Source organism: Ochotona princeps, chromosome 17 (genome assembly GCF_030435755.1).
Source record: "Ochotona princeps isolate mOchPri1 chromosome 17, mOchPri1.hap1, whole genome shotgun sequence".
Lineage (NCBI taxonomy): Eukaryota > Metazoa > Chordata > Mammalia > Lagomorpha > Ochotonidae > Ochotona > Ochotona princeps.
The window spans coordinates 24,377,469-24,665,826 of record NC_080848.1 but is presented as its reverse complement, the minus strand read 5'-3'; the positions used below and the strand labels follow the sequence as shown (position 1 = coordinate 24,665,826).

General features: G+C 40.1%; 3 protein-coding genes and 1 non-coding gene across 7 annotated transcripts; 2 read left to right on the top strand and 2 right to left on the bottom strand.

Moving 5' to 3' along the window:
• Nucleotides 1-80,195: 80,195 nt before the first annotated feature.
• STXBP4 (syntaxin binding protein 4) lies at nt 80,196-230,792 on the bottom strand. Of its 2 annotated transcripts, none has more exons than XM_058675272.1 (18): nt 230,672-230,792; nt 212,248-212,333; nt 210,932-211,056; nt 205,833-205,965; nt 195,838-195,944; nt 195,432-195,651; nt 192,839-192,917; nt 186,973-187,067; nt 185,881-185,977; nt 183,086-183,177; nt 176,962-177,051; nt 173,747-173,812; nt 155,420-155,596; nt 151,185-151,301; nt 149,799-149,848; nt 145,291-145,427; nt 99,619-99,676; nt 80,196-81,576 (listed from the first exon to the last, which is right to left on the bottom strand). In XM_058675272.1, the coding sequence occupies exons 3-18, from the start codon at nt 210,976-210,978 to the stop codon at nt 81,462-81,464; spliced, it is 1,680 nt and encodes a 559-aa protein (XP_058531255.1). In that variant the 5' UTR covers nt 210,979-211,056; nt 212,248-212,333; nt 230,672-230,792; the 3' UTR covers nt 80,196-81,461. The 2 variants fall into 2 exon arrangements, with proteins under 2 accessions (XP_058531255.1, XP_058531254.1); XM_058675271.1 differs by having other exon boundaries at nt 212,248-212,336; nt 230,672-230,772.
• LOC118759679 (U6 spliceosomal RNA) lies at nt 147,029-147,135 on the top strand. The gene has a single exon (XR_004996337.2). It is a non-coding gene; the product is annotated as a U6 spliceosomal RNA (small nuclear RNA).
• Nucleotides 230,790-235,391, top strand: LOC101518243 (cytochrome c oxidase assembly protein COX11, mitochondrial). 2 transcript variants are annotated; one of them, XM_058675274.1, is made up of 4 exons: nt 230,790-231,178; nt 233,564-233,719; nt 234,510-234,635; nt 235,020-235,391. In XM_058675274.1, exons 1-4 carry the CDS (start codon nt 230,825-230,827, stop codon nt 235,104-235,106), a joined length of 723 nt encoding a protein of 240 aa, XP_058531257.1. In that variant the 5' UTR covers nt 230,790-230,824; the 3' UTR covers nt 235,107-235,391. The 2 variants fall into 2 exon arrangements, with proteins under 2 accessions (XP_058531257.1, XP_004591064.2); XM_004591007.4 differs by having other exon boundaries at nt 235,004-235,388.
• A 575-nt stretch (nt 235,392-235,966) lies between these two features.
• Nucleotides 235,967-279,120, bottom strand: TOM1L1 (target of myb1 like 1 membrane trafficking protein). 2 transcript variants are annotated; one of them, XM_058675273.1, is made up of 16 exons: nt 278,783-279,120; nt 276,300-276,384; nt 273,812-273,890; nt 267,872-268,021; nt 266,863-266,988; nt 266,244-266,348; nt 264,873-264,989; nt 253,505-253,638; nt 249,171-249,231; nt 248,347-248,464; nt 246,968-247,064; nt 243,330-243,381; nt 241,382-241,487; nt 240,912-240,993; nt 237,916-237,980; nt 235,967-236,279 (listed from the first exon to the last, which is right to left on the bottom strand). In XM_058675273.1, the coding sequence occupies exons 1-15, from the start codon at nt 278,838-278,840 to the stop codon at nt 237,917-237,919; spliced, it is 1,434 nt and encodes a 477-aa protein (XP_058531256.1). In that variant the 5' UTR covers nt 278,841-279,120; the 3' UTR covers nt 235,967-236,279; nt 237,916. The 2 variants fall into 2 exon arrangements, with proteins under 2 accessions (XP_058531256.1, XP_004591065.2); XM_004591008.4 differs by lacking the exon at nt 235,967-236,279 and adding an exon at nt 236,712-237,033.
• Nucleotides 279,121-288,358: the final 9,238 nt, after the last annotated feature.

Below are 288,358 nucleotides of genomic sequence, written 5' to 3'. Positions count from 1 at the left end.
GTCTGTGGAAGGATTGGAATTCCCATCTCCTGACTCCCACTGTTTGTTTCACATTGTCAGAAAGTGGGGCAGGAAAGCACAAGCTTTCAACATGGGCACAAACCACACACACACACGGAGGATCTGACTTCATATCTCTTAAGCTTCAGTTTGGTCCCCAATAAAATAGGGATCCACCTAGCTCTTATGTGAGCCACCTAGCTCTTTCTTCCTGATGAGTAGAAACCTGGTGGATTGTCTATTCCTCTCCCCTCCTACCCCCAGCGAAGAACTGAACTGGGCAATGGGAGGCCTCTCCTCATTATTCTGCCAATGACCTAATCGCTGGCTTTGATTGTTGCCCTATTGAATTCATGCCCTGGCACAGGTTGGGATTCACAGGCTTTAACTGTCTAAGGAAGGCACTGTTGGCACAAGCTCTGCTAGCACCTCCAGCTGAGGCCATGCAATGTCTAATGGGGTCATTCCTGTAGGCACTCTGGGCAGAGCAAAAAAAATTAAGCCACAGGTTGGACAAAAAGGCTATTGATGACAGTTTGAGGCATAAAATCAATTATGCCCCACTTTTCCAAAGAACTGGGACGTTTTCCATGTCCACAGTATACTCAGATGTCTCCTGACATGCATATCTCGTCATGTTATCCTCTTCAGAACAATTCTTTCTAATTATAGGCACTCATTTCCCATCACAACTTGGTTATACAGATCGCGGGGTTCCAGTCATGAAAGGAATGTGCTCAGTGAAGTGGGGGAAGACACTGGAATATTTTTAGTATTTACTTTGTTCCAGACCCCGTGCACTCTCCCTGTGAGGCAGGCATCCCCTTTTCCATACCAAGGACTTGAGATTTCACAGAGGTATGAAAGAAAAAATATCAGACGGTAGGATCAAGATGCTGTTACAAAGAGACCTTGAGAGTAGAGGGGTTCCAAAAGATCAGAAGTTTACTTCTTTCTTTCATAAATGTCCACAGGAAGGCAGGCCAGTGTTACGTGGTAGCCAAGATGGCTCGCTCTCTACTGCCTTGGGCCTGCAGCCCTGACAGGAAAGGCAAGGGACTTTTTCTTTGAAGAGCATGATCCTGACGAGTCATAAGTCATGTCTGCTAACGTGTCTACACAGCAGGGACTTAAATAACTTCGGAGTTCATTCCTTCTGCATGTTGCAGTCTGAGGGCCTTCACAGTGTCAGGAAACAAATTTCTTCTCACCATTCCACTATATCCAAGAATCTGCCATGTCCTGCATGGCCCAATGTGTATCACCACTCTGTGGCGTCACATCTGGGGCAACACACCGGCCAGGGAGATGGGTGGGGAGAGAAAGAGGTGGGAACATTCTCCTTTAGGGCACAGCCTAGAGATTGGTCACATCACTTCTGCTCATAGCCCATTGGCCAGAGTTTAGTCACATAACCAAAACTAGCTGCAAGGGAAGCTGGGAAATGTACCTTTCTAAAATGAGTGATGGTATGATTCAAGTTGTAAGAACTAAATGGTTTGTGACAGATATAACCTTCTGCCACAGGAGACTCATTGTGGGGATTCGTACAAAGCAGTGGCACAACTTGGCTTATTTTTCTTTAGTTATTGTGGATGCTGGACGGAATGTGTAGTTGGCAGGGGTAGGTACAACTGTGGAAGTCGAGTTGAGAGAGGAAGTAGCTTGGTCAAAGGTGGTAGCACCTGAGTCAGTGAGAAGTGCTCTGGCTCAAGGCACATTTTGAAATCGACTTTTATAAGCTCTTGGCAGGGGATGGACATTTGGCACAGACTATTTTGGGAGGCCCACATCCTACACTGGGGTGCATGGGTTCCAGTCTTGGTTCTGCTTCTGGTCTAGCTTCCTGTTAGTGAGTACCCTGGACAGCAGCAAATGATGGCTCAATTTCTTGGGTCCATGCCACTGCAGGAGCTGCCTGGACTGAATTAGAAGTTGCTCACTGCAGCCTGGCTCAGACCTAGCTGTTGCTGACATTGGGAGAATGAACCAAAAAGTGGAATATCTCCTCTTTGATCCAGTTTCTGTCTGTCTTTCAAATAATCAAAAACAACAACAAAACAACTATCACTGGGACTTTTGGACAGACCAGAGTTGGAGTGTGACAAAGAAAGAGGAATTGAGGTTCTTGGGACAAAGAATTTCCTCAAGTCACTCAGGTGAAGCTCAGTGAGGTTGTCTCAACCCACTACTTCTTGGCAGCCAAGATACCATACCATCCTGGTTTTGTTTCTTTTTTCCCCTCATAGTATATCTCTATGCAAAACAATCCAGCTTTCTGGTGCAGTACTTTTTTCTGCCCCAGCCACACTGAGAAGTATGCTTCATGAAGTGGAAACTTCTATTCTGTTCATAACTCAAGTGCTGGCATGTAGAATAATATCTGGCACAGGCAAATAATGAGTGGCAGCCAACATTTACTTAACATTTGTTTAATGGATGAGTAAGTTAAGATAGACAATTGATATTCTTAATATAGCAAAAGATAAAGAAAAACAACATAACATAAAGACAGAAATCTACACACTGAAGAATGTACAGTGGTCCTTACAATTACTAAATGTAAACCCACACTGTCACCTATCTTTGTGATGTTGCTAAAGTTCAGAGTCTCCAAATGCACTCACAGAACGGTTAAGCTCCTTTAACAGGAGAATCAACCATGTTCATTTCATCTCTTCCTTCAGTCCATTAGATTAAAAAATTCCTTAGAGATTTAAGGGGGAAAGAGTGTGACTCATGAATTCTATTTGCTATTAAAAAAAGATTTTATTTTGTTTATTTGAAAGGCAGAGTTACACAGGGCAGGGAGTAAAAAAAAAGAGAGACCAACCTTCGATCAGCTGGTTCATTTCCCAAATGGCCATGGCTTGACAAAGTCAAAGTCAGGAGCATGGAACTCTGTCTAGATGTTTTATGTCAGTGTACAGGCCCAAAGCACTTGAACCATCTTCTGCTGCCTCCCCAAGTGTGTTAGCAGAGACCTGAACTGGAAGCACAGCAGCTGAGACTTGAACCAGTGTCTATATGGGATGCTGGCATCACAGTGGTGGGCTTAACCTGCTGGACCGTAACACTGGTCTCAAGTTAAGAATTCTGAAAACAATCAAATTGTCCTTTACCTATGTAAGAAAAAAACTTTTTGGAATGAAAAGAGTATATGGATGATGTTTTGGTGAATGTTATCCTAATACACTTCCATATTACCCATTCTAATCACCTCTGGGAGTGAAATATATTCACCTATTAATTTATAAAATAAAACTTGAAATGCTTGAAATGTTATATATATGAAACATAACACAAATACTATAATTTTTGAAATAAGAGCTCTACAAGGTAATTTGGCTGCTTTAACAGACATAAGATTGACAGTGGTTTAAACAAGATATGAGGTTATTTCCCCCTGGACACAGCCTGATGCCAAGCAGTCCACAGCCCACAGGCCACAGGCTTCCTCTCATTTCTTGCTTCCCATGACCCACGGTTAGCCCTCTCCTGACTCAGTTCAGTGCTGCTCACCACCATGCTCCCTGGGACTATGTTCCAGAAGCAAAATGAGCTCAAATGCAGAAGGGGAGTCTCTTCCACTCACATCCAGTTATCTGGCTATGCCTTCTCACCTAGCAGCAAGGGAATGGAGTCTTTGGATGGGTGGCACCTGTCTTCCTAACCCCTGTTCCTACAGAAGTACAGAACAGGGCAGAGGAGGAGAAAGCCATCAATCTTTTGCCCTATCACGTTAGATATGGCAAATTCTCCCCACTGTGAGAATGAAATAAAATCAGTCATAACACATGCTTAATACTTACCCCTGCAACATGCAAGTATTCAGTAATTATTTTGTATTCTTTTTAAACAAGATAATCATTTTCTTACAGAAATAGTATACATTAGTTATAAAATATTCAATAATACAAAGAAAACACAAAAATAAAGACAAGTCTGAATCTCACTTTTAGAGTCAATTACACTATACCCCTATCTGATAATTTATCAAGAGTTTCCTGGAGTCTTAATATGTGATAACTTTTATAAACATTTCATTATTTGAAAAAGAACATGAGAGGCCTAAACTGTGATAAAACAAAATTTAAGTCCCTACCTACAATGCCAGCATCCCATAGAGACACCAGTTTGAGTCCCCACTGCTCCACTTCTGATCTAGCTTCCTGTTAATACACCTGAAAAGAAGCAGAGGGTGGCTTTGTACTTGGGCTCCTACCACCCATGTGATAGACCCTGAAGAAGCTGCTGGCTCCTGGTTTCAACTTGGACCAGCCCTGGCCCATGTGGCCATCTCGAGAGTGAACCAGTGGATGGGAAGATCTCTCTCTCTCTTTCTGCTCCCTCTCTCTGTAAATCTGCTTTTAAAAAGAAAAAAATAGCATCAATATCACATTTAGAGGTTAAATAGTTTATGTATATATCCATTATTTCAGTCATGTTATTCGTGATTTGTATTAGGCTATATTACTTGCTGCCAAAAAATTGCATCGTAGTTAAATCTTCGTTGCAGACTGGACCATTCCTAATTATAAAGTGCTTCGAGTTTCCCTGATGTGTAAAGCCTGAATTGATAAAATAACCTGTCCTTCTTTTCTTCTTCCACCTGTCTGGCCATTTAGGTTGACAAGATGAATTTATCCCCAAGCAAACTCAGGACTGGAACAGGTTAATGTGCTTTCTAAAAGCTCACTTTTCTTCTCCCCTTCCCTTACAAAAACTAAGGTACAATTTCCAGCTACCTATTCTGAGCTTAGTAATCTTAGATTCCATAAGAACCTGAGATCTTTTTAAAACTACATATCCTCCTATTCGGATGTAATTCTCTCACCCTGAAAAGGATGGTGCCAAACTGTAGCAGCAACTTGAGTCCAGAGTTTGAATTTCCCTAAGATTTCAAATCAAGCTAGCAGTTCAGAGCTAATGTGTGGTTCAAAGACATTTCAAGGGCTTCTTTTGATGCCTTTGAAAAATGCCACTTGCACCTTAATGTTTTGTGCTTCATCTACAGGGAGGAAGCTGCTTCAGAACCGGAATCCATATTTACAGAGTCAGGTAAAGAGCTTGCTAAATTTAGTGTCATTCCTATTGTATTTATCTCATCAAGATGAAACTATGAAGCAAAAGTCAAATCTGGCTGATTTGCATGTGACATTTCTTTACCCAAGGAGATATTTTTTTAAAGTGCCTGCAAACATTTAAGGATGCCTGTTTTCTGCCAAGCATTTAACACGCACTGTCTTTATTCAGTTTATTATCGCAACCCCACTATGTGGATGCAATTATTATCATTGTGCAGACAGAGGTCCTGAGGCTCCAAAGGTGATATATAATAAGCAGAACTACATATAGAGATCAGGAATTGCAAGAGGAAGTTAGGGGGTCACACTCATGGTCTTTGACTCCAAAACCTCAGTTTCTATTGTTTGATTGCTCTGAGAGCTGAACTTCTAGAAGAGATGGGTGATTCTTAATTTTTCAGTGTTTTGAACAATGTTTTCTTCTTTCTTTTTTTTTCCCTTGGATGGTCTTTCCTGAAATCCAATGAGAACAAATTTCATATGGAACTATAGACATGCAAGTTTGAAAGAAAAGAAGGCTAGACAGTGTTTAATTCAGTTCAGCAAATAAACACAATTTCCTAAAACAAACATTCCATGAGGGCTGATGGAATCAAGCTTCTTGTTACGTTAATACTGTAATTCCAGAATATACCTCAGCAGAGGTTCAGCCAAGAACACTGATATCAAATATTGCTTTTCATCTATTGCAAATGCTGTGTAACATTCTGCTGTTGTTTAGAATATATCAACTTTGGAGTGAAATATTACAGCTTGCTTTAGAAATCCTGTATTTAGGATGGCAGAACAGGTAAAGCTTTCTGAATTCCTTAATTTTGTTTCTCACAATCTATCAAGACCTCTGAGATGTAACTTTGGTAAAAGGAGTTGTCCCTCTTGGTCACACTTACATTTCCGTTCATGTGAGCCGTGCTGTGAAACACAAGATATTTTAGTAAGCGTCACTAAAAGGACCCAGAAATTAGGACATAGTTTGGGCCAAGCCACAGCTCAGACCGGGTGGTCCATAGCATTGTCTCTGTGGACATTTTCATAAGTTGAGCTTCTTTCCTTGATGCACTTTGTTTAAAGTTATGAGATGTGGAATCACAAGCATGGGCATCCAGAAAATCTCACAGGTGATTTGGACATGGAGGCCTGGGCAAGAATCTGTGGGCTCGCCCTACCTGCCTTTGCTGGGATGCCTTGTTGGTACAGAGTAGCTACAACAACTTCTCATCCTTTGAGCGCTGGCTTCCACCACGAGTACCTCTTCTCCCCTGCCCCTTTGTTCACTCCAGAAGAAAATCAAAGGAGCACACAATGCAATAGACACAAGTCAGATATTCAAAGGTAAAGAATCCGCATCGTTTCATTCTCAAGGAAATGTACTTTCATTGTTTGCCATGGATGTCTGACACAGAGGGGTTTACCAACCACTTGGTTGAGAAGGGTTTGAGAAGCAACACCTGCGGCTCTGAGTAGTGAAGCTCAACAAAGAAACCAAAGCACTTTCTTTACCCCCAGTCACATGGTGAATACATGGACACATCAGCAGCCATGGAGTCTCAATTTTTCATTTGACATCAGCTGAAACGGACATCCAAGGGTCAAAAACGATTTCTGTATCACATGGCTTTTCTCTACAGGACAAATCATTCAATCCAATGACTGACCTCAGAACATAACCCTGTCTTACTGAAATTAGAAGCAATCCATACACAGCTGTCCAACCATGTGCAGAAATGAGAATCTAGTCTACAACAAAGCCAAGAACTGCTAAGGGAGAAATCAAAGATCAATCAAACAGAGCTTTAGCGAAGCTATCCATCCACATACACAGAACAAGAAAAATCACCAAAAATACCTGGATGTTTCCTTGTCTGTCAACAGTGTGAGTTCTTCTTTCAGGTCAGATATCTAAAAGTTGATTGAGCCAGAGACTATATGCTATTTAGCGCAATCCTCAGAGGAGAGGATCTTCCCTTCTTTCCCCAGCCGCTACACAAGAGCTAGAAGGGTAAAGTTGTGACCTAAAACATTTGTAAATATTATGAACATCCCATTCCGATTTGTTGATTGAACTGTGTCTTCTTTCAAATTCCACTCCAGCTTCTCAAGATGTCATTATTTTAAAATAAGGCCTCTCTAAAGGTACGACAGTTAAAATGAGGTCAAGGCTGATAGGATGGGCACTAATCCAGTCTGATTGGTGTTCTCCCAAGAAGAGGAAATTAGAACCCATTTGTTCACAGAGGGAGGACCACATGAAGACCCAGGAAGGCAAGGATCATCTACCAGCCAGGGAGAACAGAGGTGCAGACCATCTATGAGCCAGAGAGAGCAGAGGCATGGACCGTCTATGAGCCAGGGAGAGTGGCTCCAGGAGAAACCCGTCCTGCTGACACCTTGACCTCACACTTCCACATCCAGAGTTGTGAGACAATCCATGTCTATCATTTCAGTCACCCAATCTGTGGTCATTTGTTATGGCAACCCTAGTATACTGGTAATATTATGTCATTGTACTCATCTACCTCATAGGTAACAAGTTCAAAAAGTTAGTGGCCAGGATGGAATGTGAGTGTTGTCACTTCGGCACTGTGGTTACAATGAGGACACGGGTGTTGTATGAGGGTGTTGCTGTGAGTAAATAACAGAAAACTCAAACCCTGATTGGGTGTGTAATGAGTGGGATGGATATGGCTGAAACAAGGTAGCTGTCAAGGAGTGCTGCCGGCTGCAGGTGCAGTTTGACTACACTGTGGCCTCCAAACCTCCCTGGTTATAAACTGTGTGGTTGAGGTGGTGCTCCTCAAGGTTAAAGGCAGCAGCAGAAGTCACACACATTTCACCATGACAGTCACACACACACACTCAGGCCAATAAAACAGAGAGGCATCATGTATCCATTCACAAAAGTGCAACATTCCCTCTCTACAAGTCATTCTGTTACATAATAATAATAACAGCAGCAGATATTATTAATGCAACACTTAATCTGTGCCAGGTGTTTTTCTCAGTGCACCTGCTGAGCAAACTCTTTTACTCTTCATAAAGAAATCAACGGTGTTGGGGAGACAAATGAACAGTGATAAAATGTTCATCAAAAGATGTGTGCAGAAAGGACACAATGTGAAACTATATTCAACTTTTAAGAAGATGGAAAGTCTGTAGTCCAAGGCAACACTGAATGAAGCTTGAAGACTTGACACACGTTCCATTCACACAAAACATCTAAAAAAGCCCCAGTCATAGGGTCAAAGAGTGGATCCACGGCTTCCAGGGGTTGGCGAGAGGGGCACATCAGGTGATACCAATCAACAGACATAACAATTCCATCAGGCAGGATGAGGACATCCTAGAGATGCACATGATAGTGTCCCTATAAACAAATTCTAGGGAGTGATCTCCTGGCAAGGGCTGTTACTATACAATTTTTAAAACCAATAAAAGAAAAAAAAAAAGCAAACAACCCCACAGAAGAGAAACAGTGATGGGAGTGTCCTGATTTGCTGGTTCAATCAGCTTTCCCCTGCCCGTGGCAGTGACCTCTGGAGCTGGACCGGGCTCCCTCTGGTTCTGCAGCTGTTCATTCTGACACTTGCAGGAGGCTGTGTAAAGCTCCTGCTTGTTCTGGCTTGTATGCAGCTGCTGTCTCGGTTACTCCTGATTCACAGCAAAGCAAGTGCAATCAGAAACGGGCCTACGGGGAGAATCTGTCCCTCTCCCACCCTTGCCCTAGCCCTCAGCGTTTACACACTGATTCCCCAAAAGCATTAGACACACAGCTCTGTCAATCTTGCCATTTTCAAACTTTGCTTCAATTAGAATTTTATCACAAGCACCCCCCCCCCACATACACAAAAACACCAACCAACCAACCAACCAACCAACCAAAAAACCAACAGAACTTCACGCATTGTGAACTGTGATGGTTTGTAAATCAAATGTTCATCCCATTGGGCTTCACTAGTTTGAAATAAATAAGCAACCATTTACCACCTGAATGGTAGATATGGAGATGCCATGGAGGTATGAGGCAGAGAACAGTGGCAGCATTTACCAAGACCCTCACTCCAAGTCCATGTTACTGTAACGTGGTGGTGCTGGCAGGGCTTATACACAGCTATGCTTCCTCAGGTGTGGCTTAAGACAACATAAATGGGAACAGTCTGTATTCATGCCTGCATGGCTAAGACAATGCTAGTAAAACGCCCCAGGGAAACATCACCGCAACCCTCCCTTTGCTTGGAACACGTTCCAGCCCTGCACCTGACTTTGCCAGCTAAACTCCTCAGCCTTCAGCCCTCTGGTTAAAACCTCCTTCTGCCCCGCCCAACTCTCCCTTGCTCCACCTTGCACATTTGGGCACTCCTCCTTATCTGTGCTTATGTAACACCTGGGCACACTGCAGGCACACACAGCCCACCCCACTGTAACCCACCGATGTTGGGTGACCGTCAGTCTCTCCTGTTGGATGTGCAATAGGTTAAAATCAGAAAGGGAGGGGGCAAGAAAAAAAAAATTACTCCCGACACAGTGGATTTGGTGCTTCCTCAATCCCTGCTTTCTGCCCCCAACCCCCACTCTGTCCTATCCAGCATCAGCAGCAGTAGGATTAAGAGGTGAGAAATGTGTCTGAAAGGCGAGAACAGAACGCGAGCTCTCTTCACTAGTTTACTCCCCAAACGCCTACAACAGCCAGGGCTGTGTCAAGCCAGGAGCCAGGAACTCAGTTACCATCTCTTACGTGGGTGGCAAGAGCCCAGGTATTTGAGCCATTGCCTTCTGCCTTTTAGTTGCGCATCAACAGGAGGCTGGACTGGAAGCAGAGTTGCTGGGCACTGGAAGCAGAGTTGCTGGGCACTGAATGCAGGAGGCAAGCAGTGACCTAGGTGGTAGGCGAAACACCTGCCCTGAAATATGCGGATTTTACAGACGTGTCTTGGGGGCAAGCCGGGAGGAGAAATTTAGACATGAGGCTCAAGGAATCATTAGTATTCTTTTACCTTCATTTCCTGTTACAACTTTTGTTGACGGGCATGTCTGAGTGGCCCTCTCTCTGCAAACGACTGGTTGTGGAGTCTGGGCCTATGCGGAAAGGTAACCTCTCCGGCCCCACCCCCGGAGGCTGGGCGCCCTGCGCCCTTCTGCCCGCCCGACTTGGGAGCGCAGCGCGCCGGAGGGAGGAGAACCGGCGAATCCTCGCGGAGCCCGCGCCCAGCCCCGTCACGTTGGCTGCCGAGAGCATCCCGGCTGCGCCCCGGCGGGGAGGCGCCGAGGGTAGCTGAGGGGAGCGGGTCACGTGAGAGGAGGAGTCTGACCTACTTTCCCCGGCGGTCGGAGCATGCGTGCTGCGCGGGCGCGCGCCAGCCGGGAGGCTCACATGGAATCACACGTGCGCGGCCTTCGGGCGTGGGGGCAGCGCGAGCTGAGCCCGGGGAGCCGTCCCTGCAGCCTGCAGCCCACCCTGCAGCCTGCAGCCGACTCCACAACCTGCAGCCGAGATTGCATCCGACCCAGCAACCTGCAGCCGAGATTGCAACCTGCAGCCGACCCTGCAGCCTGCAGCCAAGCTTGCAGCTGAGCTTGTAGCAAGCTGCTACCAGGCTGCCCTCGGCTCATGGACCAGAAAGTCAGGGTGAACGTCTGTCCTTTGAATCGCCAGTGGCACGACTGAGATGTGATGCCACAGAGGGGCTCCCAGGGAAGGACCATCATTACATCATTGCTTGATATCGCAGAGGGCAGGAAACAATGTAAATGTGCAACCAGGAAAACGGTGAAATTCCTGGAAACACAAGTGATAACTGGGCCACCCTTGATAGTCTTTGCAGCTCTTAAAGAGGCAGTTGTATTGACACCGTGTATGCAAAGGCTCTCCAGGATACAGGGCTTTTAAGATAAAATGCAACATAGTGCAGGCAACGCTCACGTTTGTGTCAACATTGGGCGTGAGTGAATGGCATTGCTCAGCAAAGATGTTCGAAAACTTGGTAAAGGCAGATGTACTGGCTGTTGGGAGCGGAGGGTCAAGGGAAGGAGAGAGACTGACTCCTGCTTTATTTAGCCCCCCACCCCCGGCCCCGTGTACGATTAATCCATTTCAAAACAATTTAATAACAATGATTTAGCACTTTGTGCTGAGCACCAGGTTTTATGTAAATCATTTCCTTCTAAAAAGTGAGCGTGCGGTGTAGGATGTCTGTTGCGTTTCCTGTTGCGGTTAGCTCCTGCCCCAGCGTCAGATGAACTGCTGAATTAAAACGAGCTTTAAATGTCCACCGTGAGCAACCCAGCAGCCCTCTGCCTCTCTAGATCCTTGAGGTCCTCTCCGGCCAGAAGATAGAGGTCTCCATCAAGGCACTCTAGGTGACAAATATTTGCATGCTAGTGTTGCTGTGGCAATTTCCCACCCGTGGTGAGCGATTACTCTCCCAGGAATTCTGTGACCTGCAGTGCGGTTGCTTCCCTCAGGACTGTTGACTGTGTGCCAGTTACATGGTATTTGATTGCAAATAACAGAACCCCAGATTAAGGGGCTTCCCCCCCCCTCCCTATAACTGCTTTTCAAACAAATAAATAAATCTTTTTTTAAAAAAAAAAGACATTGGAAAACTCTTTAAGGCTGGCATTTGGCCTGCCCACATTCCGCATCACAATGCTTCGTCTGAGCATTGGCTCTGTCCTCAAGAAGCAGGTAACCACTCACGTGTAAGAGCCAGGTGGGGCTCATGGCCCCTGGACTTGAGCTGGCCCAACCCTGCTGCAGGCATTTCTGCAGTGAACCAACAGATGGAAGATTCTCTGTCTGCCTCCAAAGTAAATAAGAATTTCATGAAAGAAAAGTTCATATTTCTACTACTAAAAATACAACCCTGAATAATGAGGAGATATCAGTGATGTCATTTTGGCAGATGGAAGGAAGCATATAATGCTACATTTATGTGCTATTCATTTACTCAGCCAATAAATATACTATATGTGGAAACCTAAAGGTTCTTGGAAGGAAACAGAAGACATTCATGAACAAGTCCCTGAATTCAAAGGGAATATAGTCAGTTTAGGCAGATAAGATAGACCCTTGCAAAATACTGAAGTAATGATAATGACATGCAATGAAGAGCCTGAGTGGAGAATGATGTAACATGGCAGGTGTTCAGAGCAGAGGCAGAGACTGGCTGACAAAGAGAACAAGCAGCAGAGGGCCTGGCAGGGCTGTTCAGACTGGAAATAAGTGGAGAAGCAGGGAAGGCTAATGAGGATGGTTGGGCTCTCTATGAACCAAGGAGTACATGGAGAGACGAATCTGCTGTGTCAAGAGTAAAGACCAGACCGATGACTTGCACCAACAGAGTGAGAAGTGATGCTGGAAGCGCAGGAAGCAGCTTCCCCAAGTCCCCCACCCTGGGCTGCAGATGTTACTATCTACAGCACTAGCCCCTACCCTCACCTGCTCATCACTTCCAACTCTCATCCAGTTACGTCAGAGAAAACCCAAGGGCTTTCACATGCATTCAGAAACTAATTGGCCATTTTAGTCACCCCAATGCATTGACCATGCTCTTCCTCCCCTACTCTGGTTTTCTGCATATTACACTTTCTTGTGAACATCATCTCATCAGCAATTAATTAGTTGGATGGGAAGAGTCCAAAATAATTGCAAATATATCTAATGAGTTCGCTGCATGCAGCAACTCTGTGGGATGTATTATACACAGGGTATGCCTGCAACTGGCACATGACACCATAAGGGAAGGGGACTTAATCTAACACAATAAGTCATCAAATATCCAATCATTTGGCAACAAATAGTTCAAGATCGAGGCATATTCCCAAGGGCAGGATCAAAAACAGTGTGAGGCAGATGAAACTTAAAAAGATATTCACGATTGGAATTATACATGACTTTTGTTTTGTAGTCTGGAAGACCCAAATGTAAACACATAAATATGTCCACCTGAAACTTTAAGGCCCATAGTATATCACAGAAGCCTTAGTGGTAGATTGCTGAAGACACATATTCATACATTTATTTGTGCTTTTCTCTAAATATTTAAGAGTCCTTTTTATCCATCTCTTAGTTACCATAGTCTGTACTATATTTTAATTAGCCAGGTGTGTAAATGTATGTGGACATACATGCTGCATGCTCATCTGATAACTGAACAAGCACACAAAAAGTATATTCAAGAACAAATCTGGGACCCAGCACCGTGGCCTAGTGGCTAAAGTCCTCACCTTGAACACGCCGGGATCCCATATGGGTGCCTGTTCTAATCCCAGCAGCTCCACTTCCCATCCAGCTCCCTACTTGTGGCCTGGGAAAGCAGCCGAGGACGGCCCAAAGCCTTGGGACCCTGCACCCATGTGGGAGACCTGGAGGAAGTTCCTGGCTCCTGGCTTCGGGTAGGCACAGCACCGGCTGTTGTGTTTACTTGGGGAGTGAATCATCGGATGGAAGATCTTCCTCTCTGTCTCTCCTCCTCTCTGTATATCTGACTTTGCAATTAAAAAATAAATAAATCTTTTTTTAAAAAAAGAATAGACCAGAGGCTCATTAGTTGTTTGGACAAAGAAGAAAATTGAAGTAAAGAAAGAATGAAAGAAAGAAAGTCTAACAGTTAAAGGCCTACCTTCTAGGAGATCTCAGTCTATCAGAGGAGATAGTTATAATGAGAAGATAGGTTTATAAACAAATAAGGACATCAATGAAGTGTGCAAGTACGGCAGGGTGTATGGTGGGAGAAACAAATTAATGAGTGGTTATCTCCACTTCACCTGGGTGTAGGTGGAAGCTAGGACATGATGTCATAGCAATCTGTCTTCTTGAGACACCTGAGCTAGGTCATTAGCAACCAGACCTCCCTGAGAAGCCTGGCTGTAGGCTGAGCAATTAGGGTGGGAAAGGCATGCTGAAATCCCAGACATTATATATAAATTAAAAACCTCAGAGTCCAATTTGAGATAGATCTGAGAAGAAAATTACAAGGTTTGAATAAAAGGCAACCAGAAGATTCTCCCCACTGTTAGAAGCAGCCAGGAAAAAAAGGGCAGAGTTCCTGATGTGTAGGTACTAGAAGGCAGATTTTAGGTGTGACAAAGGCTGTTCCACAGCTCTTGGAATAGAAAACCTAAAGGTCACTGAGTAGGGTGGACCATTAATAGACGAGTTTTAAATGGGCCGGAAACTCCATTCCTGTTTCCATTTTGATGATCAACAGTATTTGCAAATCTCTGATGACTGAAGCCGAGACTAGTATAGGTAGAAAGAGACACTAAAATATCATAGTAATGGAGAGAGGGGGTATGATTGGCGACAAAAACCTCTACTACCAAACCGAATGAAGCATGTTTGGGAAGAGGGGACAATCTCATTTGTCCCCAAGGAACTGTCGTCAAGGCACGGCCCTTACCTTGGGAACTCCTAGGTGAAGATGTTCTTACTTTATTTTCCCTTCTCTCACATTCTCCCCCACATGAAAACAAAACCTCGGGAAATGCTGTGGTGCAAACTGGTGCACTGGTGAAGAGCCCTTTTGGACGCTGTGGCGTCCTGCTTGGCAGTGACTCCCAGTGCCTTGTCTTCACATCTCTAATCACTGCTGTGCCGGACAGCTATGGTGGGTCACAGTTGCTGACCAAGCCAAATGCCAATGACTTGAGAGGGTAAAGACTTATCTTGCGTTCATACTACATAACCACTGCAACATTGTGTGCCAGACACAGGCACAGCCATTTTCTGTGATGTTGTTTGTCTCTTTGGCATTGTGAGAATAAAGCAGGAGAGGGTCCGGTAGCAGTAATTAAATGCTCCTCTCTAGAGACGACACGCATCACTTCTACTCTTGACCCATTGGCTAGAGCTAGTCACGTGGTGTCACTCAATTACGGATGACTAAATAAGTGCTCTTTTACCAGATGTAAGGAAGGTGAAGCAGCCAGAGTAGTTGTGGGCAGCGTCAACAGCTGCGTACATGACATCGCTTGTTTCAGGTTGGATCACCAAATTTTAACTTTAACAAATGAACCGAAAAACTAGGAATGATACTAGTGGTAGGAATATTGACAGTAAACAGTATTTGTGGATCAATTGCTATTGCATTAAAATAGAGCTGGACACTAATATAAGCACTTTCCATGTAATAACTCGCTTAACTTTCCAATCACCTTGGAGGCTAAGTTGGTCACACACAAGACCACTCTTGGGCAGAAAGAGGTACAGGCTATCAGAGGGAAATGTAATTTTAGAATCAAATGGACTTATTAACATAAAGATCAACTTATTTTATAGGGCAGGACTGTGGAGATACATTGATTTCACATGTGTACACACTTTAACTGTACGAAGCATTGATCGAGTCCATGTATAGCAAAACCAGAGAAATAAGAATCCAAGGGCATGAGTAACTAAACAAGGACATTGGTTCTCTTTACTGTGCACATCAGTGATGGTTACCTTCATTAATCAATCCATGCACACATTTTACTACAGACTTCCACATCCCAGGTGATCCCAGGTTTCCTCCACAATGGTTCAGGGACCAGTCCTTAGACTGAAACAGCTTAGTATGATATACTGTTTGCAGAGCTCAGTCTAAAGATGTGTGTCTGCATGTATGTGTGTGTGTGTGTGTGTGTGTGTGTGTGTGAGAGAGAGAGAGAGAGAGAGAGAGAGAGAGAGAGAGAGAGAGAGATGTGGTGAGGGAGAACAAGAGCAAAGGCATGTTGATGTATCCCTAAATATATTTTTTTAGTGTCTGTATCCTTTGCCCCACTGCTTATGGAAATTCTCTTCTTTATAGCTACTCTAACAGCCTTCAGCGGCACCAAATATTTCTGAATAGTAGCTGTTAATTAGTGAATTATATGCAAAATAATAGCTAACATTAGAAAGCTTTTCATGTGCCAAATACCTTACTAACTACATATATTATGTTATTCAGTGTCAGCCATTCACCTATTAGGAGGTGAGTACACTGGCCAGGCAAGTTGACACGGGATGCAGTTGAGGCATAGAGAACACCACACTGCTCCTCAACCTGCCCAAGTTCTCATGGACTGTGGAGTCCGCCACTGGAACATCTGTACTGTGTTGCTATTTGGAGCCTTCCTATTCTCCAGTTGGGTCTGACACTCTTATGTATCTCCTTCCTAGTTCAACCTCCTGCTGTGGGGGTAGCTGCTGATTCCTGAGCACCTCAAAGCCTATTCATTCAGCATCTCCCCTATGGCTCATTCTGTCCTTTTTCTCACTGTCCCGTCCAGGCTTATACCAAGGAATTCATCTCTCCCAGACATCATCTTGTCTTCCTAACATTGTCTATTGATTGCATTAACTTCATGTTGCCTTATTTTTCACATAAGGAGAAGGATTATGTTGTATTATTAATTTTATCCTCTAAGCACGCAGCTTGGATCATGTGGTACACAGAGTACATGCTTGGTGAATGAACAAAAGGGATACTTCTACAAGGTTGAGAAAATGCTAAATAATTACCGTGTAAAGTGACAGCACTATCTCTTGTCCTCTAGAATTCAAAGAAAGACATATTGGGAAAAAAATAGAAACTAATGAAAATCAAGTTTGTTATAATAGACTCAAATAGGCATTGATCAAACCATGTCCTTCAGAACTTAACATGTTGTAATATAATTTGATATTGCTTGATCATCTATGTGTATGTTCAACAATGATTTATTAAGTGACTACTGCATCAGCAGGTGTTGTTCTAGATGCTAAGGTCAAAGAACAGATGATAAATACATAAGGAAACAGGGTATTCTGATGGTGATTAGTGGTCTGGGGTAGAGGAGAATGAAAGTTTAAGATGAGGATAGGAAGACTGGGGCAGAAATGAGCAGGAGCAGTGATTGTATCTACAGTGGTCGGAAAAGGTCTGTATTCGAGGTACTAGCCAAGAAGAGGCTGAAGGAAGGGAGCAAGCTCTGCAAGCACCTGGTTGTCCGCAAGGACAACCTGCTAGGAAAAGACAACAGCATGTACAGAGGTTCCGGTGCAGGGATTCTATTGTCATTCAAGGAACAGCCAGGACAAGAGGGTACAGTGTATAGAACAAGGGGCAGAGAGGTGGCAAAGGGGCCAGAGGAGGTCACAGGGAACGGGGCTGATGCTGATGAAGTGGGGTTTTTTAGCTATTGGGGGACTTCAACATTTAGTGAGAAAGAAGCTATGGAGGGTGGATTCATCTAAGTCCAGATGAGAAGAGTCCCTCTAGTGCTGGGATTAAAATAGTCCATATTGGGGCAAGGTAAGAAACAGGTAGCTGATACTGCAGCAATGTAAAGGAAAGGTGACAAGGGTTTAGTCAGGAGCAGTGGGTCTCAGCCAAGGGCGACTGGGCTACGAGCGGTGTAGAGACAGTTAGGTTTGTTTTATTTTGGGGAGCGTGTGTTATGCCACTAGCATCTGGGGGAGAGAAGCCAGGAGTGTTATTAATATCTTCCTGTGCACAAACCACCTCCTCCCACAATGCAGGTTAGCAGAACTGAGGTGGAGAAACTGGTTTCAAGTGGTAGCAAGTGGCAGTGGTGAAAAGCCATCAGCTTCTGGATGTATTTTGAAGGTACCGCCTGTGGGATTTGCTGATGGACTGCAGATGGGGTGTGAGAGAAAAAAAGGAGCCAAGGATGACTTCAAGCTTGTTGCTGGAGCAACGGAAAATAGAATTTCCATTGGCTGAGATGGGGAAGTTGCTGGGAGGAGTAGATCTTGGACTTACAGCCAGGAATTTGGCTTGGACTTGTTCCGTTTCATTAGGGTGTCGCTCCCTTTCCCAGTATTAAACTGGGGTCTCTTTCTGCATTGCTAGTTGACACTGCATAGATAACCCAAAGCAGACAGCCCCCAGTAATCTAGGTGTCACTTGGGGCTGCACTCTACTATATACTTCCTGCAAGTTAGTTGCCCTCCATACAATTTGCTTATGTCAATCTTTACCTTGGATGACAATTCCTCAATGTGATCTGCTTGGGGAAGCAGATGAGGATGGTGAATACCAGCTTGCTATCAGTCAGGGTAGCAGCAAAGATGATCTTGTTTTCCTTCAGATTGGGGTATGACCCCAGGGGTTAGTGATCTGTGTATCTCTTTATGATCATGACTGGAGTGATTGCTCGTGTTTTTCTGTGTGACCTCTGATGCAGATTCCACAGGTGCTCTAGTGGGATAGCCTGGTGTGGAATGTCTGTGGCATGCAGTGGGTTGTTGTTCACTGGGAACAGACAGGGCCACACGCCAACTTTACCAGACACTGTGTACTTAATGTGTGTGAGTTTCTCTGGACTTCAACTTAATTATGTGTAAAATGAAGGTAACAGTCACCCACCCATAGGTGGCACAAAAATTAAATGATGGAATGCATTTAAAATGCATTGTAAATGATCAGTAAACATTCACTTGCTATTATTGTGAAAAGTGCAATTTGGAGATAAGGAAGACCCTAGTTAGAGTTGAATTTCATCATCATGACCTTCACGAAGTTTAACTTCTCTGAACTTTGATTACTTGTTCTCAAAATGGCTACCCTGAAAAAATATCTATGTCCTAAAAATACAAGTGCTGTGTAAGCCAGTCTACCTACAGCAGGCAGCAGGTAGCATTGAGAAAATAGGTCTACCTCAGGCTTACATCGCTAATAAGTGAAAACAAAATCTTACAGGATCTTACAAGATCTTCATCTTAAAACATCACAGAGATCCCTTACATGCTTCTGAAGATTGCTGAGAAGCCAAAGCCCCGGGCAATGGGGTGCCACTACCTCAGATCCTTACTGCCTGGCAAGCAGCCCTAAGAATGCAAGGGACAGGCCCAGGAATGAGTATGTGGATCATGTTATGTTTATTTTAATGGAAGAGGAATGAAGAGTTAATGGTTGTTTGACAGACCTGAAGGAATAAGGATTCCATCTGCTTGAAGGGAAGGGCAGGGCAAGTTCTGTGGAGAGCAGACTCCAATGGGCTTGACACCCTTCCAGAAAAGTCCAGATGAGGTCTGGCACACAGCATGGGTTGTCAAGGAAGTAGTGCGAAAGGGTGCATGCTTTATGCTTTTCAGGCCAAGACAGCAGCAGCCTGAATCTATATCTTTGCACTCATTCAATTCATGCACATTTATGAAGCACTCACTCTAGAGCTGAGTTAGCTGCGAGGATGCAGAGGTGAGCACCATACCACCCAGGCCATAACTCTTGCACAGTACAGTGACATACAGTTAGCTTAGCTACAAAGCCAGGGAGAATTTAAAGCTTTCTCAGAGCACACAAGAAAAGCAGCTTCCACATGCTGAGAGTCATCAAATATGAAACAGCAATGACAGTGATAATGGATTAATGACACACTGTCCTTGCCCTTACACAGCCCTGTGACACTCAAGGCCTGGGACTTTCTGGTGTTGGTGAGTGTGTGATATGTAGACAGCACAGTAATGTCTGAATAGCTCTCCAGATCCTTTCCTTGGTAACTACCCTCGGCGTCCCTCAACCTCCCTCCATGTTGGGCTGTCACAAATGATCACATTTTCAGATCAGCCACTCAGATTTAAAGCCCTCCTGAGTGTTTGCTAATTCAACATTTTTTCAAGCATTGTCCTGGGGGTCCCTAGAGGCTTTCACTGGAGCAGATGGAAGTGAGAGGATAGTGAAAAGAGAGGGTAAGCCACATCCCTTTTAATTTCAATCAAACAAGTATTGTTATGATTATGTCATTAATCTTCATGTTCATATGCGATTTCATTTAAATTATGGGTTACAAAGCTGGGAAATGTTTAGGGAAGCACTGATTTTATTTTTATAGAGAAGAAATCCAGAAGAGGAATGGTTTCTCAAGACATCAGAGCTAGAGAAATCCAAAATGAGAGCCGGATTTATCTCTGCTGGCCGCTGCACTTGCCACTGTACACAACTGCCTATGTGCAATGAAGGATGGGCTGAAGGGGGTTCAAGCTCCTCCCAAAGTGGGTGGAGAGTGGCTATGGTGGGTTGCACTGGGGAAGGATGGAAAGAGTGTGGTGCAGCTGCTGTTTCTGGGCTCTGCTTAGCACCTCTCCCTGCCCAAAGGCCAGGGTGGTGGTAGATGAATGTGCACAACGTGGGTGTATGTTGGGAAAGAACCCAGAAACTGCTCCCTGATTCTGAGAAATAAAACTCAGCTTGGAGCTCCTGGGGGCCAGAGAGTTGGAAGGTGGCTGCAACGAAGTATGTTTTGAAGAGAGGAGTGGCTTAACAAAGTGTCCCAGAAGAACCTAAAATGTGCAGCTGTTCCCTGGCTTCGAGAACTCAGAAGGCTTCTGGATAAGAGTTTATTTGTGAAGGTTTAAAATGGGGACGCAGGTGAATCAAATATTGTGATCAGAGAAATCTACAGTCCAGTGGAGCAGGAAGGACATGTGTATGTGTAACACAAGGGTGGAGGAGAGAGGTGACACAAAATAACAACACAACTAGTGCAGAGTCATGGAGCTGGAACTTGAAGTAAGATTAGCCAGACAGAGATGGGCATAGGCAAGGGATAGTGAGGTTCTTGCCAGCCTTGACTAGGGAAGCAAGAGGTCTGGGCTCAGACTTGTACTCTCTGGAAGGTTATTTTGAAATCAATCACATTTTTTCTAGGACCTGAAATCCCAAGAAGTCCCTGTTCCCTGGAATAGCAAGTGAGCCATAGCTGACAGTGGTAGGTGTGTGGGATATGATTTTGTGACTAATAAGAAGTGGAGGATTGCAGCTCCCTGCCTATGGGCTGGGAAAACAGAAGAGGATAGCTCAAGTCCTTGTACCCCTGCACTCATTTGGGAGACCCAGAAGAGGTTCCTAGCTTCAGACAGACTCGGCTCTGGCTATTGCGGCCATTTGGGAAGTGAACCAGCCAATGAGTGATAGTCTCTCTTTCTTTCTCTCTCTCCCTTCCTCTCTCCCTTTCTTCCCCCCGCCCCCCCCCCCCCCGCCTGTCTCTCTCTGTCTCTCTCTGTGTGTCTCCTCTGTGACTTTTTAAAATAAAAGTAAACAAAAAAATCAAAAATTAAAAAAAGAAGCTGGGATCCAGTAGAGATGGCAAAAAGTTTCCAAATGATAGACATTGCACCTCTTCCATTCCATCCCAGAGGAAGAAGCTCAGAGCTGAGATCTGTGGGCTCTATTTCTAGGAATGAGTTGGGGAAAGTGACACATGGATGATATTTCATCCACACTACTTGAAAATTCTATCCTTCTCCCCTCACTCTGGATATCTGCTTGCAAATCAGCTTGAAATCACAAGGAATTACCAGCCTTCCTCAAATAAGTCACCCAGCATAACTCAAGGAAAGGAGAGGTGACAGCATGGTGAACTGAGGGCAGTTTATTCCCTTAGAAAGAAGGTGCAGAAGTGACAAAGTGTGTGTGTGTGTGTGTGTGTGTAAAGGGGGTGGTGGCCAGTGGGAATTAGTGGTGTCCTTGAATCACACGGCTGAGTTCTGATGCATTTCAGGTCTTGGGAAATTTATGGTGCTCAAAGAACACTTGGAAATAGTGAAAATGTTATTCCAGATATTGAGATGCCTTTGAGAAAACAAATACACAAACCAAAGTTGCATGCTGCACTATGCATCTGATCAGGAAGGCAGGGGGCACCACTAAAGGAGTCTCTAGCTGGAGACCAAACTCTCTTAGGCCACTGTTGATCACTCATGTTTTCCTATCAGGCATCCACATTAGCACAAAAGCATGTGTGTTATTTTAAAGTTTACTCAAAATTTAAGGACTCAAATCCCTTCTCTGTACTTCTTTAAAAGTTGTAATACACAGTTTTCAATGAGTCTGAAGTAGAATAGTATTTCTTTTTGTTTAGTGGCTACAATATGTTAATATATTACAAAGTATTAAAAGGGAACAATAAGAATGAATCAATTTTTATAAATATGTGCATAATTACAGAGAAAAATAATGTGCTTATCTGTCTTCTCCAAATTTTCCATCCAGAGCATACTTCTGTAATTAGCAATTAAATTTTTTCCCCGAGAATAAAGAGAGGGCATTCACTTACAGGATATGGCTTCAAGTCCTTAACATTTATTTCCCAAGCTTCAGTGCACAGATGGATGCCCTGTTTCAAGACGTGGTCTTTTTTATTAAGTGGAACAGAGAGGGGTAGCAGTGTCTCCAGCTGGCAATGTGGCTCAAGCCTTCACAATTTAACCCATCTCATGGTTGGACTATTTGCATCATGATTCTAGCAAACTAAAGATCTATATTTTGTTCTTGTGTGCTAACACTGATTGATGCTTCAAGTATTTTGTCTTTAAATTACCTGTGGTCAGAGAAGGTGCTGCTATGGGTTCCAGGGACAGGGCTCCAAGGTGATGGAATGCAGACCAAGGAGAATGAAATAGGGAGGATCACAGTGGCATAAGAGGGACCCAGATCAAAGTCACAGGGCAGGGACTGAGGTCTGAGAGGAGGTCAGAAAATTAGTTATCTGGAGATCTGGAGAACCATGGCTCTAGATTTGGCCTGTGTATGGTGTCCAGTTCAGAGTTTTCCAAGGTATCAGCTGTGTAGCTTGGGAATGGCTTGGTGGATTTAACAGAACTTAGTTGGATCAAATGTGTGTGATTCACTTTGTTGCCTTTGATTTTTATCTCTATGAAATTCAATCTTGCTAGATTCAGCCCATTGTTACATCTCAATAAGTTATTCATAGGGCATGATTTTATCTCCTGTGCGTTAGTTGTCCTTCCCAACTGGGCAATCCAGATTTGATTAGCATGTATTTCTGGTGTTCACACCAGTCCACTGATGTCCACAGCCAAAGACTCTTATTACACCCCGTAATGGTAGTTCGTAAGTCAAATGTCAATTCATCCACATTTTTCCTTCTTGCGTAGAAGGATAGCCTAAGACATCCCACAAAATCTTTTGAGGTAGACAGTATTCAAAACAATCAGCTTAATGATCCTAACCAAAAACAACACAAGGTGAATTTGACAAGAGCCAGTTTTACCTCATCTGAGCATTTTCTTCTCTTTTCTAAGTAATCCCAAAGGCTCTGTTTTTTTCCCCCACTGAGAACACAATGTCAAATTTTGCCTCTCTGACCCTAATATTTTCCTCTTTCCCATTTTTTGATGAGCAGCCATTTTCTGTTGCCACCATCTTCCTTTAGTTGGTTTATATCTACTAGGACAGAATCAAGTTGACCTTTGCTTTATCCAGGATAATCTTTTATACCATATTGCTGTATTGATTTTGCTGTCAAACTCGCAGAAATCTTGGGTACCTTTCATAGTTTTTCTCACATCAATTCTACCATTGGTCAATATGATCACTGCAGAGAATCAGGATAATTTCTAGACATCAATTTTGCATCTGCCTGCATTCTTTTCCTGTCCTTGCCAGTTGCCTTATTCATAGAGATCCCTGAATAATATGGTCCAGTCTGTCTTTGGTCAATTTTACTTGTCTCATGAGCAAATTTTCATCACAGGAGTAGGCAAGTCAGTGACAGCACAGAGAATTAAATTTTCTCAAAGGTTTATGCTTGTTCAAGTCCTGCCCTGTCCACATTGTAACATCTTCCTCAATTTCCTATAGGTTCTGCAAACACTCTCCCCTTCCCACAAAACTCCATCTTATAACAAGTGAAAGCAGTATTTTCAAGAGACAGGAGGAATGAGTGTGCCCTCATTCCAGGAGTGCATTAATGAATCATTAATGGTCTTATTTGGCAGTACGGCAGTTCATGGTACACAATGGTTGATAAGCAACTGAAACCTTGATTCTCTTCCCAACTTGAGACTAGATTCCAGCCAATTTATCTCAGAAAATGATGTGCAGAACACAGATGTCCTTTCTAGCATGGACAGAATATGAAACTACAGGCAGGGTAGATTTCCAGCCTTGACTATTTAACTATGTTTGGTCAAGAAAACCTCCTAAGAAAAAGGAGAGTGTATTACACAGGGTTTTAGGGAAGGATAAAGAAACAATCCTGGAGAAAAAAGGATAGTGAAATCAATTGGAGAGACACACTCATATTCCATCTTAACATCCCAGTTTTTGTTTTGTTTTAGCATTTTTCATTCTAATGGCCCTTAAATAGTAAGTAAATGGTGTATAGAATAGAATGAAAAATATAAACCTGCTCTTGTTACACTTCTAAAAATCTAAGTGGTTTCTTGCTGCTCAACAATAAAACATCAATGCATGAGGAGACCCCTGCTCCTCCAAGGACCTGCCGGGGAAAGGTGTCCCCAGTAGGATTTACCAGTGGCTCCGCCTCTCTCCTTTTATTCTTCCTCCTCCTTCTCTCCATGCTCTTGCTACACTAATGTGACTTGAGTGGAATGAGGGTAAGTTTATAAAACTTCCTGAAACTTAAACCTAATCCCACCCTGTGGAGGAAGGGATCTAAACAAATCTAATTTCTTTTCTGCATGTTAATCCTTCAAGCAGAGAAATATGGGCTAGAAAAGAACTTCATTGCCCTTTATCTTAGAAAAGCTCAGTGATTATTTCCTTCTACTTCTATTATACATTTTTTGGCTTTTGGAGGATTTTGTTCAAGTCCTACCCTAGTCCCGCCCCACCTTCTTGAAGCTCAGGGGAGAATTTAATTAGGACATCTCAAATTGATTGATGAATGGAGGTGGGACCTTGCACTCCCCAGTTCATGCTCTGACAGCTCCAAAGTCATTTCAGGATAGAAGTTTAATCAACTGTCTTTGTTACAGATTTAAATGTGTTCACTGTCCGATATGTAAGGCTCCCGGGGATGGGATTTCTCTATCACTCACCTTGCGCTGTCAAATTTATAAAATTGAAATAACATGTAAACAAATATTTTTCTGAATGCTTGAAGCTAGTTCCGATCTTATCTCATCTCTAGGGTGAGATTGCCTTTGTGCTTTTTGTTGGCAGGGAGACGTTTGATGTAGGAGAGTAAGATCTGCATGCTCTCTCCTGGCTGAGCTCCATCAGTTCAGTTCACTTTGAAGCACACTGTTTAGCAATTAATGAACTTGTGTCTGCTAGAGTCTCTTCCCCACCTCTGGGCTCAGAAAACCATACAAATTCTTGTGTCTTCCTTATTGGTTTTGAGTAGAAAGGAAGTGGGTGTACATGTGGTGACTTTTGTTAGATAACTGGAGACGTGAAATGTAAGTTTTGCAGATTAAAATTTAGAAATATCACAGAAAGTTTGATTCCTTCCTTCTTGTTATGTTCTGCCTCCAACTGACTTAACAACATTCATTGAAAGGAGACAAAGAACTTAAAATAAATAGAGCCAAATATTTTTTCTCTTCTCCCATTTATTTTCCTCCCTTTGAATTCTAAATGGACTCCTGAAATTCAGAGCAGAGATACAGTGTTGAAATAAAGCCTTTATTTTTGCAAGGGAGTTGAGAGATGAGGTTTTTGTTTTGTTTTGAATTTTCAAAGACTGAAACTCTGAAGGCAACCAGGTATTCAGCTGTCTCTCTCCATAGACTAGGAGAATGAGACAGGCTAGGTAAAGAGGGTTTTTAGAGAATGATGACGTTATTTGGCTGCCAATCAATCCCAGAGATGGTGTGGCCTCTTTCCCTTGCAGGGATAGTTGACAGCAGATCAGAGCCTTGACAGAGACACTGCATCCCAAAGCCAGAGAAGGTAGCCAAGCTACTGAGAATCCCCTACCAACTGCTCTGGAGAGTGACTCTACAGCATCCATGGGAAAAGGGAAGATGAAGGCAGAGACAGCTTTAGAGAGGATGCTTAGCATCCTCTCACCATCAGGCTCATCAAACACCTTAGACACAGGGGAAATACAAAAGTTCTATAGCCACCATAGAGGTGCAAGAGTGGTTTAGAGAAGATCTGCTTACCCAACAGGAACCTACCCATCAGAACTGGACAGACATTGCCCATAGAGCATGCCAACACAAGGCAAGGAAGGATGGGAAAAGATACACTTGTAGACACAGAAGGCATCTGTGGCAATGCCTGGAGTTTGTACAGGGTGAATTACTTCCCAGTAGATTCCAGATCTAGAAAGAATGCTGCAGACCAGATACCTCATCTCAACAGAAGTGCTTTGATATTAGAAGTTACTTTGCAAGTGAGTGAACAGTTAAATATTAACCTAAATTACCTGGAAAAACATGAGTTAGTTGAATCTGTCTGCATGGAACAGGTTATGTATTCTACATCAGATAGAATGAAGGCTCTGATTAGAGAATTGAGCTAGAGAAAAATTTTGGAAAATTATCTTCTTAGCAAGCAAGATTTATTTCAATTTCTATGTTTTTTAAAAATGTATTTTATTATTTTATGATACATTTCCACAGGTTCTGGGATTATCCCTCTGCCCTCTCTAGACCCCTCCCCCACAGCAATTTCCCCTATATTTTATTACAGTAGTATTGTCCTTCACAATCAGTCTTAAGTCCATCATTCTGCTATTTAAGTGCATCCTGACATTGTAGGTACGGACAATGCAGTTTCATTGGAAGCCCATCTTTGGTTTGGAAGTAGAGATGCATATTACATTGTATCTTTGTATCTGGATATGATAGTCTCTATGACACAGTTAATATACATTCCCTTAAATAAAAAGCCATAAAACAAAATCAACAAGAAGGAAAATAGAAAATTCACAACAGGAAGTTAAGCAACATGCTACTGAATGACCAATGTGTCACTGAAGAAATGAAAAAGAAAGTGAAAAACCTAGAAGCAAATGATGCTACTGTATGACCTATGTGTCACTGAAGAAATTTTAACAAAGTTTTTGAAGAAATGAAAATAAAAACAAAGATACTAAAACCCATGAGATGTAGCAAAAATAGTACTGAAAGGGACATTGATAGCATCAAGTGCTTACAAAAAATTGAAATATCTCAAATAAATGATCTAGTGCATCTCAAGGACTTATTAAAATATGTAAAGGAAGCAAGAAATGATAAAAATCACAGCAAAAATAAATGGAATTGAAACTAAAAAACTACAAATTGCAACAAGAAAGTGCCAGCTGTTAAGAAGATGATCAAAACAAACTTTTAGCCAGACCAGCAAAGAAAAAAGTAAGAGAGAAAAAGCAAATGAAGTTAGAGATGAAAAAGGAAACATGCCAAGAAACTAGTAAGGTGATGTCTTCTTGCTGAATGGATTGTTTGATCATTATATGGTGTCCTTCTTCAACTCTTTCAATATTTTTCATTTCAAAATCTGTATTATCTGATATAAGAAGGGCTATACCAGCTCATTTTTCTTTTCCTTTAGCCTAGAATATTTCTTCATGTCCTTTCACTTTTAGTTTCCACATATCTTTGTTGGTGAATTGTGTCTCCTGTAGGCAACAGACTCATGGGTTTTGTTTTTTGATCCAGTCTGCTAATTTATGACATTGATTGATGAGTTTAAGCCATTTACATTCAGGGTTTATATATGTTGAGTCAGAAATGAGCTTTCTCCTGGCTCACTGCTGTCTTCCAGCCTTCCCTCCCTCACAGCCTTTTTCTCAGTATGCAAAATGGTGCCTGATATGGCACTGGTTGGGGTCTGAGGCCCAAAATCTACCCTGTTTGTGCAACTGCCTTCTTGGGCTCTGCCACTCTGCTTCTGTTTGTGGCTGAATCAAGAAATTCTGTAAGGCAGTTATGGCTGGGTTCATCTCCTGAGCTTGGTGAATTCCCTTTCCCATCTGGCCACTGGTGGAGCTCTGATCACTAATCACCAACCACTGCTGGGGTATTTGGTCACTGCAATACCATTCTACTGTCTCTGCTGCTTCCCCATGTCCACGGGTCTCCAAGGGTCCCTCTGCTGTCTGCCTGTCCTCTCCTGTTTCTCAGGATTGCAGTCTCTCTGCTTCATCCTGGATAATGAGTCTGTCTGCTTAAACATTCCTTACCCTATTCCTCCATCTTGTTTCTCCACAGGCATGACCTTTATTATCTAATAGTGAATATCTACTAGCTTGGCTATAGCTTCTCAGAGGGAAAACACCTGTTTAGAAATCATTTTATTTATTTATTTAAGATTTATTTATTTATTTTTTTTATCAGAGAAGCAGTTCAGATTGATGGAGAGAAGGAGACAGAGAGAGAAACATCTGTCATCCACTAAAGGTTAACTCCCCAAATTGCCTCAGTGCCCAGAGGTGAGCCGATCTGAAGCCAGGGGTTAGAAGCCTCCTTTGGGTCTTCCTTGTGGGTCTCCCTTGTAGGTCATGTACTCTTGGGCTCAACATCAAGACTTCTTCTTTAGTGTCAATATCAGACCACCCATCTCCAGCATCTGCCTCAACTAGCGATTCTTACTGGACCCCCTGGAGAAATGGCCTTTTTGGATCTGCTGCTGGTGGGATGAAGTTTCTTTCCAATCTTTGCTCTGTGTGAGGCTGAAGCAGCCTCTCATTTGTTAGCTGCCTCAGGCATCATTCAGATTCCCACACCACAGTGTCCCTAAGTCCAGGGCATATACCCAACCACTTCTCTGAATTTTCCCTTGGAGTTACCTTCACTTTGCTTGAGCAGAGGAGAAAGCATCCTATACCCCTATCCATGATGCACATGCATTAGTGTGTAGGAAGCGTATGTGTGCCATGGGATGCAGAACACAACTACTCTCCTAAAATTGTTCTAATTTCCAATTACTTGTCACTTCTCCAATTCTAATCCTAGTGAAAATAACATGTTGACAAATTTTCTGGAAGGGAAAGCATTTCAAAATTAGAGTATTAAAAAGCTTTCAAGTCAGTACTCCTTGAATGTAAACACTCAATTTTTAGAAGTTTGAAAAGTCTGAACTTTATAATGAAATGATGGTTACTTCTCATTCTTTACTTAGAATGGTGATTTATAGGACACAGTCTTTGTAGACAATGATGAAGAAGTCTTAAATTAATCATGATTTATGGCTAACCTAGGATGGGATATTACATGGCTACTTAAAGTCTTCTGCTTTCAAACAACATTTATTGGCAAAAGCAAAGATGATGATGTATGATTAATGGGAAAAGTGTGGGATACAAACTTACTGCATCATATGTGATATCAATTTTACAGCATATATATATCTGTGTGTGTGTGACAATGGGTTTGCAGGTGTATAACTTCATTAAAATTATTAGAAGAAAAAATACAGTATGTATAATTTATAAGTAAATTTTAATTGGGGGTAAAAGCCTTGCCTATCAGGAAGCACTCTCCTTTATCTTTCTAATTTTGTGATTTTTATAAGCTGAAGAAAACATTGTCAATTGGCACATCTAGTGAAGCTATAATTTTATTTTGGGCATTTGTTATTTCTCTTTTGAACCCTATCAAGAAAAATAATACAGGCTTGTTCTGATGGCAACTTGCCAATATCGCAGATCAGGATTTTTAATGAATTCCCTCCTTCTGAGGCCTAATTTAAGCCCAATTTAAAGTAAACAAACAAACACATTACTCCTGAGAAGGGGAATGAGCACTCCTTTGTTGTGCAGGCTTTGAATCCGAAGCTCTTTAGAAAAAGAAAAATAGAGCAAAAATGAGCCTAATAAGCTAGCCTTCTCTTCGGCTTGAGCTGTTCTCATTAAGGTTTAACAGCATAAAACACCATTAACAATTTTAGATTTATATGAAATGTCTTTCATTCAGCTTTCTTTTCCCCAAATGCTGGGAACTAGGAAATATTCAATGTCCCTGAGAGATCATCTGTGGCTTACCAGTGGCCTTGCATTTCATTTTGTTCACTCACAACCAAGATAGCAGGGTGCTTCAGAAAGTTGGTGGAAAACAGAATTGAAAGTATGACTTTACTTTGATGTAAAGAATATTTTGAAATGCATAGCTTTCTTCATAATATGCATTTTCTATCTGTTATGAAAACACTGTGTCAAAAATGTTTTTTGCACCAAAATAAATTCATACTTTCACTCCTGTTTTTCCAGCACTTTTTTGAAGCTGTAAATGTATTTTACACATGTGTGAACAGATATAATCATGCCTGTACATACATACATGCACTCTAATACATGTACACATACTCCCTAGCTTGTTCTGTGAACCTACCTACCACCAGGAATACTCCCCTCCTGCTACGTACATTCAGTCTGCCTCTACATGAAGCTCTGAATCCCACAGACTAAAGAGCCTGTGACTGACCCCGACAGAAATGGTGGGATGGACAGCCGTGTTTCCAAGAAGACAGAGTTGTCTTTTAGCCCATGACTAGGCCAATGGGACAACAGTAAGGTGGCATCCTTAGTTGTCCAGGGCATCAGCAGCAGAGGTGAAATAGCTCTGACCAGCTGAGCATGGATCCAAGAATGCTCGGTCTTCACTCATCCCCACAGGTAGACAGTTGCTTAAACACACTTGACCGATGACCTGGGTAAGAAAAGTGTGTGTCTGCCATATGATCATATCCTTGGATTTAAACTCACCCTGTCAGGTGACAATTTTCATTCCAAATAGCTAAATGAGGAAGTTAGCATCACTTACCCATATATTTTGTCTCATCTGCTCTGAGCCTTCCTCCATACTCTACTCCTCTCTCTGCTGAGATAACAATGCTTGAGGAACCTCAGCTCTGGAAACCAACCAACTGGTGTCTGCAACTTCCAGCACAATACTTGACAGAGAAGACCTGGTCTCTTCCCAGTTCTCTTTCCCGCTCAACAAAAATTGCTAGGGAGAACTTTGTTCTGAGGGCTGTTGCTCTTCTATCCATTCATGGATCTTCTGATACAGTCATTGTGTGTCTGTGAAGAGATGGAAATAGGATTATTTTTCTTCAAAACTTCAGACTCTTTTTTCAGCCTTCTCTTCTTTTCTTCTTCATTTTCATCCCTCTTGTTTTGTAAAACTTGAAGATATCTAACATCAAATAAGTGGAACAAGGGGCCAGCATTGTGGCATAGCAGTTGGAGCTACTGCTTGTGTTCCTGGCATCTTATGTGGGTATCAATTTCTGTCCTGGCTACTTCCAGTCCAGCTACCTGCTAATGGCCTGCATAAAGCTGTGAGAGATGACCCAGTGGTTTGGGCCCTTGTTAGTCAGATGAAGATCCTGGTTCCTGGCTTCAACCTTGCCCTGTGCTGGCTATTACAGTCATGAGGGGAGTGAACTAGCAAAAACAAGATCTCTTTCTCTGCCCCCTGCCCCTTAACTCTTCCAAATAATAATAATAATAATAAAAAGATCTTATTACATTCTGTTAGAATAACTGGAACACATTTACATAGATAGATCATCTCTCTTAGGTCTGTTAAATTTTCAAGATTCTCACCCTTAGTTGTGTTGGAAAAACATTTCAATATTCAACAGTTTTTAGGATCACAAAGCAACGTGGGTATGTTCCTCCCCTTTAATCCCGTTATCTTCTCCCCTGCTTCCCTCCATTCCCCTCGCTCCTACTTGTTCCCTCTTTTTCTTTCTTTTTTTAATAGAGTGATCATACTGACTTTTCCTCCTAGAACAGTTCTAATTTTCATTTGCTATGTTTGTATAAGTACACACACCATCTCTAGCAACAATGTCTTGATCTGAATGATAAACTGCAGGAGTTGTCTATCCATCTAACAAGCATTTTCTGAGCATCTAATCACCATCTACACAGGACAGTGTGCTGGTGAGATAGACACAAAGGGGCGGTTCACAGCCTGCAGTTAAATCAGGACCTAGTGTTTTCCTGCCTAGCATCTTCAGCAGTGCTTCAAAGGTTCAGAGCACACTGAACGAGCTGCTGTGGACTTCAGGAAGAGGATTACACTGGTTTCTAAGCCCAACGCAGATTAGAACTTTGGCCAAATAATTTGTTTCTTCATCTCTTATAATCATCAAGTGGTAGAGAGGATGAAAAATGTTAATTAGGCATCTGACACAGAAACGGATTATGTCTGAGACTTAAAAATGGTAGCTATTTTCAATATCTTATTGTTACTATATTATTATTATATTATTTTTAATTACAAAAGAATTGTGTTCTTAATGTAAGCAAATTTTACAAAAGAAGGTTTCAAGGCAAACAGAGAACACTGGATGATGACAGCATGGGTCAAATAGGGTATCTGATTCTGTCTCTTTGAAATCTTCTTTTTCAAGTCTTGACCCTGTCAGACACCAGCAAAGGAAGACAGAACAGAAGGAAAGTAGAAAGGAAACCATTCCCTTTCTAGACTCTGCTGTTTCTCTCTAAACTGTGAATAGGCCTCTCCTGGGAAGGTGAAATAAGTTTTAAATTGAATGTGAAATTGGTATTTTTATTTAGACTAGCTAGCTTTATTTTTTAAAATTTGTTTTATTTCTATTTGAAAAGCAGATTTACAGAAAGAAAGAGACAGAGAGAAAGATCTTCTATCTGCCAGTTCACTCCTTAGATGGCCGAAATGGCTGGAACCAAGCTAACCTGAAGCCAGGAGCCAGGAGCTTCTTCTGGGTCTCCCACATGGGTCAGATGTTAAGACCTAGGCCATCCTCTACTGCTTTCCCAGGCCACAAGCAGGAAGCTTGATGGGAAGTAGAGCAGCTGGAACATGAACTGGCACTTACAGTCTGAGGATTAGTCTGTTCTGCCACTGTGTCAGGACTCAACTAGCTTTCATTTTAAAGTTCATTCATTCAGTCATTCAGTCATTCAATCACTCATTTAGAAGGAAAAGTGATAGGAAAAGAGAAATAGGACAAAAGTGATTCTCCACACATCAGTTCAATCCCTGAATCCCCAACAGCTAGAAATGGCCCAGACTGAAGCCAATATTTCTTAATATCTGCAAGTGAGCAAAAAAACGATTTTGGGGGGCCTGGCATGATAGCGTAACAGCTAAAATCCTTGCCTTGAACGTGCCGGGATCCCATACGGGCACTGGTTCTAATCCTGGCAGCCCTGCTTCCCATCCAGCTCCCTGCTTGTGGCCTGGGAAAGTAGTTGAGGACAGCTCAAAGCTTTGGGACCCTGCACTCACGTGGGAGACCTGGAAGAGGCTCCTGGCTTCAGATTGGCTCAGCTCCAGCCCTTGTGGCCGCTTGGGGAGTGAACCATCGGATGGAAGATCTCCCTCTCTGTCTCTCTCCCTCTCTCCCTATATCTGCCTTTCCAATAAAAATAAAGAAATCTTAAAAAAAAGCAATTTTGGGGTTTGCCTAGTGCAGTATCATATGGCTAAAGGAGGGCACGGAGACACACATCCAATAAACCAATCACGGATTTACACACAGATACACAAATATAAAGGCTTCAAAAAGTTCATGGAATGGCATTAAAATACACATCGCAGCAAGTATTTAGTTTTTTTTTAGAAACAAAATTTTAATTTATTTGAAAGGCAGAATTACACAGAGGTCGGGTATATATATATATATCGATAGATTGATAGATAGATAGAGAGCTTCTATCTATCCATTCACTCTCCAAATGGCTGTTAACAGCCAGGGGTGGGACAGACCAAAGCCAGGAGCCAGGAGCTACATCATGGTATCCCACAGGACTGCCTAAGCCCAAATACTTGGGCCATCTTGCACTGCTTTTCCCAGGTGCATTAGCAGGAAGCTGGAGAAGTGAGGTAGCCAGGTCTCAAACCAACGACCATAAGGGTTGCTAGTATCAGAAGTGCTGAATTAACCCACAGAGCCACAATGTCAGCCCCTCTCTTAGCCTTTAAGGCACTGCGTTGGACAGCTGCACCCCTCGTCAAAGTGCCCAAATTCAATCCTTGGCTCCAGTTCCTTCCTGACACGAGGGTCTGGCTTATACAGATTCAGGGAAATCACATTGACAGTTGAAGTAGATGTGTTCCTGACACTGATACAGGAGACTTGGAGTAAGTTTCTGGCTCCCAGCTTTAGTCCTGGCACTGCTGCTAGCATTTGGGGAATGAACAACGATGGCAGAGCCCCTCTGCACCAATAAGCAACATTTTTCTGAAGAAGTGAGTGTTCATTTTCCATAAATTGAATTTTCATACATGTGATACCTCACAGTACTAGAGGTTTGTTAAAGATATCATAAAATCTTCATAGCCTGCTTTACTGATAAATCAAATTTTAATCTACAATAAGTATAGATTTGTCTCATACATTTTTAAAAAAAGGATTTGTTTTATTTTTACTGGAAAGTCAGATACACAGAATGGAGGAGAGCCAGAGCTGAGCCAATCTGCAGCCAGGAGCCTCCTCCAGGTCTCCCATGTGGGTGCAGGGTCCCAAGGCTTCGGGCCATCCTCGACTGCTTTCCCAGGCCACAGTCAGGAGCTGGATGGGAAGCAGGGCTGCTAGGATTAGAACCAGTGCCCACATGGGATCCCAGTGCATGCAAGGCAAGGATTTTAGCTGTTACGCTACCATGCCTGGTCCTGTCTCATACTTTTAAACTGACGTATATTATGTTATGTATGCATGTACACATATCTATGTAGTCATTTATATACTTGGGACAATTAGATAACTTTTGATTTTACAATTTTAGAAATAGTGCTTCAGTATATTTGTTTTTACTCAGGCCTTACTTTTTTTGTGGGAGAAATTACTAGCAATGAAATTATATGCATATTTTAAAGCTTAATGGACACTACCAAACTGCCATCTATAAAATTTGCACCAGTTTACCTTTCCAGGAATGTACATAAATGTACATAAATGTAAGAATGTACATAAATACTTGGTATTTTAGGCGATTAAAAAGTCTCAGTATTTTGTTCTTCTGTTTTTTTAATGCAGAAAGATTGAGAAAATTTCAATGAATTTATTTTTCTCTACATAAATTATCTCTTTATCTTGTCTCAGTCTTCCAAAAATGGCTTCTCTTTTTATCTTTTTATTATGTTAATGTTCTTTGTATTTTTATCATATATTTATACCTTTAACATATTTATCACATTTATCTCTTTATTATATATTTATGATACATCTCTCTCACTTTATTATATATTTATGATATATTTTCCTCAGTTTTTTCTTACTTAGCTTTTGACAGTGCTTATGGTGTCTTTTAACCTGTAGTTTTGTTTAATGCAGACAAATGTGCCTATTTTATTTTGCTCAGTAATTAGAAAGTATTTCTCCACGTCCATGTTATTGTTTACTGACTCCATATCATTAATTTACCTGTTCTTCATTTTATTTAGTGCAAAATATATCATTTATAAGTAACATGTACTACAATGTCTTTTTTTTCTTTTAGACCAATCTATTTTTCCTTTATTATCTCACCATTATATTGTTACTACTGAAAGTTTATAGTATAAAGACAAATTCTCCCTAAGTGAGAACGTCCTTGGTTATTTCCTTGCACTTACTTGTCCAAATAAAATGTTTAGTCAATCCTCAGATTCCTTTAACTAATAAAACAAAGGAAGAAAAATCTTACAATCATAGGAAGAAAAAATAGTTACCTTCAAAGATACAAATGAAGACTGATAACTGACTCATCAATAGAAGCAATGGAAGACAGAAAATAATGGAATGCTGTCAATAAACTTCTGAAACATGTATTATAGCAGCTTTTTCTGGGCCCCTCAAGTCAATTTATAAGATAATTAGTTCCATTTGGGGATGTGTATAACTGATAAAAATTATTTTTGCATTTAACATCAAAATGTATCTGCACATCACTTTCTCTGGATCTAAACTAGCACATGAGAACTTCAGAAAATATGGAATTTCATAAACTTTGGAGCTAATTTTCCATTTGTTTGTATAGGTTAGTTCTCAATGGTTTCTGGAAACATTTTCTGTATTCATCTTAGATCCTCTGCTACCTATTCATTCTACAACACTGAGCATCTATGGTGTTCCTGCTACTTTCCTAAAAAATGTAACTGAAGTAATTGTGACATATTCACTTTCTATGAGGAGCTCATCATGTGCGGGAAAGGCAGTACATGATAATTACTGCCTTATATGTGATCATTTCAATTAGATGTATAAGTACAGGATAGATACCATGGGGATATAGCATAGGGGCATCTAAATCATTTTGAGTAAAGAGGACACAGCCCTTAAAGGCATGGACACCTGAGGTTAGACTTGGAATTTGCTACAATTTCACTGAAGAGGGAAATCAAGCAAATGTTCTAGACTCATATGCATAAGCACAAAGAAGTGAAAGGGCATGTCATCTGTGTTCTTTCTGCCTTAGTCTCAACCTCAGAAATGAATTCCTCTCTACAACCAGAAAATTCAATTTCTAGTAGCTCCAGAATTACACTGTTTCAATTTAGCAAATTCATGGGAAAGATGAAACTTTTTTTTTCTTGTAGCCTATTTATCATTTTCTAAAAATGAATGCATAATGGTTTTCCTTGGCTGCTGTCTCTAGCCCCTGGACTATTTAGACTGGGTGGACAGATGCAGTGCCAAGACAGAAAACACTGACATAGGTACCCCATTCTTGAGGTAGTGGGGGACAGAAACACAGAAATATCAATAACTGCATCTTAAATGGACTCATATAGAGTAATGGAGGGATAGCATCTCAAGGAATAAGATTTTTCATTTGAAATAAACCAAATCTATTAAACCCTTTCAGTGTTTCAGTAAAGACTCTCTGCTTTTCTACATTACTATAAAGTAATGACATTTGGAGTCTGTGTTCCTGGGCAGTTTCACTACTCTTAACTTAATGCCATTCTCAGCAACTCACCCTGTAATCCTCAACTTCCTCGCTTACAAAAACATGAGCAATGTCATATTGATGAGGTTCGTGCATATAAACACCTGCCCCAAGCCCTGCTACGCAATAACTATTCAGGTTTCCTTTGCTTTCCCTTAGACTTAGAAGCTTCTGAGTGATTAACCTTGGGAATAAGAAATATATAATCAGCTATTTTCACAGTAGCAGGACGACACAATTAGACTCTGGAAAGAGCCGAGATGCTGGCAAAAGAATAATAAATGTTTGAGCCATGGTGGAGAAGAGTCTTCAGCATAAGGTGCTTTAGCTTTTAAATTGATTCTGGCACCGTTTTTTGTGTTTCATAACTTATTGATACTAATACAGATGATACTGCTATGGATATTCCCCAAAAGGCCATGTGTTAAGGGTTTGGTCCTTAGAGTTTTATGTTAATGGATTAAGGCTAAAACTTAAACCAGTTAGGGTGTTTGAAGGCAAGACTTTGGAAAGAGATTAGGTTGTCAGGATGGAGCCCCTATGATTGAACTGTGGTGGCTATGAAAGCAGAGACGCCACAGAGGGTAGATGATGAGAGAGCTTCCTGTCTTGCCACGAGATGACTGCTTTTTGCACTCTGCACCTTTGCTAATCTCCACCTTCAACAAACATCAGCCAAATAGGGCCTCTCAATTTTGGACAGTGATCCTCCAAAACCATGAACCAAAATAAAACTCTCTCTTTCTTAAGTATTTTCTCTCATGCATATGTTATATAGACACAAAGCTGACTGACTAGCAGAAACCAACACAGAATGAAGCATCAGAGGAAAGGACAAGCATTTTGATCTCATGATGTAGATGCAATGCTACCTTCATGGGAATTGCCATTTTTGTGACTGGCCTTGCAGCACAGTAAGAATTCTGCATACAAGGCCATTTCTTCAGATGAAGTGTACTGCAAGTTGCATTGGGTGACAACGTTTAACTGTTCATGCACACTCAGACTTACTGGATAGCTGCTCTTGGAGCTTGGTCCTCTTCTAAAGAATTTAAACATGAAAGAAAAATTGTGAAGGAAGCTAATGTGGATGAAGCCAGTGTTCCAGTAAGACTTCTTGGATTCTCCGTGTCTTTGTTGTAGACGTCTCCTTCACTGCAATCTTACCAGTTATGTGTGGACTGGACTTCTTCTTTGGAATATGTTCAAATTTCCTCAGCATGCTGAGAAGAGAACTGGAAGCCAACGGTGATGAGAAATGCTGTCATTATTAAGTACTTGCATCTGAATATTGAAAAAGAAATTGCATCTTTATTTTCATTCATATCCCAAGATGCTGAAATTCCAGAGTGTAGCTCTTCCATTATTGCTCTGTTCCTCTCCTGTTCTGTCCCTCCACATTCCTCTTTTTCCTGTTGTTCTTTCCTTCCTCTCTCTTTCTTAATCTCCATCCTTATTTTTCACATAAAATATGGTGAATGAATTTAGTGGACAATTAATGTTTTAATAAAAAATTAGGTAGTTATGTAAAAACATATAGAGCTTAGCTGACTTTAAAAACTGTTCTTACGATTCTGATTTAAACACCAGCAGGGTGTGGAGGGAGAGGTTGCTTCTGCAGCCACAGCTTATATGCTGCCATGGAAACAGCTGGGCTGCAACATTCACATGGAAGCTTGTCAGAAAAATCAACTTTGGCATGAAGGAATGACAGTGAATGGAACATAATTTTGACCATGAGGGAACTTCCATTAAGCAAAGCATATGTAACCCTGTTTCCAGAGAGAGAGAGATCTGGATGAGTCCCCCTCTCTCATCCAACCTTAATGAGATGGATAGCCATGCATCCCCAAATGGTTAGAGGGAGAGTGGCCCATGTTTACCTTCCCTTTTTCATTATCTTATTCTCTCTCTTTTTCAGCACTTTGGTTTTGCTTTTAACATGTGCGTTGTGTTTGCTAATTGTTAAAAATGTACACTGAAAATGGAATTTTTCTCCAGCAGTTCATTGAGCTGTATATTCAAATTTGAAACCAAATTGTGCTGCTCCTTCAGGGTAGATTCTTCTGAAAATCATCTCCAGACTTTGGCAGGAGCTACTTGACTGCAAGTCAGGGAGAATAATGAAACAGGGAGAAGGGTGAGGGGAGGAAGGTGAAAGCAATTAGGTACCTGCAGACGTGGGTTTGAGTCCTACTTTTGCCCCTCATTCATTTGTTACCTTGGGCAACTAAGAAGAGACAGAGGCTTGGATTTAGCTTACTTCCTATTACATAGGGATGATAATAAGGATGTGCTTTAAGAGCTATACAAATGGGAGCTGTTGTTATGGAATTGAAGTCCCTTCTGAAGTTTTCCTTGCTTTTTACAGAGAAAGATGATCTTCTTGAACTAGAGGTAGTTTCATTAGCTGTGGCCAAAAAACGAATGCTATTTGCTCCACTGCAATCGTTGTGTACTAGTATAGCTTTCATACATCAATTCTTGTGGTGGGTGTTTATTGAGATGCTATTACGTACAAGGCACTGTGCTGGATAGTAAAGACAATTTTGAACAAGAGTAATTTCAGACTTTCTGCACCTTGACTGTGAAGACAAATGCTTAACATCCCCAAACAAATAAGAATATGAATTATAGACCAATTAAATAAAAGCAGGAACTGGGAAGGTTTTACAACAGGAGGCATGTAGGTAGGGCGCACAATAAACACAACAAAGGGAGCTCTATCAGAGGAAGCAAAGCTCTAGGGGACAGGGAAGTGTGAGAGCGAGCCCTGGGCAGTGCCTCTGATGCAGATGTTGGAGCCCCTGGGCTCCTGCACTATCTCAGTTGCCCTCCCTTCAAGTTTCCTTGCAAATCAACCTCTTACTAAAATTAACTCGCTAAATTGAGAGTGGTGCAGCCAGTCCCACAGGGTCCCTGACCACAACACTTATGAGACCATTTCTCTCTCCTTGAGGTAACATCCTGATGTTCATTCTCATCCTGAGGATCTTTCCAGAAACCCCAGACCCTGTGCAAGAAGTAAAGCACCACTGACTGACCGAGGCCACACTGCCATCACCAAAATTCCCTAAAGAACTCAGTATTGAAGTTCAGTCTTTAAGAATCTCTACCCCTAATTAATGTGGAAGCCAAGAGATTCAGTAGCAGCCGTCTAGCTCTTTATTTTGCACTTTTTAAAAATGTCTTTTTTCTATTATGCCAGTGACTGGGATGTCGTGTGCTGGGTAATAGACTCAGGTTTGGGGGTTCAACAGCAGCAGCTGGAGCCAAAGTCCTGTGGTGGAGAAGTTGGCTTACTGAGAGAGAGAACTGAATTAGGCCAGGGTGTCTGGGGCATACAAACTCAGGGGAGAAAGGCACAGTTGATGGGGCTGGAACACAGCTAGAAGCGAGGTCATGCTGGGCCTCAGCAATTTCATTTTGCAGGAAATAGAAAACCACTGGAAAGTTTTTAAACAGTGGAAGTAGAATAGCACAAGAAGTGCTACCGAGTCATTTCGAGTTAGAATTCTAGTTATTTTGCTGAGTATCTTAACATATTTGCACGTATGAATATAAAATAAATTCTAGTTATCACCACTAAGGCAAATGTAAAGATTAGGCTGAGCTCATTCTCTTGTCGCCTGAGAGGTATAAATGGAAAGCATAAGACACCCATATTAGCGAAAATTCAGTCCACCTTCTGTTAGTGGTAGATGGAGATCTTACAATGTTGATGATCTCTCAGAGTTAGGCACAGAAGAACAGACCCAGGCTTTTTCATCAGGAAAGCATGCATATAATGAACTGAGATTCTCTGAACTGCATGTAGGGAAAAAGAACACATTGTTGGAAGATTTTGGTAGCTTTTATATACCCCCCGACCCGCCCAAACCTTCAAGTACAGTTTTCAGTGAGACTATGAATACAATTCTGTCCTGATGTGCTTTCTGTTTTAAAAGTTTTGTTCTGGGCTGAATCCTGTCAAAAAATGCTAATTGGACATTTGATTCATCTGGACAGCTGTGAATGGAATTTTTGCTAACCAGCAGCAGATGCAGACCTAAAACAGCACGGCAAATGGCCATTGGCATAAATGTGATGTTAGCTGTATGTGCCATGTTCCAATCTACAACCATTTCCAAGGTCCTCCTCCCCTTTGGAAGATTTTCATTAAACATTTCTGTAAATTAATCAGTAATTGGAAAGGTCCAATTTATTGGCAGGGGAAGAGAGACTCTGCCACAGTCTTTACAGTACTCCCAAGAGTGAACTGGCAGAGTTAGATGGGAAGTGCTTGCTTTCCAGCTGAAAATGCAGAACAGATGCTGGCATTATTAACAGAACATTGCCTACTTGCACTTCATGTCCTGGATGGAGTCGTATGCCACAAGTAATACGCTTTCGTTTATTCAGGAATAAAAGCCTCTGGAAATGTAATACTGAGAGAGAAATGAAATGAAATAACCCAAAGCAAGAATTTTCTAAGTTTAGAAGATGGTTCTAATCTTATTGGCTCGTATATTTGATGAATTGGTTAATTGATTTTTATATCAAATATTGTTTCATTGAAAGTAGTAAGTGTTAACCATGCATGAATCTGAAAAAAATCACTCAGGGAGTTTACAACAGGCAAATGAAACAAACACGTGGGTTCTGTCTCTAGAGAAATTTTGATTCAAACTGTCTCCGTGAGGATTCTGAAATGCAACTCTGACTGAGAACCTCTTGTCAAAATAAAGCTTTAAAAAACTTAGGGTCATTCACTGAATGTGGTATATACGGTCAGTCCTAATCCACTCGAGCATCAGGTAGTTCCGATTCCGAAGGTGGAGTTGAGAGGTCAGTTGGGCTTGTGAAAATCCAGCTGGCCTGCATTTCTGTCTGCAAGGCTCCTCACTACCTCAGCCTGAATTTCTAAAAGGCATCAGGAGAGCTTTGCCATTGTAGCTTCTCTGGTTGGGAGCCATAAGCTTGGTTCCCATCGTGCGGAACAAACTGTTCCACTCTCCCTCCCATTCTATGTAAAGCAGAAGATTTTCCATCCATCACTTTGATTTTGAGGAGAAACATTTTCTTACGTCCAGTTGTTTCTGTCATTTTTGCTGCTGTGCAATGTTCCCAGGGAGGATCTCCAGATCAGGCATCCACCTTGTCTGCACGTGACAATCACCTGCTGAAATCTTTGTACCTTTCATCCTTCTGAGATCAAACTGCCCACAAGAAGTAGATCTAGTTACTTATTGTTTCATGCATTTCCATTGGGAGTTTGTTATAATCCATGGATATGTGTGAGTTTATTGACTTTTGGGATATACTGTTGGGAAAGCCATTCATTCATTTGAAAATACATGCTGCACCTTAAGCCTAGATTTTATCAGTAACACAGAGGATGTATTTGGTCCCTCTGGTTTCCTACTTTTTTTTTCTCTATCAATTAATTCAGAGCTAAGAAAGACTATTCGTTACCAGACTTAACTGCACTGAATTGTTTTGAATTTTGGTGGTGAGTAAATCAAATAATATATGAAAACATTCAAAAGCACCTCACCAAAACAAGCATTTCTGTATAGTAGAATTCTGATTTAAACAACAGAAACTCTATCCAGATTATAATGAATAGGAACCTACTGACAGGTCATGCAGTAACTCATAATCAAAGGGAAAGTTGAAAAACTGACAAAAAATCAGGAGAAAAAGAAATGCTACCAAGAAATGATGGAAAATTGTCTCATGACATTGCCATCTAAGGTATTAGCTACTTTTGGTTTTGGTTTCATTCTGCTCAAAATTCCAATTCCAGAGGGTGGAGTCTTTGATTCACTTGGCTTAGGTCACATGTTTACTCCTTAAAGTTAATAAATACATCTTAGCTGGGAGTCTCACCTGTAACGACCCACCCTACCCTCGGTCTCAAAATGGGAAATTTTGCAGGATGGCAAAATAGAATGAACATCCTAAAAAAGAAAACAATAATGTCATCTACAAATGTAACTATTATAATCAATTCTTCAACTAGAATCGAAGGGGATAACTACCACTTGTATTTCTTCCCATTCTTCACAATATCACAAATATTTTCTTTCTGTTCTTACTTCCAAGAGCACACACACTTTGATTTACTCTCCTACTGTAACAGAGGAAAGACTTATTTTCCCCGTTATCCATTCTAGGCTCATGGCTGAAGTCCCTATGACAAAAAGATTAACAAGAAGAATACAACAAAAATTTATTTAATAACTCTTATGCAATATAGATGTTAAGAAATGAGGATTCAAAGAAATCACTAAACCTGAATATTTTAATAATGGTTTTGACAAAGTAGATGGTTACTCAGAAATATAATGGCAGAAAGAGATTAGGGTTTAATGGTGATAGTAAATTAAGGGACACTTGGCCAGGCTCATTTGTTCAGATTCTTTTCTATGATCCTTTCCCTTCAGATATAAGGCTGCTCCTTCTTTTCTATGCATAGGAAAGGTTCCTCTCATTAAGGGTCATGATTTGCTTCAGCAGTTTAGGAAATATCTCCCAGATTTTATAATCTGATTCAGGGGGAAATAGGGTCAAAATGCGTCTGCCATTTTTCATAACCAAGGTAGCATATTTGGGGGTTATGGCTTGATCCCCATTTAATAACCTTTCATTTTATTCCTTGATGCCACTTTCTTCTTGTCTCATTGGTATCTCATTTTCAGACAGGTCATTGTGAAACACGATAGCTGCTGAGTGCATTAGGTACCGCCTGTTCCATTGAAAGGCAGCATGGTGAGTTGGCCTTTAAAACTCAGAAGGCAGAACACAATGGAGAAGGTGAACCGTGAACATTCACTCATGGGACATAATAAGATTCACATATTTGGTCTTTGTCCCTGATTCCTGGCACACAGCTCTTAAAATCCTTGTTATTTCCAGAGAGAGAAGAATGCCTTTTGAATGCTAACAAGATGGCTGGTGGCTGGGAATTCCTTCATTGCTTATTTACTGGGCAAAAGGGCTGAAGGCTGAATTAAATCACAGTGGTCAATGATTTTAATAAATTGTGCCTATGTAATGAAAGCTCCTTGAAAATGCCAGAGCACTGAGGTTAAGAGTTTCTTCTCTGTGAACATGCCAGGTGCTGGAAGGATAGCAAGGTCTGGGGATGACATGAAGCTCCTTTTATGCTTCACCATATACTTAGTACTACTCATTGCTCCATTTGAGCACTTCCTGAGTTCTTCACAAAATCCGATGACAAGGAAAACAATTACATATGTCCTGTGAGCTGTTCTAGCAAATTACTGAACCTGAGGAGGAAGTTGTGGGAATCAGTCATTTATAACCAGTCAGTCAGAAGTATGGGACGCCAGGACTGTGACTGGTATCTGAAGTTAAGGACAGTTTTGCAGGACTGAGCCTTTATCTGAGGAGTCTGACCTAACTTTGAGTGGTTAGTGTCACGATGAATTGTTGAAATTCCGATTGGTGTGAGGAGAGTTAGAGAATTGGTTGTTACTGTTGGAGAATATCTCAATTTGACCTTGGAAATTTAAAGATGTTTTGTTGGTCAATCTTGAGTGAGGAAGAAAGAGTGAGAACAAAAGTGAGAGCCCATGCATGTGTGCAACAGAGACAGTCACAGATGGAGATATCCAGAAGGAGACTGGAAGAGACCAAGACAAGGCAGATAGGTGAGTTCTAACAGAAGGCTTCCATGGCCCCAGAAAGAAGGAAAGATACTAAAAAAACAAAAAACAAAAAAACAAAAAAACCAAAACCAAAAAATAGTAAAAAAAAACATTGCTTACATGGTTCAATTAATTTGGATATTGCAACTTTTACCAAATCAGAAAGGGGGAGATGCCACAGGCAGTTTGTAACAAAAAAGCAAGCAAACAAAAAAACAGGTTGACTTGATAAAGAACAGGGCAGATTGTGTCTGGAATCTTTAGTTCACAGACTGCTGGTGCTGGAGACAAAGGTCAAACTCAGTAAGCAATAGTCTGCAAGTGGGCAAAAGTTTGAGGACAAGGTTGAGGCCTATGGGCTTGGGTCCACAGTTGGGCAATGGTCATAAACAACAGGACTGTGTGCTTTAGGATATCCTTGAGACAGTCACATACTGACATCTGTTCATGGGTCACACTGTTGCCTCCTTATCCTCAAGCATTGGCTGGTTAACATCAATAAGGGAGGTAGCTATCAATGTTTGTGGCATGTCAACTCCTGTAATTTGACTCCCCAAGCAGTTCAATAAAAGATTGAGGCAGCCAGCCTTCTAAGCTGATTTCCTTCCCCAGAGAAAGGGGGCTTCTCTCTGGTCACCCACCTTCATAGTCTTTATCTTATGCCTGTCTCTTTTTAAATTTTCTCAGTTCCATGTCGCTCCCTCTCTCCAATCCTGGTCATGCTGCACTGTTCACAGTAATCACCTGTTGCCTCACAGAGAATGCATGACCAGGAAGCTAGAATTGGAAGCAGAGCTGGAACTTAAATCAAGTCCCTCCCATATAGGATGTGGGCAATGCAAGCATCATCTTAACTGCTGTGCCAAACTCCTACCATGCCCAAACTGCTGCAGTTTGACTTCCAAGTGGCTCATACACATATTATAGTTTGAGAAGCGCTGGATTGTTACCCTGGTATGCTAGAGATCGTTAGAGTGAAAAATCAGATAACTGGGGTACCAATGGTCCTGTCACCACTTTCCGGCCTCATGACTCCAGAAACAGCCTGTTCTCTTTGAGTACCAGGTTCCTCATCTCTACAAAGGAAATACTAGTTTTGCACTCCTTGCTTTTAGGACTTGATGTGAAAAAATAGTATAAATTGAACATGAAGGTACTTGGTTCTGGAAAGGAAAGGTTTTCAGTACATGACATTGGGGAAGGGACTTTCATCTTCATCTGGCTATCACTTGTGAGTTTAATTTTACAGCTATGCCCTTTCTTTCTAGCTCTGAGTAAACCTTACTACGTGTGAAGGGGATGTGAGCAAGTTAGCAGATGATGCATTTATTTTTGAACACGTTAATTTCTGCATCAACTCTATTTTCTGAGGGCATCACTGTATTATATTAATGGCTCAAGTTGTTAACAATACCAGCTGGCATCACAGGCATCACTGAGAATCACAGTGTAAGAACTCAGGAGGTAGCATGCAAATTGTCACCCAAACCACACTGCTGGATCTCTTTCTTGGCATGGTTTTGACTTCCCCTTCAGAGCAGATCCACTATTCCTTCCTGTTTCCAGGAGGGAATATTACTTGACATCTATGTAGTTTATCCCAGTTCTTCTTTTGTGAGCTTTGAGGCCTTGTCAAAGCAAAGACTATTTTCATTCTTCCATTTCTTTTTTTTTTCTCTCTCTCCCACTTCAGGGTTGCATACATATTAGGCATGCAAGAAATATATGTGGAATTGGATGTGAAATGCAAAATCAGCTACTTTATTCCTTCTGAGTGCCAATGGAACTTTCTTACTTAGGGTCATCCTTGACAATTTAGCGTATGTGTACTCATATGCTTCCCAGCATATTTCAAAAAGCCTATCACACATGTGTATACATCTTTAGTGAATGTCTTTCCAGATGACTTACAGGCACTATGATGGCAGGGATTGTCTGTCCTGTTCTTTCCTACATGGGCTCAGAACATACCTGTCACATGGCTGGTTCCCAATAAATATGTGTAAAATTAAAACCAATGATTCCAGGGTTGGGGACCAAGATGGTGGCTGAGCAAGAGGCTCGAGTGGTCATCTCCCCTTAAAGACACTCTTTAAAAACAGTTAAACAAACACCAAATCACCATTATAAAGAGCTACAGATGCTAGGCAAGAGACCACAGTGCCTCATCTTGTTCTACTCATAAGTAAGACTGAACAGAGCAAGAAAGAATGAGTTGCCTGTGCTACCCCATCCCAAGCTCCAAGGAGCAGAGTGTGGACAGACGTCTTTGTGGCACTTGTGAGAAGGAGAACAAACTGAGTCCCAGTGCCAGGCCTACTGTGAAAAAACTCAGCTACGCAGAACCTCCCTGTCCTGGCCTGCAGGGCCATATACTGGACACAGCATCTGGAGCCTTCCAAGCCAGGCAGCCTCTGCCATCTCTTCACCCAACTGCTGGCACAAAGAGAACTCCAGTCAGTTTGGGGTGGGAGCCTAGGGCCACACCCTGGAATTCAGAACTGGGGCTACTGCACTGAGAATAGCCTCAAAGGCCAAAGGCTTCCGCCACCGAGCCAGGGCTCACAGCCTGAGTCTGTGGATTAGCCTGGAATCAGGCAGAGGTCTGCACTCCAAGAAGTTGAAGTACTTTTGGGGAGAGCTTCTGACTTGGGTTTGGTGGATAGTCACAAGTCTTTGTAGGGATCTGTGACAGTGAGACGCAGGGGTGAGTGGGTCTGGTCTGGGTGGCCAGAAAACTAGGTTTATCATTCTCTTCCAACCCTGGGAAGAAGAGGGACCCAGAACTATGTTTTGGGACTCAGTGTTGGTTTACAAAAGAACAATACTAAGTCACAGAAGATGGTTAATAAGAACAAAGTAGGAAGCATAAAAACAAGATAAACTACCTGTTTTAAAATCTATTAGAAAGCTACAGTAATTGAAACTGTATGATATTGGCAATAAAAATAGATCCATATATCAACTGAAGAGAATAGTGATCCTAGGAAAAAACCCACACATGTACAGTTACATGATCTTTAACAAAGAAAATTTATCAGTAAGAAGATAGTTTTTTCTTTTTCTTTTAAATAACTGCTGTTGGGAAAACCGGACATTCACAGGCAGAAGAATGCAATTAGATTTCTGTCTCTCATCATGTACAAAAATAAGCTAAAAAATGGTTAAAGACCAAATGCAAAATCTGAAACTTCACAGCCATTAGAGGAAAGCATAGGAAAAACACTTCAGGACTCTGGAAAGGGTAAATATTTTCTAGATCAGACCCTAAAAGCACAGGAAATAAAATAAAAGACAGACCATATAACTTCATTAAACTAATGAGCTTTTGCAAAGCAAAGAAAATAATCGATAAAATGAAGAGGCCACTCAAAGAATGAGAGAAAAATATTTGCAAGTTTTATATCTGACATAGAATTAATATACAGAAGATAAAAGAAATTTAAACAATAGCAACCCCCCCAAATAATCCAATTTATAAATGTGTAGATCTAATTCTCAAAGTCATAAAAATAGCTAAGAAGAATGTGAAAAAAAGTCCAGCATCATTAATCATCAAGGAAATATAAATCAAACCACAGTGAGATATTACCTCAGTGCAGTAAGACTAGCTGTTATTGAAAATACAAAAAGATGACAAATGGTGAAAAAAGTGAACCTTTGCACACTGCTGGTGTGAACGTAAATTGGGATCGCCACGGTGGAAACAGCATGAATGTTCCTGAGAAACCTAAAATCAGAGCTACTATATGACCCAGCATTCCCCCTCATTGTATCTCCAAGGGAAATGAAATCCCATCTCTCAAAGAAACATCTGCACCCTTACATGTTTTCAGCCTTACTCAGAATAACCCAGCAATGGAAACAATCTGTGTTCATCCATCAATCAATGGACAATGTGGTATATACGCATAATGGAGTATCACTCAGGTATAAAAAAGGTGAAACTGTGTCATTAGCAACCACATGGATGGAAGTGGAAACCATTATTAAGTGAAATAAGCCAAGCATAGAAAGACAGTATCATAGACTGTCACGTGTGGAGTCTGAAAAATAGATGCTCTTATAGAAGTGGCTGCCAGGGGTGGGGAAAAAGTGATTGTGGGAGGTTTGAGCTAATGTTAGGAAGACCAGTTTCTGGGGGCACTATTACAAAGTAGGATTGCTATGTATCCTAGTAGTGTACTATGTATTTCTCTCTTTTATAAGAACTAGAAGATGGGATTTAAGATGCCTTTACTGGGCCCAGCGGCGTGGCCTAGCGGCTAAAGTCCTCGCCTTGAAAGCCCCGGGATCCCATATGGGCGCCGGTTCTAATCCCGGCAGCTCCACTTCCCATCCAGCTCCCTGCTTGTGGCCTGGGAAAGCAGTCGAGGACGGCCCAATGCATTGGGACACTGCACCCGCGTGGGAGACCCGGAAGAGGTTCCAGGTTCCCGGCTTCGGATTGGCACGCATCGGCCTGTTGCGGCTCACTTGGGGAGTGAATCATCGGATGGAAGATCTTCCTCTCTATCTCTCCTCCTCTGTGTATATCTGGCTGTAATAAAATGAATAAATCTTTTTAAAAAACAATATATTAGTGTTAATCTTCTTCACTCTTCTAGAGGGGAAAATGATGCTCACTGGGCTAAGTGGTATGAACAGGGTCCAAAAGCCACTAGGCGCAGGTGTTTGGTGCAGCAATTTGAACATCACTCACTGGGGCCTCAGGTTTGAGTTTTAACTGTTCCACTTTTGATCTAGCTTCCCACTCCTATGAGGCTCTTGGGTCTCTATGTGGGAGACCTGGATTGAGTTTCAGGTTGCTGACCTTGGTCTACTCTGCGCTGGCTCTCCAGGGCATTTTGGGAATGAACTAGGGAAGGGACAATTTCTCATCTTCTTCCCATTTTTTCCTTGTATCTGCTTTGTGTCTCTGCTCTTCAAATAGAATGAAAATAAATGAAAATTAAAGGAAAAATTCCAGCCACTAAGAGGCAAGGCTAGAACTCTTACCCAGGTTTAATTTACAGTCTTGATTTCCACTGAATCACGTTTCCTATGTAGTACATGGAACAACTTAACATTCTAACTTTTTTTTTCAAGGAGCCACTTTGCCTGAACAGGGCCACAGAAGTAGAGAAAGCTAAAGGGGAGTGGTATACTGAATTTAATTTCTCATGAGATTTATTGTCCACAGGAGTCACATCATAATTCAGCCTTCAGCCTTCCAAGCTACGTTGTATCCCTCCAACTGATGCGTGTAACTTGAACATGGTCTTGTATCTCTCAGATCTAGGGCAGGGATGGTGAACATGTTAGCTGTGGAAATTGATGACGGGAGCACGGATCCTTTCATCCGTTTGTAGGAACTGGGTTAAGACTCAAAAAAGCACTGATAAAGATGTATTTGGACTTTCAGGAAATTCATCTTTCTCTCTCCCAGATAAATTATCGAGCCTGCCTCCCACCTGCACATATCTTGTTCAAATCTAAAGAGGCAAAGTGGTCAGCAGTATATTTGTTTGGCTGTGGACTCCCTGATATCCAATACTAAAGATATACATTATTACAAATTATACTTCATGTTCTACTTTAACTCAGCCTTTCAGCCTTTGTCTGTCCAACATAGATTTGAAGTCTATCTTACCTTAGACACACTAACATGGTACTGAGAATGTAAAAGAGAAAAGTCACAAGCTTTGGCTTCAAACTTAATTCATTCCTCCTGAGTGTGTCCATGTATGCTTGAGGGACTCAGGACAGGGACCTCAGGGGAGGGTTGAGCTTTGATGGGAATTGGATAGATGAGTAGAACAGGCCTAACAATCAGATACTGACAAAGGAAATGACAAAAAAGATCAGGGTATGGTAAGAAAGGACACAAAAACAACCAGTTCTACAGTCTAATAAGCTCAGTTCACATAGCCTTATTTAGTGCTTTTTAAAGAGAAAAAGGATTAAATGTTTTAAAAAATTTTGGGAGTTGGGAGGTGAAAGGAAGGAAAAGGATATCTGAAAACATTCAAGATTAGGTGTTTGCTGTAGGCACACTGTAACACCAAACTTTCTCCTGTCATTACATGGTCATTTGACGGAAAAGATGTCTGCATTTCAACGACCCAAAAACAGTCATCAGACTGAAGCAAAGGAGGGTCTTTTAAGCATGTGACCACCATTGCTTCTGAGACAAGCGGGATAATCTGTTCCTGGATAATGGAACCTCAGCTGTGATAATGAACCCTTCCACTAATGGCAGTGCCTCTTCCCTCATTCCGTAGGCTACTCTGGAGAAGACGTGCTGCATGTCTTTCAGCACCTGCACACCTTTGTTTTGGAGAGAGAGCAACAATTTCAGATAACTGCAGCTTGCGTCAGAATCTCAGTGAGGCATCTGATTTAAATCTGATACACGTCTTATTTGAATGCCGTCTGCTCTCAGGACTTATTCATCAACCAGGGAGCATCTAGCCTACACTTCTCTTTGCAGATGAGAATAATATGGTGCAGAAATATCAAGCAACATGCCCTCAGTTACACTGCTGGTTATTACCACGTCTCCAGTCATACAGTGCAGACCCTATTCTATCCTTTTCAACATCAGTTAATTAGTTATTTTAGCCACTGAAGCTTACAGTTTAGCAAATACCTCTTGCTAGGCAATGAACTGTCTTCTGTGGGGAGGCACACTGAACTTTAACACACTGCTCTTGGGTCTTGTGTAAACTGTGTAACTTCAAAGCCTCAGTTTTTTTTTTTCATCTGTAAAATGGAGATGATAATAGTACTGATCACAGTTACCAATCCTGAGTGGGTTAATGCATGCAGAATTCAGCACAGCACCTGGCATACTTGATCCTAGGGTTGCTCAGATTTAATCCTGGGCTCTTCCGCCAGAACAAAGATTATATTCTTTAATTCCTATATCAGCTTGCTCTAAAGATGGTTATAAAAGGTTTATTTCCTCTGAGTGCTTTCACTCTAAGCCCTCTTAAATTCCTGACTGACAACTCCAGAGGGCTGGAGCTCATCTCCCTTGCAGCACACCCCACCTCCCCTTTACTCTGGGTTCTTGGCAGCTTAATCTGGAGGGAATTCGGATGTGTCCTCATTAGAGCCTCACCTCCTTGGGAGGGTAAAGACCGACTGTGTGTTTCTTGAATCCATTCATAGAGGAACCAGGGCTAGCTCCACAATGATGCATTATTCATTGCTGAGACCAGCCAGGTTTGCATTGGCCCATGGGATCAGAGACGTGCCACGATCTCTGGCATTCCAAGAATGGGTTCCATAGAGCCCTGGAATTCTTTTTCTTTTCTTTTCTTAAATCGTAATAAGTGGTACAGCACATCAGCTGTTTTGGCAAGAACCAAGGGAGTATAGTTTAGCACATTCTTGGCTGTGTGTATCCCTAATAGCATAATAGAGATTTCTTGGTTTCTTCTGGATTTTGATCACCTTAAATGTGGTAAGTCATTATTTGGGCAGTTTTTCACATGCCTGGGTGCCCAGCTTCTCTGGACTCACTTTGCACCTAATTCTCTTCACTAGTGAGTATACTGCCTACTTTTGTGCACAACCAGTTGGAGGAAAAACATTGAATTCATTTTGCATTAATGATGGCTGTGCATTCCCTGAGGGAGGCAGAAACTCAGCAGTGGTCTGGAACACATTGGCAAGACACTATCTGCATACTGCAGCTTGGGACATCACTGGCTTATTCCTTAGCTTCTCAGCCTCCAAGGCTCACTTGGATGGATACCTTTTGTTGTTTCTTTGTCCCCTGTAGTTTAAGAAATCAGCTCTTTTTCAGTTTAGGTCTTTCAAGGTAATTTTGAATGAATCTGCCTTGCTCCTATTTCTTGTCATTTGTAAAAATGAAGATGTGTGTTGTGGAGAAAAAGAAATGACTGGAGAAAAAGAGGAAAGGAAGTGATATTTATTGGGGACTTACATAACAGCACATCTATTTGTCATTTAGGCTTCTTGACAAACGACCCTTGGAAGAGTAACCTACTTGGCTAAATGATCTTATGCACTTGCATATTCCTCTCCAGGTTTGTCTTTTTCCAAAGCTCATGTACCACAATAAAGGGATTCGAATCAGCCTCCTGATAACACTTCAGTGTTCCTTTGACCAAAATGTCTTACATCCATTAATACTTGAGATATCAAAGGCTATTTCCTTTAAATGTCTATTCTTTTGACTTGTTAAACAAATCCACTCAAGTTTCTTCTAACTCGATTGGTTACAGAAGTCTTACCATATAATGAAGCTATTAGTTCTTCGAACCTCTATTCCTGTATTTATGTTAGCTTGAATTACTGCCAGAGCTTTTCTTTCATCACAGAGATTTCACCCTGAAAATTCCTACTCGTGATGTTCACAGTGCTTACCTAATTTATAGTTTTGGTTATACACTCATCTGTGTTTCAGTTCCATGATATGTTGGAAGGGTATGTAGACAAGCACTTGCACAAAAATAGACAAAGCTCTGTTTAACAGAGAATTATGAGATGGAGTGGTCCTAGATGATCTTTAGTGTTCCCCTGGGATCCAGCCTCCCATGGTGTACCATCATCATCTGGATGAGATCCGGTGTGCTGCATTCGGTTGCTTCCATGCATGGGTCTGGGTCCTGGCCACGGGCAGCCGTGCTCTGGTCTTGGCCCGCTCACAGTTCTGTGTCTTCAAGCATGCCGTCCCCTCAGGTCAGCTAACCTTTACATTTTTTTTTTCAGAAATTACCTCCTCTAGGGTTCAGATCAAGTCTGACCTTGATCTTGCAGAGTGTCCCTGCCTTGAGCGGTTGGTTCATCAAGATCTGTTTTACGTGATCCTGGCACACAGTTTATGCTTTCTGTTCAGAGCACTTAGCCCTCAAATGTCACTGCTCAAATGTAATTGTCTGTCTCTTTTTACTCTTCGAAGTAGGGAAGAATTTTCAATCATATGGGAAATCTTTATTTTCCATTCCATATTTTATTTTGGAATAGTTTAAAACTAAATCTCCCAAGCACTGAGAGATTCCTCAGTTGCTAACATAATACAACACCAGTTTTATTCTTTCATTGCTATTCACAAGCACATATGCAAACATGCATACACACAAGCATGCACACACACAATTTTCTGAACCACTGTGGGAAAAATGCAGATACTATAGCATGAACTCTTCATGAAAGGCCAGTGTTAACTTGGTTCCTTTTACTTCTTCATAAGCAGAGCAAGAACTTTGTCCTCCTTTTGACTTATATAATGCTGTTGCTGTACATCAATAAGTTTAACAGCATAAACTTTATTAGACATAATCATTATTGCTTTTTATAGTTAATAGTCATTCAGCTTGAATCACATATTTATCTCCTTTTCTAATGTTTATTCTTGCCTTTGATTGTAAGTTTCTATCTTCTCAAAAAAACTTTCTTGAATATGGGTCTTTTGAATTCTTTTAACTCTTGTTTGAAAATATTTTATTTTTGCCATCATTTCTGAAGGCTATTATTGTAGCCTAGCAAGTCATTTTTGTAGGCAGTATTTTACAGATAGAATTCTACTTTTCTGTTTTATTATTTATGTTGAGTAATCAGCGTCTTTTCTGTGTTTTAATATTTTCTTTCTGTTTTTGTTTATTAGTGATCATTTCATGATATATCTTGGAGTGAATTTCTTTATATTTAATAACCTAATTGGAGTCTGTAGGAGTTTTTGAATTTATGGTTTAATATCTTTCATCAGTTTGGGAAATAATTTAACTGATATGTCTTAAAATATGTTATTCTCTGTTCTTTGCCTATTGTCACTCTGTTTAATTCCACATATTAGCACTTTTCATTTTATTTCATATGCTGTTTAGTTTCTTTTTTGTTCCTTTTTATATGATTCTAGATAGTTTCTTCTTTCTTGTGTCTTACTGCTGTTAAACACAAACATGAATTCTTAACTTTGATTAATGAGTTTTTAGTTTTAAAATTTCCCTCCAATTTTTTTAGGTTCTACTTATCTACCATGATTTTGAGTCTTGCCTTTTATCTTGTATTTCATAACTAAAAACTTTATTATCTAGAACACAAATATTTTTCCTAGTTTTGTGTTTTCTCTATTCTTTTATATTTTGCTTTGTTTTCATGTAGTCCTGATTCTTTTTGACTGTGTAACTGATATTATATAATAAAAATTAGGGAAAGATAAAAGGATGATGTTTGCATATGGAAGGTAACTAGAGGCCCTGGGGTCATACCTAAGAGTTGAAATGGCTTGAACCTTCATTTATATTTCTTGAAAGGTTCGTTATCTTTCCTGTAATTCTTACTCACAGGATACTAAATATTTAGAGTTCCAAAATTTTGTTGGTAATCCTTTGTCGGGCTCTGGATTTCCATTTTTGTCTCCCTAACTCTAATGGATCTGTTAACATATTTGTTTAGTAGTATAGGCTCTCAGCAACCTCTTCTGCCATTGACAAATATTGTAACAGTAAACAGGCTCTGTTGTTGAACTCACTTGTAACAGTTTCCACCTTCCTTAATTTCTTATAGCTTTCCATATTTTTTGACTTTAAGTATATCCTTATATTGTCTAAATTTTCTAGTTATTCTGAATAAAAATGTTGATTGAAATTACTTAGTCCTTCATTTCAGAATTTCAATTACATTTTGAAATAATATCTTAATTTTTATTGATTTACTTTATGATTTGAAATGCAGAAAAGAGAACAGAACAGAAGAGATGAGAAGAGAAGAGATCTTCTATTACCTGATGATTCATTATCCAAATTTCTACTTAACAGCCAGGACTAGGCAAGGATGAAGCTAAGAAGTGGGAACTCTATCCAAATTTCTCACCTAAGCGGTAGGAACCCAACTACCTTACCTGCCTCCTGCTGAGTCCCTGGGTACACCTTAGTTGGAAGCTAGAATAGGGAGTTGAGCAAAGACTTGATCTGACACTCCGATATGGGATGTGGGCATGGCAAATAGCATCTTAGCTGTTACACCAAATTCCCAGCACTAGCTAATTATCTTTGAAATGAAATGTGTATCCCACAGAGAGGGATTTAGTTCAAGCTTCAGTTACAGTTTTAAGATGAAAATAGGATTATCTAGCACCTGGACAAGATGGTAGACAAAAACATTGTGAGATTACTCTTACAGGAATGTGAACTTTAAGTAGAAAAATTCAAGAGCACTTCCCTAATTTCTGATTATACCACAAAAATGTTTTTATCCTATACTGGAATACAGTTAAATTTTATGTTTCATTAAATACTTTTTTTCTAAATTGCAGTGAATTTTCACTATTTTATTTTGCCTTGGCCCATCCATTGTGAATATCCACTGGACTATCAGAAGGACTGTCATCCTTCAGAGTTTCCAGTTCCACACTTCCTCCCTGTACGGCAGTGCGGTTGATGCATACATTTACGTCATGCAACTTTCTCATTAGTACCTTCCTATGGGACAACTACATACAACCTACTTGACTGGGCCTGTTTCATTCACACACCACATGGACTATGCACATATGCCACAATGCTTACCTCTCAGGTAGTGTAACCTCTAGGAACTCACACCTTGCTTTAAACTTCTGTTTGTATAACACCAGGACCTGTAAAGACACAAGCCAATGATACTTCATTTCTCCATTCTCTGACTTCCATGTCTGCATGACTTCCAGGCACACTGTAGTGTCTTCACAACCTGTAAGTAATAGCATATTTATTTATATGTTACATTTTTCCCAATAATTAATGGGGTATTCTCCATCTTAAAGATCCTAAATTGAGTCCTAAAACTACAACTACACTCTAAATGATTGGCTACTGATGGCAAAGAGAATTAAAAAATTTTTTTTCCTAAGCACCTTGATCATTTTAGTCACACAAGAGGAGAAGAAAAACAAATAACTGCAAAGTAGAATTTGGTGGTCTAAATCAAAGATTGAAGAGGAGAGGGAAAACAACGGGAAAATTAAGAAACGAATATGATAGGTGTGAGTATGGTTATATACAAAGTAATCTGACACTCATGGCTCAACCTCCACTCCCCCCACACTTTAGTAAATTTGAATAAAAGAAACTTGTATTCAGAAAAACAGTGACTTGTTTTATATCAGTTGGCATAAAGTAAGAAGATTTGGAACTGGACCATGGAAGAGAGATTTGATTTTCCATAGGCTAGGCAGACTAGGGGATATCCTCCATGACCACTGAGCTACAACTAAAACTGCATCTCCTTTGTGAAGTCTCATGAGAAAATCCCTTACGGTAATCCTGAACCATGCCTTTGGGATAAAGCCATACTACTATTTTTCCCATTTTGGTCATGGAGAGATATAACAAAAAGCATGGTGTCTTAGGCCTGCACACAAGGGTCTGCAGTTGGGCAATGGTCCAAGGTCATGGAATTGTGTGCTTTAAGAATAGCCTTGAGGGCCAGCACAATGGCTCAATAAGCTAATCCATGATTTTTGAGCGCTGGCATTCCATATAGGTGCCAGCTTATGCAGTAGAGGTCATCCCAAAGCCTTGGGATCTTGCACCCATGTGGGAGATCTGGAAGAAGCTCCGGGCTCCTGGATAAGCTCAGCTATGGTCATTGTGGCCATCTGGGGAGTGAATCAGTGGATTTTCCCCTCTGTCTCTCTAAAAATCTACCTTATCAGTAAAAATAAATACACTTACAAAAAAGAAATCCTTGAAAGAATTATGTACTGACATCTGTTCTTGGGTCATGATGTTGCTTCCTGATATCAAGAATTAGCTGGTAAACATGAATATGGGGTGTGGCTTTCAAAGTTTGTGCCACATCAATTTCTGTAAACTCCTTAAGCAGTTGTTGATGCAGTGAGCCTGCAGGATCTTCCTCCCTTTCTTAATTCAGAGAAAAGCAGCTTCCCTCTGGCTGCCCACTTTTATAATCTTATCTCGTGTCTCCGTCTCATTTATTATTTTCTTAATTGCACACTGCCTCTCTTTCAACCCCGTTATGCTGTGAGTGTCATGTTATACATTTATTTTGGTATGTGATAGTGTACTGCAATACCTGTAGCCTAAGAATTTGCTTTCTTTTGGCTCATAGTCTAAGTTTTTGCTGGTTACTAATGCTCACAAGCCTAGTCAAGAATTCTGGCAAGATTTTATTGTTTTGTTAGCACTCGGAGGATTAATAATTGTGAATTACTAACATGCATTCCCTTGATTTCCCAAGCGTTTGAGAGAGAAAAGCCCCAACGGTTATAGCTCTTGCCATGAACTCAATGTACATCGTGTTGCAAAATATCCTAACAGAAGAAAGAAGATATATTTGGCTTTGATTTCATTATCATTACATCGATATAGTGTTATATCTATAGTGCTAACAATGGCAATGATATACCACTGCAATATCATTTAGTGTGATGTGTCCACTTGCCTGGGCCACAGAATCCTAGATATTTCATTAACCACTGTTTCTGGGTGTGTCTGGGAGAGTGCTCTCTGAAGGACACAAACACTCAAACTGGTAGATGGAGCAAGTCAGATTGTCCTTCCCAAAGTGAGGGGAGGTGATGTAATGAATGCATTGGAGATCTAAACAGAACAAAATTTTGAGAAAGAATGTTGTCTTTCCCTTTGCCTGGATATTTTTATTTTATTTTTTTTATTAATTCATTAATTACATTGTATTATGTGACACAGTTTCATAGGTACTTGGATTCTCCCCACCCCTCCCCAAATCCTCCCACCATGGTGGATTCCTCCACCTTGTTGCATAACCATAGTTCAAGTTCAGTTGAGAATCCCCCATTGCAAGCATATACCAAACATAGAGTCCAGCATGCCTGGATATTTTTAAACTGGGGCATTAGTTTGGCATGTGGTTCTCCAATTCTCAGGTCTTCAGAATCACACTGGAATTATACCACATAAGCTCTCCTTATGTGTACAGTTTGAAGATGGCAGATTGGGACTTGCAGGTCTCTATAATCATTTGAGTCAATATTTTATGATAAACATTTTGTATATATTATTATAATGTCTACATAATTTATAAATACATATCATCTGTTGGTATGCATAATTTGTAAAAATTATATTCTTTCAAATTAAGGTGAACATTTCATTTAATGAAGTACAGTAGTTATAACAACATTTTTATATTTCCATACAAAATATGTAGCAATTTGTAATATACATATGGTAAGGAACATAAAATGTTACACTTCTAATGATAATGGTTTTATACTATCGCAACTGATATTTGTTATCTGTGCCTTGAAAGTGGATCACCATAAACATAATATTCTAATGTCTAAACAAAAACAGTGCTGATGCTAATTTAAACAATTGAAATAATTTGGAAAACATACTGGAATCTAATATCATTACAACAGTAATCAGTATCAATGGGAATGCCCTTACATGATCAAGAATTTAGATTATATATCTTTGAAACTATAGATTTATATAATAGATAAATGTAACAAAAAGATGAGTGTCACTCCTCTAATTATACCTCATGATTTCCAGATGTTTGATTTAAACCCCGTAGAAAACAACCTATTTTATTCTTTTTTTAAAAAGATTTATCTTATTTTTAATACAAAGGCAGATATACAGAGAGGAGTAGACAGAGAGGCAGATCTTCTGTCAGCTGATTCACTCTCCAAGTGTGTGCAACCACCGGTGCTGTGCCAATCCGAAGCCGGGAACCAGAAACCTCTTCCGGGACTCCCATGCGAGTGCAGAGTTCCGAGGCTTTGGGCCGTCCTCAACTGCTTTCCCAGGCCACAAGCAGGGAGCTGGATGGGAAGTGGAGCAGGGCTGCTGGGATTAGAACTGGCGCCCATATGGGATCCCAGGGCGTTCAAGGCAAGGACTTTAGCCACTAGGCCACGGCGCTGGGCCCAACCTATTTTATCCTAATCCAATTTATTTTAGTCTGTGCTTTCTTCCTTCAATCTATTATTTCATGCTGAACAATCTATTCATGGCTTCTGATATTTCTGAGTATGCTTCCTAGCCAGATAGCCTTGGGCTGTCTGCACAAAGTTTTAATACAGTGATTACTGTATAGTGGGCAGTGCACTAAAGTGCCATACATAATGTATCACATGTAATCTTCCATAATCTTACATATGAGGGGTACTTGTTAGGGGTACATTCTGAAGACAAGACTAAGAACAATTAAAGAACTTTACCAAGGTTACATAGCTTGAGTGCAGGGCATTCACATAGTTAAGAGCTATATGGTTTTGTGCAGGTCAGGGAATGTACCCGAGTTTGTGTTCAATGCAGGATGGTAAAGGACTCCTATGAAACAGTGCCAGGATTAAGCAGAATGATAAGAACACGGTGGGGTTTATGATAGGCACACAGAAACAGCTTTTCCTGCTTTATTTCATATTTGTGCTAACAAAATTCATAAGCTTTGCAGCTTATGGATCTAATTCTTCCAACATAATATATTGTTAAATTTGAATTTGGCAATTTGTTCATCTCCATTAAGCTCCAATGATATTTTATGGTATCCCTGGGAAAATTATAATTACTGTGACATTTAAGATCCTGTGCCACCCAGGGAGAGTGAGGAGGCTCCTGAACACACGAGAAAGTCCTGGGTAGATAATTTAGATGACTCCAGATTGCTACACTCGAGGGAGCTGAACAGCTGCAAAGGTCACATGAGGTGCTTTGTTTCCCAAAAGGTGTTTGGTATTTGCTTTCACTCAAGCATGTTTCTTCTGCTCTGATAACTTTTGTCATCTTCTATTACCATAAAAGTTGTCGAAGGGATTTTTACAGGCATATGGTGCTAATTTAGCTTTCCCCTCTGTGGTCATCACAGAGTTTGCAAAAATGAAAACAGAACAAAACAACCCCCCCTACTCATTTATCAATTCCCATTTATTGGATGGTGATCATGTGCCACGTGGCTGGAAGGATAGGATCTTCATTTCAACAGCAAGAGGATGAATATATCCCATCTAGGTGCTAGCTCTGATTATTTTTCATCTGCACTGCTTTCTCTCCAGTCTTTGGGACATGAATCAGAACACTAAGCAGATTTCCTTGAAAAATACATCACATTTTCTTCTTATCACAACATTGTGATTATGGTTGTATTTATTTATTTATTTATTTTTTTTTTTTTTTTTTTATATAATCCATTTTATTGTATTGTTGTTGACAATCTTTACATAGTTAACTATAGTTGAAGGAAAATCAAGAAAGAGAAGGAAAAAAAAAAAAAAAGGTTCAGGGGGATAGGGAGGTGGGCAATGCTATTATGTCCATATTGTTTCCATCATGTATCTGAGGTAAAAGGGGATATTGAGGGAGAAGCCCCACCCGGTTTCCCGCCCACCCCAAGTCCCATATGTGGGGCATGCTCTGAGATATGTGCTCAAGTGGAGTTAATAGTTCTCCAGTTGTGAGTCACTGCCAGTTTCGCTCGATGAGGTGGTCCACTGATTGATATGGTCCATCATGAAGTCTCCATTTGTCCCATATTTCGCTGCCAACATGTAGCTGAGATGAATGATTGTCCTATTCTGTCTTCTGTCTTTTCTTGGTTAGAATTCTGAGTCCAGCAGTTCAAGTGGGGAGATCTCCAAAGATACTTTGAGGTATTCCCAGACCAGATTCTTGTATGTTCTAGCAAGCACAGGGCCCGGCACAGTCCATCACCCTGATCAGCTGGTGGTTGCAATTGCTGTGTTGGTTCTGTTTTCAGTCCCGAGTTGCACTGGAACCAATGGGTGTTGCAGTCCAGTCTGGTTCGGCCCTTACATCAACCAGTGGGAGCTGCAGCCTAGTCGGGGCGACCCACAATAACCCCCACCAAGCCTGCCCCCTACCCTGGTTTGCCAATTTGTGTAGCAGAAGACCAGTCTGTCCCCCATCCCATTTGGCTCAGGTACTTGTCAATGGGTATTAAAGCTTAGTTCTATCTAATCGACTCAACCATCCAGCCCTCACAGATGTTGTTGAGTGCCTCTGTCTAGCCATCCCAGCCCCCGTCCTAGTTTTCATGCCCTCCCACGGGAATAGTGACCCAAGAAGGGGGAACCCACTTTTTCCCTCCCAGGTCTCTCTGTCCCGGTTTATGCACTCTTTAGGTGGTCCTGTGATTTGACTCGACAGAATTAGTCCCCAGTGCCAGCTTCTGCCAGCTGATGCTGTGGCCCTGATCTTGTCCACATGCAGCGCACAGGTGTTGTAGCCTTGCTTACTCGTGTCTGTCTCTATCCCAGCCAACACTCTCCAGTGGGAGTGGTTGTCCAGCGAGGGGACCAGCCCCTTAACCCCCCCGCCAGCTCTGCCCCTCCCTTCCTGGATCTCACGTGTGCTGGATGGGTGTTGCATTCATATCCAGTACAGGCAACCACGCCCTGGCGTTCCAGAATGTGTACTGGTTTTGTCGCAACCAAACCCGGCCCATTCCACACTCTGTTCTGGTGATCGGATTTGCCAGAGGATGACATGAACTGATTCAGCCTGGCCTGCTCCTGACCCATGCCGAATGATGCCAGTGGGAAACTTTCCATGGCCTATTCTGGGCTGTTTCCAATCATGCTTCTTGCGCTTACCTGCAGGGACTGTGTCCTGCCAGAGGAGTTGCCCAGGCTCCTCCATCAGAACCCCTCCCAATGCCAGATTTTGCGCTTGCCAGGGGGTTCTTGAGCCAACCCTACTCAGTTCACCTCCTGTCCTAGCAGGAACAGTGGCTTTTCCTGGCTGGCTTTCACCCCATTCTGACTCTTGTTGTTGGATGTTTCAGCCCAGCCATGGCTCGTCCATACCCACATACAGCTCACACATGGCTCAGAAGGGGATTGAGACCCAGCCTAGTCAGTCCCACATCTACCCTGTTTCTCCATAACACCAGATGGTGCTGGGATCTGAACCGGCCTGGTGCATCCAATCCCAGCCCACACTAGTGCCTCGGGTGACTGCAACTGTTTCCTAGATAGAACGCAGCCCCCATTCCAGCACATACACCCCTTGGTGGGAACCTCATCCCAGCTGTGGCTTCCCAGATTGGGACCGTTCCTAGCTGTAAATCACGCACCTGCACGTGGTTGCTCCGAGGACCATTAGGTGCCAGCCTGCTACACAAGCCGGAGCTTATCTTTTACTTGATAGGTGTTCAAAGCTCAGCATTATTAAGGGATTGGAAGTTCTTCAAAGGAAGAGTTACTGGCATTGGGAATCTTTAGGATTGACTCAGATCCCAGAAACAGTGGGGTCACTCTAGAGCTATCTCGGCAGCGATTCAGATGTCCAATACCCCAGAGCTCCCCGGCCGGGCGGCCAGTAGGCACAGCCTGGCGCCAAATGGCGCACTGGCCGCCCTGGCCCAGCCCGCCATGAGCCATGGGCACATGGCGGACTGGGTTCGGGATCCGAGCTAGACGTCCTCTCCCGCAGCCCTCGGCTCGCCTCTGGCAGCCGGAAGTTAAATCCTGCAGGCCCGAGGTTGCGCCCCTCCCCAATCCCGTTCACCCACCACCCAATGAGGGTGTTGGGTGGGTCCCGGACATGCCCAGTCACGGAGGCCTCCCCCCTCGGCGTACTCACCCCAGAAGGAAGCAGGCCGCACCCAGGCATGTCCGGGCCCAGCCCGCCATGAGCCATGGGCACATGGCGGACTGGGTTCGGGATCCGAGCTAGACGTCCTCTCCCGCAGCCCTCGGCTCGCCTCTGGCAGCCGGAAGTTAAATCCTGCAGGCCCGAGGTTGCGCCCCTCCCCAATCCCGTTCACCCACCACCCAATGAGGGTGTTGGGTGGGTCCCGGACATGCCCAGTCACGGAGGCCTCCCCCCTCGGCGTACTCACCCCAGAAGGAAGCAGGCCGCACCCAGGCATGTCCGGGCCCAGCCCGCCATGAGCCATGGGCACATGGCGGACTGGGTTCGGGATCCGAGCTAGACGTCCTCTCCCGCAGCCCTCGGCTCGCCTCTGGCAGCCGGAAGTTAAATCCTGCAGGCCCGAGGTTGCGCCCCTCCCCAATCCCGGGTTGTATTTATTTTACTTGAAAGTCAGAGTAACAGAGAGAGAGGAGAGAGTGGGGGCAGAGATCTTTCATCTACTGGTTCACTCTCCAGTTGGCTGCAACAACCAGAGCTGAGCTGGGCTGGAGCTGGGGGCCAGGTCTCCCATTGGGTGCAGGAGCCCAAGGTCTTGGACCACCCTCTGCTGCTTTTCCCAGGCCATTAGCAGAAAGCTGGATTGAAGTGGAGCAGCTGGGACTTGAGCATATGGGATGCTGCTGCAGGCAAATGAGCCTACTATATCATGGTGCCAGTCCCATTCTGATTGCATTTTATTATTGTGAGAGCCTATTTATGTCAACATACTGCTTGTTCCAATCCGGTGAGGTATTTAGTTATCTTGGACAGGCAGGGAACCTGAGGCACATGAAGACTGAGACATTTGGTTAGAGCATCACAGCCAGAAAAAAGGTCTGTGAAAACTGCTTTCACTCCTGTATCTTGTCCATCTCTGCATACCTATGAGAACTTTTTATACATTTTATTAAGCCATTATCCTTTGTCTAAGTCAGGGTTTTCCCAAGAAACAACTAATTTGATGTCCATGCCCATGTCTATCTGTAGACATAAATACAGATAGTTAAGAGGCAATTTATTAGGAGAAATGGCTCATGTGATTTTGGGAGCGACAAAGTAATAAATACTGTGGTATACAAGCTGGAGAACCAGGAAAGCTGGTGGTAAAGTTCAGTCCCCATCCAAAGTCCTAACAAGCAAGTGAATCACTGAGGAATCTCATTTCAGAAACAAAGGTCTAGGGACCAGGGTTGGGATGGAAGCAGTGAAGGCCTAAGACTTGGTCTGAGCCCAAAGACTTGAACAGCAGGAGCTCTGATGTCTAAGGGCAGATCAACGTCCCACTTCCAGATGAAAGACAGGCTTCTCCCTTTTCCCACCTCTTCTGTTCATTGGCATCCATCAGTTTGGTGATGCCTACCCACTCTCTACAAACTACTGAGTCAAATGCTAATTTCTTTCAGAAACATCTCTGCAGACATATCCAGAAACAGTTTCACCAGCTATCTGGGGATCTCTCAACATGGTTAAACAAGATTTTGCAGAAGGCTCTCAATAGAATTTGCAGTCTGTTTGATTTTCAGCATTTCTGCTATGAGCATCAGCAGGTGGCCTTGGATCTCAGAAATCACACTATTTCGAGATTTGGTGTATATATATTACATAATTGAGTGGTGTGGGAAAATTGTCCCATACTTAGATGGAGTTCTGCCGGTATTCTCAAATTGTTTCTGTCTCATCCTTTCTGTTACCTGTCTCCTCTAATGGTTCTCTTGTGAAGGTCACAGCTACACTTCCACAATGTTTGTTGGAATATGGGGACAATAGTGTGAAAGCAGTTGCAGCTGCCATGTGATTAGGTACATTGTTTCCCTTTAAGAGCCTGTGATGCTATAAATAAATTTGCAAGAAAAAGGTTTTATTCTCTAATGGAATACAGGAAAGGGATGAATTGTGACTTGCAGAGAGACCTTCAGATATGCAACATTCTAGTTTAGAAACTAATGTTGGTCTAGACTAGCATAAAAGGTGCAAGGAAATTATATGTGTACAATTGGTATCTAGGTGAAATGTAGAAGACTGGAGACACAAAAATAACTGAAAATCACATATTTGACAACACATATCCAGAACAAAGATTTCTTTTTCTAAAAAATATTTATTTTTATTGGAAAGCTGGATTTACAGAGAGAAAGATGGACAGAATGATCTTCTATCCACTGGTTTATTCCCCAAGTTGCTGCAATGGCCAGAGCTGAGCCTATCCAAAGTCAGTTGCTTCCTCTGGGTATCTTAAGCAGGTGCAGGGTCCCAAGGCTTTGAACCATCCTCCACTGCTTTCCCAGGCCAGAAAGCAGGGGCCTGGAAGGGAAGTGGGACAGTTAGGACATGAACTGGCACCCATATGGGATCCTGGCTCATGCCAAAGCAAGGTTTCAGCTGCTAGGCTATTGAACTGGGCCCCAGAACAAAAACTCTTAAAACTCAGCAGTAGGGGTAAGCATTAGGCCTAACAGTTAAAGACACTGATTGGGATGCCCACATTCCTAATCAGAGTACTTGGCTTTAAAGCCTATGTCAGCTCTACTAATGCAGACCTTGGGAGACAGTGATACAGGATTAAGTAGTTGGGTTCTTACTACCCATGCGGGAGATGTGGACTGATTTGTTGGTTTGTATCTTTGGCTTGACCATTGTGGGCATGTGGGAAGTCAGCCAGTGATGACAGTATTCTTGTACTCTTTTCCTCTCTTCCCTCTCCCAGAAATGTCTCAAAATTAAAACAAAAACCAACTAAACACAAGATCGGCAGCCAGAAAACAGTTTTTAAAAATTTCAAAAGATCTGAACATGTATGTTGTGAAAAGCAACATATTGAGCAGAAAATAAGCAAATAAAAAGGTGTTGAGTGTCTTTAGTTAAAAGGAAAATGTAAATCTCAAACCACAGTGAAGCACCACCACACAACCATTGGAACGGCTAACATTAAGGACGCTGAAAACACCAATATTCACAAGGACATGGAACAACCAGAACTTACACACTGCTGACGGGAGTATACAGTGGTGCAGGCATTCTTGAAAACAGCTTGGAAGGCTCTTGAAAAGATGGGCAGGCTCAAGAATAGCCCCATGGGGCCTAGTGGCATGGCCTAGTGGCTAAAGTCCTTGCCTTGAACGCCCTGGGATCCCATATGGGTGCCAGTTCTAATCCCGGCAGCTCCACTTCCCATCCAGCTCCCTGCTTGTGGCCTGGGAAAGCAGTTGAGGACGGCCCAAAGCCTCGGAACTCTGCACTCGCATGGGAGTCCCGGAAGAGGTTTCTGGTTCCCGGCTTCGGATTGGCACAGCACCGGTGGTTGCACACACTTGGGGAGTGAATCAGTTGACAGAAGATCTTCCTCTCTGTCTCTCCTCCTCTCTGTATATCTGACTTTCCAATAAAAATAAATAAATCTTATAAAAAAAGAATAGCCCCATGAAGATACACATATGCTAACTCCTGGCTTCTGTGAAAATGTTACCTTCAAGGAACACTGCAGTAGGGACTTTGAAATGATGCAATTACTCTGAATTATCAGGGTAGGTGCAATCTAAGCTCATGCATCATTTAAAGCAATCTTTCCATTGTGAATCAGGAGATGTGATAATGGAAGGAGGGTCAAACAGATAGGGAAAGGTTATAGAGAAATGTGATATGGAGGGTAATTCTGGTTTTGCGAGTGGAGGAAGGGAGCCATGAGCCAGGCTGCATAGCTAAAAGGAGCTCTGAATGATAATAATCAGATTGAATTCTCTCAGAAATCTTCCAGGAAGGAATATTTGATATCTTGGATTTAGCTAGGTAAGATCTGTGTTGTATTCCTGATGTACAGACTTCTGAAAGAGAATAAATTTGTAACATTTAAGTCCCTAAGTTTGTAGTAATTTGTAATGTCACCAGGAAAAAAAAATTAAATAGAGCATCATCAAGCAATCCTACTTCCAGGTATTTTGCCTGGAGAGATGAACACATACATTTACACAAAACAAATGCATAGATGTTTAGGGAAACTCTCTTTACACTCATCGAAAACTGGAAACTACCCAGATAATATCCATGGGTGAATGGCTAAATAAACTGTGGTACATCCATAGAATGAACTACAATTCAGTTCAATATAAACAAACGGTTGGTAAGGATCGCAATCTTGAAGAATCCCAAAGGCATTAAATGAAGTGAAGGAAGCCAGGATCAGGTCCTATGCAATATGATTATTTATGTGATATTCTTCAAAAGAAAGAAACATAGCTATGGAGAACAGAGCAATAATTATGAGGAGCTGGGGTGGGAGAGATTATGTCTATAAAAGTACAGCAGAATAGACATTCCAGAATGATAGTAATGTTCTCTATCTTGATCATGGTGGTGGTCAATTAAAAAAAAATTTGTAAAACTATACACCTTCAAGGGCTGAGGTTGTGGTGTAGTGGGTAAAGCTGCTGTCTATGATGCGGCTACGCCATTTGGGTCTGGTTCATATCTTGACTGCTGCACCTCTGATTCAGTGAAATACCACCATAGAACCATTGGAATGGCTAACATTAAAGACGCTGAAAACACCAATATTCACAAGGACATGGAGCAACCAGAACTCACACATTGCTGATGGGAGCATACAATGGTGCAGGCATTCTTGAAAACAGCTTGGAAGTCTCTTGAAAAGATGGGTAGGCTCAAGAATAGCCCCATGAAGATGCTCATATGCTAATTCCTGGATTCTGTGAAAATGTTACCTCTGCACCTCTGATTTAGCTCCCTCTTAATGACCTGGGAAAACCAGAAGGGGTTGGCCCAGACACTTTGGTCCTTGTCACATACATCATCCTGGATGAAACTCCTGGTTCCTGGCTTCAGGCTGGCTCTGCCCTCACCTTTGCAGCCATCTGGGGAAGAGGACCAGCTAGGAGATGTCTGTCTTTCCCTTTCTTTCTTTGTAACATTTTTAACAAAGATTCATTCATTTTTATTGGAAAGTCAGAAATACAGAGAGGAGGAGAGACAGAGAGGAAGATCTTCTGTCAGCTGATTCACGTCCCAAGTGGCCACAAGAGTCGGAGATGAGCCGATCCAAAGCCAGGAGCCAGAAGCCTCCTCTGGGTCTCCCATGAGGGTGCAGAGTGCCAAGGGATTGGGCTGTCCTCAACTGCTTTCCCAGGCCACAAGCAGGGAGCTGGATGGGACACAAACTGGTGCCCATATTGAATTCTGGTGCATGAAAGGCAAGGACTTTAGCTGCTAGGTTACTGCGCTGGGCCCTCTTTGTCTTTCAAATAAATCCATACATGTTAAAAAAAGAGAGAGAGAACTTTAAACTCTCCCCCACTTTTTTCTGTATAAAAATTTTATATAAAACTAACCAAAAACTAAAAGAATCCAACAACAAAGCAAAGAAACAGTCTATCTACTGATACAGCTTTCTGTGAATTTCTAGCCCTAAGGAATCTGCCATAAACATGGTTGAGGGAAGAAATGTAGCTGTTTGCTCTTTGTTTGCTTCCATCCCATCTGTGGAAGAGTAAAAGTAGTGTTACAGAGGAACTGAAGATTTTTCAGGTCTTTTCCTCTCTCTGCAGAAGCGGGGACTGTTGTGGATCACCTCTGCAGCCCTCCAGAGCATGGAACTGAGACAGCCCAGACTGTTGTCATGGGAATAGGGTTCTCACCTGCCCTAGCCTGCCTAGGCCTGACAGAGTCCTCAGGGTGTGGAACCACCAGTTTTAAAACCAGGAAAGTGGGTCATTCTACTGTGACTTGGCAAAACCACATAAATCATTTGATCCCTAGTTTTCTCACATACAAAAGTGGATGAATGTTTGCCCTATCTCATTGGGTTATCATGAAATTGTAACTTTAAAATTAAATACAAATGCAACTTGGTGGCAGTATAACTGAAATAAAAAAAAATGGACTTTGGTAAGTGAGAAATTTTGAATTATTTGAACAATTACAAGGGTTGCAGGATGGAAGGGAGAACAGATGGATGAGCTTACTAAATCAACAAGCTATAGACTATGAGAACAAAATAGTGTTTAACATTCTCGAACGCATGTTAAAATCTTAACTCCCAGCATGATCCTCTAGGTGCCACTACTTTCAGCTTCCAACTTCAAACAATCCATGAACAACGATGATTTCTCTTTGGAGATTGTCCTGTTATCCCAAAGTTTTTTCCACTTCAGGAAAATTCTACCACACTAATAATTAATGAGTTTCAAGGCAAACAAATTGCATCTTTCTGCCCCAAATTTTTGCTATTAAGAAATGCTCTTAGCTCTGGTTGGGAATGCTATTTTGAGTATTTTTCAAGTTGCTTTCTAGCATGGCTGTTAGTAGCTACGGGAATCTGTGCCAGGACCAGTTCTTTCTTTTGAGCTGGCATCTGTAAGACCTCAATGTACACTTTTATTTCAGAGAAGTTAAGGTCTCTAATTTTGGCTTAAAAGGGGGTCATCTTAAATTTCGGAAAAAGGAGAAATTTTCATCAAAGGAAATAATACAAATGATGTCTGAGTGTGTGTTTGTACCTAATTGCAGATACCGTTGAGGTTTCAGTTTCAGTTTGGAGACTATACATTCTATGCACTCAAGAGTGTAAACTTTTGGTTTTACAGACATGCTTCCCGGGAAGTGTTAGTTTACTTGGATTCCAGGACAGAGTAAGGCAGTGAGTCTCAGTGCGTGCCGACAACATGTAGGATCTTCAGAACAAAGGGGCTGGGTCTTATTCCCACAGATTCCAGATTTCTCCCGTCTGAGGTTTGGGAAGGCTTTGTGAGTTTTAAGATCTCTCTAGGTGATTTGCATGTGCAGTCAATACAGAAAGCCTAGTCATGACCCAAATGGGCCAGTACCTTAGAGACTGCGGCACACTGAGGTTTGCTCTCACCAGCACCGTATGTTAGTCAAATGGTGCCTAGATGGGAGTGACCTCATTCGACAAAAATTCTGATTTCAATAACAATGATAACTTACATCTACAAAGAATAAGCAATAATTATATCACTCAGGGTAATTAATACTCTATTTACTACTATTATTTTCACAATCTAAAGGAGAGACATCCTGGATTGGAGGTATACTAATTTGTTATGAATGCTGCAACAAAGCCCCACTACCTGAGTGGTTTAAGCAACAGAAATTCACTGTCTTGCAGTTCTGGAGTCCAGCAGTGTCAATTCAAAGTGCTCCTGGGGACTGGCCCCTCTGATGGACCAGGAAAGGTTCGAGGGCAAGACTCTGTCCCAACCTGAGGCAGTTCTTGTTTTGTGGCCATATAAACCCAATCATAGAACTCTGACATATGAATTTTGAGGGTTCACAATTCATCCCATGAGAGATATCATAATTTCTATTAGATGACAGCAAGTACTTAGATAAACACTGATGGGATTGGGTTAAAAGGGACGGCCATGTGGCTTGGTGTCTGCTGGGGAGGTATTCCCTGGTTGCCAAGGGAAGTCCACATGAGGTTTGTCTCACAGGTTATCTACATTAATATTCTTACTTGAATTTTATGAGAACAAAAAAATCACTCTTGAGCAAGATGATTTTTTAAAAGGTGTTAGGAAGCTGCCTCTCAGTAGAAGCATACACGTAAAACCTTGATTAGCTATTGGTTTTCATGTGAAGTTGCTGGACTAGAGGGATTTAGAAATTGTGTTATTAAATTTCCTTAGGCATTACAGAAATAAATTGCCAAGTTATATAACAAGGTGAGTGCATAAACATAACACAGTATCTAACATAATGAAAAATGTTTAATAATATTTTATAATACTGAGATTTTCAGAGTACCATATTATAGAGGTTGACATTGTAGTGCAGCAGATAAAGTTGCTGTCTGTGATCCCAGCATTTGGACACGAGGTTGAGCCCCAGTGGCTTCACTTCTGATCCAGTTCCCTGCTAATGGCCTGGAAAAAGCAGATGGCTCAAGTACTTAGGCCCCTGCCATTCACATGTGAGACCCAGAGAAAGCTCATGGCTTCTGGCTTTGGCCTGGCTCAGTCGTGGGCCATTGTAGCTATCTACAGTGGTGAAGCAGTGGATGGAAAGTACTCTGTGTGTGTGTGTGTGTGTGTGTGTGTGCACGCTTGTCCCTCTCTATGTGTTAACTATGACTTTCAAATAATAAACATAACCTTGAAAAAGAAAAACTGATTCATACACCCCATTTTTCACTCAAACTTCCTATCAATAGTTGACTACGTGGTTTACTTACTGGCTCCACTAAAACTGCTATCACTCTACCTCTCTATTTTCTGATATTATTCTTGTGTTGTAATTATTTAACAATGTTCATTATGAGATATCATATTTCATTTAGACATTCCCCTAGTTTCATCACATATATAATGTTTTAGCAAACTTAACTTTTTATTTGTTTATATTGTGCTTATTTGTGGGGCTGGCATTGTGATACCAGGATCCCACATTGAGTGCTGCTTCAAGTTTCATCCATTCTACTTTGGAGTAAGCTTACTCTACTGTGCCTGGGAAGGTAGGAAAACCCAGCTCAAGCACCTGGACCCCTGCCTTCCATGAGGGAGACTAGGATGGAATTCTTGGCACCTGGCTTTGGTTTGATCCACAGCTGGCGACTTAAGTCATCTTGGGAGTTACCAGCAGATGAAAGCTCTCTCTCTTACTCCTCCATACCACGCCCCACCACTGCCAGGTCACTCTGCCTTTCAAATAAATGTATAAAAAATTTGTGCTCATTTGTGAGACTGAATTTGTAGAATTCAAGGTTCTTGACACATATTCCTAGATTTTGTTCTAGAAAGTTTGTAGCTACTTATTAATTCTCTAACAACACCCTCTTTAACATAAAATATTACTGTGTTTAAAAGTTTTGTCTGGATCATGTCCTAGTATATCATAGGAGGCCTCATATCATAGGTGGAGCCAGGTTTTTTTAGTTTATTTTCCTGGCAATGACTTTGAACTTGGCAAGGAAGAAGGCACTGAAATTGATTTTGCCCTGCCTACAGCCTGAAAGATTTACTTCATAGAGTAAAAAATGGAATTTACTGTCCTGGAGGGTTTATATATTCAACTGTCTGGATGTGGGGAACAGAATCATTTGATCCATCCAAGTATTCTGTTATAATTTTTAGGAACCATTTTAAAGATTCTTAATTGAATCAATTCTCTTCCAACCCCCATCAAGACTTTTCATCTTTAACTCAATTTTAAGTATGCTTTGGTAAACCCAGAAAAAAGGAGACTTGATTCTCCACATCATATTTCAATACTAAAACACACATTTTTCATATTTAAACATGTTTGAGGGTGGGATGCAGGGCAGGCACTGCTGGAACAGCGTATTCTACAACTCCCCTGGACATTAGCTTCCTGCACTTGCACTCTCAACATCCTACAACTGTCATTTCTTTGCCAAAGGGTTGCTCGCAGGCTTCAGGCACAAACTTTACAGAGAAAGCTACAAGCACTTGGAGCCCTGTATGTCCCTCTCAGGACCCATTGCTTCACCTACACCAGATGGTGCAGGTGTCTAAGTGCTTTGGTTTCCTGGCTCTGACTTGGACAGCTGCTGTAGCATGTACACAGTCTCCAGGGCTTCCCTCCAGGACTCCACGGTGAGCTCTGCTTGATATCACACTTTTATGTGAGTCTCACACCACCCTTCCCGTGTGGTTGGTCCTATTTTTCTACTTCCCTATTTTTTGTCCTGTGAGCCACTTCATAATTTACACAAACTGTTATCTAGGGGGAACCCAACTTGTTACAGGATGTGTCTTATAACCCATGATGTCTTGCAGTTGCTGTTGGGCAGGAAAGCAGCCGGAATCATATAACTGTTTTTGCCTGTGCATATATGAATCTGGTTGTTCTGAGTTAGAACTGAACTACCATTGCTCATTTACTTTTCATTCAAATAACCATTTAGGCCTAATCTGAGAAAGAAACAGGAATTTTGACTACTACTTTTCTTTTGTAATTAAATCTTTTTTGAAACATTAACATCAGGTGCACAATGGATGTCCAGAGACACTGGAGCACTCCCCTAAGAACTGCTTCCTTCTGATCGCACAGTTCGTTACTGTGAAAATGCAGATGATGACAACTCTCCTTCAGCCAAGAAAACCAGATTTTTAAAATATATTTTATCATTATTGTTATAGAATCAGATTTTTGATTCTGAATGTTAGAAAGTTTCAGGAATATTACAATTTCTGCTTAATTTTCTCTACATAAGCATGACAAAATAAGTATGTTGGAAGAACTCTTTTAGATTTTTTCAAAGGGATATAAAGACATACTCTAAAAACTATCTTGTGTTTTCTAAGCCCCTTTTCATTTTTTAATACACAAAATACAGATGATTCTTAAAAATGCTGAAATACTAATTGAAAATAGGGTACTCAGAGAATAAATGATCTTAGCAATATTACAAAAAACTGAAGTTAAATTCATAAGGAGCTCTCACATTCTGTAATTCACAGTGGGGGGTTCCACTGAGGAATGGGGAACCACCAGAGTATGGGCATACTCTTAACATTCTGTAGACGTTAGTCCATGAGTGTTTCTTATTTCTCTGGTGTGTGCTAGTGCGTGTGTGTGTACATTCTACATAATGTAGTGTCTGCACTCGAAGGTAACTTTAATATCTATCCAATTTGTTTTGCCTTTCTGTTTTCCCTTTCCACATTTACTGATGGAAGATTAAGTTCTCTATTGTGAAAGGGAAGTCAAACGATTCCAGTGGGGTTAGTTTTAGGAGATAATTACTGCACTTTAGAATACTGAGGCAGTTTACAGCTCCCTTTTGTCAAATCAATTCAACATGATTAATTAACCTGTAACAACAGAATTTTAAAATGCTGTTGGCCTTGAAATGTACTAACCTCATATTTTGATTTTAGGTTTTCTCTATTCTACCATACCCAAATCATTCTGCTATAGTTCTTCAAAACTTTGGTCTAACAGGGTTCTCATTTATCCTTTACGAAGCTTCCATTGTAATCACACTGTGGCAAAGCTTATGGAACAGACATTTCTCTTCCAGCAAAACCTATTATACTGTTCCACCATTAGTGGAACTAGTTAAACATGCTTAGTTAACCTTCTATCTCATTTTCTTTCTCTTCCTACTGGTCTTTTCTTTCCCTACCAAAAGCAGCAAACAGCTGAAAGGCTCTTTGAAAACTAGAAACCATATTTCTTATTTATTATTCAAAGATTAAATGTTACTGTGTCGTGTTATATGTGAAAAGGATAGAGAGTCTAGCATGACTCAGTCACCCAGCCCACCAGATTAAGCATCCATAGTAAATATGGTACCAAAGAGTATCTGACAAACAGATCAAGAACCCTTCTGGAGCACAGGATAATGAACACAGGAACATCTGAGTGGGAAGAGAGGTGGACAAGAGTGTGCAAACACAGACATCTAAAGAGTCATTTAGGGGCATGGTGAAGGCAGCATGTGTCAAGGCCATCTTCAAAGAAGGGTGAGATCAGAAACGAGTCTTAATGGATGAGAAGAACAGATAAAGGAATGAGGCAGGAGAGGGTTTCTGGACAGAGAAAATGGAGCACTTGCATACCTGCATAGGATTAGAAATGAGGTTGCGAGGGGTTGGCACAGCAGACCTGTGGTGCCAGCATCCCATAAAAGCACCAGCTGCTTTCAAGTCCCAGCTGCTTCACTTCTGATCCACCTCCTAGCTATGGCCTGGGAAAGCAGTTGAGGATGGCACAAGTTCCTTGGGCTCCTGCATCCACATGGGAGACCTGGAAGAAACTGGATCCTCACGTTGGATGTGCTGAGCTGTGGGTTTTGCAGCCATTTGGGGAATGAAATCCTGGATGGACTATCTCTGTGTGTCTTATCTCTCTGTAGCTCTGCCTCAAAAAAAAGATTAACAAAAGAAAAAGAACAATAAAAGGAATGAGGGTAGAAGGTTGATGCTGTGGTTTAGCCAGTAAAGTTGCTGCCTGTGACACTGGCATCCTATATGGGAGGAGGTTGGAGTCCCAGCTGCTCCACTTCAAATCTATCATGCTGTTAAGGAACTTGGGTAAAAACAGCAGAATTGGTCTAAGTGTTGGAGCTCTGCCCTCAAATGGGAGATCTGGAGGAAGCTCTGGTCTCCTGGGTTTGGCCATAGTCTTGGCCATCATGGTCAGGTCCGCAGTGAATCAGTAAATGGAAGATCTTTCTGTTTCTATATATTTAATTCTATCTTTAAAATAAAATAAAAATAAATCTTTTTTTTTTTTTTAAAGAAATGATGCTACAGAGAAGTTAGTGGTAGGTGCTAGGGAAATAGTAAAGAGATAATACAATAAAACTTACATTATAAAAGATAATTCTGACAGGAATGTGGAGAAAGGATTGATGAGGACAGATACCACAGAGAGAAAAGAAGGCATTTTTCTAACTTTGCAATTGTCCAGTCAAGATATGAGAGAGGGCCGAGAAACAAACAAGCAATGTGTGCAAAGATCAGTGAAAAAAGGAGTAATTTAAAGGATGTTCTAGAAATAGTTCTTGCCTTGTGTTTTCTTCTAAACTCACAAATGAGGTAAATCTCTCCTTGGTGGACAGGCAGAGAGAGAGGATGCTAATGGAGCTCCCTCTATGAGATAAGAAACTGGGAACAGGCAATACATTACAATGACCAACATTCGTCTCAGGAAAATTGTGGCTTTCCTCTTTGGAGTTACTGGAAACTTCATGGTGCTTAGTCCTGCATCTGGTGATTTATAAACAACAGCAGCTTACGATTCACTGTGGGAAGTTCTTCAAGATCTAGCAGCCTGAAGACTCATTGTCTGGTGAGGGTCTTGGTGTCAAAGATGGATCTTTCTTGTGTAAAACACAAACACAGATTCACTCAAGCCTTTTTTTAGGGGCACTGATTCCATTCACGAGGGTGGAGTCTATGACTTACCCATTTCTCAAAGTCCTCACTTCTTAAAACCAACACCTCTGGGGACACAAACATTCATACCACAGCAGGGGTTGATCCCATGCCAGGGTACCTGGGTTTGGATGGTCTGATACCATTGTCCAAACTGATTTCTGCTGAGAAGCCATGGGGACTGAATGAAGAAATCACTGTCCAGGGCCTGCTGACGCTTCATGGTAACCACCTGACGCTACAGGAAGTGCACTGAAGTTTACCAAGGCCCCATTTGCCTAGACAGTCTTTTACAACCATTTCCATTCTAAGGGACGTGAGCAACTTCCTACCTCTGTTCTCAAAGCTAGCAAATGTAATTCTGCTTCTCCCAGGAACTTATCCCAAGGAGGTGGGGTCCACGCCCTTTCCTTTGAGTCCAGTCAACATTTTTTGTGCTTTCCTACCTCCTTGCAGAGGAATTATTTCTTAGGAAGTAGGAAAGCCTAGCTCCTCCTCATTATATGTACTTTCAAACCTTTTACCTAAACCATATTTTTTTTCTAGTTCCTCAAAAAGCATGCTTTCCACTGTTTTTTGATATTACATGTTTTCTTGCAATAATGGACATTAAATGAGTTAGTAGTTCAAATTGGGATAAAGGAAAAAGTAAGGAAATAAATGGAAAAAGCCTTGTTAATTTAGTTGCATATCCTTTGTACAGAATACAAATAATATGAGTGTCAGCATCACATTGGTCTTACGGTGTATTCTTAGTTTATCCTTAGTAAACTGGCACTTAGTAGTATTGGTAGGTGTTTAAATGAACAAATGAATACAAGAGAATCAGAGCTAAACTGGGAACTAAGTCTTACTTACAAATAGCACATCCCTCATTCCATTTGGCAAACATGTTTTGAACACTTACCATGGGATAGGCACTATGCCAAACTCTGAAGATACAAAATGGCGAACAAACAAAAATCTCTGCCCTTGTACAGCTACTATGGGAGGTACTATTCTAGATCCTGAGAATACAATGGAGAACATGACAGTCAACATGTCTGCACTGAGGGAGCTTATGTCCATTATTTCTTCCATTACTGAGGACAAAAAACAGATCACTCTAAATGCATACAGAACGTGAAAGAAATGAACAGGATAAAGGGAGAGAGAATCAGCTGGTGAGAGGGTAATGGGAGGGAGGACAGAATTGATTTTTCCTTTTCCTCAAATGAACCACAATCCCAAAAGTAAAAGCAATAACACACATACAGAAAAATGAACAAAGGTATATATATTTAAATATAAAATGTCCTATTACACACATTACAATTAACAGTTGCATGCTTATTACGTGACATGTGGAAAGCTGTAGTTCAAACACCTTGGGTATCTCATCTCTGCATTTAAGATTCACAGGCATATTCCGTTTAATTCATTTCATCTTCTTAAATAAATATGCAAGACAGCATGCAAGGTGTTTCAATGTCAGTTTGGTCCTTTCTATATACATGTTATAAAAATGTCAAGTGTGCAAACCCTCTACAAAGTTACATTTCACTTATCAGACAAAATAAAAAGTACCCCTTTCCTCCCTAGAAAAAGATAGTATTAAATAACTGTGCAAACGCTTTATGAAAGTATCATTTGATTCTCTATTTTGACAGCTGCTTTACATTTATTGTTGGAGCAGCTTCATATACAGTGTGTTCCCTTGTTTTCCTAGTTAAGGCATCTCAACATTACTTTGGAATTATTTAAATTTAAGAGAGTGACAGTTTTTCTTTAGGGGATTTGAACAAATAAACTCCTTTCTTCCTGCTCCTGTATGGAAAAATTAGATATTTTTTGTTTGTTTGTTTTTCTTTGAGAAAAAAGGGAAGGCAGGGGAATGTTTTAATTGATAATATTCTTGATGTGGGAGTCACAGCTAAGCAGAATATTCACAAAACTTTGTACTCTGGCATTTGGGAGGTTGCTCAGGTAATGTGTGTTGAGTTGAACTGGTTTGGTTGGAGGCAAAGGATTACGGTTCTTATGATACAGATGGGGAAGCTGAGGCCCCAAAAACTCACAGGCACATTTACATTGAGTGTTACCCTTCACTGGAGGCTCTCATCCCAGGTACCTTGCTTAGAAGTTCATCCTCCTAATTGTTCCATGTAAAGTAGGACAAATGACAGCAATGATGAGTTTGATTTATAGAGAATTAGTCACTGCTAGACTGCCCTGTTCACATTAGTCTCTTGCTCACGTGAACTCAAAACATAATGAATAAAGAATTCAGGTTCTTAGACAATATCTCTCATATTGGTCCTACCTCTATGTAGAAGAATGTATGAAAATCTATCAAAATTTACACATTTTTCTTGTTATAGGTTTTAAAGACACATACACAGAGAAAGCCCTGCTCATTCAGTCCCTCAATGTCCACAATGGCTGTGACTGGATTATGCCAATGCTGGAAGCTGTGAATTCAATCAGGTCTCTGGTGTAGTTGGCAAAAACCCAATCAATGGAGCCATCACCTGCTGACCTGCTGGCTCCCATGGTACACATTAGCAAGGAGCTGGGATTGGGACCAAGCCAGAACTTGCATCCAGCAACTATAATATAGGGTGTGGGCTTTCCAAGTGACATCGTAACTACTAAGCCAAATGCCTACCCTTTTACCAATACTAAAATAAGTATATCTTTCACCTGGTTTTGGCTATACTTTGATGCAGTTATTTACTTTTCTGAATGTATTCACACTAATCACATATTGGCACTAGAGAGTGGAGACAGATAAGGAAAATGGTTTAATGCATATACGGATGTTCATAACAAAAGACAATTTAAAACATCCAAATAGTTCACTAACCAAATTGATTACATGGATTATATATTATCTGGGTAGCAACAGTTTAAGACATTTTTGCTTGACACATGATGACCATAATAACTAAGTGAAAAGTAAGCTGGTTAATGATAGGACTATTTGAGTAAAAATATGCACCTATGCATTAGAGATGGCTACCTCTGGAAAATAAGATGCTAAAGCTGCTACTTTTTACTTTCATAGTACTTGATATTTTAACAAAGTAGGTACCTTTATAACTCAACAATTAATAAATTCCTTAATTTTAGCTATCTAAGAATACTTTTTTTTAAAGTAACATTAGGCAGAACCCAGAAAATGAACTACTCCACTACTTTATCACAGTACCTGCCATATTGTTGGAGTCTCGTGTAGTGTTCAAGCAATGAATAAGGATACCCACCCTGATGAAGTGTGGTGGAGGGACATAATAATATCCACACCTTCTAACCCTACCATCTCAGTCAGTGGTGAGGACATTAATGAGTGTAAACAAAAGAGTAGCTTTGTAAGTGTAATCAAACAATGATCTGGGGGCTCCATTTGTATCAGAAAAGTATTTTTAACAGAGCTTCTGACACCATTTCTTTGAATGTTTCTTAAGGCATTATTTGTTGGTGTAGAGGTGAGGGAAGCACTCAGAAGGAGTCAAACTGTTCCCATCTGGTCCAGTCAGTTCAGATCCTGAACCTCTGCAGCTAACCTCCCATAGCAACAAGTCCAGGTGAACTGGAACCTGAGGGAACACTGCTTTCATATTCTCCTGGGAATTAGGTTGTGGTCAGTTCAAACTACCATCAAGTTCCTAAAAGTGCGGAACTGCTTTTTGCCCACATTACAAAACTGACCCACAGACCATGAATCTTAGGAGCTTTCACCCTGGTTTTGCGAATGGGCTCTGGAGTTACGTACTGCCTTGAACCCAGCTACTACACCAAACTGAGGCCAGCACTCCTTACTCTCTTGAAACTTACATTTCTTCTTTCCAAAATAAGGATAATTACAGTTCCTATATCTTGAAGTGGTTTTTAAGAAAATACTGAAATAATATAAGCAAACTGCTTACAGTATGGCACAAAATGTTCCATAAATATTATTATAGTTTTCGTAAAACTTTTCAAGCAGGTATCTGGTGCAACAGGGAGAAATGGGGTAGTAAAGGACGAGGTGGCAGTGAAATGTGTGCCTGAAGATCCTGATCTTAAGTGAAACAATTCAGAAAACATTCCTAGCACAGGGAGGGAAATGTGATGCCATTAATTGGATAACAATATGAAGTCTGTATTTCCTCAATTATATATACTAATAAAAGGAACTCTGGGTATTTGAGATTCTACTCACCTCTCGGGGGAGCAAGCAAACAGCTTTCTCTGGGGCTTCTCTCAAAATGTATCTCCCCTAGGCCTCTTAATATTCAAATAGCTGTCAGGCCGGACAGAAGTCTTCTCCAGACATTCTGAAATTTCTCTCAGGGCAAATGACTGTCTGTCAGTCTGAATTCGACGCTATATTATTCCTCAAGACATAAATCCTAAATATAATCCAGGAATGTATGCATGAGCACTATATATATACATATATATGCATTATACAATATATAAAATTCAACAATGACTGACACAGGACATCAGGATATGGGTGGATTCTTGGTCATGCCATTAACTCAATGTATGAACTCTTGGTGCCTCAGTTCACTCATTTATGAAGCGGTTATGAACAGTCATCTTTCATGAAGCTCCAAGGGGTTCTGGGTTTGCATGGCAGCACCGGGGGCTACTTTACTTGGGCTCCAGGCCTCTGTCTTACTTCAGGCAGAGCAACAATATTTAAAGGATACCCTTACTCCTTCCTCACCAACTCCTCACAGATGTTTCTTTGGCAAGGGTAACCTAAGCAGGGCACAGGGCACTCATACACGCTAGTTTCTTTACTTCAGAAGAATACAAGCTATTGAAAGCAGACTGTTGAACTGACATCACAGGATGATGCCCCAACTTGGTGAATATTTGGGATGTGGGGGAAAGGTTCCTTAGGGAGAAGAATTGTGGGATTATGAAGGGGCCATGCTTGACTGAAAAGGTGCCTTCTGAGTCTCTCTGGATTGCACACCTGTGGAGCCTGCTGCATCAATGAACACACTGTGCATGTTAGACTGTGGCCTCCCGTGGAGGGACAGCAGGGTGTTGGCAAAAGGGCCTGGACATGGAATCAGAAGACTGAGGTGTGAGTCTCCACTCTGACATGGTACTGCATCTCTCTGAAAAGTTAGAATAAAAAATACCCACCCGATCAGCCTCACAGGCATGTTGCACGGTTTAAATAAAATGAGGTGTGAAAAGCAATTTGTAAATTAGGAATTCCCATAAAGACGTTTGCAGTTTCCAGTAGCCCACGAGACAGATGTGTAAATGAGATTCTCAAATCACCAAAGCTTGCTGAGATCTTTTCCTAAGATATGAATGTAAAAGCTTAGTGAATTATCAAATAAATGAAGTGTTTCATTACATTCACATAAATTTCCAAGTTAAAAAACTGTATCTTATAAGGAACTATATATAAAATTATAAAAATCTATTTATATATGAAAAATATGTGACTTCAAGATCCATGACTAGATATCTAAAGAACTCGTGTAGTAGTGATTGCTCTTTTACGTACATAGCAATATCATAAAGTTTAGCAAAAACACGCCCAAATCCAGGGTCTCCATTTCATACTTCAGCAAGTACTCTGTGTTTCGTTTCTGTCTTGGGTGCTGCATCTCAGGGCTGGGTGCTTCCCATCCTTCTTCCAGTCATCCTTGTAGACTGGGCGTTCAGAAGACCACGTGGGGCTCCATTTCCTGAAGAAAATCATCAACTTTTCTGGTCAGGAAGTTCTCTAGGGCAATCCTCTTCATTCTCCTCTGAGCAAGACAGGTTCAGGACACTCATCACAGGATGGATCCAGGATGTGGTCTGTGTAACATGACTTGAGAAGAACAAGAAATGCAGTTAAGATCTAGAAGATGGATCTGGATACGCTAGTTCTAACAAGTCTTAGATGTGTTCAAGATTTAATGAAAACAATTACCTCTTCTTTGACTAAAACAAAACAAAACAAAACAAAAAAAGAGTGCAGGCATGTACTTCATTTTTGATGCCTTTTTTCCCTTACCTGACTTTCAGTCACCAAGTCTAGCTAAAACATACCTGGAATTTGTCTCCTCTTTCCTTTTCCAGGGCAACTGGCCATGTCACTGAAATAGCTTGCTCCCTGAATTAGTTCTCTTCTAATTCATTCTCCACTCCAGCAAATGGATCTTCCTAACTGGCAAAGCATACTCTGGCATTTACTTGTTAAAAAAAATTGGTTCCAAAAATCGATTTGTGGATCAATGCATATCATGTAATACGGAGAATCTTTTTCCCTGCCTGAACAAATTTTCCTTACAATTTCTTCTAATTTCTGCCCATGCTCTCATGGATTTTTATACTACATTACAAATTCTCACTTTACTTTCATCCCTTTTTACAGCATATTAAGTTCCTTGAGGGCAGGAACTATTTTTTTTTAAACTAAATTTATGATGCCTGATGGATTGTGGATCTGAAAGTATATCCTGTGTTATTCAGCAACATTTCCCAAAGTATGTTCTAACATTTTAATTGATGGTACATGAAGAACAGAATTCAATGGTCAAGTAAGTTTGATAAGCACTGGGTTAAGCAAAGTCAAATAAGTTTCTTTACCAGAGGATATCCCAGATGTGCTTGCTCTATGAGTTTCGAAGAACCTGCAATATTACCTAAACTAATATGCCCCTATTAATACATACCAAGAACACAACTTGGGAACTACCACAAAAATGCACTCACTTCATCAGCTATTGAATGGCTAGCAACTGAAAATGTTGGCTTTAACACAAATGTGAGGTCCCACTGTCATTATCGATTTGGTTTGTTTTCTGTCTTGTACTCTCAACATGTTCAGATCCCTCTATGCATAGTGTTGAACACCTCTGTTTCAATATTAAAAATATATCTTTCCATGGTAAGATAGCTGATAGTTTCACAATGGAGCAAAGGAGGTCAAGTTTTTTAAGTATCAAGGTGAAAGTGACAAGGCCCAGACATCTTTATAGTTTTAAAAGCTCAGAGTGTGGTTAGGCTGTACAAGAGAATCACTATTCTCTTGCAAATGATTCACATTACAATTATCTCTTTAAATGATTTAATGGAATTTCTTATGAAAGCTAAACTTACTAAAGCATTTTATTCAGCCAGGTCTGCTTCATTTCAAAGCTTTATAAGGCTGGAAAGCTGCCTAAATTCAAAGTAGTTTAAAGACACACTAATGAGTATAATACAAGAGGGCTAGAATGCCACTGCAAGGTGAAATGAGGACACATCCTGTACAAAATACATGATTAAAATGAAAAGAAAAAAGTATAAGACTGTTTTGTTTGTTTTAAAATCTTGGTTCATAAATTCTAATGTTTATCAGCACATTCACAATATGTTACTCCACAGGAAAGGCTAATTGAAATTATTTTAAATTCTTTCTTCACTATTAGGTATTTTGTTTCTTTTAGATTTATTAATTTTTTATTTGAAAGGCAGATTTTGTAGAGAGAGATAATCAGAGACATCCACTGGTCCACTTCCCAAATGGCTGCAGACTGGAGTTGAGTCAATCCAAAGCCAAGAGTCAGTAGCTTTCTCTAGGTCTCCCACGTGGGTACAGGGGCCCAAGGACTTGGGCCGTCCTCCACTGCTTTCACAGGTCTCAAGCAGGGAGCTGAATGGGAAGTGGAGAAGCTGGGATAAGAACCAGTGCCCATAAGGATGCCAGTGCTGTGGGTACAGTGTTAGCTTGCTATGACACTGCACCTTCCCTTGCAAGTGGGCTTTTTGCAAATAATAATCTTACGCTTAAAACACTAAATACTACCTGTATGTGGACATTGTATTAAACTGGTAATTTAAAATAATCAACAGAGAAATATTTGAGATAAAAATGTAGCGAGATTCTTAACAATAAATATTAGAAAGTACCATGAGAAAGGCATTTGCCAGCAGATGACATTAAGCACTTATTAAAACCAATAAATAAGCAATTGTTCTTACTCCAAATACAATGCCTTATTGATCTTATATTTATACTTCTTTATATATGCTTAAAAACATATACAGCCCTAAGCATTAAACATGCAATTATGATGCTATTCACTAGAAAAAATAAACTAAAGCACTAGACTAATATAGACTGATACATGCTGTACTTCACATACATAGTTCACACTTTGAACTCATAAATACATTCAGAACCAGTGACACAGTCTTTCTGCAACTCAGCTAATGCATGTCAAGTGTATGGCAAGTATTAATTTTCAATATATGATTACAGGTAGTTTTGCTGGTATTTATGGCTTCCTGGTTACTGCAAGAAAAATCTGGAATTTTCCCTATCACACTCGAATGGGGCCAGTTTTGAGTTTCCCATTCAGTTTTATGTCCTGGTGAGCACTGTGGCTAAAGAGTTTTGACATAATTGGTATGATGAGATAATCCCACATTTACTGGCTTGGAGAACATTCTAGTATTAGAAATATTTTCTCTCTTATTTGCGTGCTTGGTAATTTAGCTGAGAGGAGACAAAATACATCAGCTTGGTTGACTCCACACGGTTAATAAAGATCTCATGGTTCATAAAGGGAAGTGTTTCTATTTGGTAAGAGAAACTTGGAGGGCTGGAAAATAAATGAAGCTGACAAAGATGAGAGGCTTCCATTTGAACATACAGTACTTCTGGCAAGTACTCCTGCAGAGATAGTGCGTCTGACCTGATTTGGATAGCAGTCAACAGCAATTCAGACAATTTCAAAGTCTCAAAAACAAAACAGTCCCTGAATTCCTGCTTTTGAATAGTTGCCAAATCTATTGTTGGCAAACAGTAACATTCACTCTGGGAAGATGACAGTATTGTGTTTTTAAAAAATAGTATTAGAATATTGAAAGACATCTCTCAGAGCTTATAAAAAAACAAGAAAATATGGTTTGTTTTATTTGCAAAGAAATGTAAGTGAATTACTCAAATCCCATTATAATTACCCTCCTTATGTTTCTTATCTCTTAGCTAGAGGAGCAAAATGCTTGCGTTCAAAATAAAAATGTAGGATAGTCTGTTAAGCAAAAAGCAATTTAAAGGCAAAAAGTTTACTAGTTTTGTAGAAATTCATTCTTGCAGCTATTGGTGATGAAGAAATACTTTTTGTTAATCTTTCATTATAGATGACATTATATACATGTGAATATATGCATATAAATGTCTACAAAAATATACAAATGTTATTGTAAATTTAACAAGACTTGCATGTATTATTTTGTCATATTTAACATGCAGGATAATGAGCCAAAGTTAATTAACTTTCAACATCTTTTTTTGAGTAATTTTATGTACATAGTATTTAAATGAACAAGAAAACAATGATACATTTATATATATATATATATATGAATGCAACTTATTTTAGGCAGTAGTAATTTTGAATGACTGGATAGTTGTACAACTGGTCATAGACCGCAAGTTGTAATCACAAGAAAGATTTATAATAATAAAAAAAAGTAATCCCAATTTTTAAAGAACAACACCACATGAACCTGTCAATGAAATTATGGAAACATCAGCAAACCATGCCAAGGCACATGTGCTCTTGCGACAGACAATGCTTATGAGATGAACCACAGACTGGTAGAAGGAAATACCCATTGCCAATATGTTTCAGAGAACATCACAGGCATTTTGTTCCCAATGGCCTAGATGAAGCCCCTCTCATATAATTTTGGAAACAGGATCCTAAAACAAAAAATGTATACTACTCATTAGTGAGTATTATAAATGCCACAGAACACTTTGAGGATTTTGCAATTAGGCAATTGGAAATCCAGTGAGGCTCTGATCAAAAGTTAGCATGAACTCATTCAAATCCTTAGAGTCTTCAAGACAAATTTATTTTCATTACCTATTTATATTCCTTTCTTTAAAAATGATATTTTTTGAAATCTTCAACTATCCAATTAACCAAAAAGAAAAAATGTCCAAGCCTAAAGTATAAAATGACATGCATCTAAAGCTATATAAGACTCACACAGAGTACTGAGAAAAAATTTCTGAATTAGGCACAAAAGACAAAAACCAAAAAGAAACGTTGAGAAAAAATATGAAAAATATAAATAATAGCTTTTCAAATCATATACTGTTCATTATCGTAAAGAGTGAAAATATCCTAAGCAAGTCTTCAAAGAAACAGCTCTACAATCACAGATGCCAACCTTGGGTAACTCTTCAAAATGAATCTTGTTTTTGACAATAATAGGAAATCAATAAACTGGACTATGAGCTCCTAATAAACATTTATATAGGGTTGGATAGTTGATATATGTGTACTTTCTCCTCATAGATTTTTTGGTAAGTGTTAACCAAAAAAGTTTATATTCTCCATTCCATATTATACAGTTCTTATCAGGAGGCAGCTGCCCAAGCAGTAAGGTAAATTTTTTATATGTTAAGGCATAATTATTTATATTAAAGAAATGCCATTTGTTGAACAAATCTTGTTTTCACCATTACAGCATAAAACCTACCAGACTAAAGTAAATGTGATGGTAAGTGATCCAGTTTTTAGCTCTTCTTGCTCCTTATTCCTAATACTTACTAGCTGGTTTAACTACACTGGGATTTCCAGTCTTGGAAATGACGATGATATAATCAAAATCACATTTGTAGGCATCTGACTGCCAATAGTGCAATGGATATTTTCACAGAGGCACCTGACTAATAATAATGCTTAGTCACAAAGTGTAGGTATTAAGGAAGAAGACCTCTGGCTCCATTTATGTTCAGATATTTCATTTGATACAGATGTTTAGGTATGTGGCAGCTGGGTAAGACTGTATAGCATGTAAGTATTTTCTACTTTAAAGTGTACCTGGACACTGATTTCCCCCATTCATTTCTCTCACACATCTCTTATTTTTCTCTATAATTTTTACACGAGAAATAATGGAAGTTCAAAGAGTTTAAACACCCTGTCCAAGGCCAAATAATAGCAGAGGAAGGACTCAGACCTTTCTTATTGACTATGCAGCCATGGTACCAATGAAACTCTGGGTTGTGCACATACCAAATGGACTACCTTTGGGTCTCTGAGAAAATTACACTGGGAATTCCAGTTCTTAATCTATAAGATCATGCAACACTTGCCTTGACAGTGAAGTAGTAGATTATGGCTAACATATTCTGGGTGTACCATAAATCTGCCATTTCTGCCTCTAATATTTCTGCATTAATTTTTAATTTCACTTACAAAGTAACACAAATTTTATGGTTTATTAAACAACACAAGTTTACTAACTTATAGTTCTGTAGTTTACAAGTTTGAAATGGGTTTACAGGGTTACAATCAAAGTATTGTCAAAGCTACATTCCCTTTTGGAAGTTGTAAAGGAGAATCCATCCTCACTCACATTCCCTGGCCTATGCAACAAAGCATCTTGACATAACATTGGATTCTATTTTGTAGTTAGATCTTTTTTTTCCTTAACTCTCTTCTGCTTGTGTATTCCACCATTAAAGACTTGTCTGTTTAGGTAGAACACCCCTGGATAATCCAGGCTTATTTCTCTAGTTTAAAGTCAGCTACTTAGCAATTACAGTTTCACCTACAGTATCCCTTTGCCATATAACAAAATATATTCACAAGTTTTACAGATAAAGATATGGATGTCATTGAAGGGGCTATTAATCTGCCTACCACACGGCTCTTCTCAACTGCTCCTCTCACAAAGACAAGGAATCAATATGAAAGATTTGCTTAAAACTCAATGAAGGTTTAGGAAGAAGGATTGTATATGACAATACAACGGAGAAAATCTAATGAAAGATGAAAAAGATGGTCTTAGTGAAAGTAATCTAAAGGAGAAGCAACTGTTGTGGATTGAACATTGTCCCTCCCAAATTCATGTTAAAGTCCTAATTCCTAATGTGGCTGTCTGTGGAGACTGGATTAGTTGAAGTGATGGGGGTGGGACACCGGTCTTATAGTTTTCATGTCATTACAAGAGGAAGAGACACCAGAGAGATCTCACCCTGTGCAAACACACAAAGAGGACATGTGAGAACACAGTGAGAAGTAAAGAAGAGTGGTTTCAACTTTGCTAGCACCTCTAAACTTGGACTTCCAGCCTTCAGAATCCTAAGAAAAAGATTTCTGTTGTTCAAGCAAGCTGTTCTGTGGTAGTTCCTTCTCTTTTAAAATTATTTTTTTTATTATTGCTTTATGATACAGGTCCATAGGCTCTGGGATTTTCTGTATTCCCCAAGTTCCCTTCCCTCGCCACTGATTAGTATTACAATGGGTGGTCCTTCACGGACAGTCATAAGTCCACCACGCTGTTACTGAAATGTTTCCTGACATTGTAGGCATGGACAATGTCGGAGAGTCCAGCATCCTACTCAGGATATTTTCAGCTGTTTCACTGGCAGTCCATCTTTGGTCTGGATGCATAGAGACATCCTGCACTTTGTCTCCATACCTGAACATATCAGGCTCCACTACGCTTCTATTGTACATCCCCTTAAATACAGACCAGTGAACACAGTTCACAACAGGGAGAAAAACAGAAAATTTTCAACACGAATCATATGCATCCAAATGGACCCAACTGGAGACTATTATGCTAAGCGAAATCAGCCAGTTCCAAAAGCACAGATATCCTATTTTTGCTCTAATATAAGACAACTTCCATCAAAAATATGTAACAAAAAAAGGAGAACACATACACACACACATGCAATCCCTCAAACAAAGGATGTAATTGAGACCAGACTAACAGGAATCAAGGAAAATAAACAGCAGGCATCTCTAATAGGAAAGAAGATAGACTCCCAATGAATCTTATATCTAGACAACAAAAAATAAAAGTCCCTACTACTGACCATTCCAACAATGTCATCACCCACACAGAGTAAAAAGTTTGTCTTATTTCTCTTTCATTTGTGATGATTTCTTACAGTAGCCTTTAGCAGATTAATACAGCAGCTAAATGTGGAGGAGGATGTGTTTTGTTGATGTTTATATAAAGGGTTCTAGAGGCAGAAACAATTCTTCATCTGATGAAATAAAAGTATAATCCCAGGAAGGTGATGGGATTCCAAAGTACTTTATGCAATCTCAGAGAATTTGCTTATAACATCCCAATGAAATGCTAAAGAAAAAAAAAGCTTCATGCTTAATGCACCTGTCACTGGTTAAGCGGGGGACGGGGGGGGGGAGGGAAGAGTTTGATGTTGGCTGTCTAGATCTAGATGTTTTATTCATTTCAGTGGCTTTGCCATTCTGAATAACCCAAGCCAGCTGGCTGGCCTTTCGTTTAAATGACAATTTCTCATACAGTGTCTCACATGCCTACACCTCTTTATAAGTATTTATAGAAAATCCAAAGCAAGCTGTCTCAGGCTCTTGATCAATGCAAACTCTCTGCTCCTATTCCAGGGCTTTTGACTGGCCAGAGAATGGCATGAGTGCAGTTCTTGGCTACTGGTTTTTATCTGCAGCTGTGCAAGTGCACCATTTAAAACTCTTTCATGGGCAATAGTAGTAGTATACAATAAGGGAAGGAAGCAGACAATCACTCTGTGCCAGGCATTTTGTTAGGGGCTTAAACAATTAATTTAATTCAATTTTCAAAGAGTCTAGGAGATAACAAATTATCCTTGTTTGTGAATGAGAATAGAGGGAACTGACAGCTGAAAAAACTTAACTAATGCCAAGGTCACATTCAGAAAGTGGCAGCACAAACATTAGAACCCAGGTCTGCCTGATACTAAGTTCTTTCTTTATTTTATTTATTCCTAATATTTGCTTCCTCCAACCTTTGCTTGCTCATTCATTTTGCAAATAGCCCATTGCTATGCATTTGATGCCCTATGTTGAGTAATGGATACTCTAAACTGTTTATCACATAGATGGTTACAGCTCTGATATCCAAATTGGTGATTTCAGAGCCTTAACATTTATTCTTAGCTAAGTTTGGGGAAAAATATTGAAAAGGTCCATATTTCCTTCATGAAGTCCACTGCCAATTTCTTCGTTATAGTTTGAGTAAGAATGGAATGCTCAGGATTCCTGTGTGTGTAGAAGATAATGAGGAGCCTACACATACTTTCCTTATCTAGCCTGAAGTCAGCTGCATAGAAATTGTCCTGATACCTCATCAGATGAACCTTAGAATTTATGAGTCTGTCAGAAGACATTTCCTAACTCATCGAAAACGAACCAAAGCAGCCACACTAATGAGGTCTTCAGAGGGAGGGCTTCTGACAGTGTCCACTTAGGTGAGACAGAAACAATCTGCCGACCATGTAGGGAAAGCTGAAAGTAGTAGCAGTGTTTCATTTCTAATCCAAAACCACTCTGTCCTCCCCACTCTCCCCTCTCTAACCTCCCTCATTGCTAAGACTATTGGAATTACCTAAAATACACTGTACTTGAAAAGTAAAGTTAGGGACTAAAATCATAGTGCCAAATTCTTCTCTTTAGTGTTTTCTGTTTTTTTCTTAATTTAATAAATGAGATGCTACGATGCAACTAAGGCTTTTGATTAACAAAGTAAATTGACAGTGAAAACTCTGTCAATATATCCATTTTAATCCACATTCTTGACAATTTGTGAACAACCTAACAAGTAATTGTATTCCAAGTTCAGATAATCATTTAGGATCATTACAAAATATTGGAATTAAATTATTGGACATTGAAATGAGAAAAGCCACACCTATTAAATGTTAGTTATACTTTATAGCCATGAAAGTACAGCCTTCAAGTACTGAATATCTCAGAACAAAGTACTTGGTTATGCCAACCTAACAGTTGTACCATTAGTACTGTTCATTTCGGGGGTGGGGGAGTGGTTCCTGGGTTAGCAACAGGCTCTGAAAGAGCATGGTTGCAAAAATGTGGTGGGCTCTATATACTATTTCTGCCCCTGCACACATGGCTAACACCTCTTACTGATCAAGGCATACATCACCGAGGCTGAGTATGGCTTCTAAATTCACGAAACACTTGCGGTGGTCTCTAAGCCACTATCAAATGACAAAAGTGGGTATGAGCTGAAATCGATTTGTTTTCTTTGCTTTCTTTGTTCTAGACAGAAACTTTTGTCGTGTTAAAAAAGTCCCATAGACTCCCTAGGTTCTCTTGACACGCAATTGTAATGTTCTGATACCTACTGTGTAAAGGGAAATGGAATTTCTATTTTTTTACTTCTTTTTACTGTTATCATTTTATGATACAGTTCCATAGGCCCAGGGATTTCCCTTCTACCCTCCCCAATTTCCTCCCCATTCTATCCACTGAGTCCCTCTATATCATTACTATAGTATAGTTCTTCATACATAGCTATATGTTCATCATTGTGGGTATGGACAATGGCAGAGAGTCCAGCATCATATTGTCAAGATATAGTTAAGTTTCACTGGGAGTCAATCTTTAGTCTGGAAGTAGAGATGCATACTGCATTGTATCCTCACATCTGGATATGATAGTCTCCATTACACAGTTACTATACATCCCCTTAAATGAAAAGCCACAATACAAAATCAACAACAGGGAAAAAAATAGAAAGTTACAATGCCATGAAGTTAAGTAACATGCTGCTACATATGATAGTCTTCATTACACGGTTACTATACATCCCTTTAAATGAAAAGCCACAAAACAAAATCAACAACAGTAAGAAAAAAAAAAGAAATTAACAACACCATGAAGTTAAATAACATACTACTGAATGAGTAATGTGTCACTGAAGAAATAAAAATCAAGAGCCTTCTTGAAGAAAATGATGCTACTGTATTATCTATGAATCACTGAAGAGTTTAATCAGAAGAAAGTGTTTTGAAGAGATGAAATTAACAAAAAAATCAAAATCCATGAGATAAGAGTTGCCGCTGATCTTTGTTGGTGAAATGTTTCTCCTATAGGCAACAAATAGATGGGTTTTGTTTTTTTTAAATCCAATCTACTAATGATGTTTGATTGATGAGTTTAAGCCATTTACATTCAGGGTTAATATGAATGGGTGATAATTTGGTCCTGTCGTTTTAGCAATGGGTTGGTCATTTAATCTTCTGTTGTTATTTTGCTGGGATGTTCTTTGCATTTGCCTTTGGTTTGGTGGGTGCTATTCCTTTTCTCTGTCAAGAGAACATCTTTAAGTATCACTTGTAAGGCAGGTTTGGAAGAGGCATATTGTTTTAACTTTTCTTTACTGTGGAAGAATTTTATTTCATTTTCAAAGACAAAGGAAAGTTTTGCTGGATATGTTATCCTGTGCTGAAATTTTTGCTTTTAGAATCTGGAATATGTCACTCCATTCTCTTCTTGACTGTAGAGTTTCCTGTGAGTTTAATTGGTATTCCTTAATATGTCAGTTGACTTTTTTCACGTGCACATTTTTTTTAAAGATTTATTTATTTTATTACAAAGCCAGATATACAGAGAGGAGGAGAGACAGAGAGGAAGATCTTCCGTCCGATGATTCACTCCCCAAGTGAGCCGCAACGGCCGGTGCTGTGCCAATCCGAAGCCGGGAACCAGGAACCTCTTCCAGGTCTCCCACGCGGGTGCAGGGTCCCAATGCATTGGGCCGTCCTCAACTGCTTTCCCAGGCCACAAGCAGGGAGCTGGAAGGGAAGTGGAGCAGTTGGGATTAGAACCGGCGCCCATATGGGATCCCAGGGCTTTCAAGGCGAGGACTTTAGCTGCTAGGCCACGCTGCTGGATCCCCTCACGTGCACATTTAAGAATCTTTTCCTTATGTTCGATTGAGGAGAGTTTGATGATCATGTGTCTTGGTGAAGATCGCTTCTGTTCAACCCTGTTGGGAGTTCTGTGCCCCTCCGGATGTTGTTACCCAATTGTTTCTCCAGATTAGGGAAATTTTCCCTTATTATTTCATTAAACACATTTTTAAACCCAGCTTCTCTTTCTGCATCTTCTGGGACTCCCATAACTCTTACATTTGGCCTTTTAATAGTGTCTTTCAATTCTAGGATAGTTTTTTTTTTTTTTAGCTTGACCCAGCTTTGCTTCCAGCTTTTTGTTTGATTCCCCCTGGTGACAAGAAATATCTTCTAATTTTGAGATTGTTTCTTCTGCCTCCTTCATTCTATTTTGGAGACTCCCCACTGTACTTTTAATTTGCTCCATTGTATTCTTTATTTCTGATATATCAGCTTTCATTTGATTCATTTCCTGTGTGACATATTATTTTAATTCCTTGAATGCCTGCTTTATGTGCTTCTAGTTGTTGATAAGAAATTTTATAACAAGTGTTTAAAAATCTATATCCCCTATTTTCTCGATGTCTTCCTCAGTTAATTCTGAGGTTGGCACAGGATTTCGCTCCTTTGCAGGGGAGTTTTCAGTAATATTCATATTGCCTTTGTCTCTTCTTTTGCTCTTGGTTATTATACTTCTGGTTATCAGATTCTTCTCCTTGGGGCAGGTTTCTAAGCTGTGTCACCCACAGGTCTGCAGTTTGATTTTACTTATTGCAGTTGATATATTTGCAGTCATTGTGCCACTCCCTCCAGTGAGTTCCAGGTCTGGGTTCTTATGTTAGATTACCACCATGGTCTCCATAGCCCCAGATCCTGGATCACCAGTCTCCACTTCCTATGATGCCATGCTGAGGTTGCACCATTGCATCCCACTTCCGGTGGGAGCAGGTCCCAGGATTAGGGAGATACCAAGTGTCCTATATAGCTAGGTTGTTGGTGGTGCTAATCTTGCTGGAACCTGTTAGCCGTTAGGTCTGAGGGCCACATGGACCTATTTTGACCTGTATGATGTGACAGTTGGTAATATTTTCCTGTGGGACCAGTGCAATGCACTGAGCTCAGTGAGTTCTTGCCAAGCTCAGTGCATGCGCAGCTCACTACTGTCTCTGCAGTCTTAAGTTCTTTGTCACCATATGAAATGGCACTTAATGTACCACTACTAGAGTTCTTGATCTGCTGGCCATTAAGTCTGAGGGCTACTCAGACTTATCTTGGGTGGAACCTGTAGGATGCCACGTAGTTGCAGTTCGCTGATGCAGAAGTGGGTTTCCTCCCAGTTCAGTGCATGCACAAGTACTGTCCATAGCCCTTGCCTTCTTAAACAAAATGGCAGACAATACGGCTCTAGGGGGCAGACTGGGCTATGATATCCAATCTGTTCCCCCACTGCGCATCTGGGATCTGTTGCTCTGTTTCTGCTCCTGGTCAAATCAAACAGACCAGAACAGGCAGTTCTTTGTCTGGGTTCACCTCCTGAGCTTCCGATGGAAGTTCTTCCCACCTGGTTGCTGGTGTAGTTCTGGGTGCTGGTGCAGTTCGGATTGCTGTTCATTGAATACCGCTGGGATATCAGTCATTACAACACTACACTGTTGTGTCTGCTGCTTTCCTGTGTCTGTCAGTCTCCAGGTGCCCCTCTGCTGTTGTTCTGCTCTCTTCTGTTTCCTGGAATGTACCCCCTTTGGTTTACACTGGCTAATATTTCTCTGCCTGTTTAAATGTGTCCTTACCCTATTCTGCTATTTTGATTCTTGCCGAAATGGAATTTCTAACATGAAGAACAAAATCTCAGATTTTAGGCTCTGAAATAAGGGCATATCAACTCAAACTAACACATGGAGAATTATAAACCACATTTAAGCAATTTCTAAAAACAAGTAATTATAGCTAGTTGAAAAACTGCCAAAAATACAAGTGAATATTCAAAGCAAGTATTTTGTACTGAGAATATCTTACTGTTTATAATAGACATGTAGTTTAACATATGTTACGCTGTGAAACCACATTCTGGTAGTCATCTGCTAAGATGGCTCCCAATGGTCTCTACCTTCTGGTCTTCACAGTCCTGTGAAGCTGCCTCCTACATTCCAGGCTTGGCTTGTGTGGCCAACAGCACATGGCAGGTGTGTCACTTACTCATGGTTATGAAAGATACTGCCTCAGCTTTTGTTTTTGACTCTATCATCCATTGCCATATCATGAGCACGAGTCCCATACATGGTGAGGATCTGAAGCCACCTGACAACAGCCTTGTGAGTGTGTCTGGTTCAGATATTCCAGTCATCTCACTGAGACACTCTTCAGTTCCTAGCTTGACAGAAACTTTATGAGAGACAAAGAGAGAGCATGCAAGAATAATCCAGCACCTACTAGGCTTGAGATATTCTGAAACTGAGTGAGAAGAATAAATACCATTTTAATCGGAAAATTCTGGTGAAATCTACTATTCAAAAGTACACAATTAATGCCAGTATGATAACTGATCAGAGTAAATCTTAATAGAAATATGAGTATAATAAAAACCACGAGCTACGAACAATTACATATAATCTATAATGTTTAAATTATCACTGAAATATTACTCTTATAACTTTGTTACACTATGTCATATATAGAAAAGTATGAACTTCTAAAATGAAATAATATCAAAAGATTACTGTAAACCTGTAATAGTAACATACAACATCAAAGGGAACATGTTAGGTAGAAAAGTGATTATAATCGAGTAAATCATTATAGCACCTTTGAGACAAAAAATATTTTTAAAAATTATTTTATTTCATCCACTGGAGTGGCATAAAGACAGAGAGAGAGAGAAAGCATCCATCAACTGGTTCATCAACTGCCACCGTCATCCAGGGCTGGGCCGAAGCAAAGATGGGAACCAAAACTCAGTCTCCCATATTGGTGGCAGGAACTCAACCACCTGAGCCAAAACCTGTTGTTTTCCAGGGTATGATTAGAAGGACATTGGAATAGGTGGCAGAGCCTAGATACTCTGACACAAAATGAGAGAGTGCAGATTGCTGCTTTAACTGTGGGTCAAATACCTGCTCTGAAAACAGACATTTTGTAAAGATTTATTTTATTTGTTTAAAAAGCAAAATGACAGAGAGAGAGAAAGAGAATTTTCCATTTGCTGGCTCATTCTCCAAATGCCTACAATGTTGGGGCTGGGCCACACAGCAGACAAAGCCAGGAGCCAGAAACTTCATCCAGGTCTCACATGTGGGAGGCAGGGGTGCAGGTCCTTGGGCCAGCATTCTCTGCTTTTCCAGGCAGGGAGTTGGCAGTCAGAACTCCAACTGGCACTCTGATACAGGATGCCAGTGTTACAAATGGGAGCCTTAACCTGCTGTACCCAGATAACAGGCATTTTGTCATTAAATTTAAGAATGTTGCAATTCCCTCTCTTTATGTGAAAAACAAAAGTTGGAAATATCTATATTTATAGATGCATAAATATATAGACAGAATAAGAACAATTTGGCTAACTACATGCATATATGCATTCACAATTGGCACACAATCACATACGTGTTTATTGTTTCCATGAAACATTGGCTTTAGTTATGCCAAGGTGATGATATTTGTTTATATCGGGCGAAGTACTTTCTTTGCTTGCAACAGAACTGTGGTACAGGACAAAGTATTAATAGATGTTCAGCGGACATGTGGATGTCGCCGAATATTCCAAGAAGACTGTTTCTATGGACAGTGCTTGGATACACTGACAGTTATTCCCTTGCCTGAGGCTTGGCTTCCATCAGATGTTACAATTCAATTTCCGGGACAGTCACCTCAGTTACTGCTTTCTAAGCAGAGGTTATAGAAGCAATGATCTAAGTTCATTATCTGTTTTTTCAGCCCCCAAACTATCATTCATCTGGTAAATGAACCACTGCTACGTCAAAAGCTATACACTAATCATGCTCAAATTTTAGTTGTGATGGACAGAAACCCTATGGATCGCATATACACTTATTATTATATAAATCTGAAAATTAAAGACCAGAGAGGTTAGAAAAGTGTGCCTAAAGTCATTCAGCACTGTGCAGACACATCAGCACCTGAACCCAAGTTTCTCTCTATCCAAACTCCATGCTTTTTCCTTAAAACAGGAGACCTTCCTATAATCAAATCTCCGTGAATCAGAACATATTTGCTTAACTAACCTAAGAACCCCTGCAGGACAATTACATGCAACTGATATTAGCCAGATTATTCATCATCTTGTTCTGCTCAACAACACCTGGGTGAGGGTAGCTTGTGTGGAAGAGACAATGGAGAGAGCAGATGAAGGGGGACACAGGTACAACCAAGGACAGCAAGAGATGACAGTTATGACTGTAGTATGGCTTTTTACAGCTTCTTATCTCTGGTAGAACTCACTGTATAATGTCTGAAGATGAATGTTCTTCATTATTTGGTTCAGTAGGCTTTGTAAAAGAAGGTAGAGAAGTAGATAACAGTTATTAAATAAGATTTTCATCTTAAACTAATCTAGGTCTTGGTGCCTGAATGGGACTAAGCTCAACAACAGGAAGTAGCTCATGACTAGCACCCAGTTCCTTCATGAGACTTGAAGGAAACACTGGCAACACTGTTAGATTTTAACATTCTTACTCTTTGACCTTTCTAATCTTTAGGCGATAATTACTAATTCTTAGAACCACACTGTTATTCTGCTATTTCAAAATGGATAAAGGATAGAGCTCTATCTAAATCAAGATCTGTCCTAAATGTCTTTCATGTCACATGTTGGCAAACTACCATAAAATAAGGAGAGGTGGTGCGGGGGGAGACGTGTATGCAGAGGGTTGGGGGATCTGTGTCTCAGCCCTGCAGTTATTGCTGAGTTTGTCTTCTTTAAGAAGCAGCATCTTCAGCTACAACATGAAATGATGATATTCACCGATGTCTTTAGAAGAACAAATTTATCTTGTCATCTCTTTCCTACTTTCCTTATGCATCCAGATTAACGTCAATGAAGAGAACTCACGGGCTTCAAAACATAGCCTTTGGGGTGTATTTTTTGAGTGAAGGAGATTAAGGTACAGTGTCTTTCTACTCCTTCCACAGGAACTGTAAGATCTCTGGGCAGCCAAGGCCTTACTGACTTTTTCTCATTCATCTCCTCTCCTCGGATGCTTTTCTGTTTTGCCACAGGAGTTAAACCTAAGGCTACTCTTCCATTCTGTAAGAGACAGTGGTTTTGGCTGAGAGGGTACCAGGCAACAAGACAAACCAACCCTAGCCATCTTTTGCTACCTCTTTCGTCTTTGTAATGGCCAATTGTGCCTGTTTCTCATATAGCCCTAGTTATTTCTCATGTTCATCCTAAGCTTTGATCAATAAGTTCCCTATAGGGCCCAGTCTCACTTATTGGTCAATAAGTTCCCTATAGGGCCCAGTCTCACTTATTGGTATTTCTCAAAGGTCTGTGAGTGCAGAACCCCAACCAATAGTGCATACTGATTTTCCTTCCTTTAAATATGCATTTGATTTTGGGAAAAAGGCATGGCTAGAGACAATACAGAGCTTACCACTACTCAAGCACCACTAATAAGTGCCAAACAACATCTGTTTTCTACACTGATACATGATTAAATTGTTCAGTGCACAGAAAATACAGCACATAAATATGCTTGGCTATTGGACACCATGTAGTACCTAGATTAAATTTAAATGTGGCTTTTTTTTTTCCTTTTTATTTTCCTGTTACAATTGCATGGCAGTGGTTTGAACTCTCTAGGAACTAAGGATGCTAACCTAACTGACAAATCAGAAGTGATTTGGGAAGTAATTAGTTTAGTGCTAACCATAACTTGCACATTGAATTCCTAGGTTCTCTTTACAAAAATTTCGTCCTCTTCATGTACTATAAAATACACCTTTATGTCATTTGGCACTTTTTGCTTAGACCACAAGAAAAAAATATACCATGAAGACACCTTGCTCAGTTTTGTACTGAGTTCATCCTTAAATCCTTCTCAATTCTTTTAACATTGAAGTGCTTTTCAGGATTTGTTTTTCCACTAACACTGCCATCTCAAAATTGTAAACTACTAAATATTTCTTAATGACCTACTGTGTTTAGAGTTCTATGAGAGGCTCTCAACAATTAACAACTCTACAAAGTAGGTAATATTCCCATTATAATATTATAATGATATGTATTCTTGATATTCTTATGATGAGACAGTGGAGGTTATGAGAAATACAGGAAACTAGGCAAAGTCAGAGGGTTTAAGAATCCAAAATGTAAATACTGCTTTGGAAAATATTACATGTGAAAGGACAGCAAGTCCTTTCCTTGTCTTCTAAATGCAAACAAAGTATACTCTGCTCCAAGGCTATTTCAAGAGTCTCCTGCAAAGTTGGGAGTCTGCTGGAATTTCCCATCATGCTCTCTCATATTGCCAATTTGAATGTGAAAGAAGTTACCCAGAACACAGTGCAAGTATGGCAGACTGCTTTGTCCAGGGTAAAATTAACCAGTCTAGCAGCTAGAAAAAAGATTCCTGCTTCACTGACAGCCTCGTACAGTAAAAACTTTAATTCTTCTCCTGGCATAGTGCTTTAACAGCTGTGGATTTCTCGGCAATTACTTACAGTTCTTACTTCCTTCATTTGTAAAATTGGGGAAATAACTGAATACATCAAATTGCTGTTCTGAGAATCCACGGGGACAAACTTTGTTCAAACATTATCTTCTTTAGTTCCCAAGATATTTATTGTCTCTCACCTTACTATTATGTACATTTCACCATGATGATTAGTATTATTGTTTTAAGAACACACAAATGGACTTTTCACTAGATAATAACTTCTTATAAATATTAATACTATTAGCCATGAAGTGGTTTCAGGCAGCAAATATTTAAATTCAAATGACGATTCTAATTTTTTGATGTTTCCCTTAAAACTAATTCCATTTTTTCTCCCAAAGGATATCTGATATTAGCATTTAAATCACATAGAATGAAAATGGTGCGGCTTCATTTCTTCTTACTAAGTTTTGTAACCTCCAAGGGGGTTTCTTGGTTTTGCTGATTATTCTGCAACTCCCAGGTTCTTTCCAGATGTGAAGAAAATTGCTTACTTGGTTGAGATGTTTGTACTTACTTGATGAAGTACTTGATTCCATCTGCTGTGTAAGCTTCCTCCCACCCATAAGGTAAGCCTAAAGTGAAAGGACACCAAAAATATATTTAATAAGATGATCATGATAACTACATTTCCTGGACACAAACCTCCTCTATCTTTACAATTGTCTGAGTGTACTTCTTATAAATTTTTTTTTCAAAAAAAGAGGGAATTAAGATAATTCAGACAAGCTTTCATATTCAGCATTTTTAGATCACAATCAAGTTTTGAACAGTTAACAATCTGCTATCATTGCAATAACCAGATTATGACTTGTCATCTACATGGCGTGAGCATTTTTTGTCAGCAGGATTCAAACAAAAATTTGTGTTGCAGTGGATGGTTTCTGCCTAGAGGCAGAAGGATGGACAAGATGGCCTCTGGTTGTCTATTCTGGCTTAGTGTTTCTTTAATTGGCTTCCTTTACAATCTTTCCCTCAGCTCCACAGGGAGTTGTACATGAGTGCCAGATCAGCAGGGGTGTGAATGCAGCTTTTAGACCAGGCAAAAATTCCTTATTAAGTTTGAAAGTTTAGCAAAGTGATTTACAATGGGTTATGGCGTTTTATTTTGCTAATTAAGAATTTGGTTCACTAAACATATACGGCTGAACAATTTGCTAAACTTAGCTTCTATTTTTGTGATGGGGGTTGGAATAGTTAACTGTAAAGAGATGTAGAGTGAAGTAGGCAAGCAACATTCGGATATTTCTGTAGATGAATTACGTTTCTGCTCTCATGGACAGCCCATGTTCAGGTGACTATGATCTTTCACATTCCAATTCTTACAGAATATAACGGTTTCTAGCCAGCCCCCTCCCCCGCATTCCTGAGTACTGATAGGATTTTAACTGACTTTCTGCATCAGTTCTTTCACAATGGCTTATCATCACTCCTTTGACATGCATACGATACACACACACAAACACACGCGAACAAAAGGAGAGCTTCCAGGGCTCAGGAAGCCAGTTTCATGGGAAAGTAACTGAGTTATAACAACAAATCAGTGATTTCCATTCACTTGGTTATCAGGAAGGTGCAAAATGAAAGTGCAGAAATGGTAACTGCTGAAATCAATCCCTTTACTCCATCACTGTTCACTTAGAGAAGATTCATTGAGTCCTAGGTACCTGGTCATTATTTTGTAATAACGAAAAATGCAGCAAAAGTTTTTCTTTATATTGATTTTCATTCTTTTTTTTTTTTTAAAGATTTATTTGTTTCTGATAAATAAAAGGCAGATTTACAGAGAGAAGAACATAGAGAAAGATCTTCCATCCACTGGATCATTTCCCAAGTGGCTGCCAACGGCCAGAGCTGAGCTGATCCGAAGCCAGGAGCCAGGAGCTTATTCTGGGTCTCCTAACAGATGCAGGGTCTCAAGGCTTTAGGCCCTCCTTGACTGCTTTCCCAGGCCACAAGCAGGGAGCTAGATGGGAAATGTAGCAGCTGGGATACGACCTGGTGCCCATTTGGGATTCCAGTGCATGGAATGTGAAGATTTAGCCACTGAGCCATTACGCCAGGCCTGGTTTCTATTAACAATTTACAAATTGCATAAAATAAGACTGTAAGGAAAAACTCTGCCATTATTTCCTTCCTATATTAACACAGGCCATCCTAGTTTTGGTTTTCTCAGTGACTAAAAGCTCCAAGGAGCCCATAAGCACTTGTGACAACTCAGTATGAGCAAGTGACAAACTTCTGAAAAGCCCAAAGAAGTGATACTGTCTACTCCAGGATCCAACATGCCAGCCAACTTGCACCAGTTCAAGTTGATTTTTCATCTTCTTGCTTTCTGCATCTTTTGTACAGATAACTTCATCATCAACGAGCCCTTCACATGCAGAAGAATCTGATAACTGTACATAAGGAATTTCCTTTATGACAAAAACCACCCTGGAATACCAGAATTATGATCAACAAAGTAACAACAGCTAAAAGCTAAGTAGAATGTTATTATAATGTGACTATTTTTGCTAAATTTCTTATTTATCTGGACAGCACAATTTAACTGTTTTTCTAATTTAATTCACAGATTATTTTTTAAGTGAAATTGAAAGGAAAATGCATACTTCCTTATTTTGTTATTTGAAAGGTAATTACAGAGGAAGAGAGGGAGAGAGAGGCAGAAATAGATGCTCCATTCCACATTCATTCCCCAAATGGCCAGAAAGGCCAGAGCTGGGCCTGAGCAGTCTTGAGCTGGCACCCACATGGGAAGATTGCGTTGCAAGTGGTGGCTTAATTCACTGCACAAAACTGGTCCCAAAAAGTTGCTTAGGAGTTAAAGATAGTTTCATTTAATCCATAAGATCATATTAAAATCAACATTGGAATACTATATCTCCTGTACTGTCAGAATAAAAACCTTGCCTAGGTTATATGTTAAAATTTTTAAGACACATGACTACATAATAAACTAGGAAACTAGTTTGTAAGCAGTTGAGTCAAAATGGTTACTCAATACATTTATGGCTACTTCTATATATTAAATAGAGAGCTTGCTTTGATATAAATTCCTTTTTGATATAATGCCTTTAAAAACTGAATAGTTTCTTGTTTTTCATTCACTTAATACAATTGATAAATAACATACTAAGAGACTAAAGTGATAGGTATTGGTCTTACATTGGTTTAATAATATGAAGCACAATTACTGTTAAATTAGGGCATGAAAAACAAACAGCCAATTCAAACAAAAATAATACTTTTGATTCCACAAGCTTAAATGATTATGATGGACTCAGTTTTCCATTAGTAAAGGATTCCATTTCTTCACAGTAAGTGATCTGATGTGATTATATTATCTAAATACTATTCAGTAATCATTATTGCTCGAATACTGAAATATTTCCATGTCCCCATATCTTTGTACTTGAAATTATCTATCATCACTCTGTTTCCCTTTCTCCTTTCATGCTTCAAAATTGTTACAACTATAACCATCTGAAATGGTTTCTGATTCTAAGTGCTTGCGGGCCCTCACATAACATTCTTTCCATCAGAGATCATCTGCTTTGAATTGTCAACTTCATGGTAATGATTCCAAAACCTGCATGCGTATCTTGCCAAAGTAAGTTTTGAGCACACTCAGTGTAGGATAATGGCTGTCTGCTAAAAGTCAAGATATTCAAAACCAAACTCATCATGGTTCCATAAAGTATCTTTCTCAGTTTTTCAGTTTCTTTAAGTACCATAGATTCTCTTTATCATGCTTGATTCATTACATTGATTTACCAAATCATTAACTGATCATTTATTATATATATGTCTTCATTTCTTGGTGCTCAATGAAAATACAATAATACATAGATGTGGATCCTGACTTTCTGGAACTTTAAAAGTAAGCATAAATGCAGCATTAAAATAGGAACTAGAACTACACAGGGAATATATGAATACTTTGAAATACTAAAAACTATGAAAGAGCAACTCATAGAAAAAAGTTTAGATTTCCTAACATAAAATGTACTCCTACAGATCAATAAAGGATTAATGACAAAGAACAAAATCGGCAAAACACCGAACATTCAAAACACAAGGAAATACATTTTAAAATGTGAAAATGTGCTTAAGTTTTTTCTTTATGATTTATAGTTTTAACAATGTCCTATTCATTTCAAATTAGACAATTTATGCACACACACAATTTTTTTCCCCTGGAAACAGAAATAGGAATATTACAGACTGAAGACAAACTTGAACATATCAAAAGCTATGTTGAGCTGACTGATCTCTGAGGATAGAGCAGGAACACTGAGAAAAAAATTCTTGCAGCACCTCAGATATCATAAAAACAAAACTAGTGGTGAGCCACTACTGTAGGCATGTGAGGTCTGAGATGAACTTGCAGTAACTACATACATGACAAAATGCCAATTTAGTTTACTACATGACACTAGATTAAACCTTTCCTCATCCTGAGAAGTCTGGCAGGAAAGAGATATGTTTGTTTCTTTTTTTTTTTTCTGATTATATTTATTTGAATGGTAGAGGGGATGAAAGAGGTAGAGATCTCCCATCTGTTGGTTGATTTCTCAAAAGACAGCAATGGTGAGAGCTGGGGACAAGCTGAAGCTAGGATCCAGGAGCCATGTCTTAGGAGCACCAGAACTTACACCATTTTCTGGTGCTTCTCCTAGGCCACCAGCACGGAGGTCGCCCAACCCCCTGAGTCACAATACCAGCCAGGAACAAGTTTCTCTTGATGTTAGGATTTGTGCTGTGATAGAAAATGATGGTAAAGTGAAGGGAAAAACCACTGGCAAGAGAAAAACTGAAATATGAAGTGGTGTACAAATGTGGAAGATGGCAGGAGCTGGGATGGGAAAAAAGTAAGAACAAGAACTAAGCATGAAACTGAGAAAGACATCAGTTTCAGACAGAGCTCATTAAAGCCAGATGCGTTTGAAAAATAATTGGTAATGTCTTTGTAACAAAAGCACAAATACATACAACTTTTAGTCTCTGATATCCTGAGAAAGAGAAAGGTAGGAAAGGATGAGTGAGAGAAGCGGCAAGGTGAGGAGAGAGATCACTTTACTGATGAAAGTGAACTTCATCACCAAAGTGGAATTTTCAGTAGATTTAAAGCCAGAAAATCTTAATCTGTATGTAATGTTGTCCAATTACCAGTTAAATAGCCATAGGAAAATAGCAATACTACAATTTTATTTTTCTTATTTACATGGAAGATAATAGCAGTCCTCTTTGCTACTGGAGAGATCAAGGAACTCACCAGTTAGTATATAACTATGCAATGATATACAAAAGGGTACCATTGTTATCAATAGTAATATAAATAACAGCATTTTATTCATACTTACGGTTTTACTTTTACAGAGTAATCTGATGGTTTAGCAGACCAAAAACACTTATACATTATCTACAAAGGAAACTTTCATTCAGGTATAGGCACATTTTTTTTTATTAATTATTAGGCACATTTTTTTTTACAACCCTTTCTTCAGGATAGGAACTGATATACTTTTTTCTATTTTTATTTCATTTTATTTTAGTTTTTTTAAATAATCTTACTTAGTTGAGTAGGGTACAAAGGGTCAAAGGATACACGAAAGTGGGTAATACCGTTGTTTCCACACTAATAACATCACTTTTCCCCCCTGTATCTGGGGTCAGAGGAGAAACAAAGCGAGAAGCCCCACCCAGCCTCCCACCCAGCCTCCCACCCATCCCAGGTCCCCAGTGTGAAGCACGCTCCGAGGGTACTGCTCAAGGAGTTTTGATAGTTCAACAGTTCTGAATTGCTGCCAATCTCGTTGAGGAACTGATATACTTTTAATTTTACTCATACAATATTCAGTAAAAGGACAATGAAAACGAGTAGGACATTCTAACCCTCTTGCAATGGTGTGATGGTGATTACTTAACAATCGGCTTCTGGGGAGAAGAAGTCAGCCCTGCCTTACAGAATTCAATTTCCTTAGTGAAAATACCCTATCATGACAGGCTCAAGCTACCAATATGACCTCGCTGAAAATAGAGGTTGGAGAAATGTCTAGTGATAGGCCATGTCACAATATTCCCAGATACAGTAGATGTAAGTAATCCCAAGATCAAACATAACAATGAAATGTAGGAAAATAACTAGGAATTTTAGTTGTTTAATTCTTTTTAAATGATTTATTTATTTTTCTATGAAAGGTAGATTTACAGAGAAGGAAAGAGAATCCTTGATCCACCGATTCACTCTCCAAATGGCTGCAAGGGCTGGAGCTGAGTAGACCTGAAGCCAGGTGCCAAGAACCTTCTTCCAGTCCTTAACATGAGACTTGAGCCAACTTCCTTGGTCCTCCCATGCCACAGGCAGAGAACTGGATCGGAAGAAAGCAGCCAGGACCACAGCCGGTGCCCTTATGGGATGCCCATACTGCAAGGGCGAGGATCAACTTGTTGAGGCATCACAAGAGCCCCTTGACTTCTTTCACTATACTTCATTTTATTTTTAGTGAAAAAGTTTTATTGACTATGCTTGATAATTGCTTCACAATGCTGTCACAGGCCAGAATTAGCCAGATTCAACCTACTACTGTAGCCTCTGACTTCTTAGTTAGCTCCCTAATATCTAATGGAAAGTTTTAAAAATTAAAGGATGATTACAGTTTCTAGAGGTGTAAGGATTTTTATCTTAATAAATTATGCATATATCAAATGTTTGTATGGTGCTTTCTCTGTTTGCTATTCTTCTAGATATTATATATATATATTATTAACTCATTTTATCCTCATAGTACCCATTTGAGATAGATATTGTCATTAACCTCATTTTTTTATTAATTATTTTGCATTATGTGACAGTTTCATAGGCTCTGGGAATCCCCCCCACCCCTCCCCACACCCCTCCCCCCTGGTGGATTCCTCCAACTCGATGCAGTATTACAGTTCAAATTCAATCAAGATTCTTTCCTTGCAAATGTATACCAAGCATAGAGTCCAGCTACTTATTGTCCAGATGGGTTGAACAGTTTCTTGGGGAGACCATTTCTGGTCCGAAGTTAGAGCTGGTAGAATATCATCCCAGTCAATTAAGAGTCCCAATATAACATCAATAGCAATTTGCAACATTATAGAATTGACATGGTTTTGAGTAACCAGTATGTTAAAAAAAAAAAAAAAAAAAGCAAGTTCTTAACCACAACCTATGATTAGCCATTTCAATTTTAGTTTATATACAGGACCGGCTGCTGTATACCTTAAAATGGCTATAAGGTACCATTCAGCTGTCTTGTGTCTATTTCATTTTCGTATTTAGCCATTTGTTGTGTTGAAGTATAATTTTGCTGATCTTGGCAGATTTTAGGACAATCTAGACTGGCTTGTAACTCTAACAAGACATTTGTCGACAATTAAGGTGCAGAACATTTTTGGGGGGGAGGTGTGCAGGAAAATCCTCAACACCATGGTGAGGAGTGACTAATCTTTGTGTCCCACCCAGCGAGGCATGAGCCAATCCACGCCAGCTCTTTCCTGTCAGATTCCAAGCTCTACTTTTTGTTGTTTGTCGATTTATTTTAGGTTTTTTTAGTTTGTATGATTGTTTGTTTGCTATGAGGGGTTTTCGGAGCGATCCCGATGGTCATTGCGAGGGAGGGTGGGGGTCCAGAGGTGGAGCGTCATTAACCTCATTTTATAGAAAGGAAATTAAGGGTGAAGAAATTTAACTTGCTCATGTTATACTGATAATAAAGAATATGGTCATGATTTGAATGCAAGCAAACTGGATACTAGAGTCTATGCTTTCAAAACAATAATTTACTCTTTGAAAGAGTCTTAGGGAAAGTGAGAGAAAGAGAGAGAGAGAGAGAGAGAGAGAGAGAAAGAAATATTTTTCATTTACTGGTTCATCTGGTTATTCCCTAGTTGGCTGCAACAGCTAGGATTGGGCCAGGCTAAAACCAGGAGCTTCTTCCACATCTCCCATGTGGGCAGCAGGGGTCTAAGCACTTGAGCCATCTGCTGCTGCTACTGGCAGGGAACTGGATCAGAAGCAGAACAGCCAGGATACAAACCAATGCTTCTATGGGATGCCAGCATTGGAGACAGTAGCTTTACTTGCTATATAGCAGCATGGAACCTGAATCTGTGCTTTTTAAAACAACTTAATATTTATTTATTTTCATGTATTTGAAAGTCTGAGCAAGAGTGAAAGCAAGAAAAAATTCTACCTATTGGTTAATTCCTCGAATATCTACAAAGGTGGGATGGCCTAGGCCAGAGCCAGCACTCGAAAACTTCGTGAGGGTGATTCATGTGGGTTACAGGGCACCAAGCTCCCCAGCCACCATCTGTTTCTAGGATGCTTTAGCAGGAAGCTGTATTGGAACTGGAGAAGCTGAAACAAAAACTGGCACTTTGATATATGATGTAGGCTTTACCCAATGTACCATAAAACCTGTTCCAAGAACCTATGCTTTTTTTTAAAATGTTACTTATGATACAATTCTGTAGGTTCTGGGATTTATCCTCCCACCCTTCCCAAATCCCCTCTCCCCACTGGTTTCCCCCATATTACTTCAATAGTATAGTCCTTCAAAAACAGTCATTAGTCCATCATGTTGCTATTTAAGTGTATCCTGACATTGTAGCTATGGACAATAACAGAAAGCTCAGTGTCCTATTGTCAAGATATGCTTCATAGTTTCATTGGGAGTCCATCTTTGATTTGGAAGTAGGGATGCATACTGCATTGAATATTGACATATCTGATATAACAGTCTCTACAGTCTCTATTACACAGAACCTCTAGGTGACTATATGTACATTCATGTTTACAAGATCTATTAATTTTGTATTTTGCTTGCAGGTTGCCTTATATCTGAGAGAGCAAACGATATTTGTCCTTTTGGGATTGGCTTATTTTACTGTGCATAATGGAATCTACGCTTTTAAACAACTGTGGGCTGCTTTCATTTTCCCAACTCCTATTTGTGTTGCCAGTGATCAATATTAAAATGATTAAATAATAGTTTTGCTTAATGGTTTGAAGAGCAAAATAAGATTTCCAACATCTCATTTTGTGCATTATTACCCAGAACAACAGTCTTTTAAAAGAACTGAAATAATTTCTAGGGTTGAATACAAAGCAGTCTATTTTAGAGACACTACGTTAGATTAATGATTGTGCAAGTTAATTTGTAGGTCTGAGGTACAGAGCCAATTTTAAAAGAACTACTAGCTAATTTTCCTGTGAAAATGAATATATTATACTGAGAGATGGCTATGACCTATAAATAATCAAATAATTCAGTATTTCAAATATGAAAACACTTTTAAAGAAACCACAGATTTTATGGTTTGTGCTTTAAATCAGACTTGCATAAATGTCATATTACAGACATGATTTTGGATTTGTGACTTGATTTTTAAAAACCTGGTTATATATGTCATGATTGAGGGAACAAAAAACAAATGCCATATGTACATATATAATGTAAAAGATTTTATATTTTTGTGCTTCAAATTCAAAGTTAAAATATTAACGTAATTAGAAATGAAATGTTCCCAGCTAGAAGCCACCCATCCAGCAAACTTGAAGCTGTAATATGTTAAAGGAACAACGTAACGCAACTATTCTTAGTGGTTACTTGGTGGTTCATGGTCCTCTTAATCACCACTTTTGGCCATGTATATACTACATTAGCACTTAATCACTAAGGTAAAAAAAACCTAGCATTCACTTCTGCATTTCTCCTCCTCATAAATAAAAAAGCTCAGTATTTTTACAGTTGAAGTTTTTTAAACTCCTAGCTAAAACAGAAAATGGAATCATTTTCTTGACCTCTTTGAGTGCTTCATTACACTGCTAACTCTCCTCCCATGACCCAAACTTGATGGCAGTTTTCAAAATGCTTGGCACTTTGACTCATTGGTTTAAAGGTAGTACCATATAACAGACTTTATACTGCCCACTGATAAAACTCAACATACAACTAACTGAAGCATTCCCCCCTAGAGTGAGCTTTATAACTGAGCATGGCTTTATTGATCATTAATTTCTCCTTGGAATGGCTTATTGTCTAAAGGTAAAAATTTGCTTTCTCTCAGTGTTCCTTTGTCTCTGACTACTCTGCTTTATTTTCTGGTTTCTTCTCATCTCCCCAACTCTAAACGTTTGACTGCTTAACTGTTTTGCCATTCAACCCTATCATCCTTGTTAATTTACTCTTAAAACTCAAGTGCCTGCTACTGATCATCCAGCTCAGCCCAAATCTCACTTTCCACAGTTTTCTGCAACAAGTAAATGGTAGCTCAATGCTTCTAATCATTCAGGGCTAAAAGGAAGTACCCTTGACTCCACGTCCAGCCCAACAGTAGATCTCAGGGAATCTGTCTTCATATTATACACGGATTTTGGTGATTTCTACTTTCATTAAAATAGCCCATGTCTTTTTTGGATTATAGAATTCTGCCTGGTATCCCTGCTACAGCCTATTCTCAAACTAGAATCCAGAATAGCTAAGCAAAAAGATCATATTTTTCAATACAATTTGCTTCTCTCATTCCTCAACTTGGGTGACTTAATTTTCTAAATTTCTTATTTTTGTGCTGCTGTGCTACGGCAATATTGGCCTCCTTACTCAAAGGACTCTTGCCTCACAGAGCCTGTGAAAATTACTTGTGTCTCTGTGAGTGAAGTGACCCCTTCAACATTCAAGGCTCTCTCCATCACTTCCTTTGGGGGTCTCCTCAGATTTCATCTGCCAGTGATGGTTTCCCTGGTTGCTCAATGTGAAATATCAAGGTTTGTGCTTCTCCAACTGCTGGTACTCATTATCCTGCTTTCTTTTTTCTCTTTTCCCTCAGTAGGATGTAAAATCTCTGAGAACAGGTACCTTCTTTTTGTTCATTGTTCCCTTGCCAGCACTCCTGTGGCATGTTGTGGGTTCTTAATTGCTACTTGCTGAATTAAAGAATCAATGTTCACAGCAATAAATATTACAGTAACACAAACACCTGCCATTTAGTAATACAAAAATTAAAAGGGTGATCTTTAGAAAAATAGGTTGGAAGGATATTTGATTAAGAAGAGAAAGTAGCATTGTAAAACGATACACAGAAATATCTGGATTATTTTCCTATAAGTTGATATTCTTTTCTTTTGGGTGCTGGCTCCCACTGCACCCTTGGAGGCAGCAGGAGGACTCAAACACCTGAGTCCCTATTATCTATGTGAGAGACCTGGACTGAGTTGTTATGGGCATTTGGGGAGTGAACCCGTGGACGGCAGAGCTGTCATGTGCATCCTTTGTTTCTTGCTCCAATTTTACTAAATGTGCTGCTGAAATGAACATTCTATTTCTCAAAGCAATCAATCAAGGAATCAAACCTCCAGACTCCACTTGTCAGTCTGAGTTGGAAGCTTATCCAAGCTAACCCTGGAGAGATGGTCAAACTGCCCCTTGCATTTGTCCTACATAGTCACCTCACGACTAATCTTGACAGCACCTCCGGCTCTGTATCCGTCCAGACTCTGCATCTCCCAGAAATTTCATTCGACGTTTTTCCTACTCAATAAGTGTGTTTACTATCCAAGGCCCGACAGAACAATAACCAGATTCAGAAGAGAGCTTCACACCCAGGAGGCACTTAAGAAATATGTGATAGCTCACTGCAGCAACTGGCCACCCAAGATGATGGATGGTTCAATGACTGTTGCACATATTTTACATTTTGTTACTGTTAGAATGATTTTATACTCAACAGGGGAACTTGCTCACAAATATTTGTACAAATGTTATTTGTGTATTTTGACAACAGGGCAGTAGAAGATGTTTATCCATACAGTTGTAGAATACTGTCACAGATTAGATTAAATAAAATCAAGGTCATTGATATTTTTTTCCTTCCCTGTGAATAAATAACTGTAAGCACCAGTTGTCTTTAATCATATGGCAATTTGTTACCAACAACTTCGTCTTAAATAGAAAGGTTTACCCTCTGATCTCTCAATGCTCTCACAGTATCCTTGGGTAAAATTTGAAAGAAAATCATAAAAACACTATTTCCTGCAGGCATTTGACTTTCAAAAGATTGATTATGAAAATTTTTAAACTGAATTTTAAAAAGATTTGGAGAAAAACCAATAAAAATGTCTTCAGAGAAGTTTCTGAAGCAATTACTTTCATTGAGTTGTACAGATGCAACATTCATCATATTAAAGTTATTTTTTAAATAAGTGTGAGCCAAAGTTGAGAAAAGAACATTAGTTCTGATAGTAAACTCTATTATCGTTAAAAAACTTAAAAATCCACAGTATTTAAGACCATTTAAAACTATATCCACAGAATTACCCCTGAATTTTCAGTTTTTAAAAATTTTTACTGATAAAAAGCTCAGAATGCAAATGCTGTGCATTCCAAAAATACAGTTCAAAGAAGATAACACTTCTCTCATTCACCTGCTTCCCCTCTTAAAAGTTTTATTCATAGCAGTTCCAAACAGAAAACAACATAAATGTCTATTAAATGATGATATAATTTTGTTCATTATTTGTTCCAGCTAGAAAAATTGCAGGCTGTTAGAAGTTCACCACTATGTGTGTTCACACTAAGGTGTGGAGCGGGGATTGGCAAGCAAAGGGTTCATGAAGCAAAATGCAAGGAGGCTGTCAGTCTCAGGCTCATGGGACTGCAAGGAAAGCACCTGAAATTCAGTGCCTCCCGAACAGAAGGGAGACTGGATGCCTTGGGTGTTCCAGTCCTAGGCCCTGCCATAAGTCCAAAAGTGGAAAAAAATGGGAAACTTACTGTGTGGAAGCCTTCTCCAAGTTTTTACTAATCTCTGGAATCTGTTCTTATTCACTCTCCAGAGGTTGCTTTTTGTATTTTGTCCGGGGTTTGTAATCAATAGGTTTCTGCAAGGTTAGTCTGTGAGGAATTCATTCAGTCACACTGGAAGTGACACTCTTAGAGGCAAAGACATTGCAGCGGAGAGAGATTTTAACAATTCTCTCTTCAATTGTTTCATGTCATAAATGACTTCAAAAGAGGTTAGAGAGCTTTGTTACAGAATTACAGGGAGAGAGAATAATCTAACTTGTGCTCATCATTCACAGTGCCACTCCACAGAAATCCCCTGTGTAAACTGTTGCACTAAGACTTCTCTTCAAATGTAAATAAATTGCACAATAACTTTCAATTATTAAATACTGCTTGCTTAACAGTTTGCGATTTTGGTAGAATGCTTATATCCTTCCTCAAATCCGAATGTTGAATCCCTACCTCAGATTATGGCTGCAGCTATAGATGGATATGTTCTCTGTGGAAGCTATTAACCCTAAATTCAGCCATTAAAAATAGGGTCTGGATCCTGCAGGATTAGAGATTATACAGAAGAGATATCAGAGATCTTTCTCTCCCTTACCTTTTTCCTCTCAGATCCTCAGATTTTTTAAAGTTCAATCTAAGGAAAGGTAATTTTTCCAAGTTCTGTCCTCTAAAAGACATCATGTCTCACTGACAGTCACAGTCCAGAAGAGAAGCATTCAAAGGCTAGAATGCCAGGGGTAAATGGAAAGGCATCATGAGCACTTTCATTGGTTGATCTTATTTATCACTGCAAGCCTGAAAACGCAGAGTGAAAAGGGTGCTGTCCTAGAGAGCAACATTTGATGATCCCTCCCATTACAATTTTTATAAATTAAACTGAGTATAATCTAAAGTTGCTAATTATTATTAATTACAAAAGTAGCTACATGGAATAAGGCAGCCATTTTGGAAAAGGTAAACATGTTTCATCTCTCAACACTTTTCTTTTTCCAACACAGGCCATCCTCCTTTATTAATCCCTGCATTGGCACAGATTACAGGAATTACTCTTTTCTTTCTTAACTGCCTTGTGAAGTTCTGCTCATCACCAAAGGACCAGCTTCAACGATACCTCTCTTAATTCTCTGTGCAGAATTAATCCTACTTCTTCAATGGTAGCTTTGTATTTTGTACCAGCTTCTATTACAATATTTAACACCTGTGCACAGAAAGCAGTTCTTTGTGGACAATAATCATGTCTTCTTTCTTCTTCTATTACTTTGTGGTACACGACTTGGTTTTCGTACATTATAAACATTTAATAATGGCTTGCAGAGTATCCATAACTTAAGAAGTATGACTTCAGATGTTTTCCTCAAAGCAATGCTTTCTAGAATGGTTTATAAAAATGTGGTCTATATTCTGGTATGATTTTAGATGAAAGTGATGGAAAGATCCTACTTGCCAGGCAAATAAAGAAATGTTTATATTTAAGGATCTGGAAATTGTTCCACAATAACATTCGAGTTTCAGGTTCTTCCAACTTTCTATTCTGGAATCCTCCTGGAAGCACTGCCTTATCCTTATACTTCTCTATTTGTGGTTGCAAGATTTCCCTGAAAGGTGCAGGCATTGTATGTATACCACACAAAGAACAAAACAGAAATGATCTCAGTTTCATTTGTCCTTCTCAAGTTTCTTGAGAACTTTCTAAGCAGATTTTCTTTCATACCTCAGGGGACACAGGTGTGGCTCTACAGACACTGAGAAAGCCAATGATCTGACTTAATTTCTAATGTAATAGATTTATCAATGTGCTGTTAAATTAGGACACTTTTCCTTTATCTCTCATTCATTCCAATCTCCCTTTGGTTTCATGTCTGCCATTCAGAATTTCCCAGAGTCAAATCTTAATGGTCTCATTTCCCATAAATGTTTTTACTCATTATTCTTATGAGTTATTAGCAATGTATACCATTCATAAACTACTTAACATCTTAAACTTTCCAATGTAATAATATATAATTGTTTTATTCTTCTTTTCCCATAGATGCTCAATTTCTTAAAGGTACTGAATGTTTCTCAGATGATCAGGCTCAAAATACTGTTTTCTGAATTGGATGTTGAATTAATTTTCTTTAATTTGCATAATTAAAATCAGTGTGGGAAGAAGAAAGTAGAGGGGAAGATGGAAAGCCACTGGTAGTCTAGAGTGATGGTATAAACAAAAGCAGCACCTTCAGTATGGGTTGAAAAAGGCACTCCTTGATGTGTAAAGGCAAGAAGACCCCGCTTCCTCTGAGCCCAGGTAACTAACTCCTAGGGCATCACGCTTGCAGGGTGATGTTCTTTCCAGGCAAATTTTTTTAAAAAGCTCTCCTTTAGGAAGCAAAGTCCTACAGACAACATCCAACTGAGTGAACATAGCAAAGGCTCCATTTCAGCTTTCAGTGTACTTCCTTGAGTTTTGTTTATTGCAAAATATGCTTCATGTTTTATAGCAGACATGTATGCACAGAAAGACCTTCAAGCTATTTGCATCCTTTAATATCTATAAATCTTTTCTGACCTTTATAGACTTCTAAAAAACAGTGATGAAAAACTAAGAACTTTCCATTTTCAGGTTGGTCTAATTTTCCAACAATCTTGCTCATAATTGAACCAAAATTGCCTTCATGTGTGATGTCCTGACACTTAAGTTCTGATGCTATCAATGATAATCATGTGTCAGTACTGTAAACAGTACTCTCTACTAGCAGGGAGTTGCCTCCTAAGCAAAACACCGGTAAGAAAATAGCATAGAAGTATTCACAGGCAAGGGTTGCAGACAACATATTTGGTTACCAGGTATTTGCATGTACATGCAAAATCTTGTGCTGCCTAACAAAGCAAGTCTACTTTGGAATTCTAGTAAATAAACCTTTGGAAGCTCAGACTTCATTTCTGTTTTTCTCTCACTGAATTACTGCCTTCTATTATTCTCTATTTTATTACTTTTCATTTTGTTGTTGTTGTTGATTGGAATCATTTGTCAACCAAAACTGCTCACGGCGTGATAGCATAATGGTTCAAGTCTTCACCTTGCATCCCCTGGGATCCCATATGGGCGCCGGTTCTGATCCTGGAAGCTCCACTTCCCGTCCAGCTCCCTGCTTGTGGCCTGGCAGGGCAGTTGAGGATGGCCCAAAGCTTTGGGACCCTGCACCTGCGTGGGAGACCTGGAAGAGCTCCTGGCTCCTGGCTCCTGGCTTCGGACTGGCTCAGCTCCAGTCATTGTGGTCACTTGGGGAGTGAACCATAGGATGGAAGATCTTCCTCTCTGTCTCTCCTCCTCTTTGTATATCCATCTTTCAATAAAAATAAATAAATCTTAAAAAAAACTGCTCACTATCTGACTGCTAAAAGCAACATGTTACAGATAAAAATCAGGTGCTTATGGCTAAATTTATAGAACAAGAATTATTAGTTATTAGTATTAAAAATCATACTCCTCCTAAGTGTCTTCATAAAAGTCTGAAGTTAATCATAAAGAGAATTTTAGAAATCAGAGGAAGAATCCCTTTAATTCATAATATTTTCTGCTTTAAATGATTTAATAATCTTAACTGCTATTATGTATTATGATAAAAATTAGACTCTAATGTTGATTTTATTTAATGGATGCCCAAATATCTAAAGGTTATTTGAATGAAGAAAGAAAGCAAAGAGGACCTGGTGCAATAGCCTAGTGACTAAACCTTGTCTTGCAACTGCCAGGACCCCATGTCGGTACTGGTTCATACGCCAGCTGTTCTACTTCCCATCCAGTTCCCTGCTTGTGGCCTGGGAAATCAATAGAGAATGGCCCAAAGCCGTGGGACCTTGCACCCATGTGGGAGACTTGGAGGAAGCTGTTGGCTCCTAGCTTCAGATTGGCTTAGCTCTGGCTGTTGCGGCTACTTGGGGAGTGAGCCAGTGGATGGAACATCTTTCAGTCTCTCCTTCTCTCTGTAAATTAACCTTTCCAATAAAAATAAAATAAACTTACAAATGCAATAAACTGATAGTGGAATAAATGGAAGAGTTCATTTATTTAGTGATAATTTTTAAAAATATTTGAATAACGATCATAGAGCAAATTAAAGTTTATCTTGGTTGGATAGATGAAAACTGTCAGTTAAAATATATGGGTTTATGTTTTATTTTCTAAATTTACCCATTTAATCTTTTTTTTTTTTAGATTTTTTTATTATTATTGGAAAGCCGGATATACAGAGAGGAGGAGAGACAGAGAGGAAGATCTTCCATCCGATGTTTCACTCCCCAAGTGAGCCGCAATGGGCCGGTGCGCGCCGATCCGAAACCGGGAACCTGGAACCTCTTCCAGGTCTCCCACGCGGGTGCAGTGTCCCAATGCATTGGGCCATCCTCAACTGCTTTTCCCAGGCCACAAGCAGGGAGCTGGATGGGAAGTGGAGCTGCCGGGACTAGAACCGGCGCCCATATGGGATCCCAGGGGCGTTCAAGGCGAGGACTTTAGCCGCTAGGCCACGCCGCCGGGCCCTACCCATTTAATTTTAAATAAAAAACACACACATATATTTGCCACCTTACTTTAGGTCAAAGTGTTTCTTTGCTGTTTAGACCTCTGCCTAGGTTTCTACTTCATTTTTCTGTGAATTCACACTCAAAATGTACCAGTAATTATTTCCAGTTTTGGTTTCTTCAGAGAAGAATGAGAGTTAATAACAGTAATAAAACCATCTAAGAGCAGAAACCTAGATGTTTATAATTTCCCCTAGTCTTTCATGGATCCTCTCACGCATCTAGTCATCAATCAGTATTAAGTGCCCATTAGTAGATAACTCTGAAGCATTAGCTTTTGAAAAACATTTCTTTGTTTTCCCAACCACATTTTATCAATTTACCAATTATATAATTAATTCATAATAACAACTAGAACTCATATTAACTGATTTTGGAATAAACATAGTGTATATTTTACCTTGTAGCATTTTAGGTTCACGGCAGTATTAGAGGACTACTGGAGACAGACATAGGCGGACAGAGCTCATGGGCATTAGTTGCCTTTATGGAGAGAACAGTGAGCTGGTAAATCTCACAAGTGGTTTAAAAAAGAGATGCTAAGATAGCCTCCAACTCAATGAGAATGCTGGACCCAGCATGGTGTCTTCATGGCCTTGTGGCTAAATCCTCATCTTGCAACCTATGGGATCCCTCATAAGTACTGGTGCGTATCTTGGTTGCTCCACTTCCCATCTAGCTCTCTGCATGTGGCCCAGGAAAGCAGTTGAGAATGGCCCAGGGCCTTGGCCCTGCACCCATGTGGGAGACCTGGAAGAAGTTTATGGCTCTTGGCTTTGGACTGGTTCAGCTCTGGCCATTGCAGTCAGTTGGGGAGTAAAGGAGCAGATGGAAGAGCTTTCTCTGTGTTTCCTTCTCTCTGTATATCTGCCTTTCCAACAAATAAATAAAAATTTAAAAAATTTTTTAAAAAGATGCTGCTTGAGATGCCTACATCTTTTTAAAAAAAAATAAACAAACAATAACAACAACAAACCCAAACCAGAATACTGATGACAATGGTGTTTTATTATCATACACTGAGAAAAAATTTTGAAAAAAATTATTCTAGGACAATCACCAAACTACCAAAATACACACACTTTAAAAATGATAAGCTTTGCTTGGTTTCCAAAATATTTTATTAGCCTACTTCTGACCATTTTTTTTTTTTCAGTCTAGTTTCTTCTTTCTTTACAGATCTCTACATATTTGTAGTATTTAGTGTTGGATCTTTTTCTTTTCTCAATTACAGATCTCTATATATTTGTCGTACTCAGTGTTGGATCTTTTTCTTTTCTCAACTTAAACTTTCATACTTGGTGATCTTATCACTTTCATACCTTTCAGAACCACATACATATGGAAGATTCTTAAGTTTATTTCTCTAGACTGGTCCTTTCTTCGGACTCTATACTGGCAAAAGGCACTTTTAATACCACTTTCACTTGCCTGTTTCATAGGCAACCTACACTTAATTTTCTTTTCAAAAATAAGTTTTGACTTACTTCTTAAAAGCTGCTCCTCCTGCATTCTTCTCCTCACTAGGTGAATTTATCCTTGCTTCATTTTATTACCAAGTACATGTTTTTAGGAAGAACATGTTTTATTATTCCATTAAATATATAGAGTCTGCCAAAAAGCTGCTCAATCTTTGTTGAAGAAAGGGAGAAGTAGAAGTGATGCAGAGTATAGATCCTAGAGAAAAAGCTTTTATAGTAACTCTGTGTCATACTGGCCATATAAACATCTCTACTCTCGCAGACAGCTCCAGATGTCAGTATTTTACTTGTAAAAGAGAGGCCTGATGTTATTTATAGAGAGGTGAAACTACAATTCTCTTTTCTTACTTAAAGTGCTGTCAGTTGAATACAAGTATGCTTCTTTAAGATATATAATTCCTATATTAGTGCTGTGCCATTTAGTTAAAGCCAAATTGTTGTGTATCCTTGACCCTGTGATATGTTTTCAGTGAAATAGCATGGAATAGATCCAGTTTATTTACAGAAAAATTATGGCATATTATAGTAGAGTAACAGTATAGCATAACAGATTGGTACCCAAGACCTTTGGCCATCATCAAAATTGGAATAGCTACAGACAGAAAATTTCACAGGAATGCTGAGCCAAGAGCAAAGACTAATTTGTCCTATCATTCACTTTTCAAAAATAGAACTGGGCAGCTGTTTGCTTTCCAGAATATGAGTACTCACTTAAGAAATTCAACTCTACAGCAGGTTGCGATAGTAGGAAAGACTTTTAAAGAGACACAGATAAGCATAATATCAGAGTCACAGTTTCTGCCTACCAGGGATAACAAGATGGTATCAGGTATAGAATTTAAAAAATTCTTCATATATGTATATGTATACATATATGAAGAAATTTAAAATATATATATACACGAAAGTGTGTATACACACACACACACACACACACACAACTGCATTATAATAAAACAAGAGTTAGTACTCTTTCAACATTTTGCCACTGTGAAATTTCTCTAGAAAGACTCATGGTTGTACTCAGTTTACTACTTCATCAACAGCATGTACACATGCTTTCCATGAACACAAGGTTTGCATAAAACCTTGATGCAGACAGTGTCTCTTTGCAGCACTCATCTTTCACTGGTAGCAGGAGTATACTGAGAGAACACAGTGGTTTTCTACAGGAAATACTATAGCAATTTGAAATTTAGGTCACAGGACTGAACAGTGCTGTAACAGAGGCGTGAAGCCTTCTGCCATTAGCCTGCCACTCCAGTTAGACAACAGTTTCTGAAAAAGAAAAGCCAAAAATCATCTACTTCATTATTATATTTGGATAACTAATTTAACAATTACCTACAATCGTAATCTTTTTTTAAATGTCTTTACAGACTTAACATGTTATAGGAGGAAATTAACTGTGTATGAGATAGAAAGCCAGATTAAGAAAAAAAATCATGTATCTGTGATATCCTTTAGCTGGAAATCTCAAATGCATTTGAAATACTGATTTAGTTTCTGTAGCATCTATAGATAGTAGCGGAAATAAGAAGGGGAAACTTGGGTAAATCCCAGTCTCTACAAAATTGTACCATAAAATTCAAATTTAAAACAAAAATTTAACAACAAAAAAAAAGAAAGAAAAAGAAGAAGGAGAAATTTGGTATGCCACATGGGCAATCAGCAACCAAACAGGAAAGGGCGCATACTAAGCAACACAGCTGCTGATGTCTTGCCATGTAACTACTGGCATTCGTGTTTCTTCTGAATGTAGTATTACAGATGACACTTCTATGTGTGTTATGGTTTAGGCACTAATGATCTTCAGAATTAAAAGAAACACCAACAAAATCAGTATATCTGCAATAGTAAATATACTAAGAAATGCTTTGAGTACATTTATGCGGAGGCTATTGGGATATGGCATAATGCCATAATTAGAATATGACTTGGCTTGTCAAATCATATGTGCATTTACACTTCAAAGCCTTATGTTGATGTTACTGAGAAGGTGACAAGTTAATCCAATCGTGATGGCTGAAGGTAGGGTCTTTGGGAATGACTGGATTGGACTGGGCTGCTAAGGTGGAACTCATGACCGAATCGTGATGGCTTGTTAAGGAGACTACATGGTAAGCAAAATCTCTAGCTCTCTGCTTCATGGCTTGCAACATGATCCTCCCTCCACATGTTCCACCACTCTTAGCAGATGCCAGACCACTGGGGCTGCTCAATCCTAGACAGACTCTGAACCTCCAAAACTGAAGTCAAAACAAATCTTCCTAAGTAGTTTCTCTCACACAGCTTACCAGTAGTAACGAAAAGTTAACTTACACATATCTTCTGAAAGCTTTTAAAAACATCTGTAAATTTGTATACTTAACTTTATAATCTCAATATGTCCATAAAATATAAGCAGCTTAGATATTTAAACTGAAATATAATTGATCAAATAAGGCAACATTTTCTGGAATTTTGTCTGTGTACTTACATTTACTTACCACAATTGATACAGAAGAAGAATTAAACTAAACCAAAACTTTCATGAACAATTCAGGAAAGAATTGAACAAAAAGTTCTATTCTGCCATTTCCCACTATGATTAAGCCTAGCATTTGAGCCATGTCTGGTTAAACACATATAGCTTAAATCTGATTCAAATTGTACATTTAAATAATAAACCTAGGTGCTGAGGATGACATATCTTTACTCTAACCAATCTTCCTATTTGTTAGAGCTGCCTTGAACTCTAAGTTTCAGCTTCACTAGTGGAAGAACTGTGCCATGGGATGATTATTTTAAACTGTGACCGAGCTGAAAATTCAGATACAGACTACATAGCTCACTTGTAATAATTGTATCATTGCATTTTATTCATTAGGAAATAAGTAATAGTTTTTCTTCCAAAGGCTTAAATGAAAAGGTACTAACAAAAACTCACAAAATCTATGAGTAAAATGTGTAATTCCACTTGGGAAGGTGGCACATGATTAGTGATACTAGCAAACTCTAAGATGATGGACTAAGGCAAGATGCCTTTCAAATAGAAGTTTTCTCTTAGCCAACTCTGAAGAAATGAAAACTTGCAAAGGATCATACAACTTATTACGTTAGTAATATATAAGCCTTTTGTGCTTCAATAGTAAGCCATGTTCTATAATGACACATTTTTTCCTTTTTTTTGGATCAACAAAAAGAGTTAAGGGCTTTAAAACTATGCTAAGTATTGCACTTTTGGCTTTAAAAAGATTCAATGTGTTTCCTAACGCAGTCTTTAGAGGTTGATTTATTGCAAGTTACTTAGAAAAACCTGTAGAAGTCTGTTTCCTTAAGTTAATGCCAATTCACCATCTACCCAAGCAAAATAGTATCAATGTCGTATTTACAAAAAACTCTTCAACACAAAGCATATCAGTATACTTCACAGAACCTTGTCAGTGCCTTATCAATAAACATACACCTACCTTCAGACGACTGTTGTTACAGTGTTCAGGGGAGCAAAGATACTTCCAATAAAGGCTAAGTTCAACAAAAATCCCTGATCACAAGAATGGAGGTTATAGGCATTGGAATAATTTTTTCTCTTAGCACTATGAATAACTGAGAAGGTGCCAAAATACTTCAAATCAACAGTAGCTCCGGCAAATATGGGAACTACGACTGTCTTACGCAAACGGCCAATTATGTTTTATGGGAAGAACTCAGATCTTGTTTTTATCATTGATTGCAAAGAAGTATTAAGTTTGTTGTGATCATTTCTGTGTTAATGTTTATTGACTATTTCAAACAAAAGACTAACAATGCTAGGTAGGAAGTTAGTGATCAGTCCATGTGCATGAGAGAGACTTCAGAAAAATAAAGCACCTTCAAAGCAGCTCAGTATTTTACACTACAAAGCCCTTCCCACCTCTCAATAACTTCAAAAGTGGTGCCAGCTTTTCCCCAAAGATGTTCCCTAGGGAAACCCCCTCTACCCACCTCCAGGTGGGCTACCCAGTCTGATAATACTGGGAAAATAAAACCTTGGGAGGAATACTACCTATTTCACATGCAGCAAACCCTTTGTCAGGGAGAAGGGAGAGTGAGGAAGGAGAAACAGAAGACCTGGACCCCAATACTTAGGGGTCCCTTAGAAGCCCTACAATGAATACAGATCATGCTCTAAGTCTCTTCTGTGACACCTGCCTGGTTTATGATGTCTGTTCAGTCCATGCCCATCTGCCCTGTCAAGTGTATTACCTGTAATAAACTTTGTAACTTTGCTTACATTCATCTGAATGTCTGGCCACTCCCTCTTAGACTGCATCTGGAGAGGCACTCATCTATTCTGATGGATATCCTACGCCAGTAAACCTTGCTACCTTGTTTACCTCTACTCCTTTGCTTCACTCCTGCATTTTTTTTAAAAGATTATTTATTTTTATTTGAAATGCAGATTTTACAGAGAAATGTGGACAGAGAGGTCCTCCATCTGCTGGTTCATACACCAAATAACCAAAAAGACTGAGTTGAGTAGAAGCCAGGAGCAAGGAACTTCTTTCTGGGTCTCTCACATGGGTACAAGGGCTCAAGGACTCAGGTCCTCCTCTGCTGCCTTTCCAGGCCACAAGCAAGGAGCTGGATTGAAAGTGGATTGAATGGGCACCCGTAAGAGATGCCAGTGCTGCAGGTAGAGGACTAGCCTGTGATGACACCACACGACCCTATCATGCCTGAACTCTTTCATCACCGAAGACAAGGACCGATTTCGCTCATCTCTGTTAATAAGACCATTTTTCTTAATCTCTGTTTATTTATAGACACTGTTCTAAAAATAAATGTCAGGGATAGGCATTTCAGTATAGTGAATTGAGCTGCGGCTTGAGATGTCCAGAACCCATATGGGAATGCGTGGCTACTCTGGGCTTGTGATATAGCTCCCTGAAATATGCCTAGGAGGCAGGAGGTAATGGCTGAGGTACTCTGTTGGTCATATTAGTAATGATTCGGATGGAATTCCCAGCTCCAGGCTTTGATATGGCCCTGCCTGGACTGCTGCAGTTAATTGGAGAGTAGTAGGAAAAATCTCTCTCTCTCTATGTCTCTCCCTTTCTGTCACTCTGCCTCCCAAAGAAATAAACAAATAGTTAATAAATGTTAAAAGAAATAAACAAAAGAAGAACTGTTTTCCTTTGAATCTTCACTGTTGAAATTGTTCACATTTAGCTTGGTCTTGGGGACATTTCCAGCAACAGAGTCTGCACACAGCACATGCAGTTGCAATGTTCTGCCCTAAGGGACATATTACTGCTAACGGCCCATCCAGTCATTTGATTATCATTGTATGGTTAATGGTTTTTAGGATAATAACTCTGATAGAGACAATCAAATGCTTTAATTAGTTTATCATTCCTTTTCCTTTTAGAACTGATCCAGGTCACATTTGGCTTTAATGTGAGAGTGCAGTGCAACATAGCTTTGAGTCTAACAAAGACAACAGGCAAGTATAGTTCCTAACTGGGTTGTTCAGTTCCTCAAGTCAGATCAGTTTCCAGGAGTAAAACTGGTTCCTAATCTAAATTATATTTCTTATAGGTATTTAAGCAGTTTAACAATTATTCAAAAAAAAAAATATCAAGAACAAAAAGAGAACCGGAAAGAAATGCCTGTGTGTATCAGCACTGCTGCAAATACAGTTTTTAAGACTTAATTTTATATCTTTATTACATCAATGACTAAGAATATTATGCTACTATAATATTAATGATTTGCATTTACTTTAAAATTTATGTATGTGAGTGAAATGGTCATTTTTTCCATTTAGCTATTGTTATAGCTATTGCCTATATGCCAACTAAATAGGGATCCTTTGGCTTTTTAGCATTAAGTCTTTTTACTGTAATATAAATTTAGAATGTGTTATCTCAAAAACTAAACAAAGAAGGAAAGGAAGCAAGAAGGGGAGAGAGGAGAAGGAGGAGAAAGGGATCATTACATTCTTAGAATTCTATCAATGAACTGTATTGAATCTCAAAAAGTAATTCAAAATTTTTTAAAAGTTTAAAATAAAAAAGAATTTCCTTTGAGCTACTCCTGCATCACTGACAGCAGTAGTGGTCTGCCATTGCAAAGTGATTTTATGAATGTAAAACACATCATTATCAGGGAAGACAAAAAAAAAGGCTCAATAAAAATGTTAAAACTACAAAACACCTTGGGAATGACAGATATAAATAAGAGATGAAGAAACCTCCAAATGAGAGCCAGACAGACAATAAACAGAAGGAATAAAATTGGAAAGGTACAAGATGGAATCAACTCTGTTTGGTATACTGGATATTAGTGCAAACAAATTTAGAAAAGATTCTTTCATTCTTCTTCTTACACATGAGAACACTGAGGTACAGGGCAGCTAGAAAACAGCCCCAAATCACATCGCTTGTTCTTGAGCCTGCGTGGTCCTTCGTATATTTCTCCCACTGCAGAACCAACAGCAACAACCATCACAACAAAACGCACCACGTTAGCAGGTTGAAAGAAGCAGGAAAAAAGCACTGAAAGCAAGTAGTACAAAACATAAACAATGGCTTCCTTTGGGTGCATTATGAGCAGTTTTTTCCTGCTTATTCATTCTTTTTCACACCTTTCAAAATAAAACTCAACAGTTTTTTTTTTCACCAGTAGAAGATAAAATAACAATATTGCTGGCTTAATCATTTCTCTCTCTTCAAAGTACTTCTCATTAAAAATTAGTCATTTTATTTAAAAGGCAGGGAAATAGAAACAAGTATCTTACACCTGTGGGATCACTCTCAAGTGCACATAAAGGCCAGTGTTAGGTCAGGAACAGAGCCATGAGCACACAGCCATCTGCGTCTCCAATGTAAGTGGCAAGGATTCAAGGAATTGAGCCTGTAATGCTGCCGCCTAGGTACAATCAGCAAGTTACTGGATCTGAAGGAGAAGAGCATAGACTTGAACAGGGAACTCCAAAAACAGAGAGTGGGTGTCCCAAGCTGTACCTTAACAAGCTATACCAAAACACTCCCTCTGTTAGTACTTCTGAATATGGGAAAATTACGCACACTGTTAAATGACAATTTAGTGACAGTTGTCAAAGTACATCTCAAAAGTCACAGGCATAGGCCAGAATTTGTTCAAACTTTAAACATATGCTGTAGAATCAGCATATACAGTTGAATTTTCTTTACTGTTTAAATGTTTTGCACCTATCTAGGAGGTACAATACGATGTGCTGATAAATGGATAAACAGTGAAATGACGTATGCATACAGGCAAATTAACATATTCTTCACCTTTCATGTTCACACAACCTTCTCTCTTTTTGGTGTGTGTGTGTGTTGGGTAACAGCACTTCAAATATATTATTAGCAAAGTTTCAACATGTAATATCCTGTACCTTTTTCTTACTCCTTTACCTTCTTAATTACACTTACATAACTTGTATGAAAGAACCAAGAGGTCCTAGAGGATGGATACTGAAATGCACTGTGAATTATACAAGAAAAATTACACTGATGGTAAAAAATAGTGTTAGAGAAAAATATATTCCTACCCTCACCAGTGCACGGAAAAGCATCTCTTACAGGTCATAAATGTTTACAGTCACAGCCAATTCCTTCTTCACATGCATTCATCCTCCAGTTATCAGCATTTCACACTGCCTATCATTCTCAAAATTCTATTCTCCCTCAGATGCGCCCACTTCTCCAATAATTTACTCTTTATTTACATTGTCTATCTGGCCCCTCTTCCTTTCCTGAGCTGACCTGAAGGACTTTTCTTTTTCAACCTGTTAAATCCTTTCTTTTCAACATTAAGGCATAATCATCAAATCTAAATTGACAAAATCCCAAAATCTCCAAATGAAGTTTCCTAAAGCACAGATTTGGTCACATATTTTTTTTTCAATTCCAAAGATCTTCAGAGCTTACTGCCTATTAACCCTCCCCTCTCCAACAAAATAATCCCAAAACAAAAACAAACAAAAAACCTCCAAAATATTTGCCAGGTGTTTAAGGCAGCCCATGATCAGACTTACTTTCTGATGCTTCCTGGTATGCGATTTAGGCTGTAGGCCAGGGCTTGGAAAACCATCGCCCATGGAGCAAATCCAGCTTCCCACAGGTTCTTACAAGTTTTTTCATTACAGCCACATCCACTGTTTATAAAATTGAGTGCTAATCATATTACATATTCTGACACATGTCCATCACCTTCAGTTTTTAGTTTTTTGTCACATTATTAGTGCTATTCCTTCCATTTGGAATGCAGTTCCTTGAATTCCTCCTGCTACCCCTGTTATGTGTTCATCCTATCTATGCTTCAAAACCCATCACCTCCATGATTTCTCTTAGCACTCTGTGATACAGGTAGAATAAAAACCTTGTCCACATTCTTATCTCAGCAACCCATGACTGGGTATGTTACATGATAAGAGAGAATTGAGGTGGCCAGTAGAATGAGGGTGGTGTCAGCTGACCTTAAAACAGAGAGATTATCAATGTTGGCCTCAGTATGATTACAAAGCTCCTTGAAAAGAGTCAGTGTTTGAGTGATAGGGTGTAAAAAAAAAAAAAAAGGATTGACTTGCTACTATTGCTTTACAAGAAGTAAAGGAAGGCGCTGGAAGAGTGTTTGGGCCCCTGCTGGCCATATGGGAGACCCAGAAGCTCCTGTCTCCTGGCTTTAACCCAGTTCTGGTCTCAGCCACTGTGGCCATCTCGGGAATGAATCAGCAGATTAAAGATTGTCTCTCTCTGTGCCTCTCATTCTATGTAACTTTCAAATAAATACATACATCTTTTTTTTTTTTTTAAGATGGAAAGGCAACAAGTCAAAGAATGTGGTTAGACTCAAGAATGTAGCAAAGGCAACAGAACAGATTCTTTCCCAAAGCTTCCAGAAGAGAACGCAGCTTTGATGATCCCTAGATTTAACTCAGGAAGATGTATTTTGAATTTCAGACTTCAAGAATTACTCACTTTCCTGTAGCCATTGACCCTTTGTGCCCTAATCAACTATGTAAAGATGATCAAAACAAAATAATAATAAAAAAGTACAAAAAAATTTTGCAAGGTAGATTTACACAGAGAAGGAAAGACACACACACAAACCTTCCATTTGCTGGTTCACTCCTCAAATGACTACAACAGTTGGAGCTGAGCTGATCAAAAGCCAGGAATCAGGAGATTCTTCCAGGTCTCCCACGTGGCTGCAAGAACCAAGGACTTGGGCCATGATTCCCTGCCTTCCCAGGCCATAAGCAGGGACTGGATAGGAAGTGGAGCAGCCGGGACACAAATCAGTGCCCATATGGGATGCTGGTACTTGTAGATTGAGGATTACCCTGTTGAGTGACCCCGCTGGCCTGACAACTCTATTATTGTAAGATACTAAATTTCTGGTAATCTTTATCTCAGCAATAGGAAACTGAGACACCATTTAGCCTTAAACTCCACAAATACTATATAAACCATCTTGGATCTTACCATGTTGAGTTTTTATCAAAGCCACAGGCAACTTCTTATTCTTTCTATGGCTCCTTCAGGGTAGAATATATATCTGCTTCATCTTTATGCCCTCATGTCAAAGTGGTTTATATATGTAAAATAAATCAATATTAATATTAATGAATGATTTTTGAAAATTTATAATGCATAAGTACATGAACCAAGGCACTTCAAGAAGTCTTCAGAAAAGAAGAACTAAAATGTAAGTTTAGGGACTGGCATTTGGCACACATCCCATTCTGGGTTTCTGTCACAGCTCTGCCTCTAACTCTAGCTTCCTACTAATGTACATTTTGGGAGGCAGCAGATGATGGCTTGGGTAGTTTGGTTCCGGCCACTGACACAGGAGATCTGGCTTAAGTTCCCAGGTCGTGGTTTCATACTATTGCAGCCCTGGGTATACTGGACTTTTGGAAAGGGAACCAGCAGACAGAAGATCTCTTTTTCTACCTGTCAAATAAATACAAATAAAAAAATTTAAAGGGTTGATATTTAGCTTAGCTGTCAAGCTGCTGCTTGGAACACCAGCCTTAATACTGGAGTGCCTGGATTCAAGCCCAGCCTCTCCCTACTGCAGGTAGACAGGCAGCAGGTGACAGCTCAGGTGGCTGGGTCCCTTGACTGAGTTGCCAGATCTTGGAACAGCCCAGACAGGCTCATCCCTGGTGTGGCTGGCATCTGGGCAATGAACTGGTGGAAGTACTTCTCTGTCTCTTTATTTCTCTCTCTCTGCCTCTGAAACACCCACTTTGAAATTTAATAAGTTTATCTTGGTGCAAAACTTTAAAATTCAAGCATAAATTTTTTTTGTTATTTTCATTTTCTATGGCCTTTTTGACATACTCACATACATAATAGTCAAATAACAGGAATACTCCACTCTAACTATCCTGAAAAAGCAAGAGCTAATTTTTTAAATAAATATATTTAAAAATACTTGTAAAATCTTCAATAATTAACATTGTTAGATTACATGGCCATTTGAGCATTTGTCAATCTATTTTTTAAAATGAATGCTTCAGGGCCCGGCGGCGTGACCTAGCGGCTAAAGTCCTCGCCTTGAAAGCCCTGGGATCCCATATGGGCACCGGTTCTAATCCCGGCAGCTCCACTTCCCATCCAGCTCCCTGCTTGTGGCCTGGGAAAGCAGTTGAGGATGGCCCAAAGCTTTGGGACCCTGCACCCGCGCGGGAGACCTGGAAGAGGTTCCTGGTTCCCGGCTTCGGATCGGTGCACACCGGCCCGTTGCGGCTCACTTGGGGAGTGAACCATAGGATGGAAGATCTTCCTCTCTGTCTCTCCTCCTCTCTGTATATCCGGCTTTCCAATAATAATAAAATCTTTAAAAAAAAATGAATGTTTCAAATCTACTTGTATTAATTTGATTCGTATATAATGACAATATGAGTTTAAAAATTTTCATTTTTAGTTTTGTTTAAACAATACCATGAATGTGAAATAGTAAAATATATGCATGAACGTATGTATCTTGAAATAAATATTTTTGAACTTTTATACTAATTGATTTTGAAAATAGAGCCAAACTTCAGCGACATTTTGTCATTAGTAATGTCCAATATGGAAATTAGGAATTAATTAATAGAAGTATTCTAAATATTTCACAAATTGCTAGTAATAGGGTACAATGTAGTAGGCATTTAATATATCAAACAAATAAATAACATTAAATTTCATTTCCACTGGGTCTACAAAGAAGGAGGCTGAAAAATAAAATGAATAAAAGACAAAGGTATTTAAATTATTGTCAGTTACAAAGGTTGCATTTTTATGTGAAATGTAATTACAGAATACAGGCATAAAAAATAAATCCGTTATGCCACTGTAATTTGAAACAAGACAATTAAGCTTTGGTATTTACTAATGCTGAATGTGTCTCAATACAAAACTGAACACAGCTCTGAGGACTGAGAATAAATTAGGGGGATTATGAAATAATTGGTAATCATATTAGGTTTTAAAAAACCCTATATTTATAAACAGCAATTCATTCAAACTATATTCTCACTGTTCATTCATTGGCTTCTTTGTATATAAATAAATATGCTTGCCTTTATGTTCCTTAAAGCACCACAGTAGGGAAAGGTAAATTTTCTTCTTACTGAATTCATGTTGAGATAATTTCATGAAGAATTCACTCATCAAACATTGTGCATCAGCTATTCGTCAAGCACCATAACAGGTAACGGGAATGTTGAACTGAATGAAGACAACCTCTCACAGCGAGGAAGGACAGCTGTTTGTCTCCAAAAGGTTCCTGACATTATTTCTAGTATAATAGTTGCTGGCTGTTTCTGGAAGTTAATATCTTAATTAAGCTTGTAAAGGAGGATGGACCCCTATAATTCTTCAATTAGAAAAGAATCAAGGTGTTCAGGAATGTGCAACTCATGAAGTACATCTCATGAAGACTCAAACTACAACTTATATCTTCTATTCCAATGGAAGAGAATTTTTACACCAAGGAAAATTGTAGTGTTGTTACAATTGTTATTTTCCATTATGAACACAAAAGGAAATGGCAGGGTCCAATCCAGGGCCTGTGCTCTGTGGCAAGCAGCTGCCATATGGGCTAGCTGGATCAGCCGTGGGCACACATTCTGTTGTGAGCAGCCACCATGTGGGCTGGCTGCCGAGGGGTGCAATGGGCCCAGCCTGTGCTCCACAGTGAGCAGCCACCATGTGGGCTGACTGCCCGTGTGGAGTATGCTGGCCCCATGCTCACGGGGGCCTGGGTATGTGGGCCTGTGGGAAGCCTGTGGCATGGCACTGGTGGGGGTTTGCGGAAATCCAGGTTTCCGCATCCAGGCAGGGTAATTAAGCCCAGTGATCTTCCCACATGCATGGTTCATGAATTGATCAAGGAGAGGGGTAAGGAGATGTGTGGGAGGGAAGACCATTGAAGCAATATCTTGCAGAAAAAGAATGACTTCTGAGGGACTGGCATCAACAAAGCCACCGTACTTGCAGATATGTGAGGGGGTGAGACCAAGTAGTTTGAAGGGTGGAAGCCTCAAGACTTCTATGGGTCAGACTGATGCACCAGCCCATAAGGAAAATCTCAGCTGGGCTAGTTAGCATGGATCAAAGGTGACCACCACTCACCAAGTGCACACCAAAGCTACAGCTGGGGGCCTGCCAGGTAGGGCTAGATCACAGTATCTGCCAGTGAGAGTCGGAACAGGGGACAGATAATGTTAGGCTGGGCCATGACACCAATACATGAGAGAACTAGGTCCGGGGCAGACTCTGTAGGAGATATGTGGGCCCACCCCTGCGGAACTGCAATATTCGCTGGCTCACCTAAGAGCTGGGGGTAGTGATAATTTGAGCCAGGCATGACTATGGAACTCTCCGACACTCATGGGTACTGGGGTTGGGAACAAGCTGGACAGGTCCAGGTTGCAGCAGCCATAGTGCTTCCAAGAATAGGGTGTGGGGTGGGGTGGCCCACAACATTCACCAGCTCACAAAGGTCGAGACAGACAGGGGAAGACTATGCCAGGTAAGGGCCTAGTACCTGCCACATGCCACATCTAGGTCTGAGAGTGGAACTGGTGGGGGAACTTGGGAAACTCCCCAGGTGGGGCCATAGCTCTCACCGATGAGTATGTGATTCAGGCCTGCATGTTGGCCAGGCCTGGGATCACACAAAGCTTCAATCAATTAATTGATATTTTAGTGGTCTTATCTAATGTTTGATTAGGGAAGGACTGAGATCTTTGGTTAGAGGTAGCCCTTAGCTTTCTAGTGGTGTTTCCAAAGAGCACTTAACTTCCTTGAAGCTAGCAAGGAGTAACAATTCAGCAAAATGGGTCCAGAAGTCTTATGCCATATCATTATATACATCCTGTCATCTCTGCTGCATTCTATAGATCATAAGCACATCACAGTTGCTGAATATTCCAGGGGAGGGTATTACACAAGGAAGCAGGGCTCGCTACCCTCCCTTTATCTTACTTTAAAATACCAAATCCTTTTTAGTTTTAAAAAAAATTTACAGGCAAAATTACAAAGAGAGGAAGAAAGTTAAAGGGAGACTTTCTGACTGCTAGTTCTCTCCCCAAATGACCACAATGACTGGGGAGCCCAGTGCTTCCTCCAGGTCTCCAAGATGGATACATTGGGCCAATCAGTTGGGCCATCTTCTGCATCCTCGCCAGATCCACTGGCAGGGAGCTGGATTGGAAGTGAAGCAGCCAAGACATGAACTGGTGCCCATATGGGATACCAGTGAAGTATTCAAAAGCTTAACTTGCTAACCCATAGTGGTGGTCCCAAAATACCTAATCTTTATTATCACTTCAAATATAGATAACTCTTCTCACCTCTAATTTTTTTTTAAAGTTTGTTGTTCTTTGACGTAATTCTTCTGACACTATTCATTTTTTTAAAGATTTACCCATTTTTAAATTACGTTCCTATTGCTTTTTTTAAGACAGAATTTTTATTTTTAATTGGAAAGGCAAATTTACAGAAAGAAGGAGAAACAGAAAGATCTTCCATCCACTGGTTCACTCTCCAAGTGGTGCAATAGCTGGAGATAAGCTGATCTGAAGCCAGGAGCCAGGAGTTTCTTCTGGTTCATGCCTATTTGGGTGCAGATACCCAAGCCTTGAGCTGTCCTCTACTGCTTTCCCAGGCCACAAGCAGGGAGCCAAAAGGGAAAACGGAGCAGGCAGGACAAGAACTTGTACCCATATGGGATCCTGGTGGCACATTCACTACAAGGATTTAGCAACTGAATTATCATGCTGGGCCCTGACACTATTAAGGGTGGTTAATTCTAAGATCTTTCCTCATCTGCTTTTTGAAGATTTGTTTAATCTGTAAGTACATCTGAGAGCTTGGTGAAGCTTTTCTTGATTTATTTGTACATTTCTACTGCTATTTCTTATTGAGTTTCTAAGTAATTGTATATAAAAGAGTTAATCTTTTAGTGCTATTTATCCCACAAACATTCCCAACCACAATCTTCACATATATGAACAAGTTCATTTCATCCAAGATAGTTTAAAATTAAATGAAACCAAACAGAACTGCTTCTATAGAGTGATGACATATATCCATCCAGATATGTACATAATTAAATAAGTCCCCTGGCTGCTAACAGATGTCAAGATAGCTGAAGTGTTCAGTACCAGCATGGCTTGGCATCCTTTAGTTAATGATCTATTTTGAGAAAGCATCTTCTATATTCTTTTTATGCTGGGGCTGGTTAACGGCCAGTACTGAGACTTTTTTCCTCTTCATTTTTCATCTGTAATGCTCATTATAGTGCATGCCTCTCACTCAGATGTATGATTTTGTACAGAAAATTTTGCTTATGGTCTTACCCCCCCCCCTTCTGTAGGTCTGTTGTTTTGAAAAACGAGTGGCCTTCCATGGAAGTATTTTAGTCAGAAAGACTTAGCAGATGGTGTGTAGTGTACATGTAGGGTCTAGATGTGTGACAGAGAAAAGTTAATTCTGTTCTTCCTCCAACTTTTACCAACATCATGACAGCCTCGGCTGCTTGCTCGATAATAAACAGACATCCTCAGCATTGGCAGAGCCAGTCTCTCCTTTGAATGTCTGAAGCAGAAGTACTTAACAAATATTTATGGAAAGAACTGACTATCTGACATCTGCATATATGCACAACACAACATTTCTTTCTGTTAAATTAATGCATATTATGTTCTGCAAAAATGACGAATTGAGTAAAACTCTGTGCACAGTATACTAAAGTGCAGTTTTCTTCAAGAATTTGCTTGACAGGATGACAATCAATGTTAATATTGACAGTCTGGTGAGTAAGAACAGTGCCTCAGTATTTTAAGTTAATTCTTGAGTATAGGATATGTGACAATGTAGATTAAGTATATGACTTAAATATTAATGCAGTCATTAAGTCAATATTGGTCACAATCACAAAATGTGGAGACATCATGAATTCTTACGAGGAGCAGTTTTGGGTGTTGCCCAAATGGCGTCAACACAAATTCAAGGTCTTTGTCCTCAAGAAGCTTATTATTTAATAAAGGTAGATAATAAACAACTAAACAAACAAACAAAATACAGTGAAGTGCTGCAAACAGAACCGAGGCATGAAATAGGGATCTAGAGGAGAAGGCCAACATTAGATAAAGGACTTTCTAAAAGTAGACATTTAGGTTGAAGAATGTGTGGTACAATGGTGGACGTCTCAATGCATACTGTCATCTTTGTTTTTCTCAGAAGAAATATTCCAGTCTTAGGGCCTTTCTACTTGCTGTTCTCACTATCTGGAACATTGTTCCTCTAGTGGTAAGGCTTACTTCCACCTCATAAGTATGAAAGCTTTTGAAAACCTGGTTTATATGTTTGAGGAAAACTGGTAGCCACTTGGGTCCTATCTCTGAGCAATTTTAGTATTTCATTCACATATGTTCAGCAAGGCCTCTCTCTCCATACACAATACAGTATGAAATATTGTGGGGATGGAGGGTTGAAGCTGTTGGTTATACATTAACTTCTCTATTATTTTAACATTAATATACATGAAATACCTTTGAGTTGAAAGTGACTTTCCCAAGCAAATTTTCCTGGTATTTTGAGAGTGAAGTGTTATTTTCTAAGTATTCTCACATGTTCTGAGATGCAGTTTAATATGATAGATCATATTAGTAGACATATTCATATTAGCAGAAAGTTCATATTAGTAAGAATATTTCTTTGCCTTCTACAGTTTCCAACTCTCAAAAAGAAAACAAAAAACAAAACAAAAAAAGAGGGAAAGGGAAAAGCTAGTGTAAAATAATCCTTCCCCCCACCCTCCACAATGACAATGAATGATGGGTGTTACAATGATGGAGATGATAATGATGATAAATATTGAGTACCAGCAGGTGTGAACCATGCTCTTCTTAATTAGCTAGCCACTTTAGTTACATTATCATTGATCCTCACAATAACACTCTGAGTTGGTGATAGCCCCATCTTCATAGACAAAAAAAAAAAAAAAGCCTATAGACCCGCAAAGGGATAAATGTATTATGTGGTAAAGCTGGAATATGAGACCTGGTCGGCCTATACACCCACAAAAGGACAAACATATTATGTAGTAAGGCTGGAATGTGAACCATGAAGCATATGGTGTTTTCATTATGCTACTTCTGCTTCTCTTAGAGTGAAAGTGATTTTATTTTTTTGGCAGGAGATACAGGTATCATTTAGGGCACAATTACTTTTTATGTAAAACCAAAGGCAATTCACAAATATTATTTATCCTGTAATGCTTAGAGATGTCATCTTTTTCCATTAAAAAAAAAAACAAAAATGAGGTTGAATAATTCAGTTTAGGTCATAAAGAATTTTGTCCAAGCAGTGTATTTTCTTACTCTCAATATCCTGTTCTAATTTGACTTAATTTCCTATTAACAATTAGGAATTAACATAAAGCAACAAGAAACACGAATAACATTGTATGGATCCATGAAGGAATTTCTTAATCTAATTAAATTTTTAGAAATACTAAAGTTTCGGCCCGGCGGCGTGGCCTAGTGGCTAAAGTCCTCGCCTTGAAAACCCCGGGATGACAAAGGCGCCGGTTCTAATCCCTGCAGCTCCACTTCCCATCCAGCTCCCTGCTTGTGGCCTGGGAAAGCAGTTGAGGACGGCCCAATGCATTGGGACCCTGCACCCGCGTGGGAGACCCGGAAGAGGTTCCTGGTTCCCGGCATCGGATCGGCGCGCATCGGCCCGTTGCGGCTCACTTGGGGAGTGAATCATCGGATGGAAGATCTTCCTCTCTGTCTCTCCTCCTCTCTGTATATCTGGCTGTAATAAAAAATGAATAAATCTTAAAAAAAAAAAAAGAAATACTAAAGTTTCGATTCTTCATTCTACATCCTTAGTTTTAAGATATTTGCCTAGGCACATTTATTACTCCACCTGTATATACTATGATATAAGCAGTCCAAAACAAGACTTCTATTTCTCACTGTGAGGTTTACCACGATGCTTATCAATTCTTTTAATTGGTTTTGTGGTGCAGTTAATTAAAAAAAAAAAAAAAAGGCTGCCTTCTGCGACCCCAGCATCCTAGCCAGTCATGTATGTCCTGGCTATTTTACTTCTGACTCAGGTTCCAGCTTTTGGTATAGAAAAAAGCAGTGGTGTAGAGTTTGAGCCTCTAAAACTGTAAGACTGACAAGATTTTAAAATCTTCTGGGGGCTTGGCGGCGTGGCCTGGTGGCTAAGGTCCTCGCCTTGATCCCATATGGCCGCTGGTTCTAGTCCCGGCAGCTCCACTTCCTCTCTATCTCTCCTCCTCTCAGTATATCTGACTTTGTAATAAAAATAAAATAAATCTTTAAAAAAAAATAAAATCTTCTGTATCTATAGTATTATTTTAAAGACATTAATTGAACTGCAATGTTAATATTCTGTTGTTGAAGGCAAGAACTGTATTTCTGGAACTAAATGGAAGCCTTTTATGATGGTGCAGAGGGGTAAGTAGACACTAGCATCCCATACTGGTGTGCTAGTTTGAGTCCCACCTTCTCTGCTTCCCATCCAGTTCCTCTTACTATGCCTGGAAAATCAGATCATGGCTCAAGTAGCTGCACCCTTGTTACCCATATGGCAAACTTGATTGAGTTCCCTGGTTTCTGGCCTGGAAAGAGACCTAGAACTTAAAGCCTTTTGGGGGGAGTGAACTAGTAGATGGAAGATTCTTGTCTGTTAGTATGCCTTTCAAATAAATATATTACATTTAAAAAGCTATGCTAGCAGTTACTATTCACATATCAACACTGTCACCTTTTCTGAGTTGTTAAAATTTGTCCTTAGGTGAACTCTGGAGAACACATATTGTATTAAGCTAAAGCAATGCAATCAGTTTGGATGGAGACATTTTTAGACCTTTTGGGAAAATAGTCCTTATTGTCATCATTTACATTTTGCTTGTACAGTTATATACTGAAACACTGGTTATATTTTATACATTCCATGTTGTGATCAGCTTAATTATGAAAACAAAGTTTCATTTTTTTTTAGAGAGTGATAATGTACTACACTTTATCATCAATACCTTCTGCAACGTTAGAAGCAGTACTTGCATTTCTTCAGCCTCTGTGTGTGAAGCAATTTCATACAACAGTCTGATCACAATGTTGGTTAGTGCTAGAGTATACAGACATTTCCTTAATTAAATCCTAGATACTGAATTTCCTGCAATTCCCCTGACTACTATTTTCCTGTCTTCCGGGAGAAATTAAGCCTTGCTTGTCTAGCCATGCCTTCATGCCTTAAGGCCACAGGTAATGTGTGAGAAACACTTTCCTGGAAAATATCTTCAATGAAAACCGATTACATGTGCTGGATTTGGGATTGATTCACACTTAACTATTTATTTGTGAATGTTAAACACTGGAAACATGGTAGTTCTTGATTTTTAAGAATGAAAAAACTATAGGTTTTTTTTCTTTGAACAAACACTAGTGAATTGTTACAGATTGTACAATATTAAATAACTGCATCTGTTCAATTTTTTCAGGAATTTGTTTAATGAAAAAGAAAATATGTGGAAACTGGTTAAGACATGCAGCATCAGGAAACATGAAGCAATAGGGAAACAGAGTAGTTAAAGACACAAGATGACCAAGTAACTGCTCTGTGCTGCTGGAGTTCAGATGACTCACCGACCCAGTACACACATGAGTATCACTTTCAAGTACTAATATGAATTTCATGTTTCCAAAAAGTTAGGCATACTGACATACTATTAATCTTTCCCTTTTCAAAAATAAGTAAGTGTATTTTGCCACTCCAAACCTAGCCCAAATCGCCATCGTTTCCTGCCTCAATCCCTGTAATAGCCCTGGTTACTGTTAAAATCCATTTTAAACAACTGCACGGATGATAGTTTAAAATGTGGACGATTTCCTCAGATACAAATAAAATCCAAATTCCTCAATATGGTGTTTGAAGTCCAAGTGATCTCACTATTTCTTGTAATTCTACCCTTATCTGAGATACTCTCCTGCTTGTTCAGATCTGTAAGATGCAGGCTTTGTTCTGTACTCCTCAAACATGTTAAGTTTGCTCTTACTTCTTGTCTTCTGTACTGGACCCTCGAAGCTCTTCCCATAAGTATATTTCCTGGGCTCCAATATGGCTTCTCCAGAGAAGATTTTTTTGCCCATCACCCTAATGTAGCATGCCCACTTACTCACCTCACCCTGCCAGATTTTCTGTATAATGCTCACTGTGAAGTTGTGCGATTTATTTATTTATTTACTTACTTGCCAATATCAGCTGTCATAAGGCCTATGTGTACAATGTTATCCAGGTGTGTCTAGGTCAGGGTCAGGGTCTGGGTCAGTGTCATTGCGGATAATAAACAACTCATGAGGGATTGACACAATGAATCTAAATGACTGCCTTAAGTGATGCACTTTCTCATCATATTTTTTTAAAGAAAATAAACTGTACCAAGAATGAAGACAGCCATTTTTGTAAACTAAGAGTAATTTTCCCATTTAAAACAAAATCAAATCACCGAAGAGTCAATCTGATACACAGCCTTAGAGCAGTGACCTACTTTCATTTGCAGCAACACAAGAGCATCTGTGAGGTTACCATTTCCTTGATTATGGCGATAGATATCTGCTTTGAATAATCATGCCAGAAGAGAATAGGTCTGTGCTTCAAAAATAGGTGAAATTGTCCCACCAAATAACAAAGAACCACACTGATGCTTAGCAAGCATATCTTTCCAAATTCCAGAAGAAAGGTAAATAAATAGCATGATTGTTTTGTTGAAGCAAATATTGTAGTGCTATTCTAAACAGTCTAGCTGAATTTTTCAATATTTACTTTTATTGGAAAGGCAGATTTACAGAGAGAAAGAGATACAGAGAAAAAGATCTTCTCTGACTGCTGGTTCAGTCTTCAAGTGCCCACAATGGTCAGAGCTGAGCTGATCCAAAGACAGGAGCCAGGTGCTTCTTCAGGGTCTCCCATGTGAGTACAGAGTACCAAGGCCTTGGGCCGTCCTATACTGCTTTCTCAGGCTACAAAAAGGGAGCTGGATCAGAAGTGGAGGCAACTGGAACAGCAAATGGCGCCCCAAAGGGATCCTAGTGCACCCAAGCTGAGGATTTAGCCACTGAGCCATTGTGCTGGGCTCTTCAGCTGACTCTTTTTTTAAAGTTACATGTTTCCTTTGATAAATTCATGCTAGTTAATAAAAATAGGCTCTGAGGGAAATGAGAAAAGCAGTGATAATTTGAGGTCTAGAATAAATGAAATGAGAAGAAATATTAAATCTGAGGTTTGGTTCTAGGGGAAGGTAAGGCTCTTAAAGACAAATGACTAAGGCCTTTAAATGTTGTAGTACCTTTTGTCTTAGGCTTACATAACTTACAATTAGTTTCAGAATGTAAGGACAAAGGGCAGCTATCACTGGAATTGTACTTTTAAGTTAAAATATTGTTAATTTCAGATAGGGACACCTGAATCAACCCAAGAATTTTGTATAAACAGGTATATTAAGGCAGATATTCACAGCCTGACAGGGGAAAAGGGTACTTTTCTTCTTAATCACTTGAATAGAAATAATTATTGTATCAATTTGTTTTTTTTAATTATTTTTTCCCATTAATTACAATGCATTATGCGACACAATTTCATAGGTACTGGGATCCTCCCCCCATTCACCCTTAACACCCCCCCCCCCCCCAGTGGATTCCTCCATCCTGATGCATAGCCACAGCTCAAGTTCAGCTGGGATTCCATCATTGCAAGCATATACCATACATAGAGTCCAGCATCCCATTGACCAAATTCAATGACCTCTTAGGGAGGCCCTCTCAGGTCCAAAGGCAGAGCCAGCAGAGTGTCATCCCGATCAACTAGAAGCTCCAACATATCATCAGCAACAATCCAGGTAAGATGAGGCTGCTGCAGAGTCCACTGACTGATATAGACCATCATAGCGTCTCCCCTTGTCCAGTATTTCGCTGCCAACATATAACTGAGGTGGTTGATTGATCTATTCCATCTTCCGTCTTTTCTTGGTTCATGTTCTGATTCCTCCATTATGATTAAGGGAGTTCCCAAAGAAACTTTGAGGTGTTCCCAGACCAGGTTCCTACATGTACTAGTAAGCACAGTGCCCGCCACAATCCATCACCCTGATCAGCTGGTGGTTGCAACTGCTGGGTTGGTTCTATTCTCAGCTCCGACCTCCACTGGAACCAATGAGTACTGCAGCCCATCCTGGTTCTGGCCATCACACACTCATCCTTCACTTAAATCAGTGGGAGGTGTGCTGGTTGGGTGCTGCATTCCTAACCGGCACAGGCAGCCTTGCCTTGGCATTTTGTATTGTAGACTTTTTTTTTTTTTTATCGCAACCGAACCTGGCCAGACCCCCGCACAGCTCTAGCACACAGACTTGCCAGTGGATAACGCGAGCTAACTCAGCCTGGTCCGCCCCCAACCTGAGCCAATGTATGCAAGTGGGTTACTTTCCAACGCCTCTTCTGGGTTGTTTACCTCCTTGCTTCCTGCGTTTATTTGTAGGGTCAGTGTCCTGTCAGAGGAACTGTTCAGGTTCCTCCCTCAGACCCCTTCCTGGTGTCAGGCTTCACGCATATTGTATCAATTTGTAATAGTTGAATATCCATATCTCTATATTTAAGAAATGCTATAGGGTCTAGCATGATGGCTCAGTGGCTAAATTCCTACCTTATATGCACCAGGATCCCATATGAGCACCAGTTTATATTATGGTTGCCTCACTTCCAATCCAGCTCCCTGCCTGTGGCCTGGGAAAGCAATAGAGGACTTGGGACCCTGCACCCACAAGGGAGACTTGGAAGAAGCTCCTGGCTTCAGATTGGCTCAGCTCCAGCTGTTTACAGCTACTTGGGGAGTGAACCAGTGGATGGAAGATCTTTCTATCTGTCCTTTTCACCATAAATCCAATCTGCCTTTTGAACAAAAATAAGTAAATATTTACCAAAAAATAGCATTGAAAAAGGAAAAAAGAAATGCTGTAATAAATAAGTACATATTTATACCTATCTCATTTTTTGACAAGAACACCAATAAGGATTGAGTTAAAATATATGACCGTTAAAACCACCTTTTTTTGCATTTTTTTACATTTTATTATTATTATTGCTATCATTTTACGATACAGTTCCATATTCCCTTATCCCCTCCCCAATTCCCTCCCACCCACCTAGTTCCTCTATATCATTATTAACATATAGTTCTTCATACTCTGTCATATGTTCATCATTGCGGGCATGGACAATGGCAGAGTCCAGAATCCTATTGTCAAGATATAGTAAACAGTTTCATTGTAAGTCCATCTTTGTCAAAACCACTTTTTCAACTTGAAAAAATCCTTCAAATGTACATTTCAAAGCTTACGATATATTTTACAAAACTGATTGCCAAGCATGCTGTATCAATTGTTATTCCCTTCTGTAGTGGATAAGAATCCTCTTTCATCTTTAATTGTAGCAGCCCCAGATGGTTCCTAAATTAGATGATTTAAAAATATACATATATATCAATAATTTAAGGAAGGAAAGTATATATCTTCTACACAAAGATTCCTGCCCATTCCTTTATTCAGATACTATTTAGATCCTTGTGGATATAGATACTCTAGATCCAACTGCTCATCTTATTCTCTGCATCTCTTGTCACAACAGTTCTCTTCATCCTATCTTTTAAGATTCACACACAAACATACACACATACACACAGAGAGAAGCTAAGTTTTAAAATATCCTTTCTAAGTACAGGAGCAGACTGCAAACATTTTATTCCATCTTTATTCTACAGTCCATTCTGAATCTTGACAGATGTATTTCCTGCGTCACTACTTTTCATAGTCATACATTTGTATGTATACCTATCTATTTGCTATAAGCACTTCAATTACTACACATTTGTATGCTGTATATTTTACTTATAGCAGTTTGAATTTATAAACACTCAAGACTTGTTTGAGATCTTTAAAAGGATATGTGGATCCTGTGGCTGCCTTAACATTCAACAAAACATCTTTTGGAGTTACTGTCTCAAACCTCAGGCTGGCCAACATGGCCTTGGGGAGACACAGCAGGCTGAATGCAGCAATGAGAGCTAAACCCAGAGGCTGCTGTGAGGAGTGACTTGGCATTTGGTGCAAACTGCGTTGCCATCTCCTTTTATGTTAAAGAATCCTTTGTCCTACTGTGTGTCAGATCCTTTCTAAAGGACCAGGCTGCAAACGGCCTTGTGCTTGACAGAATCGGTAGGAACACTGAGGATTTCAACAAATGCCACTGACTCACTAAGATGAAAAGGAGAGAAAAGAGTCCATCTACCTTTCACTTGATCCATTACCTCTTCCAACTACAACATACCACGGGGACCCTCCTTCCAGAGGTCCCATCAGTTATTCCTGTGAGTGAGTGTTACTGTTGCAAAAAGAAAAGAGCGGCAAGTGGCCATCTTTGCTTTTGAAGAGTTTTGTCTGTTATATTCTATTTGTCATTTCCATGGAAACCTTGAAGGAACGTAGACAGAAGCCAGTGCTTATGGTGCCAATTTACAAAGATGTCAAATAAGATCTCTTTTTATTACAAGTCTCTGGGATATCTGGCCAGATTTTGTTTCATTATATATTTAAAGCAAAATTGTAGTTTCCCATATGATTGAAGAATTATTTTATCATTCCACATGTCAATCAAATATTATGGTGCTAAACAGTTCTTTATGATGAACATTACACTAAAGCATTAAAATGATACAGACCAGGTCAATATGGACGGAGAGCAACACCAGCATATTCAGTGATTGAAAACACATCATCTTTTAATGCCTTATTAGAAGGAATGAAACAGCTTAAGGCTAAGATACTGATTCAACCAATCAGTCACAGTTTCCTGTGACGGTAATATTCTAAATCAAAATCAATGATAACATTAAATGTTACATATTAAGGAAGAATCTAATTTCAAAAGCATTCTAAGTATACTAATCACTAATATTTTATAAGTGTTCAGGTTGAAAGAAGTAGAGGCAATAATAATTTGACATCTGCCATGGTGAGAAAATAAATTTAAATTATCTGCTTTAAATCATAAAAACATGGCTCCACTAAGAGCCTAAGTCACAACATTTCTATACAGAACATGTTAAATCACTATGAGTTCTGCTAGGTACTTCAGAGGAATTTAATTTAATGCCCCAATCCCATTGCCTAGAAATTATGTTCCACTTATTTTATAAGAGGAAATAGACTCTGAGATTAAACAGTCAAAGGAGGTGGTATGGGGCACCTCTAGGAAACTTTAGGGACTGTGAAGAATGCTGTTTACATGGATCCAAACTGTTGCTGAGGACAGATGTGCCCTGGTTCACATAGCCCTCTGTTAGCAGTATTCTGATGGCCATGTCTGCAACACTTCAGGAAGCATTCACATTGTCTGTGATTCCAAAGAAGGGGTTCATACTCTAAACATGGATGTAAAATGTATATAGGTGCATATCGCTGGCAAGAGAGTTTTACATCAGGTTTCCACAGCCTTCACTATTAAAGTATCTCCTAGATAGTCCGTGGACCCTGATTCTAAGTTATAAGAACCAGAAAATATTTTCTTTCATATTTCTGAGATAATTCTACAGTACAACATTCTAGGGTACACACACTAAGAACAAAATGGAAGCAACTGCTCATGTTTCTGCTACTTGGCATAATCAGACTCCCATAGCAAAGCAATCGGGGGAGGGTTGCTGATGCCTTGCCTACCTCAAGGTAGAAATTTTCTGTTTCCCAATACTTACACAGAAAAACTGCTTAAAGAACAAAAAAAACAACTGAACTGAGTTTATCAAAGTCATCAAAAATTATCAAATGCTAAAATATTGTCATATAAAGTTCTGATTAAATACACCAACATGAGCAATTACATTTCTAAATGAAAGGATTATATAGAAACTATTCACTGGTTTTACACAGAAAACCATGTATATTCTTCCAACGAACAAAAAAGTACAGATGGAATTTTTCACCGTTGTTCCAAAGAAGCTCTGCTGAATTTCAAGTATTTTCTTTGAATAATTATGTTTGACAGGTATAAAGGTTAATGTTAGTAAGGTAATTACAATTACTGATGGCAATGTCCACTGGGCTATGTCTATGCAAGTGTTTCCTTCCATGGTTCTACTCCAGCATAAAAATGCCTGGCATAGAAAATTCCAGGTTTAAACATAATAAATTAGTAATGATTATTTCCATTCCTTCCCCAAACCATGGAATTTATTCATGTCATGATTTTTTTGTGGATTTCTGACATATAATTCAATTTTTAAAACATATTTATTTAGAAAACATATACTTCTTTAGGGCCCAGCAAGGTAGCCTAGTGGGAAAATTGCATGCTATTTTAATCAATAATATGGGCCCAGTGTGATGCATTGGCCTAGTAGCTAAGTCCTCACTTTGTTAACCGCCAGGATCCCACATGGGCACTGGTTCATGTCCTGGCTGTTCCACTTCCCATCCAGCTCCTTGCTGGTGGCCTGGGAAAGCAGTAGAGCATGGCCCAAAGCCTTGGGACCTTGTACCCTTGTGTGAGACCCAGGTAGGCTCCTGACTCCTGGCTTGGATTGACTCAGTTTCGGCCATTGTGGCCACTAGGGGAGTGAACCAATGGATGAAAGATCTTTCTGTCTCTCCTAAATCTGTCTTTCCAATAAAAAAAAAAAAAAAACCTCTTTTTAAAACATCAATAATATCATGTACCTATATCAATCTATGCGCATGGATGTCACATTTGTGTCAACTGCATGTGTAGGTGTAAGTACGGGATGACTATATCTCATAACATAGTTATAAATTCACCTATTTAAATATGAACTAGTTTATTTTAAATCACCGTCTTTATAGCAATTCTAGGCTATGTCTCTGAATTTTATAAATTATGAGTATAGTTAGGTAAATTGTAATTTTTATTGCAGAAAATAAATGCTAGAAATAACTATAAAAAAGAGTTGTCAAAAGCACTTCAGATATAGGAAGAGAGAAATATGAAAATTTCCAGTCATCTAGTTTCCCCTCTGGTTTCTATCTGCTGGTATGTCAGGTGCTAGTCAGGGCATCGCTCTGGTCCTTTTTCTAGTCCAGTGCTGACTCCAGGGGTATTTAAGTGACAGATCATGCAGTTCCTTTACAGGGGTGTTTGCTTGGCCCCAGCTTAAGGAGCAAATGCCTGAGCCAGCAGCTTTGAAGGTAGGGAACTGGTTCAGCTATTCCATAGTCCTCTGATTAATTACCCTGCTGACTGCTTCCAGGTCTGTTTCTCCTCTTCCTATGACCCTACGTTTCCTTCACTATGGCTCTACTTAACTGTTTCAGCAGTCTTGTCTTTGATCTCTACTGTATTTGAGTCCTCTGCTCATCTGGGTTATAGCTTCAATCATACTCCATCTGCTGTGTATTATCAAAAAATTCTTCAATGTTAATCCACTCTTCCAGATTTTTAGTGTTGCTATTGGCTCATTTTTATACTTAAAATTTACCCACTTGAAACAGACTTTGGATGGAAGAAGCAGTAAAGACATGTGTCAATTAGCAGGAGGCCATTTTGCACACTTTAAAGCAAACATTTTTACCCTACAGGTGGTACGTTAAAATATTTAGCTATCAATTTTAGTGTAGACAAACGAACATATTTAACAGTATTATACTGTCAGGCTTGAAAGTTTCCATTTGTTACAGGAGTTATCCAAAAAACAAATAAGAAAAAGAATGAGAAGAACTTACAATCCATATCAAGTATGGCACGGATGGATTTGACCAGTTCCTTACACTCCAGCAGCAGGGTTGCTGGGATGTTTCGGCCAGTCCTTCCTCCCAGTGGTGTCAGGGAAGTCTGAGAAGCAAAAGCAGCTCTTCTTTCACTATGAGAGCAAAAAAACAGTTGAACTTCTTGTACAAGAGATACCATTCATCTTGGTTAAATCTAAATTTGTATTACACAGCTGTATAAAATATTCCTATTTCCAGCAACATTATATTCTAACAGCCATGTATTAAGTAATTCCTACATAAATATTTATCTGCTTTCAATTCTTAATTATATAATAAACAGGTATATTTAAAAAGCTAATTTGGTGTTTTGTAAGGACAAATGAACAGAACGATGGTCTATTTTTTAAATCAGCTACTGGGTTAATTTTCTGAATGCCTGTATTTTGCTAACATGATCTAGCCCTTCATTTGGTTTTATAATAATTCAAATTTAGCATATGAGCATAAATTTACTCAACATTTACTATTACCTCCAGTAATGCTACGTACATTCTCTCTGTTTGCTCCTGAAATTACCTCTTCAATATTTCCACTTATTACCCCTAAATTGGAAACAACTCAGTGCATTTGTATCACTTCTTAGAAATGTGAGTTACCAAAAAGGAATGTATTTTGAAATAATTAAAAATTTGATATATGCTTTTCCTCAAAAAATCAGAACTTTTGGTGAAAAGGGGCAATTTTAAACTGAGGTTAAACCATCCTTAGTTTAAAAAAATCTATCTTCTTGGGCTCAACACGGTACCCCTAGTGGTTAAAGTCCTCCCTTGTACGCACCAGGATCCCATATGAGTGCCAGTCCATGTCCCAGCTACTCTACTTTCCATCCAGCTCCCTGCTTGTGGCCTGGGAAAGCAGTAGAGGACAGCCCAAAGCCTTGGGACCCTGCACCACGTGGGAGACCCGGAGAAGGCTCTGAGCTTCCTGGCTTCTTATCGGAGGAGCTTTGGCTGTTGTGGTCACTTGGGGAGTGAATCAACAGACCGAAGATCTTCCTCTTTGTCTCTCCTCTCTGTATACCCGGATTTCCAATAAAAATAAATAAATAATAATAATAATAAATCCATCTTCTTAGGCATGATGGAATTCATTCACAAGGAGAAATTACAGCATTAATTTTCAAATTCAAATGCGTAACTTTTAGTTGTCAGCCAAAATCCATAAAGAAGATATGGTATATCAAAACATGTTTTAAAGAACCAGATTTTGCGGGGCCCGGCGGCATGGCCTAGCGGCTAAAGTCCTCGCCTTGAACACCCTGGGATCCCATATGGGCGCCAGTTCTAATCCCGGCAGCTCCACTTCCCATCCAGCTCCCTGCTTGTGGCCTGGGAAAGCAGTTGAGGACGGCCCAATGCACTGGGACCCTGCACCCGCGTGGGAGACCCGGAAGAGGTTCCTGGCTCCTGGCTTCGGATTGGCGCGCACCGGCCCGTTGCGGCTCACTTGGGTAGTGAAAACATCGGATGGAAGATCTTCCTCTCTGTCTCTCCTCCTCTCTGTATATCCGGCTTTCCAATAATAATAAAATCTTTAAAAAAAAAAAAAAAAGAACCAGATTTTGCTACTCTAACATTCTAAGATATGATGAAAAGTTTCTCAATACAGTTGTCTAAAATTTTTTCTATAAAATAGTTTAAGGCAAGGGTAGATACTGGCTTCTAAATAGTTATTTTAAAAATGTATAATAGTGCTCGCTCCGGCAGCACATATACTAAAACTGGAACGATATAGAGAAGATTAGCATGGCCCCTGCGCAAGGATGACAAGCAAATTTGTGAAGCGTTCCATATTTTTGTATATGCTTGCAATGGGGGGAATCTCAACTGAACTTGAACTGTGGTTATGCAACAAGGTGGAGGAATCCACCATGGTGGGAGGATTTGGGGAGGTGTGGGGAGAATCCAAGTACCTATGAAACTGTGTCACATAATACAATGTAATTAATGAATTAAAAATAATAAATAAATAAATAAATAAAAGAAAAAAATGTATAATATCAAATAAAGTTATTTAAAAAAAACCTTACAGCTTCTAAATCTTCAAATTATAGCCAAAGTCAAAGTGAGACCACAAGGATGAGGGTGGGGTTGGTGGACATATTTAGCTCATTTAAGGAAATATAGCTACTGAATAATTTAATTTTTTTTTAAAAAGGATTCATATAATTATAACCAATATTGAAAACAATAAAAATTCACATTCTTTCATTATAAGAAATAAAATATTGCCTTAAAATGAGTTTAACAGTGAGTGACCCTGGAGCACTTATGGTTCCGATGCTGCATCCCACACTGGGTGCCGTTAGACTCCTAGCTCTGGGACTGACTCCTGCAGCCTGCCCGTTCACACCCTGCCTGCTTAGCCACAGTGATGGCTGAAACAACTGGGAGAACAGTTACTCTATGTTTCTCCTTAAGTCTCTTAAATAAATAATTTACTCTAAAATGAAAAAATTAGAGTGGATCCAAGATGGCTGAGTAGAGAGAAGCCGTGCTGACTTCAGCCACAGAAAGTAACTAGATAATCAAAGGGAACACTCTGTTCCCATGCGACGGACTGAAATTTGCAGTGGAGAAGTGACATAACAAAACAGAGATTCTGTGGGACAGTGTGGAAATAAGACACGTGTTGCCACTGCAGCTGCCTGTGCCACCAGCCAACCCTGCATCTGTGCAGCCAGCTTCCAGGTGCCAGCTGGGAAACAATATCTTCCCAAGACAAGGAAAAAGTTGTTGCAGCGACCTGCTACAGGTGGCTGTAACTGAGGGACAATCCTACAGTTCCCTACCAAATACAGGTCCAGCTTGCAAAGCTCTCTTTGTAATGAAAAGTGAAGGTATGTTGTCTCCCTACGCCCCTCTGCTCCCAGAAGTACCACATTCAACTGATGGTGCAGAGTGGCAGCCTATCTCTCTTCTGACTCAGTAAACATTAAGTAGTTTCATTGCTATCATGAAACAACAACAACAAAAAACATATCCAGAGTCAGGACAATTTATAGGGAAGAGAGCAGTTTCCCTGCATCCTGCAGACATGGGATTTGGGAACAAGCCTCAGAACTGTGCTCACTCACACTACATGATCCAGAGTTCTTTGCTTCCTAGGACTAGCACCACAGGAGCCTATACAAATATATTCAGAACAGAGCTGAGCAAGTTTCTTCTGTACTGCCTAGGTCATGGTGTTGGGAGTCCTCATAAACTGTCACACAAGAGACCACTGTATCACTTACACACATAGCTAATGTTAATGAAAGGAAAAGGAATTATCAGAGGTTACATTGCTAGGCTTGCTTTAGAACTAAGGTCAAAGAAACAAGCCGACAATATCTTGCATTCCATAACCCACTCCATAGAGAAGTAGTGACTGTTACCTCAGATACACAGACATCAATACATGAACAGAGGAAATACAAGAAAGCAAGGTAGTGTGACACCTCTGAAATAACACAAAAAATTCTCCAGAAATAGATCCTTATCTGAAGGAAATCTAAAACAATGCCAGAAATACAATTAAAAGTAACGGGTTTTACCTAAGAAACCACGATGCAGTGCAAGAAAATATGAATAAACAGTTGATAGAAATAAAGGAAATAAGAACATGAATAAAACATTCAGTGAAGAGACAAAATTACTAAAACAAGAAAAAAAACAAACTGAAATTTTGGTAATAAAAATGTCAATGAAATAAAAAAGACACAATTGAGCATTGCAACAGAACATAGGAAAACATTTCTGACAAGATTTGATAAAAATAAAGAGAAAAGAATTAGAAGAGTGGAGAAAGCTTGTATGAAATATGAGATATTATTAAGCAATTAAATATTTTAAATAAATTTTCAGGGATTATAGAAGAGAAGAAAATGAAAATGGTATTGAGAATCTATTAAAATAATAGCTGAAAATATCCCAGTAACTAAGTCATCCATCAATGAAAAGTCCCTTAGGCTTCCCTGCCTAATCCTACAAATTCTTCACAGCAGAAACTAATAGCAAATACTTTTCAAAAATTCCAAAATACTGAACAGCATGGATCTTGGACAAATTCTTTTTATGATGCTGGAATCACTTTGATAGCAAAACCAATAAATATATAACATAAAAAGAGAGCTACAAACCTATATTCTTGATGAACACAGATTAAAAAATCTCAACAAAATACAACCCGGATATAAAACTGCATCAAAAGATTATACATCATGATCAAGTGGTATTTATGTAACACAAACAAAATTGGGTCAACACTTGCATATCAATAAAAGTCATAAATGTCCAGAAATTTCATTTACACAAAAAGGATCCCCAAAAATGTGCCTTCGTATCTTTTTTCTAATACATTACAAAAGAGCACCTGATGGCATCTTCAAATTATCTGAGTTATTTATTATTCTAATCATAATCACCAGGTGGAAAATTTAATCAGTGACCATACATTGTGGAATGTGGAAATACTCTTACCTCAAATTTGATAAAGAAATAGAATTATCAGAAAATGCTTCTTGAATAGCCTAGCAACAAACAAGAGAGTGAAGGAAATATGTAAGTTAAACAATTTTTAAAAAGTATAATTAATTAATTAAACAAACTCCCCTTCCCTGTGATTAAACAGATGTTTCTAATGTATGGAAAAAAATAAATTATGTTCATATGCAACTCAGAAACATAGCAGCTATAAAATTTCTTTTTAAGGTCAATATTTATCAAATTATGTTTGTATAGCAAACGTGAGTTTTAGGTAAAGTTCACTAGAACATGGTATACAGGTGGGCTCTATGGCACAGGGGCATGCCTTCATGTCATACTGGAGTGCCAGTTCTAATCCTGTGTATTCTGCTTCTGATCTAACTTCCTACTAATGCATCCTGGGAGGCAGCACATGATGGTTCAATAGTTAGCTCCCTGCCACCCACATGGAAGACCTGAGTGGAGTTGGCTGGTTCAGCCTTGGGAGTTGTACCCATGTGTGCACTGAACCAGCAGGTTGAAGTTTCTCTTCTTTCCTTCTATCTTTTAATCTCCCTTTCCTTTTTCCTCCTTCTCTCTGTTGCTCTGCCTTTCAAGAAGATAAAAACATATAGCTATTACAAAATAGAGTTTATATTTGTGATTATGTCAGTCCATTTCTATTATTTCTCTTAACAATATGCATAATATTAGTTTTTTCACTATCTAGGTAATTCTAAATCTGACAATAAGTCAGTAACACTGCTTTCAGCCTGGCGGATGTTTTACTAACCACCCGATACCATGACATTTATCGATAGATCAGTTGCTCACACATTTCTTAAAAAACAGTTATAATGCAATATAATGTCAAGATCTATAGCAGGTGGTTTCTTCAACTGCTTTGATATCAAAATCTTAAACTCTCCATGTATCTTACATTTAATGGTATAGCAATTGCACATAACCTATGTATAGCCGCTCATGCAATTAAGCACTTCTAGATTATAATACACAATGAGAATGTTATACAAAAGCCTGTTCTACCACTTTATGAAAAGATAAGAATCAAGTCTGTGCATGTTTAGCACATATACAATCATTGTAAACCTAACTACGCAGTTCAGAAAGTGAGTGGGAGACAGACACTGCTCACACAGAGATCACTGACAAGAGATTGAGGATCTATGAGATGACAGAACACAGCAGTGTGTGCCTAACATTGCTTCATTTTTGTGGACAAAACACAGTGCTTTCTTGACACATGCCAAATTCAAATTTTGCTTTTTGGAACCTCCTGGACATACTGCTCTGCTGAATATTTCTGATGTGCTTTTGGCTAAATCTATATGTATGTGAAATCTATGGATATGGAAGTCTGACTATAACAGAAAAACTCACCTCCATAAAATGAAGAAGTTTTTCAGTGGATGCCTCATAAGCTTTTCGGGCCATTTCTGATTTCCGCAGCTGGCAATCAAGTACTGTGACCCTCTTTCTTAAATCCTGAACACTTTCCTGGATAGAGATATCAAAAGACGAATCTCAATGTATCTTTTCGACTTTCAATCACTGTTTCCTATTTCCAGGTTTTAAGAACCAAAACTCAACATTTCCATGTCCCTTTTTTTCAGTTAATCTATTTACCTTCTGATTTTGAGGGAGTAACTATTTACACAGATGTTATTACCTTTATCAGATAACTTGAATATGATTTTATTGATTCTTACAGTAAACATTTAAATTTGTTTATAGGTTTTTCTTTTCTTTGGAAAAGATGCTGACATAAGCCCTTACCAATGTACCAGAACTAAAAATGCTAGATACACACACACACAATATAAATTAATCCAATGAAAAGCTAAAGAAGCAGGGGAGTAGAATGATTTCAAAGAGCACAGCAAAAGCAATGGTAAGAGATTGCACCATAGCAAGAGAGCACTGAGGCATAGTTTGCTTTGAGGATATGTGTTCAGATTTGACAGCCTACAGTTTGCGGGTCTATCAGCATAAATAACAAGCAGAAGAACTTTAGTGGGAGACTTGGAAGAAAAAATGTTTACAAAGGTATGTAGTGCTTTTATTTTGGTTTTGCTAAGTAATTACAAGGAAAAATTTTTTAATAATACTCTCCTGAATAATTCCTAACAGGATTAGGGCCAAAATTCATATGACTTTGTGGCCTGAAAATCCACAAGCTTAAAATTTACATTAAATTGGTCCCAGGATAATGAAAGCAAACACAAAACTTCTCTGGAAGGATATTTTCTATAGTTAGACTTCAAAGAATTCCCATACATCATATGCCAAAAGACATGACCAAACAAAATTACAGACATCACTAAAAATATGAGAAAATAAGTTTCATGACTAAAATTCAGCTGAGGGAAACATAGATTGAAGATATTAGCATGATCCAGATATATGATAAAGATAATTGTGTTCAATATATTTTAAGAATTAAGAGAGAATTAAAAGTAGACCAAAGGGTCAAGAAACTACCAATATAGATTCAGAGAAAAAAAAAGCAACTCCCTAAATAAAATGTAGTTATAATTAAACTACAATTTGATATACGGTTTTAATATTCAATTAGATATAGTTAAAAAAAGAATGCATGAACTGGAAGACAGGGGTAAAGAAACATGTCACAATAGAACAGAAGACAAAAATTGAAATATGAATATAAAATAGGTAAGGAGAAACATTTAGAAGATATGGTATATACTCCATTTGAATTACACAAAATCAATTAGAAGGGATGGAAGAGAATTAGCTTCAGATAATGTACAGGGGGATTATGAGATCGCACAGGTGGCAGCAGCTCAGGGTTTTCCAGAAATGGCAAAAGACACTGATAAGGAAGCAGGACGATTCCAAGAGCATAAATTGCAGTAAGACAACACATGACTAAATGTAGTGAAAATGCTGAATGTCAAAGCCAACTACGTCTTCAAAGCACACACAAGATAACCAAATGCAAGCAAGTGACAGACTGACAGCTGACATCACAGAAATGAAGTAATAATGAATGGATTCAAATAAAACAATACTTGAAATGCAGCAAAACTGTAACTCAAGACCGAAATTCTTTTCAAACAAAATGTAGATATTTGTTGCCCACAATCTTACTAAATGAATTTCTTAAAGGTGTATTTCATGAAGAAAGGATATGATCCCAACACTAAGAAAGAACACTGAGTACAGAAACGATAAATATATAAGGTTTACCTAAACAAATTTTAGATACAAAAGAAGTTACTATATTACCTAATTTGTGAAACTAATATTCAAGACAAAATAGAAATTAAGTAGGAACTGTTCATTGGATTTATGCTCTGACATGCTTATGTGTTTAGAAGAAGGGAATAGCATAAATGAATTCTATAATATGGTAAAACAGAACATAAAATGGCTAGACTATCAAAATCACAATCATAAAGTAAAACTGCTAACACATCAGAAGGAAATCCATGCAATGGTACAGGGAGACAAAATAGAAATGTAAACCAATCAAAAAGTCAAGAAATAAAAACAAAACACACCAGACAATAAGATATATGAAGAGGCAAACAGGAAGCCAAGCATGTTAGCAACTAAGAGTATAAATGAAAAGATATTTCCAAGGTGTAGCACTGTGGCACAGTGAGTTAAGCTGCACTGGTATCTCACTTGAGCATCACCAGTTCTAGTCTGGGTTGCTCCATTTGCAATCCAGCTCCTTGTTAAACTCTCCAGAAAAACAGGAGAAGATAGCCCAAAAGCTTAGTGCCCTGCCACCAATAAGAGAAACCTGGAAGGAGTTCCAGGCTCTTGGCTTTGGCCTGGCCTAGCCTTGGCTGTTGTGGCCATTTGGGAAATGGATGGAAGGTCTCCATCTGCGACTCTGCCAATAACACAAACTAATACAAATTGAAAAACACATGTGAGCTTCTTGAAAATCACATCATTACTTTAAAAAAAATTATTTTCATTTTAAAGGCAGGTTTTACAGAGAGGAGGAAAGACAGAAGTCTTCCATCTGCTGATTCATTCCCCAAATGGCCACAAACGCCAGAGCTGAACTGATCTGAAGCTGAGAGCTAGGAGGTTTTTCTAGGCATCCCATGCAGGTGCAGAATCCCAAAGACTTAATCATCCATTGGCTGCCTTCCCAGGACATAAACAGAGAGCTGTCCTGGAAGTGGAGCAGCTGGAACACAAACCAGTGCCCATACCGGGTGTTGGCATCACAGTGCAGAGGATTAGTTTGCTGTACCATCGTGTTGACCCCTAGGAATATATTATTTAAAAACAAAGTATAAAACATCATTAATTTCCCCCTCTAAAGTAGCTATAATTATTTAGGTGTAACTCTAATACTCTGATATTTTCCCAAAATAGTTTCAGAATCACTTTAAGCTACAGAAATAATCACATATAAATGTAAATACTGGTTTAAAAACCAACAAATGTATGCAATACTCTTTTTAAAAAGACTTCACTGGACCCGGCGGCATGGCCTAGCGGCTAAAGTCCTCGCCTTGAAAGCCCCGGGATCCCATATGGGCTCCGGTTCTAATCCCGGCAGCTCCACTTCCCATCCAGCTCCCTGCTTGTGGCCTGGGAAAGCAGTTGAGGACGGCCCAAAGCTTTGGGACCCTGCACCCGCGTGGGAGACCTGGAAGAGGTTCCTGGTCCTGGCATCGGATCGGCATGTACCAGCCCGTTGCAGCTCACTTGGGGAGTGAAACATCGGATGGAAGATCTTCCTCTCTGTCTCTCCTCCTCTCTGTATATCCGGCTTTCCAATAACAATAAAAAAAAAAAAAAGACTTCACTTATTTTAAAAGCATAGTTGTATCTGTAGATCTAAATAGCATATATATATATATAGAGAGAGAGAGAGAGAGAGAGAGAAGCTGGCAGCCAATGCTTCTTCTAAGCCTTTCACTTCTATGAAGTTACAAAGCATCTATTTCAATTTATGTAACTGTCCACCTTACTTCACTGAGGTACAAATGTCAATTATAGTTTCCGTAGGCTATTCAGTGGGTATAATATATACTAGAAAATTTATATAACAAAGAAATTCAGGTGGAGGGAGGTTCACATTGTTTCTGAAAACTTCTGAAATTGGAAGATGGTTTACTGAAGCCTAATTTAATAACCTTTAAATTAGAAATCTCAAATTCAAACTCTATTTCTTCCTATTAGTGAGTTTTACTCTTTGGCAAAATTTTTAACTGGTATAGTTCCTTCCTGGCTCTGATCAAAAAGCAAAACCCATTCCTAGGTTCCTCTCCTTCTATTCCCGTAAGACAAATTAGTAGGTTTAGAAACAAAAGGGGGAAAAGCAATGTAATCAATTAAGTGTGAAATAGTTCCAGGAATGGCTACTGCTTCAAGTGAACAACACTGACCAATGACCGAAATAAATTTTGGTCACATGCATTTCCATCTCAAAGCAGTGTGGCTAAAGAAAGGCTTACAACTTTCACATAACCCCTTCATGACAGACACACCATCCTATCACTAAGTAATGGAAGACAAACACTGACCTAGTTTAGAAGTGCCGATGAAAAGAAAATGAAAACAGGATACATAACAACGGCAAGGAAACCATGGTAACTGGGCGAGGAAGCTGTTTTGCTTACTTTATTTTGGTCAGAATACTCAGCAAGCTGAGCCTTTAGCTCTGTAATCTCGGCCTCTAACAGACGGATCACTTCGTCATAGTCCATCTCCATTCTGTGGGCCTGCCTCTGTGCAGCTTCAGCAAGATGAATGCGACTTCGCAGAGCTCTTGCTTCTTCAACCACAGCTTTAGCTTCCTAGACATCAAAGTTAAAATCATCGGGAGCACAAACAGAAGCTTATACAAAATTATAATGTCAAAGTTTAATCAACGCACATGCTTTTCACTTGTAAGTTTGAACATTGATATCTATTTTATTGCATGAAGTAGCTGCCTGTTTGTGTGTGCATTAATTCACTGGATAATTTTCCACATAGAATCTCTAGCTTCACACAAATCTAGAACGGCATTTCAAAATAAGGAAAGAAAAAAAAAAAAGAATTGAAAATGGAAGATTAAGAATTGGTTCAAAAGGTAAAAATAGGAGGCTGCATGTAGTTGGCTTTGTGGCATCCCAAGTAAAAGCTGCCACCTGTGTCACTGGCATCCCACGTGTATGCTGATTCAAATCCAGGCTGCTCCACTTTCAATCCAGCTCTGCATTTCTGGCCGGAGAAATCAGTGAAGGATGGCCATGCACATGGCAGAGCAGGATAAAGTTCCTGGGGCTCCTGGCTTCACAGCCTTGGCTATTGTAGCCATGTGGGGAGTGAACTAGCATAGGAAAAACCTCTTTCTCCCTCTATGTCTTCCTGTCTCTTTGTAACTGGCTTTCACACAAATATTTTTTTTTTTTAAAGGAGGCCATCAAAAACTCAAGTTGAATGACAGGGTTCATGATCTAGGTGGGCCAGCTACTGCTGAGAGGTGGCAGTGTTGTGAGGCTTCTCCACCCATGCCCCAGGTAACAAAGCTTTTCCTAGATTCATTCTAACTGCCACATCTCCCTTTTGGTTTAAATCTAAAGGTAGAATTTGGTAATACACAGAGACACAACTGCACAAACATACAAGGTTATCAATGGGATACAATGTTCGCAAAATATGTATCAAGCACATGTTGTAGTTTAAGTGTTTTGCATGTCTTTTCTCATTTAATCTTTAAAACAGATTTGAGAGAAAGGCATAATTACAAATGATTTCAGACATTAGCAAACAGGTTCAGAGAAGTCACGTAGTTTAAGGAAATACAGTAGTGCCAGAATTTGAACCCTGGTCTGCCTGACTTCAGCATTAATATTTTCTCTTCATTAGCTTATTCTGCCCTTAAGTGACAAACTCAATATAAAGCACAGCCCCACATAACCAGCCACTCTCCTCCTTAGCATGAGATAGGAGTGCAAAAACTACTTGCTGTCTCAAAATGTGCCTTGGTATTTGGTGAAAGATAATACTTTAAAATACAATGTAACAGACAGGTCACCATTTCTCTTTTGTGTGTGTGTGTGTGTGTAGAAATCTCTCTCTCTCTCTGTGTAATGGAACTTTCTGCTCCAATTGCCATGCTAATATTAAATCATGGCTATTTTAATTTTCTTAGAATGGTTATGGGACATTTGCTTTTGCTTGAGCCTAAAAACATTTGAAGTTCTGGGACAGCTAGGGATATATGGACATACTCTTAAAGGTCAGTTTCTCATTCAGCCATACAATAACTATTACTTATCATGTATCAGATTCTTGGTTTGATAGTCTCTCTTGCCCCTCTGCCTTTATGCTCCATTTGGGGGGGAAGGGATAAGATGGTAAATGAGGAGTGACCAGGAGACATCTCATTGAGAAGATTTGTATTTGAGACTCCTAGGGAGAATGAAGCCAGGACCACCTGAGGAGCAGGCTCAGGCACAGAGGGAACTGTTTCTACAGAGACCCTCAGATAGGACTGTGAGTTTAGAGGGCAGTACAGAGGCCCGCATGGCAGTGGCAGGGTCACTGTGATGGGGGCAGAGCTTAAGGGTTCTGTGGACTACTGTAAGGACTTCGGTTTCACCTGGACTGCAACAAGCGAGTGATCCCAAGTTTGAGCAGAAAAGAAATAGGATCTCAGTGATAAGGCACTTGCACTGATGTGTTGAAAAGAGATTGTAAGGGATGGGTAAAGTTGGAAGCTGGGAGGCAAGCAAAGGAACAGGGGATTTAATTAAGCCTTAGATGATAGTGATAATGATGAGGATGGTGTCAAGCGTTTAGATTTGAAACACAGTCTGAAAGTAGAGCTAACAGAATAATAGCTCAGTAACATTTATTTAGCAGTTACTGTCTCTAGATAGTCATGCTTTCTGCTAAAAGTACAAAGGGATAAAAGGTATCTTTCCCTCCTTCTTTCTGGCTCACCCTAAGGTAACAGATATGACTGTTAAGACAAATGGATAAAAGGAGGGAGTATGAGGCACAAAAAACAATGTAAAGCAGAGAGCTGGGGAGGATGTGGCACATTTGAGAAATTAGACCAATTTAACCGCAGCAGAGTTTTTCTATGAGAGGTAAAAAACTTAAGGAAAAATATACTATGAAAAAATATACTTGGATTTCAGCATTTTTTGCATCAACATAAACTGTGTCCCACCTCTGCTCTCTATTCCATCTTTCTGCTAAAGTGTGGTGACTCAGGCAGTTAGGACCCTGCTGCTATGTAGTAAGTCCTGATTGAGCTCCCAGTCCTGGTTGCAGATCTGGTACAGTCCCAGCTCTTGCAGGTATTCGGCAGGCAAACCAGTGGATTTCAGATGCGTTTTCTGTCACTTCTCAAGCAAATTAAACAAAACTTATGTTTTAATCTCAATTTCCATGAACTTCCTGAAGTGCCCTCTGTATACTGTCACATTAGAGGAGCAGCAGCAAATTCCCCACAGATGCAAAGAATAATAATAATGATTTGTCTTTTTCACATTCACTTCATTCAGCTTTTCTTCCTCTAAAAAAAAAAAAAAAGAAACCTTTTGTTTTTGTCCAAAGAATGCTAGTTAATTAAATGAAGAATCTGGATGCAATTTATATAGCCAGTGTAGTGCACTGATGGTAATACAGCGTGAAATGCAGTTGGGTGTTAAAAGATGCAGAGGTTTTGATGCTGAATAAATTCAAGCTATTTCTTTTGTAAATGTATAATTGTCAGGCTGGTGAATGTGACCCCTTAGCAAAGTTCTAACCCAATTCCCAATGAAGGGCTGTTTAAAAGATGAGTGCAATGAAATGATGACTCTTGGAGGAAGTGGTAAAGAAAAGATAACAGCAGTGTGCCGTATTTAGCAATGCAGGATCACATAAATCCATGTTCTCTTTTCCTTCTGGGCTGCATTCTAATAAATAAATGTAAAGTCTCCTGTGCAAGCAGCACTTGAGCCAGAATCTTCCCTGTACCTCACCATGAGCCTGAAATCCCATCAGGGTGAACGTTGTAGTTAATTTGCTGACTTACTTAGCATTAAGGAGAGTTTAATTCAGTTTAGAAATCTAGATGACTTAAAAAAACCAAACCCAATAAGGTCTAATATTAAATCATAAAAATCAGTACAAGTGCAATATGTTAGTAGGCATTAAGAACAACAGTATTAGAAAGGAACCTTGAATTATGAAGTAAACTTTCTGACCAATTTTTTTGGAAACGCTAAGAAAACTCACAGTGACCTTTTGCAAAAGGACACTTTTCCACCTCATAACTTCACAGTCAATCTTTAGGGAAGATCAGACCAAATTCTTTTTTTTTTTTTTAAATATAATTCAAATGAATAAAAATTTTTTTGTAGAATCTACATGGTTTGGACTAGCTCTTTGACTGTATGGGGGACACACAATTAACTCAGAGAAGGCATAATGCATTCTGTCATTCTCCACAGACAGAATCTTTTCCTCATAAAGTTAAGATCTAAATTTTTCTATGAACTTTTGAATGGAAATACATTGGTTAGAATATTAGCACATTGTTTTTTTTTCTTTCATCTTCTGTAATTCTCTAAGACCGAATTATTCACCTGTGTATAAATAACATCTACTTTATAAGATCAAAACAACCCTTACGGGAGGGTTAACGAGATTGTTATAGTTCTATAATTTTTCCCCTTTCCTCTTTACTACTACAGAAAAAGGCAATAATCACCTATGCAAACAGGGTCTGACTATGTAATATATTAAGGGTTTTCCTAAGGCACTTAATTAGTAATGCCAGCAGCTCCTATCTTTAGAAAAGTTTTCTGGAAATATAATTGGCACATGTCTTTTTTAATGATAGCAATAACTATGTAAAACCCTTTCTTCTCTAGTTATGAGCTGTAATGGCTCCCTAAAGTAGAAGGAAAAAGCATTAACTGCAGTTGTTCTTTTGTAATTAGGCCAAACATCTATATCACTAAACTTATAAATTCTGTACTTTTTAAGCTAACCAGTAAATCTTTCAAAATGTCAATGGCTGACAGGAGAAAAAGGAGCTGCAAAGAGATATATGCTTTAGTGTAATGTAACTTATGCTTCCAAGCTCTAAAAAGTACCGCTCTTATCAGCTTCCTACATCCACTCATTGGAAACCCATTCTTTCTTGCTCCCTTGACAGCTTGTGAAAAAGATGAAGGGTTACATAGGAAGAGGGCTGTAAAAAAGAAGTGTGTTTAAAAGTATAGCATATGTCATTCCTTTAATTCATAGATTTGATTTATTAGAATACATAGAATATATATTTCAGTGGATAATCTCAACAACTTTGTAGATATTCATGAGTGAATTTGCAACTCATCCTTTAAGCTTGGATGCATTTAGGGGAGAATTCATGGGGCATTTTATCACCTCTGATAAGTGCTCTCTGGTTTCTCTTCGTTCACTTCCTCTCCAGGTACCTACCCATCTCACAATTCTACCTGTTTAACAAGTTATGAAGCACTGTGATGTCTTAACTCATGATGTAACTTGTAGCCATTCCTTATTTTTCATTCACATCACTAAAGGAGATGAAAATATCCCCAAATATATTTCTTTTGCTTATTTCAAATGACTGAGAGAAACTCCAAATTTCTACAACAACAAAAATGATTTTGAAAAGCTGACTTTTGTAAAAGAAAGTCTATATCTAGCTGCATCAATAAACAGCTGATGCAGGCAGACATTTCTATGTGATAACTCCCTTTCTATCTCATCTCCATCTATCGGATAGAGGTGACCACAGGCGGCTGCTGACTGTGAGACTCCTACTGCATAAGCAGACAGCCCTTGCTCACGACACACCTTGCCCCACCCCCAGTCTAGCTCTAGTCGCAGCACACACCACCACCCCAGCCCCCTTTGTTAAGCACCATAGAAGCTTCAGCATTCTTGTCCCTACAGGAGTCTTGCATTGAACAGGTCCTCACTTTACAAAAGATTTCCTTAAGTTTTCAAGAGAAAAAGCAGGCCCATCAAATTATAATTAGCTCTAATTAACCCTCCCAAGAGCTGTAACTTCTTTACCCATAACTTCCTTATTCTCCACAAGGTACAAAATTGATTTCTGTCTCTGATATTAAAAAAAAAAAAAGAATCAACGAATTTTCAATCTTTTAAAATAAACTGAAGTCTCTAATCCAAGGAACATACACAAATATATCTAATGTGATAAATTTTATCGAGTCGAACTTGTTTACATTATAAATATCAACTAGTTAAAACCCTGTGTGGGGGCGTGTGGTGTGCAGCAGGGCTTAAGCTACCAACTGTGATGCCAGCAGCTCCTGTCCCAGTGCCCAGGTAGGCCTGGCTCTACTGCTTCAGCTTCCTGCTAACGTTCCTGGGAGGGCAGAAGCTGAGGTGCAAATACCTGGGCCCCTGACATCCATGTGGGAGACCTGGATTCAGTTTCTGGCTTCAGGTTTCTGACTGACCCAGCCCAGGCCTTTGAGGTCACTGGGAGTAAACGAAGCAATAGAGGATCTTTCTCTCTTTCTCCTCCTATAACTTTCAAATAAGTAATTTATTTTAAAAGCCTGTTTTGACAAGGTATTTCATCCCGGACACATGCTTTCTAATTTAGTAAACCACATAAAAATCATTTTCCTAATTCTTCAGTTTTGGTAACAAGTATGCTAAAAGAGAAAACTTGTAACATTAGAAACTTCCTTTCATAACTGGAGTTTGACATCTCTTCAACAAAACATGATACAGGTCAAAGGCTATGTTTTTAGCTATAATTGTGAGCTGACTAAAACTATCCCATAAATGAGATGGAGGCTGGCTCTTGGAAGCTCGGGAGTCTTTATTCACTGGTCGGCGGACTGTTCCATATCACTATAAGTGGAAGAGGAAGCAGCCCTGACCAGCTTTGTTCAGTGGTTTTTAAGTAACAATCACCCAGTCAACTAAGAGAGCAATGCCACAGGATAGGAATCATTCAATCAACTAAGCTCACATCAGCCCCCAATACAATTTGTCCAATCAACTGTAGTGACGTGAACACAGACACCCAATCAGTTTAAGCATCGTGCACTCTAAACTATCCAATCAGTACGAGCCACATCTCACCTATGAGCAAATGACAGAATCAGGTAAACAGGTTCTTCCATGTACAGAAACCAAACCAATATCTCATCCCCAATTCAGATATTTTCTTCTAAAAAGCTCTCTCGTGTCCCCTTTAGGACTTTTGAAGAACCCAAGGTTATAGGTTATGGACACATCCCTAAAATGCTTCTGAAGATCTAGCCTTACTGTCATCATTTTCTGTTATCTGGACTGACACAATAAACATACAGAATTTTTCTGAAGTTTGGGTTTTCATGGAAGACCTGATCTCAAAATAAAAGTGTTCCTTTGAAATTAACCATTAGGAATCTAAGTCAATTAGAATTAAATTTTCTTTATATTTTGTATTGAACAAACTTAATTCAGAGTTATACATTTAAAACTAGACATAAGATCTAAATATCTAAATCTCACAGTCATGAAGAAAGAAACACGATGGGACATGAGTCAAGTACTGAAGGCCTATGTAAAGCGATAATTGTTGGTACTGGCCAACACTGGTTATTCACTGAATAAAAACATACTGACAAAGCAATTTAAAAGACCAGACAGGACCAGGTGTTTAGCCTAGAAGTTAAGATGTCTGTATCCCAGTGAACCAGATGACAGCATGCATACTCTGTCTCAAGAAGTTTAAAATTATACACAAACAGACCAGAGAAACCTACATAGACCCTGAATTATGTAAAAATTAATTCTTTAATTGTAAGTAGTTTTGACAATGAACAATAAAGTGAAAAAGTGCAAAATGTGGACTCACACACACACAAAAAACACTTGCTTAGATGGGTTAAAATGAGAAGACTTTGGAAAGTAAGTGAATGAAGTAAGAATATATCTTAAATACTTCTAGGAAAGATACACAATAGGAGAAATTATAGCGACAAATATTGCTGCAACAATAACTTAATTGTTTTTTAAAAAATTAGAAAGGTAATTTATATGTAAGGGAAATACTCACCCTCTGGCTAATAACTTTATTAAAAGCATCTTCTAAATTGAAATGGGAAATAGAGAAAGAAAAAAAAGGAGGAAACACAAAAATGCAAGAGTAGAAAGAACAACAGGTAAGACAGGAGGCCAAAGGCCTTCAACACTGAAGCATTACCATGGAGTTCATAATCTAATTTGAAGTTAATAGTCTTAGACTAGCTTTTCAAAAAAAATTGTTAGTGTTCATTTGAAAAGCAGAGTTATAGACAGAGGAAGAGGAAAAGAGAGAGAGGGCAATGCAATCTATCTGCTCATTCATTCCCCAAGTGGCCACAATAGCCTGGAACAAGAAGCCAGGAGGCAGAAACTCCATCCAGTATTGGGTAGCAGGGGCCCAAACACCTAGGCCAGCTTCCCCAGCTTTCCCAGGTGCATCAAGTAGGGAGCTTGATCAGTAACAGGTGGTGATCCAACCTGCTCTATCACAACGGCAGTCCCATTATAGTCAATCTTTGATCTCTAACAAGGAAAATAATGAATTAAAGTACCAAATTTGCAGACAGTGACTTATTCATGAGGTATCAAACATGACTAGAGAATTCTGTTTTTAACTCTAAAAAGGTTGAAAAAAATCATTTAATACAATGTTAAGTGTCATATAATAAAGCAAGAGTGGTGAATATGTTTCTCACATAGTGGACAGCAAAGATAAAAGTTTTTCAGTATTAACTGCCTTATTACTTCCTCCTTGGGTAGTTACTAGTTTGGCAGTTCAATGCATATATATTCAATTAACATTAAGAAGTATACAATGGAAGATCGTTCTCTATGTCTAACTCTGACTTTCAAAGTAAGTAAATAAATCTTCAATATATATATATATATATATATATATATATATATATATATACATACATACATACATACATACATACATATAATGTTTGGCATTTACAGAGATGTTTGAAGCATACACCAAAAGGTGTTCTTGTAGCAACTAAGGAGTTTTATAAATGCACATCAGTTTTTAGTTAGATAACAAAAATGATAGGACTAAGGCCTACTTTTTTATGTAAATATGCCTCTCACGACTCAACAGCTACAGGGCATCTACCAGGAAATGCTCTCTATGAAGTGAAGGAGTTGGTCTGTTCTTTCTTATTATTAGATTGAGCGCTTCTTACATACTAGTTATGTGACTTTCAAAGTGCCTCTATAAAAAAAGTTTTTAATAAGTACTGCTTGAATTCTCTTGCCAAGTCTCTGTCACAAGTCATATATATCATAAGTCATTTAGACATGCATGAAGTAAACGATGAAGGACTGTGCTAAGCAGCAATGACAGTCACAGTATGGAACTGACACTCTGGCATCATCACTTTGAAGTATCTTGACCTAGTACAGTTAATACAGCAATTCTTCATGAACAATGAGATTTTCCCTCTTCCAAATTCCTCCAACACTGCAAATTGCAAATTATGTGATCGTAATTAATCCAACAATTAAAATGGGTCAAGAGTATCAACAGGGTACAAAACAAAAGTTTTGTTTTAGAAAAAAAAATTCTTTCAGACTCCTGTAGAGGGTAAGATTTTTTTTTCTATATTACAAAAACAAACAACTCTTTGGAAATGGGAATTTTGACATAGATAACTTTTGTTTGCCAATGCTTGCTCACAATGCTGCATTCACATTGAGTGAATCATTAGGTAAAAGCAATGCCTTTGTAAACAAGAACGCCAACATAGCTGTCCAAAAGCTATTTCCTCATGGTTCTCCTCTTTCAAGGAAACTGAGTTCCTCTTAGGCAGTTTCTTGGGCAGAGTACAATGGTGCAGAACACTGGAATCATTTTCCGCATCACAAAAGGGGTATTAATACTTAAGTCCAACTAAGTTTGTTTAGTGAGTTTCTTCTATCAGATAGCCATAATTTTAAGAACCTCATAGTCTCTTAAAGATTTTTTTTCAAAAACATGTAAGAGAATTGTAGATTCACATACAGACAGATGTAAGACAACAGGGAGATTGTCATCCTTTGCTCTCCAGTGGTCTTCCTCAATGGTTATATTATTACTATTAAATGTGGCAACCAGGAAAATAACAGACAGAATCCACTAAACCTATTCAGATTTAACCAATCCATATGTACTCATCAATCAAAAACAACAACTTAAGGATATGCAAAATGATTCAGATGGATTCCCAAGGGAGTAGCACTGAATGATAAAAGCCACTATCTGCTGGCATTGGGCACAGCAAGTTAAGCTGACACTCTGGATGCCAAGTCTGTGTCAGAGTACCAGGTGCAGTCCTGATGACTCTATTTCGAAACCGTCCTGTTAATGCAGCTAGGAAAGTAGCAGAAGGTGGCTCAAGCACTTGGGCCCTGTTATCTACATAGCAACCAGGATGCAGTTCTTGGCTCCTGGCTTTTGCCTAACCCAGTTCCAGTACTGTGGCCATCTGAGGAGTGAATCAGGAGATAGAAGTTTCTCATTTAGGAGGTATACCGGGGCACAGTGGTTTCTCTCTCTCCCTCTCTCCGTCTCTCCCTCTCACACCCTCCCTACTTCCCTCCCTTCCTTTCTCTCTCTAACTCAGCCTTTAAAATAAATAAATGTTAAAAAAGAAAATATCAGTATCAAAAAAGTAATATACTATATGACTCCATGTGTAACACATACCTGAAATGACATAACTATGGAGAATAGATGAGTGATTTCCAGACATTATGGCTAGAGGTGACAGGAAGTGGCTGTGGTTATCATAAAGTAGTTTGACGGATATTGGTAAAAGGGTTTTTTTAACGGAAAATAAAGTTGACATTGAGACCACATGCAATTGTCTAAAATGGTAACAAATAATATTACTACAGCGTGCTCTAGAACCCCAAAGACTGATATATCACATATACATATTAGTCTTGTTTTTCTGTCTAGACATGTCTCAGAGAACATATTAGTACTAAACTACAAATCTATTGAGGTTTCAGATCACTAAAGAATAAAAAGGGAGAGGGTAGTTTATCAATTCTAAAAATTAGACTTTTTAAACAAATTCACAAATGAATGTAATTTCTAACAGTCTAAAAATATAAACATTTCTTTAGCAACAATTTGTTGTCACTCTCTCTAAACACCTTGGATTTGAATTGTTCTTGAAGCTTCCTTTGCTACTGTGTCCATAAAGGAAGACAGACTGCATGCCAGCTGCACTGGCTGCTCTTAGCCTCAGCTGTCCACAGAGAACTTTGTGCTGATCTGACCTTACACTTCGGCCTCAGGACTTGATGTTCTGCTCAAGCATTTGCCCCAACCTTTTACCCAGGTGAAGCCAAGTACAAATGGGCTTATCTGAACACAGAGAAGTTGCCACATGAATCATTTCCCATGTTTCTTCAGGGCAAAGGCTGGTTCAGACAAGCTAAATGTTTTGGATTGGATTGTTCACCAATTCATTGCTGCCTTAGGTCATAACACTATGCTGAAAGAAACTTTAAAAATAATTTTAAGTGTGAGAGTTGGTTTTAGAAAATCGATCAAAAGAAGTTGCTAGAACAGCTCATGCTTGTTAAACGTTGTTAGAACTTGAAGAAAAAATGACAAGTAGAATTTTATGGGAAATTGGGTAATGGCTTTAAACAGGAAGGTCAGATTATCCAGTAAGGTATAAAAACTCTCAAAAAGAAAACACTTCATTTTCACAGTATAGTCAATTCTTCATAGAACGGTAAATATTCTGGTAGCTATTGATGCTGAAAACAGTCAATTTGATCCTTTGAGAGAAGGGACCCATGTATAGTTTCATCTTTCCTTTTCATTACTTCTTCCTTTCTCCTGGTCCTATTTTTCAACACACTACAGGAAATATGGTAAGTCAGTGTGCATAATTCAAAATAGCTGATTAACCTTTGAAAGAAAAGATCATTCTGTTTTTTAGGATCAGGCCACTGTCTGACAATAATTCTAAGTTTACAAAAGTCATTGCCAAGAGATTCAGATGCAATTCTAAAATTCTGGCTTTGCTCAGCCTGGAGGGCCTCAAAGCCATATGGGGAGTGAAGCAGAAGATGGAAGATTCTGTGTGCCTGTGTGCATGTGTGCGTGAGTGTGTGTGTCTCCTCTCTCTCTGCCTCTCTTTACCTGACTTAATACACAGTATCAATTTATGTTCTCTGCTTCCTTGCAAAGCAACTTGTAACCACCACTGGAAAATAAATTGAAAAATCAATCTAGGAGGTGTTTTAACAATTAACTGTGTGTGTATAAGATTTATATGCTGTAATCATTTGTTTTACATGAACTGATGCCAACAGGCTCAAAGGGTTATAAATCAATGGAAGAATCTGCCAAATTTCATATACTTCAAGTTCCTGATATTCACAAGTTTAATTTAAGAGTTACATGTACTGTTTGTGATATTTAGACTTTGATTGTGAATTAAGAAACACATCCTTGGAAAATAGGATTATCATCTTTTAAATTGTTTTTATTGCAAAGGTAGAGTTACACAGTAGAGACAGAGAAGATCTTCCATCTGCCGGTTCACTCCCCAAAATGGCTGCAATGAATGGAGCCAAGCCAATCTGAAGCCAGGAGCCTGGAGACTCTTCCAGGTCTCCCACGTGAATGCAGGCTTTGAGCCATCTTTTACTGCTTTCCCAGGCCACAAGCAGAGAGCTGGAAGGAAGTGGAGCAACCAGGACACTTCCATACCGGATCCTGGAGCTTGCAAGGCAAGGATTTAGCCACTGAGCTATTCACAGGGCCCTTTCATTAAGTCTTCATCAACAAAATTACCCTAGCAGAATAGCATCAGTCTACATACATAAAAGAAACTCATAAGCATGGTCAATGTGTTACAAAAGTGGTCAGTTCCAGAGTTGATTTTCAGTGGGCATTCTTACCATATGTGGTTTTGAATGAAAAGTGTTTCAGAATTATGTGAGCTGATATATAAAGGTGTATATATGTATTTGAAATGAATTTTGACAAAAGTATATTTTAAATAGTATGAATTAAAACATCTATATCCTCAATCTTCCTTATCCTGTGTTAATTGTATCAAAAAACCTGTTAGTCATTAATTACAGAGCTTTCACCATACACTCTGTCTATCATTGTACTTTTTGGATTATTAATACAAATCTGGTGGAATTTATCTTCATGCTATCTTCCACATAAATTCCTTTAGTGTATTCCCATTACTGTTACCCAGATAAATTCTCCATTGTGAAAAATCTGGACAAGAGATTCTAAGATTTTAAGGTGCATATAAATAACCTAAGGATTTACCAAAAGCAGATGTTGACTCCTTAGGTCCAGGCTCAGACCTGAAATTCCACCTTCCTACTAAGTTTCAAATGTTGCTAGCACTGTTGCTATTGTTGAAGGCTCTGAGTAGGAAGGATGGAGAGTCCTTGATCAGCGTTCTAATCACAGTAGTCTGTACATGCTCTCTGTTTCCCTCCAGTTTACCCTTTGATGCAACAATTGAAGCTATTTTTTTAGCTGGCCAGTTACAAATGTTGTTACATCTGATTTTATAGTAATTGCATTGTCCTTTTGATTGTTAGGAAGAAATGTCTTAACAAATTCACTATTCATTAGCAAAATGTCTCTTCATATGTCTCACATCTTTACATATGTTTAAAATTTCTTACACAAAAATCACATTTGCAAATGTCAATTGCATTTATCATGAAATTGTAGCTTATCTTTAATTCTGTGATATTACTAGTTGCTTCATGCTTATTTCATTCTGCATTAGTATTTGGGTCTTCATTTTAAATTTCCAGGTTTGTTTCTACCTACATTCTGGACAATTTTTTTTTAAAAGATTTGTTTATTTTTATTACAAAGTCAGATATACAGAGAGGAGGAGACAGAGAGGAAGATCTTCTGTCCAATGATTTACTCCCCAAGTGAGCCGCAACGGCCGGTGCTGCGCCGATCTGAAGCCAGGTACCAGGAATTTCTTTCCAGGTCTCCCACACGGGTGCAGGGTCCCAAAGCTCTGGGCCGTCCTCAACTGCTTTCCCAGGCCACAAGCAGGGAGCTGGATGGGAAGTGGAGCTGCCGGGATTAGAACTGGCGCCCATATGGGATCCCAGGGTGTTCAAGGCGAGGACTTTAGCTGCTAGGCCATGCCACCGGGCCCTTTCTGGACAAACGTTGAAGTAATTAGGAAATCAATTAATGATAGTCTAGTAAAATAGTGAGTATTTCAGCTTAATTACCAATTATGATTCATATAGGTATCCTCACAACTCATGCTGTCTGCACCAAATGTGCAGATGAGCAAGGTCTATACAAATTGGTCTATAGAAATGATTGAAGCTGATTAATTCAATGACACTAGTCATTAGCTTACATTTAGTACTCAAATAATGTACATGTTTGATGCAGAAATTATAGTTCAACAATGATATCTTTTTTAAAAGATTTATTCATTTTTATTGTAAAGTCAGATATACAGAGAGGAGGAGAGACAGAGAAGATGATCTTCCATCTGCTGGTTCACTCCCCAACTAGCTGTAATGACTGAAGCCAAACAGATCCAAAGCCAGAAGACAAGAGCCTCTCCCAGGCCACAAGCTAGATGGGAAGCGGGGCCTCAGGGACATGAACCAGTGCCCATAGGGGATCCTGGTGCATGCAGGGTGAGGACTTTAGTTGCTAAATTACTGCAACCGACCCAGATATTACCACTTTTTAGAGATGAAGACACACAATATTAAGAACAAGTGTAAAGACAGAATAAATAGGAGGGTCAATCTTTGCTCTCAGTATCCCCCTTTTATATATCATAATTTTCCTGCTGTGTCTTCTACCTGGGAACCTCTCGCATGGCCAAGCCCATATGCCATTTTACTTTATCTATGGAAAGTTCCCTTTATTCCCTCCACTGGAATTAAACATCCCTTATAAAGATTAAAACAAATAATTCTACCTCTTGCTCTTTTTCCTCTTATTTAAAATAATAACCACATTGTTTTTTAAATTTTATTTTGTTCTGATGATCTTTACATAGTAGATTTGGGCACAAAGGGTCAAGGGCTAACTATTGTTTCTACCACAATAGTTTATATTTGTTCAACATGCTTGTTTTATGTGTGATATCTCACTTAATAGTTCTCATATTCTTGGGAAGCATCTTGCTATCAATGCATTCTAAGGATCAGGAAGCAGAAGCTTACAGAAGTGAAACAGCTTGCTAAAGGCAAAAAGCTAGCAAGAGGCACACTGGCACACTGGTCTGGATATAAACCTAGGTGGCTTTCACCAGATAACCCATCATCTACTATACTGATTCGTGTGACAACTCAATATTCATTGTGTTACGAGTCTCTCTCCATGGGATCAGCACCATGGCATGATAGGTTAAGCTTCTGCTTGCCTGCCATAAAGGTTAAGCCCGTGGGCGCAGCACGGTGGCCTAGTAAATAAACTCCTTGCCTTCAAGGCACCAGGATCCCATACATGCATCAGTTCTAATCCTGACGGCCTAGCTCCCTGCTTGTGGTCTGGGAAAGCAGTCGAGGACGGCTCAAAGCCTTGGGACCCTGCACCCCTGTGGGAGAGACCTGGAAGAGGTCCTGGCTCCTGGCTTCAGATTGGCTCAGCTTCGGCTGTTGCAGTCACTTGGGCAGTGAAACATCAGATGGAAGATCTTCCTCTCTGTTTTTCCTCTTCTCTCTATATATATCTGACTTTCCAATAAAAATAAATAAATCTTTAAAAAAATACACAATGAAAGTTAATCATTTAACAGAAAGGGTTAAACCCATAACTTTCTTACAAATAACTATATTAATTAACATTCATTCTAAAAAAAGATTCTCACTCTCTCCTTTTATAAATACGTATAAATATAAACTCTTTTTATCTTTATCCTTTTATATGCTATTGAATCTAATACCTAAAATGTTTATTTATTTGAAAGCACGGTTAGAATGAAGAGAGAGATGGTACAGAGAGATCGACCTTTCATCAGCTGGCTTACTTCCAAATGGCTTCAATGGCTGAAGCCAGGCTGGTTTGAAGCCAGGGACCAGGAGCTCCTGCTGGATTTCCATTCATCATAACAGGGGGCCTAAGGAATTGAGTCATTATCTGCTGCAACTTTGGCCATAAGCAAAGAGGTGGAGCAGCTGGCCACTTCCCATCCAGCTCCCTGCTTGTGGCCTGGGAAAGCAGTCGAGGACGGCCCAGAGCTTTGGGACCCTGCACCCATGTGGGACACCCAAAGCTTCAAATTAGTTCAGCTACGGCTGTTGCAGCCACTTGGGGAATGAACCCAGTAGATGGATGATCTTTCTTTGTGTATCTACTTTTCTCTGTACATACGCCTTTCCAATAAAAATAAATACAGAAATCTTAAAAAAAAAAAAGTGGAGCAGCTGGGACTGAAACCACTAACCATATAGGATGCCGTGCCAGGTACTTACTCTTTTTAAAATATTTCTTTATTTGGATAAAAGGCAGAGTGGAAGGACAGATAAAAAGGTCTTCCATCTACTGGTTCAATCCCCACATGTATTCAATAGCTTTGTATCTGGGCTAGATTACAGGCAGGGACTCTGAACTTCTCTCAGCTTCTCATGTTGGTGACAGGAACTTGAGTACTTTCTTGTCATCATCGCCTGTGGCTATTCCAAGAGTAGCAGAAGGGTGCTGGATCCCACGCAGAGCAGCATGGAACTGAATCTCTGATGAGGATGCTAGTGTAGCAAAGGGCCACTTAACCTGCTGCCCCGTACTGTTGGTCTTGAATCCTACTAAAATTTCATGGACATTAGTCTAAGTCTTATTTCCTTGTGCAGATCTGTTTTTGAATAAACAAGAACTAATCCTTTTAGAAAAACACAGAAGGTCCTTATCCAGAAAAGAAGAAATTGCTAGTACAAAGATAAAATACTATTTTTCTTTAGATTCACATCTTACTTTAGCATTTAATGTAATCATTATATTAAACATGGTTGACATTCTACAGCTTTTTTGTTTCAAATACTGTGAACAAAAGAAAATTATTACTAAATCTTGGAGAATCTTATTTTTCAGTTTATTCTATACATAAACCTCAACAAAGGAAGATTTATAAGCGTTCATGTAAGCAAACATTAAATAAAGAGAACTGGCCACAGAAATCTGGAATATACAGATTTTTTTGATTTCTAAAAGGAACTTAATTTATGTATAAAAACATTAATTAAAATAGCTATCAGAAAATTGGCCAAAAAATAGAAGACTAGAAAAATCTACTTGGAAATAATTTCAAATGCTAAGATATATGCTTTTGATTTATCTCACATGCATACTACATTTATGTATTACATATACTTCTACACATAACACACATATATGTACATAACATGCACACATATGGAGAACACACATAAATTACTCACACATTAGAGGATAGATGATGCTGATAGTCCTGTATCCTGAAATTTTCATTGCTTCCTAAAATTTCTCCTAAATATACCACAGTACGGTCAAAAGTTTACCACTGACCCAATAATTTAATCTACTCTCTCCCAGTTCTGTCAATTCACCCAATCATGTCCTTTACTGCACCTTTCTCCTTCCAGTACAGAATCCAATCTATAGCCAGGTATTACATTTGGTTTTCATGTCTCACCAACTGCTTTGGATGTACAACATTCTATCATCTTTTCTACAAAATGGCATGGATGTTTCTGAAGAATACAACCCCCATCACACATACACTTGAAAAACCTTTCCCTCATGTCTGCTGTTTCCTCATGATTAGATTCAATTTGGGCAGGATACCGTACGTGTGATGTTAGATGTGAGGTCTTTCTTAGCCCAAAATGCCTGAGACTATTTTATTGAGTTTAGAGTGTTTCTTCAGATTCATGATTCAGTTGCTTTTGAAGAGTTTTCAGCAGGAGAAAAGCTTTAATTCTTCTGATTTAATGTTACAGTTGTTTTTGTGATGACATGATGAATTTTTCTCTATTCTTTTTTTTTATTTCACAGACTTAGTTTAAGAGCACCCTCTTCTGTGCAGTTCTTTCATGGATAATTTGTTGAGGGTCATGGGATGGAGTATCTTATTTCTTCTCTTCTTTCCACAAGATCCTTACCTTTCCTCTCTTACTTTCTTCTCTCCCTTTACAACCTAGGTCCGAGGGGAATCCATCCATTCACTGATCTGATTTCTCCCTCCAGGAGCAGTGATTCTCCAAGGAGGCCACTTTGGTTTGTACACACTGTCGGGTCCTTCTTTCAGCCAGGGCTGAGAAGGACCAAGTCCCAACATACACCCTGTATTTCGGGATTTATTGCTGCACTTGGTATTTCTGAGGTGACCTTGTATTTTATCTAGTCCTGCTGTTTCTCCCTACTCTGTATCAGTCTTTTTAGTCTTGGACTCTGCTGTTTGCTAAATCCAAGTTTTAGTGGCAGGTGACATGCAAAGTGCTATTTGCTTCAGGGACACGATGAGGGGGAGCAAGAATCAGGTAATGGACACGGATGTCTAACAGTGTGTCTTCACTCTTTCCCTTTTTGTTGTTGTTGTATATTTGTTTTATTTTAAACTAATTCCAAAATCTTAATTTTTACCAACTAAATGTAAAAGATGCTGTATCGTATGTTTTCCATAATAAAATGAGGTATGAGTAATATAAGAAAAGGAAAAAGGAAGAAAAGGAGAAAGCACAGAGCAAAAATAAAAGAATAAAGAATAATGGTAACCCAATAAAGACAACTGGGAATGTGAATATCAGATTTTGAAGGCTACTTCAAATGTGGGTTTTAACATTCCTTTAAGAAATAACAGGATTTCAGCACAAGTACAGTTTGCAAAAGTGATTGCTTTAAGATCAGTACTATCTTATACTGTATTTGCACTAGTAAGTCCTATATTTCATATGCTTCTGCACACACACAAACACGCACTTACTTGTTTCACATTCTGGAGCTCTTCTGCCAATTGCTTCCTTTGCCTCTCTGATTCAAATAATTTTTCCTATATGTAAAAACGTTATGAAGTCATCCATAAGTATGATTGTCTTATACTTTGTTTCAAAGCTTATATATTTCCCCCCCAAAAAACAAATAACTGTAATTTCAAAAGAAGATTATCCATAAAAAGAGCAGTGTAACTACGATATAAGATAATACCAAGGCAGATGAATGTTAGCAGATTTTATTGGTTAAGTAAGAGAGAGTAAGAGAAACTTAAGAGCCATTTCACTACAAACTGGAGCAAAGGAATCGCTTGAACCTTAAGTTGAGAAGCAAAAGTTCATAGTAATATTGCAATGTTTATTGTAGCAGGCAATAATCTTTCTGGCTATTCCAGTTCAATCTTGTCTAAGAGGTGAAATCAAAGTATATGAGGATGAATGTATTACAGCAAGCTAATGAAAATGCCACCGACAAGGAGCCAAGAGACTGCTGGTTCCCGTGCTTTTATGTTCTGGCAAGTCACCTTCATTCTATCTGCCCTACTTTCTTGCATCTGGAAATGGAAAAAATATCTATTTTCATTCATATTTGAAAAGCAGAAGCAATGCGAATTCTGAAGAAAGGCTTTTTGTAAAATAAATACAGTGCCTTAAAATTTCACTCTTGTAAAATTAAAAGTATTCACTGGCACAAAATTTTCTTGGTTTCATTTTGACTTGAACCTTAAATCAGACATGAAGAACAGTGATGCCATTGTACAATGAAAAGTCAGAGAGATAATCTATATAACCTTTATTTAATAACATCATTTGTTTGTATGTGTAAAATACATGCAGAAAAATATAAATGCTACCACAAATAAAATACTCAATATTCTGTATACCAATTTGTAAACTTCTTTAAATGATTCTCAGTTAATAAGTAGGTTTTGTAATAAAGGTAATTAAAAAATTTAGAATTTGTTTTATCTGAAATTTCAGGCTTTTAAAGATATTTTCAGCTACATTTTATTAGCTTTAAAGGTGAAACTGGATTTATTGAATGACTCCTCAGGGAAGCCTTAGTCTAATGTTACATGAGTATTACACATAAACGTTTAACTTAAAATTCTAATAATTAAGAATTACATTGAAATAAAATTGAAATATATCATTAAACTCAATAATAAAGTTTAAATTAAAAATATCTAAAAGTCTTTAAAAACTCTGAAAAATGGAAAGATTGAATGGTTTACACAGAAATAATGCACATAAAAATGCTATCACATAGAGGTCTTAAACACTGACTAACTTTTTCAAGACAGTATGAAGAAATGATTGCTGGTTTTTAAAAAAGGATTTAATTATTTTGATTGGAAAGGCAGAAATACAGAGTAAAGGAGAGACAGAAAGATCTTCCATCCTCTGCTCACTTCCTATGTGCCAAAATGGCCCGAGCTGGGCAGATTAAAAGTTGCAGCCAGAAGCTGTTTGGGGTCTACCACGTGGATGGGGGCCCCATGGACTTGAGCCATCTTTTGCTGCTTTCCCAGGTCATAAGCAGGTAGATGGACTGGAAGTGGAGCAGCCAGGACACAAACCAGAGCTCTTATAGGATGCTGGTGCCACAGGAGGAATCTTAGCTTATTATGCCACGGCGTTGACCCCTAATGATTGCTAATTTTTAAATTAAATTTACATTTTCCATCTAGACTTCTAAGTATTGTCTCCAAAAATATGGAGAGATAGTAGCTTTAATATTCTATGAATACATATTTAAAATATTCTTGTAGTAGTGAAATGTTGCTAAGCATTTGGAAAGAGGGTGAGTAGTTTTTTCAAGGAATGTAGTAATCTATAAGAAAGTTTATATATTCATATCCATTAATAAGGGAACTATAGTTTTAGTGACTTATTCTGTATATATACTTGTATAATTACCCAAAGACAAACCTACAAAACTGTGAAATGTAGAACACTCTGGGACTGATGGCTTCCAGTTCTAGCTGTTCTACTCTGATTAAGCATTCTGCTAATGATCTGGGAAAGTAACAGATGACAGCCCAAGTTTGGGCACCTACCAGCCACGTGGAAGACTGGGAACGAGCTCCTGGTTCCCGGCTTTGGGCTAGGCCAGCATTAGGAGCTGAGGTTATTTGGGGAGTGTCATTAAGAACATGGAAGATATTGGGCCTGGCGGCGTGGCCTAGCAGCTAAAGTCCTCGCCTTGAACGTCCTGGAATCCCATATGGGCGCCGGTCCTAATCCCTGCAGCTCCACTTCCCATCCAGCTCCCTGCCTGAGACCTGGGAAAGCAGTTGAGGACGGCCCAGAGCTTTGGGACCCTGCACCCGTGCGGGAGACCCAGAAGAGTTCCTGGTTCCCAGCTTCGGATCAGCGCAGCACCGGCTGTTGCGGCTCACTTGGGGAGTAAATCATTGGACGGAAGATCTTTCTCTCTGTCTCTCTTCCTCTCTGTATATCTGACTTTGTAATAAAAATAAATAAATTAAAAAAAAAAAAGAACATGGAAGATCTATAGATATTTACCCAAAAAGTTATCCAAGATATGTTATCTAACTGACAAAAAAAAAGTTGTAAAAAAAAGTGGGTGTAAAAAACAATTCATGTAAAATTTTATATTTATTTTTTTGTAGAGGCTTCTTTTTTAAAAAAAAAAGTTTTAGAGTCACAGCAAAACTGAGAGGAAGGTGTAGATACTTCCCATACACTCCTGGCTCACACAAATATATTCACATTTTAAAAATACAGCTGGCTGGGAACAGAAACTTTCTGTAGTGGGTCCTTTAGAGGGTCCAGCAATTAACTAAGGTAGAAATAAAGGTTTCTTCCTTATTATTGTAAAATGTAACTAACATAAAGTAAATCACAGACAGTAAAATTTCACTTTTGTGTTAAGACACAAAAGCGTACATCCTCAGAGTAAAATAATGATAAAGTAGTTATGTAGCCTTCTTTGAAGATCTGAAAGACATAACAGCTTTCTGTAAAGGTTATTATTTAAACATAGTATTCAAACAAAAGTAATAAGATTGAATATGAAAAATCAAACTTTTTTGATATGTTTGGTATACATGCATTTCTTATTTCTTTAAATCATACTTCCTTAATTACAAAGGACATGAGCAAACCAAGATGTTCCTTAAATTCAATCCAGAATTCTTTTCTTTTTTTTATTCAATATATGGGTGTAAAAAGAAGTGGTTACCTTGAGTGTCTTCATTTCTTCAAAGGTGTCGTTTTTTTCACGCTGAAGCTTTTCCATTTCATCTGCTTCTGCAGAATCACAGGGAAGAAGCTGTCAACATTGAAATACAAGAGAAAAGCTTTGCATTAGATGTTAATTATGAGAACCAACACTAGAGTCCTATGAATCAGCGTTCAGTGTTTGCATTCTAATAACCAGATGCAGTTTCTTACTTTAAAGTTAAATAAAATATGAAATTAATCTGGAGCTATTGGATTCATTTAAACTTCACCTTACATTGTTGGTATTTAATGACTGAATTGAGATCATAATAAGGTACACACATTATCTTGTTACCTTCATGATTTTTCACAATACAATTTTCCTTAAAAGTTCACATCCCAAGACTTCATAATGTAAAAAAAAACTTAAAAAATTAAACCTACAAATTATTTGCTAAACATATTCCAAGAGCATCACGCCCAAAGCTAACAAAATCAAAACTGTTTATATGATGTCAATGAGATACTTTGCAACTATGAATCTCATCTTAACTAAATGAAATATAATACAACAGCTAAGTAGCTTAAAAAGATTCCTACACAAAAACTGTGAATTACAGTTAGTGTAAATAATTCATGTAAAAACACTGGGGTGGGTAGGAAACTGGGTGGGGCTTCTCCCTCAATATCCCGCTTCACCTCAGATACATGATGGAAATAATATGGAAATAATAGTCTTACCCACTTTCCTGTAACCCTTGAACCTTTTTACCCTAGTTAACTATGTAAAGATTGTTAAAAATATAATAAAAAATGAAAAAAATTCATGTAAAAATGAACAGCAATAAAAATAGCACAGATGACAACTTCTCTTATATCTTATTTGATCTCTTTGACATTTGATTAAAAAGTTAAAAACCAAAAAAATCAATGGTAATCTAACCAAATATACAATTCAAGTCTAAGTTCTCCATGGGAAGTGTAAAAGAGCTAAAAAGTATTGTAAATGTAGATCATTATGTGGTGAAAATGTTACTTAGGTAAAGAAGCCTAGTAGGTAAAGAAGAAACAAAAATAGGAATAAAATACAAATAATGTATTATCAATTTGGGGACACTTCACTATATGTGGATACACTGATAAGTACTGCCTATACTCAGTATTAAACAGCCCCATCCCACATTATGAGGAATGAGCAGAGACAGCCAAAGGGTTCATAGCTAACATATGGCCATCAAGGTCACCACTGAGATCTGATACCACAGTATGTGACTTTACAAATTATTCCACAAAGGTCATGGTGGAACAAACATGATAAACTCAGATTTGCTTTGTTAATGTGGGGAGTTTGGGGGGACAGGTTTCCCCTCAACATTACCGATTTTTTTCCACCGTATTTACTTTTGGATATCTATGGCCACTATTTATAATTTGTATGTGCTCATTTTCTTCATCTTACTGTTAAATCAGAACTATTAACACCAGTAATATGACCCAGCTTCTCTATCATCCTAGACTACTTGTGGACAGACTTTCAAATGTAACAATTTTTGCAAAAGTGGAAAACAAAGGCTAGTACAATGGAGTTGTGCAAGAAAAAACCTAGGTGGCAGTTGTATAGGATTTACAAAATATTAACCTTCTTTTCTGCATGCATTCCAGCTGCCTTATTATATTAAAGTGCTAGTTTAAGAAACATCTGAACTAACATCTGCAGCACACTATCCCTCAACATTGAAATGGTTGTTTTATATAACCTTTAAGCCAAAGGAAAATCTGCATTGGTCCCTTTACTTTTTATTGCTTTTAAAGATTTATTCTAACAGCAGGGATAAAAGACAGATGAAGCAACAGAACAAGGTCTTCCATCTGTTAGTTTACTCCAAAACTGGCCACAATGACCAAGGCTGTTCTAGGACAAAGCCAGGGGCCAGAAACTCCATCTGTGCTTTCCATGATGAGTTTTCTTGGGCCTTCTTCCTCTGCCTTTCCAGGCAGCTTAGCAGGGACTGGGAAGCATATCAGCTGGGATTCAAGCAGGTGACCGTCTGGGATGCTAGTGGTGTAGACTATGGCTTACATACGCACAATGCTGGCTCCTTATATATTCTGATTCCAAGAAGTGAAATGGACAAGGTTCAAAAGGTCAAATACAAGTTTAAATAGCAAAGCTATAACTTCCCCCCACAACTTTTTTTAAGTTACAATATTTCATTAAGAGAAATTATAGATTGGGATTTCAGGTTCTAGGGTATGAACGTAAACTCTTGAACTTAACATCATGCTGCTAAACCACACAAAACAGAATCCATGGTACCATTTTGGGAAGAACACTAGACTGAATAGTTAGAACAGACCACGACTTTACGCAGAGTTTTATAATTTCATTGCTATTTACCACTGAGAAATAGAAACTTGGAGCTAGAGAACTGGCCACAGATGTTACTTGTGAATTATTTGAAAATTCCTTTATGTACACATTTTAAAATACATTGCTATTCAAATGTACTTTAGCCAAGGACGTAGCATGAGAAACAAACTGTTACCACTTAACAACATTTAATAACAATGATTCCAGTCAGAAATCTCTTGAACTTGAGCATTCCAACCTGTACATTTCTTTCCCGTTCCGCTGTTTTCAGCATCAGATCATTCAGTGTCATGTAACTTGTTTGTCCGATTTGTCCAATAAACTTTTTCCTCAGGAACCTATTCAATTATCTTCCTGTTATAAAGTTGTGAGTGACTGTCCCACTTATTTGAAAATATCTGTGTACACCAATTTCTCCATCTATTTCCCCTGCTAGGAACCTCTTATAGTCTGTTTTTCACATATCTCCTCTTGGTCCCATAATTTTAAAAATCATTCATTGCAATTTCATTAATAAAACTGTCCCATTAGAAGGTAAATGGCATTCAGTGATTTTTTTTTTAACATACAACACTGCTCAGACATGTTGCTGGAGCTTCTCTTCACTGGACAGTTACAGTCTATTATGCTACCTGCCCTGCTGATCCTTCACACCACTTCCAATTTCTTACTTTCATTTCTACCCTTTAAATGAAGAGAGGAGGGCTTAGGAAGCTTTTCAAAGTTTGCTAATTTTTGCTTTTCCTATGTAATTCTTGAGTGATATTCATTGTCATTCTTCAATTAATGCTCCCCCGAATGTTCCTGGATCTCTTCCAGCTCCTTAATCCCAGTAGTCTGTGGTTTTGATTCCTGTCAACATCCTGAACTTAACTCTCTCTCAAACACAAACAGGGGGCATCACCTCCTCTAACCAGAATGAACTTTCTTCTTAGTCTCCCAGTTTCTACTAACAGTACCATTATCTTAATGAAAATTTTTGAGTTATCATTAACTCCATCTCCTCCTTTTGGTTCTCACATTGAATTAATCTGTAAGCTTTATTTGATATACTTCTTATTGTTATTTTTCTATTTAATTTTCACACATCATTCTTTTCCTATCTCCCAGTCTTCATTACACTTTATTATCCTACATTTGAACTATGCTAACTGTCACAAGTTTCGTTTGCATCTTAGTCCTCTGCAATCGCCTGTTTGTGAGGGCACAGCTCCTACAACCTAATTGATTTCGCTAAGCCACATCTCTTAAAGGTTCTACTCTTTCAACATTATCACATTGGGGACCAAGCTTCCAGAAAGTGAATCCATGGTAGAAAAATCATATTTAAATGTCAACAATTCCTTTCTAACACTTTCATCACCTGCATTACCTTCTGCTTACAACTACATTCTGTACCCCTTTTGGTTCATGCTAAGATACAACTCCTATCACTCAGCACTCTCCACACACGCAGTCAGAATCTCACTTTACCTTCCAAATGCACTGAACTGTCAAGGATGCTACAAATTTTCTCTTAATGTCCTAAGCTCTATTATGATTATGGCCATACGACACAAGGCAGTTTATGTGACTACAACTATTTGTGTCCATGACTTTACCTTAGAATAAATAGCTGAGTTTTATCTATCTTAACACAATACCATGCAAACTGTTAACGACTGTATATTTGGTGTTATGGATGAGTTTTAAGAAAAGTGTTTTTTGAGGGTGTACTGTCACAAGTAGTGACAAATGTCTCTGATATCATGACGTAGTACAAATTGTGAGTATCCTTTATCCAAAATGAAAGTGCTTCAGATTTTAAAGTTTTTCAGATCTGGAATATTTTCATAGATCTGACTGGCTGAGCATTTTCTAAATCCCAAAACCTGAAATGTCCCCAAATCTAAAATGATCAGATGTGATACTCAAAGATGTTTATATGGATGCATGACCTGTATAAGTGAAACATTACTAAGTCTTATCACATATAAGTCAGCCTGACATTACACATTCTATATTATTTCCATATTAAAATGGTGATCTGCAATCTATAAAATTATGTCTAGTACACACTATAGGAAACTTGCAGTGTTCCATGATTTTTTAAATCTTCCTTTCATGACACTTGATTAATCTGGTAAAATCATTACCTTATGATGGGTTATTGTCTGCTGTTGTTAAATTTAGACTACTGCTAAATGTGGTCTCCAACCCTGCCATTTCAGTGTTTTGCCTTGTGCTAGCAGCAGGTGTACACTGTGAGATTTTTAACGCAGAAATGTTGATCAGAATCACAGAAAGTTTTATTTTTGGTTCCAAATGTCATATTTTTCTGAATCTAGGTTTTTTTTTCTTTTTCTGTCAAATAACAGAAGTAGGACTGATTTATCCCTTCTTAAAAGACAGCATCTTCAGAACTCTTGAGTTCATGTAAAATGATAAAACAAGCTAGCTGCCTGAAAGTAAATTATCTATGATTGTATTATGAAATTCAAAAACAGACAAAAGCAACCTATATCCTTTTAAGTAAGAAGAGTGGTTCCAATGTGAAAGTAGAAACTAACTAGGAAGTGGCATGAAGAAGTCTTTGAGCAGTGATTCCATATGAGACATACAATAAAAATGTATCAACTTATATATGACGGACTTTTTATCACAATGTGCATATTTTATGTCAATAAAAATATTTTTATAGAGAAGTAAGGAAAAGATAATGAAGCCATTTTACCAGCAAGGAAAGAAGAAAACATGAGTAAAAAACACACATCCCTAACAGAATGATTATAGACTTTACCCTGCTGTTTGTCAATCTCAGAACAACTGAATGTAAGTTATCCACATTTCTACAACATTTCTATTGTTCTGGTAATTAGGTTTTGATAAGTTATACAGCTGAAAAAGATTTCATGGAACACAGAATTAAAAGTTTATTTTGGCCCCCATTTTTTTTTGAAATTCATGCATAGCTTTTCCATAGTATGCATTTCCCATGACTTTGCTGAAGTTCTCTCATATACATGGCTTTCAAACATTTTGGCAACAAAATAATCTTGTTTTTAAATTCCAGTTTCCATGAACTCTTGAAGTATTCTTATATAACTTTACATTGCAATTGTGAAGAAAATTTTGGTAAACATCATGAATATAGGTAATATAAATTAATACATTTTTTTTGTGCAGCACCATGGCTGAGTGTTAACAAAAACATTTTTAACCACAAAAGTATAATGTGTCAGGACTTCACAAATTTGCTCTACACAAGACACCAATTAAGTAAAACTGATCTATGCTGTTACAAGGTGATCGAGTGTCCTGAATTTGGGTGGAGGGCTGTCAGTAGCAACAGAAAACAGAGCAGCAGAACATTTGGGGTAATGTATTTCATTATTCTTCATCTGACGCTGATGGTCAGATTTTAAAATTTCATGTGACAGATATTTATGAATATTTTTCTGTGTGTACATAACAGGGAGATAAAACAAATCAAAAAGAACACAACCTACCCCCAATATCTATATGTATAATCAATAATTACTATACATATTTTACGAGTCAAATTGTCAATGCTGGCCTAATTAGGGATAGAAGTAACATGGGGCCAGTGACAGACACTCATAGAGAGGTCAAAAGGAACTGAATTTAATCTGTTTAATACAGTTTTTTTCCAAGGAGCACCTCCTTGTACAATTTCAAAACAAAGACAGAAATATGTCTAGAGACATGACAAGTGACATTCAAGGCTTGTGATTTAAATCCAGTTAAAACAATTCTATAGGGCATACTGTACCTGTGAATCTAATATGTTAGAAATTTCTTGTGCTCCAACATTTACTTCATCCAACTGGAGGGAAAATAAATTTCTGGCAACCTGGACAAAATCTAAAATAGAACATATTACATTAAAGAACATAGCATTTAACCTCATCTAAATAAACCCTACACTTTTCTAAATTAAGTTGGAACGATGCTTTATAACTCATGATTCAAACTGAACTTACATAAATCATCTGAAAACAGCATTGGTTGAGCTTACAGGTAAATGTAAGTTCCAATAAGAAGAGGCAGGAGTAGGTATTTAACAGAAACAATTAAGATGCCCTCATCTCCCGTCAAGGTTATACTCTGGTCTTGGCTCTACCCAGTGCAGACACTGGGAGGCAGTGGGAACGGCTCAAGTACGGGGCTCTTGCAACTGCATGGGAGACCAGACTATGCTCCTTAGTAATGGCTGCAGCCCATCTGGAGAGTAAACTAGACACAGGTGCTCTGTTTGTCAGCCTATTTGTCTCAAACAAACAAAAAATAATTTTAAAAATGTAAAGTGAGTCTAAGTGACTTAAACAAAAAATAATTAACTGGTTTAACTTAACTTCTAAAAATAAGAATAATAATGCAACAAACACATGTTTAAGACATTATTTAATCCTCCAATTCATGTATTATGAGGACTTTTTTCCTAACATGACAATATTATGACATGGCTTTTCAAGCTGGAGGGATCTGACGTTTAATAATAATAGCAGCAGCTAATGTTTATTTAACAGCCACAATATGCCAGCTATGGTGCTTAGCAATTTCATTTTCACAATAATTTTCATTTTTACAGATGAAAAGATCGGGGCTAAGATCGGTCAACCATCTTGACACTGCCCAAGACCACCTGGTAAATAACCGTCATAGCAATCCATAACTTCTTCAGATCCAGAAGATCCATTCATCTCTGTATCCTCACGTACTTTTTTTAATTTCCAAGGGTCATTTTAAGTGTTCTCTGACATTGTATTTTATATTATGTTGGCTTTATTTTACAAATGTATTACCTTCGCTTACCTTGTTACAAATGTTAATTACAATTCATCTGAAGTTCTCTTCTGTCTCCCATTATTCCTTTGCTATTTTCATTTTTGCATCAATTTTTATGTTTGATATTTGGGCAATCTAATTTTATATTGGTGGATTTTTACCAAATTCTTGGAGACCTTGGCTACAAGCTTATTATTTAAGAATTTTTGGAGGGGTTGGGGGAATCCCAGAGCCTATAAAACTGTGTAATAAAAAAAAAAAAATATGGACTGAAAAATTAGACTGCTGGGGCAAGTGCTGTGGCAGAATGGATAAAGCCACTGCCTGCAACACTGGCATTCCATACGGGCACTGGTTTGAGTCTCAGCTGCTATTCCATTCTACCTTCCTACTAATGTACCTGAAAAGGCAGCAGGGGATGACCCAAATGCTTTGGTCCATGCACCCATATGGGAGGGTCTGGAAGGAGTTCCTGCTTTCAGATCACCTCATTTCCAGCCATTGTGGAGTGAACCAACAGATGGCTCTCTCTTCCTTTTTGTCTTTCTTTCTCTCTGTGTAACTCAGTCTTTCAAATAAATCAATCTTTACTGTAGATATCACTGAGCAATCTGGGTGTGTTGAGAGTAATGACTCCCCATATACTTTCCCACACTCGCTTGCTGTTGGCATCTATAGGTCCATAATCTCTTTGGTTTAATTTCTCAAAGAAATAAACTTCTTTTTGCCTCAAGGTGTGAAGGAGTGGTAGTTGCTAGACTACTTTGGAATGGGCAGGGAACAACTTGTATAACTTTGCATACAGAGATTTCTTCAATCCTGTTTTAAATGCCTTACCTAAACCCAGTGGGCAGAAACACCAAATTCCTTCAATTCCTAAGGGTCAGATCAGCTCATGCCTGCCTTACTGAGACATCTTTTCAGATCTTGGGCTTTACCTGCCTTGCCTCACTTACTCATTGACTGTTCCTTGTTTGCTTTCTGTCCTCAGCTAGGATAGTTTTCATTAGGCATGTATTTCTGTTTCTCGCTCTCATTATTTTATGGTGATTTTCAAGAGGTGATGGGAACATAGCTATGCCATCATTATCACTTGAAAACCAAATGGTGAATTCCCTTTCTTTTCTTTAAAGCAATATAGATGCTTTTAAAGTATTATAATGCAGCATTTCCCACATGCATAAAAATTAAATACACATGGTGCCAGGGGGAAAAAGTTACTGATGTAAAAACAAAAGATGTACAAAATACTTCTGTAAAACAGCTTACAAATGTGTGCCAAGAATCCAAATAATTTATTTACAATATGTATTCTATACAAAGAAGGAAAACACCAACAAGCACAATGATAATATAGATTTTGCAATGTCTGTTACTGAGAAACCATAAAACTGTCAAAAGTGGGAAGATTTAATTTTACATTATTATGGCTAAGTGGTACGTTATGCTACTGTTAATAATTATGTACGTATGATAAAAATATTAGCTGCTAGAAGAATTCAAATTAATTGAACAATAACATTAGGATTTTTATATTTTCTATGGTTTCTTTTGTTATTACTAAAGCAATATTTATGAACTAAGCAAAAACAACAATAGAATGATATTTTAGTAATAAATGAAACTATTAAGGTTATTCCTTATGCTGATCCATCGACGGCTACCAATTAAGGAACCTGAAGTAGATGTAGTGTACTTCTCATTCTCTTTTTTAACAAAAATGGGTCACACAAGCTCTTCAACCAAGTCTCCGGGAAATCAAGATAAGCTTAATGTTACCTCCAAAAGACACTGTCCCTTTTGCATCTGCTTGTACTTGCTGTCTCAGGACTTGCTGTTGTTCCTTTGTAGGCTGAATACCAAGATAATTTAGAGCCTGGAAAAAAAAGGTGAATCTTTTTTTTCAAATGTTTAAAGAACAAAACTTCTCATTATAACATTATTTTACAGCCCAGGGGGGAAAAAAATCAACACTGAACAGTGACTGGAATTAGATGCCCAAAGAAAATCTGCTGAAAATTTAGGGATTAATTGCTCATAAAGGATTAGTTTCCCAGCCCTACTACCAACTCAATTGCTTTGTCAGTACAAAGAATGCAAAATTTTATATGCTACAACCTCTTTTTAAAATAAAAAAGTTTTGTTTTACATGAAAGCCACAGTTACAGAGAGAGAGACAGACAGGGAGACAGGGAGAAAGAGATGGATCTTCCATCCACTGGCTCACTCCCCAAATGTCCACACTGGCTAGAGCTGGGATCCAAAAGAATTTTCTGGGTCTCCCATTTGGATGCAAAAGTTCATGGCCTTGGGCCATCCTCTGTTTTCTTGGGCTACTAGCAGGCAGCTGGATCAGAAGTGGCATACACCATGACTAAAACCAGTGTCCAAATGGGATGCTTGGCGTCACAAGTGGAGGATTAGCCTGCTACAACCTTTTCTGAGTGGATAGTTTAATCTTCAATTATTTAGGATTCAGCTACATTACTGTTTTTAAATGTTGAATAATCAAGTATTACTTCACCATACTTGCAGCTATATATATGAAGCCTAACAAACATGGCCATAATGTGTTCACATTTCATTGATTCTAGTTGTAAAACATTATAAGTTTCTTTTTTCCCCACAGAAAATCTATTAGTCTGAATGTCAATTAGATACAAAGAAATTTATTTCTATTTTTATGCTAGTGAATCATTATGATCCTCAAATGCAAAAAAAATCAAATAATTTAAACTCAAATGCCATTCATTTAACTGCAATAAGTAACTTTAAGAAGGTAAAAGCTCTAATACTTTGTTCTCTTACAGAATAAGAATATTTCCTTCCTACTGTTGTCTTACAAAGAAAATTGAAATGTGAAGGATTTACCATTTCCAGTTTCTCAGCCTTCATGCGAACGGAGGGATTTAGGCCAATCTTCTTTCCCCATGGTCCATAATTATCAGTCTGGGCAGGCATAGCACCTAAGAGACAACAGAGCACACATTAATTGGAATCTTAACTGGAATAGAACTTTTCATTTGACAGGATGTATTCTGGGCTCCTGCTCTTCAAAAATAATTCTGGCTAATAAGTTGGCAGTTTTCACTTTTGTTTTCATGATTTTTTTTCTTTAAAATACATCACATAATTCAGTTTTACTTGAGTCTTAAAGGACATAATATAAAAAGATTGGCCAATTGTGCCCTGTTGAGTCTCATGGAAACAAGAACCTAAAAAACAAACATACATCCCACTAGTACAGTCTTCATTTCAATACCTTACTAATTAGCACCACGCTCTAACCAACTGAGCTAACCGGCCACTTTCAATACCTTACTAATTGCAACACAGAGTTTTTCTGTTTCAAAAAGCGAAAAATCATAGATTGAAAATGACCATGATAATACTATGACTCGTAAAAGACATTATGTTATGTCAATTTTGGAAATACTCTGGAAAAAGTCATAAAAATGCAAAGCATTCCAAGTTTACATAAAAGGAATGATTCAGACGCAGAACTTCTTGAGCTAAAAACTTCATGTTTTATTTGACAGAAGGGTTATGTGTGAAACAGCTTAAGTAGATTTTTAAGAGGAGAGGGTCCTGTACTTGTAACCCATTGTCCTGTAAGTTTACATAATCATTTGTCTTGATGTATGAAAAAAATAACATGTCACAGGAAACAGATACTTGTTTTAATATGTCAAAGTTTGTAAAGCAAATTCCGATATTCATGTCCATCCTTACTAAATTGTCACTCTTCTAAGTACACTTCTAAGTGGTATTTTACTAGTTCTACATAGAAACAAGAGGAAGAGAAAAAACTTTTTAAAATGTCACATCTTTATGCAGTGTTTTAATTTTTTTTAATTTCTCAGAGCATCTGTCTCTAAGTACAAAATGATTTGCATTCTCTTTCTTAAGAACATAAGAAGTGCATATGAAAATAAATAGTCTTCCTCTAAAACTTTAACACATCCTTAACATTCTATGTAAAATCTTTAATATAGCTTATAGGTGTCAAGATTAAAAAAAAAAATTGTTACTGACTTTTAGCTCCAAAATGAATTAAACCTTGGAAAAGACTGATTTTAGCATAATAGAATTTTTATAAACCTGATAAAAGTAATTTAGAAATCTCTTTATCATGATAATTGTGGGCCAAGAGATAAAAATATTATGTATGGCTCATATGAAATATGTGAATGTATATATGTATGCATACACATATATTTCTCTTAAGAGAAATACAATCACAAGACTTCAGGATGGTATAAGTGATGAGAATGGAGTAGAATGGCGTGGAAGACCGAACAACAAACACATTAACTTTTCTTGTCATTTTTAGGTTTAGATCTGTATAGCCTGACACTGACACCCAGACAAGGTATACTAAGTGGAAGCATGCTCATTTATAATCTCGGACCAAGATTAACACTGGGTCTGAAGTACTAAATGTGTAAAGGGTTGCAGAGGGGATGAGAACAAGCAGAAGAGAAAGGTAGAGAAACAGACAGGGAGGGAAACACCAAAATCCATCCACACTGAAGTATGCACTTCAGTTTTTCTACATCTGACCGTGATGATTTGCCACATCCAACAGGAAATAATGGAAATGGAGCCCCTATTATGCTAATTCTGGCCAGTCATATGTCAGCTCATTAATCTTCACAATAACGAAAATGATATAGGCATTCCTCCCACCCAAAAGACAAAGGCTGAAAAAGGTAATTAGCCCAAGTCACACATCTAGTATGTGACAATATTAGACAGCAGTTCAATTGTGAATCCAGAAATTAACCTTCCACGTCAATGTCTCTCATTACCAGTTTCTTATCTTGTAGGAGTTGTTACAGTAAAAACCAAGAAAATGACAGAAAACTACTATGCCAACTATGAAGTATCGTTCATAGTTCCAATATTGAAATATTTAATGTAAAAGTCTACTATCTCTATTTAACACTGTGCAGATATGGCTTACCAAAACACTGTTTTCTTTCAGGCCACTTTTGTCTAAACCTTTGCTTTTGAATTAAAACCTTCCAAGGTTCTGTACAGGAATCCAGCATGTTCTGAAAACTCAGAGCTATTTGACCTGAAAAGCCCCTTATGGACAATTTCCCGAATTTGTCCACGGGATCTTTCCATTTCAGCTCCAACCTCCCACTGAGTCCTGTCTGGAGAGTGAGACTTACCAAAGCGCAGCATATTACTTGGATCTTCTATGTTCATTCCTTTTTTTAGGAGAAGAAAGGAAATGTTTTGTAAGAGCAGCATGAATTACATTTGATAAATTGTGTGAATCCTTTGTTAGACATCTTTTCCCATAGGTTTTAGGTTTCAGATTCAACAGACCTAATATAAAGAATTTTAGGTCTCTGATATTTTAAGTAATGGATATTATTTCTTCATACAACATTTCGTTATTAAACACCTCAGGGGTTTGAAACAAACACATGATAGAATAGTCTTCAAAGTTATCTGAAAGCATTATGCAGATTTTAAAAAGCCTAACCAATAATACACTTTGGAATAATTCTGAGAAGAGAATAGATGTAGGGTTATCCGAAGTTTATTTTGTTGAGGTTAACTCTGAAACTCATTTTTTTTTAATGAGTACCAATTGACTGATGGAGTCTTGTAGTAATAATCTAATGGGAGCACTCTACAACGGAATCCTTAAGACAGACCAATCACAATGTATGTTCAGATACTCAGAGGTAATTTACAGCTGACTTGACTTTCATTCAACCACCTGAGAAATAACTCAATTACTATGTTTATGTAGAATAAGATGGAACTGAGTCAATACTATTTCTAACTGAGAAAATGTTAGATTTTAATTGCATTTAATGTTTTAAATACAATCTTCTCACTTAGATTTAGTTTTCATTAACTATTTTTCCATTGTAAAATCTAATACCAGGCCAATGCTGTAGTCTAGTAGCTAAAGTCCTTATCTTGCACACACCGGCATCCCATATGGGCGCCAGTTCTTGTCCCAACAGCCCCACTTCCCGTCCAGTTCCCTGCCTGTTGGCCTGGGAAAACAGTGAGGAAGACCTGAAGCCTTGGGAACCTGCACCTGCGTGGGAGACCTGTAAGAGGCTCCTGGGTTCAGATTGGCTCAGCTCCAGTCATTACGGCTACTTGGGGAGTAAAATCAATGGATGGAAGGAAGATCTTCCTCTCTGTAAATATGACATTCCAATAAAAATGAAAATAAATCTTAAAAAAAAACTAATACCATTTTTTATGGTAACTGGTACAAATTTGTCTTGTTTATTATCACAGGATCTTTTCATCAGATTTGCCTCTTTCAATCACCTGACATCCAGCTTGTATTAATTCTATTTTTTAGTAGTTATTTTTACTTGAAAGTCAGAGTTAGAGAATGCAGAGACAGAGAATCTTCCTTCTGCTGTTTCACTCCTTATATAGCTGCATCAGCCAGGGCTGTGCTGATCAAAAGGAGTCACGAACTTTTTGGTCTCCCACATGGGTGCAGGGGTTTGATGCCTCCCAGGCCATAAGCAGGAAGTTGGGTTCAAAGTGAAAAAGCTGGGACATGGGCTGGTGCTCCAGATAGAAGCTCAACCTATTATGCCATACTGCCCCACACCCTTGGTACTATCCTTTTGCTCATGATGCTTCCTTAACTTAGATCATCTCCTGTCTTCATCCATCATTAATGTTTACCATCTCCTTCAAGTTGCACATGATGTCTGAAAGTCATCATGAATTTTTTTCACTAATATTTTTTACTTGAAGGAGTTATAGAAATAGAGGTAGATACTGAAGAGGAAGTTTGTCCACCAGCTGGTTCTCTCCCAAAATGGCTGAAATGCCCAAAGCTGAGCCAGTCTGAAGCTGGGAGCCCAAAGTTTCCACTGGGTCTCCAACACAGGTGCAAAGGCCCAACACCCTGAGCCATCCTTTGTTGTCTTCCAAGCTTTCAGTGGGCAGCTGGATTGGAGGATTACCCTGTTATGCCACTGTGGTGGTTTAATGTGAAATTTTTCTTCAATGATTACTTCATATAGTGGCAAATTCCTTATAATGCACTAGTTTTGCAGAAGGGCACAAAACTAAACCAATGCTTGAAAGATCTTATTTCAGCCCTAAAACATGTCCTGGAATATTATCTGAGCTGTAAGTAGGTTCTGAAATATTAACAGTAACAGTGAAATATTTTGAGCACATATCATGCACCGAATATGATGCTGGATGCTTAACACACATGATCTCATTTTAGTATGATAAGCTAGGAACAAGAATTTCAACGTTTATGTTTTCACTTAGAACTTTGTGAGAACCACTGTGTCTTCCCTACCATATACCACTTTACTCCTGGCTTTTGTGTAACTGTTATTCATTCATAAACAGGATGTTTATTAGAGTACTAAAATGAGGCATATCTCCTTCCAGTTTACACAAAACACTGTATCTAGTTACTTCATAAAACATGTGTACACACACACATTTAACTTATTTTTAACTTGAATAATGAAGATTTTTAGTATATGCTTTTTTTGACAATACACTCTTTAAGTCTCTCATTAAAAATCTTTTGTAATTTCTCCTATATTTTCTATACACGTAATACATTCAGCAAATGCTTACTGAACAAAAATATGACTAAAAGAGATAGTGAGTAGTTTAATTACTTTAGAAATTCAAGCATATTAAAAACAGTACATAAATAACCTGTCTTATATAATCAAGGAATAAAAGATCTTGATTTCCAAAATTTAACTTTGTACCCACAGTTTTTCATGACTAACAGCTTCATTTATCTCTTTTTGTTCTTATATAAAATCCCAGTTAAAGTGTATATTAAGAGATAGAAATTAATATTAATTTCTAAATTAGTAATTTCTAAATAAATCTCAACAAAGAAGAAGGAATTTTGAGTTAAAGATTGCTACAAAACCATTGATAAATGCTGCCTCCAATCAGAAGGAATTACTAGGAAATTTACTACAAATTTCTGTGAAACGTGTAACTATTTGATTTAAACTAAATCCTCTTTTCTTGGCAATTATCATCTATATAATTCTATCATAAATTAAAATATGGATAGAAATTTGCATTGTAATTTAGTCATAAGTAAACTGGCTTTTCAATTAATATTAACTGTAGCTTTTTAATGCTGCTGTGTCTAACTTTTGGAGAGAATTTTAGGGGAGGGTTTTTTCTTGACATTTGAGCTAATAAGTACAACTTAATTTTTAAAAATCTTTAGGTAATTAACATTTTGTTATTAAAAAAACAGTGTATCACTTTACAGGAACCAACAATGAATTAACAATACCCATCAGAAATTAATACATAGGACAATTTCTTCCAAACAAACAAGACAGAATTATTAAGCTATTTTCCTTTTCTTAATAGGTTTGTTGAAAAGTACATTTAATACACTTCACCAGTATTTCACTACAAGGACAAGGCACCCTAATCTTGATTTATATTAGAATTTTTTGTATTTATTTCAACAACTAATTAATTGTTATGGCTTTATAGACATCACAATGTACTTCAAAAAATTTCAACCTTTTGTTCATGGAAATTTCCAACAAAAGCCATAATTTAACAGAAACCACTGGACAAATACATTCATTTTGCTCTTTCAGTCACTACAGAGAAAGGCACAATGCACCCTTCTTTAAAGTCTATTAAAGTCACATTATGTACTCTTTATTGAGAGAAAATAATTGAAAAAACAGGAAAGAGGAATTAAATGTGCAATTACCTGAATTAGATATATCTGTACAGTTGTTGTCCAAGGCAGTAAAAGAAGTATATTCTGGTTCTCTGCATCCAGTTTTTGTCTGTGAAAGAAAATGAGGAACACACAATGTCATTTTGTAAAGTAGGTCAAAAACCTTGCTAAAGCTCATGTTAACATAAAAACAATGGTTAAAAGATTAAAGCAATATTCCAAAAAAAAAAAAAATGAAGCCACTAAAATTTGGTATATTCATCTTCAAACAGAGCGTTTCAGAATCAATGGTTACAACTGTTTTCAGCTTCACCATGTCCAAGGAGAGCAAAATATAAGGACACACACCTTGTTTTTTCAAAAGGTACTTCAACTTCAAATGACAAAGTACAAAGCCTGACAGAAAACTTTAACACTCTGAGCACATGAACCCCAAACTGAAGCTACCTTTGTGGAATTTATTTCACGGACTTAAAAGCCTACCTGATCTTGACAAGTGGATGCTGGACTCTCTGCCATTGTCCATGCCCGCAATGATGCACATATGACTATTTATGAGGAACTATGCTGTTGCAATGGTTTGGGAGAACTTGGTAGGGGGGATTAAGGGAGAGGGTCAGGGATATCCAAGGGTCTATGGAACTGTATCACAAAATGATAATGATAATGATAATAATAATAAAAGGGAAAAAAGCCTAGCTGAGTTTTCTATTTTATTTACAGCTAACACAGATTAAAAGAATGTTACGTGCTTTGTTGTTACATGTTTATACTTCAAAAGCTTTCATATATTTCTGGTAATATTGACCCTTGTTAGCATGACCTGACCCTCTTCAACCCTGGCAATATTTCCTGGGCCCATTCTCTGTGACATGAACATATTTACTATTTGAACGTATTTTGAAAATTCTTCTACATTCAGCCTGTGTCGTTGAATCTTAAGTGTCCCTCGTGTTGGCTTGTGTATAGTTGAGTTTGCTGTTGATTACTTCTTGTGACAAAAACTAACATATCTGGAGGAAAAGTACAGAGTTTAAACATCTAGATACTGTAAGCTTTTCCTTCAGAGTGGATAAAAGAACTGGACAAAAAAATCAGTAAAGGCACGGGATACTTAAACAATAATGTCGATTAACTTCTAATACTAAGATGAAGCTTCTGCAAGAGAAGACCTACTTCTTATTCTAGACCATAAGGACATTCAACAGCTTAAATAATAGTAGCCAGTTGGAAGAAACTTTCTGATCACAATGGAATTAAATTCCAGAAATGTAAGAAATGGAAAATATTCCCCAAATATTTGAAAATTAAACACACACACATATGTTTGAATAAGTATCAGAAAGAAGAGGTATTATACCACAGATTAAGCTGCTGCCTGGGACACCTCTATCCCGTATCACACTGCTGATTCAAGTTCCCGGCATTCTGTTTCCTATCCAACTTTCTGCTCATGCATCCCGAGAGGCAGCACAAGCCCGCTCAAGTGCTTGGGTGCCTGTCACTCATGCGGAAGCTCTGGATGGACTTCTGGGTTCCTGTTGTGGTCTAACCCTGACTGTCGTGGTCATTTGAGAAGCAAACTAGCAGATGACAGTTTTTGCTATCTCTCTCCTCTCCCTCTGTCTCCTTCCTCTTCTTCCATCACTTTGACTTTCAAGTGGAAGAAAATAAATATTTGAAAAATATATCACAGAAAAAGCAGAGAAATGAGAAAAATATCCAGATAAGAATAAAAAGAGAAAATATAAACTTCAGCTACTTCTTAAAATATTAATTAGTTACATTCAAAACACAGACACAGAGAGAGAGAGGAAGAAGGGAGAGAAGGAGGGTGGGGAGAGAGAAAAGTTATCTACCATCTGTTGTCTCACTTCCCAAATGGCTGTGAAAATAAGGTCTGGGCCAAATCGAAGCTAGGGGACAGAGCTCCCTCGGGCTTGCTCACCTGGGCGGCAGGGGCCCAAGTACTTGGGTCATGACCTGTTGCTTCCTGAGTGCATTAGCAGGGTCAGAAGCAGAGCAACTGCAACTCCAACTGATACTCTGTTGAACAGTGGCATTTCCAAGTGAGTTTAATTCATGGTACCACAATGTTTGCCCCATATGCTCTATTCTATTATGTACTGATTTGTACAGTTAAAAAGGATTATATCAAATTTGATACAGAAATGTATTATGTGATAATATTGTAATAGCACGAATTATACTCTAATGTGAGTTATCAATATCCACCTAGAAAAGATAACTGGGATTGATCTCACTGTGTAGGAAAGCCCAGAGCAACAATGATTGACTAGCTTCAGTTACACATAAAAAAGAAAAGATCACAAACTAAGTATATTAGGCACTGAAACTAAGTATGATAGTTCTAACATAATTGAGTGATATTTTTGCAGTTTCATTTTGTCATGCTGATATTTTCTAACTTATCATGCTTCTGGAAACGGGATCCATTGCTTTGAAAAATTACAGACAATCCAGCATAAAAACTTAAAACAAAAGGAAATAATTCAATGAAATTTTTTTTAATACACAGTAAACCAAAAATTATTCCCTTTATTCTTAACAAAACATGGAAGGGATTCTCACACTGTGTATATCAACATAAATCTAAAATTACCTGATTGATCTTAAAAGAAGGCAAAATGGAATCTTGGGCTTTGGGGGTGGATGAGGTCCTTGGAATTAGCATTTCGGGGGGAGAAGACAGAAGGCTGACTGCTGAGGCTTGAGGGCCATTTTTTCCTGAAGCACGCAGAAAGGATGCGCAGGACAGGGTTTCTGAATGACTGCTGGAACGCTTCTGTCTTATGAATGCTATCTCACAGACAGATTCTGACCTAGGATTAGAGAGAAATCACTTTATGGATATGCCCTGGAATTAGCAAAATTGAGCTCCAAGACAATGGGTCATATCTTACTAAAAATATATGTCATTAGTGATCAGAAATACTGAAAACACCTTAATCACAAATTTTAGAAGGTGTGTTAATTGATTCATTCTGTTTTACAGCTAGAATAGTTACCTCAATTTGGTTCTAGTAATTATGCTTTTTGCTTCTTCAAATGATACACCAATCATAGATTCCTTGTTTACTGAAACAAGTTGGTCTCCTGGCTTCAAACGTCCATCCTAATAAAAAGAGAAACATTTATAAGCAAACTAATACAATTTTTAAATCAGTTATTGAAGTAAAGCATTGCAAATCTTTTGAATAATGTCTTAAAAACAGTAAGTAGAAATATCTTGGAAAACTTCAACAGTAACACATTTCTTTTAAAGTTATTATTATTATTATTATTATTATTATTTTCCATGACACAGTTTTCTAAGTATTGGGATTCCTCCCTTCTCTTTTGTCCCTCCCCATTTCCCTCACCCCTGCCATTTTCCCACATATTATCACAGAAGTATAATACTTCAGTAACTTCTGATTGGGACTGGCATAATTATAGGGTAAAAGCTGCTACATGTAATGCTGGCATCCCATTCGGGTGCCAGTTTGAGTTCCAGCTGCTTCACTTATGATCCAGCTGCCTGGGAAAACACCGGAAGTGCCTCAAGTGCTTGGAGCCCTGCAGCCATGTGTGAGATGTGGAAGAAGCTCCTGATTTTGGTCTATTCCAGGGCAAGCCAAGGCAGCCAATGGGGAGTACCAGAGAATGGAAGAGCTCCATCTCTCCCTCTCTCTCTAACAGCCTTTCAAGTAAACAAATTAAATCTTAACAAACAAACAAAAAAAAGATTAAAGCCTGGTTTGGCAATGTACATGAGAGAAACTGCATGTTTTGTATTTCATTAGGACATTTGCTTGTTAAGGATTTCTTAATGTATGAGGACATAGACCCGTAGAAGCTCAGCATTATGACAAATCTCTGACTTGCCACATAGTAACAGACTTTTCAGAACGTAAGATTCATTCATTTTACCTTCTGAGTATCCATCCATTTTCCTTCTTACCAAGGAAATAAATAAATTACGTATTTACATTTTACAAACTGTGGTCAAGGATCTCAATTATGTAACACTTATCCAAATTTCAGCACATGAGCAAACATTGGTGCTACACATGCTGCCACTCCTCTTCTTAGGGCCTGACTGCCCATGCATACAGAGTGTTAACTGTGTTCTGTTAGTAAGGGCCAGTTGTAGCTGGGTGCTTGGACTGCCTTTGCCAATTTCCAGCTCTGCTGAGAGCCAGGCTAAATGAGTAAGTGAGCATATCCATTACAAAATTTAATGTGGTTGTCAGCAAAGTTTCTCAGACTTCATTTATCTTTTAATTCAAATTGGAAATGAAGAAAAAAATCTACTTCTTTATCAATTCTTAAGATCCTACTCCATCATTAGTACAAAGGCAGAAAGCATTCTATTTCTACAGAAAAAAAAAACTTACATGGTTAAAAATGTAATCTTCATCTTGATGTACTGATGTAACTTCCACAAAACCAAAAGAACATTTTTCCTTAAATTCTTATCTGCTTAAATAGAACCTTTGGATAATTGTCCTCTACTTTGAACTGAATTATTTGTGACTATGGCAATTTACTCCCAAATAAATTGTTATTTTCTTTAAATAATGCAGATAACATTGTCTCTTCCACTGACTAATGAATTTACTGAGAAACTAAACAAATATAAAACATTCATAAATATTCATCAAAAAGTATCCTAGGAACAGTCACAAATATTGTTTAAAATATGTTGCAGTTTAAATGTATAACAATCTATCCTCTTCTTGCAATAGAAGTATTACAAAAATAAGTACTTTTAATAAGAATTATAAAAATAATACTACTACTATTTTGATGAAACTGTAAAATCTCTGAATAACCAAAGCAATTTTGAACAAAAAAGAGAAATCAGACAGCTTTGCACTAACTAAAATACACAATTTATAGTAAGTAAAACAATATAAAAAAGAGAAATATACAAGTATATTTCCTATAGTAATTTTTAAAATCCAGATTCCCACCCCAGTGGAGCAGTACAGCGACCCCAGAAGTAAACTTACTCATTGATCTACAGTCAACTGATACGGACAAAGGTACTAGACCACACACTGTAAAAAGGATAGGAATAGTCTTCTCAATCCATGATACTGGAAACATGGATATACACGTGCAGCAGAATGGGACCTAACTACCATCTCTCACAAAGAAAAAAACCAACTCCAAATGTATTGCCTAAATACAAGACCCCAATTGTCAAACTACTATTAGAAAATGTAGAAGATCTTTTTCATAATAAACTGAATAAGCAAGGATTTTTTTGGATCAGACTCACAAGTACAAAAAACAAAAGCAACAGTAGATAAGTGGGATTTTATAAACTAAAGAAAAATCAAAATGGCAAAGCAAAAATCAACAGAATTAAGAGAAAACCTAAAGATGGGAGAGCATTTTTGTAAGCTACATATCTATCATAGGGTTAGTATCCAGAACATCTGAGAACACAAATACCTCAACAATTTTTAGAAAATCAATTAAAAATGGGCAGATCTACAGACCATTTTTCAAAAGAATACATGCAAATTGACATGTACAAGAAAAAATATACAATAGTTTATCAGAGAAACATAAGCCAAAACTATAATGAGATATCACCTCACTCCTGATATTTTTTTTTTTTTTTTTTTTGTATCTTATAGGTTTATTCCAACAGGGCAGGAACAGAGTGGAGGGGGAGGGGAAGGGGAGGGGGAAAGGGAGGCCGGAGGAAGAGGGGAGAGCAAAGAAGAGCAAGAGAGAGAAGAGAGAGAGAGCAGAGAGACAGAGACCAGAGGAGGGATAAGATCCACTCCTGATATTTTAATAGAGGTTTCTCCAAAAGCAAAAAATAGAACGGCAATATCATCAACAATCCCATTTGGTACATATCTAAAGGAAACAAAATTAATCTGTTAGACACTTTACCCCTATGCTTACTTCTGAACAGCCAGGAAATGGGAACAAGTGACCATCCACTGATGAATGGATTTTTTAAAAATATGTGGTACACATTACACAACAGAATAATACTCAGCTGTAAAAGGATGAAGTTCGGTCCCTTGCAACAATTCGGATAGAACAGGAGATCACTTTGGTAAGTAAAAGAAGCCAAATACAGAAAGAAAAGTGTCACATGAGCTTACTCTAACATGCAGCCTAAAATATAAAAGGTGATCTCAGAAGTAGAGTTATTGTGATTATCAAAGGCTCAAGAAGGTAGAAGGGTATGGACTAGACATGGTAAGGTTAACTAATGGGTAGTAAGTGACAGCTAGACGAGAGCAAGAAATTCTAGAGATCTATAGCACAGTACAGTGATTGTATTACTTTATAATGTATATTTCCTATATTTTAAAAACCCAGAAGACAGAACTTTGGATGTTCTTATCAGAAAGGAATATTAAATATTTGAGAAGATAGATACTTTTAACCTGATTTGACATTGCACAATGTAGATATGTGCCATTTTTTATACTTATCAAAAATTATTTTTAAAAGATTTACTTATTTATTCAAAAAAGAGAGACAGAGATCTCTTCTATCTCCTGGATCACTCCCCAAATAGACACAAGGACTGGAGCTTGGCTGGTATGAACCAGGAACTTCTGGGCCTCTCTTGTGGATGCAGGACTCAAATAGCTGTAGTCATTGATGATTTATTTCTTACACTTGATACATGTATGTGGATAACTACACAATAGAGAAAGTATCTTCCAAATAGATGTTTGTTATATGTTCAATTAATCAAAGGGATTAATTTTGTAAGATTTCATAAACACTGTTTTGTTTGTTCATATCTTACTAGAGTTATATTACAGATACATTTAAATGACCTACATCAAGATTTTACTCAAACATTTGTGTATGCTAACTTGTACTGTAACTTGAGAACTTTCTTAAAGTTTCAAGGTCCTGCTACTCCATTTCTGATCCACCTTCTGTTAATGCGCCTTGGCCCATGGCACTCACGTGGAGTTTCTGGTTCCAGTTCAAGAATAAGCTGTTTCCTGCCATTTACAGGATGAACCAAGACATAAAGATCTCTAAGTGTCTCTCATTCTCTTTTGCTATTGCTTTTTCAAATAAACATAAAAACAAACAAATCTTAAAAAGAAGAAAAAACCAACTCAGTTCCTTTTATCACATTTCCTTAAGAAGGAAAAAAATCCTACAATAACTAAAACTCATTGGTACAGGTATCTTTTGGAGCATAAAGAGCACAGGGTTTTGTAATTACATAGAATTGCATTTGAATTTAAGCTGTACAAATTACTAGCTAGCTCTTAAACAATGATAAAGAGAGAAGAGGCTTGTGGAGTACCCAGTCTTGTCCACCACATATTCATAACTAAATTCTGAATAATCTGAAGGTAGCACTTGACCCAATGAATCATATAGAAATCAGTTAGTTGCCAGGCTTGTAGCAGAAAAGGCTCAGAAAATGGAGACAGGCAATAGAGTTTAGGTTGATCTGTTAGTTCCCATATGCCCTCTTTAAAACTACACAGTGCTATCGGTACAGAGGAAAAGCTCTCACGAAGGCCATGAAACATATCCTGAGTAAAAGCACTCTGATGTGAAGTAGAATCTTCTAGTGGGATGCACGTCAGAGAAGTATGTGTTCTGACTGATTTCTAATGTTTACATATTTTCTCCTTTCTAAAAAAGTATTCACAACAGTGAGGGTTTGATCTTTTTTTCTCTCTCTTGCCTGTTAGAATAAGATTGTAGCTGATCACGTGAATTTCTGAACCTGTTGTTAATAGAACCTGCAAGTGCAAACAAAGCTATTTCTGTAAAAATCTGGCATCTTAAAACAAATGAATTCTGCCCCAGCTGGATTAACACATGAAAGACCCCAACTCTGGGTATGTACTGAGACCTCTTCCACACAGTGCTACGTTCCAACTCAGCTAATGTCACGGCAGGTAACGTGCAAAGCACCTCCATGTGCCGGACGTTAAAGATGGAATTTTTTCGTATTTGATATTCATGCAAACCTTTTAATCATGTATTCCTGACCACACACTGAGTTCAGAAACTATCAGCATTGTTCATTTCTGATTATGACTTTGTTCTTTAAGTAACATTAGAAACCATCTTAATAGCCTGATTCTTTTTTTTTTAAGATTTATTTATTTTTATTACAAAGTCAGATAGACAGAGAGGAGGAGAGACAGAGAGGAAGATCTTCCGTCAGATGATTCACTCCCCAAGTGATCGCACTGGCTGGTGCTGTGCCGATCTGGAGCCGGGAACCAGGAACATCTTCCGGGTTTCCCATGCGGGTGCAGGGTCCCAAAGTTTGGGCCGTCCTCAACTGCTTTCCCAGGCCACAAGCAGGGAGCTGGATGAGAAGTGGAGCTGCTGGGATTAGAACTGGCGCCCATATGGGATCCAGGTGTGTTCAAGGCGAGGACTTTAGCCACTAGGTCACGGCGTCAAACAGCCTGATTCTGATGTAATTAACTCAATCCTTCTGAAATGAATGTTCCTTCCTGCAATCCTCTTGATTCTTTTCTCACACTTACACAAGTTATGGACTAAAGATACCCCTTTTTAAATTCCAATTATTTGAACTAGGGCAATTTTTTTAACCTTTATGAGACTCACTTTCTTAGCTGCTGAGTGGGGATAAAATCGGTAACACAAGATTGCTATAAAATCACAGAACATATGTAAGTCAGTATATTGGAGATGGTAAGTAATGTCAGCTGAATCAGACTTTCTGTTGGGAACAACCTCACTCGATAGCAAATTTAATTATGTATACTGTTCTTTAAACTGAGAGCCTTTGATGGGTGCCTGGTTGTAGGAAAAATTCAAACTTCCCAAAAAACCCTCATCTTTCAAGCCCTCACAATTTCCTCAACACATAACAATTCCTATCTAGAATGTCACCACTATCAATCTTCTCACTTCTTTACCTGACGAACTTTCAAACCTTACAGCCAATTTCAACATTATTTCTGTAGCAAGGTTTTTCCAATTCTCCGGGGTTTCTGTAATTGTTCTATTCTATGGCTTCTTAGCCACACCATTGCGCTTATTTTCACTCTCCTATTTGTTTACACATCCTTTTCCCATATCCACAAATTAGAGCCTATTAATTCAGCAACTTACCAATTAGTAAAAGTGACTATGTAAGTTGGCCAGAACCATGTCCCTTCCAAGGTTGTTTCCCAGAGCAGTTCAGGCACACAATAAGTGCACAATAATTAATGAGACTCAGGACACTAACCTGAGAAAAACTAAGGTGGTTTTGACAGAAATAATAAAAGCAAATGTATGAAGAGTAATGATGCAAGGTGAACCATTCTGGCTGTTACTCCTTCAACCCTCACTAGTGGAACTGGTTTCTTGATACCTTGCCATCCAGGTGTTCGGACCTGCTATTTATCCAAAAGCCTGGGTTCCAGTTCCAGTGATATACTCAGCATTTCCCCAAAATAGACTTTTTCCAAGAGAAAAACATGACCTACTTTAATCCTTTGTCAACAGTGACTAAGGCAGCACCATTATGTCTTTGACTTTCATCTTTACCTACCGGGCTCAAGGAAAGAAAAATCCTGACTTTATCAAAGTCAAGATACTACGAATGGCAAGAGTAACCAATAGTGTATGGGACAAGAGCAAAAAAAAATGTGGCTAATTACACTAAGACACTGTCAGATTCATCTGGATTTCAAAGGATCAAAGGAAAAATGCAGACATAACACACATACACGGGAAAGCACATAAATTTATGCATGTCATATATACGTATACGTATAGCTTATGTTGCGTGTGTGGCAATGTGTGTGCTTGAATTAATTGTGAACTTTACATATGCTAATTGATGAGAAGACATCAGTTACAACTGTTCTCCTTGTTAACAGTAACAAAAGAAAGAAATGGGCAAAAACATTTGAAAACTTCCAAGTATTGTGTAGCATCTGCTGCAAAGCATCAAGCAGAAGTATGTTGGTGTGGTGCCCAGCAGATGACTGCAGCTTGGTCGAACAGCAGGTCACTAATCACAGGGAATATGATCAAATGACTAGGGAACTATTCATTCCTTAATTCACCTACATTAATTGCTCTATTGGTATGTGTCACAAACCACACTCGGGACTAAAGACATTGTGACTAAAATAAGAATCCTTGTCCTTAAGAAACATACTGTTTTATGGTGCAGGTACAGTTGATACAATAGAGATAGACATTGATATATCATTACAAACAGAGATAAATGGTAAAAAAAAGAAAAGGAAAAAGATACAGGAGCACATACAGGAAAAATACAACCTGGGCCTGATCAGAGGATGACGAGGAACACATACCAAAAAAGTAACCTTTGAACTCAGGTCTGGAAATAATGGGGGAAAGCAGGATGGAACAGCATACGAGAGAAGAAAGAAACTTGCAATTCTCAGAACCTGAGAAAATGTACTTCTGCAGGAATCAGGAAATAAATCCAGAGAAAAAGAGGGCAGAAGTCACACCAGCTGACTTTGTCAACAACCAAATACGAGTAAGGTAGGTTAGGAGAGAAACAGTCACAGCGGTACAAAAGCAGATACAGCTACTGACAGTCCTGATGCAAACTGACACAAGTTTAAGCTGTGGTGACCAGAGAGGAGATTACGAAGACTCATTGCTTCCGGAGACACTCAGAGTGAAAAAGTCACAATGTATGCTGATGAACTGGATGTTATGGAAGAGGAAGTAGGAAGCTGCTAGCATTTCTTTCTTTTTTTTTTTTTTTTAAGATTTTATTATTATTGGAAAGCCAGATATACAAAGAGGAGGAGAGACAGAGAGGAAGATCTTCCATCCGATGATTCACTCCCCAAGTGAGCCGCAACGGCTGGTGCGCGCCGATCCGATGCCGGGAACCAGCAACCTCTTCCGGGTCTCCCACGTGGGTGCAGGGTCCCAATGCATTGGGCCGTCCTCGACTGCTTTCCCAGGCCACAAGCAGGGAGCTGGATGGGAAGTGGCGCTGCCGGGATGAGAACCGGCGCCCATATGGGATCCCGGGGCATTCAAGGTCAGGAATTTAGCCGCTAGGCCACGCCGCCGGGCCCAGCTGCTAGCATTTCTGACTGTACAAACGGAAGGAGTCGTTTACAGCTAGAAGAGGAATTGTTTAGGAAAAGAGCAGAGGAGATCTTTGACATGAATATTATAGATCCTGAGCCAGAACGCTGAGTTTCAAATGTCTTTGAGATTCAAGTAGAAACACTGAGCAGGAGATTGGATATGTGGTTATGAGTGTCTAGTTCAGAAAAAAGTTTAAGATTGAATGTTAAAACTCTAGACAGGGTGAGAAGGACTCCAGAGTTGTCCTGTTTTCTTAACTCAGTAACTGTTATATTTCCTCTTAATCTATAGGCTGCTTCTAGTTCTTCAATTGGGAAAAAAACCCTTCTGACCTGAAAGGGAAAATTGTATTCATACTATCTCCAATTTGAACTCACTGTGGTTTTCAAAGAAACATAATATTTTGGTTGTACTGAAACAGCTTTAAATTCTCATATTTGTCAGGAGGAAAATATTGGAAGGACGGTGGGTGGTATAGTACTTAAAGATAATTAATGAAAGAAAAATCTGAATTCAAAAAACTTTTTGAATATTGGAAGTTTAGGAATATGAATGAGACATAATTAAGGTATAAGTTTAAAATTTCTATACTATTAATTTGGAGACATCATTATGTTACAGCAAAATTACCTCAAGTGAAAAAACTCACATGCACTTAAAATTGAGCAACTTTGGTAGTTGCTCAGATGAGCAATTTGATGCTCTCCATGAATTTATATTTCCTGTACCATAAATACACCTTAAACACATACCACTCAGAAATTTTAATATTAGAAACTAACATGACTAAAACAGTTTGTATCGCATCAATAAAATTATTTTATAATTGTGTTTTATTTGCATATTACATACTCATATAAATCTCCATCCTAAGCAAATATAAGAAATAAGTGTAAGTACTGTCAAATTACTTATTCTTCTACACCTTTCTCTACTTCCGTTTTCTTCAGTGAGATGTGATCAGGAACAAAGGGTATTACCAATTGTGTGCCTCCCTCTAGTGGTACATAGGGAGAAAGACCATTAGAAGGTTTTGCCTTTTAATAAACTATGTGAAATAAGAACATCAACATGAAAAAATATATATGCATCATGGATATACTTTCTTAATCTGTTCTCACTGATCAATGAAGAGCCACTAAACATGACCTGGCACGATGGCTCAGTGGTTGAATTATTGACTTGCAAACGCTAGAATCCCATATTGGTGTTGCTGTGTCCTGACTGCTCCACTTCCTGTCCAACCCCCTGCTTGTGGCTTGGGATAGCAGTAAAGGATGGCCCAAAGTCTTGGGACACTGCATCCATGTGGGAGACTGGCTCCTGGCTTCAGACGGGTTCATCCCTGGCTGTTGCAGAGACTTGGGAAGTGAACCAGCGGAGGATCTTTCTCGCTGTCTCTCCTTCTCTTCATAAATCTGCATAGTCCTCGCCTTGCCAGTTCTAATCCCGGCGGCCCACTTCTCATCCAGGCACCTGCCTGTGGCCTGGGAAAGCAATCAAAGATGGTCCAAAGCCTTGGGGCCCTGCACCCGCGTGGGAGACCTGGAAGAGGATCCTGGCTCCTGGCTTAGGATTGGCTCTGCTCCGGCCATTGTGGCCACTTGCAGAGTGAATCATCAGACGGAAGATCTTCCTCTCAGTTTCTCTTCTTCTATGTATATCTGACCTTTCAATTTAAAAAAAAATCTGCCTTTCCAATACAAGTAAATAAATCTTTTTCAAAAAAAATCACTAAACATCATGTGTTACTTTCATGTGTGAGAAACCTACTTATTGGTTAGTTTAATGCTGCTATGGGGTAAGAGTCTATTTTGTAGTCCTTTATATCTTTAATTGACTATACAGTCACAATAGGTTTTCATTTTATTCCAGAAATTTATTGATAGAGATGGAAAATAAATGTTATCACCGGCAGGTTTTTTTGGGATATTTTAATCGTTACCTTAGCACAGTCTCCTCCAGGAAGGATTTCTTGAATGTAGACCAATGGCCCTTCATTCCGATTAATTCCTCCTAGTATCTTCAGACCAAGACCTGCTTCTTTCACAACTGTGATCACCTGCAAGGCAGGATCCCTGAAAGAAAGCAGCACTCCCAGGTGAGGCTAGAGGCTGACACATCCATTTTTCTTTAAGCTATGTATTAAGTCAAATTCTTAAATCTAGACAACCCAAAATAATTCGTAACTGATAGCAATTACATTTCTAAAAAGTCTGGTGACATAAATCAAGTGGAATTTTTCTTTTTCCAAGTTGATTTTTACCTTTGTATTTTAAAGTTTCTCTACAAAACAATCAAAAAGATGAAAGGATTTATAACAGCAATGCTTACTTATTTGGATCAAAACAATAAAAAAAATGGTTTAAAATATTTTAGTGAAATTTAAAACTAGCTAAAGGTAGCTAAAGACATTCTTTTAGTTGATTACTGGATTACACCGAAGGATTTCAGAACTGAATAAGTTGACGAAATAATTTCAGAAGATATATTTGTACCCACTCAGAGAAAAATAGATGACTTGTGTTCAAATCTCAAAAATAAAACTTAGGTTTTTAATTTAGCAAGAGCATTTTCCTGGAAGAAAATAATTGCTTCAGTTACTATTGCTGGCAGCCATAAGAATAATGCCATTTGAAAAGAAACTGTTGGAGCTGCTGCACTGGCAGAGCAGGCTAATTCTCTGCACTAGCAGTGCATACGGGCATCTGTTCATGTCCCGGCTGATTTACTTACAACCCAGCTCCCTGCTTATGGTCTGGGAAAGCAACAGAAAATGGCTGAAGTCCTTGGTCCCCTGTATCCTCTTGGGAAACTGAGAAGAAGCCCCTGTCTCCTGGCTTCACTTCAGCTCTGGTCATTGTGGTCATTTGGGGACTGAATCAGCAAGCAGAGGATTCTCTGTCTCTCCTTCTAACTGTAAATCTGCCTTTCAAAAAAAAAATCTTAAAAAGAAGAAATTGTCCAGAAAAATCTGCAAAAGGAATACTTTCAAGTTTTGCTTCTGAATCTTCTGATCAGAAGAGTCAAATAAAACTTGATTAAAATTTGAAAGAAGACTCAGTGTTGTCTTTTTATCACATACAAAGCATTATGGTCAGCAATATACAAAACAGTGACATTCAATTTAACATTTATAAAATTCTCATATTTTTAAAAAAGATTCATTTATCTTTATTGGAAAGGCAGAGTTACAGAGAAAAGGAGAGGAAAGAAAGATTTTCTGTCTGCTGGTTCACTCCCCAAGTGGATATAATGACTGGCACTGAGCCAATGCGAAGCCAAGAGCCAGAAGCTTTCTCCATGTCTCCTACATGGGTAGAGTTCCAAGACTTTGGGCCATCCCAGTCCACAAGTTGGGAGTTGGAATAGAAATTGGGCAGCTGGGACACGAACTCATGTCCACGTGGCATCCTGGCATATGCAAGGCAAAGATTCAGTTACTGAGCCATCTCACTGGACCCATAGCCTCATAATTATTATTTCCATGTTTTAAAATAGCCAAAATTCAGGTAGGTAATGTGAGCAGCAATGTGGGCAAAGTGACAGAACTGCTCCCCTAACACGTAAAACCACTGCTGGGTAAAGGTCTTCCAAACATATCAACTAATAGAAACTATTATTAAAAAAAATTGCATATTCTGCTGACAATACAAAAGAAAAAAGCTTTTGTAGATTCTGCCATAAAGTATCTAAGTATATTTTCAGGAAAACTGTTACAGGTGAAAGTTAATAAATTAAAAATGTAATGAAAGACATAAAAAAAACCCCTCAAAATTACTGTCTTCCAATATTTTGCTCTCTGTAGTGTATCATGCAGGGTTGCTGTTCTTAATGGGATGTTAGACTGAGGAAGCACAAAACAGCCAAGCCTATAAACGGAAAAGATAAAGGAGAGAAAGACAGCCAAGGTACCTCAGTAGCAAATCCCTCAGGTGATGTTCTAAACCCTGGAAGTGTGGATTTCCTTCAATAGGAGTATATATAATCTCTGGGATTTATTATCATTTCAGGGGAGAATTGTTCCTTCTTCTAACGCCAACAGAATACCTATTGTTAATACACTACTACACCTCAATTTTTTTGTCTCTGAATTATTTTTTCTGGATTCATAAACTATAATACCGGCAGTGTAAGAATCTGCTTTTCTATCTAGAAATTTACATATATAACATTTATTTTATTACTACTATTATTTTTTATTTGAGAGGCAGAGTTACAGAGAGGAGGAAAGACAGAAAACTTCCATCCAATAGTTCATTCCCCAAATTACCATGGTGGTCAGAGCTAGGCGGATCTGAAGTTGAGAGCCAGGAACTTGTTTTGGGTCTTCCCTGGTTACAGGGGCCCATGGACGTAAGCCACCCTCCACTGCTTTCCCAGGCCATAAACAGGGAGCTGGATCAAAGTGGAGTAGCTAGGACATGAACTGGTGCCCATATGGGATGCCAGTGCAGTGCACAGTAGAACCTTAGCCTATACTCCATGGTACTGGACTCCATCTAGAAATGGTATAGGCAATCTCCATGTTGTTAAAAGTTTCTCTTAAATGTGCATTTCAATGGCAGTATATAATTCACACAGAGTTAAGATCTTATTTTAAAAGCTTCATAAGCTTTTAGATTACTTTTATTTTTAGAATTAAAATGTTATGCTGCTTTACTTCAACCCCCCAAACAGAATCTAAAGTTAAAACCACGCAGCAATACTGCTCACTAATTCTTATTAGATTAATAAAAGTTTGAGTCTGGAAACATACTTTTATGTCAAAACTGTAGGAAATGAGGCACAGTTGTACATGGTTGGTGGGATTACAAAACGGAACTTCTAAAGAAAATATCTGATAATCTCTAACAAAAAAGTATTATCTAATCCAGCAAGCCCACTTCTATAAAAAATACACCCCAAATTACTTCAGAAAAAAAGACATGCACATTAGCTTATTCATTTTGACATAGTTCATATTTCCCCAAAATTGCAAACTATGTAACAGTCCATCAACAGGACTGAACAAACTGAATAATCGACAAAACGAAACACTATGCAGTTATAAGACAACAGAAAGAGAAGCTTGGTAAGGTGATATGAAGTGATTGCCGGGATATAATTTTGAAACAAAAAGGTCAGGTCAAAACAGTATATGCAATCTCGTAGTTAAGAACGTTCTATATATATATATATATACACACACACACACACACACACACACACATATATATGTTGTGTATAAACTAAAATTGAAATGTCAATGAGGTGGTCACAAAATGTGGTTAAGAACTCTCATTTATTTTTAACGTATTGGTTACTCATTAGTATGTCAATTAATTCCATAATGATGTAAATTTTTGCTGATGGTATGTTGGAGCTTTTAATTGATCGGGATGATACTTTGCTGGCTCTGTCTTCAAACCAGAGGGGGTCTGCCTAAGAAGCCGTTGAACTTGACTGGACAATAAGATGCTGGACTCTATGTTTGGTATATGCTTGCAATGAGGGAATCTCAACTGAGCTTGAACTGTGGTTATGCAACAAGGTGGAGGAATCCACCATGGTGGGAGGGTTTAGGGAGGGGAGGGGAGAATCCCAGTACCTATGAAACTGTGTCACATAATACAATGTAATTAATTAAAAATAATAATAAAAAAGAGTGTTCTATAGAGTGTAATCCTCAAAATAAATGTCTATATCATTATTTCATGTACATACATTAATGTGTTTATGTGTACAAGCAAAAAAAGAATCAAGAATAAAAATGGTTCCTGGAGTAAATGTTTGATCTGCCAAATAACAGCCAATTAACATAAGATGTCTGCTCCCAATTCTAGCTTTCTCTCTATTCTTAATTATCTGCTCCCAATTCTAGCTTGCTGGTACACTTACCTTGGGAGGCAGCACATAATGGCTCTATTACTTGGATTCCTACCAGCTATGTGGGAGAACTAGACTGAGTCCCTGGCTCTTGGCTTCAACCTGGCCTCATTGCAGCCACTGCAGAATTTGGGGAAGGAACTGTTGATGGGATTTTGCTGTCTGTTGAGCGAAAGAACCACAAGTCTATTTAGAGGTTAGCATTTAGCATTGTTGCTTAATTGCTGTTGGTGACACTTATACCCCATACAGGGGTGTCAGTACAAGTCCTGGCTACTCTATTTCCAATGCTCAGCCCTGATTTTATAGCCATTTAAGATGTGAATCAGTCAATGAAAGATATCTCTCTCCCTAGCTCCTGCCCTCTCTATTGCTCTGCCTTTAAAAATGAATGAATTATCTTCTTTGTTAAGGTTATCTATTGAAGAGCTGGAGAGCAGAGTAAGGACAAGAATAGGAATTGTGAGTATAACTTGGTAAAAGTATATAGCATGTTCAGGAAATACCACCAACTCTTATCCCTGTCTGCATGACCCTTGCCAATGTGACTTCCTTTCACTGTTTCCTTTCATTCAAAGCCACTCCTTGAATAACCAACCTGGTTGTCTAAATTGCTCTGGCCAATGTGACAATATGAAATGTGAAGAAAATAGACATTTCTTGCCGAGGAATGATTCTGCTAACATGTGAAGTCTGAAGCAGCTTCCTCAAAAATGAGAGACCAAGTCAAGCAAAACAAAACAAAACAAAAAGACCTCAGCCATCTACCTCCAGAAGCTGACTGCTCAGGGCACGGGTGGGGGCCGGAGCTACTTAGAGCATCCCCAGAATCATGAGACGGCACCGATGCTGATTGACTCAAGATATTTTAGGGCAGTTTGCTAGTCAGCAGAAACTCATCTTACATTTGTAATTTTAATACAGAAATTATGAAACCAAAATTTTAAAAGAACATTACAAATAATTTTAAAGAGAATGCCGATTTTGGCCCATACACTGCTTCAAACTGAAATTCAGGTTAATTCAATACTTCACTCATTACTCATGAGTGAGTAATCATGAGTAATGAGCACAGTGGACAGCTAGAAAGACAAAACCTTGCTACTAAAAACTCACTGAAAATCCACATTTTAAACTAGGATATTCAAAACATATTAAAATTAATTTGAAGATTACTTTTCAAGTGGACCAGATGATGCCACAGCAGATGTATTTTTATTCATGCTTTCACCACAGTAGCCTTGGATTTAGCAGCTGTGTAAATGAAGAACTTGATGAAGAGTCTAGAAATTCTTCCTTTCCTAAGATTGGAGAAGTAGAAAATAAACTGTTGGCTCTTGGAACAGTCAAATTTCATTCCAACTTTGCATAAAAACATGTATACTTGGCACATAAAAATATACGCATGTGTATAGATGTTAGATGTACTTTATGTAATTTAGGGCTATGGCATTTTAGTCAGTGATGAGAACATCTGAGAAGTGCAAAGACAATTCTCTAGATAGAGGGCGGGCCTACACCATTATGAACATATCTGCATAAAATCCACATCCTCTGGCAAAAGTGATGAGGAGAAACAGGCTCAGAAAATTCATGGAAAGTATTATTGGTTAATTCACTTTGGCACACACATCTCTTACGTACCCTCGTCCAGCTGTATATTAGGTAACATTTACAGCTTCCATCACTATAAAGTTTAGAAATCAAATAATAAGGGCTGGTCCGATGGTTCATTTGGATAATCCTGCACTTGCAAGTGCTGACATCTCATGCTGGTACTGGACGGTGTTCCAGCTACTCCACTTTCCATCCAGCTTCCTGCCTGTGGCCTAGGAAAGCAGTGGAAGATGGTGCAATTCCTTGGGACCTTGAACCTGCTGGGAGGCCCAGAGGAAGCTCCTGGCTCCACACTGGCTTGGCTCCAGAAGCTGTGGTCATTGGGGAGAGAACCAGAGGCTGGAAGATCTCTCTCTCTGTCTCACCTTTCTGTAAATCTGCATTTATGATAAACCTGAATAAATATTGAAAGAAAAAAAATTACCCATCTCAGACCTTTCCAAAACAATGACATAATAATTGGGCCTGGCATTGTGGCAAAGTTGATTAAGCCACCTCTGGTAAATGCTGGCATCCTGTATCAGACTGCCAGTCCAACTCATGGCTTCTCTATTTCCAGGCCCAAAGGCTTGGTTCTCTGGCAACCAGATGGAAGACCCAGAGTCTGGGCTCCAAGCTTTGGCCTCAGCAGTCCTAGCTCGCAGTCATTCAAGGAATGAACCAGCAAATGGAAGATGTCTCTGTCTCCCCTCTTTCTTTGTAACTTTGCCTTTCAAATACATAAATAAATCTTTAAAATATATGCATGCATTTTAAAAACCACATAATAAAAGCTTAAGGACAATGTCTTCTATAAACACAAGGCTATGAAATTTATGGCCATAAAAATAATTATACAACATAATTAAAGAAAACAGAAGTTTTTATTATCTCACCAACTCTTGAGAGACTTCCTTCAGGCCCTCTAACTTCCTTCTGATGACACTGATTCATATAACTCCATGGGCTTCTTAAATACTCTCTGCTAAAAAGAAAAAAAGATTATGTCTTATGTAGCTCCACTGTGAAAATTAGTGAACAGTGCAGTTTTACTTAATTAAAAGAAACTGTATTTGAGTAGAAGTTTACTACCTCTAAATAAGAAATATGAATGGAGCATATTCATTTGATTTGAAAAGGACAATAGGGTTATTTAGTGTAATTTTCCTACTAAGGAAATGTGAAGCTTAGATACAGAAAGACTGCTCTTCCCACTCAAGTGAGGAATAGTCAGGGGTGCTTTCCAAGGTAAACGGCAGGCCTGACAGCCTGTGTGCTGAGACTTGATGAACCATGGTCTTATTTGAGATTTTGTCAAGTCTCAGTTTCCTCATAGTTCCATTACTTACCCTACTGCAGTAGTGGTTTCACAACTGGATACAAATGTAAAACTTAGCAGACTGTCTCACTTTAAAAGCCTACAGTTTGGGTCTAGTGCAGTAGCCTGGCACCTAAAGTCCTTTCCTTGCACGAGCCAGAATCCAACATGGGTGCTGGTTCTAATTCTGGTGGCCCCACTTCCCATCCAGCTCCCTGCTTGTGACCTGAGAAAGCAGTCGAGGACGGCCCAAGATCTGGGACCCTGCACCCACGTGGGAGACCTAGAAGAAGTTTCTGGCTCCTGGCTTCAGATCAGCTCAGCTCTGGCTATTCTGGTCAACTAGGGAGTTAATCAGTGGATAGAATATCTTCCTCTCTGTCTCTCCTTCTTGCTGTATATCTGACTTTCCAATAAAAAAAAAATCTTAAAAAAAAGTCCTACAATTTGTTGTACATCAATAGGGGCCTGATAAAATAAATCTAAAACTTATTTCCTGTTAAAATGCACGTTGACCTTGGTATTGCGTATCCCTCCTAAAAGCCCATTAATTTCTGGGTAAATAGTTACAAATGAACTTACAATGGCAAAAAGGAAATGAGAAATGAGCCATTAGATGAAAATTTACAAGTTTCTCCAGATTTCTGGAAGACAAAAACAGAGCTGACAAAGATACTAGGGCCACACTTCATACACATTGTGAGTTTGAGCACATGGACACACACACACACACACACACACACACACACACAATGATAATATGTGCAGGTGGTATTGGGTTCCAGAGAGGTGGCATCCTCTAAAGACAGTGAGGGGAACCACTGTCTCAGCATACTCTCAGCTGCTTAATGGCAAAATGGTAGCTAAGGAAACAGGTACAGCAAAAACCCATCTTGCAGAATCCCACACAGGCAGAAGGATTCAGAATCCTGGAGTTTACAGGAGGAGCAAAACAGAAAACTGAAATCAAGATCACTCTCTCTCTCTTCTCCAGCCCTTATATACTGAAGAAAATCAAAGATTTTTTTTTTTTTTTTGGTAAATAAATTGAATGGACGCTGGCCAAACAGCAGCTGCTTTTGGGGGGTCTGACATAATGTTAACCTCCTTGGTGTGGGTGTTAAAAGCATAATTCAGCCTTCATAGCCACTGCAGCAGCAAGCAACAGGACAGTAGAGCATTTAGATTATCAGCAGAGAAATGCAGCCACAGCTCCACTTGCTGTCAGCAGCACAAACCTAGCAGTCATCTTAATAGTCTTAATATTATCTTAATATTCTATCTTAATAAAATGCAAGTTTAAAAATTTAAGTTCAAATGGCAATACTGTTGTGTGTTAGTCATATAACTTTAGAATAGTTGCTTAGGCTTTTGGCATCTCCTTATGTTAAGGTGGAATATTTACACTGAGATTAAGGGGAGATGTAAACCAACTGGGACGTCTTTCCTGGGACCAGTGAGTAAGATCGCCGTCTAGTGGGCATTTTTCCCAATCGGGCACAGGATTCCCAGGTCCTCTGGGAAGATAACAGTGTAATGGAAGCATCAATTGCTGAATCTCTGTAATAAATTTCATATAATGCGATACTTACTAAGACATTCAAAGCATTTTCATGAAATTAATTTTTGTGAAAAGCTTAATTCACCAAAAAAAGTAGGATAGGAAACTACAGTAGTAATATATGTTGTCTTTTTTTTTGAGGTTACAAAAATAGTTCATGGAAAATAGAGTGTAAAGTTCAAACATTTTGAAATCAATATGTGGGTTTTTCACAATATGCACTTTCCATGAACTGTTTGGAAAATCCTCAAATGAAGATCATATTACTGATTAAATTTTTTCACAACAGGAATGTGTTTGATTTTATCCAAACTGCGGTTGTTAACAAGACATCCACGGTTACATTTTTAAATATCACAAAATGCCCATGCCTTGCCTAGCCTTGTGTCTTATAAGATCCTCACCAGCAGGAGTTTTATACACACACAACCACATCATTAATGAATGACAGAGAAGGAAAACATTCTGTCCTCCACCAAAAATATGCACAGTCAAGGAAAACACGCTGTGTTTGGGGGCTTGGTGAGTCAGCAAAAACAGAAAGTAGAGCACAGAAGCAAAAAAAAATGTGTTTTATAACAAAAATCCATTCTAGAAAACTTAGAGCTTCACTTTGATATACAAATCTCTCTGCTTATGATCTCATTAAATCGGTTTCATTACATGTAATTAAAAGGCTCACTAGAGAACAACAAATCTTTGCAGCATGAATGATCTTGGTATTCAATATTTTATAAAACTGGTAAGTTTTTACTAGATCAAAAACAAAAGAGAAGGGCACAAAAGCATCATCTGCCAAAAACTATAATAAATATTCAATACTGTAAGACTGTTAGAAACTACAAAAATGACCCTCAACTGTATAGTACCTAACCGCTGCACTAATACTTCTGCCTCGAAGTCGAAATTCTCATCAGTACGCTATACTGGATAACTTTTCTCATTGATGAAAATGGTATTTTAAGGCAGTCTAAATGAAAGTTTCAATGTTTTAAGAACCATTTCATGCGCCAGGCGCAGAAGCCTAGAGGCTAAAGTCCTTGCCTTGCATGCACCAGGATTCCAAATGGGTGTCAGTTCTAATCCCAGCAGCTCCACTTCCCATCCAGCTCCCTGCTTGTGGCCTGGGAAAGCAGTCGAGGACGGCCCAATGCATTGGGACCCTGCACCCGCGTGGGAGACCTGGAGGAAGCTCCTGGCTCCCAATTGCGGCCGCTTGAGGAATGAGACCTCAGAGGATGTAAGATCTTTCTCTCTGTCTCTCCTCCTCTCTCTATAGCTGGCCTTAAAAAAAAAAAGAACCATATCACATCTCCTTTTAAGTGAATTGTTTTCTCATTTGCACAAATTTTTAAAAAAGATTGTTTCTTAAATAGTGTTCACAAAGTTGAGAAGGATAGACACCCATGTGGGCTCTGATTAGGGTGAGGGGAGTCAGATATGGAACATATGTTCCACTTCCCCCGGCTGTAGGGGAGGAAGGGAGAGGAGTATTACTCTTTTCTGTCAAACTACATGAGCACCTGGGAATGGGGGATGATCATTTGATGATGCCTTAAAGACATCTGAAAAATGGTTTTGATAGTTCCGAGAAACTGTTGGTTTGTTGCTCCTGGGTTGAGAAGACCTTTCAAGGTCTATTGGTTGACACAGCCCACCTCAGTGCATCCACCGACCCAGGGATAGGCTGTAAAGGTTGGTCCCAAGAACTGCCCAACCTGTTCTGCTTTCACCTTCTGGTCTAGATGAGCTAGCCATTATGTTCCCTGTGTGCATCTGGGCATACTGTCCACTGCACAGGTGCCTGCAGCTGAGGAAGCCCAGTCCCGACACATGCACTCCAAGGCTGGACCACACATCCTGTGATTTTCCTGGTAGCTAGGCTATAAGTCCAGCAGTCTAGTTAGGGAGTACCCCAAGAAACCTTGCCTGAGGTAACCTCAGACTTGATTCTTATGTGTACTAGCCAAGGCAGGGTCAGGTGTGGTCTGTCATACTGGTGAATGCAGCTACTTGGTCATTTCTGCCTCCGTCCCATCTCTTAAGTGAACTGACGGATGCTAAGACTTAGCCTAGCCAGCCCACCACAGACTGCCTTCAAATATAACAGTGGGTGCCATGGCCTAATAGGAGCAGCCCCTCAATAATACCCACAAGGCCCACCCCTGCCATGGTTTCTGCATGGCCCAGACCACATTCCATCTGGCTCCCTGCACACTTGTGGGTGCTCTGGCTGAGTTGTCTGACCGGTCCCCAGACCTGACCTTTTCATATGCAGACGTATGCCGCTGCCTTGTACAACCTGGCCTGACCCTAGCACTGGTTCTTATACTCACCAGCGAAGGTTCAGCCTAGCAGAGTTCTCTTACAGTTCTCCTACCAGCTATGTTCCCAGACCTGTTCCCAGGGCTGGGTCTCGCACATGTCAGCAGGTGCTTCAGCCTGGCTCAGCTCTGCCTGCCCTAGTTTCAGCTCTCACTAGTGGGTGTAGCAGCACAGTCTAACCTGACCCACCCTCACTCTCATGGGAACTGATGGGTGTTGCTGTCCAACCTGTCTTGGCTTGCATTCTGTCCTAGATCTCACTTGTGCCAGTGTTTGCTGCGGAATGACCCTCCTTGGATGTCCTCAGACTCAGCTCACATGCCAAGGGGTGCTGCGGCTCAGTCTGCTCTAGCCTGCTCCCAGCCATGGCTCTTGTGCTCACTAGTGGGAGTTGTGTCTGGCAGGGGAGTGCTCCAAGTTCCTCTACTAGGTCCGCCCTCAGCAATGGACCTTACTTGTGCCAGTGGGTGCTGCTGCCCAGACTGACATGCCTGGCCACCAATCCTGCCACTCAGTGGGTAGTACAGCCAAGCCCAGCCTGGCCCGTCCCCAGATCCACCTCCCAACAGGTGCCATGGTCTAGTCTGACCTGTCCCACACCCATTCTGGCTCTCAAGATCACCAGTGGGTGCTAGAGCCTAGCCCAGTCTAGGTTGTTCCCAGAGCCAGCCCATACACATGCCAATGGTTGCTGCAGCCTTGCCCAGTCTGCTCCACTCACAGCCCCAGGTTGTGAATTCACCAGTGGGAGCTATAGTCGAGGAGGTGAGTCCCCAGAGTTCTGCTATCAGACCTGTTTCCAGTACCAGATTTTATGAGTGCTGACATGTGCTTCAACCCAGTCTGGCATGGAACATCCACAGTTTCAGCTCTCATTGGCAGGTGTTGCAGCCTAGCACAGCCAGGTATGACCCACGCTCTGTCCTGGATGCATGCTTGCCAGTGAGTGCCATGGCCTGGCCTGGTCTGATCTTCTCCACACAAATGCTGACAAATGATACAACCTTGCCTGACCTGGCCTGCCCCAGCCCTGGCTCTTGTGCTGCTCAGCAGGTACTATGGCCTATTAGAGGAGTTCTCCAAGTTTCCCTACCAAGCCTGCTCCAAGCCCCAGATCTTACGTGTGCCAATGGGAGCAATGCCTCTGCCTGGCATGGTCTGCCCTCAGTACCAGCCCTTACAGGTACTGGTGGATGCTGCAGCTGGCCCCACCCAGCCTCATCCCAGTCCCAGCTCCTGTGAAATACCAGGTGGGTTCCTATCAGATGAGTTCTGTAGTCCAGCCTGGCTCAGCCTCTCACTGCCCCCAGCTGTCCACTTAAGCCACTGGATGCTGCAGTCCCACAGGGGAGAGCCCGCAATTCCCCTGCAGAATCTGTCCCCACCAGATTCTGTTCCTTTACTTTCTGGTGGATGCTGCAGCTCAGCACGACATAGCCTAGCCCTGCTCGTGTGGGTGGGTACTGTGACCTAGCCCAGCCAGGCATGCCCTGCCCACCCCCAACCCCAGCTCTCCTGAGTGCCTGTGGAAAGCAAGCAACCCTATTTAGCTCAGCCCATGTCTCCCACGTGGGCGGGTGCCTTGGCCTAAGCCAAACATGCCCTCCAGATTCTTCCCTTTAACCACTCCATCTCAGTTTCCTCACCTACCAGTCAGTGTAGTGGCTGTCTGTGGAAGACCCCAGAAGTCATTCTTTCCCTGTCAAACAAGTGCTTAGCTGCTCCCACTCCAATTTGTCCCCAGATGGCTTTCTCCAGGCAATCTGCAGCACCCCAACCTGGGAGGCGAGGTGGTATATCCAAGAGCAGAGTTCCCTGATCTTTGAAAAATGAGAGAGAGAGAGAGAGAAGGAAGAAAGGAAGGAAGGAAGGAAGGAAAAAAAGAGGTAAGGAGAGGAGAGGCGAGGAGGGGAGAATAGAGGCGGGGAGAGGGGAGGCAAAGGACAAACTACTATGCTAGGACACTGATATGGTTAACACAAATGTGGCATCAACCAGGCCCAGAATGCCTGCCAGCCACTGGCTGCTTTTCTGCCAGCAGCGCAATCCTTGCTAGGTACAGGGCAACCTAAGCAGTCGACTATACCTGGAAATATCTTTTAAATTGCTAGTGTTTTTTTTCCCTGTTCAGCTTTTATGTGCTTTTAATTCTTAAGGAGGTCATTCTTCTGTCAGCACTAAGAACTACAAATATCTTTTCTGCCTTTTTGTTGTCAGTTACAGATTTTTGTATGTAAAAACTGTGCCTAAAATTTTCATTGCTTTATGATTTCTGGGTTTTAGGTCAAATTAGAAACTCCTTTCCCCTACAAAGTTAAAAAGAACTCTCTAGTGATTTCTTCATCTTTGATCCATATGAGAGCCATCGAAACACACAGAGAAATTCATTCCTTATGTCTTTCTCCTAAGATCATCACCCCTTTGTTGTGATCGTTCTGTTAAAGAAACCACCTTTTCCCATCATTTTGAGATGTGTCCGTTATCATACACTAAATCTTATTAAGTATTTAAATCTACTTCCTTAATTTACTTACTTACTCCCATTAGTTGAAAGGCAGAGAGATAGAGGGAGAGAGGGTGCCAGCAAAAGAAAGAGATCAATCTTTCATTTGCTGGTCCACTCTCCAAATGATTTTAACACGAGGGGCAGAACAGGAGCTGGGAACTCCATCTGGGTTTCCTAACTGGGTGGTAGAGACCCAAGCACCTGGGACATCATTTGCTGCCTCTGATGATGTGTAATCGCAGGAAACTACATCTGTAGCATCCTGGCCTTAACAAGGCACTCCAACACGGGATGCAGGAATACAAGAGGCAGGCTAACCTTTAGTGCCACCATGCCAATCCCTACATCCATAATTTTTAGTGTGGTTCTGTGGTTAGCCCATTCATTCACCAATGTCATTCTATTTTACCTGCTGAAGCTTTATTTATTTACTTTTTAATTCTTGTTAGGACCAATCTTCTTTATTGTCCTTTCGTAAAACAAGTTTCTTTGTTGTCTACTATTACTTATTAACTTCAGAATCACTTTATTTTGTTTGGAAAATAAGAGAGTCCTATCAGTCTGAAATCACATTAAACTTACAAGGTAAGGAAGTATTGGTACCCAGTCTTCCTTCTGAGATCCTGGTACATGATTTCATTTGCTCCAGCGTTTGTGATATTCAGTAATGTTTTAAGTTATCTTCATCCTGATTTTTCTTATATAGTATTTAGTTAATCCTTACATATTTTACCTTGTTTTTCGTTAATGCCTTTTAAAAATCCATTATTTTGTAAATGACAAAAATTGGTTTTGGAAATGTTTAGGGAAGAATCTTCTAGAAAGTGACTTCTTTCCACTCCAAATTCCATTGTATGATTAAGTGTATTCATTTTAAAATGTTACAAATAAAGAAAGCAATTAAAAAATAGGCAAATTCAGCTAAATCTCTGTGGAAAATTGTGTAACTGCAATATTGGATTAGGAACAAGTATGTATCTCAACACACACCTTGTCATTGGTAATTAATTAGCAGATGTATTGAGCTATTATTGCAAAGATTAAAATAATACATCTAGAATAGACTCACAAAAGCTGTGTAAGCAACAGCCTAACTCCCATCCTTCCTTACCAAATACTTCTATTTTACTTCAAAGCGATTAGCAAGCTGTGAAGTTCAGGAACCTTTTCATGTCTTAGAGTTGTCTGTGTAAAGTAAAAAGAACATCCGAAGGAAAGAGGAAAAAACAAAGTGTGACTGCATGAGAGTCGTTGACTTGATGCAAAGCCTAGTTTCTCAATAAGCATAAAAAGTTAGTATGAAAGGTACTTTGTCAGAAGCTACGGGCCATCGAGAGGTCTCTAAGATCCACCAGACTGCCCCATCAACTGCTTAGGAACAGCTAGCTCATTCCTACGGCGTGTGAAGGCTTATAATCATATTGTTAAAGACTAAACAAAGGAAAAGGAAGGAGGCCAAGGAGGTTTCTGCTTACGTGAGAACACTGGTAAGACTCTCCAGGGGCAGAGATTTAAGTTTTCTGAGGGAAGAGAAGGTTCCCACACTTGCTAAGCAAGCAGACTCCACAGGGCCATCCCAGGGCACTCCAATTCTGTGGTCACAAAGGAAGCTGTGGCTATGGGCAGAAGCTCCTAGGAAAAGAGCTTCAAATTCAAACTTTAGGACACTTAAGAAATACTTATAGCCAATAACAAGGAGGTGAGGATAGGTGCCAAGGATGAGGACATTTTAATGGATGCTATTTGTAGAGATAGGAAATCAATAATGGTGGAAAATCTGAAACCACTGGTTAGTGCTGCTCACTCAATATTATGGGCTTGATTCCTGGAGAGTTCTAAGAGATGCACCAGGAGTTCTCATATACAGCCAGTTATTTCCAACCAATAAAGAGACCCAGGGGATCAACTCAAAGCCCAAAATCCCTGTGCAGAGGAAGAAAGTATCTCCTATTAAGTGGAAGTGAATATGCCAAGAGGGCAGGTTTTATCACCTTGTGTAGGGATAGGCAGAAGCTCATTTAGGCACAGTTTAGAAATGTGTGCACAGGTTGCATGTTATGGTCATACAGTCTAAGCTTCTCCTAATGTGATCTTAGTACTAAAATAATGAGAAGGATGACCTACGAATATTTTTAGGCTGATCTGCGTGGGTAGTGCCCTTGCAGCAAGGTCTGGACCAATATAGGCATCTGGTGATTGCAGCTCTCCTTGGAAGGTGACTGAAAATCTGAAAATTTGAAAATCTTTGGGGGACAACAGGCGAATTTTAGGATTTGGAAACAAGACCATTTGAAAAAAGTCCCAGAGATGACTCTTGAGCTGCTTGGTGCAATACCTGTCTTTAGGGTATTTTAATATCCTGTGGTTGGCAAAGGAGCAATCTAGCAAGCATATAAACAGCTGTTCAGTGCTTGCATAAATAGCATTACAGAGGGCCAGCATGGTGGCATAACAGGCTTATCCTCTGTCTTGAGTATTGGCATCCCCTGCGGGCACCAGTTAGGGTCCTGTCTTCTTCACTTCCAATCCAGCTCCCTGTTTATGCCTCAGGAAAGCAACAGAGGATGGGTGAAATCACTGAGCCCCTGCCCTCATGTGGGAGACCCAGAGGAAGCTCCTGGGTTCGGATTGGCTCAGCTCTGACTATTGTGACCATCTGGGGCGTGAACCAAAGGATGGAAGAGCTCTTTCTCCTTTATCTCTCTTTCTCTGCAAATCTGCCTTTCAAGTAAAAATAATCACCTCCAAATAGTTAAGAACCATAAAACATCAGGAGCTATCTAAAGTAAAATTTCACAAATTGGTTAAATAATTTACTATACACAGTCGTCAAAGATGACTGAAGCAATAAACAATAAAAGGTAAAAATAGGACATCTGAGGGCTTAGCTAAAGTTCCTGCTTTTCATCCGCCAGGATCCCATACAGGCACTGATTTGTGTCCTGACAGCCCCACTTCCCATCCAGCTCCCTGCCTGTGGCCTGGGAAAGCAGTCAAGGATGGCCCAAAGCTTTGGGACCCTGCACCAATGTGGGAGACCTGGAAAGAAGTTCCTGGCTCCTGGCTTCAGATCAGCTCAGCTCTGGCAGTTGCGGCCACTTGGGTTGGGCAATGAATCAGCAGACAGAAGAACTTCCTCTCTGTCTCTCCTCTTCTTTGTATATCTGACTTTCCATTAAAAATAGATAAATCTTTTTTAAAAATAGGACATTTGGAATAATCTCAATTAATGCTATACACATTTGCTGAAAAATCTCACAATAGCCCATAAAAAATTGACATACTCCATATGAATCACAATTTTAAAACTTACTCAAAAATAGTCTCATCTTTAAAATTATAATCATAGAAATATATGCAATAAAATGTAAACAATCATAACTAAGAATTAAAATTATTTTTTACTCTCATTTTTCATTTTCTTGTTTAAAATATTCTTTATTTTCTCAATGATTCACAATGAGGATATACACTTACATATATTATTCTAATAAAGGAAAAAATTAAAGAAGCTCTAGATTTGGGTGTCCTTTTCTGGCATCTAGTATTTAAAGTTATTATTAAATGCCATTTTCTCTCGTGATTCTCTTTTACGCATATCCATTTCTAAGTTATTGGTTAATTTTTACAACCTGAATGAGAATACAACATAGAGCTCCTGTTTTCCAAAGAAAACTGGCCATAAACTTCACAAACATTTTGCAAATATTGTTTTCTAAATAAACTGACAGGTAGTTAGAATAAATAAAATATACCTTTCTCTGTTACAATTTAGTAAGAAAACTCACAGCAAATTATAGTACAACCTATATTTAATTTTTTTTTAATTAGACACCTACTAGAGCCTATTGAAGTGACAAGTGATGGGATTTTCTGAGCCCCGTCTTTGTCTTGGTCAGACACAGCCCTGGAGGGGACCGGCCCAGACAGCTGAACTCCCCTTCTGCAGCCCACAAGCCCACACACTCAGATTCCTCATCTAATGGCTCTTCCCCTCTTCCAACATGAATAGAATAACAAAATCATTCACAAAATCACCTTGAATAATTTTACGTAAACTTTATGAATAAAAAAAAACTTAATGCCAGGCTTAGTGAACTGCCAATCCCACATTGTTTCTGAGGGGAAATTTTTCTTCGTAGAATGTACATGCCCACCAAGATCAACCCGGCCCACGAACGGGAAGGGGTAGCCTGCACGCAAGTCTTTTGAAAAAGAAGAAAACTATTACAAGTGTGGTGACATTTCACAGTAAGGTAGTTTAAGGAGAGGGGGAGGATATGATGATGTAGCTATCTAATAAATAACCTGTTTGGTTTCTATAGCAGAGCTGACAAATTAGAAATACCTACAGCCTACTGATTCATTAAAACCAATCTTAAAAATGTAAATTTTGTTGTTATTAAGTTAGACCCATAGTTTCAATGCCTTCTAATAAATTTTTTTTAGATTTTATTTGTTTGTTTTCTTTATTGGGAAGTCAGATAAACAGAGAGGAGGAGAGACAGAGAGAAAGATCTACTGTCAGCTGATTTCACTGGCCAAGTGGCCACAATGGCCAGAGCTGAGCCAATGCAAAGCCAGAAGCCAGGAGCTTCTTCCAGGTCTCCCACATTGGTGCTGGGTACCAAGGCTCCGGGCTGTCTTCGACTGCTTTCCCAGGCCACAAGCAGGGAGCTGGATAGGAAGCAGGGCTGCCGGGATTAGAACCAGCACCCATGTGGGATCCCAGTGAGTGCAAGGGGAGGACTTTAGCTGCTAGACTATGCACTGGGACCCATACTCTTTTTTTTAATTGTTTTGTTTTTATCAGAAATTTAGATATACAGAGAGGAGACACACAGCGGAAGATCTTCTTTCCGATGATTCACTCCCCAAGTGGCCACAATGGCCTGAGCTGTGCTGATTTGAAGCCAGAAGTCTGAAGCCTCTTCTGGGTCTCCCACGTGGGTGCAAGGTCCTAAGGTTTTGGGCTGTCCTCGACTGCTTTTCCAGGCCACAAGCATAAAACTGCATGGGAAGTGGGGCCGCTGGAGTTATAACTGGCACCCATATGGGATCCTAGGCATGCAAGGTGAGGACTCCAGCTGCTAGGCTTCAAGACTGAGCCCATTAACCCATACTTTATATGTAACACAAATTTTTCAGAAAGCAAGACACAAAAGCTCAAGGAGTTACTTTACTATCTCCTTTATTCTGTATCCAAAAACTACATGTTGTTTGCTCATGTATTTTTCTTTCTTTCAGAAATACTGCTTAGTTGCCTTCACATGGGATGCAAAGCATCTGCCTGTAGGAGACTGCCTCACCCTAGGAAAACACCAGAAAACTGCTTCAAGGCAGGAGTCTGCCGCAGCCTCACACATAGACAAACTTTCATCACCATGTCAGCTCACCGGTGGAAGTTTCCTTAGACTATCTGCTTCTGCTTGCATTAACTCAGCAAATATTTATCTGGTACAATCATGTCCAAATACCATACACAGTTGCTTATCTCACAGTGAGCAAACCAAGATCCCCACTCTTACGGCTTTTACCTTCTACTAAACACTGGGGATCAAATGGGACTGGGCAGAGGAGGGCAAATTTAGGCTGTTTTACCCAAGACCCAAATTATAAATCAGCTACAAGAACAATTAGTGAATGAATCATTTCAGGCAAAGAAAAGGCCTTAGGTAGCAAAGCAAACTTGGAAGTTTTGTTTCCACATAGAAATAAGCATGGCTGGGATGGGGAAAGAGTGGCAGGAGATAAAGTTAAAAAAGAATGCAAGATCAGATGATCTACGGTATTATGGGTTATAAATACTATGTCATCTCCATTTTTTGCTTGATCTTATTTCATATAACCTTTTCTCAAAAAATTCTGAATTTTGGGGGGCTGGTACAGTGGCTCAATAGGCTAATCCTTCACCTGTGGGTCAGTAGCCCATGTGGGCGCTGGTTCAAGTCCTGGCTGCTCTGCTTCTGATTCAGCTCTGTGCCTGTGGCCTGGAAAAGCAATGGAGGATAGTCCAAGTCCTTGGGCTTTGCGTTGGCTGAGCTCCAGCCATTGTGATCATTTGAGGGGGTGAACCAGCAGACGAAAGGTATTTCTTTCTGTCTCTCCTGCTCCCTATAAATCTGCCTTTCGAATAAAAACACAAATACTAAAAAAAAAGCTTGATTTAAAAAAAAAATCTGAAGTTTTACCTTTTGTCTTATCTCTTAGTTCCTAAAATTGCCTCTCTACATTTGTATTTTCTCTGCTTTTCTCCCTTTGCTCCTGCTTATTCTAACATATAGACTGTGCTGCAGCCTGAGTCATGTAGAATGTCAGTCACTCCATTAGGAATGTAACTCTGTGTGTGTGTGTGTGTGAGGGAGAGAGAGAGAGAGAAAACAAAAGAGTGCCAAGCTGCAGAAAAGGTGATGGTTACATAGATGGAGAGCCCAACAGAAAAGGAACGCGCATTAGCTCCTATGAAAACATATTAATAGCTTCCAAACAGTGGCAGTACAGTGTTAAAGCAAGTGCCAAGGTCCCCACCCTCCAAGCTGTGACCCTCTGTGATGAATGCTGCCTGAACACATGAATGCCTTCTTCTGATGCTTATTGTTTTCATGTCAGCTTCTCTGCCAATCACAGCAACTGACTCCAGATCTTCCAGGTAGAGCACCCTAACTGTGGCACAGACTCCTACTAAGCAACAAAAAAGAGCAGATCCAGACTTTCCCAGGCAGCTTCACAGTGTTACTGCGCATTAACTGGAAAACGGTGATTACCCAACCTGTTCTCAAGCAAATTATGCATCTGCTCTTACTATTTAATTACATTATACTTCCTCTTCTGTGTACACATATTGTAATAAAGAGCTTCTAAATAAACTTATTAGTGCTGTTGGAATAATTATTGGTTATTTTGTATTACAAAATGGATGTAAGTAGCTTTTCTAGCCAAATAGGAAATATAATTCAGTGATTACTATACTTATTGATGCTGCAATTTCCTTAATTTATATTATGTGTTAACAATACTAAAATAAGCAACTACAAATGAGAATTTAAAATAGCATATATTTACCATCCTTTGAAAGTCTGAAAACCCATAATCAGATGAGAAAACATTATTTGAATGTAAAAACTTTACATGAAAAAATATTTTAATATATAAAATCATGCATGACCATAGCTTAGTAGAGACACTTTACAGTTTAATTCTTTTTTTTTCATTGAAGAATAATGTTGAAAAAAAGGGTCAAGTCTTGAAGTGTCAGATGGTGTGTAATTAATACCTCTGCCTCCTGCAGAACCGGGTTAGCCCAGTCTTGCCCAGCAAGGACGGACTCCTATTGCATTCCCAGTACAATCCATCCATTCCCTTAGTTATCACAATGATCTATGCAATGTCAGAAGCACCTTCATACTCACAAGAGGGACAGCCTAAAGCGATGCTTTCATGGAAAGCTTTAGAAGAAAATGTTATCGTACCAATGCGCACTGATGTGCCTTTTAAGGACTCCCTGGGCTTCAATTTTCACCTTGGTTCAATCGTACATTCAACTCAGTTCAATGCCTGCCACCACATTAACAACGATTTTAGGTGAGGCAGAAGTAAAGAAATATTTCCTAATACTGAGAAGGAAAGCTACTGTACAGTTCATGGCAAAACTGCTTTCTACAAGATGTGGTAGAAACAGCAAGGATAAAGAAATCAAAAAGAAATTCAGCCCATGGGATAAACTTGGTCAGGTGACTTCCTCCTCCTTGCTTATTTCCTGGACTGTAAAATTGAGTGACCGGGTACTGCCTGGGCTGCACTCACATCTAACTTCCTAACTGACCTCTCCTCTTACCCCTCCAAAAGTCTGCAGCTCAACTCCGGCTGAGCTTTCGGCTGGCCTGCTGTCTAGCTTTGTGCTAATGCGCGGGGCGGTGGGGGATGTGTGGTTAAACTCACACGACTGGGGTGAAGAATTCAGGGGGGATGGGGCAAATAAGCACATATATTGAACGTAATGCTAGCCAGATTTATGACTACTGAACATACATGTGTATCTGTTTATATTCCAAACTGCCTAAGTATCCCTGTTGCGAAGGTCTAAAAGCAATTAGTGTTTACTACCAAGATTTTGTTTTTAAATATCATTCTCTACTAAAGGAACCAAAATTTCTGACAAAATTGGCCAGCTCAAGGGATAGAATAAGAAAACTTAAGAAGAGTTATGTCAGAAATTAAGGAAGTATCAAAGGAATGGTAGGAAGAAAACAACCTTTCAGAAGCAAAATCTAGGAAAACTTGAAATCAGAAAAGATCACAGCAATAACTTTTAATCCATAATTAAAATGAAAGCTTACGAGTCCATACTGATATAAACAAATTATGAACACATATAGAGGACAATAGAAAGGCCTATGTTACAACTGAAAGCAACTAGTTATTCTAGAGGGACAACATTGTGACACAGTGCATTAAGCTGCTGCTTGAGATGCACATGTCCCCTGTCAGGGAGCAAGCTCCCGTCCTGACTGCTCCATTTTCAATACAGCTTCCTGCTAACGTACCTGGGTAAACAGCAGTAGGTGGCCCGTGTACTTGGGACCTTGCTACTGTCTGGGAGACCAGGATGGAGTTCCTGGCTCCTAGCTTTGACCTGGCATACATAGGAAGTTGTAGCCATTTGGGGAGTGAATAAGCAGGTGCAAGATCTCTTTCTCAGTCACCCTGACTTAAAATTTTATCTTATTTTATTTTATATTCTTAAATTTAGAAGTTGACTTAAAATTTTAAACAGGCGCCAGTGGCAAGCCAAACCTCCACCCTATGGTTCTGGCTTCCTTTATGGGCCCTGGTTCATGTTCTGGCTGCTCCACTTTCAATCCAGTTTTCTGCTTACATCCTGAGAAAGCTGTGGAGCATGGCCTAAGACCCTGCACCGAAGTGGGAGACCTGGCAGAAGCTCCTCACTCCCAGCTTTGGATCAGCTCAGCTCCGGCTTGCTGTAGCCTTTTATGGAGTGAACCAATGGATGTAACACCTTCTCTCTTCTTCCCTCTCTGCAAAATATGCTTTCAATAAAAAACAGATAAACCTTTTAAAAATAATAAACACATTTTAGAAACAAGAAGAACGTTAAGAGGCAACAGAAAATCAAGCAACTTCTAGGAGGGATAACATTAGGAAATTGTCACACACGGTTAACAATGGATTAATGGTAACTTCCTCATTTTGAGTTAGGAAGGAGAAATTTTCCTGGAATTGGGAAACAAATGTGTAATGTTTACAGTTCTGGCACATCAGGTCTGCAATCTACTCTCAAACAGTGAAAAAATTTGAAAAATGTATATGAAGGACAGGGACAATAGTCCCTGGCACTATTTTGTTAATTTTAGGTACATTTTAAATTATCTTCAAGTAAAAAGTTATTTGGAAAGTAAACCAAATGCTGTTCTATACAATAATTCTCAAACATAAATGAAATATAAAAATATTTTAATGGTCATCCAGAAACATTTCATAAACATTGTCATTTTCACATTATGAAATTATAATGCATATTTTCTTCTGTTAAAACAGAAATATGCATGAAGAACATTTTATAGCTATAAGATTATTGTACTTTCATAACAGCTTCATTCTTCAATTATAAGAAAATTAAAAATAAATACAAATCAAAACAGAGTATAAGGGAAAGACATTAATACCAGCATGTTTTTATTCTACTACATGGAAGAGATTCCTGGAAGGTGAAAAAAAACAGTGGTCAAAAGAAATGTACTGTTGGCTTCAAGGACATTAAGGATTACATAGCGTAACAAATTTTAAAATGAGGGTCATCATCCTGAAAGAACTGACCAAAAAATAATCAAGACAAAAAAGATCTTAAGCACTGGGAACTCAATGAATATTAAAGATTTTTTTTAAGATTGAAAAAATTGTTTTTGACAGAAAACTTGGAATTTAAAAAAAGAAATGGAAATAACAGGTACATCTATTAAACTATTCTCTCCAAGTAGAACACTTTTCCATCTTTTCACAAACAATCCCTTCATTCATGGGAGACTGCCTCAAACTTAACTAGCTTACCTGGATTCTTAGGAAATCTAAACCAGCCAATCACAGCTTCTCTCAGTACAAGATGACCAGGTTAAAAACGGAATGAAAAAAATTTTTTCCAAAAATTTTGTTTGGACAAGTCAGAAGATATTTGGATTTTACTGACTGTCATTTCCTGCTCCCGTCACTGTAAGTCACTCCAGGCGCCTGACCATGGTCATTCACCTGGTCTAAGGTGTGACCTCCTAAAGGCTCTGTTTCCATTCTGGCCCTACCACCCTTCATTTCAGCCTCCGTAAAATATCAGAACACTCTTATTCTGAAGTATCAAATTACACCAAGTGGACGACTGGAAAGCCCAAAACTTACCCACAACGAGAACCAAACTCAGCCCCTTGTGCTTGGCTGAAGAGGCCCCTATGATCTGCCCCTGTAGACCCCACAGACCCCACTTACTAGCACTTTCTGCCTCGCTCTCCCTGCTGCAAACATCCTGGCCTCCGATTTGTTCCGGAGTCACCTCCGGCTCTGCTCGGCTTCTGGCTTTTGCGTGTTCTAGAACTGTCAGTGTGCAAGGAGCTCCTTCTCACCCTCCAGGACCAGGCTCAGCTGTCACCTTTTTGGAAAGACCTGCTTCATCTCCCTCCTCAGCATGCCACTGCAGGATGGCTGTCTGCAATTCCCTCACCTGTGGATCCCTGACTGGGCTACCTCCGGAATCCCTCAGTGGACAGTACGTTCCACAAAGCCCAGTGGCCCTGCGTGGCTGGTTTGTGCTCTGTAACCCCAGGCTGCACTGTCTGCCAAAACTAGGAGCGCATAAACAAACAAGTGCTGAATGAGTGAGCGGCACTTCAGTTTGCTCATCCACAAAGTTTGCATAAGTAGATTCTCTGTTGCCATTAGACACAAAGCCCACATTTCACTAAATTCTTCCTCCCGGTGAACATCACTTTGGATGCCTTAACTCTCACTAACAGGATTCTCATGCAACAAATGAGGCCCCGGGGCGTGGGCAAGGACCCACCCTAGAACCCAGAACTTCAAACTCGGGGCTCTGACACCCCATCTTATAGTTTCCATAAAGATGCCTTCCCCTGAACTCCGCTGTACGCCATCTGCCCCCATAGGGTCCCCAGGCGGTCCTGTGGGACCAGGAGCAAGCTACCCCCACTCTGCGAGTTCAACACCTTGCTGCGTGAGGGTCTTCCCTCACACAGCCCGACACCCCGCTCGGTGCTGGGGGGACACCGTCTCTCCTCTCCAGGGTGTACGCCTTCCAACCGGGCTGGCTAGGAAAATCCAGGTTTCCTGACAGACACGACCCCGGAGCCCACGACCCGACCTGCAAGGACAGGGGCCAGCATCCAGGGAACCCCCCCACAGGACGGCCCGGGAGCTGCCGCTGGGGGCCGTTAGGGCGAGACAAAGGCTGCCGGAGTTTAGGGGGAGGTCAGGGGTGCAACTCCAAGGGACGGCACGCTTGCCTACCGAGCCGCGAAAACCGCCAGCCTACTAGAACGTTCAACGCGACCGCGGCGCGAAGCAGTGGAGGAGCAGGAGTCGCGAACTCACCCTGCCAAGCCGGCCTCCGTAGCGGGCCACCTGAGGAGTCCGGTAGCCTAGGCAGCCGCCGGCTCGGCTCAGTTATCGCGCGACCTCGCGAGCCTCGCGAGATGTGAGCTCAGGGGCGGGGGGCCTGAGAGGCGGGCGTCCTCTTGGGGGGTTATGGGAGGATTCTGGCGTCCGGCATGGGGCTGGTTCGCTCTCTGTGGCCCGCGAGGGAGCCGCCCGGGGCGTCCGCTCTGGGCCGCGGACGGGGCGGAAGCGTTCCTCAGACGGGCATGGAGCGGGACAGGAAGTGCTGAGACGGGGCTGAGGTGGCGGCACGGGACATGGAAGCGCCCGAACCTGGCCGGGCAGCCCGGGCGGCGGCCGAAGAGCACGAACCCGTTCACGCGCGCCCAGGAGGAGGACTGGCGGCGGCGGAACAAGACGGTGCTCACGTACGTGGCCGCGGCCGCCGTGGGCATGCTGGGGGCGTCTTACGCCGCGGTGCCCCTCTATCGGCTCTATTGCCAGGTATGGGGTGAGAGGTGAGGGGCGACCGCTCCACGGCCGCTCGCTGCACTGGGTCCTGGAGGGAAGGAGGGATGCTCCGGCGGAGCTCCCGGCGAGAAAACAGCCTCAAAAGAATGGCTCTCCCAGGAAGTGAGTGGGCACGAGTGCAGAGCCGAGACCGATTCCCGCAGGGATCCCACCTGAGCCGGCGCTGTGATGGGTGTTTTCCCTGACCCGGCTGCGCCCCAACGTCGTGTTCTAGAAACCTTCGAGTGCTGCTGTTTGCTCCCACACTCGATGGAGGCAGTTAGGGCTTTGAGTGCGTGTCCTCCTTGTGACAGGTGTACAGTTAACTGTGCTTTCCAGAGCATCAGCTCCAGCGCCCCTGGGGAACCTGTGTGCAGTTCCTATTCCTGGGCCCAGCTCTGGAATCGGAAACCCCTAGGGGACAGGACCTGTGGATCTGTAAGAGCTGATCTGTAGGTTTATTGGTGTTTGAGAAACACCGGCCGAGTCCAGCTTCACCCGTTTTTCTCAGTTCTTCACTTGCAGCGTGGGCTGGGGGGCCAGGATCACCTGTGGAACTAATTAAGCACACGTACCAGGGTTCTCCTGCCCGCAGAGATGAGGTCTAGGGTACAATCACGAGGGATTCCACATGTAACTATCCCAATCACAAGGGAGAGCTGCACGTGTGTTCATTCGGAAAGTGGTTCCTGGAACTGGCCTTAGGCGGGCATCACGGGGAGAGGTCACACATTTGACCGATTAAATCACGGTGTCAGAAGGTGGGAAGGAGCCAGGCCTTTCACTGTCAAAGATTCCAATGTGCAGAAAAATAGAGAATTTGCAATTCACACCCTGACTTGAATACATAGCAGGGACTGTTCCTTCCTGCCACTGGCTTCTCCTGTCTTTATGGAGCTCAGCCGCCTTTGAGATGGTTTAGTGGCACAAATCCTAAAAGCTTTTCTTTTTAGTCTCCCAAGGTCAGCATTTATGTGGGAATTACGGGTAGCTTGATTGCTGGACGGTGAGTGGAGAATGTGAATCGGTTTTTATCAGAGCCTATCTCCCCCCTGTGAGCAAAGCATCAACCCCCGAAATTATCATTAGATCATAAGATGAGCTGAATTTAAATCAAGAACTTCCTTAGGCCACCAGGACTTATAGAGGTGATTTTTGTTTTTTTATGGAAAGTTTAGTAATGTCCGAAGACATTTTTGGCTGTTAAAACCTCCGTGTGTAGTGGTGGGGTGTTATTGAGGAAAAGGATGTTACTGGCATCTGATGAGCAGAGCTAGAGATGCTGTTAAATAAAGAAGATTCTCCCCTGCTCAGTAAAGAATGTTTTGGCCCCAGTTATCAGCAATGGTGAGGTGGAAACTGTCCCAAATTGGAGTAACTAATGTTGTGTGTCTGTGTTCACATGAAATTGTAGGGTAATGCTGCATGGTAGTTAACTAAAGAGCCTTGACTTATTACCATATATCTTGATGAGAGTCTTCCCCTGCCTCCAATTTGGCATTTGTTTGTTTTTCTAGAATAACAACAGAATTCTAGCAACCACAAGTCATCAGAAGTATGATGACCTTGGAAATAAGGAGTGGTCATTTATTTATTTAAGCATCTGGTGATACGGAGTAATCAGTAGTAATGAGTATCAGAAGTAACAAATTATTCTGATGCTCTGCCATTAGTTGACCCAGTAGCGATTAGGTGCTCTAATTAGCAATAACTATAAAAACTATGAAGAGATGTATGGAGAAGAATACAAAAATATTGTCATGCAAGAATACTGATGATGGCTATAATATAACAGTGATTCTTTAGGGACCAGCATGTGGCATAGTAGGCTGAGTGTCCACCTGCAGCACCAGTGTCCTGTATGGGTACTGATTCCTGTCCAGGCTGCTACTCTTCAGATACAGCTCTCTGCTGATGGCTTGGGAAAGCAGTGGAGGATGGTTCAAGCCCCTGGGCCCCAGCAAGAAACTACTGGCTTTGGATGGGCTTAGTTTTCGCCACTGGAGCCATTTGGGAGTGAACCAGTGGGTGGATGTGGGAAAATAGAAAGTAAGTATTTTCATTGAATGCAGCTCATGGATTAATCTGATCTTTTTTTCATTAATACTAGTTATCAAAAAATCCTAGCAATGAAGCTCCACTGTTTAAAGTGCTTTTTTCCAATGACTTGTTTTTGGACCATACCAGAGATTTCTTAGTAAAATAGACAGTTGGTATTCCAAAGTGCTCAAAGCTGTTGATACAGTTACAGGATGTAGCCAGTGGTACTATGTAAAGTTAGCTCCAACTGGATTATTAAATTGCTTTAAATTTTTAATTATTTTTATAATAGGCCAACATCCATGAGTATTCCTTAAAGTATTTGGTATCTTTTCCTAGACTACCGGGCTTGGAGGATCAGCAGTAGCAGGTCATGGATCAGACCAAATTGAAAACATGGTACCCGTTAAGGATCGGATCATCAAAGTCACCTTTAATGCAGATGTGCACGCCAGTCTGCAGTGGAACTTCAGACCTCAGCAGACGGAAATATATGTAAGTAACTAAACACAAATGAAAAGACTACTTTTCTTACTATAAGAATTTCCTTCATCACAGACTCTCACACACCTGTACTTTTTAAAATACTGAGGTTCTGTAATTTACTTGTTGTTCACTAGCGTGATAGTAAAAGTCAGTTTGAAAGAGTGGGAAAATATCAGCTATTTTTGTTAAAGTCATAGTGTTAGAGTTAACTAAGTTGCCTGCTGGTTGTAAGTCTTGGAAATACCAGCAGATGACGAATATATGGCTTATTTCACCAAGGGGGGCTGGTGTTGTGGCACCCCAGGTTGGGTGCTTTGTGCAATACCCACATCCCACGTAGCATCATTTCAAGATCTGGTTGCTCCACTTCTAAATGCAGCTCCCTGCTAATGGGCGCAGCCATTAGCAGACAGCTGGCTCAGAGACAGAGCAGCCAGGCAGGACAGTCGGCACCCGTTTGGGATGCCAGTGTTACAGGCAGCACCTTTACACACTATGACACGATGCTAGCCCTGGACAAAGTTTTAATAGCTTAATTAGCAAATTATTGTTTAAGGTCTGAAATATACAAAAGGATTCAATTCTTATGCATAGTAATGCACTATTGCTCATGTTCTTATGCAAATTCAATTTGAAATTCAGATGTTTACATGTAATATTCACTGCTTTGTTGAGCCTTATGTTACTTTAGATTAGGTGTTATGTCTCTTTCATAGGAAAAATATTTGGGCGGTAATTCAGAAGGGGGAGGGAGCTGTGCCAATCTGAAAATATTGATCACATTTATTCTTGAAAACAGGTGGTGCCAGGAGAGACTGCATTAGCGTTTTATAAAGCAAAGAATCCTACTGACAAACCAGTGATTGGAATTTCTACGTACAATGTTGTACCATTTGAAGCTGGGCAATATTTCAATAAAATACAGGTACAACTAAATGCAAAAATTCTAAAATGATAGAATATATATGAAACTGTCTTGCATGAAACTTTTCATGGTATTTTATTAGATACTTAAACTTTCTGATTTTTATTTTCTTCTGAATTTCAAGCAGTTTTCTTTATCACTTGCACCTGCTATGCTTAGACTACAAGCCAAACAAAATGAGTTTGTTTTCAACATTAGAATTACTTTGCTGTCTCAGTCCTTAAAGCAAAACAGTCTGAGATGAAACTCTGTCATATAACTTAAGAATACTTAACAGTATGCTTATTAAAGTCATGAAATTAAGTATTGATTTTTTAAATAAGTGGTAGAGTGAAAATATTATTAAACATACCTTTTTTAACTTCTAGTGTTTCTGTTTTGAAGAACAAAGGCTTAATCCCCAAGAGGAGGTGGATATGCCAGTGTTTTTCTACATTGATCCTGAATTTGCTGAAGATCCAAGAATGGTGAATGTTGATCTCATCACTCTTTCCTATACGTTTTTTGAAGCAAAAGAAGGACACAAATTGCCCATCCCAGGGTATAACTGAAGTTGGCAACTGAGTCCTGCTCCAAAGTTGTGATTTTTGAAAAATCATGTATCCTGCCTTCTCACAGGAGAAACTCTCTGCAGTTCTCCAATAATGTGAAATACTATTACACAAAAGGTTTGTTTTCAGTGTACACCAATTGAAATGAAGAGAACAGGTTCGGCTTGCCTCATAAGAAACCCACATGCCTATGTGATATGTCTGACTTTTAACACCATATGTAAATTTGATAGTATTAAAAGAAGTTGGGGCCCGGCGGCGTGGCCTAGCAGATAAAGTCCTCGCCTTGAATGCCCTGGGATCCCATATGGGTGCCGGTTCTAATCCCAGCAGCTCCACTTCCCATCCAGCTCCCTGCTTGCGGCCTGGGAAAGCAGTTGAGGACGGCCCAAAGCTTTGGGACCCTGCACCCGCGTGGGAGACCTGGAAGAGGTTCCTGGTTCCCGGCATCGGATTGGCGTACCGGCCCGTTGTGGCTCACTTGGGGAATGAAACATCGGCTGGAAGATCTTCCTCTCTGTCTCTCCTCCTCTGTGTATATCCGGCTTTCCAATAATAATAAAAATCTTTAAAAAAAAAAAAAAGTTGCTTTTTTTCTTAAATATGTATACATATACTTGATGGTTGATCCTAATTCAACAGTTGCCTTCCAAATTATTACTTTTCATAATTGTAACAATGAACAAGAGAATTTCTCAGCAAAAAAATTGTGTCTAAGACTTCCTACTTGGAGCTTTCAGCAACCACATCTCGCCACGGGTTGCCACGGGTTGCTGTAAAATAGTTGTCCACTATTTTCCTGTAGTGCGACCCGTGATAAACACCCAAAGTGGAAGAGGAGTTGGTAAGCCTCAAATGCTTGGCCAAGGATTGCATTCTTATTTCAGATCTGATTTCATTTTCCCCTTAAGGTATAGAACTGTTTTACATTCAGAGTACTGAATCAGTAAACAACCCATGGTATTGAAACAAAATGTGTAAATACATGTACTAGACTGCTAGCATTTACAATCATAGTTCCAGGTCCTTGAATGTTAAAATGTAAGGGTGCAATTGTGAAAATTTGCTGACATCAAAAGTTCTGCTAACAAAACTGTAAAAAAAAAGATGTAGTAAATTATTTTAATACTAATTTATTTGTCATTGTCATTTATAAACAAATACACAAGCTTTATGAAAATTTTACAGTAGTCTTTGTTCCAAATAGAAATGTTTTAATAAAAAGAATAAAAGAATATTCAGCTTTACTATGGAGAGTCATACTTACTGTCCACCAACGTGGATTCTACTGACATGTTCAGGACTCTTGAAATGTAATTACACTACAATCATCAAGGTATTTACAATTCTAAACCTCTATTATTTATAGAGAAGTACAAATTGACTTTTACATTCAACTTTAGTTAAACGAAGGCACTTAGTAATTCTTTAATAGCACAATCGGTTTCTCATATCCTGTTTAGAGCTATGCAGAATTATTTTTTAACAAAATGATCTTCTACTTTTAGTACAGTCTTATTTCCTGGGTTAAGTGTAGGCAGGCCTGTGCACCACAGGACACTGCTATTAAGCTAACTGGCCTAAGTACTAATTTTTCTTCTGCTGAAGGGTTAAGTGACTGTTCACAATCAGGTTCCACTGTTCCAGCTGCTGTCAGGAACCATAACTTTTACACTGGAACTATTGTTCTTCAGTTTAGATGTCATTATAGCAGAATAGAAATGGTCCGCTGTGGCTCTGATGTGTTGGTGGGTCTTATCTACTAGGCCTCAAACCTGAGCAGGGTCCACTCTTTCCAGAGCTGGCACTTCTGTGTAGCTAGTGATAAAATGATCATGCATTTTCACCTAAAATAAAAAAAGAACGGCTCATCTCCTTCCTGATTTTCATCCCCCCACCCCCATTCTTTGATAACTAGTTTCCCTTCTTGAGATGGCAAGCCAGACTTTACTAGGGGAAATATGAGGATTTACTTCATATAATTAAGATTAATAGTTAGTGGTAACCAGTCACTCATTAGTAAAAAAATGGAATAACTACTGAAATAAGCAGCAAAAACTCAGAGGAAATTGAGGGCAGAGACTGAATGTGCACTGCTGTTACCATGAAAAGGTACGAAACACATTGAATACCCATGTCTGACAGCAGTGCTGGAAATCTACTGATCATGTAATAGTTCCATTCTCTAAACCAACTTGACGTTCCTGAACCTCACAAATGCTAGCTGATGGGGATGCACACACAAAAATTAGTGAACAGTAGTTAAAATTTGAGTGACTCGGGGTGGGCACTTTGTATGTTAAGCTACCGCCCGATGTTCTGGCATCGTCTAGGGGCAATGGTTTGAGTCCCAGCTGCTTCACTTCCAGTCCAGCTCTCTGCTAACACAGCCTGAGAAAGCAGCTGAACCTGGCGCAACTGCTTGGCTTCTCTGAGAGACCTAGGAGAAGCTCTTGGAGCCAGGAGAAGCTCTTGGCTCTGGTCTCACCTGACCCACTGTGGGCCATTAGTCACTTAGGGAAGTGAATCGGTGGATGGAAAAATTCTAACTGTGCCCTTCAAATAGATAAAATAAATCTTCAAAAAGATTTTTTTTAGTAACTCAGTGTATAACAGTTTACCCACCAAAGTGTCAGTCTCAGATGGCCCTTGCAAAGTATAAATACTAGCTACAGTAGTGCTAATGATTGAAATACATGGAATATGAGCAGTACTGGTTGACATTTTACCTCAACAGTTACTATGACTCTCAGTTTCTTTGTGGTGGGGAACATCAATTTCTTCATAAATGGCTCTGGAAAAAAAGAAAAAAAAAATCACAGCCTAAGTGTTAACTACTTAAGTTTCATGGTATTTTGGTTTCCAACTGCCAGACCAAAACTAAAAATCTGGTAGTTGTGGGAGTCAGGCTGCCTCAGCAAATAAAAGCAAAGATGTCTGTCTAAAAAACGTAAGGCCATTTCATTCAAACTTGTGACTCAAAGAAAAATCAGTGTTCAAGTTTGGACAGTTTGCTTTTTGCTTAAATTAATCTGTTCAGCTTCTCGTTTCAAAACATTTGTTCCCTGGAATTATGGCACTCCCAAACTTGTCGGTTGGCATGCAAATTACAGGTATTGGCTTCTCACGTTCTTTCTAATTTTCATTTAGTCATGAAATTATACACTTTCAAATCAACATGTTTTTCCATTCTGTTAACACAAATTACAATTATGTGTTAGCCCACTGAGTTGCCTGTTTTCCGTCAGAGAGCATGTCTTTTGTTCAACATTGTGAGTTAGATTACTGGACATGGATCTTCATCATTGTACTATATGTGCTGAGATTCCTGAGCAACCAGCGATGTGGAAAATTTGAAACTTAGGTAAGATTCTGTGATTTTCCCATGGAGGGAGACTTCCTGGGTTTCATGAGACTGAGAGGAACAGACATCTGAGTCCACAGAAAGAACCAGAGTTGCTGCTTCTCCAGGTCCCTGCAGTTTCAACCTTTTATCATCTATGGCATTGTGATACATATATATATATATATGCACACATACACACTTAGAGAAATTCTTTCCTATTTGGATATAAATGAAAAAACTGCTCTAATAAAAAAGCATGCCAATGGGTGGGACAGCAGATGTTTAGCATGCTTGCTAAGCCTCTCAGGACACCTACATCCAGCTAGAGTGCCTGAGCTCAAGCTTCCTGCTAATGGGCCCCCTAGGAGACCGATGTGACTTTAATATCTGGATTCCTGCCACCCACTTAGGATGCCTGTAATGCATCTGAATCTCCTGGCTTGGAGGAGGCCAGCCACAGCAGTTGAGGGCATTTGGAGAATGAAACAATCAATGGGAAGTCTCTGCCTTTCAAATAAATTTAAAAGATAAAAGGTATATTTATTTGGTGATAACTTAACTCACTAATATATTCAGTGATATACTTATTCAGAATAACCCAGGGAAATTTCACAATAACCAGGCTGGGGAAAAGTACTAGCAGGCTCCTAAATCTGTAACTTTCTGTTCAAACGTTCTTCTAAAACTACATTGAGGATTTGCAAAGGACCACTACCACCACGTAGTGGTAGAGAGAGAGAAAAGAGAAGAAAGATATACACTCATCTACTGGTTCACTACTCAAGTGCCCACAACAGCTGAGTCCAGAAACTCCATCTAGGTCTGTGACATGGATGGCAAGGACCCAGGTACCCGGGCCTTCACCTGCTGGGTGGCACATGTGCAGCCAATTGGTAATCTGATATGGGATGTGAGTAGCTTAAGATCCTGCTACAATGTCTGCCCAACATGAGGATTTAACCCACTAGTCAAAACATCAAATGCTTTTACATGCCCGGCAATAACTAGATGGGCATCCTGTGAGACAGCAGAGCACACGTACATGGAGACAGCTGCTACTCAGTCCCAGCCCACTGCTCATGAAAAATGGACTACCAATGAAGAATTTTTAATTTTAAGTACCCTAGTTTTTTAACTGTTTGCAATTAAAAAAAATACCTATTTTGTTTATTTGAAAGACTATTACAGCAAGAGAAAGGGAAAACAGAGAGAGGTCTGATCCAAATGGCCATAGTGGCTGGGGTTTGGCCAGTCTAGCCAGGAACCAGGAGCTTCTTCCAAGTCTCCCATGTGGGCACAGGGTCCCAAAGACTTGGGCCATCCTTCACTGCTTTTCTAGGAAGCTGAGTCAACAGGCTAGTATCTACCTGCAAGTGCTGGCATCCCACATGGGCACAGGTTCCACAGCTGTGCACTTCTGATCCAGCTCTCTGCTTATGGCCTGGGGAAGTAGAGATGGCGCAAGTCCATGGGACCCTGCACCCAAATGGGAGACCTGGAGAAAGCTCCTGGTTCCTGGTTTCGGATCGGCTCCAGCCTGTGCGACCACATGGGGAGTGAACCAGTAGACGGAAGATATTTCTTCCTGTAGTTCCTTCTCTCTCTAAATTTGCCTTTCCATTAAAAAAAAAAAAGTAGCCAGGATTAAATTGTTTCCCATATGGGATGGCAGGCAGCAGTTTAATCAATACCACAGCATCAGCCCCCTGTTCATAATTTTAAAAATGCATGTTTTAAATTCTATACAGGTAAGTCAAACAAAACAAACTGAAAATAAGATGCAGCCTAGGCTGCCAGTTTCTAAACTGATTTCCACAGGCTTGCTTTAATCCTAACAATTTTGGGGGTACCCTTCAGTCACTTAAAGTACATTAAAACAAATCTACTTCATAAATATTGATATGTACTGACCTATATGAAAGCACAGTGCTAAAGGGATTTCAGGTTAAACAGTTTTTTCATCAATGTTTCATTGATCCATGATAATATTGCTGTCATATGTAGTGATGACTAGGAAGCTCTTCTGTAATTTTTCTCTCAGATCAGTTTCCAAATAGTTAAAACAGTCCAACAATGAGGAGGTACCTTATGTCTACAGTGAACAGGGCCCTTCTCAAGTCTATGAGGTATCCATTAATGGACATGTTGGTTCCAGTTACTTCTTAACTCACAACCACAGTGGATTTATTATTTTGGTCACAAGGCAAACAGCAGTAAGACCATCAAGAGCAACAACCACCACTGAACCTCAGTCAGTTTTAATAAGGTCATCAATTTCTGCCAAGACCTTAACAAGATTAAATGTATAACCAAGCCCCATTCATTTTGCTATCATAGGGAAAAAGACCAAAAAAATAAATTATTTTGTAAGGGACTTACTCTGTAGTGACAGCAGGAGCTAAGGGATCAAACTCCATTACCTCATAGTAATTGGGTGTCTGGGTGTCTTTCTTCGTCATTGCTTGAAGTTAAAAAAAAAGAGACCGGTAAACACACATTGTGCTTTCTGAAGTGTATACACGGCATTCTCTAATATGTAATTTCATTTTCTAATATTTAATGTAGACTTCCAGTATAACAAACTTGCAGATACAACAAAAAGACTGATGTTCTAATGAGAATCCCAACCTCAACAATCTTAGCGTTTAAAATACAGCATTCAGTTCAACACAAACGTTTTACTTTCCTAATGTCAGTAATCATGGAGTCAGGTCTGAAGTGACTACATGCAGCTTAAAAATGCGACAGCTTCTCCACATTTCTCCTACTTTCAATTACCAGTGACTCTCTAGCAGACTCATATTCTCCTAAGTTTGCTTATTATATGCAAATAATAAAGTGTCTTGTACCTGGATGATTGATGGGCAAAGACGGCGGCCTGTGGGTTGAATGTGTTGCTGTGACATTCTGTAGACTGACTGGCTGTAGCAATACTGGCGGTGAAAATTCTGTAAACTGGAGAAAATGTTAACACTTGTTCAACTGAATATTCCATATTAGGTTCTGCTTTTTTAAAAGATTTTTTATTTGTTTGAATGACATATTTTAGAAGAGAAGAGAGAGAGAGCTTCCATGTGCTAGTTTACTATGGCTGCAATTGCCAGAGCTGAACCAATCTAAGCCAGAAGCCAAGAGCCTCTTCTAGGTCTCCCATACGGGTGCAGGAGTCTGAGGACTTGGGCCATCCTCTGCTGTTTTCCCAGGCAACAAGCAGAGCTTGACTGGAAGTGGAGCTGTCGGGACATGAACTGGCGCCCATGTGCGATGCTGGTGCCACAGGGTGAAGGATTAGCTTGCTACGTAAATGCACTGGCCCCTCTGCTTTTCTAAGATTTACTTATTTATCTGAAAGGCAGAGTTACGGAAAGGGAGGAAGAAACAGAGATCTTCCATCTGCTGGTTCACTTCCTAGATGACCACAACCTCTAGGACTGGGAAAGCCCTAAGCCAGGAACCAAGAACTAGCAGGTGTCCCACAGGCATATCCTGGGCCCAAGTACTAGGGGTATCTTCTATTGCTTTTCCCAGGCCATCAACCGGGAGCTGAATTGGGAAGTGGAGCAGCCAGGTCTTGTTGAACAGGCACCCATTTGAGGCGCAGGCATCAGCTTAACCCACTATGCCACAATCCCAGCCCCTGCTTTCATCTAAAGCTTTAGATGCCTGAGCCTCCATGCAGCACTGTTCTAAGAATTATATATGCTCATATGGACAAGAACTAGTAAATCTTTGAGGTAGACATTCAGAAGTTTACTCCTTTTCTGCCTGGTTGCATTCCTATTGAATCCCATTTCCCATTTAAAATATAAAATGTTAAGAAAAGTTGCAGGGTCAACATTTGACCTAACAGTTAAGAAACCAGTCAGAAAGCCTGCCTGCTTTATCAGAGGTTTGGGTTTGACTCCTGGCTCTGTTCCTAACCCCTGTGGGAGGCAGCTGTGATGGCTCAAACATTTGGGTCTGTTACCCACATGGGAGATGTGGACTGGGTTCTTGGCTTCTGAGCATTTGGGGAGTGAACCAAACGATGGGAAGTCTGTCCTGCTTCTAGAAACTCCTGTAGGACTCAGCCAGTGAGTTGCTGGAGGAAGAGCTGTAAACACACCCACATGCTGGTTCACCAAACACTCCATGTGGAGTTACTAAAATCTTTCACTGCATTTCCTGCAGTCATCCTCTGAGTGAATGGGTAAAGCTGTTTCCTCTATGAGGTTGGGAGGAAAAAAAGTGGAAACATTAAAACAAATAACAGCTCTCAAGGTAGTGTGATGTTCAAATATTTTTCTAACAGAAGTGAGACTTTATAAAACAAAAACTTTTTTTTTTTTTTATTGGAGAGGCAGATACACAGATAGAAGGAGAGACAGAGAGAAGGATTTTCCACCCGCTGGTTCACTCCCTAAGTGACTGCAACAGTCAGAGCTGAGCTGACCCAAAGCCAGGAGCCAGGAGCTTCTCATGGGTCCACCATGTGGGTGCAGGGTCCCAAGGCTTTGACTCATCCTCTGCAGCCACAAGCAGGGAGCTGAATGGGAAGTGGAACAGCTGGAAACATGAGCACACGCCCATGGGATCCCAGTGTGTGCAAGGCAAGGACTTAAGCCACCAAGCTATTGCACTGGGCCCCCTGTCTATGTTAGAAGATGAAAAAGAAGATAAAAAGTCCAAATAAGGGCTGCAGTCAACACACTAAGAAATGCTGAGCAGATCATGAGAATCAATGATCAGGCGTTCTTTGACTTGGCCATGGTAACCTGGAGACTAGCTGCACTGCCAGGAAAGGGTCTTGACACTTACATTATCATATGTATGACTTGAGGCGAGGTTTTGGTTGGTTCTTTGGGCAAACCTAGGATAATGTGGAAAATAGCATGATTACAGGGAGAACACAAACGCAGCAAGTAATATGATTCCTGATCTAAAAACAAAACTGCAAACATAACTTAAGGATGCACTGAAGTGTTGCTTTAATGTAACAATTCCCATTTGATTTAAAGTGTCCATCATGTCATGATGGCCAAAAGCCAAAGAGCAAAGACACAAAGTACCGCTCCCTGACAGGTGGTACTAAGACCCTGGAGGGGCATGCGCAGTCATGCAGACAGTTTTCAATCTTTCCATCCGAACAGCCATCACCACCTCATTTCCTGAATGCTGAGAACTGATACAAAGGATATTGAGAAGGAAGCCACAAAGTTCTGGTAGACACCCTTGACCCTGTGTCTCTAACTGAATGTAATCATAAAAGCTGGAATTAATGCATGGATGATTATTTGAGGACTGAACAGTAAGTAATTGCAAGTAGATTAGGAAAGACCAGAAAAGCAGTACCAATGAATGGAGCTTGCCAGGTTTCACGCCTGTCCTTCCTGACCCGAATGCAGTGTAGCCTGTAACCTTCATGTGAACATCAGTGGGGACAGAGCTCCAGAAGCCCTCTGCTCACTCAAGGAGTAGGACAGGGAAATCCTAGTGCTTAAAAGGCAGAAATCCTGGCTGTTCTTCCATTCCCAACCCACTCTGTTTTCTGTCTTTATTCCCCGACCCACTGGTGACCCAAAGTAGATGCAAGGATAGAAAAAACTGGATAGTGCTGAAGAGTAATGTATCTAAAAAAATAAAGGTTGAAATGCTCCACAGTTGTAGAAAAGCATAAGCCCAGAGATTCAAGAATATCTAGGTTAAATGGTGTCCTTTCCCCGCTCACCACCCCTACCCCTTCCTAAAGATATGTGAACTTCACCATCTTTGGAAAAGGATACTTGAAAAGGGTAATTAAGTCAAGATGCTTAAGATAAGGTTATCATTGACCCTATCAGGTCAGGCCCTAAGACAAGAACAGAGCGAGATCAACAGGCACAGTGGAGGAGGCTGGGTGATGGTGGAGACAGAAAGTGGAATGATGTGGTCAGTGCTAAGGAAGCCCAGGAACACCAATGAATGCCCTGCATCTGAGAGGCAGAGAAAATGCTTCCCTAGGAACCACAGAAGGGGTGTGTGGGTCGGCTAAGTCCCAGAACCAGAGGAGAATAAACTTCTGAGGCTTTAAACCTCAGATGGTGTTTTCTGTAGAATCCACAGGAAACTACTCTACTCAGCCAACTCCAAAAGGAATAAAACCAAATAAGTCCATGCCCAGATCCTATGGTCAAAATCATAAAGAATGACAACAACAACAACAACAACAACAACAACAACAACAACAACAACAACAAAAAAGAGAGAGAGAGAAAAGAAAAATCCTTTAAACCATTCAGAGAACATAGCACATTATCAGTGGAAATCAACCACGAAAACCAATGTGAATTCCTGCATTAGGAACCACATTGGTCAGCGGAGACCAGAATAACTTTTTATTAAAACAGCTCAGAGAAAACAGGGAAACCCAGTATTCTACATTCAGGATAATAGTCTTGAGGAATGAAGATGAAACTGGGCCAAAACTAAGAGATTTTATGCATGTTAAAGAATGAGATCTATCGGATAAGAGAAGAAAATAAACAGCTACTATCTAGAATTTGATTAGAGATATTTGTTGTAATGCAAATCTGTCCCCATTACTCATTCTTCTTAGTATTACCCAGGGAGATTAGCAGGATAACAGAAAAACAAAACAGGCTCCCTTGACCTATATTACTTATCCAACAATGTCCCTGGAACCTGCCAACTTTTGAGTATTCACTTCCACTGTATGGAGTCAACAGCAGTCACCCCAGGCAATGACTACTCATTGCTTCCTCAGATTGCCAAGCACAGCCTGTCATCTCCCAACCTTTGCAGCTCCTTCCTCCTTTCCTTACACAGTTTTTTTTTTTTCCTTTTTACTTTCCACTTTATTTTTTCTCATTCTTCTCCCTGTATCTCTCCTCTTTGTCAACAGAGGAAGTGTTTACATACTAAACAGCTTTATAAAATATGTATTTTAGATATGCTGCTGAGGGAAAAATAAAAGCAGTGTTCAGAACACTGTGATGGCATGTTGAGTTTTACCCAGCAAACAAGAAAAAAAATGCATTTTTTACCTTAAGACACTTTGTAAGGATAAAGAAGAACCCACCCAATAAATGACTAGCTAGGTGAAAGAAGAAATAGGAAACAGAAGAAGGCAGGTCAGCAAGTGCGGATGAGATAAAAATTGTCCATTTTTTCATATTAGCTTGATATCTAAATCATGGCCATGCATGGACTATTACTTTAAAAAAAATCAGCTTTACCATAGGCAAATCCACCTTTTATTTTTTTCCTCAACTCACTCCATCCTTCCTCCCCTGAACTTAGTTATAACCACTCTTTTTTCATTTCCTTCTATAACCTTCCTATATTGCTTTATGTATTTAGAGGCAACTGTTAATATACATTCTTATTTTCCACTTTCTTGCATTCATGCAATACAAGCTACCCACACTATTTTAAACCTTTCTTTCTTACTCATCAACAAACACATTATTGATTGTCCTTCACATAAAAAGTCTACTTGTGCACCAACGGCCAGTCATACATTGTATAGATGCTGAATTACCAGACCAACTGATGGATACTACCGTCATTGCTGTCCACTTGCAATTGCCTTAAATGTCCAAAAGAATAATTGCATGAACATGTAATTTTGTATAAATCCATGAAATTTTGTACAAATTTCTAGGTGAAGTTCCAAGCTTACTGGGCTAAGCATTTATAATTTTAATAGAGATGGCCGCTTGTTCCTCTTAAGATTGGCATGACTCTGTGATAAGATTGTCTTTTCATAGCTCACAAAGAATGTTATCAAACAATGTGACTTCTGTCAATTGGAGAAGGAAACACACACACATCTTACGGTTTAATTTCTCTACAAAGTTGGTCATTATGGTATATGTTAATGAGTCATTAACATTTTTTCTTGGGTGAATTCTCAGGTCAGATTTGCTACTCAATGGCTACGTAATCTTGGGCAAGCTCTGCTTTCCTATGCCTCAATCTTCTCTCCTCTGCAACACGAGCAACAACAGCATCAACCCAATACCTTTTGTCAAGATTATATAAAATATGCAAAAACACCTTAGTAGAGTAGTTATCAGTTGCTATATAATTGATGTGGCCACTTGACAAGAATTCTGAACCTTATTTTCCTTCTTCCTTTGTTGTATTTCTCCCACGTCCCTACCTCCCATTGCCATTCAAAGTAATTTACTGAAAGCTTATTATGTGCAAAGGGCTCGATGAAGTGTTATACAAACAGCATTCCCGAATGTTTGACAAAAATCCCAGAAGATACTCTTTGAAGAAAGAAATGGAGAGCCTCAGTCATGTGATTACTAGGGAGGAGAGCGTAAGTTCCGTCTCAGGTCTCACTGACTCGTCTGGCTCTGCTTTCTTCTGGTAAGTACATCAAGTATTCTTAAATACGTGGAACTGAACATCGCAGTATTAGTGGTGCGTGCTACCGACATACTTACATGGGTATTTCTGTATTTTCAAAGGCTGGCAGATTTACCTCTGGAGGAAGGCTAGGTTTCAAGTTGTTTGTTGCAACAGGATTTATAAAGTTGAGACCTAGGACACAAAATGAACTTGATGAGATTGAACACATTTTTGAGTCTGCTGTTAGGCTAGATATTTAACACAAAGCAAGCAAAAAAGCCATATTGAAGAGATGAATTTTGATATTTCTAACACCATAAATGAGATTTCTTCCAAAGGGAATTTAACACTATCACTTCCAGCAATGAGGGAGAAAATAAAAGCCATTTCTTGTATACGGCATTCTTTAGGGTATTCTAAAACACCAAGCTGACTCACAATGGAAGGATTTTACATGTCTGTCCTGCCCAGCAGAAGGCTGAACACAGTTCTATCCTCATCTAAATAAAAGCTATTAACTTTCCATTATCTCAAATGAAATAGTGCTAAGAGAATATAAATTTCTCCCCTCTAAAAATTCCTAACAAATTCTCCAATGCAGCTGAGTCCACGCATCTCCCTGGCTTACATAGTTAGTCACTACTTTAGAAACTGGGAATTTGGCTGAAAAAAAAATCATAAATGCCATATGATATTTTACTCTGGAAACACCAGATCAAAGAGATAATGAGAGAAAAACAAATTAGTATCAGTTCTGTTAGACTGATATTTCACTGTTTTCTACTATCCTTATTTTGTAATTTACTAGTAGTTTCTTAGGAATAAGAACAGTAGAAGGTAACAGGAAAAACTGGCAAGATAGGTAGTACCTAATCAGCACAGCATTTTTAATGATTTCAGTTACCATTATAGCAAGCCTTTAGCACAACCATGGGTTCCCGTTTATAATGTAAGAAGGTCTCAGTAGTTGGGAGGGTAAGGGGGACTTGAACTTGGACTGTGCTGACTCTAAGGGTGGTGTTTTTCCCCCCTTACATTTCACCTCTATGTGGATCACACCTTTGAAAATCCTCAGTATCATTACCTGCATCACATATTCCCTCACCTGATGCTGTGTAATGCAGCACAAAAAAACAAAACAAAACAAAACAAAAAACAGAGATAAGAGTGCATTGATTCAGAACAGATTTAGGTATTGACTGCCAAACCCAATACCTCTACAAAGCAATGCAGCTGAATTCCTGAAGCTCTGTGTCAGTGGGAAGAGTTTCAAGCATCTACCACCACAGAGATAGCCATTCCTGCACCTGATTCAACCCAGCCATTTACTAACAAGGAATTATATCGCCTGATATGATTTACTCTGATCAAACTACGTCAGTCCTTCTCAGATGGCATTTAATCATAAGACCAAGGAGGAAGGCTTCACTTCAAGTTCTTCTGCTGCTCTGAAAAGGTCCAAGTGCTTATTTACTTAAGTCTGAGAGCTGAGCATTCACAGAGTTGAGTTCTCCCAGAGGGGCCCTGGGCATGGGGGGACTGGGACTGAGGTCCAGGAGGTCACAAGATGGGGCGGAAGGCTCGCTGGCAGGCTGAGAACAGAACACACAAGAACATCATTCAGAAAACACGAGTTGCAGAGTTGACCATGGCTTTCTTACTACTTTGTAGAAGGGAGGATCGCAGTAGGGTGCGTTTTAAGCAAGAATTCTTCATTCAACAGGCAACAATAAAATGAATCTCATCTCACCTATCTGGGTTCCTTACATAAGCTTCCTATGATTCAATAAAAACTTAATAGTGTTACATGCTATGGCAGATATTCTTGATCACCAAACCACTCTAAAGTGTCAACACATGTGTCTCGTTGTTAAGAACTAGCCTTGCGGGCCCAGCGGCGTGGCCTAGCAGCTAAAGTGCTCGCCTTAAACGTGCCTGGGATCCCATATGGGTGCTGGTTCTAATCCTGGCAGCCCTGCTTCCCATCCAGCTCCCTGCTTGTGGCCTGGGAAAGCAGTCAAGGGCGGCCCAAAGCTTTGGGACCCTGCACCCACATGGGAGAACCCAGAAGAGGTTCCTGGTTCCTGGCTTCAGATCAGCACGGCACCGGCCGTTGCGGCTCACTTGGGGAGTGAATCATTGGACGGAAGATCTTCCTCTCTGCCTCTCCTCCTCTCTGTATATCTGACTTTGTAATAAAAAAAAAAAAAAAAAGAATTAGCCTTGCTGCTTATGTATGTAGTATGGACACACTGTAATATTTGAACATATGGTAATATGCCATTTCTAATCACTTACATTGGTGGCTTCCTCCCAGTTATTATTTTGCTCCAAAATCCTTTGTTGGTTTCGAGTGAACCTGTTCGAATTAGCAAAATGCAACTATTAAAAAAAAAGACATGAAAATGCCACAAAAAAAAGTTAAGGATGGAAACAATTAACTGCATCCTCAGTAAGTTGATAGTAAAATACTTCTAATAATTTCCTCCAATTTATAGAGAAAACATATTCTTAAAGAAGAGTATACGAACCATTTTTTTAAGAATTAGTACTAATCTCATCACCCAAAAGTTATGAACTCTATTGACATTAAGATGTACTTTAAGTGTTTCTTTGGTAAATGAATCTATTTTAAGACTTATAGATGACACAACGCTTTACATAAATCCATTTCCTAATTTCATTATGTTTTATTTTCTAGCAACAAAGAAATATTTACTTTGTGAATCCACAACATCTTTAAACATTTTTCTTATTCTCAAACACTTAATCTGCTTTCCATTTTGCCATTATAATTTCATATAAAAATTTAAATACGGGCCCGGCGGCGTGGCCTAGCGGCTAAAGTCCTCGCCTTGAACGCCCCAGGATCCCACATGGGCACCGGTTCTAATCCTGGCAGCTCTACTTCCCATCCAGCTCCCTGCTTGTGGCCTGGGAAAGCAGTCGAGGACGGCCCAAAGCTTTGGGACCCTGCACCCGCGTGGGAGGTTCCTGGTTCCGGGCATCGGATTGGCACAGCACCGGCCCGTTGCAGCTCACTTGGGGAGTGAAACATCGGATGGAAGATCTTCCTCTCTGTCTCTCCTCCTCTCTGTATATCTGACTTTGTAATAAAATAAATAAATCTTTTTAAAAAAAATCTCATCCTTCTCTTAAAAAAAAATTAAATACATATAAAGTATCTTCATTGTTTATCTTCCTTCCTTTAAAAAAAAAAGCAATTGCAAAGGCAGAGGTACAGAGAGAAGGAGAAGCAAAGATCTGCTATCTCCTGGTTCACTCCCCAAAGGACCACAACAGCCAGGGCAGAATCAGGACAAAGCCAGGCGGCAGCATCTTCTTCCAAGTCTCCGAGGCGGGTGCCAGGGCCCATGGCCTTGGGTCATCTTTTGCTGCTTTGTTAGCAGAACTGGATTATAAATGGAGCAGCCAGGGCTCAGTGTGATAGTCTAGTGGTTAAATCCTCACATTGCATCCGCTGGGATCCCAAATGGGCGTCAGTTCTTATCCTGGCTACTTCACTTCCCATCCAGCTCCCTGCCTGTGGCCTGAGAAAGCAGTCAACGACAGTCCAAAGCCTTGGGACCCTGTACCCACGTGGGAGATCCATAAGAAGTTCCAGGCTCCTTGCTTAGGATAGGTTTAGCTCTGGCCATTGTGGCCACTTGCAGAGTGAACCAGTGGACAGATCTTTCTCACTGTCTCTCTTTCTCTCTGTAGATCTGCCTTTCCAATTAAAAAAAATAATAAAAATATATCTTAAAAAAGAAGAAGAATTGGAACAGCCAGCACATTAACTAGCACCCATAGGGGATGCTGATGTTACAGGCAGTGGTTTAATTTGCTGTGCCACAACACCGGCCTGTATCTTCATTCTTTTAAGATTTTTGACACTTTTAAAATATTGACCTCTTACCACTTTAATTTTACATCACCTATGTACTGAAGGTAAATGAAGAAGCATTAAATAACCGGGAAAACAGAAGACTGAGTTTTAAGCATTAGCATTGCTACCAAGTAGCTACATAACCATGGGTATGAATGATTCCCTGAACTTCAAGTCTACCTCCTAAAGAAGAGTAACATCCGAACCATTTCCTCAGGAAGTTTTGTTGGGGCAACAACATGCTTTGGAAGGTAAGTAGATAACATACAATTATTGCATAAAATGGATGACTGTGGGAATGCTTTGAAAGCTGAGAGTCGTGTCAGAAACCACGTGGATCATGATACACACTGACTCTATAACCTTAAACCTAAAGTCCAAATCCTTTACTGAATCTGAGCATGCATCCGTCTTAAGGATTCTCACAAAACTCAGGTCTTTGATTCCATCTCCTTATAGCACAGGCTTCTTATGTGTCAAAACAGTTATGTTCTGGGCATGAACAATGTTCCCAAAGCCTGGAACTGAAAACAAATCTCAATGTCTTTACTTTCACTACTTTCTTGATGCTACAAGTGAAGACTTAGGGGGATGATAGAACAGGGGGATAAATTTTACAAGTGGAGTGGATGTGAATATTTTGGTACCAGAGGCTGACTGTGACAGGCAGAATAATGACCCCTCTAAAGATACCTGCCTGCTAGGGAACAGAATCAGTCATTGTGTCAGTTTCCATGGTAAAGAGGGAACTAACAGTTGGAAAAAAAGTGAAGTTTGTTGGTGCATGCATCTTCAGGGGGCAGTTCTTTTAAATCCTACAGATCGGTGCAATGCAGCCATAAATGTCCTTAACACCAAGAGGGATGGAAGGAGAAGCAAGCGTGATGTACTGCATGCTTTGGAAGATGGAAGAAATGGGTCATGAGCCAAGGCAAATGGGCCATCTCTAGAAATGCAAATGTTAGTTCAAATCTCCTCTAGAGGTCCCAGAAAGAAATTCAACACTATAGATACTTTGAATTTTTGTTAAAAAAGACATCTTTATTTCTAGAGGAGGAGAGAAAGAGAGGAAGATCTTCCATCTGATGATTCACTCCCCAAGCGGCCACAATGGATAGAGCTGAACCAATTCAAAGCCAGGAGCTAGGAGCTTCCGCCGGGTCTCCCACACGGGTGCAGAGTCCCAAGGCTTTGGGCTGTCCTCTACTGCTTTCCCAGGTCACAAGCAGGGAGCTGGATGGGAAGTGGAGCTGCCAGGATTAGAAACAGTGCCCATATAGGATCCTGGCACATTCAAGGTGAGGACTTTAGCTGCTAGGCTACCGCGCTGGGCCCAAAACTTTGAATTTTAACCAGTGTTACCCACATCTGACTCTTGACTTACAGAACTTAATTTGGCATCTTAAAATAATGAATTTGTGCTGCCTTAATTCCCGGTCTCTGGTGATTTGCTACAGCAGCCACAGAAGCATGCAACACCAGACTAGTATCTCAGCTGGGAGCAAGGTAAGTGTTTCAGTCACATGACATCCCTGTCCTCACTTTGGCACACGTGTTCCAAGTGGAATCCACATCCCCACCTCAGAGGTAGCCTTGAGGCAGAGGCCTTATGGTTTGTAATACAAATTCTCCAAAACAAAAATCTGAAGACAGCACTAAACTGGAAATTATGTTTAAAATTTCCTCTAGATATTTCTGTGATTACAAAGCTATGTACCAAAGAAAATACACAACAAGGTCTGTGAGTTCATTCGGAAGTTTCTGGATACTGGGCTCATGTAGTGAAGAAAAAAAGTATCATTTCATAGCCACTGGTTTTTCCTGTCTGGTTCTCCTCTTTCATTCAGAATCAATAGGGGGGAAAAGTCAACAAATCAAAAAAATTAATGAAATATTAATGGGTGTCAATTTGCCATCACGCTACCGATGGTTTTCTATACATTAACTTTTTTAATTCTTAAAAAAGCAAGCAAACTCCCCAAACAGTCACCTTCAAACAAGTATGATTTTTTGACACATAGGAAAAATGCCCAAGGCTTTAAAAAATGTCATTCTGTTTATCCCAAATCATATTATACTTGAATTGAGGCCCGTGTGTTTCACTGTTGCCAGAACGCATTCATCCTTTGTCAATTGCTTTAAAAATACATCCACTACGCAATGCTTCAACATTCCAAATAACTCAACAAAAACAGTACATATAAGCCATGTGATCTGGGGCTAGTGTTGCAGTGTAGGGGATTAAGACCACCAACTACAACACTGGCATCACATAGGGGCGCTGGTCTGTGTCCTGGCTGCTCCACTTCTGATCCAGTTTCCACCTAATGGCCTAGGAGAGCAGTGGAGGATGGCACTGGTTACTGCATCGGAGACCTGGATGAAGCTTTTGGCTCCTGCTGTACTCTCTCTATGGAACATACCAGTACATGGAAAGATGTTCTCTTTCTCTCTCTCTCTTCTCTCCAGAAGATGCAAGGGGATCCATCTCTCCCTATTTCTCTGTAACTGACTTTCAAACAAATAGATCTTAGAGATGTGACCTTAACTGAAAGGAATGCCTCTGGAATTTAGTAACAACCACAGAAAGGAAAATGGTCCCATCCAAAAGACCAATACCACTCACACTGAGAAAAAAAAAGTACTCAGAAAAAGAGTTCCTTAGCTGGTGTTCTAATAAGAATGCTGAATAATAATAAATTAGCGCAGAGGAAGCGATGAGGAGGGCACACTATTTGCTTACCTTTCATATCCAAGAATGGCATTATTCAAATCCTCATTCACTTGAATGAGCTCAGCAGTTACATCTTCATTTTCCACCACCACAAGAAGGTCCATGATCCTCTCCTGCATCTCTCGACTTGTCTTATAAAGTTTCTGACAAAGAAGGAAGAGAAGTTCTTTTTCCATGCAGAGAATATTCTATAAAAACAAATGACTCGGCCCGGCGGCATGGCCTAGCGGCTAAAGTCCTCGCCTTGAACGCCCCGGGATCCCATATGGGCGCCGGTTCTTATCCTGGCGGCTCCACTTCCCATCCGGCTCCCTGCTTGTGGCCTGGGAAAGCAGTTGAGGACGGCCCAATGCATTGGGACACTGCGCCCACGTGGGAGACCCAGAAGAGGTTCCAGGTTCCCGGCTTCAGATCGGCGCGCATCGGCCCGTTGCGGCTCACTTGGGGAGTGAATCATCGGATGGAGGATCTTCCTCTCTGTCTCTCCTCCTCTGTGTATATCTGGCTGTAATAAAATGAATAAATCTTTAAAAAAAAAAAAAAAACAAATGACTCTGCCTACACCTTTGACTCTGCCTACACCCGCTCTCCTACAGAAAATCAAAAAAGTACCCTTATGTAACCATAAGCATATAAAGTCTAAAATATTTTCCTCTAAAAACCAAAATGGGTGTAGTGAAGATAATACTGCACAGGCCAAGTTAGGATGAATCAGAAATCAGAAGTGCTATACGAGAATTCCAGATGAATCACTTATTAGCCATACTGCTGGAGGAACTCATTTCTTGTTTTCTAAACCCGTTTTCCCAACAAACAACAAAAACTATACCACTTTCCACATTTACCCCAAGGTTACATTAAAATCCAATGAGATGTGTATACTAAGGATGTCTGTAGACCATAAACATAAAATGTTATTTTCAGTTTAAGTTTTATTGAAAGAACTTAAAATATATTTACAGGGGTCTAATTTTAATTCCCGTTATAGTGTATAAAGTATTTAAACATCTCCCCTTGTTTAATTAGGCAACTGTCTAGGATACTTTATACCTAGGCAAGTGTTACACTGCTGGGAGAAAAGCGGTCAGTAACTGGTGGACATTCTTAACCTGCATACTGTCAAATTTGTGTTAACTACACTAGTGTGCCAGCATAGTTCATTTTTTCTTCTTCTTCTTTTCTTTTTTCAAAGACTTGTGACAAGGGGAAGGCAGGGAACTCCTGGCTGGGACATGCCACTCAGGCCCTCAGAGTTGGAGCAGGGGGTGCTGCAGATTATCCAAGCAAGGGGATTAGGGGATGCATCGGACTGGGAGCAGCTGAGGGCATGCTTGATTGTGGAGAAATAACCTCTGTAGGATTGCAGTGCCCAGTGGTTTATGGAGGTTGGGTGTGGTGACAGGATGAACTAGGTTGGTCCACAGAACTCACCTGATAGGAACCCACTTGACACCTGCTGAGAGCTGGGACTAGGAGGAGTCTGAGAGGGGCCAGGCTGCAGCACCCACCAGCACATGCAAAGGCTGGGACTAAGGGCAGACCATACCAATTAGGGTCGCTGCGCCCACTGGCATGCATGGGATCTGGGGCTGGAAGCAGGCCTCGTAGGGGAACAGCCCTGCTAAGCTGCAGCTCCCGCTGGGGAGCACCACAGCCAGTTCTGCACACAGAACAGGCCAGGCAGGGCTTACAGCATTACTCAGGATTTGTGTGGGCCAGATCTGGGGACAGGCCTGGCTTGGCTGGGCTGCAACACCCACTAATATGCACAAGAGACAGAACAGGGTGTGGGCCACTTCTGCAACAGGGTGTGGGCTAAGCTGCAACACCTGCCAATGAGAGCTGCCTACAGGAATGCCAAACCTGCCAGCACATTTAAGACTCAGGGCTGGGAACAGGCCTGGTAAGGAAACCTTAGAGACTTCTGCTGGGCTGTAGCTCCCACTGGTGAGTGCAGGAGCCAGGGCTGTGAGTATCCAGGCTCCAGCACCTACTGCCATGTATGTGGACTGGGTCTAGGGGGTGCCAAACTGTCTAGGTTCCAGCACCTGCTGGTGTTTTTAAGAGTCAGGATGCATGAAGGACAGCCAAGCTAAGCCATGGCTCCCACTAGACCTCGTGAAAATTGGCTCAGGAGGCAGGCCAGGCTGGATTAGGCTACTCATTAGTGAAGCCAGAACGGGTGCAGACCCATCGGGCTAGGAGTTAAGTGCCAGGACTGGTGGCTGGCCATGTCAGTCTGGGCAGCAGCACCTGCTGGCACATGCAAGATTTTTTGCTGGGTGTGGGCCAGGTAGGGAAACAGGAAACTTCCCTGTTCGGCTGTAGTACTCACTATTATCATGAGAATCGGGACTGGAGGCAGACCAAACTAGGCTGGGCTATAGCACCTTTGGCATACATATGGGCCAGGTCTGTGGGCAAGTCAGACAGGGTCAGTCCACAGTACACTCTGCCATAAGAACCAGGACAGGGTGCAGGTCAGGCCCAGTTGGACTGCAATACCTGCCAGATCATATGAGGGCTGTTGCTGGGAGTGGGGCAGGCAGGGATGAGCCAGGCTATAGCACCTGATGCTGAAAGACAAGACTATGGGCGGGACAAGCTCAGAATGGGGTACAGTACCTGCTGGCATGTGCAAGACCCAGAGCTGGGAGAGGGCCTTGTAAGGGAATCTCCAGGACTCTCTTGCTAGGGCGCCGCACCCTCTGGCACACATAGCGCCAGAATGAGTGTGGGCCAACTGGACTGGGGTGCAGCACCTGATGGCAAATGCCAGAACTGGATGTGAGTCACATCAAGCTTGACTGCAGTACTTCCTGGCAGGGGCAAGCTCCAAGGAGCACGCCTGACAGGGGAACTGTGAGCTTGCTAGGCTGTACCTTCTGCTGGTGAGCATGAGAGCCAGGGCTGGGGTCAGGGGGGCAGGCTGGACAAGGAGGCACACCTGACAGCTTACATGAGGGCTTGACTTAGGGGCAGATGGGCTGAGTTAGCCCATACCACCCACTGGTGTACACGAGAAACAGATGGGATGCAGGACAGACTGGCTAGGCCTCAACACTTGGAGGCACTAGAGTTGGAGGTGGGCCTGGTGGAGCTTATGGGGGTCACTTAACTATGCTATGGCACATGCTGGTATGCATGAGGACTGAGTCTGTGGTGGGCTCGCTGGGCTGGGCTGTAGCACCCATCGGTTTGCATGAAATATGGGGTTGGGGCAGAATTGACCAGTCAGCTGCATTCACCAGTATCTGACCCTACACTGTCTGGTGCACACAAGAGTCATCCAGGTGAGGTTTCATGGGGAATTCCCCAACCGGACTGTTAGACTCAGACCCTAGCCAGAGAGAAAAATCAAAGGATGTGTTTTCCAACATTGGAGTACATGTACCAGGACTGGGCCTCCTCAGTTGCCGATGTCTATGTGGTAGACAGCATGCCCACATGCACATGGGAGATCTGAAGGCCAGCTCATCTAGGCCAGGAAGGAACATCAACTACCTTGTCAGAGGACGGAAGGCAGAACAGGTTGGACAATTCTCTTGGCCAAGCTTTGCAACATATTTCTGGGTCTGTGGATGCACTAAGGCAGATTCTGTCAACCAACAGACCTTGAAAAATATTCTCAAACCTGCAGCAATAAAACCAACAACTTCTTGGAACTATCAGAACCACTCAGGCAACACCCTCAGAAAACTCTTCATCAGGATCTCTAACGGGTCATCAAAGGACTGTCCCCTAACCCAGGTACTAATGTAGTTTGACAGCAAGGAGCAGCTCCCTGTACCTCCTCCCCTTTGGACACAGGAGAAAAAGATGGAAACATTTGTTGCATCTACCTTCCTCCATACCAGAACTTCCCCACCCTGATCAGAGGCCCCACACTGGCATGCTTCCCTCTCAATTATATAAACAATACTAAAAAGAAAAGACAAAAAAAAAAAAAACAAAGAAAAATAGTAATAGAACATTAACATCAGGCGAAAACAAAAGGATGTTTCTCCTTTCAAAATGAATGAGGCAACCTTTCTTAAATACACTATTACATTATCTGACTTTTTCCCCTCAAGAAAAAAAGACCTGTTGAAAAATGTATGCTTCAAGCAATCACTTAGAAACTCAATCTATTACAAGGTTCCCGACAGGAAATCACTAACTAAATAAATCGCACTATTATGAGCTGACATTTAGAGTCAGGGGTAAAAGACCATACCTCCCCAGAATTATAAATATTCAGAAGACAACAGGAAATACAAGACACGAGGTAGACAGATAAGTGAGACTTTGGGCTTCTCTATCTGAAATATACAGCCAGAAAATCTGTTCTATGTGCTAACGACACACTCACTATTAGCAATGGTATAGTACAGAAGCCCAGAAATGTTCAGTAGTCCAGATAGTAACTAGTGTTTGTTCTGTAGGTCATCTAGTCTACCTTGCAACCATTGAATTCTGTTACCTATGAATGTAACTCTAGAAAATATGTAAATAAGTGTGGCCAAGGTCTATTAAAGGCAGTTAGCAGGCTAGATATGGCTCAATTATGCTTTTCAATACAATGCAGACCACAGGTGTCTCCACTTTAACATTCAGTATGGGATTTAGAGAGCGGAGGCTAAGAAGTAACTTGAATTTTACTTTGTTTCATGTATAACACAAGGCTAACAACTGTTGTATAAGGTTGTTATAAGAACAGGAAACAGCACAACTGAGATCCCATGGTGTATACAGTGAGTAAGCAACTGTTTTGCTGAGAAGGTGTCATTGGAAGTTCAAAAAGACAGGCTATGAAATCCTCTAAAATTAGCACTATTAACCAGGACCCATAATCATGCAAAAGAAAGAACTAATGGCATTTGATACAACACCCATGATGAATGAGAACTCTCCTTTTGTTTTGGCTTTAGAGGATACGCAGAAATTGTTCCTCTGTTGCCAGAGCAAGGTTAAGATCAAAGAGATACAACGGTTGTTAGATGCCTGTACAGAATTGTAGAAATTAATCTGAAACGAATTTGCAGCCTACATCAATGGCACGGGGTCCATGAAGACCCTCCTCTTGCCCTTTCAAGAGACAGATGGAAGAAAATCATCAAAAGAACCCCTCATCCCTCAGCAGGTTTGCAGAGCAGACTGTAAAAAGCTTCTTCAAAAGCCAGCCCACTCTGATCTTTGCAACTGATGTCTGTCTCAGAGGAGGGCTGCACCACCTGGGAACAGCATAGATCAAGCACCACGGACTAAAAGGATGGGTCAGAGTTCCCCATCATAGCCACTAGCAAGGGCTGTGGCTATGGTGAGCCAAGCCTAAACACAGAATAACAGCAGCTGGTGCACACAGCCATCACAGAGTCCCTGCCATTGCCTGCTTTCATAGCACACACAGCAAAGGCAGGCTTCTCAGTTGACGTGAAATGTCTACTCCATTCAAAAGGTGTTGGGGCAAAGCAAAAACATTAACTCAGAGCTTCCTCTTCTCGCAGGGAGGCCGCTCCTTTTCCCTGACAAATCACCCAGCAATTAAGGAAGAAGACTCCTTTGTCACTTTCAGCTCCAACCTTAGTCATGCAACACTCACAAACACAGGGCAAAACAATGAAAAGAAAAACACTTGAACATCTTCACTGAGAAAGTAAAAACTGGGAAAAAAAAATGTGCTTGGAAGCTTTTCTGGAATTAACATTTTTGTGGCAACTGCCTTATCATCAGGCCAGAACACTTTCCCCTTCTCTTCCTGTGGAGTTCTTACACAGACTGCAAGAAACCAAGAAAAGATATCTGCCTAAAATAAAACTGCCCCATCACTCTAATACAGAGCATTTCACAGTTTTACTTGTACAATCTCTGGTTCCTTAACACAGACTTCAGTTGAATGATGGATTTGTTTTCAACATAATCCTGAAGGTCATTAACTTATCAGAACCCTTCTGACTCTTCTCCCAACTAAACTCAGTCAACACTTCATTTCTCTGGTGCCTCTGTCTTCAGTAATTCCTTTTGTCCAATGGAATTCACTCTTCAACAAAGAACAGAGCTAATCAGCACACATTTGGTGTACTCATTCAGGGTGCAAAGCATGCTCTAAGTATGCATGGGCTTGAGAAGTACTGGGATGCATTTCAAAATATGTGTTGGGCCTGGCATGATAGTCTAGCGAATAAAGCCCTCGCCTTGAACGTGCCAGGATCCCATATGGGTGCCGGTTCTAATCCCGACAGCCCTTCTTCCCTTTCAGCTCCCTGTTTATGGCCTGGGAAAGCAGCTGAGGATGGCTCAAAGCCTTGGGACCCTGCACCCGAATGGGAGACCTAGAAGAAGCTCCTGGCTCCTGGCATTGGATTGGCTCAGCTCCAGCCATTGCGGCCATTTGGGGAGTGAATCGTTAGACGGAGGATCTTCCTCTCTGTCTCTCCCTCCTTCTGTATATCTACCTTTCCAATTAAAAAATAATGTTCATGCCTTCGTGTTGCTTCCACACTCTGTTAAAAGCTAGTACATGCTGACATGAAACTACAACAGTTTAGCCATTTCTACTAGAGATTCAGTCCTAGGTCTAAACCAAGTGGGATACCAGAAAGCACGTAAGTTCAGGAGACGGAGGCTGTCTCTTCTAGCTCATCCCTTGCTATTGGGAGGGACATCATCCCCTTTCTGAACATGGAGCCTCGCCCGTAAAAGGAAGGAAGATGGTGGGATGAATGCCACTGAGAGTCCCTTCCACTCTGAACAGCTTGTGAATTTCTGAATGACAAACACAATAAAGGTGGTCAGGGCAGGGCAACTTTTCCTAAAACATTTACTTTTACTGTGCTATCCTGGGATGGGGCGGGGGAAGATGCAAGAAAGATACAGGAGCCAATGAAGTAGCTCAATAGGCTAATCCTCCGCTTTCCAGTATTGGCATCCTATAAAGACATCAGTTCCAGTCCCAGCTGCTGCACTTCCGATCCAGCTCCATGTGTTTTGGCCTGGGAAAACAGTGGACTATGATCCAAGCCTTGGGCCCCTTCATCCATGTCAGAGACCTGAGAGGCTCCTACTTGAGATGTTGTGCCCACTTAGGGGGTAAATCAGCAGCTGGAAGATTCTCTCTCTCATTCTGTGAGTCTGACTTTCAAATAAAAATAAGCAAATTAAATCAATAAATCTAAAAAAAAAAAAAACTACAGTAGGAAGTACTAAGGAAAGGATGCTCTTCAAAAGAGCAAGGACAAGCAAACAATGCAGAGAGAGAAAACACAGGAACTACGTGTCCTCATATTTCTCATTCCTATTGCCAGAGCAGACGCCTCTAACTCATCACAACACTCCTTAGGCTGCAAGCAGCCTCAGAACCCACACACTAAACTACAGCAAAACAAGTTCAATCCCCACTCCCAAAGAAGTCTGAAGTCCACAAGCAACACAGTAGTGGAGAAGGGGCTTACCATACAAAATGGTTTCACTGCTAAGAGTCGGTCACAGGGCAAGAGCCCTGGTAATTAATAGGATTTGGGATCCCACTGTTCATGGGGAACCGCAAGAACACAGAAGGGTTTCAGATGGATGGAAATAGGGGACTAGGTTCCAAATAAACAGCATAGGCAGACAAGAAAAAAAAGAGGCTCCATGGACACTGATTGGTTTTAATCTTAACGAATAGTGTGATAAGACTGTGGTCGTCGGCAAAGGACATGTGCCAAAAGCTGAGCAAGTTTTTGAGTGGGGGTTTTTCCTACAAGCTAGAGATCTTTCTGTTGCCCTTTAGATCCAATGACTACACTTCCTGTTCCTTCTGTCTTGGTTCAGGCAACAGGACATGTTGGCAAAGGACAAGGAAATGAAGGTCTGAGTTTATTCCCTCGACTCCTTCCACCAGAGGGACTGCCCTCTCTGGACATGACTCTTTCCTCTGGATTCTGTCTCTCAGCTTGCTGCCCCCTCCTCTGACGACAATCCTGACTCCTGCAGAAGTCTGGAGGGGTGCCTGAAGTTATAGGAGGACAGCCAGGCAAGATGCGGCGTTACCTGGTTAGAGGCTGGGGGTGGTCAGGTCCTAACTGATCTAAATGGTTCAGACGAGCATATGATAATGTGCAAAGCAAAGATTTATTTTGGTATTCCCCAGTCTGTTGGTTTCATTTTCAGAATCTTAAATCAGATAAGCTCCTTCTTTCTCTCCACAGATTTCTTCACATCATTTTAGATCAGTTGCGGAGCAGTCATTTAGACTTGAAAATTCAAATACTTATCCATACTATCTCCTCATATCAGATGCCTGTTACTAATAAAAAGTAGAGCAAGAAAAAGAGTTGTACCTTCAACAGTCTCTGAAAGCAAGTTGATCTAATGGCAGAACCCATGCAACTTGAACTGATCATGAGAAGTATGCTAATGTTGATATATAACCCAAGTCTCTTTATAATTCAAGCCAACAGTCAGCCTTATGTGCCAACATTAAAATAGCAAACAACAAATTAGCATTATCCTTGCAAAACGCAACCAGACATCTGTACTTAAACATTTCAAGACAAAAAGACATCTCAATGTTGATGGAATAAAATGTAAAACTAGATTCACATATTGAAACAGAATGTTTAGTGTACATTTTTTATTGCAGAACTGTTTGCCACAGACGGATGGGAACACAAGAGAGAAGCCACAAATCACTACCTTTGAGAGCTTGGAAGGGATGAGGACTGTGTGCAACTAGAACACTGTGTGATCACTTTTGAAAAAAACATCATCTGCCACAAACTCTTTCCCACTAATACTTAGTCTTTAAATTTCAATTGAACGCAGTTGTTAGCATTATGCGTTGCATAGGTTTTATCTATAAGCCTCTAATCAAGGATCTTTTCAGATTGCTACATAAGAACTTTAGTGATTAACTTTCCTTTTAATCATTTATATAAACAGGACTTTTTACAAATAGGACATTTATAACATATACATCTATAAATAGGACATCTATGTAAATAGGACATTTGATGTTGCTTTTGTTTACATGGTATTATGTAAGCTCATCATTTATATTCACAGAAACTAAGTCAAATTAGAGTAAATGACTTGCCCAAAGCCAAGAATCTCAGGAATCCTTATCCAAAAGATATATTAGAAGGGCTTTAAATAAAATATTCTAAAAATACACAAAAGCCACGGATTCAAAATATGGTTACTTAAGGTATACTACTTTGATGCTCTGTAGACTATAGACACTCTGTAAACGGTGATTCTTTGATCAAGAACCTTTGCAAATATTAAACGAAGACTTTAAAGTCTTCACTGTATCAATGAACTTTACGAAACTTGAAGAGAATGACAGGAAGCAGGAGATCCATCCTATGACAAGTGCTCCACTGTTTCCAAGAGCCTTGTTTTGCTTCCACAAAATCTGTCATCTCAGTGCCACCAAAGGATCTTTCTAAAATCCGCCTGGTATGCAGTGCCTCTGTCTACCTCCTTTCAACGCGTGCCTTCTGCTAGCCTGATCAATGCATTACCCTAAAGATCAATAAGATGTATGGATCAGATCACACCTCACCTTAATCTTCATGCTCCTCAGTTGTGGTAATGAATCCTCTTATTTCTACACACCTGTGAGATATCCAACTCCTACTAGTGAACAGTGGGTAGCTAGTGGTTTAGAGTCCCTTAAGAGGTACTTATCTGAGTTCAGAGTAGTCTATAAGCATTGGAATATTAATCACAGTTTCAGAAATGGTTTCTAACTTTTCTGTATATTTTCATTTAAAAACAAATGCTTTAAAACAACCTTTGAAAAATTTTCAGAGGTTCTAAGTTAAAAATACAGATGGATAAGGCAAAAGGTCTAGCAACTGTAAACAGGATAAATAAATGAAACATGTAAATACACACAGCATAGCGACACTGTAACATGTTAGAAATCTTAACATAAAGAGAAATCATAACTTTAAGCTGCAACAGAAGAAAAATGATTGCCAAACAAAGGAGGTTTGAAAATCAGGAGCAGGCACTGTCGTGTAGCTAGTTAAGCCTCTGTGTGGGATGCCGACATCCCATACCGCAGCTGCACTACTTACCCAGCTTTCTGCTCAAATGTCTAGGGAGACAGCAGTTGGTGGCTCAAATACTCGAGCACTTGCCAACAACACAGGAGATCTGGATGGAGTTCCTAACTCCTGGTTGTGGCCTGGCCCAGCCCTGGCTGCTGTGGCACTTGGGGAGTACACCAGCAGGCAGAAGGTCAGGCTCACTCTCATCCTCTTTTTCTCTCTACCTCTCTCTTTTTCACTCTCACTGTGTCTTTCAAGTAGATGAAAATAAATAAATGTTTTTAAAAATCAGAATCATATTATCTATTAGGCTTCTCATCACTGGGTACAAAAATGAGAGCTATGTATCTATGAAAAACTCAAGGAAAAGAATTTTAAGCCTAGAATTCTTTTTCTATATAAATTAGTATTTGATATGGCATTTTAGGGTACATAAGGTTTACCACATATATAGAGACACATATGTGTGTGTATATATGCATATACTTCACCACAGATATACTTCGAGATGGAAAAAAGGAAATGATGTAAAAATATTGTTGAGAAAGTTTGGGGACTTTTTTAAAAAAATAAAATAGGAGCAAGATTATTGACAATATAAGAAGTTAAAGGGAAGTTATATTGCATAAGATGTGGTAAAAGGAAACAGAAAAGTAGAAATATGCTAAAGGGACTTTGAAACTGAGTTTTTCCCTAACTATCTCAAAAATTATAAAGTATCAAAATTTAAAACTGGTAACAACAAATGCTAAAAGAGCAAAGCAGACTGTGGAGACACAGACAAGGTATGGAAGACCCTGGGGCTCAGGGTTTCTGCCAGTGCCCTCCCTGTCCCCTTGCTCCTCCTCAGCAATAGTACCGCCTCCATCCAAAGCCAAAGTTCTCAGTTTTCTTTGTTACTTCTCACAGCCCATCACACACTGCGCAAAAATTTATGTTAGCATCTATAAAGCCTTTTCATGTTTGCTGTTGGGAAGCCAATCTTGGTAACTAGGCTTAAGTTCTTAATGCCTGGGATAACCTCCTCCTTTCTTTATCTTTTATGACTTACTAGCAATTCAACATCTCTGCTGAGTGGATGGATAAAGAGTGATTTTTATATTTAAAACAGTGATACCACCATATTAAAGATGACATGGTTATGAATCAGAGCATTTTTTTGGAAAGGGTAAGGATGAAATCTAAGTTACTACTATAACTCTGGGAAAGCCATCTCCAAATCATTTCAAGCTTAGACACTGACTGAAATCAAGCAGTAGCAGGAGAGCTTAGGGAATATTAAAGTGTTCTCTATGCCAAAGTTCAAGAGAGTAACTTTGAGGGAACTTTGATTGATAGTCCTTCAAATCATACTGCACCTGCAGAAGTTCTATGTCTTCTCGATTTTCAGATCCTGGAGTATTCTCCAACAGTATTTCAAACATCACGCTTACATTCATTTTCACCATATCTAATTCACTGTGCAATTTTCCGATCTGTAGAGAGAAACACAGTCACCAGTTAGTATGTGTGACCCACCAGTGATGTCCACTTTGCTTCCTCCTCCAAGGAAACGTCTGCTGTGGAAGCAAAGGCTGTTCCAAAATCTAATATATTCAAACTTACATGCTAAGTATACACACACACACACAAATACATATATGTATAATTATATATATCATTATATATATATTTTATAAATATATGTTCTGTCTAGATGAATTGAGATAGCTTGTATGAAACTTCAAAATATACATTAAGAACGTAAAATATTAAGGGCAAAGAGGTGGGCACTACTGCACAATCAAGTTAAGCTGCTACCTGCAGTGCTAGCATCCCATGTCAGTGCTGGTTCAAGTCCTGCCTGCTCCACTTATGATGCAGCTCCCTTTGAAAGCACCTGGAAAAGCAGCAAAAGATGGCCCAACTGCCTCGGCCACTGCCATCCACAAACCACTGCACTGCCTGACAGAGGTCTAGGGATCCTGCGTGGCCGGGCTGCACCCTAGTAGTTTCAGATATTTGGGTAGTGAAGAGCAGATAAAATTCTATCTGTTGCTTATTCCGCTCTGTGTAACTCTTAAATAAATACAAGAATTTAAAAAACAATAAAAAATGAAAGGTATGTTAAGGCATGTGGAGATGGGAGAAGGTACAAGCCATGTGGAGATGGGAGAAGGTACTAGGTAATTAGCTGGAAAAGGTCCTAAAAAGCTGGACAAAACACCAGATGCTATGCTGAATAGGATGTAGCCAAGAGCCAGTTTGAGTCCTGGCTGTTCTGCTTCCAGTGCAGCTCTCTGCTGCAGCAACTGGTGGGGAGCAAAAGATGGCCCAAATACTTGGTTCTTGACATCTACATTGGACAGTAGATGGAGCTCCTGGATCCTGATTTTGGCTTGATCAAGCCCTGGGCCTCCCCTCCTGACATATGGGGAACAAACCAACAGATGAAGATTAACCAACCTCTCTCTCTAATAGCCTTTGCAATAAGTAAAATCTTTAAAAGAACAACAACAACAAAACACTCTCAAAACTTTGGAATCAGACAAGAATCCATGGCATTAACTTAATTTCTCTTAGACTAGCACTCTGATAAGTCACACAAGTATCCCAAGCTTCAATTATCTCTTCTGAAAACTGAGAATAAAAATGTGCCTGCATCTAATATCAGTAAAATGAAATTGGACTGCATATTAAAAGCTTGTAACTTGAAACTGATATCAATAAACAGTTCTTGCGGCTGTTACCTGCTCTGGCACCAATGTAATGGTCGTGGTCTTGGGAGCATTTACAGGAGAAAGGGCTGGTGCAGTGGGAACAGATGTTGATGGCTGTGATGAAACTGGGGCAGTCTAGGGAGGAAATATGGAACATTAATATCTGAATTAATACAGCCACCTTAGGTCGATTTATCTTGCCAGTACTAAGCCAATTCAGGCACTCTTGACCAAAGTCCTGGGCAGACGGCGTTGGTTCAGGATAAGTCATCAAGTGTACACTTGTCCAGCACTTTGAAGAGCACTAAGTAAACATGGTTACAACGAAACAGATGTTCAATAATAACAAACAAAGGTAGCTGCTCTTAAGATCATTTTCACGATTTAATCAAATGTCCTTGTGTTTTCACCAGAGGTGCACACGAGAAACTGCCCCTTGACATTATCACTAATCCTCTCTTTGGGTTGTGAAAAGCAAGTCATCAGTGGGTTCCAGTAGCCCTCCAGGCTGCAGCTGCGGGACCTTTCCTTCTCACCTCCTTGCTTAACCTGAGTCAGGATATGGCTGCCCCTTGCAGCAAGGAAAAGCCCAGGAAAACCCACTGCTGTCTTTGTTAAGTTATCCACGGGTGAAGCAAAGGCCTCTTACCTCGTGCCGGGTACTTTGAACCTCTGCCTCTGAGCAAGGAAACTGAACTCCTTTCTTGAGCAGATCAAGGTACACTTCTTTCACTTCAGTCACATCCACACCTCCTGGAAAACCCTGTGACCACGTCTGAATCGAGGAGACGGAAATTCTAGTTACCACAGCAGGACAACCAAAATGCAATGCTAACACTAGCAACACAACACAAGGCACTGACAATCATGTATCTTACTCGGGAAGAGAAAGCAAAACTGATGGACATGTGTAGACAGTGGAATGCTGGACTGCCTGACATTGTCTGTACCAACAATGTCGGGGTACACTTATTTAAGAGATTAATGGAATTATGATTCCTTATAAAGGACTCCACTATGTAGTAAAATGGGGAAAATCTGCCGGGGGTGGGAGTTTGGGCAGCGGCAGGTGGCGGGGGAACTCCCAGCCTATACAAAATTGTAACACATAAATCAGAATTCAAAATAAAAATATTTTAAAAAAGAGAGAGAGAAAGCTACTTTGGAATGTCCATAGATGAAATGTGGATTTTCCAAGACTAAAACATTAAATATTTCAAAATTATCAAATTTGCAGGTGTTAATAGTTTTTTGTGAAATCTTGATATAGAACAAGTTGTTTTTTGCTGGACTGAATCCAGAGGTAATAAGCACCAGGAACTGTTTTGATGAGTAACCTTGAACCATTCAGCACCCTACCTGTACCAGAATATAATTCACACACCTATAAAATAAACATGTACAACACACTATCTTTCTTACTTACCATAGTTAAAATAGAAACTAGCAGAAAAGTAGGAAAAAGACTACAAATTCTTAAGAAAAAAGGTTACCATCTAATGCCAAGAAATTTTTATTCCGTAGAAACTGAAACAATAAAAAGTAATTTTGGGTTCAATCGTAGGTATGTGAAAACATCAAAGAAACAGTTGGGAGGTAGGTTATCAAGCCCCTCATCTTAGAAAGCTGTCATCTCATGAGGTATACAACAGACTTACCTTAATGAAATTCAAAATTCGGTTCTGAATGTCTAATGGCAAGTTGTACCTTGGATTCAGCAGCTTAACTAGACTATCTTTAATGAAGTCCTTCTTCACAATCAGAGACTGGAAACTTGGACCACAATTCTGCATGCACATGTCAATAAGCTACATTAGAAAGAAGAGTCAAACATTAATATTTCTCTTGCAAAATCACCTTCTAAATATAAAGCAAAGACTTACAAAAGAATGATTTCCACCAGTACTCTATCAAGCATAATTTAGTATCTAATGAAACATACAGCAAAAATGTCAGATTCTTGGGATAGGAGAAAATAAAAGCATAACATTACTGCCTAGAGGATATGCTTATTTGGGAATCTGAGTGCAATTTGAGGAGCAATAACAGCAATACACGATACTTAATGCAAAATGATCAATGCAAGTTCAAGCAAAACCTATGGGCTCCAGACAGGGCAGCACGTGTCCCAATTTATCAAGGTAGTCCTGGTATTTCAATTTTCTCCTGGCTACATTAATAATGACATACCCTTTCACTGTCAAAAAATACTCTGGATTGCATGACAAACCATACATTCACCATACCCGTAGCCCTTTATGTACAAATGCAGTTATCAGGGGCAGGTGGTCCTATAACATTTTCAGAAAAGGCTAGTCTTAAGTTGGGCATTGTGAAATGGTTCAAAAACAGTAAAAGTGAGTATTGTGCTATGTTTATAAGAATAAAGGGTATGAAAAACACAAAGGTGGCAAAGTATAAAATAAACACATGGTTTGGCTCCAGTAGAGGCTTCCTTTCTAACGTGGGCAAATTGCAGACCTGGGGGAAGTAGAGGGGAAACAGTCAGCTGGAGTATTACAGACTGCAAGGAAATCTTGCGGCAACGTAAAGCGTTTGGGCAGGACCCGAAAACACTAAAAAGAAAATGGGGTCAGCAGGTGGGTGTTTCACCACCAGACTTCTACTCTTTGTAGAAAACGTGTGTGCTTGAACAGGAATTGGCTCTCCACATCCACGCAGATCTTTAAACCCCTTAGTCTTAGGAACTAGTGGTTGATAAATTAATGGCGAAGGCTTGATTCAATTACTGAGTCCAGAGTAGAGTGACTGGATTTTATCACGATACAAGGTGGAGTCCCATGATCAAATCACAAGAGCTTTATAAAGACAGGCCATAAAGAAAGGGTGTATGAAGAGCTTGCTTCTTGGGTCTCCCTGCTTGCTGGCTTGTTATGTGACTGGATCACCAGATGCCAGAATCAGTGGGGTTGCCTGGTTTGGCACTGGTGAGCCTCCAATCTGTGAATCAAAACAACTTCCCTTCCTTAGAGGCTCCTCTTGGGTATTTAATTCCTAATAAACAAATGCTGACAAATATAGTTTACAAAGCAATATCCTGGGAAGGGGATTTGGAAGGTGAAAAAATACAGCATGACAGAAAAATTTGGGAATGCAGGTAAGATGCCAAAAAGACCTAAAGTAAGAAGTTTTGGGTCTAAGGAGGGGAAAGAAATGAGAGAACCAAGACCGTGAGGGAAGGTCTTTGAAAGATGCAGTGCTTATTCAAAAGTGAAGCCAACTCAAAGTGATGTGCATCTTCTCATGTCATGACACTGAGGGCAAGCACTGGGTATGTGGGTGTGGTGGCATGCAGGACTGGGCAGGGGTAAGAACAGTGAGCTGACATTTAGATAACCCCAGTTTAAAATGATCCTGGGACACTCATGTGGATATTTAGCAGGGGGGTGTCTACACACAGACCCTGCTCAGTGGAGGAGAGAGCACTATAACCCAGTCATCACAGCAGCCCTTGATTTGCAGAGAGCAGAAGCGGCTGGAACAATGGACCCACCCTACTGACCGGGAGCACATGGTGTTAAACACTTAAGAAAATGTACTCAGGAAAACTCACCTAGGTTTGTTGCGTAGCGGGGTCATACGTCACCTTGAGATAAACATTTTCATTAAAGCAGTGTGAACAGCCACTGGACTGAGAATGAATGGTCAACTATGGAAGAACTGCATGCAGAAAGCAGCTTTCTACAAGTGGTCTTCAAAGAAATTGAACCTCTAATTTCCAGGCTGCTACCTGGAGTTATAGAGGTCTTGGGTACCCTAACACGACCAGCAGTGGTGCAATCACTCCTGCAGAAAAGAAGTACTGAAGCTGACTTCACACCATGCTCTGTATTTTGAGTGTGACTTCAGTGGCAAACCCAAAAGCAGCAGCAAGTATTAAGAGTCAGTTTTAAGGCAATGTGACCAATAGGTAATCAGACAGCTGAGGAGCTGCAGCCTTGTGAAACAGGGAAAATAAAAACATCCCAGACTCATTAAGATGAATCTATACTTTTAAAAGTTAATGAGACAAAATTGAAAAGTTGAGTGATGAGATCAGATAGACAGGATATACACTGAGTTTTTAATGGGTGGAAGGTGAAGGGGGAAAGTGCCTCTAGTTCAGTGTAATTCTATGGAAACACTTCACCCAACCGGTTATGGGGTGTCAGGAAAGACCTAACCTTGAAACCTGAATTTGTCCAGTAGTGAAACAAATGGTGAATTTCTGGCTAAGTATTCCAACAACCAATTTAACATCACTGGAACATCAAAGTTTTTGATAATGGGTAACATTCCCTGAGGAGGTACATGTCCAAAATCAAAGAATCAACATGATATGCTGAGAATGGTAACATCTGGAGATCGGTAATCATGCCCGTTGTGTGTTCCCATTAGAATCCAAAACGTCAGGATTAATTACTTCTCTGTCACCGCCTCCATTATTTCACCAATATCACCTCCAACTCCCAGCCTGCTTAGTAAGTTAAAGAGAAAAAACCCTACTGTGATAAATTGGGAAAAATGTGTTGTCTGCACATATTTTGAAACAGGGCTTTGGTGCAATGTGTTCAGATAAGCTATCTTTGGAAGCAGAACACACAAGAACATTTCATCTGGGGAGGGATACAGAATCTAAGAGCTGTGGAACCGAGGGAGTCTGAAGTAAATGACCCCTTCTGGGTAGGCAGAGCTGGGCAGTTGCTTCTTGGGAGCTTCAGCATCACTGTCTGCATATTGGGAATAATACCATCCTTTCAAGACTTGTTTGTTTGTTTTGTTTTTTTTCAGAGAAGGCCGAAAGAAAAAGAACTGGACAGTTTCACTCCTTACAGTAAACCTTGGGAACCACGCACAGTGACACTCAGAGGCATCAGAATTGAAAACTACACCTAGCTTACTCACAGTGACCATGTCAAGGTTTGGCTGTGCAACTATCTGATGACACTGCTAAGACACAGGTCAACCTTTTCAGTCTCTCCAGATACAGCTAACTCTTGGAGGGACAACCACCTTCTACAGCATTTCCAAAAGGACTACCTGTCATTAGGTATTAGGGATACCATAATGGCCAATTAACAGATCTTGAGGAACCTGTTCAACCACTTGCCATCCAACAGTAATACTAGTATCTGTTGAAATGTATTACAATTGACTCATCCAATGACCAGTCTCTGAGTCAGAAACAATAAAGTTTGGTGACAAACTGCTTTTCATAAGACAAAACTACTGGTTTCTTGGTAAAATTGCTCTGCCAATGGATGACAGAAAATACAGTACAGCAGATTCCACTAAGCTCTAATGAAGGCCAACAATTCTGTGGAGAACTCAAAATGACAGATGATATAAAGAACATTTCTAATTGATTTTGACAGGCTCTTATCACTTTATAGTAATAAAATGGAAATGTCACATATGGGGATTATGTTTTAAAGAGTTTACTGATAAACTTAAAATTGCCTTTGACAGACAGTGGGTGATTCCTTCTGTGACTAATTTTCCTCATAATTAAGTTTGGTCTAAGTGAATATTCAAGTCAATCCCAAGGCCTTAAGCACACTTTTGCAATGCAATGAGTAGTCTGGGGTGAGGTGACTGAGCATTAAATATTCAACCTGAGGAACTTTGCATAATGATATCAAGAGTCCATGGCCCTTTTTTCAAGCATCCAAGAGAAAGCAAGTTGTTGTCCCGGTTCTTAATGAACTTTGATCCCAACAATGAAGGTGTAGTCTGATCCCTAACCTGCAGCTCTCAGCCTCAGTTAAGCACTGATTTTTAGATTCCCTTGTTCTCACCTTCCAGTATGGAAGTCAAGAAGCAGGAGAGTTGCAGCTCTCCGAGGTGGGATGGGCAGGGGAAACAGAAAGCTGGCTGACATAAAGGCTTGAGAGGTTGCACTACCTAAAATGATGGGTAAGTAAAAGCCCAAAAGCAACGGAAAGTCAACAGGGACAACACCCTGGAATAGCCCAATTTCCTCGGGGAACAGTTCTGGCTCATTCTCAGAAAGAAGGAAACATAACAAAGGAAGATATGGAGACAGGGATAGGAAAAAACTTGGGAATGTCAAGAAGGCTGGACACAATTGGGAAAGAGGCAAAGCATTACAGAAGGCAAACAAGCTATGAAGACGAAACAATCCTATTGAAATATAAAAGGTGGCACAAAATCATCTTCTACCCTTATCTTTTGCATTCAACTCTTCTAGTATTTGCAGCCTTCAGATACCTGAACCTACCTCATTTTAGGGCACATTTACATACCTTTCTACCCCAGTTCTATAGTATGTTCCATAGCTCTCACAACATCCTGGGTGCTGCAAGAGACTTGGCAAGACATGGCAAGGCATTTAATCGTTAATTTGTTCAAAATCTGATATACTGATCTACCTGGACCAGCTTTACAGCTGAAGACACAAATTAAACATAATATCCTTTTCTTTGAAGAGGCTTGATTTGTTATGGTAAGAGGCAAAATCAACAGGCACAGTAACTTAGAATTTGAGGACTGGGTAAAAGTACTGCTTGTGCAATGCAACAGCCATTATATTTTAGGGAAAAAAGTCATTTAAACTCAGCTTCTTCCTCAGTGAATACTAAGTGCCAAGAATTTGCATTCCTGGCTTGTCTACTGGTGTGGCATCGCTACCAAAGTCCTTCACCCCCTCCTCCACTATGGTCTCCTTTATTCGGTGACTGCCTTGAAGAGAATGCCTTAAGGACAAGAGGTCACACCTACAGCAAGGAAGAAAATAACTCTAAAGCCATACTTAGATTCAACGTGAAAGGGTTCTCCATGAGAAAGTTGCTCAATTCAATTTCTCCCATTCAGTTAGTTTCCAAGTTTGCTAGAAATGATACATGAAACCAGAGGCCTGAAGCTATGCCAACATTTGCTCCATCGCTTTCTTGATAAACACTCCCACAGCAACCAAGAGCCGTGTGATGCTGGTTGATAAGTGCCACAGGCTGGGCTGCACCCAGGTCAACAGAGACATGCAGAAGAAACTAGAAAACCACACAGCTCACCCTCAGGCAGTAGGCAGGGCTTGCAACACACATTCAAAGCAAAAAGGGCAACTCACCAGCAAGACTTGAAGAAGTCAAACCGTCAGGGGTGTGAAGGGGAAATGGGAACAGGTCAAATTGAGAGCTCACACCCAAATCATGGATAATACAGCACACAGGAGATTCATTTAAATCAACCCAGGACGTCTTGCAAGTTATTATCAGGCAGCTGACTGGCTAAAACTCAATAAGCTCCCAGCAGGAGTGCCCAAAGGTGTGTAACTGAGAAAAACTGACATGGAAGCATTTTACGACTTTAATATCCCCGTATTCAGTGACGGTCAATTAACACACAAACTTTTGCTCAACTTAGCATCTACATTTTTTAAACTTAAGTTTGTGTCTTGTGACCAAAGGAGAGGGAACCAAACACCTGATTCTCTAGGAACATCCTTTACCCACAAAAATTAAATCCTACTACAATGAACTAAATTCTAGTCTGCAATTCAAAACAGTCTTATTAGCCAGGATTTAAAATGTGAGTGCAGCTTGGGAGATCTCACAATCTTAATAACATAAAGTACTTACTGACAAGGTAAGTTGGATTTCTTTATGATTGTAGTTTTTGGAGATTCGTTTCTTCAAAGCTTTCACTGCATCTTTTGGTCTATGGTGACAAATACACTGAAATCACCCCCACAGGCATTGCTGAAAACAAGCAGTTCCTCCGAGAAGCACTATGCATTCTGGACACACCCATGCCTAAAGAGCAGGGGACTGACAACTCTACTGAGCAGGCTACTGCTTTTATTAAAACCTTCACATTTTCACCTTTTACTTATTTGAAAGGCAGACTCATAGACTACTTAAAAAAAAATTTGCATTTTCACTTTCATTTATTTGAAAGGCAGACTCTGCAAATGGCCATAACGTCCAGGGCTGGGCCAGGCCCAAGCCGGGAGTCTGGAGATTCCTCTGGGTCTCCCACATGGATGAAGGACTCAAAACACTGGGAAATACTTTGCTGCTTCCCCTGGGACATTACCAGCTTACTGGATTGAAAGAGGAGCAACTGGGTCTCAAACCAACACCCACACAGGATTCCTGCACCACAGGCAGCCCCTTCACCTACTACAGGACAGCACTGGCTCCAGATCACTTTGCTTCTTAAAGTTTCTCAGGCATATTGGTGGACAGTATCTTCTACCCCCTTGTGAATGATCGAGTATTTATATGAAAAGCTATAATTTAGAAAACATCACTCATGAAACCGGTTCATATTTATATCCTTTCATCAAAAATAGTTTACAGAATTCTAACTTCAAAAACAATGAAGGTTATCATTTTAATTAAAATCATTAGAAAATCATTAGAATTTCCTGCGTACCCTACAGGAAAGAGGATCAGAGAGGCTTTATAGCAAACTAGGTCAGTTTCTGAAATGCTACAATTTTATCATACAAACTAGAATTATAAGTACATTTTGTTTTATGCTTCAGGAAAAAATGGGTATTACTGGGCCTGGCACAATGGCTCAGTGGCTAAATCCTCACCTGCACGTGCTGGGATACCATATGGGCGCTGGTTCATGTGCTAGCTGCTCCAATTCCCATCAAGCTCCCTGCCTGCGGCCTGGGAAAGCAGTAGAGGATGGCCCAAAGCCTTGGGACCCTGCACCCCATGGGAGACCCAGAAGAAGTTCCTGGCTTCAGATCGGCTCAGCTTTGGCCATTGTGGCCACTTATAAAACAGCGGAAGGAAGATCTTTCTCTCTGTAAATTTGCTTTTCCAAGAAAATAAATGCTAAAAATAAAGAAATGGGTATTATCAATGAAAAAATTCAAAGAGAAGCTCTACTTGGTGAATATGACTACAGAGAAAACAAAGCTACAAATACCTGAAAGTCCTAACCTTCAGCACTTTCTATTGATATATATTGAATAATTAAATTGTAATGCTTTCCCTATAAACATGAGCCACAACAAATCTTTTTCTGTGAGTTATCATTTAAATATATACAGAAAAATCAATGTATTGCATCTTTTAGAACAAACTGTAATTGATTAAATTCAAACCAGCTGTTCCTTCTTCATGACAGTTCATGTAATTCATTCTCTAAAATTTAAGCAGCAGGTACAATAAGTTTATCATTCTTTAAGAATAAAGCGTAAGCGCAGGCACCAAGCATGGTAAGCTAAGCCTCCAACTGTGACGTCAGAATCCCACGTGGGCACTGGTTCATGTCCTGGCTATTCCACTTCCGACCAGCTTCCTGCTATGGCCTGGGAAAGCAGGGAAGGATGGTTCAAGTCCTTGGGAACCAACAGATGAAAGATTTCTCTTTGCAACTCTACTTTTCAAATGAAATCTTTCAAAAACAAGATCATGGTATAAGAGTGGATGAGATGGATTTAGAAGGGAAAAAACCTGACTGCTATGTTGTTTCCTCATGAAAGGCAATTGCCCAGGGAGTGGTAATCTGGAGACAACTAGTTTCTCAATTAAACTTTTTAGTTATAAAAAATCCTGGCACTCAGAGAAGGAGGAATTTCTCAAGAAACAAATCCTCTATTTTTTTCCACTTTTTAAATCTTTTTTTTTTTTAGTTCACAGAGACATAATTTGAAATTCAGTATTAAAAATAAAAGGGAGGGCCTGGCACGGTAGCCTAGTGGCTATAGTCCTCGCCTTGTAAGCGCCAGCATCCCACAAGGGCACCGGTTTGTGGCTTGGCTGTTCCACTTCCCTTCCAGCTCCGTGCTTGTGGCCTGGGAAAACACCAGAGGACCTGGAAGAAGCTCCAGGCTCCTGGCTTCAGTTTGGCTCATCTCTAGCTGTTGCAGCCACTGAGGAAGTGAATCAGCAGATGGAAGATCTTTCTCTTGGTGTTTCCTCTCTGTAAATCCAACTTTTCAATTAAAAAAAAAAATAAAGGTAAAAGAGAGAGGAATAAACTTGTAAAGGATTCTCCTGATGTATTTATTCAACAAGCAAAGCAAAGAATTTGCATGAGAAAACATGTCCAGCTTTTCTGCTTCCCAGCAGAGGTAGTATGCCGATCCCTCCCAGAACTCACCCTTCCTGGGTTGTGTTAATTATGTCACAGATATGCATGAACTGACCCCAATCTTCCGTCTGGACTCCAGCAAATGTAGCCTTTTCTGGAAAGAAAAAGTTACTGCTCGTAAACCATAATAAATAAATACTTTCTTATCTTCCTGAAATAATCTGACTGGGTGCACAAGCAAGTAAGTTTATGCTCCCAAAGGGCAGAGGGAGGTTTTTTTTTTTTTTTCCCCTGAACAACACCTAGTAACTCAGAAATCAGTCCAAACTCAAGTTCAGAGTGCTGAGGTTGCAACAGTAATAAGTGACATATTAATAAAGCCTATAAGTGTAACACCCAACCACAATACCCAACTGGTCAGCTAAATGTCCATCCCAGGTCTTTCAAAGGATGGAGTTCAGCTTCACTGAACAGCCATCTACAAGACAAGCCACACAGGGCTAAGTGAAATGCAGTCTGATTCACTCCATGGTCAGCGATGACAAAGAGAAGTTCAAAGGGATTACCCAAGGTTACATGGTCAAAGTAACATACAACTAGCACCCAAATGTAGATTGTTTTTTTTAGTTCCTGTGGGTTTTTTTTTTTTCTTTTTTATTTAAATCATCTACTACACAGAATGAAGATTAAGACAGAAAGAACTCAGAAGCACGCAGTACGGTCACCTCTGCCACCTGTGCTAACCAAGGCTGCACCGGGCAAAGCTGAATGCTTCTCTACTCGAAACCCCAGAACCATCAAACAGCAGATGTTTCCCCCTCTCCAAACGTTTCCTTTAAGCATAGAGCATAACATCTCAGAGGGATACTGTGAATATGCTTTTACATCTTCCCCTGAGAATAGAATTCCCTATGCAAGAGCAGTCCTGGGGAGAAGGGAGAGAAAAGGACAAGGACTTGGTTGGGGGCACCCTGTGCCCAGCTTGCTCCCCAACTAAGGGCTACCTGAAGCTGGCACAGACAGGAATGCAGGGCGAGCGTTCTGTCTGCCAGCTGTTTCATCCCTATTCCTGCTCTTTCTCCCAACTTCCTCCTTCCCCCTTGAACAACCCAGCCAAGCTGTAGCAGATATCATCTCTCCCTTGTCACAAGCTCTGTGTTTGCTCTTCTGCTGGTATTACGCAGGTAACGCAACAGGGACTACAAAACTCCACGTGTCTTCCTCATACCAAAGTGATTTTTCTCAAGTATATCTTAACTTTGCCTCCTCAACGGTACCGGGTTCGTGAATAACAGCTCTCTTAGGAAATGTTTATGGAAGTAAAAATTCACTCGATGTATGGATGAATTTTACTTTTTTTTTTTCCTATGAAGATGCAGCTTGGACTTATTTCTGCTAGGGTTCTTTCTAATATCCAACACCCAAAGATTTGGATACAACCCCATTAAGGTGTGGAAAATAAAGCTGGGCTTAAATGGTGTGCTCATTTGGACAGAGCGGTCAATCCAGCTGACACCTAAACTCCATCTAGGAGACTCCTTCTACAATTAACTTCCCATGATTTCATCATTCCACGGAGTCCTAGACACTATCACGCTTTGTCTGGCATTAATCTGCACTTGTGCCACACCTGGTTCCCACGGGAAACATCAAGGAACCCAGAGCGATGGGAGCAGGTGTAGATGGAAGAGACCAACTGATAGCTGAGGTTTCCATACACAAGATGCCCAAAACGCTTGCAGAAAACTGAATCAAAAGTTAATTTTGGTCCTGTAGTGAAAACACAAGTACAAAAGTTCAAGGAAATGCAAATTATGAACGATCTTTTTTTTTTCACATGGCTTTCAAAAATCTTCTGCCCCGACCTTTGCGAGGTACAGGATTCGCCGTACAGCCATAGGAAAAAGGACTCGATCTGCTGCCTGCATGGTCCCTGCGGGTTCTGAGAGGCCTCTGTGATCCCAGAGGGATTCCCCACCCCTCTCGGTTTTCCTTTCCTTGGCGCCAAGCACTCCTCTTTGTTTATCTCGGAAAGCAACTCAGGTGACTAGAACTGGGCGCTGGAAAAGCTGGTGTGTAGAGACCTGGCTCTCTCTCTCTCTCTAACAAGGTCACATCACCTTGCCTTCCTGAAATAGCTGTTCCTCACCAATAAAATGAGCTTCACAATGCCGTGCATGCAAGGAAACACACTTTACCAACCACCTTCTCCGGGCGGAGAAGCTTCTGGAGTTCCGAAATGCGCCAGGATTGAACCCGGCGATTCACCTGTCTGGTTCCACTGCCCAGGAGGACTCAGGGAAAACCACGGGAAGGGGGCGGGGAGGGAGAGCTGAGCAGGGACATTCCGGAGCGAGCCGGCCAGGAGAGACCCGCCTCAGAGGGGCCGGCTGGAGTGTGAGTGAGCTGGGAAAGTGGCGCGGGGGAAGGGAAGCACCGCCTCCAACTTGGACCAACTCCGGTCCCTCCGCAGGCCGAGAAGTGAGGCAGCGGGAAAGGCTCCCTGGGCTTCCCACAACCCGCCCCGGGAGTCCCTCCCTGCGCCCTCTTACCTATGAGGTGGCCCACGGAGGTGGCATAGGGATCCCGGTGACTCTTCCCAAACGCCATGGTAGCCCTTAGAAAAGCCGGGCCCAGGAAATCCGCCTCCAACGCGCTCGCTCGGGCTCCCGACTCCACCCGCTCGGTGCCCCTGGCTCCTCCTCTTCGCCCGAGCGCTTCCCGGGCCCGGGGCGGAGGCGGTGCGTCCTACCCGGCCAGTGCCGGGCGCGGGGCACCGGGCGTGGGGCGGGATCCTGGGCACCCCGAGCACCTGTCGCACGTCATGGAGGACTGGAGAGGGCAGCCGCTGTCCGCTCCCGGTGGGCGCGTGGAACCTGTGGGTGTGGAGCGGGACGCGTGCTTGGGACCTGGGTGGGCTTCTGGGGCCGGCGGGAGGAGCCGGGCAGCCTTGGAAACCCCGCCAGAGGAACCGAGGCCCGGCGGCGCGCGGTATGCGGCTCTTGCTTCGTGCTCTACCCTCTGCAGACGAGGAACTATGGGGTTGACAACACACGATTCGTGCCAGAATTTGGGGAAGGACGTAAGCCGCTGAGGGCTAGGTCTGCCACCCACAAAATATACGGAATAGTTTGAAATATTAACTCCTGCCTCCTCCCCCCGAGAAGCCTGTGCCTCGCTCTTTAAAGCCGCGGGTGATGAGGGAATTGCCTTCGTGCATAGGCCCCTCCTGGGAGCTGGCGCCCTTTGCGCCTCCGCCCCTCTTTCCTCGAGGGCCCGCAGGGCGCCACCACACTGCTCGCCCTTGGCCTGTATCCACTCCAGCTGGGCCCTGTGTTTTCCAGCTCGTTTGTGAGCAAAGGGGGGCTTTCCTTGCTTCAGTCAGGGAGCCTGTTGGGTTTGGGAGCTGCCTTGGAATGTCAGCGTGACTCTGAGAAGCCCAGAGACTTTCAGCAGTGAAAGGCGTTCCCTTTACCCTACCGTGTGAGCCTGCTGGGGCGAGGGGTCACCAGGTCGTGTGTTAGGATGGGCCTCTTGGGCCGGAGATACTGCTTCGGAAGACTCAGTCGCACAGCTCTGCTCTTAGTCCTGGGAATGGTGGCTAGCCCAAAAGACTTCTTGGGAGCTTACTTCTGTGCTAGTACACACGTCGAAACCAGCTACAGTGTGTGCCAAGAAGCCAGCTACCATCTGACCGTCTCTGCTTTTGGTGTTCCAAGTTTTTCATTGGCAAAGGTCAGCAAATACCTGAGATTCTAAAATCTAGGCGAACACATTTTTGTTGTGATAGCTTTTGTTTTTAAGTAGTGGGATTGGTTTTACCTGTAAGTGATATTCTCCACTGCTTAGCTCCGCTGAGTAGCTATTTCAGACGACGTCTTTGTGGGCTTCCTAAGTCACTAGGGCCTCTGCTGACACTGCTGAAAACCTCTTTTGTGACATCACCAACACAGCCTGTGTTCCATGTGATACCTGATAGCGAAAGCGTGTTTCCTTCTCTGCATCCTGCAATCAAAGAGCCTTAAAGGGAATGTCAGTGTTTGGGTTGGTGTGTCAGTGGCCTTCCATCAGGGAATGAGAATTAGAATGAACTGAGAGTCAGCCAAATAGAATCTATAATCTAGCTGTTGAGAGAGAGAGAGAGAATATGACCACCTATGATCATCCCTCGGACACCTGCAACAGACAGAACTGGATCTAGCCACAGTTGGTGACTCATTCTAGTTCTCCCGTGTGGGCAGAGGGAATCCAACCATATGTCGCCTTCCAGGGTTTGTGTTGAGGGAACTCGAAGGTGAGCACACAAAACCCAGGGACCTGACTGCCACGTCAAACATCAGTTACTCCCACCGTTTTATAAGAAAACGACACCTGGAGAATGGAAATGAGTGGCCTGAGTCCACTCAGCCGCACGCTAAGAGGCCAAAGTTGAAGCTAAAACTCTACTGTAGGACAGCCCCTTTGTGTGCCTTCTTTTGGTGTGCTCTGTCCGCATCTCTCCATAGCATTCTTTTCCTAATGTTCACTTTGGTGATGAGTCCAGTTCAAAACCGTGTCCACTGCTTCTTCCCCAGCCTGTCTCTGTGGACACCTGCTTGTGTAGCTGCTGGGCGCGCAGTGTTAACAGCCAGCCATTCCTCTCCGGACCACGCGACGCCCTTCCCGCCAGCCCCCCTTAGCTCTCACATGCTTAGCCCACATGCCTCCACTGCTTCTCCATGATCTTCCTTCACCTGGTCCCGCTTCTTCTCTGCTCTGTTAAAACTAAACAAGCCTCCTCACGCTTGAGCAGTCTGCCTCTTCCACATTCCTCCTTTACTAAACTCTTTTGAGCACTTCAAGGAAAATTGATCCCTACTTTCTTGTCCCACATATGGGTTTCTATCTTAAAGCTCACAAATCTTGCTACCGTTTACTTGTTTAGAAATCGGCTCCCTGTCTCCTAACACAAGCCTCTAAAGGAGATGGGGCCCTGTTTGTTGGACTGCGTACCCTGGCACTTACCAGACCTTAAAGGATGCTTACTGAATGTGTGAATGGTTTCTAAAACCCTGAGCTGTTCTGTCCTTCCTGACATCCAATCCTTAAATCCCTTCTGCCTGTGTTGTTGGAACGTTTAACTTGGTATGTCTAAATCATGCTCATCCCTTCCCTGTCTTAACTCAATACCATACCAGACTTCCTTGTTTTGACTTGGGTGGTTGTTCTCAGTCACAATGCATTCAAATCATGTGGGTTGCTGTAAAGTGTTATGATGCCTGAGCGCCACCGTGGAGGTTCTTACTGAACCGTGTGCATCAAGGGAATCCAACTTTCAAGTCACTAGGTGTGTGAAAGACACTGCTATTCCTCAAATAAAGTTTTGATGTTTGTTCCTGACTTTTGTTTTAAAAGAGAGATTTTTTTTTTAGGGTTGCACAGAGAGAAAGAGAGGGAAAGGGGAAAAAAGAGAGAAGGGAAAGGAAAGGGAGGGAAGGAGAGAAATAGAGAAACAGAAAGAGAAGCCGAGAGTGAGACCAATCATCAACGCGGAGGGCTGGGCCAGGAGGAAACAGGAGCTTCTTCTGGATTTCCCTGTGGGTTGCAGGGACAAACGCATAAGCCATTTTCCCCTGCTTTTCCCAGGCTGTTCGCTGGCAGCTGGATTGAAAGCTGAACGTCCGAAACATTAACCAGTACCCATAAGGGATGCCAACATCAAAGACAGTGGGTTTACTTGCCATACTGTAATGCATGTGTTTCATGTGGTGCAGTATTTCCCTTTAGAACTGTCTTTTGTACAACAAATCTTGCCTGTTATTTTTGAAAATTATGTTTATAGATATCTGTTGATTTTATTTCCAGATTTAAAAAAAATATACTGTCTTTGCAATTCTGGATTGTGGACATTAGCTTTGAACAGCGGACTTCCCTCTCTTCTGAATTTGGGATAAGGATCAGGACTGGATTGTTCCATTTCTACGGCCTATAGACTGAACTCAGACTCAAGAGCAGTACTACATGGTAACTTCCTGTGTCCCCAAGCAAGCTACAGAACGCTAGAGTGCCTTTGTATCTTTAATACATACCTCATCATATTTTACAGAGAATCCATTTTCCATTGCATTCACTGCCTTGTGCATAGTCACACAAAACTGGGAAGTGATTTTTTTAATTTTTCTTTTTTTTAATTCCAACGCTTGAATCCTCCTCCATGCAGCACACTGACCCCAGGGCAAAGAATCTGTTCACGATGTGGGGGACTAGTTAGTGTCAAGTTCAGCACTCCTTGTGCAGCTGTGGTGCCAAGTGTAGAAATTTCACTGTTTGATTTTAAACGTTATCCTCCCCCAGGGACTACTTTAAACCACGAAAATGGGCTCATTGGCATCCCTCATCAGACATACAATTTTAAGAAACTCTATTGAGATCTCAGAAAAAAAAAGATTTTTTTTTTAATTTGCCACCTCAGTGGATTCCTGGGAAGCTTATAAGTTTTATCTGAAGAAGAAAGTAAAAGAGTCAATATTTTCATAACCTGAGGGAATTAGCTTTTTATTGTGTCACTAGTTCACAGTGAACCTACCTACGGTTTGTTGCTTAATTTTTTTTTTTTTAAGATTTATTTAATCATTTGAAAGACTGAGTTACACACACAGAGAGAAGGAGAGATGCCAGGATAGCTGGACGAAACAGGAAACCCGAGTTTTGTCACTTAATTCTTTTTTTTTTTTTTTTAAGATTTATTCATTTTATTACAGCCAGATATACACAGAGGAGGAAAGACAGAGAGGAAGATCTTCCGTCCGATGATTCATTCCCCAAGTGAGCCGCAACGGGCCGATGTGCGCCAATCCGAAGCCAGGAGCCTGGAACCTCTTCCTGGTCTCCCATACGGGTGCAGTGTCCCAATGCATTGGGCCGTCCTCAACTGTTTTCCCAGGCCACAAGCAGGGAGCTGGATGGGAAGTGGAGCTGCCGGGATTAGAACCGGCGCCCATATGGGATCCCGGGGCTTTCAAGGCAAGGACTTTAGCCGCTAGGCCATGCCGCCGGGCGCCGTCACTTAATTCTTGTGTGCTCTACTTTACAAGGTTCAAACTGTGGCTCTCACATGATTAAAAATAATTCCAATTGAATTTATAGGATTGTTTTGAAAAATAATGAGATAGTGTATGGATAGCTGTTAGAATGCTTCTAGGCATATAATTAAGCTCAGTAAATATTAATTAGTTATCATTTTACTCTACCAGCTGAAATTTCCAGTGTCCCAAAGTGGCCTGCTAGAAGTTTCTCTTGAAAAGATTCTCTTTAGGCATTCTGGTATTGCCTATTTGGAGAAAAGGAGACCGTATCTGTACATATTAGCATGGTTCCAGTTACACATTTAGTTTCTGTTTCCATATGATGAGGAACGTGTTGATCACTTTCTTTGGAAAAAGTCTTGTTGAATGGGTTTCTAGAAATTCTGAGGGAATTGGCGCTGGGGTTGGTGTGAAGGACTTAGCCCAGACCCGGCTGGATGGGACTGTTGGGCTTGCTCTGCAGGAGGCTCCTGAAGCAAGGGGAACATGGCAAGAGAAACAGATGACTAATTCAGAAGTCAAACCTGGTTCAACGGCCACAGCTATCACTCACTAACTGATCGTTGACAAGCAAATCATTCTTTCAGAACCTCAGCTTGTTTCCACCCCTGGAGCCAATTCCATGCATGCATCTCAAAACACACATCTCCAGATCAAACGCAGTAACGTCAGACAGTCTGAATGAAGCCTTGGTGCGTCATTGGCTCTCGGGGGTTGCTGGAGCTTCAAGTCAAAGTGGACGCCTCTTCCCTGCTCTCTACCACCCCCTCGTGGAGATGCCCTCCGTCAACACTGGCTATAATCTGAAAGGATACCCGGTGTTATTCATTTACTCCCTGTGTGCCAGACTTCCTGTTACTTCTTCATGCTGTGAGACGTATCCTGTGGTGATTCCATTTTGCCTTGCAGGTCTTCTCGGTCTCCGGGGAGCTTTCTCTCCATCCCCAGAAATCGACCTATTAGAAGAGACACAGACATGCTTTCCTACACCCCTACTTTGCATTCATCCTTCAGTCCAGTTCGTCCCAGTCAAGACAGAACACCCTGGTTGGAAGGCATTGTCCTGCCGTTGCCCAAGATGGCCCTCTGTCCTCCCTTGTCCTCCCTTGCAGGACTGTCACAGTTGACCTCTGCCTGTCCCTTGACTGCAGTCTTGTTTTCCCTCCTGGAACGTGATGTTCGCTCTCCTGGACTTCTGTTAGTTCTCTGCATTGGTGACACAGAGCCTCCCTAGCACTCAGCCTGTGACTGTTTCATTGTGTTTGTAACACTCACTGCTGTTAGAAATCGACCCATTGCTTTGTCTGTCTATGCGTTTAGGATGCTTTCGCCCTCGCCTAGTTCAGGGAAACAGAGAAAGTTGGCTTTGTTAATCCCTGTGTTACTCGACGACTAGGGCAACCTGTAGTTTATGAAATTGAAGTCACTGGTTGCAAGATGCACTATGTATTAAGGACCACGGGGGAAAAATGTTGCTTTCTTCCCACTTAGGAATCTTGATTTTGTCTTTATTTAGATACTAAACACTTCAAGCCTTTGACTAGACACAGGAGTTTTTGGCCAGTGTGGCCGCCGTGAGCATCTGTGAAAATGGATGTGTAAGCAAATTGTAGCAGCCAGCAGGTTTCGTGTTCGCGGGAGAGGCCAGCACACTGGACTCACCCTTTGGCTGCGAGACGTGGACCTTCTTCCTGTGCCAGGTCATGCTTCATGCCGTCGTGGTCGTGCTGATGCAGCGTCAGCGCGCTCTGCCTCTGTCTCCCAATTCCTTATTTGAAGTTGTTGAAACCCACTGCAGGCTTTCATCCATCTCACCACGAAGCATCCACGGGAGGTTTATTTTAGATATTGAGGAGGATTCCTTTTCTTTCCTCAAGTGGTCCTCCAATGCTTTATGTGTGGGAGAACACATCTAGGGGTTGCGGGGTTCTAGGCCCGCAGGAGTGATGGGTGCATTGCTCAGGCACAGTGGCGGTGTGTGTGTCCCTCTTGTTGTGTCAGAACATAGCCAAGGCTGTAGGGTCCATCTGAGAAGTGTAAGGTATGGGGAATTACTGAGCTTTTCTGGTAGCTATCTATGCCATGAATAAATGTAAAAGTGGAGTCAGTATTACTGTTGTGTAAGGTGACTAAAACTTGGATAAACCACCTATGAAAGGAAGATTATGTGTACGCAAAGTATTTCATTTGCCTTTATTTTTTTTAAAGATGTGTTTAGTTTTTTTTTAAAAAAAGATTTATTATTATTGGAAAGCTGGATATACAGAGAGGAGGAGAGACAGAGGGGAAGATCTTCCGTCCGATGATTCACTCCCCAAGTGAGCCGCAACGGGCGGATGCGCGCCAATCCGAAGCCAGGAACCTGGAACCTCTTCCGTGTCTCCCACGCGGGTGCAGTGTCCCAATGCATTGGGCCGTCCTCAACTGCTTTCCCAGGCCACAAGCAGGGAGCTGGATGGGAAGTGGAGCTGCCGGGATTAGAACCGGCGCCCATATGGGATCCCAGGGCGTTCAAGGCGAAGACTTGAGCCGCTAGGCCACGCCGCTGGGCCCTAGATGTGTTTAGTTTTAATGGAAAGGAAGATTTTACAGAGAAGAGAAGAGGAGAAGAGATGGAGAGGAAGAGCTTCCGTCTGTTGATTCACTCTCCAAACAGCTGCAACTGGCTGGAGCTGAGTTGATGTGAAGCCAGGAACCAGGAGCCAGGAGCTTCTTCTGGATCTCCTATCCGGGTGCAGGGTCTCAAGACTTTGGGCCGTCCTCAAATGCTTCCCAGGCCACAAGCAGGAAGATGTCTGGGAAATGGGGCTGCCGGGAGATGAACCAGCACCCATATGGGATCCCGGCACTTGCAAGGCGAGGATTTAGCCACTAGGCTACCACGGTAGTTCCTGCCTTTAAATTCTAAAACCAGTAGTGAATTATCTTAAAATTCACTTATGGTTTTACTTATCACATATTGTATCCTAAAAGCGGACTATAGTGTATTTAAATTTATTTTCTTAAAAAACACCTAAGGGTCCGGCGTGATAGCCTAGTGGCTAAAGCCCTCGCCTTGCGCGCACCAGGATCCCATATGGGCACTGTTCTAATCCCGGCGGCCCCGCTTTCCATCCAGCTCCCTGCTTGTGGCCTGGGGAAGCAATCGAGGACCGCCCAAAGTTTTGGGACCCTGCACCCTCGTGGGAGACCCAGAGGAGGCTCCTGGCTTCGGATTGGCTCAGCTCCAGCCATTGCGGCCGCTTGGGAAGTGAAACATCGGACGGAAGATCTTCCTCTCTGTTTCTCCTGCTCTCTGTATATCCGCGTTTCCAATAAAAATAAATAAATCTTAAACAAACAAACAAACAAACAAACAAACACACCTAAGTATTTCTCAGATTTTCAGTAGGGTGTACTGGCTTTCTACTGCTGCGAGAATTGTTTTAATTTATGCAGCTATTTTTTCAACCACGAGAGGGCAGCCTTGTTTAACGTATCAGATGATTCCCCAAAGCCTGGCTGGGCCAGCCGCACTCCCGTGGAATGGTTCTCTGGAGGGTGAGGAGGGTTCTGGGAAACCTGCCAGCGCTATTTTCTGGGGTGTGTTATGGCTAAACCCTAGGCACTCGGCAACAGAACACATTGTTGCTGCCTGGCGTTTTCCTTTCTGGGAGCCTCAACGTGGACAGTGGAGTCTGGTGTTACTCAGCAGGCGGAGGAGATCTTGGAAATATTCATCCCCTTTTGGTTTATTACACGTCATTGCATTGTATCATTTTGAATCAAAACACACACTCCTAAACTAGCAAGGGAGACCACCTAGCAAGCATGCAATTACACTTCAGTCCAGACGGTGACAACAAAGTGGAAACAACATTTATATGGAGGATTTCGTCCCAGATTAAAGGTTTGGGAAGTGCTGGGTTTGAGCCAGGTCTGTACAAAACCGCCAAAGCAGGGGGGCAGGCTCTAGTGTCTCACAACGCTGTGCCTCACTTTTGTAGAGAACATTGAGGTGGTTTCTCATCCATCCCAAATGATAAACGTTACTGGTGTGCCTAGTCCCTTTATACTGTTGAAGGTCCTAGCAGCTTTGGCGGCTGCACTTTCAGAACCAATGGTCTACACATGCGTGATGAGTTCTCTCAAAGTGCGTCGTTATGCTCAGCATTAGTCGTATACGAATGAGATCATGCTTGGTCTGTGCTGTCCGAGTGCTGACCCCTAAGTCAGGTGGAACACATACCCCAGTGGGCAAGGTTAGTTTCTCCGTACACCAGGAGAGAAACCGTGTCTGTCCTCCACTCCCTGAGCCTCATGATCACACAGTATTTGATTCCTGGCTTGTTAGCCATTACCGTGGCAGTGATGGGGGTTGCAGATATTGCAGTATTCATAGTACTTAGCCCCAAGTTAGAAGGCGAGGGTCCTACCATGTTCCTTACAAACACATAATACCAACATCAGTTTCTTTCAGTTGATATACTGCTTGAGAAGTACTCTGCAAGGAGAATGCCAACATGATTAGGGGTGTATTCTGTTAATGGAGAGAAAAGGAGTTATTAAAGAAATGGCATGATATCAATTTCAATATCAAAGAAATTAACTTACATTTTACTTACAAAAGTCATCCCTGTTTTCTTGAGTGTGTATTGATTTATATTGTGAAAATGGTTTCCGGAACCTTTTCGGGCAACTCTACAACTTGCCTAAGGCCAGGAGTTCTGTATTCCTCATTCCTGAGCTCTTTCTGTGAAAACCCATTCACGGAGCCTTGTGAGTGTGCTTCCACCCTGGGCACTGGGCCATGCTCTCAGTCGGGGTCGGCAAACAGCTTTTTTTTTTTTTTTGTAAAAATTCAGATAATAAATATTTTGAACTTCTACTAGAGCACTAGAGTAAATACTTTTAAGTGAATGTGTACAGAAAGAGGTAGGAGACACACTGACTTTGAAATCCTTGTTCTAAAACTCTGGACCCCGCTGTTTTAGCTGACTGGACCAGGAGACAGCTGAAGTAAGGATAGTAAAACCATCAGCTTGTCCCCAAATGCTCAGTAATTAGCCTCAGAAGAGACCTGCT

Bases quoted from the DNA above. Each gene is read 5' to 3' on its own strand.
- LOC101518243 (XM_004591007.4), top strand. From the start codon at position 230,825: ATGGGAGGATTCTGGCGTCCGGCATGGGGCTGGTTCGCTCTCTGTGGC. The intron at 231,179-233,563 runs GTATGGGGTGAG...ATCTTTTCCTAG, and splicing joins TCTATCGGCTCTATTGCCAG to ACTACCGGGCTTGGAGGATC. The intron at 233,720-234,509 runs GTAAGTAACTAA...TCTTGAAAACAG, and splicing joins CTCAGCAGACGGAAATATAT to GTGGTGCCAGGAGAGACTGC.
- TOM1L1 (XM_058675273.1), bottom strand. From the start codon at position 278,840: ATGGCGTTTGGGAAGAGTCACCGGGATCCCTATGCCACCTCCGTGGGC. The intron at 253,639-264,872 runs GTGCAGTATGAT...CTTCTTTGTCAG, and splicing joins AAGACATAGAACTTCTGCAG to AAACTTTATAAGACAAGTCG. The intron at 247,065-248,346 runs GTAAATAAGCAC...TTTGTGTCCTAG, and splicing joins TGCTCAGCTCTCAGACTTAA to GTCTCAACTTTATAAATCCT.
- STXBP4 (XM_058675272.1), bottom strand. From the start codon at position 210,978: ATGAATAAAAATACATCTGCTGTGGCATCATCTGGTCCACTTGAAAA. The intron at 195,652-195,837 runs GTAACTATTCTA...CTCTAATCCTAG, and splicing joins ATTACTAGAACCAAATTGAG to GTCAGAATCTGTCTGTGAGA. The intron at 155,597-173,746 runs GTAAGTGCGTGT...TTTGATGTCTAG, and splicing joins AGCTCCAGAATGTGAAACAA to GAAGCTAAAGCTGTGGTTGA.